Consider the following 276,758-nt stretch of genomic DNA (forward strand, 5'->3'; position numbering starts at 1 on the left):
ATCACAATCGTAATATGTGTAAAAAAAATATATATATATATATATTTGCAATTAAAGTATGTTCACGAATGGTTCAGCACTACACCTGATCAACGACTGTAGTTTTAATTGGGCCCACATCGTTAAAAGCTTACTGGCTTCCCTGTGACAAGGACTGGCTAAGTGTGGCGAAAGGTTGAGCCCCATAAACACACGTGATGTTGTGGCTAACTACAATCAAGTGTGGCTAGGAGATTTTTTTTTTTTTTTTTTTTAATACTGTTTAGCCACATTGTATAAAAGGTTTGATGACCCAGTGCCAACATAGCTTTATGAGTCCTCTCTGTGATAGTGGTATGTAAATAGGACATACTAACATAACCACGTCTCCATATGAATTTCATGTTGGGTGAGCTTGAGTGTGGTTCTTCTAACCACACTGTGTGTTTGTGTTTAGATCCATTTGGACGATGGGATCATAACAGCTGACCACATCATCTCTGCTTTGCCTGCTAAAGGTCAGTCGGAGCTTCATGACATCCCCTAAAAACTGTAAACTGAGAAAACTGTTCTAATACAGAGTAATACCCAACAACATATTTTAAAGCTAAAACAGCAGGACTAGAACAAAAAACACAGCACAGGGAGATGCAGCCAAATTGTTGCAAAATGTTTGCAAATCTCAAAGACTGAATTTTTTAAGACTGTGAAAATAGTGGTTTGCACATCTGCCTCACTGTCAGGTGGCCTGGGTTTGCGCTTGCATGGTTTTCTCCTACAACCCCCCAAAAATGCTTCTTAGGTTAATTGAAGACTAAATTGTCCATAGGGGTGAATGTAATTGGTTGTTTTCATGTGCTGTGTTAAACTGGTGGCTTGTCAATGAGTTTTTATAACAATGTGAGTCACACTGAGAAAAGACCCCTTTCATGCAGTTGTGTGTCTATGTTGTGCTTTTAGTACTCTCATCTGTTCTGCCGTCCTCCTGTCTGCCACTCATCCAGAAGCTGCAGGACATCTCCTGTGTCACTGTCGCTGTGGTAAATCTGCAGTATGAGGGGTCTGTACTCCCTTTGACGGTGAGTACATCAATAAGAAACACACCAAAGGTGACAAATATTTGTGTTAAAAGAAGAGTCATGGAAAAGTATTATGCACAGGAACGAAGTCTTTGTACTTAGTGACTTTGCACCACACACACACACAAAAGGAACAAGTGTGTACGTGTGTTTGTCCCTCATCAGGGATTTGGACACCTGGTTCCATCATCAGAGGATCTGGGCTTACTGGGTGTGACCTATGACTCTGTCCCCTTCCCTCAACACGACAGACATAAAGGAGCAACAACAAGACTTACGGTACGCAGGGGTCACTAATGTTGTCTGAGGCTAGTCGGGTATCATTGCTCCCAAACCGTTCGACCTTTATCTTGGGTGTCTTCCACCAGTCCAGTTTTGGGTCTGTTTGACCCTAACCCTTAGATGAGGCATTTGACATGGTATTTTAAATTATATTTAGGACAGCTAGTTACACTTTGTCTCAAGAAAACTATAATTTACACATGTAGATGTTTAAATTTAATGGGGGTTGGACAGATAATGTCCTCCAGTTTTGGAATGACTCATTTAACTGGGGTTTCAGTCCCTTTTCCTCCCCAATGTAGATTAATCTACATAAAAAAAACCTGGGTCATGTTTACAGCAGGTTGAGAATTATTGTACAATTCTTTACATAAACCATTTACAGTTATACCCAATGTCAATACATATTTTGGGAGAATATACCAATGCCATGTAACCCAGAAAGTGTAGCGCAGCTGTTTATGCAGTTCAGTTTGACAGCTTTGATTTGACGACCAAACACCATGGTGTCCATGTCCATTGTCTTACCTAGGTGATGATGGGTGGTGCCTGGTTCCATGAAGTGTTTGGCTCCCCAAGTGCAGTAACAGAGGGCCAGCTTTTAGAGCGAGCCACTGAGGCGGTGCGCTGTCACCTAGGAGTCACCTCGGCACCCAGCTGGAGTTGGGTTGCTCTACAGAAGGTACCATATCTATGATGAAGGGGTTTGTGGCACTGTGTATTTCTTACGTTATTTGGGATACATAGTTGTTGACTTACAATGTTCATGTATATCTCCCATCAGGATTGTATACCTCAGTATTATGAGGGCCACTTTTGGAGAGTAGGTAGGTATGAACTTGAGATTGATACACTTTTCCTCTATAGTATTTTCATTTGGATGTGTGGTCTTCTGCCATTTCAGAGTACATGCGCAACTTCATCAAGAACAACAACCTTTCACTTTCTCTGATTGGGTCCTCCTATGATGGTGTGGCCGTCAATGATGTCATCTTTAGTGCAAGGGCAGCTGTAGAAGAGTTGTTGGGAACTGGAGTTTCATAGAGTTGCAATAACATGACCTTTTTTTAACTGTACATCAGTATTGTACTCCCGCTATTTTCAGGGAATAGGGAACGGGCCAGACCACAGAGTGAAAAGTCCATGCCCATTATAATTGTATTGGATTTTTATTTATTTTTTAAGCCATCAATAAATCAGGGTGGCCCCACCCCACCCAAAAAAATAAATTGCAGATAGGGGAATCTGAAGATGCTGAACTGCGAGTATGGGTCTGGTGACCTCTCTCTGCCACTAAATATTGATACATGCATTGAGCAGTGACTTCCACATATCTAAAGGAAAGGAATAAAGTGAAACAAAGCCTTCACTTCTAGAGCTAAAGAAAGTTGTACAATCTGCATTTTGTGATCTGAGCTTGCAATAAAATGAACAGTGATGAATGTAACAAAACTTGGATGACTGTATGCTGAGCAAATATTTTAAAATGGGTTAATTCTTGAGAAAACACCATGGGTGGGGTCGCGGGGTGACGTGTCCTCTGGGAGGGAGGGGGAGCAAATCACATCTTAGTCCATTTGCAGAGATGTCAATGCAGTCTGCAAGGCTATCTATCTATCTAAGGCCTAGCTTCTTCTTCTCTCTCTGCTTTTTTCGTACAACCTCCATGTTGCGGTCCTTCCACATGCTCTTTCTCAGTTTAATGGGACGGCTGCCAACATACTTCCCTACACCGAAAGGAACAGTTTTTCAGTTAAACATACAAGACCAACTGAAAAATGCCATTTGCTATGGCTACTTTTGATAAGGCAGTTGCTGGAAAGATATGACAAATACAAGCAAAAACACTGACCGTTCATCTCCCTCATGGCTCGCACATAATCATTTGGATCTTTGAAGCTGACAAAGCCATAGCCTTTTGTCTTTCCTGTGCGCTTGTCTCGCACCACCTGAGCTCAAGGAGAAGAAAAACATCATTCCTCAACGATTATCAAAACTGTTTGTACCTGAAAAATACATGCAAAGAAAACCCCACAATAAGTGAAGATTGAGGGTAGGCCATATAAAAAACATTTGAATTAAAGTCGTCCACGCATTCCAGACGATTTTCTGAAATCACGTCATTCGACTTTCTCGACCTTATCTACATAACTAGGGAAGAGCTTCACCGTCCCGCTCCTGAGTCAGCGTGCTCTCACAGGTGGGTCTACTACGGGGAGGCAACCGATCAGAAGGAAAGGGGGCGGTCTTAGGCAAATATGGACAAAGCGGATACAAAACTGGGTAAAACAGAAGTAACTGTCAGAGGGGGCTTTTCTAGACATTCGTATGACAAATCCAAGGTGTTGTTTTTTTTGTTTTTTTTTTTAAATGAAATTGATACTGTTATATGAAGTCCATGCGAGAGTCACTCTTTGGTAGTCTAAATAGCCAAAATACAGGACCTTTAAACACATTTAAATTTATTAAAGCACACTATTTAACAAAGGTATTTGAACAAGTTTCAGTTTGTTTTTTTGAATACTGTAATATAGAAAATACTGGACAGTACTACTGGATTGACTCACTGGTGAGCCCTCAAGGCACAAGCCAAAAGTTGCAGTACCTGTAATAAAGTTCTGGGTGTGGTAAATACCCTTAGCACGTCAAAGCCAAATGTGTGTCTATAAGATTATCCTTTAGATCTGGGGTGTATAAAGATTATGGGGTCGGGTCAATAATCTTAAATAATGAAAGTGTTCAATATTTACAACCAAAAGCCTTTGTATGTGGGGGAAGCTGACATCTCCCTGAGCCATGACACCGTAAACTGTGATGTGCAACGGAATGTAGCCAATCAAAGACTGCCCTGCAAGAAACTAAATGTAAAACAAAACAAAAACAAACATGTCCTACCCGATGATGTATTTTGTATAAAAGTGTTTCTCCAGAGGGGAAGAAATATTTTCCAGTCTTTTTTGACAACAATAGTCCAGCCTCCGGTCCCATCGGAAACAATTGGGTAACATCGGCGCACATCCAGAAGTGTCTGCTCGTCTTTGTTTTTGTGAGATCACGTGTGATCATGCGAGACTTCGCAACTGGCAACGGAACAGGATCTTTGTGTGGTGGTGTGTGTCGAGATTATCGGAGCATACCACACAATACGACCAAAACTGCTAAATGCCAGATTTTTTATTTTCATGTGTTGGGTCAGTCATAGATAATCTTTTTAAGATTTGAAAAATCCTTACGTGTGTATCAAGACTTAGAGGGCAGCAATGTCTACGGCATTGAGTTCAAGATGGCGCTTAACCGTGTGGACCCCTCGGTTATGTGCTCTCTATTATTTTCTGTTTTTGTGTTTTTCGTTCTTCTTTGGAGACATTACATGACTCACTTATGGGAAGACTTACTAAACATCAGGGATTCTACCCAGGACTTTTTACCAACTTTCGCAAATCTGCTCAGTTGTCGTCGTCACTCACTGTAGTTGTCTCGCCATGCTGCGCTATTTGCATATACTGGCCACTCATGCCAGAGTAGCATCTGCTCCATTTGCACACTGATTGAGGAGTATCTGTAACATTTGCACAACCAACATTGTCCCAGATGATCGCACTACTCGTCACTTTAAACTGCATACATTTCTTGAAGTCTCGGCGCCCTTTGCACAATGGTCATTGCACCGGACTATTGTTCTATTAGTCATTTCAAACTGCTCAAATTGCTAGAGGACTCTGCTTCTTTTTGCACGATGTACCGGCATTACTATATTACTGGCAAGCTTTTATTTCATGTCAATGTCTCAAAAGTATTATCTGTCAATTGACTGTCTGTTGTACTAGAGCGGCTCCAACTACCAGAGACAAATTCCTTGTGTTTTTGACATACTTGGCAAATAAAGACGATTCTGATTCAGTTACTGTAGGTAGCGAGTCGATACAGACCTTCTTGTCTTGCGTTCTCAACGTACAAGTCCATCCTTTCCAAAGCATAGAGTAAGAGTACATGCAGATTTTCGCAATAAATGCACAGTAAAGCCTGGGAAGAGTGTTGACGGTGCCCTTAAGTCCTTTGAGTACGAGCACAACAACAAACCCACCTTCGCTTTGAGGAATGACGGATATCTGCTGAAGGCTCTGGCCAGTATGTCATCGTTGACCTCATTACCAAGATCCCCACAGAATATACGGAAGTCATCTACAAAGAAGGGAGGCCACAGTGAGACGAGGAAAGTTTCACTTTATACACAAGTGGACAAAATTGTTGGTACCCCTCTGTTAATCAACGAAAAACCCAGTGGTCACAAAAATTACTTGAATCTGACAAAAGCAATAATAAATAAAAACAATGAAAATTAACCAATGAAAGCCAGAAATTGCTTTTGAATTGTGGTTCAACAGAATTACACTGAACAAAAATATAAACGGAACACTTTGGTTTTGCTCCCATTTTTCGTAAGCTGCACTCCAATATCTAAAACTTTTTCTCCATTCACAAAGGGCCATTTCCCTCAAATATTGTTCACAAATCTGTCTAAATCTGTGTTAGTGAGCATTTCTCCTTTGTTGAGAGGATCCATCCCACCTCACAGGTGTGGCATAACAAGATGCCGATTAGACAGCATGATTATTGCACAGGTGTGCCTTAGGCTGGTCACAATAAAAAGCCACCTTTAAATGTGCAATTTTATCACTAAAATCCTGATTGTGTAAAGCCTAATCGTAATATTATACAGTATGGCAATGCAAGTTAAAATAAAGTCAAGTTTCTTAACATTGTATAAAGTGCCGAAAGTTAACTTGGTCGGTAAGTATTGATTCCACTTGTGCCATGTAATGGCTGCACATAAACTTAAAATGAGCTGTAGGTTTCTTTGGGGTGCCGCAAAAGGTCTTAGAATCATTCGTATCGCATCTGTATGTACAGCCCAAAACGCAACACGACACTACCATTTACGAAAATAAGCGTGAATAACTCCATAACTCTCGGTCAAACAAGATACCACGTGACCATTTGGTGACGACACGGCGAACCCTCCAATAAGACCATCTTTGAGCAGTTTGATGTCCCTGTGACTACACTTGCACATGCATGTATTATTCAGAAATTTAAGATCCACGGCAGCCAGCCTTCCTGGATGTGACCGCAGAAGGAAAACTGATGACAAATTGAAAAGACGAATAATACATATGGTAACAAATTACCTTTCAAACCTGAGACAACTGGAGAAGTTTGCTCATGAATATTGGGCCAGAATACCTGCTGGGGGGTGCAGAAATCTCATTGAAAGTTATAGAAATCGTTTGATTAGAGTGATTGCCTCAAAACGTTGTGCAACAAAACTTTCAGGGTACCAGCATTTCTGTCCAGTCCTGTTTCAGGAGTTTGTTTTTTTAAAATAATTCTGTTGAACCACAATTCAAAATTATGTTTATTTACAGTGGGACAAAAAAGTATTTAGTCAGCCACCAATTGTGCAAGTCCTCCCACTTAAAAAGATGAGAGAGGCCTGTAATTTTCATCATAGGTAAACCTCACCGATGAGCGACAAAATGAGAGAAAAAAAAAATAAAAATCCAGAAAATCACATCTGATTTTTAAATAATGTATTTGCAAATTGTGGTTGAAAGTAAGTATTTGGTCAATCACAAAAAAAGTTCATCTCAATACTCTGTTATATACCTTATGTTGGCACTGACAGAGGTCAAATATTTTCTATAAGTCTTCACAAGATTTTCACACACTGTTGCTGGTATTTAGGCCCATTCCTCCATGCAGATCTCCTCTAGAGCAGTGATGTTTTGGGGCTGTCGCTGGGCAACACAACTCCTTCCAAAGATTTTCTATAGTGTTGAGATCTGGAGACTGGCTGGGCCACTCCAGGACCTTGAAATGGTTCGTATGAAGCAACTCCTTCGTTGCCCGGGCGGTGTGTTTGATATCACTGTCATGCTGAAGACCCAGCCATGTTTCATCTTCAATGCCCTTGCTGATGGAAGGCGGCTTTCACTAGACTTTACACTGATCTGATCGGCGTTATCGGCCGATAATTAGCAATTTATGCTGACCGGCTTTCATGTCATAAATCGCCGATCTGATCAATGACGTCATCGATCGGCTCCGCACAAGACATTTAACTCCGAATCATCGTCGCGTATGAATCCAAAAGCCAGTTTATTTTTTAGCCTTTTCACGTCTCTCGTTGCGCAGTACTGTAACTATCTGACGGCCAATAAAGTTTTTTTAATCTTGTCGGTGAAAAAACACGTCGTGGGTGTGGGACTATTTTGCCGTGTCTCAGACAAACAACACGTAAGTTATTTGCAGTCTGTGCACAACTGAAGTACGTCGTAGGCAACGTTATCTAAATGCTTCAACGCAACAGATTTCATCGAGCACCGGAAGAATGTACACGAGGAGCATGCCGCGTTCAAGCAACGCAGTGTGGGGGGAGGAAAAAATAAAAAGTCAAACAGACTAACTCTGGACAACACCCGTCCATATAGCCGGGACAGTGAGAAAGTTAGAGTAAGCATGTCATTAACAGTATTTTATTAAACTAATTCAATTGCAATAAAGTAATTTAATTACAGTAAGTTAGCAGCCATTATTTCTGTCAGTTGTAATGTTGATTAGACCTAAACTTATGTCAGTGGCCAATCATTGAATGCCCCCTAGATGTCATTGGTATTTTAATTTTTGTCTAAAATGCTGGAGAATAATTTGAGGTGGGAAGGGCTCCAGCACGCCCGCAACCCTTGTGAGGATAAGATGTACAGAAAATGTATGGATACAGTATACAGTACACAAGTATATATGAACACATTGCTCTATCGTGTGATCGGATCGGTGATCGTTTTTTTTTTTTTTTTTTTTTTTATAAAACTTGCTGATCGGTCCCAAAAATCTTGATTGTGTAAAGCCTAGTTTTCACTCAAAATCTCACAATACATGGCCCCATTCTTTCTTTCCTTTACAAGGATCAGTCGCCCTGGTCCTTTGCAGAAAACCAGCCCCAAAGCATGATGTTTCCACCCCCATGCTTCACAATAGGTATGGTCTTCTTTGGATGCAACTCAGCATTCTTTCTCCTCCAAACACAACAAGTTGAGTTTTTACCAAAAAGTTATATTTTGGTTTCATCTGACCATATGACATTCTCCCAATCCTCTTCTAGATCATCCAAATGCTCTCTAGCAAACTTCAGACGGGCCTGGACATGTACTGGCTTCAGCAGGGGGACAATGTCTGGCACTGCAGGATTTGAGTCCCTGGCGGCGTACTGTGTTACTGATACTGTTACTTCGTTACACTGGTCCCAAGTCTCTGCAGGTCATTCACTAGGAACCCGTGTGGTTCTGGGATTTTTCCTCAACGTTCTTGTGATTATTTTGACCCTACGGGGTGAGATCTTGCGTGGAGCCCCAGATCGAGGGAGATTATCAGTGGTCTTGTATGTTTTCCGTTTTCTAATAATTGCTCCCACAGTTGATTTCTTCACACCAAGCTGCTTGCCTATTGCCGATTCAATCTCTGGTGCAGGTCTACAATTTTGTTTCTGGTGTCCTTTGACAGGTCTTTGATTTTGGCCATAGTGGAGTTTGGAGTGTGACTGTTTGAGTTTGTGGACAGGTGTCTTTTATTCTGATAAGTTCAAACAGGTGCCATTAATACAGGTAATGAGTGGAGGACAGAGGAGCCAGTGAGAGCCATAAATCTTGCTTCTTTGTAGGTGACACTTATTTTCCACCTTAATTGGCTAATAAATTCTAAAAAAAAACAAAAACAAAAAAAAAGGTGGGGGGGGGAATCAGACTGTCATTTTCTGGACCCCCCCCCCACCTCATTTTGTCTCACATAGGTGAGGTATACCTATGATGAAAATTACAGGCCTCTCTCATCTTTTTAAGTGGGAGAACTGGCACAATTGGTGGCTGACAATACTTTTTTTGCCCCACTGTATTATTACTTTTTTCAGATTCAAGTTATTTCTGTGACCACTCTGGGTTCTTCTTTCATTACTAGGAGTACCAACAATTTTGTATGTATATTGACCACAATGAGAAGTGGTGCTACCTGGTTCCCACTCCAACAGACTGGCATCCTCCCAGGAAGTCCCTGCTGCCGTTCGAATGCACTTCTTTATTTTCTCTGACTTCGGCTTTCCCTTTTTGTCTTCCGAGGAAGTTTCCACAGGCTGGAATTGGAACACACACACAAGACAAACTTTGTAGGGAAAAAAAGCTTTGAGTTTCCTGGATATCACGTGGATATTTAGGTTTGTTTCACTGGATTTACACTGCAGATATGTCAAAGTATCCTATTTCGATTTACTTCTACTTATTGATTTACAAATGCCCAATTTGTTGACTGTCTATTTTCATTTACTTTACAGGAGACATACATTCTGTTTGGCTATGCATGCACTGACAGAACACATGAAACAACTCATAAGTGTAAACAACACCATTAAATATCGCACATCGTTTAGTTGGGCTGGGCTGATTATTCCGCCCAGTGATTTAAATGAGGGTAACCTCCACATTACTCCAGACTGCAGCTGGCAATTATTTTGCTTATTCAATGAGCGACACCTTTAATGTACCATATTTACATTATACAGGTACATCTCAATAAATTAGAATATGGTGGAAAAGTCAATTTATTTCAGTACTCATACGTTATATAGATTCATTAAATACTTTGGAAAGTAGTTTGAGGGTAAATTCCCACCTAATTTCTACATTAAAAATAATTTTATTGTTTCTTGACTGTTTGTTACATAATGTAGTTTCAAGAGATGGTGAATTTGGGGTTTTTGTTTGCTGAAATATGTCACTCAAGTGTGTGTAGTCCATCGCTTCTGTATGAGTTTCACTTTTTGAACTGAACTACCTAACTAAATTAAGCTTTTGACAAATTGAGCTGTACATGTATATAATATTTTATATAATTCTCTATGCTTTCACTGTAGTTTAGAGCTACAGTGGGTGCTTTTGACTTGAATTGAAGGGATCTGACGTGTAACCAATAGGGATGTCACTATATCGCAAAATTAAAAGTGCTTTGACATCGTCGTGGTCTTGTTTCAGTATAAAATAAGGAACCATTGTGCTTAAAAACCGGTTTTGGGACAGCTACTGTATATGAAACCACGCCGCCTGGCCGATTGGACGCCCACCCCATGTGACGTGTGTGTGTGTGTGTGTGTGTATATATATATATATATATATATATATATATATCCCCCCCCCCCCCCGGGCACTCCGGTTTCCTCTCACATCCCAAAAACATGCATTAATTGGAGACTTCAAATTGCCCGTAGGTGTGAATGTGAGTGCGAATGGTTGTTTGTTTGTATGTGCCCTACGATTGGCTGGCAACCAGTTCAGGGTGTACCCCGCCTCCTGCCCGATGATAGCTGGGATAGGCAGCAGCACGCCCGCGACCCTAGTGAGGAGAAGCGGCTCAGAAAATGGATGGATGGATGAAGCAGGTTGATTAATTTCAATGAGAAACTACCTCGGTTTAAGAATGTTTCAGGTTACAAACGGGGTCACGGAACCAATTAAATTTGTAACCTGAGGTTCTACTGTATATTAAATATTTTTTGTATGTATTTTCGTTTGTTTGTATGTAACTACAGAATATACATACACACACCCTGGGTACGGAAAGTATTCAGAACCCCTTAAAATTTTCACTCTGTTATATTGCAGCCATATGATAAAATCATTTAAGTCAAATTGTTTTCCTCAATGTATACACAGCACCCCATATTGTTGAAATTTTTGCAGATTTATTAAAAAACAAAAACTGAAATAACACACAGCCATAAGTATTCAGACCATTTGCTCAGTATTTTGTAGAAGCACACTTTTGAGCTAATACAGTCATGATTCTTTTTGGGAATGATGCAACACGTTTTTCACACCTGGATTTGGGAATCCTCTGCCATTCCTCTTTGCAGATCCTCTCCAGTTCTGTCATGTTGGATGGTGAAACATTGGTGGACAGCCATTATCAGGTCTCTCCAGAGATGCTCCATTGGGTTTAAGTCAGGGCTCTGAACAGTGACGGAGTTGTTCTGAAGCCACTCCATTATTTTAGCTGTGTGCTTAGGGTCATTGTCTTGTTGGAAGGTGAGCTTTCGGCCCAGTCTGAGATTCTGAGCCCTCTGGAGAAGGCTTTCGTCCAGGACATCCCTGTACTTGGCCGCATTCAGCTTTCCTTTGATTGCAACCAGTTGTCCTGTCCCTGCAGCTGAAAAACACCCCCACTGTGGGGATTGTATTGGACAGGTGATGAGCAGTGCCTGGTTTTCTCCACACATACTGCTTAGAATTAAGATCGAAAAGTTCTACCTTGGCCTCATCTGACCCGATAATCTTATTTTTCACCATCTTGGAGTCCTTCGGGTGTTTTTTTTTTTTTTTAGCAAACTCCATGCAGGCTTTCATGTGTCTTGCACTGAGGAGAGGCTTCCATCTGGCCACTTTGCCATAAAGCCCCGACTGGTGGAGGACTGCAGTGATGGTTGACTTTCTAGAACTTTCTCCCATCTCCCGAATGCATCTCTGGAGCTCAGCCACAGTGATCTTTGGGTTCTTCTTTACCTCTCTCACCAAGGCTCTTCTCCCCCGATTGCTCAGTTGGCCGGACAGCCAGCTCTAGGAAGGGTTCTGGTCGTCCCAAACGTCTTCCATTAAAGGATTACGGAGACTACTGTGGTCTTAGGAACCTTAAGTGCAGCAGAATTTTTTTTGTAACCTTGGCCAGATCTTCGCCTTGCCACAATTGTCTCTGAGCTCTTCAGGCAGTTCCTTTGACCTTATGATTCTCATTTGCTCTGATATGCACTGTAAGCTGTAAGGTCTTATATAGACAGGTGTGTGGCTTTCCTAATCAAGTCCAATCGGTATACTCAAACACAGCTGGACTCCAATGTAAAACCATCTCAAGGATGATCAGAAGAAATGGACAGCACCCGGGTTAAATATACGAGTGTCACAGCAAAGGGTCTGAATACTTATGGCTGTGTGATATTTCATTTTTTCTTTTAATAAATCTGCAAACATTTCAACAATTAAATTTTTTTCTGTCAATATGGGGTGCTGCATGTACATTAATTTTTTAGAATCATCTTTTATTATCATGAACATGCATGCATGCATGCACACGAAATTTGTTCTCTGCATTTAACCCATCACAGTGAAGACATACACGTTAGTGGAAGACACTGGAGCAGGGGGCAAATGAAACGCGCGGGGAGGAAAAAAATTAACTTAAATGATTTTAGCAAATGGCTGCCATATAACAAAGAGTGAAAAATTTAAGGGGGTTTGAATACTTTCCGTACCCACTGTATGTACGTATATTATCCATCCAACCATCTTCCGTACCGCTCATCCTCACTAGGGTCTCTGGCGCCTATCTCAGCTAACTCTGTGCAAGAGGCGGGGTATGCCCTGAACTGGTCACCAGCCAATTGTAGGGTACATATAGACAAACAACCATTCACACTCACATTCACACCTACGGGCAATTTAGAGTCTTTCAATTAACTTACCTGTGCATGTTTTTGGAATGTGAGAGGAAACCGGAGTACCCAGAGAAAACTCACACAAGCCACCACACAGGCGAGGCCGGATTTGAACCCGCGTCCTCAGTACTCTGAGACAGATATGCCAACTAGTCATCCTGCGTGCCGCCCGTGTACATACATCAATTTCAGAAAATTTGGAAACGTGCTATTTTTTTTCATGTATTGTCAAGGTATCGGATTGGGGCTCGGTATCAACAGATCCTTAAAATCAAAGACGTTGATGCGGGTGCAAAAACAATTTGATCGGTTTCATGACCAAGTGCCCTACTTTGTACTCAGAAACTGGTGTTTTTGGTGAAACCAACCCATGTTCTACTGCTGATTACTAAGGAGCGGGAAAAGAGAGAAAAACTTTCTGGTGAAAGCTACCTTTTTCTTTTGGTAAGTTCAGTGTTTACATTGTCACAGAACACAATCTCTTGTGGGTCTTGAAGAATCAGTCAAAATGCTCTAAAACTGCTGGAAATATGGGGAACTTTGAAAATTGTTGGCAGTGAAGGAGTTGAGAATGTTATGTCTCCGTTTGTAGATGAGGTCTTCCTTAAAATGTTTGCTTTGTACTTTGCTTATGTTCATTAATCAAGACTGTCTCACTATTGTTCTGCTGTGGTTTTCACCCCTAGTCCCCCTGTCCACTCTGTCCCTCTGCCTAAAACCCTTTTCTGTCCGGCTGCATTTTCAATAAACATCAGAATCATAATTTTTTTTAAATAAACAGAGGAAGTATTTCAAACTCCCCTGTTGCACAGCAAAACTGTTCCAGCACAAAGGCATACAGATCCACCATTCTGCAAGGCCTTGCAGCTGAAAAGGACAGGTTATTAAAAAAATAATAATAATAATAATAATAACAGGCGGCTTTACTGGGAAACAACGACTGGTTAGAACGTCAGCCTCACAGTTCTGAGGACCCGGGTTCAATCCCCGGCCCCGCCTGTGTGGAGTTTGCATGTTCTCCCCGTGCCTCCGTGGGTTTTCTCCGGGCACTCCGGTTTCCTCCCACATCCCAAAAACATGCATTAATTGGAGACTCTAAATTCCCCGTAGGCATGACTGTGAGTGTCATGCCGAATGGTTGTTTGTTTCTATGTGACCTGCGATTGGCTGGCAACCAGTTCAGGGTGTACCCCGCCTCCTGCCCGATGACAGCTGGGATAGGCTCCAGCACGCCCACGACCCTAGTGAGGAGAAGCGGCTCAGAAAATGGATGGATGGATAATAATAATAGAATGTTTGCTTTGTTTTCTGGAAATTTGTATAGATCTGCGCAGTGCACAGTATGTACCTCATTGCGTGCAGGCTCATGCTCAGGCATGCTGGGTCCGATGACGGCCCCGCTGTCTTCACGCTCCTTCTTCTCCAGGAGTCCTGCTGCCATCACTGCAGCCTGTTGCTCGGCAACCCGAGCTGCCAGCTCCTCCTGACACCATAAAAGAGAGAACTTTAGCACATTGACTGCAGATACTGACTGAGCAGGCCCCTCCCAAACATCAGCGAGACAACCAGTGATGCGTCTGGTTGTCTATCTGTTTGTTTGCTAGCAGATGACTGCTGTATATACAAAATGGCTATATAAAAAAAGTAATTCAAACAAAGCTGGAGGTGGCACAAGACGATGTACAGTAAAACACGAGAACCCTGAACTTTCATTTTGAATGCTAACATGTTAAAACACAGTGTACCATTCTGGCTTGCCGCTGAGCTCTTGCGTCATTTTTTCGGGGTGCAACAGTGACAGGAGGTGCAGAATAAACAGTTGGCGCTGCTTGGAAGATTGTAGGGGGCTTGTTGGAAGTCGGGACTCCTGTTCTTGTGGGTGGGGAGGGCACTATCGACATCACATCACTGACCTGAACATAACAACAACAGAGCCATGGCACAAATAGATGCTCTTAACTGATATAAATATGTCTTCATATCCTAATAGTGCATACGGAACAATTGGTACACTATAGAGGCGTATCAAGTTCCTACACAGAACATATCAGGCAAGGGACAAGAACTGTCGCACTACACGTCTACATGAACACTGACCGGCGGTGCGGTAGTCATGTGTTGGATCGGTGGAGAAAGGCCCTGAGGTGTTTGGCCCTGCATGGAAGTCGAAATCATGGGTGGAGGCGGAGGAGGCCGTGGCATAGGAGGGGCTACAGGAGGGCCGCGGATGATATGGAGCCTCGGACCACCTGCAACATCATATCAAGTATACACAAACGTGATAAAAATAATAATTCGAATGCTGAAGTAGTAAAACTTTTTTTTTTTGGGGGGGGTTGTTAACTTTACCAGGTCTCTGTAAAATATGGGGAACGAAGGCTGGTCTCATCATTGGAGGAGGGGGAGCACGTACTGGAGGGACTAGAGCAGACATGACGCACAGTTGATGTATAGTAAACAAACCATCTAGTGTGCCAATGTTGTATCCTGCGCACTGTAAGTGAAGTCCATCAAACCAGATTAGTATATATACAGTGCAATGATGATTCCTGTAACCTGAGTTGGAAATGTATTGCAGAGCGGCATTATAAAGTCGGTCAAGTTTATCCAAAACTGTGGGACAAGCCAATCTGTAAATAGTGTCACCAACTGGGACAGAAAAAGGGCAGGCATTTACATACAGCTAAAGAAAAGCAAGACTTTAGTCTATATGAAAAACCTAAGGTGAACTTGAGTTTCCTACACAGAATGGCAATGTGATGTGTGAAGTTGAAGATTTTGGTACAACCGGAAGCCTAGATATTTATATGTATCAACAAACGCAATTCCTTTACCAGACACCAAAGGCATGAAAAAGGTGACAAAAATTGTTTTGTTTTTTTCGGGGGATACCCCAAGAGAATTGTTTTGATTTTAACATAATATGAGCAATCTGGAAGACTCTAAAGACTACAATAAGGCAAAAAAAATAAAAATTCTTCACGCTGAAAAACTTATTTACACCGCTCAAGTACATGTTGATGTACGAATTTTATATTAAAATTAAATTTGCCTCATTTCTATGCTTTTTTGTTCTGGCCTCCAACTTGAGCCAGGCCCATCTCCAACTGGACCTGATGACTGTTTCACGCTGTGCCACATGAATAGCATCCTCCTCTTTAACCACTCTCGTTCCGGAAAATAATTGACTAAAATTTGTGTTTCACTTCATTTTTCACTATTAACAACTCCAAAAGCTAATCCCAAATGCAACCTCCAGGAAAATATTAAGTATGTTTTGTTTTTAATGGCCATTTCTGAATTTGAAGTTAGTTCATTCTGTGTTGTGACATAATCGTTGCTTAATACATTTAACATTAACATCAGTAAACTAATTACATAATTGTAGCCGCGTTTCCTAATTAATAAAAAATGTACTACCGGAGTGGCGGCATGGTGGCTTCCGGCCTCACAGTTCTGAGGACCGGGGTTCAATCCCCGGGCCCGCCTGTGTGGAGTTTGCATGTTCTCCCCGTGCCTGCGTGAGTTTTCTCCGGGTACTCCGGTTTCCTCCCACATCCCAAATACATGCATGGTAGGTTAATTGAAGACTCTAAATTGCCCTTTGGTGTGAACGGTTGTTTGTTTCCATGTGCCCTGCGATTGGCTGGCAACCAGTTCGGGGTGTACCCCGCCTCTCGCCCGAAGATAGTTGGGATAGGCTCTGGCATGCCCGCGACCCTAGTGAGGAGAAGTGGCTCTGAAAATGGATGGATGGATGTACTGCCAGATCAACTCTTGTTGCCGATGTTATGCGTGCTTCGCGGTTCCACTTGGGACTACAACCTGCAGCACCGCAACGCGTAAATACAAAAGACCAGCGCAACAAATACCATACTGGCTGATCTGATAATCAAAAATGTTGCTTAAAAGTAAGAGTAGCAATGGAGGATGTCCGCTCCAGAGGTGGGTAGAGTAGCCAAACACTGTCCTCAAGTAAGAGTACTGTTACTTGACAATAATGTGACTCAAGTAAAATAGTAGTCCTCCAAAAAATTACTTAAAAAGTATGCAGTGAATTTATTACTCAAGTACCGAGTAAATAGTGAGCAACTGATTTTATTTAACACAGCATGAACAACAATTTAAAAAATGTTTGAAAAAAATACAAAATAAAATGTGACTGTACAAATTCTGATGTTGCTGTGTATGTGTGTGTGTATGCACAGTCAAAACTACAAAAAAACATCTGCAATTTACTGCACGGTGTTTTCTCAAGTTATAAGTGAGCTGAAATATCCACGTTTGGGCAGACAGTCCCAGACAAATACTACAATACATGAAAACTGTTTTTGGTCGTCTATATGTAAACAAGAGTAGCGCGCCGTTGCCTTGATGGTAACGACGACCTCCCCAACATGGCCGCCACTTACGCACGACGATCAGCGAGCCAGGCTTATCTAGTGTGAATATAATGAACAAACCCCCCACACACACACAGGAAAAACCTCATCGGAGCTATACAATTTACGTAAATGGCCTAAAAGGCAACTGATTTGCATGTATGCGTTACTTTCAAGAGTGTTAACTGGGAGGGAGGGAACCTGAGTGTTGCTGGGTGCAAACAACATGGCTTTAGTTTTGATTGCATTTAAAAGCATTCTTGAGTCAATGAGACCAAATGCTCTTGTTCCACTTGTTTGGTGTGAGTTTGAATGGTAGTGTTTGTTCTTGAGTTTGAGTAAACCGAAGCAATTTGATTCAGTTTGAACACCGCCTTAGTCTAGTATTTATAGGGGCCCATGCACCTGAGATTATGGTAAAGTGCATCAAGTCCTCAATTTGATGATGTGCATTCTATTACACCACCAATTATTACTCTCTAATGCAGTACATCATATATTTGGTTCAGTGTGTTCCCAGGCCTGAATTACGCTTACCTGGTCCAACAAAGGTCGGTGGTGGTCCAACAAAAGCCCCTCTGGCCTCTAGTGTTTGCTGGACCTAAGAAATAAGGGTTAAAAATATGATCAGAGGTCAGAGGTCCTCAATAGGCAAATAGAAGCTTCTAATTTAACCTGCATAACGTTTTGGGGATTTGTGGTATCTGGCTTTCTGGAAGCTTCTTTGGTCATTATGGTAATTAACATTTTACGGTTTGTAATTCCTCAAACGTGACATACCGAGAAAATTGTTTATTAACCAGCAGAATTGCATTTTCTATACATTTTTTTGCTTAAAAAAAATAATTCTTCTGCTTTGAAACTGGAGTGTCAGCTCTGCTCGCTGTATGACTATCGCTCACGTTTGCTAATGGCCGAGTTTGAAAGTATGGCGAGGAACACAACAACAGCAAACACAAAGTGATCATGTTTATACATACCAGACAAGGAAGAATTTGCTTCCAACTCAGGCATGTCAATGTTGGTAGCATGTTTGTTGCGGTGCCTTGCTTAAGGGCACCTCGACATTCAGTAAGCAGACTTACATCTTTCCAAGAACTAGTTGCAATTTCTTTGATCTGCTGAGGGACTCAAACCATAACCTTCCAGTTGCAAAGTCCAAGTCCTTACTAATAAGCAACTGCCACGTTTTCTTTGTGGCTTTAAAAGATCCCCTTTCATTACTATTTTTCTATTTAATTTTTATAACCTTTGACATCCTTTTATCATATTTATTTGATCATTTTGGTTGGAAATGCAGAAAACGTCCTTTTTGAAGCTATTCTAGTTTGTCTTTTGGGCCTGGCATTGAAAATGGTCAGATTATTGTGCGACATGTAAATGAGCTTTGCTCTTATTGGATCGTTTATCTTCCCTAAATTGAATATGGAAAACAGCTTGGCTCTGACTGGTCCATATCATGGCATCTGCTAGACAGCGATGTCGTGTCCTTTGATGCAGAGTTCAGACTTGCGTCCCATGCAAGAGTTTGATCGCAGGAGTCATTTCTACACAGTGACTGCACATTCGTTTAATTTGCACCACATTCATATGCTCCTCCCACCTTAGTCCTCTTTAGCGGGAGCTTATGCTGTGAAAGGCCAAAGGGGACGGTCGTCGCTGTGGCAAACACGCACTTGCCGACGACCGGTTAAAGAGGACCGAGGTGGTAGAAGCATATCATCCATCCATCCATTTTCTTTACCGCTTATCCTCACTAGGGTCGCGGGCTGCTGGAGCCTATCCAAGCTATCTTCTGGCGGGAGGCGGGGTATACCCTGAACCGGTTGTGAGCCAATCACAGGGCACATAGAGACAAACAACCATTCGCACTCGCACCCACACCTATGGGCAATTTAGAGTCTTCAATCAACCTACCACGCATGTTTTTGGGATGTGGGAGGAAACCGGAGTGCCCGGAGAAACTTGCCGCAACGATCATCACTGCCAGAAATTAATGCAAGCTTCGCTAGCTCAATCCACTACAGTTACATTAGAAATTAGATATATACTTAAGTATTATTGTAAAACACAGCATATTTATACTTATAGACTGTACACGTGGATAAAATATTTGGTACTCCTCTGTTAATTAAAGAAAAAAACCACAGTGGTCACAGAAATAACTTGAATCTGATAAAAGTAACAAAAATTTAATGAAAATCTGACACTGCTTTTGAATTGTGGTTCAACAGAATTATTTTTTTTAAATTTTTTAAATTAAAAAAAAAAAATTTTTTTTAAAAACTCATGAAACAGGCCTGGATAGAAAATTATGATAAGCTTAACTTAATATCTTGTTGCACAACCTTTTGAGGCAATCACTGCAATCAAACGATTTTTGTAACTTTCAATAAGACTTCTGCACCTCTCCGCAGGTACAGTCATAGTCACCATTATTGGCACACTATCTTTTTTTTTTTTTTTTTTTTGCATATCATATCTATAATACCTTCAGAAATTAAATGGAAATGTACCAAACATATCATTAGTATCTTTTGGATTGGAGGTCCAAAGTGATTTAACAAAGATTTTTTTTTTTTTTTTTAAACTTAGGTATTGTAATTAAAAAATAAATGAATAACTCAAAAAACATGCATGTGCAGCAAAAATGGCACCCCTCAATATTTCGTTGCACCCCCTTTGGCAGCAATGACATGTTCGGTTTCTTGTATCCATCTATAAGCTTTTTGCACTTCTCCGGTGGTATTTTCTCCCACTCTTCTTTTCAATTGGATTGAGATAGGACTCATTGCTGGCCATTTTTTCATTTTCAATCATTCCTGTGTGCTTATGGATGTGTGCTTTAGGTCTTTTGTCTTGCTAGAGGACCCACGACCTTCGCCTCAAATCAAGTTTTGTTACAAATTTCGCTCTAAAACCTAGATTTTCTTATTTAAGGATACCTCTGATACAGTCAAGGCCTCCAGTACCAGATGCAGGCAAGCAGCCCCACTGCATTATGGATCCCCCACCATGCTTGACTGTCTGTTCCTTAAAGGCTGTCTGTAAACATACTGTTAGTGTGCATTGCTAAAAAGCTCTGCTTTTGTTTCATCTGTCCAGAAAATATTTCAGTTTGCTCTTTCATATCAAACAAGTTCTCCATAATAAAAAATGCTGTTTCACTTGATTAATTTTCTTCAGGAGATAGTCCGCATTTAGTACTTAAACTTCATGGGTGCAAAAAATGGTGAGCACAACCGTATGCTGGCCCACTCTTCATGAGCAAACTGCTCCAGTTGTCTCGGGTTTGAAGGGTGCTTTCTCCAAACGGCATGTTTTAGCTCCTTCTACATATGTTCAATAGGCTTTAGATCAGGGTTCATAGAAGGCCACTTCAGAATAGTTAAATGTTTTACCCGTAGCCATTCTTGGGTATTTTTAGCTGTGTGTTTTGGGTGATTATCCTGTTGCAAGACCCATGACCTGCAACGGAGTCCTTGTTTTCTGACATTGGGCAGTCATTTCTCTCCAGAATACCTTGATAGTCTTGCGATTTCATTATATCCTGCACAGATTCAAGACATCATGTGCCAGATGTGGAAGAGCAACCCCAGAACATGACAGAGCCTCCTGTATGCTTCACAGTTGGGACAGTGTTCTTTTCTTGGTATGCGTCATTTTTGCGTATGTGACCATAGAGCTGATGTGCCTTGCCATAAGGTTCCTGTTTTGTCTCCTCTGTCCAGAGGACATTATCCCAGAAGCTTTGTGGCTTATCAACATGCAGTTTGCCAAATACCAGTTTCGCTTTTTTATTATTTATTTTCAACAGTGGTGTCCTCCTTGGCCGTCTCCCATGAAGTCCACTTCAGCTCAAACAACGACAGATGGTGCGATCTGACACTGATGTACCTTGACCTTGGAGTTTGTTCACCTTTAAAGATCAGAGGACAAAGATTTGATCTAGAACCCCTTTACAAACCACATCTGCCATTTCGAAGTGATTATATAGCAGATATACAGCAATTAAATTGATAAATATGATGCAGAATGCGCCTTCCGGTCGTTGGCTCTATCCGTCGCTGTGACGTCACACGAGCTAAACAGCCTGTTCAGTCGGCGTTGTGTGCTATTGTTCCATGCTGTTGTTCCTGTCCTTGTATATTTGTTTTTGTATGATTTAACGATGGTGGATAGGGAAAGGCACTCGACGGGAAGAAACGTGGTCAGCGATGGGTGCCTAGCAAGCATTCCAAACTGTGCTGATCACTTCGAACCGGCGTGTTTTGAGAAAGACTTAGCAGAAAGTCTTTGATACAGAGGTAGAGGCTGAAACCAGCTGCGGTGCCAACTATTTTTCCTACGGCCATTGGCTCCTCAACCGCCAGCAAGAGAGCTAAATCTCGCAGCCACCACGGTGCCGCGGTGCAGACAAGGGGCAAGGATTTCCTTTGCACTGGGGAGTAGGAAAAAAAAGACCCACGCAGTACTTTTCAGTACTGTCGTCTGTACTTTTGCCTATATGACAAGCCAACAGACACGGACGGCAAAGACTTTCTGTGCGGCGTGTTATAACGCAACTCGAGCGAGGAGCACACAATATAAAGGAATACTGCATGCTATGTAAAAGCTTGTGCCGTGTCACTGAAATATATATGAATATATAATGCCTATAGTCGTGCTAAAAAATATTGGCTCCTTTGGGGTGCCATTATTTCAAGCCATGACTGTATAAAAAGACATGCATTTGACATACCGTCACATCGAGCCAGTGTCCACTCACTATTTCTGTTGGACAGCTGCTACTTGGCTGCTTGTCGCCGTCACTGTTCAGACCTCCTGATCATCTCAAACATGTACGGTTTGACAATGCCAAGTTCAGTTGGGTGCTCCTATACGTCAAAATCTTCCTCCTCCTCATATTCTAACACGTTGCTCGCCATTGCATGTAGCGCGCTGTGTTTGTCAATTGCAATGTCACTTCTGGTAGCCCTTGTGGTGGATAGAGTAACCACACCCCGGTGTCTTCAGCTTCAGGTATGTTCGGGGAGGACTCAATATGAGTCATAAAAACTAGACTTTACGCCGATCTGATCGGTATCGGCCAATAATTAGCATTTTATGCTAATTGACTAACCGGCTTTAATGTCATAATTTGCCGAGCAGCTCAATGACGTCATCGATCGGCTCCGCACAAGACATTTAACTCTGCATTGCCGTCGCATATGAATCCAAAAGCTAGATTATTTTTAGCCTTGTCACGTGTCTTGTGGCGCAGTAGTGTTGCTATCTGACAATACATTTTTTAAATCTTGTCGGTTAAAAAACACGTCATCGGTGTGGGACTATTTTGCGGTGTCTCAGACAAACAACATGCAAGTTATTTGCAGTCTGTGCACAACTGAAGTAAGTCGTAGGGAACGTCATCTAAATGCTTCAACACAACAAATTTGATCGGACATCTGAAGAATGTACACAAGGAGGAGCATGCCGCGTTCAAGCAACGTAGTGTGAAAAAAGAAAAAAAGAAAAAGGAAAAGCCAAACGGACGCAAACTCTGGACAATACCCGTCCACATAGCCGTGACAGTGAGAAAGTTAGAGTAAGCATGTCATTAACAGTATTTGTTAAAGTCATTTAATTACAGTAAGTTAGCAGCCGTTATTTCTGTCATGTTGTAATGTTGATTTGACCTAAACTTATGTCAGTGACCAATCCTTGAATACCCCCCTAGAGGTCATTGATGTTTTAACTTTTGTCTAAAATGCTAGAGAATAATTTTGAGCTGGGATGGGCTCCAGCACGCCCGCGACCCAAGTGAGGATAAGCGGTACAGAAGATGGATGGATGGATACAGTACTCAGTATACAGTACACAAGTATATACAATAAATGAAGAAGTCATACGGTACACAAGTATATACAAAAAATGAACAAGTCATGTAAATGTACACATTGCTCCAGCTTGTGATGGGATTAGTGATCGGTTATCGTTTTTTTTTTTTTAAACTTGCTGATGATTTTTAAACTTGCTGATTTTTTTAAACTTGCTGCTGATCAGCCCCAAAAATCCTGATCGTGTAAAGCCTAATAAAAACCTAATTTTTAGCTAAACTATGGTTGAAAACTTGCTGGACGTTACGTGCATGTATTACATAACATATAAACAATGCAAATATGAATTTTAACGGACTCCATAACATCTTTGTCATCTGACCTTTAATTTCTTTGGAGGTTGTTCTGGCCTCTTGTTACCATTCGTATTATCCATCTCTACAATTTGTCATAAATGTTCCTCCTGCGGCCACGTCTAGGGAGGTTGGCTGCAGTCCCATGGATCTTAAATTTCTGAATAATACTGTATGTGCAACTGTAGTTAAAGGAATATTATGCTGCAAGGAGATGCTCTTATAGCCTTTATAGACAAGCACAAAGGTGATTTTCTTTTTACTCTCCTGAGACAACTCTCTCCTTTGCTTCCTCTGGTTCATGTTTAGTGTGGTATACACCATGTCAACAAACAGTGCAGTGATTACTTATCACCCTTTTAACATATATTTTAAAGTTGTTATACGCAATTACTAAAAAATTGCTTTTTTTTCTCCTAAAAACATTAGCACCTCCTACAAATATAAAATAAAGAATTGGCCCCCTAACGACGTTTGACCTACGCCTATAAAAATTGAGAGGCACGTGTAACAACCCAAGACTAGGGTTGGGCATCGAGAATCGATTGGAACCGGGACTAACATTCTGGTTCTCCCGGAACCGTTCAAATTTTAAACTTTCGGTTCCCAGTTTTGATGCCTAGTCCTCCAGCCGCGAAGAAGAAGTGTTGAAAAGCAACGAAGAAGCGGTGTAAACCAACGAAGAAGAACGGGCACGATGACGTGCTTGTGCCCAACGGCAGCGAACAAAAGTGTCTTAACGTTGTTAAAATGAATGACTAGTCGCCTCAGTGCAACACTTGGAATAAGATTATATTGTGCAAAGGAGTTTTTCCCGATGTGTAGCGTCTGACGCGCTCCGAGCCGCAGCCTACAAAGCGCGGAGCTTCAGTCAAGTCAACTCTCAAGTCAACTGGGTGAGTGAAAAAATAAAATACATCTATGCCAACATTGAGACAGCTAACAAGGTAAACGGTTGCTTGCACTTTTGCATTGGTGGTTTTTAGCATTTATTTTAGTCTTCAAACCAACGTAAGCGCCGATGGCAAAAAAGAAAAAAGCTTAACATTGGGCTAAAACTTCACCGTAGCAACTTTACATCACAATGAATTGGGATCAAATTCACAAAAGTTGTCTCACATTACCACACACTAAAACTAATATTGTGTCTCATCGGTGGGTAGAGAATCAGCGTTTTATAGCATTTGGTTCCATTCATTTAAAAAATAAATCACCGATGCTGTGTGAAGTTACTTTTCGTGCCAAAATGCTGAGTTCCATGCAAAACCATGGTAAATGGGGGCTGGGTCAAAAAGGTTTGTATGGTTTTTCAGTGCACGGCATTCTTTTTTTTTTTAAATATGTTCTGAGACTTGATGACAAAACAAATCACTTCTCCACTTCTACGCTAGAAAATAGCGAGTGAGTTTGAAGACAACCAATTTTGCTTTGCTGGGTCGTGATAGGTCAGGAGGCTGAGGGTAGATCTCAATTCTCTTCTTAGCTTCTACCTCCTTAATATACATTGACAGCGACCAGGCAAAAGGAAAAAGGAGGTGAGCCCTGAAGCCTCTGTTGTAACATAATACCTTGCCACATCACTGGCATGTTTTTTTTCTTCTTCCATTGAACATTTAATTGAACGTATTTTCTATTGATATCGATCACGTGTCTATCTTAATATATATTGATAATGTATTATCGCCCAGCCCTAGTCCTTCCTCAAAAGGGTTAAAAAAACAACATCTTTTTATAAGTTGATTACATAGGGTTCACTTCCAAACATGCTTTTTTAGACCTTGCTTTGTGCACTTGGGGAATAGTCATACTGATGTACAAAAATGCCTACGTCAAACTACTCCCACAAAATTGAAATTAAAGGTCTGCAGCTCAAACTGCTAAATGAAGGTTTGTCTTTATACTTTGGACCATAGCATGCATCTGCGTTGAATTTTAAAAAATAATAAATAAATAAATAAAAAGAATCAGAGGTTATTAGCGCTTAACTAAGGAAAGGATACAAACCTGTCTGTAGGTGTTGGTGCCAATAATTGGTCGGACTACTGGTAGCGCTGTGACAGCCAAAGCTACAGGTATCGCCTCCATGACAGGTGGGTTTCCTGACAGTGGCACTGGGCCACCAAGAACCTCTTGCTCAAACCTATTCATAATAGATATGGATAAACGTGTAGAGTTTGCACGAGGATTGGATACCTTTACACACACACACACACACACACACACACACACACACACACACACACATATATATATATATATATATATACACACACACACACACACACACAGTAGGTACGGAAAGTATTCAGACCCCCTTAAATTTTTCACTCTGTTATATTGCAGTCATTTGCTAAAATCATTTTTCATTTTTTCCTAATTAAAGTACACACTGCAACCCATATTGACAGAATGAAAACAGAATTGTTGAAATTTTTGCAGATATATTAAAAAAGAAAAACTGAAATATCTTGATTTTGTTGTTACTGTTTTCTTGTTGGCTGTACATATATTAACACAAGTGTATTTATGTTAATATTGCTTTTGTGACCAATTATAACTCACAGAGCCATCTCCGCCTCCATCTCCTTCAGACGTTCCTCTCCTGATTTTAACGCCATTTCTAGGACACAGAAAGTCATTAGAATACCTGGCAGGTGATCCTCAACATTTTCAGACACCTGTGACTCTGTAAAATCACAACTAATTAGAAATTCCAAGTACAACCATAGGTCTACTTGCTGACACCATGTGATGAAAAACGTTTTGTCGGCGTTCAATGGGCGCTTGTGTTCAAGTTTATCGCCGAGGCGAGTTTTGAACACAAGGTGGGATATTTGCGTCACACCAAATGTTTTCATATCACTTCTATACACACACAAATAACAATTAAGTATGGTCACATTTAAAGTGGTTTACTGGCCACTATCCCTTCATTTCCATACCTCCTGTCCTCATCAACCCAAATTTAGTTTATCAAATGAGCACCATTTATTCACACTCGTGCAGTCAACCTTAAGTCGTTTGAGTTCCACTTACCTTTATTTGCAACTTCAAATTTTTTTACGTGAAATCGAATGTCGTCTCGTCGAGCTTTAGCAAGCGGAAAGGAGCATGAGCTAGCATATGAAATCGTAGTGGTGAGTAGTCGTCCTTGTTATCATAAAGCTAGCGTAAAGCGCGAGCTGTATAGTTTACTTGTTTTTACTACAATGACGAACTTTAATAGTACATGACAACTACAAATACTCATACAATTAAAAAAAATTAAAAAAAATAAATAACAAAACCAAAAAAAAAACCGGCAGACCAGAAAACCGTCAATACATTCGTCACCGCGCTACCATTAGCGTTCAAGTTGCATTTCCGCCCCTTCCTCTTTACTTTACTGCCACTTAGTGGAGTGGAGTATGGAAGAAATAAACGCTGCAGTACGGTATCGGTAGGCCTGCATGCAGTGTTGGATAAAATTATGTTGGAAATGTAACTGGTTACATTGCAAGTTACCCTGTTGAATAGGTTATAGTGGTGTAACTATTTCAATACTTTCTCAAAGTAATATAACTATTTACATTTGATTTCATATTGATTACTTTTCTTAATTTTGAATGAATGCATAAACGGGATCCTTGGATGTTTCCTCAAAAAAAAAAAGTACTTTCAAACCATGGATCATTATTTGAGATTTAACCACATATTTGTTCTTATGTATACAGCATGTGAAAAACATGATACCATGTTGACCTAATGACACACGTGCATAATTTAGACAATATCGCTTCATATATATGACAAATAAAAAAGTTGTGGCTATTTTTAAAATGTAAATATTTAATAACACATTTTCTCCCAGTAATGTAATGGATTACAATTACATGTTTTTTAAAATGAAATTACATAATTTCATTTCAGGTAGGTTGATTGGAGACTCTAAATTGCCCGTAGGTGTGATTGTGAGTGTGAATGGTTGTTTGTTTCGTGTGCCCTGCGATTGGCTGGCAAACGGTTCAGGGTGTACCCTGCCTCCCGCCTGAAGATAGCTGGGATAGGCTCCAAGACCCCAGTGACCCTAGTGAGGATAAGCGGTAAAGGAAATGGATGAATTTAATTTCATGTCATTAGTTACTCCCCAACACTGCTAAATGTTTTTGACTAAACCTCAGCAGGAGTGTCAAACCCATTTTTGGCCCAGGACACATGATCGTAGTTTCCCCTCATTTCAGGGTGTACGCTGCCTCTCGCCCAGAGTTAGCTGGGATTGGGTCCAGCACGATGGAGTGAGGAGCGAGGAGTGAGGATAAGCGGTACGGAAAATGGATGGATGAATATTTAATGTAGAAAATTTTATAATTACATGTATCTTCAACATATTTTTAAATTGATGAACAAGGCAATTCAGTAGAAACACTACTTTCCTTCAGTCACATTGTATAGAAGTCACTGATGGTGTACTGGTACACTCGCCTGACTTTGGTGCGGGCAGCGTGGGTTCAGTTCCCACTCAGTGAATGTATGAATATGAGTGCGAATGGTTGTCAGTGTCTATATGTGCCCTGTGACTGACTGGCGACCAGTTCAGGGTGTAGTCCGCCTTTTGCCCGAAGTCAGCTGGGATAAGCTCCAGCACCCCGTGACCCTAACCAGGATAAGCAGTGTTGAAAATGGATGGATGGATGTTGAATAAAACCTGGCTATTGACAGTGACTGCAAAACTACACTTCTACTTTTGTTAGATCCAAGACAGTTTACAGACAAAATGATCAGAGCACATCAACCAACAACAACCTCTTTTCCAATAAAGATAAACTGCAGAAACTGAATCTTGAAGGTTGGCTTAAGGTTAACCTGAGGTCCCATTCAGTGTTTAATTTAGTGAACCTTGTGAAACTTGCAGTGTTTGACTCTCTTAGAACTACTGTGCTGAATAAAGTGTAAATTGCACGACTGTTCGATTTATAAATAGTATATATTTAACATTTAGCTTTAATATTTAAATTTACATTTAATATTTAGATATATGCACTGAACAAAGATATAAACGCAACACTTTTGCTTTTGCTCCCATTTTTCGTGGGCTGGATTCAAAGGTCTAAATCTTTTTCTACAGACACAAAAGACCATTTCCCTCAAATATTGTTGTAGGAGAAATGCTCACTAACACAGATTTGGACAGATGTGTGAGCAATATTTGAGGGAAATGGCCTTTTGTGTATGTGGAAAAAGTTTTAGATCTTGGAGTCCAGCTCATGAAAAATGGAAGCAAAAACAAAACTGTTGCATTTATATTTTTGTTCAGTGCAGTTGACATTTAGATTTAAGATTTATATTTAGATATATATTTAACATTTAGAATTATGATTTAGATTTAGATTTATAGTCACTGATGGTGTAGTGGTACACTCGCCTGACTTTGGTGCAGGCAGCCTGGGTTCAGTTCCCACTCAGTGACGTTGTGAATGTAAGTGCGAATGGTTGTCCGTGTCTATATGTGCCCTGCGACTGACTGGCGACCAGTTCAGGGTGTAGTCCGCCTTTCGCCCAAAGTCAGCTGGGATAGGCTCCAGCGTCCCGCGACCCTAACCAGGATAAGTGGTGTTGAAAATGGATGGATTTAGATTTATAGCTAACATTTTGATTTAAGATTTATATTTAGATACATATTTTACATTTTGGCGGCACGGTGGCCGACTGGTTAGAGCGTCAGCCTCACAGTTCTGAGGACCCGGGTTCAATCCCCGGTCCCGCCTGTGTGGAGTTTGCATGTTCTCCCCGTGCCTGCGTGGGTTTTCTCCGGGCACTCCGGTTTCCTCCCACATCCCAAAAACATGCATGAATTGGAGACTCTAAATTACCCGTAGGTGTGAATGTGAGTGCGAATGGTTGTTTGTTTCTATGTGCCCTGTGATTGGCTGGCAACCAGTTCAGAGTGTACCCCGCCTCCTGCCCGATGTCAGCTGGGATAGGCTCCAGCACGCCCGCGACCCAAGTGAGGAGAAGCGGCTCAGAAAATGGATGGATGGATTTTACATTTTTATTTAAGGTTTATATTCGAATTTAATTTGATAATTTTGATTCCAGATTCATATTCATAGTATGAGAATGTTAGCGAAACAACTTACAACAATCAGAGGACAGTAGTTAAGAGGGGGGAAATTTTGTTAAATCAGAAAGACTTCTTTGTTTGGAGTTTGGTTTCAGCTTTCACAGTGGGAATTCCCCTTAGGCCTATGCCAAAATCAGCAGATTCTACACGCAAAATTATTTTATAATGGCCAAATACAATCAAGTCATTGTTCAGTCTTAATCCCATGTGATCTGGCTTTGAGTTTAAAACAGTTGGTTCCTCTAGTACAGTGATGTCAAAATGGCGGGCCGCGGGACAGAACCGGACCACTTGGGGGTACAATTCGGCACACAGAATGAATCTGAAAGTGTAAAAATACGAAAGACTTTGTAGTGGTGGGGACAAAGGATAATTATGAGAATTATTATGCTCCTGTAAAAAAATGGAATGGTTCCTAGGTCTTCATAAATTGATTCAATTCTAAAGTGCAATACTATATTTTTCAGTTTCAAATAACTGTGACTTCAAGTTTTGTGCCTTAAAATATCATCACTATGATTAGTCATTATGCACTTGGTAGGTGACACACTGAAGCAAAACATTCTCAAGAAAGCTCATCGGTGGAAAGGCCCCAGGGGTGGATGAGATTCGCCCGGAGTTCCTAAAGGCTCTGGATGTTGTGGGGCTGTCCTGGTTGACACACCTCTACAACATCGCGTGGACATCGGGGACAGTGCCTCTGGATTGGCAGACTGGGGTGGTGGTCCCCCTTTTTAAGAAGGGGGGCCGGAGGGAGTGTTCCAACTACAGGGGGATCACACTCCTCACCCTCCCTGGTAAGGTCTATTCGGGGAGTGCTGGAGAGGAGGGTTCATCGTGAAGTCGAATCTCAGATTCAGGAGGAGCAGTGTGGTTTTCGTCCTGGCCATGGAACGGTGGACCAGCTCTGTACCCTCGTGAGGGTCCTTGAGGGTGGATGGGAGTTTGCCCAACCAGTCTACATGTGTTTTGTGGACCTGGAAAAGGCATTCGACCGTGTACCTCGGGGAGTCCTGTGGGGGTGCTTCGGGAGTATGGGGAACCGAACCCCCTGATACGGGATGTTCGGTCCTTGTACGACCGGTGTCAGAGTTTGTTCTGCATTGCCGGCAGTAAGTCGGACTCGTTTCCGGTGAGGGTTGCACTCCACCAAGGCTGCTCTTTGTCACCGATTCTGTTCATAACTTTCATGGACAGAATTTCTAGGCGCAACCGAGGTGTAGTGTGGGTCCGTTTTGGTGGTATTGCATCTCTGCTTTTTACAGAGCATGTGGTTCTGTTGGCTTCATCAAGCCGTGATCAGCACCTCCAAATCTGAGACCATGGTCCTCAGTCAGAAAAGGGTGGCGTGCCCTCTCCAGGTCGGGGATGAGATCCTGCCCCAAGTGGAGGAGTTCAAGTATATTGGGGTCTTATTCACGAGTGAGGGAAGAATGGAACGGGAGATCAACAGGCGGATCGGTGCAGCATCTGCAGTGATGCTGACTTTGTATTGGTCCGTTGTGGTAAAGAAGGAGCTCAGGCGAAAGGCTATTTACCGGTCAATCTACGTTCCTACCCTCAACTATGGTCACGAGCTGTTTGTCGTGACCGAAAGAATGAGATCCTGGATGCAAGCGACCGAAATGAGTTTCCTCCGCAGGGTATCCGGGCGTTCCCTTAGAGATAGGGTGAGAAGCTCGGTCATCCGGGAGGAGCTCAAAGTTGAGCCGATGCTCCTCTGCATTGAGAGGAGCCAGATGAGGTGGCTGGGGCATCTGATTCGGACGCCTCCCGGACGCCTCCCTGGTGAGGTGTTCCGGGAACGTCCCACCGGAAGGAGACCCCGGGGACAACCCAGGACACGGTGGAGAGACTACGTCTCTCGGCTGGCCTGGGAACGCATCGGGATCCCCCCAGAAGAGCTGGATGAAGTGGCTGGGGAGAGGGAAGTCTGGGCGTCCCTGCTAAAGCTACTGCCCCCGCGACCTGACCTCGGATAAGCGGTAGAAAATGGATCAATGGACATCAGGTTTGGGTGGGACCACCTTTGTTGGATACCAGGGGAGGCGTAGTGTCCCCCAGAACTGGACTGGTGTTGCGATAACTCATAGATTTTTTTAAAAATTATTTGTTTAAATCCGTGGTAATGACAGTGAAATATAGCAATTTCAGTGGACTTTTATTTTGAAATGCCACATCAGATTTGGATGGGTCCTCTTTTGTTGGAGACCTAAGGTGGTGTAGTGTCCCCCAGAACTGGATTTGTGTTGCGATAACTCAATAGATTATTTTTTTTAATGATTTGTTTAAATCCGTGGTAATGACAGTGAAATATAGCAATTTCAGTGGACTTTTATTTTGAAATGCCACATCAGATTTGGATGGGACCTCTTTTGTTGGAGACCTGGCGTTGTATAGTGTCCCCCAGAACTGGAGCGCTGTTGCGATATCTCATTAAAAATATTTAACAGATTTTTTTCAGTCAGGGTAATGACAGCAAAATATGCAGTTTTCAGATATTTTTATTTTGAAATACAATATCTGATCTTCATTAAACCTCTTTTCGTGGAGTCCTTGGTGGTCTATCACACAGATCTGGACTTGTCTTGCGATACCAATGGGATTATGTTGGGGTGGCTTTGGCTCAGTAGGTAGAACAGGTTCGAATCCCTGCTACGACTGTCCGCGTGTCGAACTGTCCTTGGGCAAGACACTGGCTTTGGGCGCTGTGATGATGTCGATAAAGTGCTATGTAAGTGCAGTCCATTACCATTTATTTTTCTTAAAATATCAAATAAAGTAAATTTTTTAATGTATCTCAAGATTCAAATTAACTTTGCTGGTTTCATTCCTTACCCGAAGAATACTGACGCCCGTATTATTGGGAAGCCTTTATTTTGAAGGTGGCTTTCGCTGCGAGTTGGCGATTTATTACCGTAATGCCTAGTATGAACAAAATTAGGGGCGGCTGGTTTGACCGCTACTTTACGAGTGGAGGCTGGCTTGACTACAGTAAAATAAGTAATCTGTATTGGCGAGTCAGCACTCGGGAAACGATGACGTAGAATGGGTGGGATTAAAAAATAGTATTTGAATAGCCTTACATAACACTGCATACTGAACGCAGTGAAAACTCGCTGTGGTGGGGAAACGATTGCCGAAATGCTCCGCGCGGTGATTTCTAGGACCGTTCCACGGGTGAAGGTTGTGTCGGCGTGCCAATACTCCGCCGCGGCTATACCCGCACCTAGCACCCAACCCGAGGTCCACTTTAATAAGGTACACTTAGTTCCTGTCCACTAAGATTTTGGACCGCAGCGCTACTCGTGTAAGGTAAGGAGATAAGGAAACCCTCCGTGAGAAACTTGACCGTGAGGAACAGCTAGTAAATCATTCGTAACGAGAACGCAGAAGCCTCTGCAAATCACTAGTGACGTAGTCCGAGAGCGGTCGAGTCAACAAAGTCCAAAATGGGAATTTTCTTTTCAAGGGACCTGGTGGCGTTGCGCCAGGCTATACAAAAGATGACTGAAATGCCATTAAAATTCACCCTTTTTTAAAATTTAATTATTTTATTTATTATTATTTTTTTTGACCAGTGTTCAAAGTTGAATTCATTCACACTGCGGTACAGCCTATTCCTAATTACTCCGTTTGATTCCTGTAGCTGTTCATCAACAACCAGTGGCAGGACGCAGCAAGTGGGAAAACCTTCCCCACTATAAACCCAGCAACAGGGGAGATCATCTGTCATGTTGCCGAGGCCAATGAGGTAAGCGAACACAATGCTTTCCATTCAGCCAGGTGAGCGCCGAGCATGCACCCAAACTGGAAAAGAAGGAGCTGACATGTAACAGTATCCAGGGCTGTTTCTCGACCCACAGGTGGGCCCAGCCAATAAGGACAATGCATGAGGGTGCCGCCGGAATAACACGCTAGCACAGACTGATGTGACATTACACATGAGTCAATTCATATAATATGCTCGACAACCCGGGTGTCAAACTCGAGGCCCAGGGGCCACATCGGGCACACCGCATCGTTTCGTGACGCCGGCGACGGCAAATCATGTGTGACAACTTTCAGGATTCGTGGACAAATCTGTGGTACAATTTTAAATGGTCATATTTCATAAATAATAATGTAGAGATATTGCAAACTTTTTGTTAACAAATCCAGTAACTTGACCAATAGTTGAACAAACTATTATCCTTGACTGCCGATTTCACGACTAGCTATCCATCAATTTGTTGGATATACGTATGCAATATGATGAGGCGATTCAATATTTACATCGTCTCAGTGATAACGGCCCTCTGAGAGAAACCGGAACGACAATATGGCCGCAACAAAAATGAGTTTGACACCCCTACTCTACAATAAGCACTTGACACAAACGGTATAAGTAATTAACCTCGCCTTTTTGCATTTATATGTTTACATGCCACTACAAACAACTATACTGATGAGGATTTTTATCATGGCTGGAAATCACAAAGATGTTGGAAAATACACAAAGTAACGTGACTTGCATCTTTGGTTGCAGGTCTCAATTCCACAAACAAGCTGATACCCAGACTAACACTACAATAAAATAAATGAAAACCAAGCTGCAAAGGAACTTAGTAAAGCCCATGCTGCTCCCTGGTTGCAATGGGCACAGTGGGGGACGGTGGTTTAACCTTAATCAATGCTGTACAACCTTGGCCACCTTGAGTTTTGGGGCCAATCAGCAAGTTAAAAAATGAAAACAAAAACCGATCCGATCACGAGATGGAGCAATGTGTCCATTTACATGACTTGTTCATTTATTGTATATACTTGTGTACTGTATACTGGATCCATCCATTTTCTGTACATCTTGTCCTCACAAGGGTTGCGGGCGTCCCAGCTCAAATTATTCTCTAGCATTTTAGACAAAAGTTAAAACCTCAATGACCTCTAGGGGGGGGGGGCATTCAAGGATTGGCCACTGACATAAGTTTAGGTCAAATCAACATTACAACATGACAGAAATAATGGCTGCTAACTTAATGTAATTAAATTACTTTATTGCAATTAAATACTTCCATAAAAACTGTTAATAACTTTTTTTTTTTGGGGGGGGGGGGGGGGTTACAATCCGCAAATTGGTGAATTGGGAATGCTGAAACTGCAAATATGGGGGCCCACTGTATTGCGTTTTGGAAAAGAGCTCTTCATATGGTATTTGAAAGTTGTGTGTTGTTGTAACCCAATTACCTTTCCGGTGATTTTAATAATGACACTTACAAATGATGTTGTTATTTCCAGGTGGATGTTGACAAGGCAGTGAAAGCAGCACGCGATGCCTTCCAGTTGGGCTCGCCATGGAGACGGATGGATGCCTCCCACCGAGGCCTACTTCTCAGCCGGTTGGCAGATGCAATTGAGAGGGATTCTGCCTACCTTGCGGTGAGTTGTAATGAAAAGCAGCTAAATCCACCAAACCTGATTACTAGTCTGTTCTGCTCTAATCACACCATGTATTTGTGTTGTGTGATTATAAATGATCTGCGCCACCTCCCAGACAATTTTTTTATTAAGTCAACAGTCTTTGTTGGCACATGCACATTGAAAGAAAATACCATGTAATAAACTTGTTGTACAAGCACAGATTAATTAAATTTTTAAACGCATTCATACAGTGTTGTAAAAGCAGGTTATTGTGGATCCTAAACCACTGCACATATTTGGCTTTGTTGCTATTGTGGTAATGTTTCCATAGGAACTGGAGACCCTTGACAACGGGAAGCCGTATGCTGTTTCCTACACAGTGGATCTCCCCAATGTGGTCAAATGTCTCAGGTATCAAATGTGCAGCCCTGGGTTGGTATTACGTTGCCACATGTCTTATCACAATAAGGCTGGAGCTTTTCAAAATATGGTTTGTTCATTCCCCACCATCAATGCCAACACATCACCGGCTGGTGATCATTTGACAGCTTTGCCCCTTTCTTTACTTGAGCGTCTAAGACGTGGCCTTACGTCCGATCACAGTCAATCACTGAGCCGCTTTTACTGGGGTTAAGTGCACGTACGGACAGGACACCTTTAGGCTCAAACATGTCTGTAACTAGCACAAAAGGCCAATACCAAAGCATGACTAGGGGTTGGCAGTTCCTTCCAGTCGTGGCCTTGCAGGTTTCACTGTCGATGTGAGCATTACATTCATTTTAGATCTCTGCACTGGTTTGAAACGGTTGTGATGTTCTCAGGTACTATGCAGGCTGGGCTGACAAATGGGAGGGAAAGACCATCCCCATTGATGGAGATTATTTCTGCTACACCAGACATGAACCCATTGGAGTCTGTGGACAAATCATACCGGTAAGCGCTGAAGGATTTCAAAGTTCGCAAGAATGAAACAAATTCATTCAATTCCAGTTTATAACAACAAAAAATACAAACTAAAATGAATGTGTATGAGAGCCTTTCAGTAGTAGTACTTTCCAATGCACTCGGGACGATATAAATAAAACCTGGTTTTTATATGCGGTTGCTGGCTTCCCCCCAATTTTTTGGGAGTGATAGATTTCTGTAACTCTGTAATATACATGTTTGCAACTTTTACTGATCACTTCAAGTTGCGCTTGCGGTGCTCTGCCAAATTGTTGCCTAATGCGTTGCTATCTTAGCGAATCAAGGAGGACACACCCACCAACAGCGTGTGCAATCTGTTAGTCAACACCCAATTTAGCGCCTGCTATTTGGGATCTTAGTAACTCTGGCTCACTGTGCACTGCACTCCACCACACAGGATAAAGTCATGACTCATCCTTATACCATATTTTATTGCACTCTTTTGAGAATTAGACCTTTGTGCCCTGTCAATGCTTTATTTTTCAAGCTGAGTCAGAATATTCGCAGTGGAATCATGGGAATACAATCTTATCGAACAACGTAGCCAAACTTCAGTAGCAGTGCATGATGTCGCCATATCATGTTTCACCAGTCTTGATTTAAGTTGTTTTTGCAATGGCTTTAATCTACACTGCTAGTGTGCTCCATTTTAGACTTGCTGTGTTTTAGTGCACTACACTTTACTACAGAGAATAAAGGCATGACTTACTCCTAATGCAGTATTTTAAAGCACTCCGTTTGAGAACTACAACTTGTTTTATTCATGTTTACCTCACTTCTTTGTTTACATATTTGACTCAATAAATTGGCACCAACATTTTCTTTCTGCCCATCTGCTACTTTCGCCACGGAATGGTCATCTACTGAAAATGTCCTTAAGCTGTCAGGTGTGGAAACCTGATATGCATTTCCGAACTTGAGAATTTGGGAACCCACCCAAAGAATAAAGATAGCAGCATGTGCAGAAATATTGCAGTGCGCCACGTGAAAGTGTAGTTTTTTTAAAGCTAGACTGTAAAGGCTTTGTTTTAAAGCTGAGCCCGAATATTTGCTGTATGAGATCAAACCATTGAGAGGGCATGCAAAGTGGTAAAGTTCTGTTTGCTCTTTCTTTTCCCCCTGCAGTGGAACTTTCCTCTCTTGATGCAGGCATGGAAACTTGGCCCCGCTCTTGCAACCGGTAACACGGTGGTGATGAAAGTCGCTGAGCAGACGCCGCTTTCCGCTCTCTACGTAGCCAGCCTGACAAAAGAGGTACTTTGATGTGCTGTTCATCTTGCAGAGTTAAATCCACTCCAATGCAAAACACTGACATTATACAATACGCATGACTTGTCCTTCTTTGTTTAAAAGAATGAAGTTAATCATTATGAACATTTACGTCTGATTTATGACTGAAAGTTGGTCAGCTTGCTCAAATCAGTACATGAACCTTAACATGTTTTTTCCCACACCATATTTATTTATTGTCAGGTTTATTACCTACTTATCATTTAAAGAAATGTGTTAAAGGTTTCGTCGTCGTGTCCCTGTTCAAGAGACTTAAACCACGTTGCCCATGAATGAATGTGACAGACGCAGAATGGCAGCCACACTTCCGTCAGACTGCCCCAGGGCAGCTGTGGCTACGCAAGTAGCTTATCACCATTAGGGTGTGGCTGTGGAGGGAATTAATAATGTGTGCAATTGTAAAGCATCTTTGAGTGCTTTGATGGGGACGGTAATCGATTAGTCACTTGTTTTATTGTTAACCATTATCTTATAAGGACATTATTCTTTGATGAAACACTCAAAAAGCTGTAATGCATAACATACTGAGGCTAATGACTGGATGCTTTTCACCATAATTATGTAATTTTGGGATTAAATTAAACAGTGCACCATATTTTCACGACCATAAGGCGCACCGCATTAATAGGCGCAGTCTCAGTTGCGTGGTCTATTTCTGTGTTTAAAACATACATAAGGCGCACCGTATTCATGAGGTTGAAACATATGGTAGCATGCATGTACGCTACAACAATGTTTTTAAAAAGGCAGCGGGAGCAAAACTGAGTTCAGTTGTACTTTATCGAAGTATTTAACAATGTGCTCACGTTATTTTTTTACCAATCCTCACAAATTGTGGCGTAACTCAGCCCGGCGCTGCCTCCTAGTCTTAGTAAAGCTGTGTTCGCCATCTGTCATGCATGGCTTCACTTCACTGAGAACGCCCTGTTTACACCGATGTCCAGCGGTTGGCGTTCATTAATCCATTGTTGGAAGACCAACTCGGGCCACCTCGCCTTGTTTCCGCGTTTTGTTTTTCTTTTTTTTTTCCGCGGAAACTCAGCTTTGTCTTCTTGACTTGGCGAAGCTCGTTTTCCCGCTTCCTCCACTTGCGAACCATGGATTCGTTGATCTTGAATTCTCTCGCGGCCGCTCGATTCCCATGTTCCGCCGCGTAACTGATAGCTTGCAGTTTAAACTGTGCTTCGTAAGCGTGTCTCAAGATTCAAATTAACCTTGCTGGTTGCATTCCTTAACCGAAGAGCATTGACGTCCGTATTATTGGGAAGCTTTTATTTTGAAGGTGACTTTCGCCACGAGTTGGCGACTTATTGCCGTAATGCCTATTATGAAGAAAATTCGGGGCGACTGGCTCGACTGCTACTTTACGAGTGGAGGCTGGCTTGACCGGCGCTATATACCTGCTGGGGGCGTGCCTTTAGCGTCCTCCTTCACGCGCACCCTTCCCCCTTTACGTCCGCATGCTCTCCTCAGCCACGTCCGCTTTTCCTCTGTATAAGCAGCGTGTCAGCAGGAAATGCTCCCAGTCAGTCAAGCGGAGCGCTCATCAAACAACAACATTTATAGATTCTGGAACTCAGTGCACACACAAGGCGTGCCGAATTATAAGGCGCCCCGTCCATTTTGGAGAAAATTTACGACTTTTAAGTGCGCCTTATGGTCGTGAAAATACGGTAATTTCAGAATTTTCAGTGACTAAGAAAAAATGTGTACGTCTGTAACCATTAAATTTTGTTCCTGAACATGTTTATTTACTTACTCAAGGTTGTGTGCAATCAATAAACAAAGCTTAAACACACTAAACTCTTTTCTACTCCCTATCCCAACCTCTTGGCAGACGGCCAGCCCACATTGAGTCTTGGGTCTGCTTCAGGTTCCTTCCCAAGAGGGAGTTTTCCTTGCCTCCGTTGCCTAGTGCTTGCTCATGTGGGGTTCAGTTGGCCTTTTAATGAGTGAGGAGTGTGGTATATTAGACCTGCTCTATCTGTAAAGTGGACTGATACACCCTCTGTTGTGATTTGGCACTATAGAAATAAAATTGAATAAAAATCAAGATTGCATACTGAAGATCCCATTCAGTCGATCATTAGTTGGCTTATGTTCCAGAAGAATAACATTTTATTTACAGGTGGGGTTTCCCGAAGGTGTGGTGAACATTTTGCCTGGCATGGGGCCTTCAGCTGGAGCTGCCATTGCAAGACACATGGATGTTGACAAAGTGGCCTTCACAGGATCGACAGAGGTAGGAACAAGCCGGCCTTAGTTTCCAATCATTCTTAATGAGCCCAGTAAAATCTTCTTCTTTAAAACACGTTTTTAATTTTTCTTGCTTAAAAAAAAATAAATGTTTAGTGAGCTGTTTGATCATTTTTCATTAGTACAGTTGCATTTATCGGTACATACATTTTCTTACGCCCAGCACAAAGAGCAGCTATAAATAATGTAATTTGACATCCTGATGTCGGCCCACTTTAATTTGCTCTCGACGTGAATGTTGCCTCATCAAGATGCAAAAAAATATTCGATAAACTGCAGTAGGTTGGGTACAAATGAAATAAAAATAATTTGTCTGTTGTAAAACAAGTCAAAGAAGACATTAAAAAGTATAATAAAACTAGAAATGAGTTTTGAAATGCTCTCGTATACTTAATGAAATTGACTCGTACCTCTCACTCTGCTTTTTCGATGAACGATCCGTATTGGTTGTTCCAAAATAAGACGTATTGTAAAATGAACAAAACTTCCTGGAAGAATTTCTCCAAGCGTGAACACTGAATATGACTAAAGTTGGTCAGCTTGCTCAAATCAGTGCATGAACCTTGACACGTCTTTTTCCAAACCGTATTTATTCCACGTTGTCAGGCCAAAATTACAGATTTATAATGCTATTCATGCAAGTAGAGATTTCGCCCACCATAATACTGCATATATTTGCACGTTTGTTTCCATCAGGTTGGTCATCTAATCCAGCAGGCTTCAGGCAACAGTAACCTGAAAAAGGTCACTCTGGAGCTTGGAGGAAAAAGTCCTAATATCATCATGTCTGATGCAAAAAGTATGTCTTTTTTATTTTTTATTTTTTTTAAAACCATTGTGCGTTGCATTGTATTCCATTTTTTAAAATAAAAACTTACAATATCAACTTTATATAAGCTTCAAACAAAAGCCATCCAAGTGCAATATTGCTTTGACCGCGCGCAAACACAAAATACAACATTCACATAATTAGATGTGTGATGATATCACAATCAGAGCCATCTTTAATGGCTAACTATGTTAAAATACACGCAATTTGTCGAGGGTAGTTGGAGCCACTATAGTACTAAATCAGCAGAAGCGACGGACGGACTTTGATGGGCAGTATGTAAGATACACGTGACTGGAAACATGTCTGAGAGATTTAAAAAAAGATAAAATACTATCCAGACCCGAAAGGACCTCATAACTTGTTCTTCTAGTTTTCGGCTATGTTCACACTGCAGGTCACTTTCGATTTCTGTCATGACGAGACGTACGCGAGGGGCGGCATAGACTTCGGTAAAGATGCAGCCTCGCAGTTGTGCGCACGCGTGCGACGTCACGGACGCATTCCGCCCACAGTACAAGTTGCCTTTGTTTTTGTAAGGTGAAAATCTGAATTGGGCATCATGCCCTGCCTGCAGTGTGAACGTGTGAAGATTTTATTTTGTTTTTGTATTGTTTACTTAGTTTCTCTCTTGAAAGCTAATAGCCTTTTTGTCTTTTTATTGTTCAGTGGAGGATGCTGTGGAGCAGGCACACTTTGCCTTGTTTTTCAACCAAGGCCAGTGTTGTTGTGCCGGCTCCCGGACGTACGTCCAAGCAGATGTCTACGACGAGTTTGTGGAACGTAGTGCGGAGAGAGCTAAGAGACGAGTGGTGGGCGACCCCTTTGATTTAAACACTGAGCAGGGACCCCAGGTAATATACTCGCAACACTACCTTGTCATATGCACAACAGAAATGCAGTGGTTACATTTAGCCACTGTTTTTTTTTTTTTTTTTTACATCAAGTTCTGCCTAAAGGAAAAAAAGATTTCCAAGTACCACCATAGTGACCCACAGTAAAATACAGTAGCATAGTGGGCCTGCGTGTTAATCCCCCAAAGATATTTGGTACAGGGCTGCACAGAGACTGAACTGCCTCTTATTAAATGTTACTCTTTACTTGAGTAGTTTTTTCATTGAGTACTTTCTTACTCAAGTGAATATTTGGATGACTACTTTTTACTTGAGTCATATTATTCTAAAGTAACAGCACTCTTAACTTGAGTACAATATTTAGCTACTCTACTCACCTCTGGTCATTAGGGTAGTTGTCCGGCATTAGAGGTTCTAATCTTTGATTCAAGAAACACAAAGAGCACAGTCAAACCTATTTTGTCAGGTTTAATTTGTTTTTTGTTTTTTTGGGGACAAATTGTGCCGAGGCCTGGGTGGCGAGGCGAGTCCCACCGCCATGGCTCTGTTTGGGAGCCAGTGGTTTTAAAGCCTTACGGCCAAAACCGGGGTTCCACTTTGGTCATTCCAAAAATCGTTCGGTGACGTACCTCACGCTTGGCTCATAATTTTTACTTCGTCTTTAGGTACGGAAAATAACTTTGTTGTGAATTGTCGTTGATTTGAATCGAAACATGACTTATTGTGTAATTTGAATTTATCTTTATTGTCAATCTAAGACTATTCTTCTGCATATTTGTTAATAAAACGGAGAAGGGAATGTAAAGGAACAATTAGCACAGCTTAACAGACATCAACAATAAAATCCCGTTCTCATATAGGAAAACACAACGAAACAAGCGCTTAAGCTCTGCGTCAACAGTTTGTCAGTCCCAAGATTCCCCTCTTGTGGGTGCTGTTGCGTCACTGTAAAGCCTTCTTTATGCTCGCGCGGGCGGCAAGCGCGCTGACGTCACTGCGGCTGTCCCGCGCGTAATTTGCCTTACGGGAGTATAAAGAGGCCTATACACTTTGTCTCCACAGGGGTCGTCTTGTTGTCGATAATGGACCCTTCAAACGGGACTAATTCTCTTTGATCCACCAGTTTGCGGCTTTGCAGATCCGACTTATTAAGCTATTGCTAATTAAATTAGTCCACACCTTCTGTCTTTTGGTCGTCATACCCGGTGGGGGGGTCTCGAGTTACCTCTTTGTCTTTAGAAGGAAGGATGAGGTGTGACTGTATTACTGACGGCTGGTTTGGAGTTTTGTCTTTTTGGGGTCTGCGATATTCGTTACACTAGCCAAAATAATTATGCCATTTAAGCCACAAGGCAGATAGTAACAATTCACAATGGAGTACACCTCATTTCCTCCAGCATCAATAAAATCACGCCAAGTTTCTGCAAAGGAAATTACCTTTGCTGTTTAGCAATGATTAACTTTTTTTACACTAGTTTTTAACTGATGTCCTCATTCAAGTTTTACACAGGAGGGGGTGTCAGGTAAATAGCCCCTTCCATTTGCCTTGAAGGATTATAATGACTAATAAATGAAATAAATAATAAATGAGAGAGAGTACAGAGAACCGTTTGGGACTTGCATGCCTTACAGTTCATGCACCTCAGTGTTTAGCTTTAAAGGAGACGTGCATCAAGTGAGCGAATGGATCTTCGCCCAGCCGAGCTGGGTGTGAGGGCAGTTACAGTACGTAAAGTTTGAAATTGCCCCACTGTAATGTAACTGTGGAGTGGTAGGTCAGAAGGGCTTGTTCAAAACTTTTAAAGAAATAGGCAGGTTAAGGATTTACTTGTTTGATTTCACACTTGATGGGTCGCTAGCCACACCAAGAGATTCACCTATTTGGATACAAGCAATGAAATTAAAAAAAAAAAAACCCAAAAACGATTATTTTCCATAATACATGCCCTACAACTCTTTTTTGCAATCCGAACATATCGCAAAAGTGTGGCGCACACGTAAATATTGTGCCCCCTGTGACATGCAGGTGGATGAGGAGCAGTTCAACAAGATTTTGGGTTACATCAGCAGTGGGAAAAGAGAGGGGGCCAAACTGATGTGTGGAGGCGGCGCGGCTGCTGACAAGGGATACTTCATCCAACCTACTGTGTTTGGAGATGTTCAGGACAACATGACCATTGCCAGAGAGGAGGTACACTTGGCTATCACAGCTGAATTTCTCCCCTAACCCATACTGTTTTGGTGTTCTTCATCTGACTTGTCTCATTTTTATGACTGAAATTGGATAGTGTTAGCTTTCAACATTTTTTTTCATGTCCCCCTATCCTTTAATCCACAGACACATAAGAAATACTGTTCAGCAACACACTGTCAATGATTAACCACTGCAATTGTAAAGGTTAGGGTTAGCCTTGCTTTTGTTATTGCAGATCTTTGGTCCAGTTATGCAGATCTTAAAGTTCAAGACACTTGAGGAGGTGGTTGAGAGAGCCAATGATTCTAAATATGGTCTGGCTGCTGCCGTGTTCACCAAGGACATTGATAAGGCCAACTATATCGCCAATGCGCTCCGCGCTGGCACTGTCTGGTAGGAGAAAACTGTCTGTGATTTCAATACTCAACCTGGGTGCTCATGGCGAAGGCATTCAAGCTGTCCACTTGACAGCTTGAATGTCGCTAACCACCAATTTGGTCAGCCAACAACGATGAACCTCCGCAAAAGTTCTTTTATATCTCATTGGTGTAATTAATGCGTCAGTCAGTAATTGGCTAATGTTGGAAGATTTGAAGAAACCAACACCAGGTTTACTTGTGTGTACTAATATATATAATATAAACTTTGCTCATGTAAATATCTGACTGGCTCATCTACACTCCGTCATATTGTTGGTAATGTTTAAAACAGCATTTCCCTTTAATTCTGTCTTCCCACCCTCCCCCTGCAGGATTAACTGTTACGACGTGTTTGGGGCCCAGGCTCCGTTTGGAGGATACAAGGCTTCAGGAAATGGCAGAGAGTTGGGAGAGTATGGCCTGGACAACTACACAGAAGTCAAAACGGTAACCATTTAATTAATATGACTGGTGTGAATTTCCATCTCCCATGGACAAATTCTGATTTGTATAGAAAATCCCAAAATCTGTTCATCATTTCGAGTTGAACAGTGATACAGTTCTTGTAAAATGGTTAGTGACTTAATCTCTTTCCCATTTTATTGGCTTTAATATGAAGCTTGCCATATTACCATTGTTTGTTTGAACCTATTAGTTGTGTACATTGAGCGATATATGAAATGTGTTAACGCTATAAAAGCCAGATGTCAAAGGTTAAAACATTGTATGGTATGTTAAAATCCTTAAATAAGCTCCATGAATATGAATACACTACCGTATTGTAAAATCGTAATTAAACCTAGTTTTTCTGTGTTGCCAGGTGACCATGAAAGTCCCGCAGAAGAATTCGTAAACAAACAGATGAGGGATATAACGGTTGCAGTAATCAGTCCATCTACAGTTTCCTATTCCATAATTGAGGGGATTTGGTGATTCCAATAGTCTATACTTTTTAATAATGCCTTTTGACTTTTCACACGTGACAGATTTGCCGGTTCTAATTATCTACATTGTTTATACCTTTTTATTCACATTTTGATGAATAAAACAATTGTAGTACTTGCCTTTTGGTGACTATAACTTTGAAATCATCACATCCAAATATACAGCAGTACGTTTTGGCTGAGTTACACGGCATTGTTCAAGGGATGGATTTTTTTGCTCTCAATTGTCTTACCAGTGTCAAGAGAAACAACTATTGAATATTTTCAGGTCAGAATTAAGTGTGTTGAAAATTACTCTTTTTTTTTGGTAGAACAAGTAAGGAATCAGACTTCCCCCCCCACCCCACAGAGAGCTTTTTACATGACATAAACAAAGAGACAGAAGGAGAAGGAAGGCGAGGAGATGGCTGGCTGTCCTCTTGCTCCCCACGCGATGTCTTTAAGCAAGCACTATACATTTGTTCTGACTGTTGGACCTTGATCTAGGTTTAAGGAAATCTTACATAAACAGATTGTAACTTAATCATGCTACAAAAGTAGACAGGAATTCTTAGTCATGGTCATTAATCATAATGTCGTCATCGCAGTTTGAGGAAAAGGGTCTGTGTCAGCAGATCTCATGAAGCATGCTAATGTTAGTTTCCTTGTGAGTTTAACTACCATGTGTGCCTAAAGCAGTGAGGTTTATGTCACTACACTTACCGCCGGGTATGCATTTTTGTTACAGTTTCACACTTTCTGTATGATAGTCAATTTCACTCCTGGTGTCTTTGAAGTGTTTAACTAACTTCATAGCAGGGCCAGGACATAAGAGGAGTTAGGTGGTACAGGGGGCAGAATTAAGAATAGTTAAGGTTAGGAGGAGAGTGTTGAGAAGTTGTAAAAGTGAAGTTGCAGCCTGAGATATAGCAATACAAATGTAACGAACCCATTTTGAGATGGTGACACATTAAGGGGTTGGAGAAACCTAGTTGTCGGTTCTTTTCCAGTCCAACTGCACACACGCTTATCATTCCAAAGGTGGGAGGAGAACGGGTGCATGCACAGGTCGAGGAATCAGGGAAGTCTAAATAACAACAGGTTGTACTAAAAACATTTGCAAGGTGGTCCCTAGTTGTCCCTCGGCCGCTTCATGGCAGTGCTGACAGGCCTCGTTCCCTCAAATTGATTTAGTCGAAGGGGATACGCCGCACACGAGGTCATGTCAATAATGAGTCAAGGGTTTTAAAGTAGTCTGGCAAACAAAGGACTTTCCTCTGTTGGATAAAATCTGCCTCAGCAATTTTTGTCCAAGAGATGCCAATGACACAGTCAGTTATACATAAATACTGATCCAGGACCTGCAATAATTTGTCATGCCCAAAAGTAACATCAGTACCATCATTGGATTTTTGGTGTGAAGTTTGGGGGTTTGAAATTGCATTTTTCAGACCATGGTTAAAATGCATCTTTGCTGACTGTATGCCAGTATCGGCTAAGAATTTCCTCTGTGTGCCTTTTCTTCAGCAAAGACACTGTGTCCCCTTTTAAACCATAAACATTCTATTGTCTACTCCAGAGCACACACAAAATAACAAACAAAAAACAGGACAGGGGGGAAAAAAAAACAACACACCATCACCCCTTCTTTTTAATAGTGACACATGGTCCCACCCATGCTCACTTCAGCAAAATACAAAACAAAAACCAATCAATAACCATAAAGTGGTTAATATCGGACATAACTTGGCCAATAACAAGCCAAGCTTTGGGTAATGACTCAAATACTGGACAAATGCCGGCAACAGTGTCTGTGCGAAGTGAATGCTGGCACTGTTGGGGGGGTGGGCAGTTTGGGTTCAATTGGAACTGCCGGACTAACACACACTCCACTAATGAGATAGTTTCTGGAAACCTTGAAAAATTACAAATAACCGTCCTACATTCCAGGTGATTCCTCAGTCACCTTCCCTTAGGCCCGAGGCAATGTTACTCCAACCCCGGCCTACTGTAGATTTGTTCAAGATTTTATTTTATTTTTTCCTTCTTTGGACCGTCTCTGATCCAATGTCCCTTCGTTCTACAATGGAAGCATCTTTTACCCCCTCCGTGTCCCCTCCCTTGTCCAGTATCTGGTCTTGACCTCAAATCAGTTTCAGCGATGCTTTGCTGTCCATGAGGCTGTTGTCGAGTGCATTCTACAAGGCTAGGCGGTGTAGGAGGGGGGCGGCTGCTCTTGTGTGGTACGGCTGTGTGAGGAGAGGAGGTGACCGCAGAAGTGCTGTGTGTGAAGAGCCGTACTGTGGGTCGCAGGAGGCGTTTGTGTTGTTGGTCATCTTCCAGATTGAACTCTCCTTGATCTTTGTCATAGGGTCTGACCGATTAGAACACAGGCGATAAAGAGCCCCGGCAGCCCCCCCACCCCCCGTCCTAATTCTTTGGATGAAGCAGGATTTGTGCGTTGGTCCTGGATGAACAATCCCCTGGATTGGCAATTAATCCCAGGATCCCACTTCTGACACTGCTTTTGTGTTGGAAATTCTTCTGTTGTAGACTAATTAAGGAAGCAATCTTGTTTTTTTTTAAAAGTGCTATTAAAACGATAACAAAAAGACAGGGTGAAAAGGGAGAAGGAAGCAGAGGAGAGCGAGGGGGAGCTGGTCGGCTGTCGTCTTGCTCCCCACACTCTCTTTCTGAACCCGCAAATTGAAAAATGACAGATTTATAAGGCAGATCCTTCAGTCAGATTCCATGAATTTCCATAATCAGGACATTCCCACCAGCTACCTAACCAGGTGTGGGAGCCCGGTTGGTAATGTCCTTGGATAAGACAAACAGCTTGCTGCTTTTAGCAAGGCTCGAGATCTCAGAAGTTACACCAGAAATATGGAACAAAATAATCCATTATAAAAGGCAAGACAGTCAGCCTTATGTAAATAAATAATTTTGCCAACTCACAAGCCTCTTAAAAAATGTGGCTAAAAATCTGATACTTATCCGATATCTGCCAGTTAGTCTATGTTTACATACAGGTCAATTACGCATTCAGTTCCCCCCCACCCTCCCCCCCCAATTCGACGCATCTGTTTTTTGTTTTTTTTCCCATGTCAGTGTGAATCATATCCGAACCAGGCCTCTTTCATATGTGGATATAAATCAGATGTCTCCGATGCATATGCAGTGTGGACCGGCAAGTCTCGCTCACCCGACCTGTAGGTCATCAAAAGGCAACAAACGTCACAATTTTTCAGAGTCAGTGGAGACAAGATTCTTTACAACTGATATATACATAACTGATACGAAAATGTTGTCTCCGGTTGCACATAATCCTTGAAATTGCCCAAAATGCTCTCATGAGACATATGTGAAGGGCCATATTTACTTCCGCAAACACGAGTGCACATGCCACCTCCTGTTTTATGTCCATTCATCGGATTCATTCATTCCATCTGCAGTAGAAGTTGCATTTGTTTGCATAACGTGAACAACTACATAAAAAGATTGGATTTAACACAAATCAGAATTGGGCATCATGCCCTGCAGTGTGAACATAACCGTAGTGTAGTGTAACCGCAGAGATCTGCTCTACTCTGTCAGTGCGAGCATGAATTCATCAAAATACACCGATTGCTTACGTATCACACCCGCATCTGCTCAAACAACAAACAAACATTAAAAAAATGTAAGTAAGTAAAGGCTGTAAGTCTAAACTGCTCTAAAATGTACACAAATATGGCTTAAATATGCTACCTGGGATGTGTCGACCATTTCGGGAACATAACTGGTGTGGAGGCTTGTAAAGGTATGTACAATTTGGTTATCTGCGGTATGATCATGCCGATCAGATGCGTCACTTGAACTGCATCAGCAGAGATGCAGTGTAGACCTAGTCCTGTACAAGGGCAAGCAAAACCAGCCTGTCTCTATTGAATATACAGAATAAACTTTGGCATTCCCAGTTGCAGAGCCAAGCTTTTGGCTCATTTCATTCATCTATTTTCTATACAACTTACGGTATCCTCGTTACTGGTGAACTGGATCCTATCCCAGTTGACTGAATGAGAGGTGGGGTAAACAGTCAATCGCAACGCATATGTAGACAAACAACCATTTCCACTCACATTCAAACTGATGAACAATTTTGATGCCTGCTTTTGAAATGAGGGAGGAAGCCAGACTACAGGGAGAAAATGCAAACTCCACACAGGAAGGCGATAGCCAAGACAAACCCGAACCTCATAAATGAGGCAGAAGTTCCAACACTCTTTCACCGTTCTTTGCTGTTATTTAAATGCCAATTCCACAACATGGTATACAAATTATGTTATAGTATTTTAAAGGTCCTATATTTTACCAAACCAATTTTTTCTAGTATTTGGGATGTTATATTGTCTCTATGGTGCCTCAGTAAAAGTGAAATATGAATTAACATCGTTCACGCATTGAGTCCCAGATGTTTTTCTGCCGAGAGGCCTCAATTCAGGTCATTCAAATTTCCTGAGCTTATCTACATCACTAGCAAAGATCTTCGCCTACCACTCCGCTCCCAAGCCAGCGCTGTCAACATAAACGTGCTCTCACCAGTGGGTCTTCTACACTGAGGCAACCAATCAGAGGAAAGGGGGCAGTCTCAGCCAAATATGGACAAAGTGGCTACAAAACTGGGCCAAACAGAAGTAGCTGTCAGAGGGGCCTTTTCTGGACAGTGGACACCCCGAACTGGTCGCCAGCCAATCACAGGGCACATATAAACAAACAACCATTTGCGCACACATTCACACCAAAGGGCAATTTAGAGTTTCCAATCAACATGCAAACACAGGCGGGGCCGGGATTTGAACCCCGGTCCCCAGAACTGTGAGGGAGATTTGCTAACCAGTTGTCCACCGTGCCGCCGGAATAAAATCATTCATTCATCTTCCGTTCCGCTTATCCTCACGGGTCCCGGGCGTGCTGGAGCCTATCCCAGCTATCTCCGGATAAGAGGCAGAATACACACTGAACTGGTCCCCAGCCAATCGCAGGGCACATAGAAACAAACAACCATCCGCACTCACATTCATACCTACGGGAAATTTAGAGTCTTCAATTAACCTGCCCCGCATGTTTCTGGGATGCGGGAGGAAACCGGAGTACCTGGAGAAAACCCATGCAGGCACGGGGAGAACATGCAAACTCCACACAGGCGTGGATTTGAAACCCGGTCCTCAGAACTGAGGCAGATGTGCTAACCAGTCAGCCACCGTGAAATCAGTCCAGAGAAAATTAATGGGATATTTCAGCACATTTAGTACATCTAAAACCAGCTAGTGAGTATATGATGCGCATTAAAAAAAAAAACATTGAAATATGGTAATCAAAAAATGCTTTGAGGTTGCAGTTGTGGATGGCTTGAAGTGACCAGTACTATAGGCAAGACAGTGCGTCTGACAACCCCAGTGTAACAAAATATAACGGAGTAATTTGGAAATATACATTGCTTTCATGCCTGCGTTAAAAGTCACATTTTGGGGTCTATTGGCACTCAACTGCTCAGTCTGACTGGTTGAATTTTTTTTTTTTAAATATGAAAAAAAAAAGACATTGCAACTGTGAAAATGTAACTGTCACTGTTCTGACATTTGGATTATTTTGAGTTCTGTATTTTTGTGTAAGAACGGTGATTATATCCATATTAGGTATATGCCGTTTGTTCATTTTACAAAAGTCACTGTGATTTAGAGTAAAAATATTTTTTGAACAATGATTACATTCCATGATATTCTGGATTTTATTGAATAAAACCATCATGATAATATTTTATTTGTGCAAAATTAAAACTCAATGTTTCAAATTAATGTTAAAAATGTTTGATTTTGTCATTATATAGAGATGAAAATCAGAATCATCTTTATTTGCCAAGTATGTCCAAAACACTCAAGGAATTTGTCTCCTGTAGTTGGAGCCGCTCTAGTACAACAGACAGTCAATTTACAGAACACTTTGGAGACAGATAGACATTGAGAAAAAACAATTGTGCAAAAAGATGCAGAGTCCTCTTGCACTTAGAGCAGTTCGAATGACTAATATTGCAATAGTCCGGTGCAATGACCATTGTGCAAAGGGCGCTGAGACTTCAAGGAGTGTATGCGGTTTAAAGTGACGAGTAGTGCGATCATCTGGGACAATGTTGGTTGTGCAAATGTTACAGATACTCCTCAATCAGTGTGCAAATGGAGCAGATGCTACTCTGGCACGAGTGGCCAGTATATGCAAACAGTGCAGCATGGCGAGACAACTTCAGTGAGTGCACGAGTAATACATAATTGGCCCCACAGAAATGTAACAACGAACTCAAGTCAAAAAATTGCCAGCTTATTGTAATGGAATTATAGGTTAGGTGTTTAAGAAGTTGATCGCAAGAGGGAAGAAGCTGTTGGAATGTCTGCTAGTTCTAGTTTGCGTTGATCGGTAGCGCCTACCTGAGGGAAGGAGCTGGAAGAGCTGGTGACCGGGGTGCGGAGGGTCAAAGAGGATTTTGCACACCCTTGTCTTTGTTCTGGCAGCGTGCAAGTCCTCAATGGTGGGTAGGGGGGTACCGACAATCCTTTCAGCAGTTTTGATTGTCCGTTGCAGTCGGAGTTTGTCCTTTTTTGTAGCAGCGCCAAACCAGACTGTGATGGAAGAACACAGGACTGATTCGATGACCGCTGTGTAGAACTGTCTCAGCAGTTCCTGTGGCAGGCCGTGCTTTCTCAGAAGCCGCAAAATAATGCTACATTGGTGTGACAAAGTGTTTGCTCCCTTGATGTATTTTTTTTTTAGTTTTTCCCACCAAACAAATTAAATATTAGTCAAAGACAACACAAGTAAACACAAAATGCAGTTTTTAAATTAAGGTTTTTATTAAGGGATAAGAAGAAAAAAAAAACATACACGGATGGCCCTGTGTGAAAAAGTGATCGCCTCCCCTGTTCAAACGTACAGTGGGTACGGAAAGTATTCAGACCCCCTTAAATTTTTCCACTCTTTGTTATATTGCAGCCATTTGTTAAAATCACTTTTCCCCTCATTAATGTACACACAGCACCCCATAGTAACAGAAAAAAAAAATTGAAATTTTTGCAGATTTATTAAATAAAACGTGAAATATCACACAGCCATAAGTATTCAGACCCTTTGCTCAGTATTTAGTAGAAGCCCCCTTTTGAGCTAATACGGCCATGAGTCTTTTTGGGAATGATGCAACAAGTTTTTCACATCTGGATTTGGGGATCCTCTGCCATTCCTCCTTGCAGATCCTCTCCAGTTCTGTCGGGTTGGATGGTGAACATTGGTGCACAGCCATTTTCAGGTCTCTCCAGAGATGCTCAATTGGGTTTAAGTCAGGGCTCTGGCTGGGGAATTCAAGAACGAGTTGTTCTGAAGCCACTCCTTTGTTATTTTAGCTGTGTGCTTAGGGTCATTGTCTTGTGGAAGGCGAACCTTGGGCCAAGTCTAAGGTCCTGATCACTTTGGAGAAGGTTTTAGTCCAGGATGTCCCTGTACTTGGCTGCATTCATCTTTCCTTTGATTGCAACCAGTCATCCTGTCCCTGAGGCTGAAAAACACCCCCACAGCATGATGCTGCCACCACTGTTCTTCACTGTTGAGACTGTATTGGACAGGTGATGAGCAGTGCCTGGTTTTCTCCACACATACCGCTTAGAATTATGGCCAAAAAGGTCTCTCTTGGTCTCATCAGACCAGTTAATCTTATTTCTCACCATCTTGGAGTCCTTCAGGTGTTTTATTTATTTTATTTGTTTATAAATCAAAACTCCATGCGGGCTTTCATGTGTCTTCCACTGAGGAGAGGCTTCCATTGGGCCACTCTGGCATAAAGCCCCGACTGGTGGAGGGCCGCAGTGATGACTGACTTTCTCGAAATTTCTCCCATCTCCCGACTGCATCTCTGGAACTCAGCCACAGTGATCTTTGGGTTCTTCTTTACCTCTCTCACCAAGTGTCTTCTTCCCCAATTGCTCGGTTTGGCTGGACAGCCAGCTCTAGGAAGGTTTCTGGTCATCCCAAATGTCTTCCATTTAAGGCTTATGGAGGCCACTGTGCTCTTAGAAACCTTAAGTGCAGCAGAATATTTTTTGGTAACCTTGGCCAGATCTGTGCCTTGCCCCAATTCTGTCTGAGCTCTTCAGGCAGTTCCTTGGACCTCATGATTTTCATTTGAGCTAATACAGCCATGAGTCCTGAATCCTATTGAGATGCTGTGGCATGACCTTAAAAACAGGGTTCATGCTTGATGTGGCATAATTACATTTCTGAAAATATGAGGGGGCCAAAATTTCTCTACAGCACTGTAAGAGACTCTTTGCAAGTTATCGCAAACAGTTGTTGCTGCTAAGGGTGGCCCAACCAGTTATTAGCTTTAATGGGGGCAATCACTTTTTCACACAGGTGAAGCTTTGGATTTTTTTTTCTCCCTTAATAATAAAAACATTTAAAAACTGCAATTCGTGTTTACTTGTGTTGTCGTTGACAAAATGTTTTTGATGGGAAACATTTAAGTGTGACAAACATGCAAAAAAATAAATCAGGAACAAGGCAAACACTTTTTCACACCACTGTAAATTGACCCAGAAGTATTTTTATAACAATCTCATCCATTGAAATTGTAAATCCATGTCTGTATTTCATTTGAGGACTCTAAAATTACAACTTTATGCATGACTCCAAGCCTTTGGAGGATCCTGCAGAGGTTATTCGGATTCCAACAGATTAGCTTCTGACTTGCTTGTTGCTCATCAGTGGCTTTTTTTAACAAGCTCTCGAGATGTATGGTCCTGACAGAAACTTTACTAAATATGCCTTACCTTTATGCCTATGCCTTTATTTACCTGTTCGCTCTCAACTGGAAAAAAAGGTATGATGCTCCCAACATGGAGGGAATAAAAGAACTCATGAAATAGAAGCAAAATCTTTATGACAATTTTTTTTCAAATAATTATTTTCACCTTTACCTGAACACTAACGGGTAACATTATGTTGCATTTGCTCTACAACTGTTTGGATTATGTTCATAAAAGGTTTTAGTAAGTTTCAAGTTCCAGCCAGGGAGAAATTGAAAGAATTACTGCATCAGTGTAGGTGAGTTAATGTTAGATGTTGAGACCTCCAAATTATTCACATTTACTCAAGAGGATTCTGCATTGAGAACATACTGTACCATGCTGGATTTTTACTGGTTTCTTGTGAAAACAATAATTAAAAGTAGAATTATGATGAAATTTATTATTACCTGAATTACACAACAGGTGACACTACAGTAGTTACGTTTCATTAACAACAAATTTCTGACACAGTTAGTCATGCTAGTTTTCCCAGAAGAGGAAATGTCCATGTCTAAAGTACAGAGACTACAAAATGATAAATTTGTCATGTCCATTTCCCTCTGATTTGCATATTCAAATGACTTGGTCAGTTAATCAATTACATATTCCTTGCTCTGCTATGGGCCACTCCTCGTCAGAGATGTGCCTGCTTTCATGCACTTGTGACTATCATCACAGCAGAGTGATCAGCATCATCAAGCACTTCCTCAAAACTTGGAGAACCTGAAGCGACACCAAAGTAGTCATCTGCTTCTTTCTTTGTCTTGGCTGTTACAGCAAACTGACCATGATGGAGCACTTCATCTTCAATTCCAGAATTACAATCAGACTTATCAACACATGTTGAGCCTTTGAAGTTAGCAGATGGGTCTGATTCCATTTCTTTGATCTGTAGACCTTGAAGCACATCTCCATCAAGTCCTTTACTGTCAGCATTGTAGGCTGCTGGCTCTGGTATCCTTTCCAGTTGTCTGCCAATCAATTTATCAGTAGACACAAAGAGAGTAGTGTCTAAAGTTTGTGACCAAAATCTGCTCTCAGATGATTCACTGACCTCATCAAATTCTGGAGAGTCTGTTTTAGCCTTACTGTTGGCAGACTGTTCTCCAGCACTTAGCTCCAGTCTAGTGGTATCAGATGCAGTAGTTCGGATAAGGTGTGTGTGCTCTGCACTTGTGTTCCTACTTCCAACCTTGATCATACCAGCCTTGGGTGGGCAATTCTTTTTATCGATGTTAGAGCACAGTTCAGCAATGGCAATCAAATCTGTGGAATTTTTTTCAGCAGAACCAAGATCAATGCTGGAGTTTTGTGCATTAACGGTTGTGTTTCTAGAAGCACCTCTTGGAGTGCCAGTACTGTTGTCACTAAATGAACCCCTCATAGAACCATTGTAGGCAGAAGATGCAACTTCTCTGCTCTCAAACACATCTTGTTGTGTTGGTTCTGTCCTCTGGCTGTCAGTCAGGGTTGGCAGACCCTCTTCCATCCATTCCTGGTTATTTGTACTAGACATTCTGATTGCTGTGCGGGGCCTCAGTACTTCCTCTCTATCCGGGAACACAGAAGTCTTATGTTCCATCTTGGTCGCTGATGAAAACGTTTCTATTTTTGTAAAGTGACCTTTGTGTTTTCTCGGTTCTTTCTGATCCACCCAGTCTTGTTGCTCCTCTGATTGAAAAGGTGAATCCTTCATGCGTGACCCCTCTTCATTTTTTTGGTGAGTGAGCCAGCCAGGACTGATAACTGTGTTCTTCACAGCTGAGGAGGACATTAACCTTATAAAGTCTCAAAACTTTCCAGGTAGCGACGGTAACAAATTCTTACTTTTGAATTAATAATACCCCAAAGCGTATGCAAAAAGCATGTAAAAACATGCCTGTGGTATTTACACAAATAGAATACTATATTCAGAGAACTTACAGTCCTGCATCTTCCCACATATGGAATCACAGCAAGAGCACATTGACATTGGTGCATCCAGCTCCTCCCACCTGAACACATGAAACAGAACACCACTGCAAGCTTATGGTTTAGACTAAACAAAAAGGGAACATATTCCTTAGTTTAAAAATTGTTGCTGTCCCTCAGCTAATTAAAAAGTTAGATGTGTGGTGTGCTTCGCTTTTATTTCCAGAATGGTACCATCAGATACAGTGTGCAGTCATCAATCAGCATGAAAACAAGCACAAATAAAGTATCAGTTCTAAGATCACTAAATACAGTAAAGCATACAACCGTCTTTTCATAAATGGAGAGAAGAAGGACATAATACTTGCCAAGGTCATTAAGATTCAAAACTTCAGCTCTGTTTCTTCCTTCTTTAGCCAACATTCCATAGATTGGAATGTGAAAAAGAACATTTACCTTTGGTTTAGATATTATTTTGACATTCAGGACTCATGTGGAGCCTCTTTGGCTATATATTCTTCTGTGTCCTGAAGCTCCTCTTTCCAAAGTCTGAGAGAACACTGTTTGAGAACTCTGGTGTCCAATTCTATGCAACATTGCGTTGAAAGAGGTTCACTAATGTAAAATTTTGTGACATGGAAATGATTACCAATAAATACATACAATTGTGATACATTTACATGCCCTGGCAGGATTTGTGAAATCTTGGCTAGTTTTTGGATAGGACTGATCATGTGTAACTTTATTTAGGAATCGTGGTCAGGTGAAGCCATTTGTTATTACACGTCTGTGCCTTTTTAAACCATAACGACAACTGAAATTGCCAAATGGCCCCCGATCAAAGTTTACATACTGTAATCATTGTATGTGGATAGTCAATGAGTTTCTAAAATGCTTGAAACCACTGCACATTTCATCAAGGGCAACAAGGAGGTACTTGGGGTGCACAGTCGAGTTGCTAGAAAAAAGGTTGTTACTGTGGCAATGCTACAAAACAGCTGCTTATAATTTGCCAAACTGCACTTATACAATCCTCCAAACTTCTGTAACAAAGTAATTTGGAGTGCTGAGACTGAGATTGAACTATGGTCACAACAATAAACGCCACGTTTGGAGAAGACTCAACACGGCTTATGACGAAAAGTACACCATCGCTACCGTGAAACATGGAGGTGGATCTCTGTTTTTGGATGTGTGTGTAAGAGCTACAACAGCACATGCAATAATCAACAAAATTGATGGCAAGACATATGCAGCATGTTATCAGAAAATATTAGAGTACAATTTTCATTCATCAGCTGCACATGGGACACACTTGGTCTTTCCAACATGACAATGAAAGCACAAGGCCAAGTCAACCCTTAAAAAAGGACCTGTGGCATCCAGACGGCCTAAATTTCTCTAACAAATTCTCTGTGTACAGGTATTTTTTGTTCATGTGATTCACCTTGCTTTTAAAAAAAGAACCTCACAGAATTTGTCTGATTGGAAAGATTCATTGATGAGGGGCAGCGCAGAGAGATGCCGCCTCACTATAGTGACACACTTCTCAAAGTAGGTTTGAAGTGTGTGTTTAATGCACGTCCCTCTGTTGAGCCCTTAAACTGCAATCGCTGTGGTGCTTTTTCAGTTTGAGAAATGCCTCTGGTTTTACATCTCATGGGTTGAACACAAGTGTTTTGTGCATATGCACAGAGGTGGGTAGAGTACCCAAATTTTATACTCAAGCAAGAGTAGTGTTACTTTAGAATAATATGACTCATGTAAAAAGTAGTCCTCAAAATAACGGAGTCAGCAAGTACTCCGTGAAAGAGGGAAAAAAAGTACTGAGTAACATCTGAATTCTTTTTTTTTTTTTTTTTAAATTTAGCATGGACGTCAAAAATAAAAACAAAATATGAATTAATTCAGACTACGTACAAATAAAATCTTTATAAAATCTTAAAAAATTCAACTCCAAGAAATGGCCATATTACTTTTTTTTTCCACTTGTTAAACAGCACAACAGGCTCACCAGGCAGAGATTGCAAAAACAGGAATGCTACAGTGGATATAAAAAAGTATACACACCTATGTTCAAATGCCAGGTTTTGTTGTAAAAGAATTTTCACCAAAATAAATAATTTTAGAGCGTTTTACACAATTAATGTGACCTAGCATTTGTACAACTCAACTGATTTATTTTGGTATCTTTTTGAGAGGGGAGCAGAAATAAACTTGAACGTGATTGACTTGAACTTGACATTTAACTTGCTGCCTTCTTGGCCAGGTCACCATTCCATTGCAAGAGAGATGTTCTCTTTTAACTGGTCTTTTACCTGGTTAAATAAAAAAATCTGGCTGCACAAGGATGCACTCTCTCATAACTGGCATGTGGCAGTGTTCAGAAGTAACAGATCACATTCAAACTCCTGTTCAATGGGAGTCGACACACACCTGCCACGATTTAAATTTTTAAATGGGGGAAAAAAACAACATGCATAGGGCCTTACAGAAACATTGTTTGCTTTATCCACTAAAATGACAATGAAGAAGCTGTTTGCTGACCAGACTTATTGATCATGTGTGTGTCAGGAAGAGCGTGAGCGAGCATGAACAACTTACCACAGTGTTTTCTCAAGTTAGAAGTGGGCTGAAATATCCAAGTTTGGGCAGCGACAAACCTACGCTGCACTTTAAAGCTGTTGTTTTTCATAGTCTAATGTAAACGAGTCGAGCGCAGGCTGTCACGACTCACTTTGATTTCCCGCGAAGACCATTCGAAGACTGTGACATGTGAGACTTTGTGTCATTTGATTGGTGAACTTGAGCCAAACATCACTGTGGTAATAAGTGTATTGGAGCAACGGCACCTGGTGCGGAAGTCAAAAACGAAAGTATAAATAGATCGCGCACGCAATTATTGATAAATGAAAGTAGCGAGTGGCACGTAGATTATTGTAACAGGAGTAAAAGTACTGTTTCTTCTCAACATAAATACAAGTAAAAAAAATATGAGTCATTAAAACTACTCTGACAAGTACAATTTTTCCAAACTGTTGAGTAAATGTAACGGGGTAAATATAGCACGTTCCTACCCACATCTGGGTATGTACAGTATATCATTGCCTTAAAGTTTGAGGAATGGTTTTGTAGCTCAATGATTCCCAAACTATTTTTTCCCTGTGTACCCCCTGAACAATTTTGTCATAACTTGAGTAGCCCCCTCACATGTTGATTCTCCAAAAGTAGAACTTAACGCAACTGATTATTGAATGAAAATAATCTTCCATTTCATATCCTTCATTTGAACATTTAATTCTCAGGCATTGTCTTTTTAACTTAAAAATTAAAAATGTTGCCTTGAAAATGAATAAATAAAATATTAAGTCTGCCATTATATATAACATTTATCGAGTGCTATAGGAACTCTCTCCTGAATCCAGAGCAACTGGATGTTTCAGCCATTGACACACATGAGCCTGTTTTGATTTTGATAAGGCTGTGCCACAGGCTATCGTCTTTCCGGGTGTACTGGTAGTAGTTGTTTGCATACCATTTTAATGCTTTCCATGCAAGGTTGGGGGCAGCGCCCAAAAGGTCACCCTGCTTAAGCCAGCACATGTCCAGGCCTGTCTAAAGTTTGCTAATGACCATCTGGATGATCCAGGAGGATTGGGAGAATGTCATTTGGTCTGATGACACCAAAATTGAACTTTTTGCTATAAACTCCACTTGCCATGTTTGGGGAAAGAAGAATGATGAGTGGCATCCTAAGAACACCATACCCAATGTGAAGCTTGAGAACGGAAACATCATGCTTTGGGGCTGATTTTCTGCATAGGGGACAGGACAACTGAGCTGTACGAAGGAAAGGATGAATGGGGCCACATGAGAGTTTGGCCAAAAACCTCATTCCCTCCTTAAGAGCATTGAAGATGGAACATAGCTAGTTCTTCCAGCATGACAATTACCCCAAACATACAACCCAGGCATATAAGGAGTGGCTCCGTAAGAAGCATTTCAAGTTCGTGGAATGGCTTAGCCAGTGTTCAGACTTCAACCCAATAGAACATCTGTGAAAGGAGTTGAAAGTCAGTGTTGGCCAGCGACAGCCCCAGAACATGACAGATCAAGAGAAGCTCTGCATGGAAAAGTGGGCCAGAATAGCTGATACAGTGAGTGCAAACCTGGTACTACAGGAAACGTTTGACCTTGGTAATTGCAAACAAAGGTTTCATTGCAAAGTACAGAGTTAAACTTTTTGATTGTCCAAATATTTGTTTTTCCCGCAACAATATACAAATAAATTGTTTATTAAAAAAATAATAATAAAATCATACAATGTGATTTCCTGGAATTCCGCCCCACCCCACATTCTGTCTCTTACAGTTCAAGTGTACTAATGACAAAAACTGCAGACCTAATTATTATTATTTTTTTGTTTCTTCTTAAGTGGGACAACTTGCACAATCGGTAGTTGTCCAAATACTCTTTTCCCCCAGTGTATGTATGTATGCCTGCATGTATGGGTCTCAGGACATTTGAAACAGAGCGCAATAGAGAGGTCCTTAAGTAGCTACAGCAGAGGAAAGTGAAGGGTCTGGAGTAGCCATCACAGTCTCCTAACTTCAAAGTCATTGAGCCACTCTGGGAAGATCTCAAACATGCATTTAATGCAAGACATTAAAGAAAACCCAATGTATGCGACCTGGAGGCCTTTTGCCAAAAATAATGGGCAGCTTTGCCACCTGAGAAACTGTATGGCCTCTTCCACAACTATCTTTGGTGCTAAATAAGGCAACACACAGTATTAAGAACTACTGGGTACAGTATGCAAAACTCTCGTTTTCTCTATTGCCATGTTTTAATGATTGTGTAATTCTGGAATGCCTTTAGTTTAACTGGAACCCCATTGAATATAAAATGAGTGTTTTTGCCCAACACATCTGACAAATTCTGCCAAGGTATGTAAACTTAGGAGCACTACTATTTAAAAGCACAACTTGTTTAATCAAAATTAAAAAAAATACATTTTAAACACTTTATTCACATTGCAAATTAATTTGCATCTTAGAGACAACTGAGATTTCCCAAAACATAAACTTATGTAATAGTAATAAAATAGTATTAGCAACTCAGAACTCTCTTTCAGCACTTTAGATACATACTACACATGGACTTGGGCCAGTTCAGTAACTTCCATTCATGCGATTTTTTGACACGACAGGATCACTTACCTTGCAGAAGTTTTGTTGTAGTTACAAGACTTTGACGAATGGGAAGTGGTGACACCAACTGACATTGAACAGTGAAGGTACAGGACCTATACACCGGTACATATTTTTGAAAATTGAGAGACAATGATTAGTTAAAAAAAAATTTGCAAATTAAAAATGTTAAATGACTCTTGTATCTTAATATGCATTTTACATATTTGAAATTCATAAAAGAATTATAGTACAAATATTTTTCTCAGTTTCTGACCTGTGAGACATCCCTGAAGAGAAAGGCATTGATTGAAAACTTAAGCATGCTACCACTCCTTGACCAGAAGGAGGAAGAACTACCCTCCCTCCGGCTCTCTGTCATACAGCTGCAAAATCAAAGCACATGCACCTCATTTAATGTAACTGATAAACCAATAACTGGAGATGAATTGGGCAGGTATATGTTCTTACTAGAGACACACCCGTAGTTAGTGATGATATCCACTTTGGGCATGCCGTTTGGGTTTTTGGAGTGCGTCACATAGCAGGAGTCAACAAACAGCTTCTCGCCTGGCAAGAGGCTTCCAGTCTGGGCAACAAAATTCACCGGCTCCCCCAGGACAAAAGAGTGGCCAGGAGAGAGGGGCTCCCACTGGGCTGCCGAAAACACATACACATTCAATGTACCTATGGATTAATAATAATTTATATATATATATAAAAAAGCATCTGAAATATTCTCCACACTAGCTGAATGCCACAATTTTGTTCTCTTAAGGACACGTTAATTCTAAACGTGATTCAATTTTTTAGTTGAATATTTACAAGAGGTGGGAAATGTAGAAAACAACATTCAATTCGAAGATATTCTAGACAACTGCATACTCCTACTACAATTAGAAATGCGTTTATACAGTATAAATGTTCGACAACAGTGAAAGGTTTGCAATTTTGCAATGCACTTTTGATAAAAAAATAGCTGCCAGTCAAACGATTTTGCAGGGGTACCTCATGCTGTGACTGGTGGAAAACACCAAAGAGGCATTTAAGATACACTACATTTAAAAACAGACTCCATTTCTAAAGTTAGAAATTCAGTGTTATACAATTCGCAGCACCAGTTAATTATCTCAAGGCACTTTTTTTGTGGAGCAGGTCCTGGACTGAGATGAAACCCCCAACAGGAGCGAGCACTTTGGTGAATGAGACAGAAAAGAAAAAAATAATAATCCCCTCAAATAGGTAGAAAACCTTTAAATGGAACCAAGACTTGTCATTGGCTGTCTGTTTTCCCCGCCGGGTTGGGGCGAGATACAGAGAGGGGAGTGACAGGAGTAGAGATTTATCTTATAATTTACATAGCATACTATAGTATCATTGGAAGATTTTGTGAAGGTGCTCGGGCTTTACCATTGCAGACAGTGAGGCTGAAGCGGAGTTTAGTTCTGAGACTCTTTATGAAGGTTGTGTGCTGAACCTGAGGTACGTAGCCAACTTGGTAAGAGTAATGAAACCTAAAACAAAAAGGACATTCATGTTATTAACAACACAAAAAAAAAAAAAAAAAAAGTCATACTATACAACCGCATATGTCGAGCAGTACTTTTTACAGTTAATGAGAGTAAAGGTTCATGCTATCTATTGGTCTAGTGCTGGTTATTATTCACCAGTTTTTTCATGTACACCATTTTAAAGAGCGTGTGACAAAAAATACCTGTTGTAATAGCAGTGGATGGGAAGTTTGAATGGTAGTTCACGGATGATGTAGCCTTGCGGCGGTGGACTATAATAAAGGACATAAGAATACACCAACTGACCACTGGCAAGCACCTGAAAGAGTCAAATGAAAATCTTACATTGTTGATATGTGAAAAGGTTAATGGTACAACCAGCATTCCAGCCACAGTTCTGTCACGCCATCCACAATACAGTATAGCGCTTAATTTATTTGTGGGGTTGAGCTTAAATTTCCTCAGGGGAATTAAAAAATAAATAAATAAATTTAAAAAAAAAAAAAAAAAACGTGACCATATGTCAATGATGTCCTGTAGACAAAGTAGACACAATGAAAACACTTTAAGAGGGTCATTACCTGCGATGCAGACCCACAGTCGGTCAGTGCGTAGTGGAAAAATAGAAAGTGTGAGGTTACACTGGTGGGTTGACACGAGCCCAGATTGTACAGAGCCGGATGTGGCCACGCGCGCAATTGAAAGCGGTCCACGCGCACAACCATTTCATTGGAACCGCACCAAACTTCCACGGGGCGCGTACGTGGACCCTGTGGCGTGCTCTGGTACTGCGTGGTCTGTGGTAACAACAGCGCCGTCAGTTCGGAGGGAACCAAGCTCTGGCGAGGAGCGGGCCGAAACAACTCTTTGGCCACGAGCGGCTGTGATGCGTGCCAGAACACGGGCAGGCGGTAGAATGAAGAGCGCCCAGCAGCGGCTTCGTCTCTGACCACCGGATTTACCCCCTCTGACCACGTCAAGCGCTGAACCGGACCACCCACTGCTGGACTACAATAAAATAGCCACATGAACCACGAAAACACCAACATGACTAGAACTAAAAGAGGGCGGCCGGGTTTGGGGGAGTTGAGCCGCAAACGGCAGAGAGCACACTGACGTCTAATCTGGCAGCTTCATCAGCACACCTGCGCTCCCCCTGATTGGATTGAGGGCGGGAAGCATGTGAGCCAAAATGGCTGCCATTTAAATGTATTTGTTAAAAGCCCTTCAAGAGGTTCAAAAGCCCGAGCAGTTTAGTCTATACTACAGCTATTAAAAAAAAATAATAATAATAATAAATAAATAAAATAAAATGTCTGTGGTAGGAAAAAAAGAAATGTCCTCATTAAAGCCAGTGTGGTCAATATATACTACAGCGATAGGTGGCGCTTGCTGTAGCCCTCGGGTTTCAAACTCAAGGCCCTGGGGCCAGATACGGCCCGTCACATCATTGTATGTGGCCCGCTAAAAGCAAATCATGTGCATCTACCCTTTGTTCTACTTCTTGCTAAAATCTGTTCCTAAATTGCAAATTGTATTCACTTTTAATAATGTTGAGAGATTGCAATCATTTTTTTATTACTTAACCACTTTTAAAAATGAATTGAACAAATTGTTTTTCTTGAGTTCCTAATTGAAAACTAGTTAATGTTATCCATCATTTTCATGTACATTTACTGTATATGGTTTCACAGTCATAACAACCCTCTAAGGGAAACCATAACTATAATGTAACCAACAACATAAAATGAGATTGACAACCCTGCTGTTGAGGCAGTTCTACACAGCAGTCATTGAATCAGTCCTGTGTTCATCCATCACAGTCTGGTTTGGTGCTGCCACAAAAAAGGACAAACTCCGACAGGAACTGCCAATCAAAATTGTGGAAAAAAAATTGTCGGTACCCCCCTGCCTTCCCTTGAGGGCTTACACACTCCCAGAACTAAGACAAGAGCATGCAAAATTGTCTTGGACCCTCCACATCCTGGTCACCACCTCTTCCAGCTCCTTCCCTCTGGTAGGCGCTACCGAACAATGTAAACTAAAACTAGCAGACATTCCAACAGCTTCTTCCCTCTTGCCATTAACTTCTTAAACAGTAAACTTCCAAATCCATTGTAACATGCTGCCAATTTTGTCTTGAGATTGTTGTCACATCTCTGTCGGGCCACTTATACGTTATCTGTGTGTATTAGTCTCATCACTCTGCACTCCAAATACTGGAGAAAATTCCTTCTGTGTTTTTGACATACTTGGCAAACAAACAACCATTCACATTCACATTCACATTCACATCTACGGGCAATTCAGTCATTAATCGACCTAGCATACATGTTTTTTGGAATGTGGGAGGAAACCAGAATACCTGGAGAACATCCACGCAGGGACAGGGAAAACATGTAAACTTCACACAGGATGGCCGGATTTGAACCCGGGACCTCAGAACTGTGAGGCAGATGTGCTAACCAGTTGATCAACAACATGTCTGTGCACCAGTGCACAAAGCAAGGTCCAAAAAGACACGGATAAGAGAATTTGGTATGGATGAACCTGCCTTGCCTGCAGAGAGTCTTGCCCTCAACCCAATAGAACATCTTTGGGTTGATTTCGAGTGGACAGTGAGCCAGGCCTTCACGTTCAACATCATCAGTGTGCGACATCACACATATGCTCATGGAAGAATGGCCAACAATTCCCATAACACAGTCTTTTCGCACAAGAGGTGAAGCGGTTATAGCTGGAAACGGTAGACCGACATCATAAAAAAATACGGATTTAGAATGGAATATCACTTCAAATCATAAGTGAGTCAAGACAGTTGCCAGCAGTTTGAAAACGCAAAGTCATCATGAAACATAAACGGCGCACCAGTTTGGTTTAAACTGTAACTGCCACACTATAAAACATTGTGAAATAGCAAAATACACGGCAATAACCGAGCAATGACGTGTATGCTTGCGTGTGCGCTAACACCAAATAAACGGAAGGGTTGCTTGATTCAAAACGCTGATGACACGTTATGAGTTATATTTATCAATTAGCTGTTGTTTAACTGCAATAGAATCTTCTCAAAATGGCAGTTATGGATTGGAGAGTGGGGTCCTAGAAGTAGCAATAGGAATTTGAAGTCTTTAAAATCGGACTTTTCATGTTTTTCGAAATAAATGACGTAAATGACTTTACAGGGTCTTTAAGTTCTTTCTTTTTTTTTTTTGCCGACTCTGCAGCGACCTCTCGCGGTCATGAGTGGAAGGGCTCGGAGGCAGAGAGGAGGCCACGCCCATTAAGGAGACCGGAAGAGACTCGGCTTTCCTATGCGCACGATGCCGGGCCGTGTGCGTGCGGAACCTTCACGCGGACGAGCCGCACTCGGTGGGGGCTCTCGTGTGTCTTGTTCCAGGTTCGCCCGTGAGGGGTCCGTATGCTACCGCTACCAACCCAGGTGGGCGCAGGGCTCGTGATGTAGCACCGCTAGGCCGGTTACCCCGTTGTTGGAGGTGGGTGATTTGTTTGGCCCATTGTTTCAGCCCTGCTTTGTTGAACGACTCTCTGGCCACATTACTGTGTACCGTTCGCGTCCGCCCCAATGTTGAATACATCTCCCTTATCAGCTCGCTTTCTAAGACTGCTCGACTTGTAAATCGACATCCACACGTCGATTGATAGAATGGTGAATTAGTGAGAAAGCAGACCGCGAGTCGCTGCTTATCTCGTGACTTTATCGTCATGCAAGTGGAATAGAACTGACAAAAGTAACCAATTGCATTGATTGATTGTGACACACTAATGTATGAGGCCTATCGTTGGACGTCCAGTCGGATCAGTTTAAGTGCGCGGTGTTTCATTAACATGTAGTTGCTAACGTCGTTTATAGTGAACGCGATGTGGCTGCCAAATGCCACTGTAATCAATAAAAGCAAGCTCTTGTTGATCTTTATTTATTATGACTGAAGGCTATCTCAATGATGAACAAGAGTAGTAGTGATCTAAATTGATGTCCGAATTACAGTAACACATTTTCTGTCACATTTCCAACCCTCTGCGGACGTGTTATTTCGAACGTTCATTTCCACTCACAAATAATAAGTTGATGTAAAAGAGCCAAATGTACAAACAAACTCGTATTGACATACTATAAAAACAGCACTTAAATTCTTCACAAAATGTGCTCTGTTCAAAACCATGTTTTCTATTCATTGAGAGAGTCTGTGCACTTTTTCAATGAATTTTCACATATTTAACTGAATCCTGATCTAATCTTCTACACAGATTAAAAAACATGAAGTCTTAAAATAAATGTTCCTTAAAAAGTCCATCACTTTTACTTTAAAAGCTGAAGGGGAGTCATATATTAATTGTATGTCAACAAATCAAGAGTGCAAGACTAATTGTTTTTCTTTTGTCAGGACACAAGATTTCCACACCTGCTCAGTAAGCAAAGCAGAAGAAGCATCTGCCATTCATGTCAACTCTGCAAGATGAGTACAGACAGACCCAAACGGAATATCATCAAAAAAAAATATGTGAGCAAAATGTATACTGTATATTTCTATAAACAAATGCTTGTTTACTGGATGTAGAAGAACACACCTGTTACACTCACCACCACCAACATTAGGTACACATGTATGGTCTAATCAAGTCAAGAACGCTACAAGTCTGGAGATAATTCTCCATTTTAAATGACACTCAAGAGTTATTATGCACAATCTTAATATTGTGGTTGCAGTTTGCAGTAGTGTGCCATGGAACTATTTACATCCTACTGATAGGTGTTTATCATATTTTGGTTCCATTATTTAGCTAAATGAGTGTAGTAAATCTGAATTCTCAGTATGATACAAAGTAGTCGCCCGCTGAACTGTCGATGGACTCTGTATTTTTGTTAAAATTGGCTGTTTCCATCACAGTGAGTAAGAATGGGTAACAGAAATTTGTCCGCATGACCTAATATAAGTCATCTGTTTTAAGTCCTACAAGTAATCAATAAGAGTGTCAGAATGTGAAGGTTTTTGGTTAATAAGGTGACATGTACAGCCATAGCGCAAGATGATTTAAAATAAATAAATACATAAATTATTAATTACCAAGTGGAAATTCACTTTACACTCTGCTGTAATCACACCCTCCAAAATATAAATAAAAACAGTGAGACAAATTCCTTTATTTTTACTGTAACTAAAAAAAAATTTGGGTGTGACATCACAAGGTAAATATGAGACAAACATTGAACATTTTCTGATTTTGTTTTCAGGTATTTAGAAATACACGACATAAAAGAGAGCATTTTTTTTTTTTCACTTTTTGATGACCAAAAGTAGTGGATTATAACAGATTAAAAAACAATGTGATTAGACTTTGTGCCCATGAGCAGTTTGGTGTTTCCCCAAGGACAGTGTTCATAAACATTATTAACTGAATATTTCAGTGAAATAGAACAACCTACTCTTAAGTTTTTGGGGACTATTAGAGTGATTAGCAACTAATAAAGGCTGTTTCACACCACAGTGCCCAAAAAAAGTATTTACCACTTTCCTGTTTTTTGAATAATGATACAATTACTGTAATTACTTGTGTATAATATGCATTTCCCCCTCCCCCCAAAAATTGTCAAAAGTCAACGGTGCGCTTTATACGTGGGTATAGGAGGAAAAAGGGAAATAATCTTTCCCATTTGATAAATGTATGCCGCCAGCTAGAAGTTATGAAAAAGCTGTACACTTTCATTCCAATATGCCACCGCCCCCTAGAGGTTACAAGAGAGGTGTACACTTTCATTCTCATATGGCGCCACCACCTAGTGGGTATAAAAAAGGTGTATCCTACACTTTCATTCCAAAATGGCAGGGGTACGTATGACTGCATATTAGACATTGCACCGATTTTATCGGCCTTATCGGTATCGGCCGATAAGAAGAAGACTTAGCATTTTATGATGATCGGCTTTAATGTCATAATTCACCGATCCGATCAATGACGTCATTGATCGGCTCCGCAAAAGACATTTACTCCGTATGTTCACATACCTTTAATACGATAGCAGGCAACAAAAACGTTATGTAGCCTAGCAAGCTAGTGCTAACGGTTGTACATAAACATGCCTCCATTCTGTCGAATCATGCTGGAAAGTTTCGGTGTGGGTGAAGTAATTTAATTACAATAAAGTAATTTAATTACAGTAAGTTAGCACCCATTATTTCTGTCACCGTTGTAATGTTGGTTTGACCTGACTGATTAGAATACACGATCTGACTAGAGCAGTGATGTCCAACCTTTATGGAGCCAAGGAACATATTTTACAATTGAAAAATCTCACGGCAAACCAACAAACAAAAATGTCACAAAAAGTAGAAATATTAATTCCTGTATTTACTTCCTGCCATCTAATAGAAGACGGTTAATTTGTTCTGTCTGTCACTATGCCTCACTGGGATAAATAGAGGAACAAAGATACATTATTTATTGTAAATATAATTTTTTTAGCAATTAAGTACACAAGGGCGGCACGGTGGACGACTGGTTAGAGCGTTAGCCTCACAGTTCTGAGGAGTGGGGTTCAATCCCCGGCCCCGCCTGTGTGGCGTTTGCATGTTCTCCTCTGGGCACTCCGGTTTCCTCCCACATCCCAAAAACATGCACGTTAATTGAACACTCTAAATTGCCCGTAGGTGTGAAGGTGAGTGCGAATGGTTTGTTTGTATGTGCCCTGCGATTTCCTGGCAACCAGTTCAGTTGTACCCCGCCTCCTGCCCGATGATAGCTGGGGTAGGCTCCAGCACGCCCGCGACCCTAGTGAGGAGAAGCGGCTCAGAAAATGGATGGATGGATTAAGTACACAAGTATATACAGTAAATGAACAGATCATTTAAATGGACACATTCCTCCATCTTGTGATTGGATCGGTTATCGGTTATTGTTTTTTTAAACTCGCTGATCGGCCCCAAAATTCCTGATTGTGTGAAGCCTATTGCATATATGTACAGTTGTGCTCATAAGTTTACATACCCTGGCAGAATTTGTCAATTATTATTATTTTTTAAATATGACTGAACATTCATTCATTAATTTCTTTATGGCTATGTTTTGTTTAATGATAATGCTTTTCTGAAATGGTTGACCATCTAATTTGAATCCCATTAAAATAAAATTAAATGTTTTGCCTGGCCTTCCATGTTTTCTTCAAAGAATTGTGCACATCTTACAAATTCTGCTTGGGTAATCAAAGACATGAGCACAACTCTGTGTTTTCTTATTTACTAAATAAAAGTAGGGCTGTGAATTTTCTAAATAAGAGCAAGTAAATAAAAAAAGTATTATGCATTTAAATAGTGTTTCACTTCAGAATAATTATTTGAAAAAAAACCTAACAACATACAGACACTTAGTTTTGGTCATATGGGTAGAAGCAAAATCATGCATTGTAAAAATGCTTTATACATGGGTAGAAGGGTTTTCCAGAATTTTGAGATCAACTTTGGGGGGGGGGGTGGTGCATTATACAGGAGAAATTACGGTAATTCTGTCATCTGCCTTAAAAGCATTCCTGCGGCTGGCCATCAGTTCGTGCATACCAGCAGGTCCACCTCTCAATGGCAACCTCCGGGGGGTGAAAGAAAAAAAAAAAAAAAGACGAAAGGAAGGTTTTGGATTGGCCAAGTCCTGAGTTAATGCAACTGAGATGCTATGGTATGACCTTAAACGAGAAGTTCATGCTCGAAAAACGTCTAATGTGACTGAGTAAAAACAATTCTGTGAAGAAGAGTGGGTCGAGATTCCTTCCCAGTGATGCAAAAGACTCATCCCACCGAGTTATGGCAAATGCTTGATTTCAGTTACCGGTATTTATTTTTATCTTAAATTGGATTATTACTTTAATTTACATTTACTTGGGTTGTCTTTGCTAGGAAATTGCTTTGATGACCTGAAACATTGAGAGTAAGTGTGATCCATCCATCCATCCATCTATCCCCATCCATTTTCTACCGCTTATCCGAGGTCGGGTCGCGGGGGGGAGTAGGTTTAGCAGGGAAGCCCAGACTTGCCTTTCCCCAGCCACTTAATTCAGCTCTTCCGGGGGGATCCCGAGGCGTTCCCAGGCCAGCCGGAAGACGTAGTCTCTCCAGCGTGTCCTGGGCCGTCCCCGGGTTCTCCTCCCGGTGGGCGTGCCCGGAACACCTCACCTGGTTCCTCTCGATGTGAACGAGCAGCGGCTCGCTCTACTCTGAGATCCTTCCGGATGAGCGAGCTTCTCACCCTATATCTAAGGGAGAGCCCGGAACCCTGAGGAGAAAACTCATTTTGGCCGCTTGTATGCTGGATCTTGTTCTTTCGGTCACGACCCACAGCTCGTGACCATAGGTGAGGGTAGGAACGTAGATCGACCGGTAAATTGAGAGCTTCGCTTTTCGGCTTAGCTCCTTCTTTACCACAACGGATCGATACAAAGGCTGCATCACTGTAGACGCTGCACCGATCCGCCTGTCGATCTCCCGTTCCATTCTTCCCTCACTCGTGAACAAGACCCCAAGATACTTGAACTCCTCCACTTGGGGCAGGATCTCATCCCCGACCTGGAGAGGGCACGCCACCCTTTTCCGACTGAGGACCATGGTCTCAGATTTGGAGGTGCTGATTCTCATCCTAGCTGCTTCAGACTCGGCTGCGAACTGCTCCAGTGAGAGTTGGAGGCCACGGCTTGATGAAGCCAACAGAACCACATCATCAGCAAAAAGCAGAGATGCAATACTGAGGCCACCAAAATGGACCCCCTCTACGCCTCTGCTGCGCCTAGAAATTCTGTCCATAAAAGTTGTAAACAGAATCGGTGACAAAGGGCAGCCTTGGCGGAGTCCAACCCTCACCGGAAACGCGATGTTGCAGAGACTTGTCAACCAGGACAGCCCTACAACATCAAGAGCCTTGAGGAACTCCGGGCGCATCTCATCCACCCCCGGGGCCTTGCCACCGAGGAGCTTTTTAACCACCTCGTTGACCTCAACCCCAGAGATAGGAGAGCCTGCCTCAGAGAACCCGGAACATGAGCAAAGTTCTGTCGGAGGTAGGCTCCTTCTGACAGGGGATTCCGCCAGACGTTCCCAGCAGACCCTCACAATATGTTTGGGCCTGCCACGTTGGACCGGCATCTTCCCCCACCATCGGAGCCAACTCACCACCAGGTGGTGATCAGTTGACAGCTCCGCCCCTCTCTTTACCCAAGTGTCCAAGACATGCGCCCGCAAGTCCGATGACAACCTCGGGTGTCCTGGTGCCAAGTGCACGTGTGGACACCCTTATGCTTGAACATGGTGTTCGTTATGGACAATCCGTGACGAGGTCCAGGTCTCACTGTCATTGCCCACGTGAGCATTGAAGTGCCCCAGCAGAACGATGGAGTCCCCAGCGGGAGCGCTCTCCAGCACCCCCTCAAAGGACTCCAAAAAGGGTGGGTACTCTGAACTGCTGTTTGGTGCATAGGGACAAACAACAGTCAGGAACCCCCCCCTCTCACCCGAAGGCGGAGGAAGGCTACCCTCTCGTCCACCGGGGTGAACCCCAACGTACAGGCGCCGAGCCGGGGAGCAATAAGTATACCCACACCTGCTCGGCGCCTCTCACCGTGGGCAACTCCAGAGTGGAAGAGAGTCCAACCCCTCTCGAGAGGACTAGTACCAGAGCCCAAGCTGTGCTTGGAGGCGAGTCCGACTATATCTAGTCGGAACTTCTCGATCTCACACACCAGCTCGGGCTCCTTCCCTGCCAGAGAGGTGACATTCCACGTCCCTAGAGCCAGCTTCTGTAGCCGGGGATCGGATCGCCAAGGTCCCCGCTTTCGGCCACCGCCCAGCTCGCACTGCACCCGACCCCTATGGCCCCTCCCACAGGTGGTGGTAAGTGTGATAAATATGCAAAAAAAAATCATGAAGGGGCCATATACTTTTTCACGGCACTGTGTATGACGAGTCTGGCTTATCTTCAGTCATGTTGTATGTAATTGTTGTAGAATAACTCCCACTGATGCTTATGTATGTATTTGGTTCTGCAGGACATCAGTGATGGAATGCCCTGGTGTGAAGAACGTCTTGTGCGCAAAGTTCTTTTCCTCTCCCTCAGGGAATTCAGAGACACACGCCGTGCTACACATGGTCACTTACCTGTATATGGGCAGAAACACAAGCATGTTGCAAAAGCTGCACTTTCACATGAACGACAAAAGTCAAGTCAAAAGCCCCAGCAACAAAGAGTCTCGCACAGACTACAGAATATGCAGAAAAAAACACACAGTCTCCAAAACACTAAAGTTAAGTCAAAACATCATCGTGATCGCACTAACAAAGTGCAAAAAACAAACTTATCTCAGGATACATATTCACGCAAAAGTAAAAGTAATCATATAGAACGGAGGATTCACACGCAACCTAAAAGGTCTCGAGAAAAAACTGTGCAGCACACCGGTTTCCAAGAACATTCACACAATAATTCAGTTTCGACCAGGACACTACGGTCACAAAAAATGCCAAATCCGCCATTAATGTCAACCTCTAAATATACAAACACTACAAAACCACAGACAACCCAGCACAAGCACAGAGTTAAAAATATGATGCCACCCAAGAATGTACGGGCACTCCTGAGGACTCCTGTACCGACCAGGAATCGGACGTCACGCTGTCCCAAAGGGATCAAGGGTTAGTACCACACTTCAATTTCCTTGCTCAGTCTCTATATCTCGGTAGAATCTAACTATGGTAAAATAAATCAGTGTCAGGTCATTTTACAGCCAAGCTCTGAAAATGGATACATTTAGTATAATCTACTATCTACACAATAGTTATTACATTTTGTGATATGACAGTAATCAATGCAAAATAAAGCATAATGCCAAAATATTATTTTGTCATCCTGTTTAGGCATTGTGGATGAACATTCATTCTCTGGATAATCTTGTTCAGGTACTAAAATTTCAGCATGTTTGCTTAGGTTCCCTAGTGAATGGCACCGGCCAGTGTCCGTCCTCGCTGTCAGGCAGCTCAAGCTGGAGCTGGTCCTTCCAGTCATGCCCACAGCGCCACCCTGTCAGCCTCCTTTGCGACAAGGATGACCCTACATGGCAGGAGGTCAGCTCCTCTTGTTATTCACCCTTGTGACTTGGCAACGGACGTTAGGTTTTTTTTTTTTTTTTTTTTTTTTTTTTTTTTTGAGAGGCAGGGACACTTCATTAAGAATCTAAGGAGTGATGGACAAACAAAGTTGTTTTTGCAATGGTGTCAACTGTCATTATCATGTGTCAGAGTTCGAAAGAGTGTTATGGTCAGGCCGACCTCAGGACAGATGTAGCACAATTACATTATGCCTCAAGGTGGAAGTTTAAAAAAAAAAAAAAAAAAAAAAAACTAAATTCTGATTTGTCTTTTTTGTGTGTTTGTGTAGGCCAAGGCTGCAAGCGCAAAGAAAGTTTGCCCAGTCACCACCCAGTTCTCCTGGTCCACCATTGACATCATCACCACAGTGTAGGCACAGCCACAACCTAGCAGTAGTCAGCAGTCTAACCAGACGTCGACCCAAAACTGAGGACTTCTTATCCTTTCTCTGCCTAAGGGGTAATTAATTTCATTTCATCAATGACACAAGCTGAATTCATTTAGATACAGGAAGTCCTCGAGTTACGACGTACTCGACCTACGACGTTTCGACTTTACGACGCCTGTGCCTCGTCCGCCATTTTGTCCCAGCACCATAATGTTTCTGTTTAGCTAGTGCATAGTGTTTGTGCGGCGGGAGTATCTTTGCCTTTATTGCCCTCCTTTTTTCCACACACTCAGCAGTAATGGTCAGTACAGGATCTTAGTTTTTTTATTTTAATGTATTTTAGTTTCTTTATATGAAGTGTTAACCTTTCATGCTGCGGTCACCTGACCGTGGTCGGGAGACGCAGGGGTTAACTCCCTTCTCTCGTTGCACAGCTGAGTTGGGTGGCGGCAACAATAAAGGCACGAAGCACCGATTTGCTGCTTTAATGCGTTTATTAGCTCCTCTGCACATTCAACGTCAACGGATCCTCCGCTAATCACTACTCTTCCCTGTCACTACACTTGCTACTATACACACTCGCATCGGCGCGCACTCCTTCCTCCTTCGCAGTCCCGTCTCACTCACATATCGACGCACACGTCCACACACACACTGAGCTTGCTGTCACATTCACGTGGGACAATACCCGTAACACGTATTTCGCCGTAAATTTCAACTTCAACTGTGAAATCTGACTTGCGCGGAAATTCGTGTTACGTCGTCAGCGTAGGAACGGAACTCGTTCGTAAATCGAGGATTTCCTGTACTGTACGTTGTGTATTCTGTGTTCGTTTTTATTTTATTTATTTTTTATTTTTTTATTTTATTATTATTATTTTTTTTGAAAACGTGTAAAGTATTGCTGTCTTGGATATCGTATCAAAGTTCCAAGATTGGAATTCCTTGTGGGAACCGTCCCTCTTTGCGGTTTCTCTCCTGACAGTATAGACAGCATTGTTGTTTCGAAAGTTTGAGTTTCATCACACAATGCCTCGCAGATGCTGTCCATTTTGGCTATGAATTTATGCATGTCCGTACTGTATATCAGGCAAAATTGTAAAAATTAATTGGGTGCTAAGTGAACCAGGACCAATTGTGGAATGTAAAACACACTTTGAGTACGTGTTGTGCTTTGGTTTGGACCAAAGTACCAAAATTCGTGAACACAGCCAAAGTCTGAGGTTTTAGCAACTTCTCTGTATTTTTGCATCTAATCATTCTCGCGCAGGTCACGGCGATGCACTGTCACAGACACAACTAAATAGGTGATTTTTATCTGTGACGTCAGGTTCAGCAGCGTTGCCAAGAAACATGGCCTTCTTGAGTGGACGAGAGAAGGAAGTAGTCACCAATCGACATTTTAATTCCAGCCTTTCCAGCAGTCCAAAGACTGTCATTGACAGGAACAATAGAGTCACACAAACAGGTGCTCTTCTACATTCTCTATGACTGTCTGGATACAGTGGTTTCATATGTGATTGCAATGTTTAAATTTAATTAAGTGCAAAAAAAAGGGGCAGAAAAATGCTTTGAGAATTAAATAATATAAAAAGTTTACCTTACTTCCACCTTATATTAATTTCTTAAGCAGTGAGAAATAAGAAAAATGACAATGCATATTCAAGACTTATCAGTAGATTTTGTCAAATATATTATGTCACTGACATCTACCTACTCCTGTGATGCTTTCTGATATACTGTACAGCAAAATCATTAATACCTGTATAGGGCTGTTGAATACATTTTAAATTTGATAATACTGTTTGTGGGACTTAGTCAATACAGTGAACCCCCATTTGTCCTAGGGGATACATTCCTGACCCACCCGTGATGGGTGAAAATCCACAATATAGAGCATGGCTTAAAGTACTTAGGTTTAGTTTTTTTAACAAGACACGCCCTGGGTGTGTGTGTGTTTAAAAAAAAACAAAAAAAAAAACAATGCTCACGTGACATGGCGAGCGATCGCGGCAGATAGAGGTGTACGTGTGCTATAGAAATGTCTACCATACGGTTTGTAATTGTATTATCTTATATTTCCCTCACAGCGCTACTGAGGGGGAGTTAGTTCATCTGGGTTTTTACTCCTAGGGGGTTAGTGTTTAAGACAGCAGGGGAGAACGACTGATAAACTATGTTGGGGAGGTTTTTTGTGACGACACAATTCTTAAAATGAATAATAGTTCACTCGCGGACACATTTTTCAGGAATAGGCAGTCAACAAAAGACTTACTTGGTTGTTTAGCTTCACACTTGATTTATGGGCAGGCACACCAGGTATCATGCTGGTGTTATTAAAAACAAAAAAATCCTCATCAATATTTAGGGGTTAATAACTATCTTGCTGACATGAACGTATTTTGTCTTTGTGTATGTTGTCCTGCAGTGCAGCCAGGCTGTAGGTCACTGAACCTTGGAGGCTCTGACTCTGCAGAGGGCAGTTCCATCTGCCATCTAACTGCCCGGGCACAAAGGAGAAGGGACAGAGAGAGGAAGGAGGAGGAGGGGCGGCGGATAAAGAATGAATGTATGGAGGCTGACAGGAGAGAGGAAGTTCCAAAACACCACCTGAGACCTAGGCACTTCTCCATACAGCTCCGGAAGAATAAAAAGGTCTATTCATTTCCTTTCATTTCTGTTTCTGGAAGATGTCGAGATTATTGTGATGGGACGGGGCTGCCAAATCGTGATTTGTTGTGGCCCAACAGATTGGAGGGAGGAAAAGACAGGTGCCTTGCACACTTATTAGTAGTCATTGGCCTAATCATCTTTTGACTTATCTAAATTAGACCGTACACCACTGGTGGGGAATTAATTCTCCCAAGTGCCTATGTGAGAATTTTTTAAGACACAATTTTCAAAATGAAGAATGGCTCGCTCACACGCATTTTCAGAAAAAGACTGCAAACAAAAGATTCACTTGGTTGTATAATTTTACACTTGGTGAGTGGGCAGACAATTCCGAGGCCCAACTATTTTTATATCAGCAAGTCCATCCATCTGTCATTAAAATCAGATGTTTACATACACTATATAAAAGATACTTTTTTTCTCTCTGACATTAAATCAGACTCAAATTCCAGAATGGTGAGTGGATTTTTAAATTTAAAGAAAATTTTTCATAACTTTCTTCAAAATCAGAAATTGACATACATTTCAGTAGTGTTTGTCACCATTGCCTTTAAACTGTATGACTTGGGTCAAACGTTTTGGATATCCTTCCAGAAGCTTCTCACAGTACTTGGTAGGAATTTTGGCTCATTCCTCCTGACAGAACTGGTGTAACTGCACCAAGTTTGTAGGCCGCCTTGCTTGCACATGCCTTTTCAGGTCTGACCATAAATTTTCAATAGGATTGAAATCACGGGATTGCGATGATCATTCTAAAACATTGACTTCTATCCTTAAGCCACTTTGCAACCAGTTTGGCAGTATGCTTCGGGTCATTGTCCATTTGGAAGACCAATTGACTCCCAAGCTTTAACTTCCTGGCTAATTTCTTGAGATGTTGCTTCAGTATTTCCATGTAATGTTCTTTCCTCCTGATGTCATCCATTTTGTGTAGTGCACCAATCCCTCCCTCAGCAACATGATGCTACCACTCTTGTATTTCACTGTTAGGATGGTGTTCTCTGTTTAGGCAAGCTTTCCCTCTTTTGTAACGATGCTCATTTTGGCCGAACATTTCAGTTTTAGTTTGTCCAGAATATAGGACTTCTCTTGTTTCTAATAACGGCTTCTTTCTGGCAGAATGGTCTTTCAGGTCATGTCAGTACAGTACTAAAAAAAAAAAAAAAAAAGTCATGAAAAATTGTCTTAAAATCTTTAATTATTCTGGCATTTAGGAAATATAAATAATTGTGGTAATCCAAATTAATTGTTTTTTTATATAGTGTATCATGGTATGTAAACTTTCCATTCCGGATCGGTTGTGGTCCGGGTTAACGACGCCGGCACCGTTAACCTGCAGGGCGCCAGTGGAAATTCAGCTACTGTGGGTCAAAGACGAAGGAGAGGTGGAAAGTGGTTTCTTAGGCAGAAAGAGAAGAGGAAAGCACAGAGCCTACAATTGTGGGGACATTGAATGTTGGGACTATGACAGGAAAATCTCATGAGTTGGTTGACATGATGATTAGGAGAAAGGTTGATATATTGTGTGTCCAGGAGATCAGGTGGAAAGGCAGAAAAGGCTAGAAGTTTAGGCACACCGTTTACATTATTTTACCATGGTGTAGATGGTAAGAGAAATGGAGTAGGGGTTATTTTAAAAGAAGAGTTACCTAAGAATGTCTTGGAGGTGAAAAGAGTATCAGATCGAGTGATGAGGCTGAAACTTGAAATTGAGGGTGTTATGTATAATGTGATTAGCGGCTATGCCCCACAGGTAGGATGTAACCTAGAGGTGAAAGAGAAATTCTGGAAGGAGACGAAGTAATTCTGAGCATTCCAGACAGAGGGAGAGTTGTGATTGGTGCAGATTGTAATGGACATGTTGGTGAAGGAAACGGGGGTGATGAAGAAGTCATGGGTAAGTACGGCATCCAGCAAAGGAACTCGGCGCGACAGATGGTGGTAGACTTTGCTAAAAGGATGGGAATGGCTGTAGTGAAAATCTTTTTTGCAGAAAAGGCAGGAACATACACATGACCTACGAGAGAGGAGGTAGAAGCACAAAGGTGGATTACATCTGGTGCAGACAATGTAATCTGAAGGTTACTGACTGTAAGGTAGTGGTAGGGGAGGGAGTGGCTAGACTGCATAGGATGGTGGTATGAAAGATGACTCTGGTGGTGGTGAGGAAGATTAAAAAGACAAAGGCAGAGCAGAGAACCATGTGGTGGAAGCTGAGAAAGGAAGAGTGTTGTACGGCTTTTTGGGAAGAGCTGAGACAGGCTCTTGGTGGACAGGAGGATCTTCCAGAAGACTGGACCACTACAGCCAAGGTGATCAGAGAGACAGGCAGGGAGAGTACTTGGTGTATCTTCTGGCAGGAAAGGAGAGGAGGAGACTTGGTGGTGGAACCTCACAGTACAGGAAATCATACAAGGAAAAAGGTTAGCTAAGAAGAAGTGGGACACTGAGAGGACCGAGGAGAGGCGAAAGGAATACATTGAGATGCGACATAGGGCGAAGCTACAGGTGGCAAAGACCAAACAACAGGCATATGACGACATGTATGGCAGGTTGGACACTAAAGAAGGAGACAGAGGTCTAGAGATGCGATGTGCAGCAGGTTAGGGTGATTAAGGATAGAGATGGAAATGTGTTTACTGGTGCCAGTAGTGTGCTGGATAGATGGAAAGAATACTTTGAGGAGTTGATGAATGAGGAAAATGAGAGAGAAGGAAGAATAGAGAAGCCAAGTGTGGTGGACCGGAAAGTGGCAATGATTAGTAAGGGGGGAGTTCGATAGGCATTAAAGAGGATGAAAAATGGAAAGGCAGTTGGTCCTGATGACATTCCTGTGGAGGTATGAAAGCATCTAGGAGAGGTGGCTGTGGAGTTTTTGACCAGCTTGTTCAACAAAATTCTAGCGCGTGAGAAGATGCCTGAGGAATGGAGGAAAAGTGTGCTGGTGCCCATTTTTAAGAACACTGGTGATGTGCGGAGCTATGAGAACTATAGAGGAATAAAGTCGACACCAAGTTATGGGAAAGAGTAGTGGAGGCTAGACTAAGGACAGAAGTGAGTATTTGTGAGCAACAGTATGGTTCCATGCCTAGAAAGAGTATCACAGATGTATTATTTGCCTTGAGGATGTTGACGGAAAAGTACAGAGAAGGTCAGAAGGAGGTACATTGTGTCTTTGTGGATCTAGAGAAAGCCTATGACAGAGTACCCAGAGAGGAATTGTGGTACTGCATGCGGAAGTCTGGAGTGACAGAGAAGTATGTTTAGAATAATACAGGACATGTATGAGAGCAGCAGAACAGTGGTGAGGTGTGCTGTAGGTGTGACAGAGGCATTTAAAGTGGAGCTGGGACTGCATCAGGGATCAGCCCTGAGCCCTTTCCTGTTTGAAGTGGTGATGGATAGGCTGACAAATGAGGTTAGTCTGGAATCACCGTGGACCATGATGTTTGCAGATGACATTGATGGAGGCATGCACTGGAAAGGAGAGGAATGAAGATTAGCCGAAGTAAGACAGAATATATGTGCGTGAATGAAAGGGGCTGAGGGGGAAGTGTGAGGCTACAGGGAGAAGCGATAGGGTGGAGGACTTTAAATACTTGGGGCCAACAGTCCAGAGCAATGGTGAGTGTGATAAGGAAGTTAAGAAACGTGTCCAAGCAGGTTGGAGAAATGGTGAGTATATTGATAGAAGGGTGATGAGGATGGAGCTGCCAGGCAAGAGGGCTCGCGGAAGACCAAAGAGAAGGTTGATGTAGTGAGGGAAGGCATGAGGGCAGTTGGTGTTAGAGAGGAAGATGCAGGAGATAGGCTTACATGGAAAAGGATGACACGCTGTGGCGACCCCTAACGGGACAAGCCGAAAGGAAAAGAAGTATCATGGTATGTCAAATTTAAATTTCAACTGCAGAGTAGAACCTCACTTTAGTGGACCAGTGTGGCTTTGTGTCGTAAAGCGACACAAGTGTTGCAATGTTGGTGTGTGTTATATCCTACAATTTGAATGATGAATAAAGTTCTCAATACACAGATGTTGCCCTTCCTTGATTGGACATAATATTTTGGCGACGACGATGGAGCTTCACTTTGCGCTGTTGCCCTGCTTCTGAATATTTTCATCCTCAGCAACAATCTGAATCGCTGAAGCTAGAGTGGCTAACAGCTAGTCTCTTCCACAACCAGCTTATTTTCATACTCTGTGACCAGCGCAAATGTATGAATACTGTGTCGCTGGACATTTCGCTGCTCTACAGAACCATTATACTGTAGTCCAGCGATGGCAGCAGACGGGCAAGTTTAAAGTCCTCTGTAAATTAGCCGATTGAAAGGATGCTAAAAACACGTGATCAACAATTAGTCTACTCTAAGCTTTAAAAAATTATGCAGAGTAGTGAAGTCGACTCGTCTACTTATCAGTTCAACCCCGACTTGTAAGTCAAGCATCTACTGTTCTTCTACACACTGTACACTAGAAATCTGGTTGTTTTATTCAGAATTATGCTAAAATCTGTTTTTCCCAACTATATTTGAGTTCCCCATTAAGAGCCAAATTTCAAGTTAGTAAATTCCTGGATTAGTCACAGTAATTCCAATGGAAAATTTCCAAATTTGAAAATTCCTGGACTTTTGCAACCCTATTTTCAAGTAAACCATATCCGATATTACTGTTTAAAAGACCTTTCTGTGTTCCAGGTCACCAAGGTTGCCAGAGTTTCTGAACATAGCAACTCCTTTGCCAGATCGGTTTCAACTTTGAAGCCTAAAACAGTGGATGGTGGCAGCCAGCAATTCCCAAGGCCCAACAATACCTGTAAACTAAGAGGCCACTCCCAAAGCCAATCAGAAGTAGTCAAGCGAATTCACCTCTCCCAACACAGCAACCACCAGCTGCCTCACAATCAATGCCTAACAGTTTGTAAGTTCTACAGTAACCCCAAGACTCTTAGAGGTCTTCAGAACTCAGGAAGAAATCCAAGCAGGGCACCAGCTCAAATGCCATTGACTACTAACGTAGCCACCAGACAGCTCAACGAGACCCCTGGGGTTGTGAGATTGTCTAGAAGAAGGAGAGGCCTCCCACCAGATGCAAATGCAACTCCTCTTAATCATTTTTCTACCGACAATCCATTCAAGAAGTGCAGGACACAACAATCCAATGGGGATGTTCAACTGGAAAGTGATTACTGTAACAACGAGACTGATGCTAACTGTAAGGAAGATGTCCAAGGGGAACATGCTGTCCATAAGGTAAGAAACACTGGTAGCCTTGATGCAGAGCTTACAAAAAACGCGCGTATTGGAGAGCTGAAAATAGTAAGGGACAGTTATGTTACTGAGGCCATACATAAAGTTAATGTTGGAAAGTTTGGTTCATCGGCAAGCATCACTACTCTTGAGGTCAAACATAAATCTGACCTTGCTCCAGTCAGTGAGATTGTGTGCAGAAGTGTGAGAGAAAAAGAGCTACAGAGGAACCTGACAGTTGGGTCAGCTCCGAGCTCCAAAACAATTCCCAGGATTACTGTTTCCAGGACTGCTATCAGAGATTCAGGACAACCTTCTGTTCCTAAAGCTCTAATCAACTCAGTGACATCACCAAACGTATATAACAAACCACCAGCGACTCTTTCTGCCAAACACAGTCCAAAGGGAAATAAAAAAGGTGCTAGCAAAGACATTGTTACGTTTATTTCACCAGCCAGCAGCTGCTCCGTTGACGATTCCCAATGTGCTGCAATTGACTCTTCCGAGGGCTGGACTGCTGACTCAACAAAGGATGGTAGCTATTCTGTAACATCCAAGGGCTCTACAAAACGTCTTAGGCAGATCAAATCTACTACCTCAACAGTTAAAACAAGGAGCAGTCCTAGAATCCTTCTCAAGCGCTAACAAACCTGATCCATGGCTCAACATGTTTACAGATTCACTGTTTACGATATTAAGATTTAATATCAAGGAGACCATAATTATATACAGTACACCCACAGCAGCTAATGAGTTCCACGTCGGGAGCTGTCTCGAAAAATCCTCTTTACTTATCCAGCCATTAATTTTCTATACCGCTTGTCCTCATTAGGGTCACAGGTGAACTGGAGCCTATCTCCGCTAACTTTAGGTGAAACAATTGGTACACCCTGGACTGGTCCTAGCCAATCGCACGTCACACAACCATTCACAACCGCATTCACGCCTATGGACAATTTAGTCTTCAACTAAACCAAATTTCTTTGGGAATGTGGGAGGTAGCCAGAGAACTATGGGAAAACCCACACAAGTGGGGAGGACATGCAAATGCCCCACAAGAAGGCCAGAGTTGAGATTCAAAGTTCAAACTTCAGAACTCTGGGGTAGATGTGCTAATCACTAACTCACCATGCCCCTTTATAAATATTTTTTGTAATATTAATATAGTATTAATTTGTTTGATTAATAAATAGTGGTACCTTGAGATACTAGTTGCATTCGTTCTGTGACCATGCTCTTATCTCAAAAACTCATCTCAAAACTTATTTCGCCATTAAAATGAATGGAAATACAATCAATCCATTCCAGTCCTCCAAAAGACACCACAATTTTTAGAAATGTTTTTAAAAAGACCAGGTGGCAGTATATTTGTAAAATATAGACATAAAATACATAATAGAAGAGAATTTAAAGATATTAACTGGTTTTATGAAGAGTAATCAAGCCAAAAGTCTTGTCATCTGGCTGGCATTATTGTATTATGTTAATTGTTAGCCCATGTGGCTGTGGTGTTTTCCATCGTATGCTAGAGGCCGTGGTTGGTGCAAATACATGTTATTCTCTCTGTTTTATATTTATATTATTTATTTATATTTCATTTCTCTTTGTTAGTTTACAAATAAACTCGAGCTAGTAGTGACAATGTATAGCTTTGAAGCCTTTTTTTTGGGAGAATATTTACTAATTATATCAGCCAAAGTGCTGCTTGTTAAGTGAGTGGAGCCTCCTGCTGCCATGGAGCACTCGTTTTTCAAGTTTGGGCTCGCTAGTCAACGCAAAAACTTGGCCAGTCGACGACTCACATCTCAAAACTCGGAAGTTGGGTCACTCATATCTCGAGGTACCACTGTAATGCAATATGTAATTAATAATAAAGAGCATTATTAGAATACAGTAAAAATATGATGGAATGTTTAAAATTGTTTGTATTCGAGTTTACAGCAAAGCATCGTAAGAGATGGTTCTGTAGCTACCATAGGCCCGACAGTGAAGGGAAGAAACCTTGTAACTGTAAGGTCCATCATTAAAAAAAAAAACAAAAAAAAAACTTTGACATGCAGTTTTATTATCTTTGTAAAGGCAAAATCTTTGATACAGCTCCTGAACTGACTCACATTAGATGATGCAGGTGTACGAAATCTTTTGGCCAGTGAGTGTATTTAAAAGACCAACACTGGATATTGCTGTATGATATTTTATGTTCTTGTATACACTTATATATTATGATGTTTTTATATAGATGTACAGTAAAAATAATTTGAGCAATATAATTATCTATTAATTGGATATAGTGAACAATCACACTATATCAAATAATGATTTCAGGTGCTTCCATGTACTATCAAAATTTTTTTTTGTACCTACAAAAAAATCATACTACGTTTTCTGCTCTTTTACTTTAAGCCGTCTCCTCACTAGTATTGAGATGTTAGTACCACATATGTTGTGTTACAAAAGATATATTTCAAACCAAACTGCAAGTTTTCTCCCTGGAACTACTCATGGACAAAATTGTTGGGACACCGCTGGTAATGAAAGAAAAACCCACACTGGGCACAGAAATAACTTGAATCTGACAAAAAGAATAATAATACACATTTTATGAAAATTCACTAATGAAAATCAGACATTTCTTTTAATTGTGGTTCAACAGAATTATTTTAAAAATCCAATTCATGAAACAGGCCTGGAAAAATGATGGTAACCCTAGAAAAGATTGAAAATAATTTGACCATAGGGAGAGGTTCAAACAAGTGCTGTCCTCTAATTAACATCAAAGGTGTCTTCACACTTTCAATCGGTCAGTCGGCCTATTAAAAAAAAAAAAAAAAAAAAAAAGGGTGACAAGTAATCACTGTTGTGTTTCGTGACATTGTGTGTACCACCCTAAACATTGACCAGAGGAAGCGAAGGAAAGCATTGTCTCAGGAGATAAGCAACAAAATTATAGACAAGCACATTAAAGTTAAAAGCTATAAGACCATTGCCAAGCAGCTTGTTCCTGTGACTACAGTTGGACATATTATTCAGAAATTTCAGATCCACAGGGCTGCAGCCAACCTCCCTGGGTGTGACCACAGGAGGAAAATTGATGACAAATTGAAGAGACAGATTATATGGGAATAGTAACAAAAGAGCCTACAACAACCTCCAAAGAAATTAAAGGCGAACTCCAAGGTCAAGGTGCATCAGTGTTAGATCGCACCATCCATTGTTGTTTGAGCCAGTGGATTACATGCGAGATGACCAAGGAAGACGCCACTGTTGAAAATATATCGTAAAAATGTGAGACTGGAATTTGCCAAACTGCATGCTGACAAGCCACAAAGCTTCTGGGAGAATGTCCAATGGACACACAAGACAAAACTAGAACTTTTTGCCAAGGTACATCAGCTCTATGTTCACAGATGCAAAAAAATAATCAGACCAAGAAAAGAACACTGTCCCTACTGTGAAACATGGAGGATGCTCTGTTGTGTTCTGGGTCTGCTTTTCTGGCATAATCTGTGTAGGACACAATTAAATCTCAAGACCATCAAGGTATTCTCGTGAGAAATCTGCCCAGTGTCAGAAAGCTTGGTCTCAGTCATCGGTCTTGCAACAGCATAATGACCAAAAACACACAGCTAAAAACACCCAAGAATGGCTAAGAGCAAAACCTATTCTGAGGGGGATTTCCATGAGCCCTGATCTAAATCTTATTGAACATCTGTGGAAGGAGCTGAAACATGGCGTCTTGAGAAAGCACCTTTAAAACCTGAGACAACTGTAGAGGTTTGTTCATGAAGATTGGGCCAGAATACCTGCTGAGAGGTGCAAAAGTATAATTCAAAAGTTAGAAAAATCATTTGAGTGCAGTGATTGCCTCAAAAGGTTGTGCAACATATTACGTTACGGGTACCATCATTTTTGTCCAGACCTGTTTCATCAGTTTGTTTTTTAAAATAATACTGTTAAACCACAATTCAAAAGCAATGTCTGATTTTCATTGGATCATTTTCATTATTTTTTAAAATTTATTATTATTTATGTCCTGCGATTGGCTGGCAACCAGTTCAGGGTGTACCCCGCCTCCTGCCCGATGACGGCTGGGATAGGCTCCAGCACGCCCGCGACCCGAGTGAGGAGAAGCGGCTCAGAAAATGGATGGATGGATTACTTATGTCAGATTCAAGCTATTTCTGTGACCACTGTGGGTTTTTCCTTTATTAACAGAGGGGTACCAACAATTTTCTCCACGTGAAATCCCCCTGGAGTCTAATGCACTTTTCCAGCTTTCTCTGCCACACCTGCACTCCTGGATGCTCTGCAGATAAGTCATCATGGCCATCGCAATGTCATTCATGTTTTCAAAAGGAGTCCCCTTTATGACCACCTTGAGCATACTGGGAGGTTGCTCCAGCACTGTGACGTTCTTGTGGGCCAGTAACCAATGTTTGCTCAGGACATTGTGATCAGGCGTGTTGTTCAACCCCAATTCCAATGAAGTTGGGATATTGTGTTAAACACAAATAAAAACAGAATACAATGATTTGCGAATCATGTTCAACCTATATTTAATTGAATACACTACAAATATATTTAATGTTCAAACTGATCAACTTTGTTTTTAGCACTAGCTAAAATTAGCTTAGAATTTTATTGCTGCAACACATTCCAAAAAAGCTGGGACAGGTGGCAAAAAAGACTGAGAAAGTTGAGGAATGCTCATCAAACACCTGTTTGGAACATCCCATAGGTGAACAGGCTAATTGGGAACAGGTGGGTGCCATGATTGGGTACATAAGGAGCTTCCCTGAATTGCTCAGTCATTCACAAGCAAAGATGGGGCAAGCTTCACCTCTTTGTGAACAAGTGCGTGAGAAAATAGTCCAACAGTTTAAGGATGATGTTCCTCAAGGTATAATTGCAAGGAATTTAGGGATTCCATCACCTATGGTCCATATCATCATCAAACGGTTCAGAGAATCTGGAGAAATCACTGCATATACGCGGCAAAGCCAAAAAGCAACATTGAATGCCTGTGACCTTCGATCCCTCAGGCGGCACTGCATCAAAAAACGACATCAGTGTTTAAAGGATATCACCACATGGGCTCAGGAACACTTCAGAAAACCAACGTCAGTAAATATAGTTCGGCGCTACATCCGTAAGTGCAACTTGAAACTCTACTATGCAAAGCAAAAGCCATTTATCAACAACACCCAGAAACGCCGCCGGCTTCTCTGGGCCCGAGCTCATCTAAGATGGACTGATGCAAAGTGGAAAAGTGTTCTGTGGTCCAACGAGTCCACATTTCAAATTGTTTTTGGAAATTGTAGATGTCGTGTCCTCCGGGCCAAAGAGGAAAAGAACCATCCAGACTGTTATGGACGCAACGATCAAAAGCCAGCATCTGTGATGGTATGGGGCTGTGTTAGTGCCAATGGCATGGGTAACTTTCACATCTGTGAAGGCACCATTAATGCTGAAAGGTGCATACAGGTTTTGGAGAAACATGCTGCCATCCAAGCAATGTCTTTTTCATGGACGCCCCTGCTTATTTCAGCAAGACAATGCCAAACCACATTCTGCAAGTGTGTGGCAATAGCGTGGCTTCGTAGTAAAAGAGTGCGGGTACTAGACTGGCCTGCTTGCAGTCCAGACCTGTCTCCCATTGAAAATGTGTGGTTCATTATGAAGCGTAAAATACGACAACTGAGACCCCGGACTGTTGAACAGCTGAAGCTGTACATCAAGCAAGAATGGGGAAGAATTCCACCTACAAAGTTTCAACGATTAGTGTCCTCAGTTCCCAAACGTTTATTGAATGTTTTGAAAAGAAAAGGTGATGTAACACAGTGGTAAACATGACTCTGTCCCAGCTTTTTTGGAACAGTGTTGCAGCCATAAAATTCTAAGTTAATGATTATTTGCTAAAAACAATCAAGTTGATCAGTTTGAACATTATAAATATCTTGTCTCTGTAGTGTATTCAATGAAATATAGGTTGAACATGATTTGCAAATCATTGTATTCTGTTTTTATTTGTTTCACACAACGTCCCAACTTCATTGGAATTGGGGTTGTAATTGTGAAGCAGTCACGAAATGCCCAGCCAATACGCTGGCCTCTTCTTGAGCAATTGAACGAAGCAAACACCGCAGCATCTGATTGTAGACCTGTTGGTTGTTCATCTGGCTGAAATTTAAGGGAAAACTCATAGTTTTGGTTTAATGTGCATGTATCTTTTAGTGACAAACCTTATTCTCGCATTGGAAACCTCCTATCCATTCCCTTTGACGTGTGCGTGTGGTGCGTGTGGTATTGCAACTGACCATGAAAGCACCTGCTATATGATGTGATATAAAGTTTTTGTCATCGTGAGCAGCTATCTTGGGAAAGGCAGCTGTGCTACTGGCCTGTCTGTGTGGTCATAATGGGCTTTTTACTGTTGCATACAATTTCCTTATCTGTTCAGTGAAAAAATGTGAAGTGCTCATGAATAAAACTGAACTTTGTATTTTTGCCGTTGCAGTCATTCTAAAGGTTTTTGTGTGATTATTTATACAAATACATTACATGCTAAATACTATCACTGTACAGTAGCACTATAACTGAATGGTCAGAATTTTAAATTAGCTGTTCCTGGATTGTATGATGTATTGTGCTGCAATGTAACTACATTGCTAATTATGCATATTCCAGTGCGAGTACTTGTAATATAACTTTCAAATTGCAATGTTATGAAGTTGTAAGCTGCTGTTGTAGTGGATTTAGAGGAAAAACAAGCTGTATAACATCTGATCTGTTTCTGTATAACCCCTGATCTGTGTCTGTATGAAATTAAATCTGCGTAATGATTTACTTGGATAATACACAATCAATTATACACTATTCATCAAAAGTTAGGGATATTGGGCTTCAGAGTGAAATTTGAGAATATCATCTTGGAATGGAATCATGAGAACAGCATGATGTTTCAATACCATTTGTAATAGAACAAAGACATGCATTTGTCAATTGATGGCTCAAAAATGCATTTAATTTTTTTTTTTTTAATTGTATTTAGGCATTTAATGCCTTGTTAGAGAACAGGAAGTTGTGCACGAGTTCTGAAACATAAAGTTGGGCATGTGTATTCAAAGGTTAATAGAGTAGATCAGGGGTGTCAAACTTTTTTTTTTCTTCTTTCTTTCCTCGGGCCGCATTATAGTTATGGTTTCCCTCAGAGGGCCACTAGACCAGTGAAACCATATAAATGTTTATCACCAAAACATATTACTACCATTACACAACAAATTGGGGGAGAACTAGTTGTGAAATCAGAAGACAAGAATAATTGTTTGTTCAAGTATTGTTTATGCTACTGTAGAAGGGTTTAGTAACAGAAAAATGCAATGGGTTTAGTAACAGAAAAATGCAACATGAACATTATTGTTTATTATGACAATTTGGGTACAGATTTGAGCAAAAATCACGGAAATTGACGAGCATGATTTGCTTTCGTGGGCCACATAAAATGATGTGGCGGGCTGCATCTGAACATCACAAACTTTTTGTGAGTACTGTTGGGGCGGTTGGAGGTTCATTTCCTTGCTTTGTGGCACCTGAGCAGGAATTTGACAATTATTGCCTTTTTTAAAAAAAAAAAAAAAATCCTAAAGAATAGTTTTCCTATTGAGATAGACATATATTTGAGCAAATGATAAATCAAGTTTAAGGTCCTCGTTGGTCCAATGGATTCACATTGCTTTAAGAAAACTCAATTTCTTAATATTTGTATATGCCATCCATCCATTTTCTGCCGCTTATCCGAGGTCGAGTCGCGGGGGCAGTGGGGATAAACTTGACTGAATGTTTTGGAACCAGTCGTGAACTCTTCAAGCCATAAGAGGGCAGTAATGGTTTCCCGATGCCGTTAAATTGCCAGCAAAGAAGAAGGGGGGGGGGGGGGGGAACGAACTGCGGATTCTACAGCAGGGGTTCTAGCAGGACTTATTTGCGTTTCGGAGGACAACATCCTCATTGGAGACAAACTACTCAGCCGAATCATGTTTGAAAACTTCAGGGAAAGACTTCACATGGTGCAACAGGACTTAACGACGGGGTTTGTCGGATTTCTCCGTTTGTCTGTTCAAATGATGCTAAAGTGGCAAGACGTCGGATTTGAAGTGTATCATTGTTGCAGTCAAAGTGAACAGGCGTATTTACACGAATTGCGACGGAGCAAAGTTGGCTAGTAGCACGCTGAAGTCACGGTCGGCCGTTATCTTGGATCCCTGACCACGTACAATATAAAGATTCAAACGAATAAACTTAAAGGAGTAAGTAGTTGCGTTTATGGTCATCGAGCGTTTTCGTCGGACGCAAGATATTCTTTTGTTATCGTCTGCTATTCCTACTTATTACGCTCAGCTGACGATCATGTGATGTAGGGTCAAGTATGTTTAAAAAAAAAAAATAGTAGAGCCTTTTATAGTTTGCCTCGCATTCACCAACCATTTGTTCAACTCGTGATTTCAATTGCCTTACAAATGTGTTTTTAAAGGAATGTAGTTGCCAAATGTGTTTATTTGAGGCATGTAATACGTATGCATCAGTAGCAGTGCCCAGATGCAATGCAAATATGTATTTTCCAACCTTTATTGAGCCACCAAACACAAATGTCAGGTTAATTATGTACCATCTGCCATGTAGTCGAAGAGAACAATACTTAATGCGGCTCTGCTTACCTTTTGGCTTTGACATGATAAGTTTCATCGTGCCCATGATGTATGGTGATGTTTCTGCATGATAGTGTTTCAGACAGTGTAGTCTGGCTTGGAAATGGCTCTGGCTCTGGATCTTCATCTTCTAGGCTGGTTATGTCATGGGCGCAGAACTATTAAGTAAAGGGCAGACCAGGTTGGTTCCAGGCACATTTTCCGAAGTAGGTAGATAGCAAAACATTTACGCGTAATTCCGCAGTTGAAAGGTGGGCACTCACACCAGAAAGCAAACTGTCTCCAACACAAGGAATTATAAAAGTCAAACTTAAATATGTCCCTGTGAAATTTGATGTCACATAATTTTTGTCACCCTTACCCTCTCTCTATTATTTTGTTTGTGTTGTGTCACAGAGAGTTTTCAGAGAACCCATAAATGTTTTGAGCAGAAAAAAGTAAAATATTCACCTTCACAAGCGAGCCTCTCATTTTCTTCTTTCACTGGGTACAGACAGGGGCAGTAAGAGGGATAAAACTGATGAGGATTCTAAGTCCCGACCGATCAATCGGTCAACCAATTTAATTGGCTGATATTACCCCATTTAAATTGGCAAAAATCGGCACTTTTTTTTTGGCCGTTTTTTTTTAAAATTATTACTGATTTAAAATTATTTTTTTTATTTTAAACACAACGTAAGACAAAAATAATACCTTCAAAAAAATCCGCCTTTTGACGATTTCTTTTCCCTCATTTGTAAATTTACACAAATACTAAAGGGCGAAGTATTGTAAAACAGTCAAAATTTCCCCATCACTCATAGCTTTATTGCTTTAAGCGTAAAGGGACCAGATTAAAAAAAAAAAGTTATTTTATTCCTTATGTATTTTTTAGATTAATTGGCTATTGAAATTTTATTCTGACAAATATCGTAATCAGTATCTGCCTCAAAAACAAAACAACACATCGGTCAGGGCCTAATTCTAAGGACCCACGACTGATAAGGCCCCTAGAAAATAGACCACTTCAATGGGGCATTGAAGTGGTCTTACCAATATTATATGATATTTTTTTTATATAAGAGCCCCAACCCTATATTATACAGTCAACAGTTAATGCTTTATAAATACCTATAAATTATGATACATTTGTAAAATGTAATATAAATGTATATGTATGATATAAATGTATTATTAGTTTCATAAATACATTTGTAAGATCTTTTTTTTAACTTTTGGTGTTCTAGATAATTTGTGCAAAAACCTTCCTTTACTTTTTCTCCCAACAGCTTGAAAACACTGGGTGACAAATCAAAGGAATCCAAAAGCAGCAGAAGGAAGTCCAGGTTCGTTTAATTCACTGTCAAATCCTTTTCTACAGTCCATTATCTGGAAAAGAAATTGGCACATTATAACAGAATTATTAAAAGCAAACAATTAAAAGCAGCATTTTATTGCAGGCAGTTAACTCTTTGGTAAATTTACAGTTCAAATCAGAAGTTTACAAAAACTCATCATGAGCAAGAACATGAATAATTATTTAACCTGTTCTTTTTCACACCATGAGCCTATTACCCTTTTTAGGCCGGGTAGGCTAAGCTGCTATAGATGCACTGATAAGAAAAATAGTGAAAAAGTGTAACGTGATTATCAACAGAATTATCTGTCCATCTTAGCGCTTGGCCTCACTAAGGTCCCGTGTAAACTGCAGCCTATTGCAACGGACTTTGGGCATGAGGTGGGGTACACCATAGACTGAACATTTAAAAAAAAAAAACATATTTTTTAAATATATATATATATATATATATATAGTTTGTCCATCCATCCATTTTCCGTACCGCTTATTCTCACAACGGTCGCGGATGTGTATATGTATGTATGTACAGCGGCTGAAATAAGTATTTAACACATCACCATTTTTCTCACTAAATATATTTCCAAAGGTGCTACTGACATGAAAATTTCACCAGATGTTGGGAACAACCCAAGTAATCCATACATGGAACGTAGAACAAACAAATTCAGGAATTAAGTGTAATAATGTAAAATGACACAGGGAAAAAGTATTGAACATGCCAACTGGTAGTTATTTAATACTTTGTACAAAAGCCTTTGTTTGCAATGACAGCTTCAAGACGCCTCCTGTATGGAGAAACTAGTCACATACGTTGCTCTGGTGTGATTTTGGCCCATTCCTCCACACAAGTGGTCTTCAAATCTTGAAGGTTCCATGGGCTTCTTTTGTGGACCTAGAGTTTCAGTTCTTTCCATAGATTTTCAATTGGATTAAAGTCAGGTGATTGGCTAGGCCATTGTAGGAGCTTTTGTTTTTCTTCTTTAAAACCAATTGAGAGCTTCCTTGGCAGTATGTTTTGGATCATTAGCCTGCTGAAATGTCTACCCTCGTTTCATTTTCTTCATCCTCATAGACGGCAGCAGATTTTTGTCAAGAATGTCTCTGTACAGTTGCCCGTTCATCCTTCATTCAATAATCTTCAGTAATCTTGCAAGGAGCACCTGATCAAGACAAATCTATGGTGGTATGAGTGGCTTTCCACTTACGTATTATGGCCCCAACCTTACTCACTGGAACATTTAGAAGCTTAGCTATCCGCCTGTAACCAGTGTTATGTTTTGCAACAATTAGTTTGCGATGGTCTTGAGACAGTGCTCTGCTCTTCCCCATTATCAGATGTGTCTTGACTCACACCTTGGCAATGAGACCTTTTTGTCGGCCATCAATTAGGACTCACCCAGCTGATATTCATTTGCACTGACAAGGGGCTGTAATGCTGTTTGATTATTGATAGATTTTAGGTGTTGTCTTGGCTTTCCATGCCTTTTTGCGCCTCCCTTCATGTGTTCAATACTTTTTCCCGGTGTCATTTCACATGATTACACACAACTAAATTTATGATCTTACGAGTTCTACTTTCTTTGTATGTATGGATTACTTGAGTTGTTCCCAACATCTGGTGAAACTTTGATGTCAATAGCACCTTTGGAAATGTATTTAGTGAGAAAAACAGCAATGTGTGAAATACTTCTTTCAGCCGTTGTGTATGTATGTATGTGTGATATATGTGTGTGTGTGTGTGGATACAGCAGCAGGAGCACCCCATATTGACAGGAAAGATTGAATTGTTGAAATGTTTGCAGATTTACTAAAGAAACTGAAATGTCACACAGCCGTAAGTATTCAGACCCTTTGCTGTGACACTCATATTTTTAACTCGGGTGCTGTCCATTTCTTCTGATCATCCTTGAGATGGTTCTACACCTTCATTGGAGTCCAGCTGTGTTTGATTATACTGATCGGACCTGATTAGGAAAGCCACACACCTTGTCTCTATAAGACCTTACAGCTCACAGTGCATATAAGAGCAAATGAGAATCATGAGGTCAAAGGAACTGGCTGAAGAGCTCAGAGATAGAATCGTGGCAAGGCACAGACCTGGCCAAGGTTACAAAAAAATTCTGCTGGACTTAAGGTTCCTAAGAGCACAGTGGCCTCCATAATCCTGAAATGGAAGACGTTTGGGCCAATCAGATCCCTTCCTAGAGCTGGCCGTCCGGCCAAACTGAACAATCGGGAGATAAGAGCCTTGGTGAGAGAGGAAAAGAAGAACCCAAAGATCTCTGTGGCTGCGCTCCAGAGATGGAGTCGGGAGATGGGAGAAAGTTCTAGAAAGTTAACCGTCACTGCAGGCTTCCACCAATTGGGGCTTTATGGCAGAGTGGCCCGACGGAAGCCTCTCCTCAATGAAAGACACATGAAAGTCTGCATGGAGTTTGCTAAAACACCTGAAGGACTCCCAAGATGGTGGGAAATAAGATTCTCTGGTCTGATGAGACCAAGATAGAACTTTTTGTTCTAAGATTCTAAGCCGTATGTGTGGAGAAAACCAGGCACTGCTCATCACCTGTCCAATACAGTCCCAACAGTGAAGCATGGTGGTGGCAGCATCATGTTGTGCGGGTGTTTTTCAGCTGCAGTGACAGGACAACTGGTTGCAATTAAAGGAAAGATTAATGCGGCCAAGTACAGGGATACCCTGGACAAAAACCTTCTCCAGAGTGCTCAGGACAACAAGACAATGACCCTAAACACACAGCTAAAATAACAAAGGAGTGGCTTCAGAACAACTCCGTGACTGTTCTTGAATGGCCCAGCCTGAGTCCTGACTTAAGCCCAATTGAGCATCTCTGGAGAGACCTGAAAATCGCTGTCCACCAATGTTCACCATCCAACCTGACAGAACTGGAGAGGATCTGCAAGGAGGAGGATCCCCAAATACAGGTGTGAAAAACATGTTGCATAATTCCCCAAAAGACTCATGGCTGTATTAGCTCAAAAGGGTGCTTCTACTAAATACAAAGCAAAGGGTCTGAATACTTATGGCTGTGTGATATTTCATTTTTTTTTTTTAAATAAATCTGCAAAAATGTCTACAATTCCTTTTTTTTTCTGTCCCTATGGGGTTCTGTGTGTACAGTGAGTAAAAAAAATGACCTAAAATCATTTTAGCAAATGGGGCAGCAATATATAAATTTAACCTGGCCTGAATACTATATATATTTATATGTATGTATGTATGTATGTATGTGTGTGTGTGTGTGTGTGTATAACACACGAGATTATGGTCAAGAGTTTCTTAATTCGCCTGGAAATTCATGGCTCTAAAGATACGATGGTGTTGGTCCAGAAGTGAAAAAGCCGCCGCAGACCTTCACATTTCCACCACCATGCTTGATCGTAGGGAGGAGGTTCTTTTCTTCATTTGCAGTGCTGACTTTTCTCCAAACATGTCAGTATTGATTATGACCAAAAAATTTAATTTTTAACTTGTCTGTTAAGAGAGAGGACTTCCAAAAGGCCTCAGGCTTCTCCAAGTAGTCTCTGGGAAAGCTGAAAAGGGCAGATTTGTTCTTTTTTTTTTTGAGAGCAGATGCTTCCTTCTAAAAACGCGCCCATGAATGTCATGGCTATTCAATTTTCATCTAATCTTCTCAGATGCTATCAGAGAGGTCTGCAACTCTCTAGAGGTGATGTCTGGGTCAGCCTTTTTTTCTTGTGTTTCTGGGTTATTGTTTTGATGGGTGTCCAATTTTGCATACTTTTGCACATATGCAATTATCAGTTTTTGTGGGGGGGGAGAATTTAAATACAAATATATCTGTGTGTGCGCGTGTGTCTACTGTTTTGAAGGTATGCTTTACAAATTGGGATTTGGATCAATGTTTAACAAAGTTAGTTCGTTTCGTGACCATGTCATGAGGGTTCACAAACTTTCAAGCAGCACTGTATATTTGTCTAAAAAGAATCCTCTCATTATTGCGGCATTGATCAAAGAAATAATTTAGGTTATCCTAATTGACCTAAAAAAGTTTTGCCTGATTTCATGTCAGACAGTCACGAGAAGAGGAAAAAAAAAAACAAAAGCAAGCATCTGGGCCTTCTTTATACAGTCATGGCTCAAAACATTGGCACCCCTGCGATGCCAATATTTTTAGTCATTACCGTATATCTGTACCTAAACCTCACTGCTTTATCCAGAGGGGGTTTATGATAATATTAACTTTTCCATTATCTTATTTCTTGCTCAGGTATGAAGAAAGTCTTAATTTCAGTGCTGGACTAGACATCCTCAGCAGGTATGCAGTGCACAGAAAGATTGACTGCACTGCATGATTATGCCTAAAGTATGAAATGTCTTTTTGTAGGTATGAAGAGAGTTGGTTTCTGCTCCACAAAAAAACAAAAGACTCTGCTCAGGTTGCAGGGGTATGTTCAGTTCTTCTCCATTTCTTTCTCACAGATGACGCAATATTGCCCCTTTAGGTTCCCATCATGATTCACAGTAACAAATGTCTTGTGAAATGGATGCCAATAGTGAACCTTGAAATGCTGCCTAAAGATTTGTTGATACTGTAGTTCAGGGGTGTCAAACTCTTAATTTTTTTTAATTATTTTTTTTTTTCTTTGTCTCGGCCCGGATTGTAGTTATGATTTCCCTCAAAGGGCCGTTAGAACAGTGAAACCATATAAATGTTTAATCATCACCAAAACATAATATTACCATTACACAACAAATTGAGGGATAACTAGTTTTGAAATCAGAAGACGAGGATAATAGTTTGTTCACGTATTGTTTAAGTTCCTGTAGAAGAAGGGTTTGGCAACAGAAAAATGCAATAGCTCAACATTTTTGTTTATTATTGTGACAATTTGGAGTTTGGGTTTTAGCAAAAATCACGGAAGTTGACGAGCATGATTTGCTTTCGTAGGCCACATAAAATTATGTGGCGGGCCGCATCTGGCCTTGAGTTTGACACCTCTGCTGTAGTTAACCATTAATTGCAACATTAAATTGAATTTGAATAATGACCTCCTCACACTTCACACTGTATCAAAGAATGAAATAATATTGTGCTGGAAAACATTTGTGGTAGTTTTGTAACTAGTTAAATTTGTATTCTTTTATACTTATTAAACATAATTTAGTGTACTGTATTGTCCCAAACTAACGGATGTGCTGAAATGCTTGACTTCTGCTTTTTCATTTTCTTGTTAGTCTCCCACTCTTTAAAAAGTTTTTTTTTTTTTTTTTTTAAACACACTTATTTGTCCTGCTAGGCAACAAAAACCGCCATGAACTACTCCACCCTTTCCAAGGTTGATTGATTTACTGTAAACAGATTTAATATAATCAGATATTTTGTTTAATAACACTCCTATTCTTTACCAACCCCCTTTGACTTACCAGATCACAAATTATAGTGAAACAGAGTTTTACTTAACTGTCTTAATCGGGGAATTACTTCTGCTAAAAGATATTGGACATCTATAGATGGTCATGCTCATAACATCCATATTGGACAGGATACTAAACATGTAGTGCCTGCCATTAATTGAAATACTGTACCTTGTCTGAAAAAAATTGTAATCTGATATTAAATGACACAATTTAAAGTAATAAGTGCTTATTGTGCGCAGTGGTCCGGTCAGTCATAGCTCTGCCCATCTCTGTGGCTTTATTAGGCCGTTGACGGGGACGTGGTGATTCTGTCGGCGCACTGGGAGAAGAGACGATCAGCGCTGACAGAACTACAAGAACAACTACAAAGCTTGCCGACTTTTATCAGTGAACTTGATGGCATCACTGCTTCAATAGGTGCGACGTAGTTGTCTCTGTGAATCCATTTGAGCATTTGTTCAATGTCCATGATATCCAAACTAAGGTCCATGTACTCCTACGCTGTAGTTGTCCTTATAGTGGGCAGAAATTGTCACACCGTAGCGGAAGGCAGTAGTGGAAAAAAACTTTCCTACTAAGTAGTGCTATGAACGATCCAGAGGCAAGTTGAATCATTTCGCAAGTGGGGAAAAAAAAAAAAGACCTTGAATCAGAATTCGCACATTTTAATCACAACAAATTAAAGAACAACAGACTACTTACTCTATTCTGACCAGAGCTACAACGGTTGCCATGTTGCATTTACTTAAAAAAAACAACAACAACAACAACAACAACAACAAAAAACCACACACAATTGCTTATTTCCATGTGTTTACAGGCACAGCCACTTTGACTCGTGTGCAGCGCTTCTGCGGCCTCCCATGTAACACTTTGGTTTTTGGTTTGGTCAATGTAGTTAGTCACATATTAGTTTTTTGTTCCATGCAAAATTAAGTGCAATAATGCACTTTGTGCCACACACACAAGCTAAACTACACACATGTTGTTTTGTGCTTGAGAAATAGAAATTCTCTACCAGAAAACGTCTTGTAGACGTTACAATAATGTATGGATGCAAAACTGAATATTAGTTAAGTTTATAGTCTCACACACGCACACGCAAACATGCAGCATGCATGTCTCTGATAGTCCCTTAGGGTATATTATACCGGTACTAAAAACACCCCGAAAAGTTACTTCTCAATATAAAACAAAGCTATTAATGTTCCATTTGGCAAGATCTTTGTACCTTTGGATTGTTTTGTCACTTTGTGACATTTCAAATGTCATAAAATGAATAAAACTGATCTTTTCACCTGATCTCGATCAGCAGAAAATCATGTGATTGACCCCGCTTTACGATCACATGATCGGATCGGGACATCCCTGGGGGGGAAAAAACATGACTGGTGTGCTGAATTGTCTTACTTGGAGCATGGACCTTTGGCTGGATAACAAGGATATGAAATATGCTCAAACGGATTTCCAAAGTTGTCCAGTGGGAGTGGGCCTCTATGCATTTCTGCATTTTATTTTTTATTTTTTTTTAACGTTAGATGGTGTTAATAAATATGCCGAAAGACTACAATAATGAGGTAACATGTCACTTGGAGTTAGCAGGAAAACTGTGCGTAAAGGAAAATTCCTGTTCTCTATAAATAGAAATTCTAAGCTAATATTGTGCGTACAGGTAGTTCCATTTAAAGAATGTCGGTGTGTGTCCATGTACAGCTCACCTGGAAGGTGACTTTGAGGAGATGGAGAGCAGGCTGGTCTACTTGGAGACACTATGTTGTCAATGTGAACAGCAGACGCTCAAGCAGCAGCATATCGACCAACTGGAAGTCTATAAGAAAAAGAAGAGGTAGAGTGCTCTATGTAATTTACTCATCTGCTTTTTATGAGGCTGAACGTTTGTACTCAGATACATCTGATAAGCCCATGTCTTTGTCCTCTGTATGCTTTTATGCAAGTTCCTCGAATAAGAAATGTCAATTGCCTCACTTAGTGAATAATTAAAAACTCCAATTACACCTTGTGCAGAATTACAGTTCCCTCCAAAGGTATTGGAATGGCAAGGTGAATTCCTTTCGTTTTTGTTCTATACTGAAGACTTTTGGGTTTCAGATCAAAAGGTGAATATGACACAAAAGTTCAGAATTCCAGCTTTTATTTCATGGTACTTACATTTAGATGTGTTGAACAACTCAGGACAGAGGACCTTTTGTTTGAAGCCACCCACCTTTTTAAGTGAGCAAAAGTATTGGAGCAGACCATATTAAACTAAAGTGAATAACATTTAATATTTGGTGGCATAACCCTTACTTGCAATAACTATAGCAAGCCTGCGATCCATTGACTTCACCAGACTTCATTCTTCATTTGAAATGCTTTTCCAGGCCTTTACTGCAGCCTCTTTCAGTTCTTGTTTGTGTCTGAGGATTTCTCCCTTCAAGCTCCTCTTCAGGAGGTAAAATGCATGCTCTATTGGGTTAACGTCCGGTGGTTGACTTGGCCAATCTAAGACCTTCCACTTTTTCCCCCTGATGAAGTCCTTTGTTGTGTTGGCAGTGTGTTTTGGGTCGGTCTTGTTGCATGAAGAAGCTTCTACCGATTAGTTTGGATGCATTTTTCTGTAAATTGCCAGACAAAATGTTTTTTTAGACTTTAGAATTAATTCTGCTGCTACCATGATGAGTTACATCATCAATAAAGACTAGTGAGCCCGTTCCGAAGCAGCCATTCAAGCCAAAGCAATGACATTACCTCTACCATGCTTCATAGATGAGCTTGTGTGTTCTGGATCAAAAGCAGATCCTTTCCATCACTTTGGTAGAGGTTAATCTTGGTCCCATCAGTCCATAAAACTTTGTTCCAAAACGTTTGTGGCTCATCGCTGTACTTTGCAAAATCCAATCTGGCCTTCCAATACTTTTTGCTGATGAGTGGTTTGCATCTTGTGGTATGGCCTGTATATTTCTTCTCTCAAATTCTTCTTCGAACAGTGGGTTGTGACACCTCCACCCCTGGCCTGCGGAAGTTGGCAGTGATGTCACTGACTGTTGTCTTTTGGTGTTTCTTCACAGCTCCTACAATGTTTCTATCATCAACTGCTGTTGATGCCCTTGGCTGACCCTGTTCGATGTCTGTTGTTCAGTACACCAATAGTTTTTCTATTTCAGGACATTCCAAATTGTTGTATTGGCTATGCCCAATGTTTGTGCACTAGCTCTGATTGATTTCCCTCTTCTCTCAGCTTCAAAACGGTTTGCTTTTCTCTCATAGACGGTTCTCTGCTCTCCGTTTGCTTAACAGCAAATGCAGTTTTCACAGATGAAACGCAAAGCCAAAAACAAGCACTATATAATGTTTAAGCAATCAATCTAAAAGGCAACACTTGAGCAACAAGAAACACCCTTCAGTCACATGATCCAATACTTTTGCTCACTTGAAAAGTGGGTGGGTTCAAACATAAGGTGCTCAGAGCTGTCCTGAGTTGTTTAACACATCCAGATGTAAATACCATGACATACAAGCTGGAATAATGAACTTTTGTCTCATATTTATCTTTTGATCTGAAACCCAAATCTATTTAGTATACAACAAAATCAAAGGAATTGACCTTGCTGCTCCAATACTTTTGGAGGGTAAGTGCTACGAAAACACAAACTATATGGGCCGCAGGAACCTTTTGGTACCAGGAACTCAAAGTTCCTGGGCTGGTTGGTGGGAAAGTCTCTCATGTCTCTGAACACTGACCATCTTTCACCTCGAGATATGCCAGGTAGGTTGAAGTTCTGAAATATGACAGAACTTGAAGATAATGTTTTCCTGGTAACTTCACGCTTGATGTTTCTCATCCTTAGCACGTTTCTTGCGACCAGTTTACTATTCACAACAAAACATTTGATGGTGCTGTGATCACGCCATAAAATCCTAGATATTTTAAAAGTGCTGCATCCCTCTGAGAGAGAGAATTTTTGACTTCTCAAAGTCAGTTGAATCACTTTTTTGGCCCATTTTTGACTAAAGAAAAGAAACTGCCTTATAATTACACACACCATTATATAGGGTGTTGATCTCCTTAGACCACACCCACACTCATTACACAAATACACAGTACTTGCTATGCTTAAATCCATTTAACATCCAGGTCTCTCCAGCTGGGAGCGAGGAAATATGCCTATAAGTGATGATATGGTGAAATGCCCAATAATTCTGCACACAGTGTAATCAAACCAGGTTCAGATGGAAACTTTCCTTTGTGCAAAATGTTATTTCCACCGATAGTTTTTCACTTTAATGATTTTATTTTTATTTTATTTCTTTTTTGTCGGTATTTTGTCACTTTAATAACACAAAACTTGTCTGTTATTTTATTGGGAACTTGTCTGATTTGTCTTTTACAGGAGAGAATTGGAGGCACTGGAAGGTGAGCTGCATTACAGTCGCTAGACACGGGCACTGCTGTCATTACACAGTTATTAGCAGATCATTTTGCTAAACTAAATGAGAAAAACATCAGAAACGTAAACCATGGGAGAGTAAATCTTCCTTTTAATAGTAAGAGGTTGACTTTTTGACATATTTTAATAATGTGGGGGCAGCTATTACAGGTACTGTGACCAAAGGTTCTTTTTTTCTATTACGAGAAAAGTATTAAAGTACCTTCAAGCAGCAGTAAAAGCTGTGCCAGAATACAGTTCTTACTAAAGACCAGCTACAAAATTGACCATTTGCATAATCTGAGATCCAATACAAGAACTGTTTGAAACAATTGGTCAGTTCAGTTTTGATTGACACACTCATAGCAATATTAAAACTCATTCACTGTCAGCCCTCCCAGTCAACATGGATATTTGACTTCTAAAGCCGTCAATGGCAGTGCATGTGTTAATGTAACAGTTTATTAAATTAGTTATTCTCATATGTTAGTTACCTCATTTAGTTACACAAGCGAGCCAAAATATTTGAAAAATTGTGCATAATTGTCTGTAAAAGTAACTCTTTTGTATTGCTCTTGACCATTTTGGATTCTGAAAGTTAATGTGGGATGTTGGGTTATGCTCACTAGCAACTAGTGACAGGTTAAATGAAGAGGGCAAATTCCATGTAATGCGTGAAGAGTGTCAACATGACTATGTCTTAAATATGTATTGCCTTATGTTAATACTGTTGATGAAATGGTGTGTTTCCCTGTTTGTAGTGGAGCTGAATGCAGAGCATGCTCAGAAAGTTGCAAAGCTAGAGCAGATGAGGCAGCAGAAACTGAGGGAACGGCAAAAAGTATATGAAGAAGCCTTTAACCAAGACCTGGAAAAATACCGGTCCACTGGATATCTTCAGCATAGAGGTAAACATTCTATGGCTAAGCATTCTCCGTTACATGTTGTTTTGTGCCAAAATATATTGCACACATTCCTTTATATACAGTATGTAGATATATTTTAGTGTAGAGGCTTGGAGGTGAAGCAAATGGTTGGGATGTGAAGGTGAATTCAATTTAAATGCCACACGTACAGTGGCTGAAATGAGTATTTAACACGTCACCATTTTTCTCACTAAATATACTTCCAAAGTTGCTATTGACATGAAATGTTCATCAGTTGTTGGGAATAATCCAAGTAATCCATATATACAAAGAAAGTAGAATAAATAAGAATTTAAATTGTGTATAATAATGTGAAGTGAAACAGTATTGAACACAAGTATTGAACACAGGAATAAAGAGAGGGGCAAAAAGGCATGGAAAGCCAAGACAACACCTAAAATCTATCAATAATCAAACAGCAATCCAGATCCTTGTCAGTGCAAATGAGTGGTTCGGTCCTAATTGATGGCCTACAAAAAGGTCTCATTGCCAAGGTGTGAGTCGAGACACATCCGATGATGGGTAAGAGCACAGTGCTATCTCAAGACCATGCAAACTAATTGTTAAAAAACATAACGATGGCATTGGTTACAGGAGCATATCTAAGCTTCTGAATGTTCCAGTGAGCATGGTTGGCCAATGGCCAATCATACCACCATAAATGTGCCTTGATGAGGTGCTCCTCGCAAGATTTCTGACAGAGGAGTGCAAAGACTAAAAAGAAGAATTGTCCAACAGCCTAGGTCCACCTGCAGAGAGCTTCAAAAGGACCTGGAATTAGCAGGCGCTGTTGTCACAAGGAAAAAAGTGAGTAATGTACTCCCCTGCCATAGCCTGTATGCACGATCCTCATGCAAGACCCCATTGCTGGGGGAGGGGGGGGAGGGATGTCAAGCTCGTTTAAAGTTTGCTGAACAACATTGGGACAAGCCAATTAAATAATGGGAGAATATAATCTGGTTTGATGAGAGCAAAATTTAACTGTTTGGATTGCCATAATGCACACCGCGTTTGAAAGGGAAATGGCACTGCACATCACGCTAAAAACAGCTTACCAACTGTGAAGATCGGAGGTGGGAACATGATGGTGTGGGGCTGCTTTTCAGCAAATGGTACTCATAAACTTCACATTATTGAAGGACGGATGAATGGGCAAATCTACTGAGACATTCTTGACAAAAATCTGCTGCCATTTACGAGGATGATGAAAATGAAACGAGGGTGGACATTTCATCAGGATAGTGATCCAAACCATACTGCCAAGGAAGCTCTCAATTGGTTTCAAGGAAAGAGGAAAAAAAATAATAATAATAAAGCTGCGAGAATGGTCCAGCCAATCACCTGATTTGAATCCAATCGAAAAGCGATGGGACACACTGAAACTCAAGGTCCATAAAAGAAGCCCACGGAACCTTCAAGATTTGAAGACTGCTTGTGTGGAGGAATGGGCCAAAATCACACCAGAGCAATGCATGAGACTAGTTTCCCCATACAGGAAGCGTCTCGCAGCTGTCATTGCAACCAAAGGCTTTTGTACAAAGTATTAAATAAATACCAGTTGGCGTGTTCAATACTTTTAACCTGTGTCATTTCAGATTATTACACATAATTAATTAATTTATGAGTTTATTTGTTCAACTTTCTTTGTATGTATGGATTTCTTGGGTTGCTCCCAACATCTGGTGAAATTTTCATGTCAATAGCACCTTTGGAAATATATGTAGTGAGAAAAATGGTGACGCGTTAAATACTTTCTTCAGCCACTGTATATTGTGCCCGTTTCTTTGTGTGACTAAAGAACCAGCAGAAGCAGATATGGTTGTTCTGGATCAAATGCCAGTAACCAATTTATTAGACCAGGAGGCTTTGGATGATTTCCTGAACTCTGGTGATGACTTCAGTTCTGGGTCATCGCTCACCTCAGGTAAGTCAAGTTACTCAGAAGAACTAACAGCAGTAACTGAGCAGATCAAGAATATGGTCGTCTTTAAAATGCATATGGGAATATTAACGCTCCCTGAAATACAACCACTTTCATATTTTTGTTTTCTTCGCTATCATGTTCATGAAGTTGAGTTGATTAACTTTATTTCTCATCTCAAACAGGTCCAGACCTGAAGTCCGGCTCTTTGGGATCCTTATGCAGCCCACTGAGCCAAGTCCCCGACATAGAAAACCACTCGTCAGACAAGGACTCTGAATGTGTTCACGATGACGAAGGCCTCAGTGAGGACAGTGATGAGCCTGTGGTCCAATTAGACGAGGAGGACGTTCAGCCGGACATGACATTGGTTGGCCTGCAGGATCTTGACCAAGTCAGGGGCTCTGATGATAGTGACTCTCCAGGGGACATGCCCTGTGGGTAACCTAGCAACCATGCCCTTGAAATGTCTCAAGTGTTAAACCCCATAATCTTTACTGCCCCCCTATTTGGACTCGGGACAATGTGCTCAGCGAACACAAGTTGTCTTTTTATTCTGAAAACAATGCAATAGACAAATCAAAGATGCTTCAAATGAGTGCTGGGCATGTAATTTATCCATGGATGTGTTTTCTGTTGTTTTGCAAAAGTTACTGCTTCTGTCTAGAAAAGGAGAGAAAAGAAGCAAGGACAAGTGTGAAACAACAGTTAACCCCTTTGTGCTTTAAAGATGATTGGAGCGCATCAAACCGACCACCACTCTCCACCCTCCAGTTTAAACATTCTTAATTAACAAACCAAATATGCTGCCACGGACCTGTGCGTCCCAAGTACATGGTCCACTGTTAATTTTTAAAATGTCATTCATTAAGTAAATACATCCTCATGTCAGTTTACTTCAACCTTGTTTCCCCTCTGTGCACACTATTGTAACAAGTTGACTGAATCCAAACTGTTAGAACATGTTGTGCTGCAGCTGGTTTCACATGGCTGACAATTCAATAACAAGACAATCCTTGTACTGTTAATGTTAAAAACCCTTTTATTTTATTTTCTATTTGTTTCAAAACGGTATGCGAACAGGAATCCATGCACTGCATGATAATGAATTGGGCTGTTGAGTTGACTCTCAAAAGCAAAATTACTTAAACTTATAAAACAAAATATCCATCCTGCTCATTTTTCCCGGTTAGGGTCGCGGGGCGCTGGACCCTATCCAAGCTGACTTCGGGTGAAAGACGGACTATACCCTGAACTGGTCGCCAGTCAGTCACAGGGCACATAAAGCATATGAAAAGCATTTTTTGAAACAAACAAAAAAAAATAAAAAGTGATCTTGCCATGCCATGCTGTGTTCAACATATTCAAACTATACCAATTAATTGTTTCAAGAAGATAAGTTAATGTTTGTAAAATGTGAAGATCTGCATGCATGTCTTTTCTCAGAAGAAAAAAAAAAAAAAGCTCAATGGATTAACATTATCAATGGATTAACATTATAAATATTTAAATTGTTGAACAGCCCTAATTATTCCGCGATAGTGGACACCTGTAACACCTCACGGGTACTAGAATTATACGTAGATATTGAATTATTTAGAAACACAGATGTTATGAAGTTAAAATACATGTTGACATTAAAAGCATCTGTCCCTCCATCCTGAGAGCTTGAGCCTGTCCCAGCAGACTTTGACCCAGAGGCAGGGTATATACTCCCTGAGTTGGTCGCGGGGCACATACGTACTACCATTCAGACTCACATTTATGGACAATTCAGAGACCTCATTTAACCTAAGAAACATGTTTTTGGAAGGTGTGAGGAAGCCAGAGTGCCTGGAGAAAACTTAAACATAGGGAGAACATGCAAACCCTACACAGAAGGCCAGAGCCTGAATTTGAACCATCAGCCTCAGAACTGTGAGGAGGATGTGCTACCCAGTTGTCCAACAGCACAATTATTTATTTCGTGAACTAAATGTATGAATTGCTTATAAATGTGTACAGTTTGCACATCTGCCTCACAGTTCTGAGGTTCCCGGGTTCAAATCCTGCGTCGGCATGTAAGGATTTTCTCTGGGTGCTCCAGTTTCCTCCCACATTCCAAAAACACGCGTGATTGGTTAATTGGAGACTCGAAATTGTCCATAGGTGTGAATGTGAGTGTGAATGGTTATTTGCCTATATGTGCCCTGCGATTGGCTGGTGACCAGTTCAGGATGTACCCAGCCTCCTGCCCGAATTCAGCTGAGACGGGCGCCAGCACACCCACAACAAGTGAGGATAAGCAGTTCAGACAATGTATGTATGTATACAATTTACCAAAGACCACAAGCACATTTTGGTCCTGGTGCTTGAATCTCAGTCTTCTAGACTTTTAATGGGGTATTTAATAATCTTTCCTCATATCTTGCATGTGTGACAATGGGTTGTTTGAGCACTGTGACCTAATGCTGGATGTTGGACTTCATTGAACTGAATGTTTCTGCTTGACCTTACGCTGTTTTATCGAACGTTGAACGATGGCACATTTTGTCAAGCACAGTTTATATGCATTCTGCTTGTAAACCAGGAATTAAATAACTTAAAAGTACTCTGTTGAGTGAACATTTATTTCTACGCGTGTGTTTTATGCTTACCAGCTACAACATTAATTGCACTTGACCTGCACATCCAATTCAAGAGCAAAATGAAAAATTCTACCTATTCAATTGTGATTGTGGTATTTAACATTGTATTGTATTATATTGTGGTCGTATGCAGTGTTGTTAACCTGCAGTACTATGTACTAAGAGCTGTTTTTAATACATATTTTGCTTCTTTCATGTCACTAAATAATCAAAATGATGTAAACATCTCTGTATGATATGTCACTCCAGGTCAATTCAATTGTATGCATTGTAGCATATATTGGTTTGGATAAATGTGTATTTAATTTGGAAAAGAGGGTCAGAAAGTAAGCGCCTGTGTCTACTCAATGACGCCATTGATCGGCTCGGCGACTTGTGACTAAAACCGATCAGTCAAGCAGCATAAAATGCTAATTGTTATTAATTATCTACGGATCAGGCCGATCAGATTGGTGTAAAGTCTTAACTGCAAATCATGCCGTAACCAAGGATGGTTAAGGCTATTAAGTTATGGTCCGTTAGGGAACCAGGGATGCCAAACAGGGGTTTGGGCGTCTTAGCGTCGATACTCGAGGTGCGTAACGTGTTGTCTAGGTTGGTGATGTCAATTGCCTGAGTTCCTTCAAATTTAATTTCTTCAAGCGTTTCAGGGTCAAATTCGCCTAATGATGACGACAAACAATGGACTTCGTTTTCCCTTGCCCGGACGCGGGTCACCGGGGCCCCCCACTGGAGCCAGGCCTGGTGGTGGGGCTCGAAGGCGAGCGCCTGGTGGCACAGCCCGAAAGGGTAACGTGGGTCCCCCTTCCCATGGGCTCACCACCTGTGGGAGGGGCCATAGCTTTGTCACCGATTCAGTTCATAACTTTTATGGACAGAAATTCTCGGCGCAGCCGAGGCATAGAGGGGGTCCGCTGCTCCTCCACATCGAGAGGAGCATCTGGACGTCCCTGCAAAAGCTACTGACCCTGCGACCCGACCTCGAATAAGCAGTAGAAAATGGATGGATGGATGGAGTTCATCACTGGTCCTAAAAACATTATTGTTAAATAGTTGTTGTAGGTGGTTAATTCCATATTGTTCCCATGTACTAAAATGAAGGGGTATATTATTAATTTCTATATCTGAATTATGACAGATTGGGGAGAGCATATTGGGAGCTAATTGAGATCCTGTAGATTCTGAGCTTTGCCACCAAGCCGTTAAGGTGGATGCGATTATTGGGTTCTTGAAGCATTTATGGCGTTTAAGACTCGTGGAAATAAATGGGACTTTTGGGAGTTTGATGTTGCAGTCTGTTTGTTCCAATTCTAGCCAAGAATCACACTCCTCAGTGTGTTGCAACCATTTGCTGAGGTATTGTAATTGTTTAGCTAAATAATAGTGTTTAAAGTTGGGAACATTTAGGCATCCCTCCTGTTTACTTTTCTGAAGAGTGGATAGACTGATTCTGTTTATCTTATTTTTTGAATAAAAATGTATTACAGCAGTTTGTAAGATTTGAAACCATTTAAATGTGGTCTTAAATGGAATCATTGTAAATAAATAATTTATTTGAGGTAAGGTTTTCATTTTTATTGTAGCTATTCGTCCCAGTAATGATATAGGCAAGTAATTCCAGCGTCTTAAATCAGCTGAGATTTTTTTCCCAGAAGTGTTATGTAATTTAGATTGGTTAGCTCTGTGAGTTTTGACTAAATATTGATACCTAAATGTTTCCTATAGGAATAGGGTAATCTGGGATTTGATCTGCAGGGGTCCACGAGTTTGCTGTTGTTGGGAGTATTGTTGATTTTGTCCAGTTAATAGAGTAGTCTAATATTTTTGGAAAAAGTTTTAATGAGATTGAAGACTGCCTGAAGAGAATACTTGGGCTCCTGTAAGTAAAGAAGAATATCATCGGCATATAGATTGATTTTGTGTTGTCACTAGTGAACAGATACCTTTTAATATTAGAATTCTGATGTATAGCGGCAGCAAGAGGCTCGATGAATATTGCAAATAGCATCGGTGAGAGTGGACATCCTTGTCTGGGTCCTGTTTGTAATGTAAAACTTTGTGAAGTGATCTTAGTTGTGGTGACTGTCGCAGTCGTTAATGACCTTGATATCACGATATACACTTGGAAAATCCATGCAGAGTTTTTATTGTTCGAAAAACTGAACGTCACACTAATATGCAGTCATTAATTCAGCTTGGAGGTGACTTCTAAGCGCAAGTGGGCATAGCTCATACTCTACAAAGGATCCCAGAGAGTCTGTTTAGAGAAATCAGACTGGGCTGTGAAGAATGTGAAAAGGCTCTTTGTAACTCTCCTGGCGGGTTCATGGCGAGCTTGGTTAACTAAAAAAAATCCATTCAGGCCAGTTGAACTCACAAATCCATTGTCATCAATTATTCCGAACTGCCACGTCCGGTCACAATGTAGCCTTCGACACTGTAAGGTCTTTGTTACCGGGAAGTCCCCCGAGGCAGTGAGGAGGACCTTTATCTAGTTTTATGGGCCCACTTGAGTTAAAACCAGATATCTGGTGTCCTGCGGAACTGATTTGGTGACTAAGGGTTCAGAAGTCATCAGTTGTTGGGGTGCCTCTGACAATTGTATTTTGTTGGGAATATTCGTTACACTATATTCATTCACCGATTTAGAACAGGTATGGAAGCACACTTCTCACACAAAGAGAACCGACATGAACACAAACGTACTTTGGCACCCGTGGCAAGGAAAGACTAGCAAAATAGAGGTTCGCGGTTTGAATCTTTTTTCGAGAGCGATTTGGTGGAAGGATGTGGAAAAAAATGCACACAACAATGGATAGATGAGTAGCAACATAAATTGTTCGATAGGACTATTGGTGGTACTCTCTTACTACTAGTGCTACCCATTTTTGTTTGTTTGTTTTATACAGACTCCATGGTGGAATAGTGATTAGCATGTCTGCCTCACAGTCAGATCCATGTCTTTGTGGAGTCTCCCTGTGCATGAGGTTTCTCTCAATTACTCATAGCCATAGGTGTGAATGTTAGGGTGATTTGTCAACCTGTGTAGAAAATGGGTGCAAGGAACCAAGCTTTAAATGTTTTCTTGCTGGTGGATGGTGGAAAAAAGAACATTAGATTGTAAATATACTGCATGGTTAATGTTGCATATGAAACTACCTAATCTTAATGGAACTTTGTTAAAATGGTCAACTAGAGTGGGGTAAGGCAAATATAGGGGGCTGTGTTACCTGTGTATCTAATTGTGTGGCTGATTTAGTCCTTTAATTGAACATTTTGATAACATCTTATGTACTTACAACTTACGTGTATATAGATCACAGGCTCAACACAAATGCTGTAGAAATTCATTTAATAATGATGAGAGGAACAGGATGAGTCAACAAAATCAGACTAAATCAACTAGTTTTCAGTGTATAGGTAGTTCAATTAAAGCATCTAGAAAAAAAAAACTGATTATTCATCTATGATGGAAATAGAATTGATATAAATAATTATTAGTTTATCACATCAAAGTTGCAGTTAACAAAAAAAAAAATCCTAATTTCATTCATTAGTTAACACAGCTAGAATTATTTATCCATGCAATCAAATAAGAATAACTGTGATTTTACAAATTTAGACAGTGTAACTACAATTACTTTGGAAACTATCGAATCAATCAGGAGCAACTGGCTTTAGGTCAATGAGATGATTTTTTTTTGCATATAAACAATCATTTTTTCCCACGATTGCTGAGTGATAGCTGCCTTATGTTATAGCAGCCCAGTGATCCCTCTATAACTCCACATTTATGAGGTCTTCCGCAGGGCGTCCTCTTACAGGCCACCACTCCTCCATGGCACACACACGGCAGATGGCAGTCCTGGTAGAATGCCTCACCTGACTCCATGTATTTGCCTTTGAAGCGGCACCCGCACTCAGCCAGTTGCACGCAGCGATCCTTTTAGAAAAGTCAAACGTACTGAATGAATATGTCCTATGCTTTGCTGATGTAATAAAGTATATTCCATGCTAACAAGGGTGAACAGTCACCACCAACAATAATTAAAAAGTCCCCTTACCTGGCTCAAAAAGTAACCAGGGTTACACATGCAACCCTCACTGGGTGGAGTTTTACACTCAACAGGTGTTGAGAGAGAGGTGCAGCTGAGTGGACAGCCAGGAGCTGTGATGCTGTACATACTGTTGGCTGGGCACTGCATCCCTGACACACACACAAAACATTCTATTTTTGTAGCTGGCGTATCTGCGGAGGAGCGCATAAACTGGCGTATCCTGGTTTTCTTGCAAGTGCAAGGCTTGCTGCAGGTGTTGCCAATTTAGCAGACTGGTCTACGACAAGTTGGGCATTATGGCACAGTGAGGGTACGTCCAAGGAAATGAGCCCAGCGGGGAGAAAATGTGTCGGCAGAAAGGCTGTCTAAACTTACGACTGCTGAGACCACGTCTGGCTGGGCCAGGTGTGGGGGGGCGGGAACATAAATTAATTGATCGGGTGTGGGGATAGATACATGAGGTTTACGGACATATTGAAGTCGAAGGTGGGTATCGCCAGCTCATTCTGTATTTAATAAGGGTACCAGCTCGCATTGTCTGTTGCCACACCTGCCAAGAGCAGTGACAGTGCACGGATCGGTGCCATTACGTATGGTCCTCTTTCACACAGAGATGTCTCCATGTGAGACCCATTGCGCACCCATTTAAAGGGAATGAGACAAGCCTTTGAGATGAGACTTTGATTGGCGGCGAATGAAGCTGGCTGTGTTCACTCCTACGGCGACGCAGACCACCCTCTTTTAATAACGCCGGCTTGTGCGCGTCTGTGAAATTACCGAAACCACGTGTAGCCCACCTCCACACATATTTATGCCACGCCCCCGTGCTGGATTTCCACTGGTCGTGAAAATAAGAGCCCATTGTGTTGAGAATTTTTAAGGTCAACAACAATTTCTGTTTTTTTTTTTATTGCTAATTGTGATTATTTGCCAAACGTAGTAAGCCATGACCAAAACAAAATGCAAGAATACATGTATCGGTAGTCAGACACTCTTTGCAGCTATAGCACTGTCCACTCGTCGCCATGTTGTCGTTAAGATTCTGGAATACGACTGTGGTAAATTTTGTGGATTCATCTAAACTGCATTGTAAATTCAGAGGTCACTGATGTTGGACATGAGGATCTACCTCATTGTGTAGGCAACATTTATATGCAAACATTTTTAAAATGTTTTGATTATAGACAACAACAAAACAAAAACTGCATATCAGGCATGCCGGGTGCCAGGATATTTCGTATGGTATGTCTGGATTTAGAATTTAATCTATGTAAGTAATCGTATAATTAATGATGACAGTGCATTAACTTTTGCTCCATTACTTCTGCTGAGATAGAGTAGCACAAATCTTGGAACAATGTGGTTAGCTGTATAGCAGTCACACAGGTTAAGACAACACTAATTGGCAGATGGATGGATGGGTGGATGGGTATATGTACTTCTACTGAAGAGTACGTACTATTGGCACTTTTGATGAAGAGTGTTATTGCACTTACAGCAGAGTCGCCTGGTCCTCCACGACTTCACACAGCCTCCCTTTACCTGACACTCTTCCACATAGTCACTGATGATGTCACAGGCAGCTTCCTGTTTGCCATCGTTAAGCATCACGTCATAGATACAGTCTTCGCGGAACTGCTTGGAATCCACTCGGCTTACACAGTCAGCCAGGGGCCCATCCTCTGCCGTGATGATGTCACAGACTGATGTGTAGCCTGGTGGTTTTATGTCAGGGGGGAGGGACTGGGCACAGCCCTTACCTGGGAGCAGAAGTTCATCAGGGTCAATCTTATTTTATATACCAAATATTTCATTTTATATCAGCAGCAGTCGCCCTCATGTGACAATCTACTTTTTATTTTTGTGATTGTACTTTGGAGTTGTGTAGACCTGCAGTGCAGAAGTGGCTGGCCAATAGCGTGTGCTAGGGTGCCGCCACACAACTCACTAAGAAGAAACATAAAATAATAAAGTATAACAATTTTGAAATATATGCATATCTGTTTGGAGATGAGCAGGATAAATACTATAACGAATGATAAGAAAAGTGTCAGTGCTGCTGCCTCAGTATCCTGAACCCCTCCCTGTGTGTGTGTGTTCGTAGGTTTGTCTACGCGCAGGAGTTGGAGCCGGGACCAGCTGCAATTCATCATCTTCATAATCATCATCAACAATCTATTTAAACTGGTCCCGAACGCCGCCTCGTCATTAGATCGTCTTGAGCAGTCATACTGTCCGTCGCATCAAGCTCACGAAGTCGTACGTACTAAGTGCAAAGATCCTTATCAGTATCGCCTGCAAACTTGCCTGCCTGTGGGGGCTCCCTTGTCTGGTCGAGTCTCAGCCCCCAAAGTCCTTGCTACCACTACCTGGGTGTCCCCCCCCCCTGTTTGCCTGTTATGTAGAGAAGAAAACGCCCTATACGTTTACTCATTTTGCTGATCTCTGCTGTTGGGTCCTCTCCTGCGTCACGAATCCTTTGTTGTTGTCTTATTTATGATGTATTTCCGGCCTGGGGCGCAAAAATCTTAAACCATAGACACGTGCGCAGTAGCTCCTCTTCATTTTGGGGCACATCCATCCTTTTAATTATTGTGAGTGTATTTCATTTCCGAGAGGGTAAATAAACAAACAACAAATAAGACGTTTCAGAGTTATATAAAAAATGTGTTTTAAAATAAAAATGTACAGCACAATAGAGAGTACAAATATCAGCAGTAAGCTTACATTCTCGAGAGCAACCCGGCCTGTTGGCCACCCATTGGTTCACTCCGAACTCGTTGGCATTCGAAGCTGGCGTCCCATTGGGCAGCATCAAGTCATCAGCAGGATTATCATTAAAGTTTCCACAAAGACCACACATTGTACCATGATAACTAGTCGCCAACTGGACTCTGACTGCACTTACAAAGTCAAAAGAGACCTAAGGAAAAGATTTAGGAAGAAATATTTTAGCCATTTTGTCGTCATACATCACCAAAACAAACACATGTAGACTATGTTGGTTTTATGAAAGAATGTGGCGCAAAGAACTGTTCTTCAAACTGGAAAACGTTGTTTTTCTATTAACTGCACTGAGTACCCCTTGCTTGACCCGTCACCTCACCGTGGTGGAGTGTTTTATCTGTTGCGATGATCCTCAGAGCTAAGTTGCTTTATGTCCCTGGTAGGGCCACCTAGGGCTGACAGGTCCTAGGTGATCGGCCAGACAAAGCACAGCTCAGAACCTCGTATGATGCAAAATGGACCATGTTTTCTTCCCCCCCCCCCCCCAGGTTGCAGGTCACCCGGGCCCCCCTCTGGAACCACCAGTGAGAGTGGCCCAGGGGGTCAAGGGCAGTGTGAACTGGATGGCGATTCAAAGCATTGTTACAGAAGCTGGCTCTAGGGATGTAGAACGTCACCTCTCTGGCAGGGAAGGAGTAAGGTCAAGAGGCCCTGACAAGAAAATTGAGATCGACAGGTGGATTGGTGCAGCGTCTGTAGTGATGTGGACTCTGCAGCGGTCTGTCATAGTGACGAGGGAGCCTAGTCGAAAGGTGAAGTTATACATTTACTGGTCGATATAAATTCTCATCCTAACCTATGGTAAGGTGCTGTGGGTAATGACCAAAATAACAAGATATAGGGTGAGAAAATCAGTCATTCGGAAGGGGGTCTGAGTAGAGCCGCTGATCCTCTGCATCGGGAGGAACCACACTCGGTCCAGGAGGCACCTGGTTCAGATGCCTCCTGGAGGCACCTGGTTCAGATGCCTCCTGGAGGCACCTGGTTCAGATGCCTCCTGGAGGCACCTGGTTCAGATGCCTCCTGGAGGCATCTCGGGTGAGGTGTTGCGGGCACATTCCGCTGGGAGGAGGCCCTGTGGAAGGCCCCAGATCACACTGGAGAGACTCTGTTTGTAGTCTGGCCTGAGAACACCTCAGGATACCTTTGGAAGAGCTGGATGAAGTGGCTGGGGAGAGGGAAGTTTGGGCTTCCCTGCTAAGGCTGCTGCCCCCATGACGTGACCCTGGATAAGTGAGGAAAATGGATGGATGGATGGACTCAGTTATGTTGTAAGTTTCAAAGTACTGGTACTTTGTATTGTGTGCACATTTAATATGAAAAAAACTAAAACTTCCTGCACTTATATGATAAAATGCTCAATTCACTGATAATGATTTTGAAATCCAACATACAGTAATTCTGAGACTTACAGTACTCAACGTGTTGAACTGTATTCTTTGTCGTCGTCATCATCACTTTTTTCTAGCGCACAGTGATACCATGTAACGGTACAAAGACACGGACATACACAACGGCTTGTGGGATAATCTAACTAACAGATTTCAGTACAGACAAATAGACAAACAAAATTGTTGGGATTCTTCTGTTAAAGAAAGAAAAACTCACAAATGGCAATGAAATAACTTTAAACACTCCTTCCATATACTCTATGTTCAATAGGATTTAGAGCTGTTAAGACTGCGCATTTTGATTCACTGTCCTGCTAGAGTACCCAGTGTTCAAGATCAGTTCACCTTTCCAAATATGAATTAGTTCAGTTCATGGTTCATGATTCAAAATTTTAATCTAACTGGAATGACAGGAATGATGGTGAAAGGACATTGATAACTTTGCATTCCAAGCAGCTCAGGCTGACTATATAAACTAAATATTTTATCTTATCTCGTCTTATATTAAAAAACAATGAATTCCATATTATGACAGTGTCACGGTTCAGTATTTTAACTAAAGAAATAAAAAATAATATTTTTCCTAGTTATCAATTTTTACAATTATGTACCAAAAGAAATTTTCTTTTCCTATTTACAGTGTGCCCCTGAACGCGCCTCGTGCACGTACAGTAAACATAAATGGAGGCCTTGCCGAATACAGCGTTTATCCCCCAACTTATGAAGGCTCGTATATACTGCAGTGTGTTCAAACAAAGCCTGAAATGAACTTTCGTTTAAAAAACGTTCGCAGACGCCAGAATGAATTTTTTTAAAAAAAGAAGTTTGCCAGCAATTTTGCACACATGTAGTATGCCTTTGATATGATGAATTTTGATCATAAGTCAAATGTGTTGTCACCACAACAACTGTAAATTGTTTTTGAAGGGTTTTTCATACCTTTAAAAAGGCAGTTTCAAGTACAGCCAGTCTGTACCTGCGATAAACCTGAACCAGTGATTGATTGGAGGAGAAGGGCAGAGAGTTTTTCACCTTGTCCACCTGCAGCAAAAAAATAAACACACACATAATTTAAACTGCGTCTGTTTGTGCGTGTGTGTTGTGTGTGTGTGTGTGTGTGTGTCTATGTAACTTACCAGTACTTTATGTGGGTTGTCCACTGAGAATGTGTATGTATTTCCAAAGACTTTTACAGTCACCACCTTGGCATAAGAAACTCTTCTGTTTCCACGATTGTTGTTTTCCAGGTTTACCTGAGTGGAGAGGACATAAAAACAGAAGAGGTGACACCAATCATTTTCCATCTGCAACAACCAAACCACATTCATTAATGTACCTCAAAGTGTTGAAGACCTTCAGGGTTTTTACACACAGTGGCCAGTCGGTAGACACAATTGCCCTGGAAGTCAAACTTTAATCCATCAAAGGTGTAGAAGTGAGGATCTCCACGTGCAGAGCAAGTCTTGAAGCTGATTGAATAACAGTCCTGGACGCCATCCACAACTTGGCACTGTTCCCCGGTTCGACACCCCTTTGGTTTACATTGTATCGTTTGTGTCGCAGCATCACACAGACATTGTTTTTTACACTGAGAGTCAGCCCAGAACACCTCACCCGGCAGGTAATAATATCCGTCATGGTTACAGCCACAGCCCTTCTCCTTTTCAACACATCTGAAAAACATCAGAATGGATATCAGAGGACATGTCACAGTGGCTTTCATTCCCATATACAGTACGATGTTTCAAGTTTACGAATGGCCAAGTTTGAACTACTTTGAACAGGACTACGGCATGTTCCAATTTATGTACTAATTCGAGTTACATCGCACCTGTAGGAACCCTGTATCTAAGCTACATGGCCAATTTTGCTACTATACCTGAATAATGGACAATTTGATGAGGGCCTATATGGACATCGTCAACAGCATTCTTCAGAAAGCAGCATGTACAATAATACTGCTGAAGAGGATTGACGAGCTTGCGGGGTGGGTGAGGATGAAGATCAGACCGGTTAAATCTTGCAGCCTGTTACTCAGAATGGGGGTCAGAAGCAACCATCAGCAGATCTTTGTCACAGGCGGTGAAGAAATACCACTGCTGTCAAGTCAACCTGTCCATAGCCTAGGCCGAACCTCCACAGCAGACCTCTCTGACAGGCAGAAGGAGGAAAGGCCAGGCCAGGATCAGTCAGAGCCAGCTCCCCGGGAACTACAAAGTATGGCGTGACCAGTTCATGCTGCACCCAAGGGTGATGTGCTTCTTAAGATGAGCAAAGTCTCCTCCTCAGTTGCACACAAGCTAGATAGGCTGGCAAACTCGTTATCACGAAGTGGCTAGGACTACCAAGATGCCTTTTCCAGCCTTTTTGGCACACACCGGAACTGCCACGGTGATCAGCTTACAGGGGACACATGCAGGGAAAGGCTCAGACGGTGTTCGGGCTGAGGGAATCCTTTGACCAACTAGCGAGAGCAGCTGGCTCCCAGATTCGAACAGGGAGTAAGTAAAACAGTCCGAAAGAGGCCGACAGGACAATCAGCAGGGTGAAACACTGCAAGGTATTATGCATACCCAGGGAGGGGAGGGGCCATAGGGGTCGGGTGCAGTGTGAGCTGGGCGGTGGCCGAAGGCAGAGACCTTGGCGATCCGATCCCTGGCTACAGAAACTGGCTCTAGGGACGTGGAATGTCACCTCTCTGGCAGGGAAGGAGCCCAAGCTGGTGTGTGATGTTCCGACGAGATATAGTCGGGCTCGCCTCCACACACAGCTTGGGCTCTGGTACCAGTCCACTTGAGAGGGGTTGGACTCTTTTCCACTCTGGAGTTGCCCATGGTGAGAGGTACCGAGCAGGTGTGGGTATACTTATTGCCCCCCCGGCGCGGCGTCTGTATGTTGGTGTTCACCCTGGTGGATTAGAGGGGAGCCTCCCTCCGCCTTTGGGTGGGGGGACAGGTCCTGACTGTTGTTCATGTCTATGCACCAAACAGTAGTTCAGAGACTTCAATGCTCACGTGGGCAATGAGACCTGGAAGGGCGTGATTGGGAGGAACGGCCCCCCAATCAGAACCCGAGTGGTTTTCTGTTATTGGACTTGGACGCATGTCTTGGACACTCGAGTTAAGAGAGGGGCAGAGCTGTCAACTGATCACCACCTGTTGGTGAGTTGAGTCCGATGGTGGGGGAAGATGCCGGTCCGACCAGGCAGGCCCAAACATATTGTGAGAGTCTGCTGGGAACGTCTGGCAGAATCCCCTGTCAGAAGGCGTTTCAACTCCCACCTCCGGGACAACTTCACCCACGTCTTGCGGGAGTTGGGGGACATTGAGTCCGAGTGGACCATGTTCGGCGCTTCTATTGCCGAGGCGGCCGACTGGAGCTGTGGCCGTAAGGTAGTCGGTGCCTGTCGTGGCGGCAATCCCCGGACCCATTGGTGGACAACAGCGGTGAGGGATGCCGTCAAGCTGAATGAGTCCTATCGGGCCTTTTTGGCCTGTGGGACTCCTGAGGCAGCTGATTGGTACCGGCTGGCCAAGCGGAATGCAGCTTTGGCGATCGCTGAGGCAAAAACGTGGGAGGAGTTCGGTGAGGCCATGGAGGACGACTTCCGGACGGCTTCAAGGAAATTCTGGTTCACCATCCGCCATCTCAGGAGGGGGAAGCAGTCCACCATAAACACTGTGTATAGTGAGGATGAGGTGCTATTGACCTCAACTTGGGACGTTGTGAGTCGGTGTGGAGACTACTTCGAAGACCTCCTCAATTCCACCGACACACCTTCCCTTGAGGTGGGCTCTCCTATCTCTGGGGTTGAGGTCACCGAGGCGGTTAAAAAGCTCCTCGGGCCCAGGGGTGGATGAGATTTGCATGGAGTCGGACTCCCTGCTGATGAGGGTTGGACTCCGCCAAGGCTGCCCTTTGTCACCGATTCTATTCATAACTTTTATGGACAGAATTTCTAGGCGCAGCCAAGGCATAGAGGGGGTTCGGTTTGGTGGCCTCAGTATTGCATCTTTGCTTTTTGCAGATGATGTGGTCCTGTTGGCTTCATCAAGCTGTGATCTCCAACTCTCACTGGAGCGGTTCGCACCAGAGTGTGAAGCGGCTGGGATGAGAATCAGCACTTCTAAATCTGAGACCAATGTACTCAGTCGGAAAAGGGTGGAGTGCCCTCTCCAGGTTGGAGAGATCTGAGATCATTCCCCAAGTGGAGGAGTTAAAATATCTTGGGGTCTTGTTCACGAGTGAGGGAAGAAGGGAACGAGAGATCGACAGGCGGATCGGTGCAGCGTCTGCAGTGACGCGGACTTTGTATCGGTCCGTTGTGGTAAGAAGGAGCTAAGACGAAAGGTCGATCTACCTTCCTACCCTCACCTATGGTCACATCCTGTGGGTCATGACCGAAAGAACAAGATCCCGGATACAAGTGGCCGAAATGAGTTTTCTCCGCAGAGTGTCTAGGCTTTCCCTTCGAGATCGGGTGATAAGACTCCTCTCAAATGACAGTGAGTGAGTGATCCAACAGGATCAACCTGGGAAGAAAGCTCCAATTCTCCAGGAAGAGAAAAATCGATCCGGCCAGATGTGATCATGTGGTCAGAGCCACGAGAGACCCTCAAGTTGGTGGAGCTCTCTGTCCCTTGGGAAAAGGAGATGGAGCCTGCTAACTAGCAGAAGCGTTCAAAGTATGCAGACCTGGCAGAAGAGTGCGGGGAGTCTGGCTGGAAAGCCATCACTTGTACCATCAAAGTGGGATGCACGGGTTTTGTTGGGTCCTCAACCGTTCGCCTGCTCCACGGCATAGAATGATCAGGAGCAGGGTTTCGGAAAGGCATCAAATAACTAGCGGAGGAAGGAGGGAGGGGCAGCTTCTGGCTGTGGCTAATAAGGAAGCACAGGAGTTGTGGGCCAAAAAACACCTGGGACATTAGCAGCGAGTGGCAGGGAGAGATCTCTGCAATCGCTCTACCATCAGAAGATGTAAAAGGCTTAAAGAAGTGAAACATCTATGACTAGTAGTCCCCAGTTGATGACCCCTTTATGCCCAGAGAGGTGTTCAGAGGAATACACTTGCGCCAAGGCAACGCCATCAGAGGTGCGTCAAACATTAATGACCAGTAGGTAGACCATCAACTTGTATCTTTGTGAGAAATCACTCAAGACAGCAAGATTCTTGCTTGGCTGGCCAAGATATGGCTGGCCATCATCAAATATGTAATTTATGGAATACAGTGTACGAGGGTCATCTTTTTTCTCCACTTTTATACCCAGTTTAAAACGTAATAAACACAAACCAATTGTGAAACCAGTTGCGCTTGTGTCCAACAATAGCCAAGCTTCAGGTTGCTTCCTAATTACATATTATTCCGGTTCACATCACAATCACAGAGTCTGAGGTTCAACCGAACTCGGTGCTGACCACACACTTAAGGCTTTGTGATGGTAAATATTGACGATTTTCAACCCCAATGGTTTCTGATTAGATCAATGAGGAAAACGTATTCTTAATACACCCCACACCACAGAATAATCAGCCAGGATAATCTTTTAGAGACATTTAAGAATCGGGTCTTTGCTGACTTTGATCGGACGGAGAGGGAAATGATCAAATCTGATCTGATTATTGTATATTGCCTAAACTGGGTTGGGTCCTACGTTCCAGAAACACTGTGTTGTTAATAACCATAAGGATTTGGAACCCTACTTGAGTCCTCTGATCAAGCAGCGGAAACTTGATTTTGATAATTTTGTTGCGATGAAGAACAGCCAATAAAATTAGGGCAGATATTCTACATTAGGTCACAGGTAGCACATGGCAATGGAAAAAAATGGGACGTTTGCATTCACCCATTTCGGCTGACAACATATCCGTGGTCACAGAAACAGCCTTCAACACACGCCTTGTGGCACACTTCTGGCTGAGCAGCACAGCTGGCTGGGCAGGCTGGGCCACACACCTCATAATGACTGTTGTCTGGACATTCAAGAGCTGAGGGCAGAGGGAGAAAATATCTTGTAAAAAAACACAGTTTCACTGTTTTACTGTAAACATTGTTAACTTAAATAATATAATAGTCTTCTTTTACAAGGGGTTAGCCCTTTTACAATGTTCAATATTAATCAGAGGTAATAGTTTTTATTACTGTGAGTACTTTGCTGCAGTGTAGAACTGCACTGCATGTCTGTAGTAATTTCTGTGATTGTGCTATGTAGATATTCTGAATTATATTTCAGTGGCGTGTAGCATAAAGCACAAAACATGCTGTTTTATCTTCAATGTAAAAAACTTACTGCAGTTGGCCTGTGGTCTCCATGGTAACACAGTTGCTCCTGCTTCCTGGCACTCAGCAAGGTAATTGCTCAAGGACTCACACAGTACTTCATGTCGTCCTGCATTGAGACAGACATCGTACAAGCACTCTGACACAGCCTCCCTGACTGGCACACGACCGTGGCAACGAGAAAAAGGCCCCTTCTTATTGCTCAGTATCCCACAGAATTCAGGACCAGTGTATCTGAAATAGGAATAGAGGGACAAAAAAAAATTTTTGTTCAGTTAAAAAATAATAATAATTAAAAAATGTACAAATTAATGCAACTACAGTATAACTGCTTTGAGGAAAAATATGTCAATACTACTTAAAAAACGTGTTGACAACCATAACCATTATGAGCATTATTATTATTATTTTTTTTACAGGCAAACATACTTCCTTAATAATCATAACAATAACAACAACAACAGCAATAATAATAATAATTATTATTATTATTATGATAATCCATCCATTTTCCGTACCGCTTATCCTCACTAGGGTCGCGGGTGTGCTGGAGCCGGGGTACACCCTGAACTGGTCGGCAGCCAATCGCAGGGCACATATAAACAAACAACCATTTGCCCTCACAGTCACACCAAAGTCGGATTCGTTTCTGGTGATGGTTTGACTCCGCCAAGGCTGCCCTTTGTCACCGTTTCTGTTCATAACTTTTATGGAGAGAATTTCTAGGCACAGCCGAGGCATGGAAGGGTCCGGTTTGGTGGCCTTAATATTGCATCTCTGCTTTTTGCAGATGATGTGGTTCTGTTGACCTCATCAAGCCAAGATCTCCAACTCTCACTGGAGCGGTTTGCAGTCGAGTGTGAAGCGGTTGGGATGAAAATCAGCACCTCCAAATCTGAGACCATGGTCCTCAGTCGGAAAAGGGTGAAGAGCCCTCTCCAGGTCGGGGATGAGATCCTGTCCCGAGTGGAGGAGTTCAAATATCTTGGGGTCTCGTTCATGAGTGAGGGAAGAATGGAGCAGGGGATCGACAGGCGGAGTGGTGCAGCGTCTGCAGTGATGCATATGTTGTATCGGTCCACTGTGGTGAAGAAGGAGCTAAGTCAAAAGGCGAGGCTCTCAATTTACCAGTCGATCTACGTTCCTACTCTCACCTATCTCCACAAGCTGTGGGTCATGACCGAAAGAACAAGATCCCGGGTACAAGTGGCCGAAATTAGTTTTCTCCGCAGTGTCTTTCCCTTAGAGAAAGGGTGAGAAGCTCGGTCATTCGGGAGGGGCTCAAGAGTAGAGCCACGGCTCCTCCACATTGAGGGGAGCCAGATGAGTTGGCTCGGGCATCTGATTAGGACGCCTCCCTGTTGCGGTGACCCCGGGGACGACCCAGGACACACTGGAAACACTATGTTTCCCGGCTGGCCTGGGAACGCCTCGGGATCCCCCCAGAAGAGCTAGATGAGGTGGCTGGGGAGAGGGAAGTCTGAGCTTCCCTTTTAGAGCTACTGCCCCCGCGTCCCAACCTTGGATAAGCGGAAGAAAATGGACGGATGTTTTTTCTGGTACTTATGTAAACGTTAACAGTGAGTCTACAGTATCTCACTAAAGTGAATATACTACTCTAATTTTTGTAACTATTTAATCTGATTTTAACATGGGAGAACACGGATGAAATGAGACTTTGCTACAATGGAAAGTTGTCAGTATACAGTTTATTCAACAGAATAAATTTACGGTCCACTCAAAATATCTCACAGCCATTCATATCAAAACCACAGGCAACAAACGGGTGTACACTCTTTATGGAAAATGTACAAATTAGACATTTTCCTTCCCTGGTGTCATGTGACTCAATGTGTAAATGGGGAGAAGATGTTTTAAATTTGGTGGTGTCACTCCCACTCTCTGATACTGGTCCCTGGAAGAGAGCCTCAGTTCGCTCCCTCGCCAAGGATCTTAAAAATAATAATTGTTGCTCAATATGAATATTATACTTGAAGATGTACACTGCATCAAATTGGTCTGCATGGCCATCGTCCCAGAAAGAAGCCTCTTCTGAAGAGGATGCACAAGAAAGCCCGCAAGCAGTTTGCTGAAGACAAGCAGACAGTGCTTTGATGAGACAAAATTAAACTTCCTTGGTTAAGAGGGTGCGTTATTTTGGTTAAAGTGTGTGAGGTGGGGCGGCACGGTAGTTAGAGCGTCAGCCTCACATTTCTGAGGACCGGGGTTCAATCCCCGGCCCCGCCTGTGTGGAGTTTGCATGTTCTCCCCATGCCTGCATGGGTTTTCTCCAGGCACTCCGGTTTCCTCCCATATCCCAAAAACATGCATGAATTGCAGACTCTAAATTGCCCGTAGGTTTGACTGTGAGTGCGAATGGTTGTTTGTTTGTATGTGCCCTGCGATTGACTGGCAACCAGTTCAGGGTGTACTCCGCCTCCTGCCCAATGATCGCTGGGATAGGCTTCAGCACGCCCGCGACCCTAGTGAGGAGAAGCGGCTCAGAAAATGGATGGCTGGATGTGTGAGGTGGCAATCAAGTGAGGAATACAAAGACAAATGTTCCTACAGTCAACCATGGAAGTGTAACTGTCTTGGGCTTCCTGAGTGATGCTGGCACTAAAGTGTCCTCAGCACCAAACCATTGGTGGAGGTTTCGAAGACAAGGTAGATTGTCATAGGTGGATCTAATCTGGAAACTAATGAGGAGCACAAGGTCTCTTTGTCTTTGTCTTCTTCTTTAGCTTTTGGCTTGTCCCGTGTTAGGGGACACCACAGCGTGTCATCCTTTTCCATATAAGCCTATCTCCTGCATCCTCCTCTCTAACTGCCGTCGTGTCTTCCCTCACTACATCTATCATCTACCTTCTCTTTGGTCTTCCGCTAGCTCTCTTGCTTGGCAGCTCCATCCTCATCACTCTTCGACCAATATACTCACAATCTCGCCTCTGGGTGTGTTCAAACAATCAAAGCCTGCTCTTTCTAACTTTGTCTCCAAAACATCTAACCTTGGCTGTCCGTCTGATGGTCTTATTTATAATCCTATCCAACCTGGTCATGCCTAGAGAGAACCTCAACATCTTCATTTCTGCTACCTCCAGCTCTCATTCCTGTCATCTCTTCAGCGCCACTGTCTCTAATCTGTCATCATTTCCATTACAATCTCTCTCTGTGATGCTCAGAAAGACTTTGTCTCACTCATTCCAGAATTTCTCTTTCACCTCTAGGTCACATCCTACCAGTGGGGCATAGCCAGTAATTACTTCATACATAACAACCTCCATTTCAGGTTTGAGCCTCATCACTCGATCTCACACTCTTTTCACCTCCAAGCCATTCTTAGCTAACCCTTTCTTTAAAATAACCCCTACTCTATTTCTCTTTCCATCGACACCAGGGTAAAATAATTTGAACGCTGCTCCTAAGCTTCTAACCTTACTGCCTTTCCTGCACACACAATATATCAACCAACTCCCGAGCACAAGGTCTCTAACATGCACCAATACGGTGATTTCCTCATGGAGGAGTGGAAGAGGATTCCATTGGCAACCTGTGAAGCTTTGGTGAACTCCATGCCCAAGAAGGTTAGGACACTGCTGAAAAATAATGTTGGTCACAAATAATGTTGAGACTTTGGGCACATTTTGGATATTCTCTCTTAGGGGCGTCACTTTTGTTCCCAGTGGCTGACATTAATGACTGTATGTTGAGGAGACAGTAAATCCATCCATTTCCATCCATTTTCAACACCGCTTGTCCTGGTCAGGGTCGCGGGACGCTGGAGCCTATCCCAGCTGACTTCTGGCGAAGGGCGGACTACACCCTGAACTGGTCGCCAGTGAGTCGCAGGGCACATATAGACACGGAAAACCATTCGCACTCACATTCACAACGTCACTGAGTGGGAACTGAACCCACGCTGCCTGCACCAAAGTCAGGCGAGTGTACCACTACACCATCAGTGACGAGACAGTAAATGTACATTGTTATACCTACTGTACACTGATGACTTTACGTTGTAGCAAAGTCCCAGTCTTAAGTGTTGTCTGATGAAAACATATAATTCAATATTTCCAAAAATATGAGGGGTGTAGTCACTTTGTAAGCTACTGTGTCTTACTTTTTCTTTCCATTTTGTCTTCTGAAAACTATCAACAATGTAGACTGTTCCATGAATGTTTTCACAGGAACAGGCTAATACTGGAAAAATTGTGTGTGGCAGATTCTTAACTCAGGATAGGTGTCCAAGATAACTAAAATACCAACAGAACATGCGAACTGAAGTGCCTTTTTTGTCCTCAACTAGCTAAGGTAGATGGTTGGCTACACTCAGCAGCTCCCCACACAAGGTTAGTTCCTGCGTCGTCCTTACTTTTGCCAAGCTCTTATTCACAGAACACACTGTAGATGCAAATCTACAGTACATGTAGTCAATTGCCTAGACATGCTCCAAAGCTGTCCTCAACTCACTAATCGGGTGTGATTTGCTGAATGTTACCTTACGCGGTCCTCTTCAGAGCATTGAGGACACACTCCATCGCAGTAATGGTAACAGAATGGGTCACCATCCGGAATGCTCCATGTTCCCGCCCAGTCTGTCACATTGACTGCTGTGCGGCCTCCAGGAATTGTCATCTCATCGTTCTTGTTGCCATTGTAGTTGCCACATAGCCCAACCACATTACCATAATAGCTGCTGCTGAGGGAAACCATGACCAGTGTAGACCAATCAAACGTGACAGTAATTCCAATATCACTCTGGAGGAAGCCTCTTATTCCCGACTCTGTTATAGAAATACTGCCTCCTTCTAGGAAGACTGGGACACCAGTCTTAATTCCATCCACCTAAAGAGGGAAAATTGAGATGTATAAGCTATGATAGGTACCTTGGCCTGTACGTGAGGGTAGCTGATTTTACAGAAAGATTGAAACTAAATGAAAATTGGGCTGTGCTGGGTAGGGTGCTGATAGGGATCAGGTGCAATCACTGATGCTGTGTATAAAGAATGACATGTAGACTACCCCAACACTTCATAGCCAGCCAGTGATGGTACAGTCAGACAGAGCAGGAAGGGAAGACAGAAATGTGAATCACAGCACAGCTGAAGCACAACATGCCAACGTCAGTAATTAAATCCTGGACCATTTTAAAATCTAAAAAAAGCGAGTCGCTCTGTAGCACTGAAAAGAAACAATATACTGTACAGTGATTTTCACTATATTTTACTTCCAGCAGACCTACCAATACAAAGCCTCTTTCATCTTTTGGAATGGCGATTGAGTGGCCCAACAGCTCCACAGTAGCCGAACGCACAAAGGAGCCTTCAGAGTTCCCACGGAGCTCATTTTTGGTTGTCACAGTTACCTCTGGCAGGGAGGGATCAACACCTGGTGAGGTTGAAATAAGTTCAATATTAACACGTGTGAGCTCAGAGATCATTGATCTGCATCCCAAATTGCTTGATGGGTTCGGTTCGGGCTGTGAGTGGGCCAGTAAGGTACGAAACTCATCTATCCGTGCTTTTATGAACATTGCTTTGCATACTGTGGCACACACCAGTTAGTGGTGTCCAAAATGTGTTGGGAAGAACGATTCAAATTCAAGGGGATTGCGGGGGCAGCAAAGTGGACTAGTAATTAGTACATGTGCCTCACAATTCCTTGGTTCTGGAATTTCAAATTTCAGCTCAGGCCCTCCCATATTTTTTAAGTTTGCATCTTTTCTTATATGGCTTTTCTTGTGTTTGTTAGGTTAATTAAAGACTCTAAATTGCCATATGATTGGCTGCCGACCATTCCAGAGGTGTACCCCAACTCTCATTCTAACTCACCCATGAAATGGATGGATGGGGACATTAGGGGTCTACACAAACATCTGATTGACACCTTTGTTGATTAAAATCTGTGATTCAGTAATTTTGTCTGGAATGTTCAACTTCAGTAAAGTATACAGAACATACTGAAAATGAAACAACTGTTTATTATAGGAAGTTAAAACACATACTACCATTTGATTTAATTACAAACCTGTGGTATTGACAAGAACATAACTGCAGGTTCCTTGGAAAGAATAACTCCAGCCATCAAATGTGGTGTAGTGTGGGTCACCAAAAGCCCAGCATAGAACACTGGTATCAGGCACGCACACTGCTTGCCCTTCTGATATTTCACAGTGCTCTTTTGTTCTGCACACAACCTCAGCACAGGGGTCTGGAAATAATTAAATGCATAATCAACAGTGAAGGTCTACAGAGTATGGTTTAGTAATTATTCAGTGACACGTTACATGTAACATTTCAATTTCTGAGGGGAGAAAACTGATTTACAGCTCTGATGGAGAGTGTTAAGCCCACAGCAGGGGCTCTCGCAGAGTTGCAAATATTTGTTTCAAGTAAAATCAATTTGAGAACATTTTGAGGTATAACGTAGCCAAAATTTTAGGTTGAGTGAAAATTATTTGCCTTGTCTTGTGTTATTGTGCACCTTATTTCCATGGACTGAGAACTGACTGAATGTGTCAGTTGACTGGGAACTAACCTGTGGGGAAGCATCCCATAGTTCCGTCCTTGTTGGTGCACTCTTCCCCCTCCTGGCAACTTGTGGGTTTACAGATTAACTGTCCAGACTGGCAGACACAGTGCTCAGAACAGTCCTCCATTAAAACCGAGGTATCCGACTGTAAAAAGACAAGTTTAGCAGAAAAAACTCTGGACAATGGCCAGGGCGAAAAATAACAGAATATACGGGTATTACACACAATAAGAATTCCATTAATGCATGAATATGAGTTTGAGTATTTTCAGTCTACGCAGTATGTGCCAGCATTTTTTCATTGTGTGTGTGTGTGGCACTTTAACTCCTGTTGATTGTTAAATACAACACGTTTCTTTAGTTCTATATTTGAGGTGTGGAAGCGTCTTATTTATGTCTCAGTATGCAACAACGACACCCTTGTTGTTGTTTCCAGTTGTGACTGGTGAGATTATCTTTGGAGGAGGGATGTCAGGACTGTTATAAACAGACACGAGCCCACCAAACCCAAGTTGGACTGGACCATCGCAAAAAAAGTGACAGTTGGCGACTCACACCTGCACAATGAGTGATTTGGTCTACGGACGCCCTGCGATGTTAAACTGTCACCTTGGAAAGGATTTTGAGTCTCCACATACAGTATATTGCAGTGCACTACTTTTATTAAACCATAAAAAGATAGAGTGACAGTCAAGGGAGAAGTGGGTTGATGAAGTGAGGATGTGGGCGAAAATAAAAGCAAGCGTGGGCATATTTTGAGAGCCTCAGTTCGCTCCCTATCACTTGACTGTATCTGGCACGCTGCGTACATCACTTGCTCATTTTAGCGACAATGACTGCAAGCTTCGCTATTTAATCCACGAGCAATGAAATTATAAATTGACTTTAGTAATTTTGTAAAACAATATATGTATACTATATACCTGTATACTGTATTTGTATGGCTCGGCGGTGGGCAGCTGATTCCCACTCGCTCAAAACGCGGAAATGTATTTTTGGCATGTGTGAAAGCTTATGTGCATTTTTAACCTGCGACGTTGCTACATCGTGCAATGGGAATTCAAATTTAGAATTGCTGCAAAACCAGTGGCTGAGTTCAGTCGATGTTGCCCACATCACTCCGTGTGTGGCAGCCATAAGTGTCGATGGCTTCATTCACTCCTCTTTCTAACTAGCGGTTCTCTCTGTTCAGAATTTGGACATTGTTGTCCTCAGGGAAATCCCCCTTCTTTTTGAGATGCAAATGAACTGCTGACTCTAGATTCTAAGAGACTGCCCTTCCCTGTTATGCCATGCGTTTGTGTAGGGGTTGCTCACTTTCTCCAATGCATTGCTCCTACACTCTTCTCTACACTGCACGGCATAAACAGGATTGCCGACTTAGTCCTTGGGGTGAACCAGCTTTTGTCTAGGGGTCAGTTTAAAGGCGGTTTAAAGTAGTAGTAGCAGTAGTAGTATGTTATATTTGTAGAAAATCCTTCTGAGTTTCTCAGACAAACCAGCCACATAAGTGACCACCGCATTTCGCCCCCCGTTTTTATCCTCAGGATCGAGTGTAGTGGCCTTTCTTCTTCTGGCGGATTTGACAAAGGTCCAGTTAGGATACCCACAGTTAGTTGGCGCCTTTCTTATATGTGTCTGATTCTTTTGTATTTCGTTGTCATTGGTAAGGATCTTCTCTCCTCTGTCTTTGAGGGTTCACAAGACCCCGCTTTCATCCATTAGTAAATGAGGGTAAGGGAAAAGATGTGATTTATTGCTGATAATGACCTTATAATAAAGTCCATCCACTACGCAGCCACATTTCTCCACAGGCACACAACGGTCCCCATCTGACATGAGTCCATCGTCACACTGGCAGCCCTCTTGGCACACTGGGCAGGTTTCTGACCTCTCCAGAGAGGCACAGGTGGACGAGCAGGAGGAGGAGCACAGCTCATAGTGACTCCCTGCTGGACATGTCAGAGCTGCAAAGACAAATAAGGCCATAGGAACCAAAGTTGACTGATTACACTGCAACTACTGTAATCACATGTTACTGGTTTAATTTTGATCATGTGGGAAATGCTTGGGATGAAAGAAGAACATTTACATGAACTGTATTTTTAGGGAAATGATACTAAATTGAAAATCTACAAATTTTAAATTATGACCCGCACAAAGTCTCCCGCTAGCATTTGTATGGCTCTGACTGCAATACAAAAAACCCTTAGACAATCATTGCAGTAGATCACAAGCTTATTATTAAGGTTATTGTTCTTATTAAGCTGAAAGGGTGGTAAAATCGAACAAGGCCTGAGAGTTAACAGACACAAATTCAACACCCAAATGCCACGTGTAGTACCAGCAAGCTTCAAGTTCACAACACTCACGACAGAAGATGTCACTCCTCCATCTACTAATCTTGGTGTCAGCTAGTTGGCAGGCAACGGCATAACTCGCAATGTGACGACACAGAACCTCTTGGTCTTTCTCTCCTGAGGACATCTCCCTTGAAATACAAAGGTGATTTTAATATTCTATTCCAATTTTGGATAAATGTATGCATGTAAAATACACAGAATAAATAGATCAGATAAACACTCTAACAGGCTTTTTGAGAACTTGTAACCAATGAGATGGTGAACGCTTTGAAGGGAAAAAGTACCGTAGGTACCGACATGGGTGCCACACCCCTAGACACTTCTGTTGTGTGTTAGATTTACAGTATTGTTTAATTCTCTGGCAAATTACATGCTGTCCTGCTGCTTATGACATCAGGCCATTTGTATCCTGCTGACACACACATGGTGAATATGTTAAGCAAATCAGGGTATCAGTAATAAACTGAACTCTACCGTCTGGAGGAAACAAACATTTATTGTTAATAGAGTTAGAATTAAATAGCAAATCCGATTTCCCAACCTGACACAAGCATCAAAGTTAGGCAATGGAGACACTGTGGCGTGGCACCCTGCAAACGGCCCGTGCTGATCTCGAATGATGCCACAAGCCTTTTCAGCTTCTGGAGTCTTTTGGTCATTTGGGTCGGGACAGGACGCACCGCCACAACCCATCTCACAGGGGACATCATCCGCTTCTACTACTAAAGCTGAGATGTTTACTGGTTTTCCTCCCTCCGATGCCAGATCATCTGATGACTTGTCATTGTAGTTGCCACAGAGACCTTGTGGTAAGCCTTGATAGGTGGATGGAATTTGTAACATGATGCCTGCTACAGTGTCGTAGGTCAGCTTTAGACCAAAGTCAGTTTCTATGATGATGTTGATGCCATTCTGATACGCTTGCACCTTTTCATCTGCCAATGACGCAGGTAGAAATACTTTGATGCCATCAACCTGACTTACACAAACACACAGGGCAAGTCAAATGTGTTAAGGCAGCAACTTGTCTTGCACAGAAAACCCACTTAATGTGGCTCAGCTGGTTTGAATTAGCAGTGTTTTTTTTTTTTTTTTAAAACGTCAATCATACCTTAATCTCCCAAACAAGCCCAGTCTCCAAGGCGATCTCCATGTCGTACACTTGGAGTGCCGCACTACGAGAGACATGGCCATCTTTGCTAGTCTGTTGCTGAACCAACACTGAATAAGCTTCCACTTGTTCTCCCTCCTCCACCTCTGACAACTTGAGCAAGCAATTTCCCAACAGAGGATATGCCTAGAAAACAAAGGTTAGACCATTTTACAACAACATCGAGATAATGACAGACTTACAATACAGCCTAAATAATGATGGTTAAAAGATGCTGTCCTGGATGAAGCACAGCGTAAAAATGCCATGTGTTTGTAAAAATCTATACTGTACATAAATAAATGTTTAAACACATTCAATGACTGAAAGTACCTGTGCAATATAATTCTGTATAGCTGGAATCCTTTATTAGGGCTGAAACGATTGTCATAAGTCTGCACATCCTATGTTATCTATGTCATATCATAAATGCGATTGTTTACATTTCAGAACAGACATAAAAAGAAATCTTATTACGATAGTAAAAAAGTGAAGCGATAACGAGAAAATCTTAAGAAAGACCTTTTTGAAATGTTAAACCCATTCTTGTACCACAGACATTAATAGTTTGAAAGCACATTACAAAAATGTGATCAGGATGAAAGAATGTTGTTATATTGGCACGTGCACAGACTATTTTTATGGGCAGGTGCTCAAGCCAAAAAAAGGGGCGCCCATTGCCAAAATTATTGATACAATTAAACAGTAGTAAATACTTAACTTCTGTATTTATTTCTGCTATCACAATTAAAACAGTCAATAATACAACTTTTAACAAAGAAGGTGAATGGACGCTCCAGTGGATATAAAAGGTCTATAGACCCCTGTTTTTGTGATATACAAAAATGAGATCAAAATAAATCATTTTAAAACCTTTTTTCCACGATTAGTTAACCTATAACCTGTACAACTCAATTGAAGAAAAAAACAAATGAGCTCAGAAATTAAGTTGTGTATAAAAATGCGAAATGACACAGGGAAAAAGTGTTGAACCCATGACGAAAGGGAGGTACAAAAAGGCATGGAAAGCCAAGACAACACCTAAAATCGATCTATAATCAAACAGCAATCCAGCCCCTTGTCAGTGCAAATGAATATCAGCTGGTTGAGTCCTAATTGATGGCCTACAAAAAGGTTTCATTGCCAAGGCGTGAGTCAAGACACATCTCATGATGGGTAAGAGCAGAGAGCTGTCTCGAGACCATCATAAACCTATTGTTGGAGAATATAACAATGGCAGCTTCTGAACGTTCCACTGTGCACGGTTGGCACCATAATGCCTAAGTGGAAAGCCAACAATACAACCATAAATTTACCTCAATCAGGTGCTCCTTGCAAAATTTCTGTCAGAGGAGTACAAAGAATACTCAGAAGAGTTGTCTAAGAGCCAAGGACCACCTGTGGAGACCTTCAAAAAGACCTGGAATTAGCAGGTACTGTTGTCACAAGGAAAATAGTGAGTAATGTAATCTGCCGCCATGGCCTGTATGCACGCTCACTACACAAGACGCCATTGGTGAAAAAAAAGCATATCAAAGCTCGTTTAAAGTTTGCGGACAATATTTGGACAAGCCAGTTAAATACGGGGAGAATATAGTCTGGTTGGATGAGAGCAAAATTGAACTGTTTGGATTGCCAGAATGCACACCGCGTTTGGAGGAAAAATGGCAATGCACATCACCCTAAAAACACCATACCATCAGTGAAGTTCGGAGGTGGGAACATGATGGTGTGGGGCTGCTATTCAGCAAATGGTACTGGTAAACGTCACATGATTGAAAGAAGGATGAATGGGCAAATGTACAGAGACATTCTTTACAAAAATCTGCTGCCATCTACGAGGATTATGAAAATGAAACGAGGGTGGACATTTTAGCAGGATAATTGATCCAAAACATACTCCCAGGGAAACTCTCAATTGGTTTCAAAGAAGAAGAAGAAAAAAAAAGATGCTAGACTGGCCCAGCTAATCACCTGACTTGAATCCAATCGGAAATCTATGAAAAGAACTGAAACTCAAGGTCCATAAAAGAAGCCCACTGAACCTTCAAGATGAAGACTGCTTGTGTGGAGGAATGGGCCAAAATCACACCAGAGCAACACATGTAACTAGTTTCTCCATACTGGAGGCGTCTTGCAGCTGTCATTGCAACCAAAGGCTACAAAGCATTAAATAAATGGTTGCCTTGTTCAATACGTTTCCCCTATCATTTCACATTATTACACACACAGCTTTGGGTGGAATTAATGACAGAGAAGGTAATTTTTATTTTTTTCAAATATTAATGAAATAAAAAACGGGCTCCAGCAAAAAGGGCATGTTTTTCGTCCAGGGCAAAAGGCCAGGTGCTTGAGCACCACTTTGGGTCACGTGTGCACGTGCCTGTTGCGACACCTTCTAGATAATCAACTGATTATAAAAATGTTTCACAACACTTCATGGTGAAATATTTAAAAGTCTTTACCTTTCCATCAAAAGAGTGAACTGATCTGACTCCGTAAACAGAACAGGAAGCGATACTTTTGGGAGAACAAGAGGCCACACCGTGTGTCACAACACACTTCTCATGATGTGAGCAGTGGAATTCAGGATTACATTGCACTTGTCCATTGTCCCCGCAGACACACTGAGTGTTACACGACTTTCCAACATAGAAAACCTAAGAGAGAGGATAGTTGGGCAAACATCAGGAGCAATCCACTGATGTAGCAAAATTAAAAGTCGGTCGCAGATGCACTACCTGCCCATGTTGATAATACTGTCCTTCATACTGACAGCCACACTCTGTTAGAGGAACACACTTGTCATGGCTCAGCATGAATCCATCGTCACACACACAACCCTCAGTGCAGGGGGCGCTCTCATCACAGCCTTCAGGGGGTGTGAGACCGTTGCAAGTCAGCTGGCAAGTCGGGGCACACACTTCGTAGTGACTGTTTGTACCACATAATGGAGCTGGGCAGAGACACATATACAGCATAGATTACAGAATGATTCTAACCAGCAGCGTTTTTGAATGAAGAATAAAATAGTGGGACACTTATACATCAATCTATTTTTTATGCCGCTTATTCTCATTAAGATCGCAAGTGAGCTAGAGTCTTTCCCAGGTGAATTAGGCGACAGAGAACCTTTATTTTTGACACCTCCAGCTCTGCTTCCTGTTGTTTCTTCAGTGTCACCGTCTCTAATCCGTACATCATGGCTGGCCTTCACCATTGTCATAAACCTTGCCTTTCATCCAAGCAGAGATTCTTTGGTCACATAACACACCTGACACCTTCCTCCACCCGTTCCAACCTGCTTGGACCCGTTTCTTTACTTCCTGACCACACTCACCATTGCTCTGGACGGTTGACCCCAAGTATTTAAAGTCCTCCACCCTTGCTATCGCTTCTCCCTGTAGCCTCACTCTTCCCGCTCCACCCCTCTCATTCATGCACATATATTCTGTTTTACTTCGGCTAATCTTCATTCCTCTACTTTCCAGTGTATCCCTCCACCTTTCTAAATTTTCCTCCACCTGCTCCCTGCTTTCACTGCAGATCGCAATGTCATCTGCGAACATCATGGTCCACGGGGATTCCAGTCTAACCTCATCTGTCAGCCTATCCATCACCAATGCAAACAGGGAGGGGCTCAGGGCTGATCCCTGATGCAGTCGCACCTCCACCCTAAAATTCTCTCTCACACCTACAGCACACCTCACCACTGTTTTGCTGCCCTCATACATGTCCTGTACTATTCTAACATACTTCTCTGCCACTCCAGACTTCCGCATGCAGTGCCACAGTTCCTCTCTGGGTACTCTGTCATAGGCTTTCTCTAGATCGACAAAGAGACAATGTAGCTCCTTCTGACCTTCTCTGTACTTCTCCATCAACAACCTCAGGCCAAATAATGCATATGTGGTGGTACTCCAAAGCATGAAACCATACTGTTGCTCCCAAATACTCACTTCTGTCCCGAGTGTAGCTTCCACTACTCTTTTCCATAACTTCATTGTGTGGCTCATCAAATTTATTCCTCTATAGTTCCCACAGCTCTGCACATCACACTTGTTCTTAAAAATGGGCACCAGCACACTTTTCCTCCATTCCTTAGTAATCTTCTTACCCGCTAGAATTGAACAACCTGGTCCAAAACTCCACAGCCACCTCTCCTAGATGCTTCCATACCTCCACAGGAATGTCATCAGGGCCAACTGCCTTTCCATTTTTCATCATCTTTAATGCCTAGCGAACTCCCCCCTTACTAATCATTGCCACTTCCTGCCTCTTCTTCTCTTCTCTCTCTCATTTTCCTCATTTATCAACTCATCAAAGTATTCTTTCCATCTATCCAACACACTACTGGCACCAGTTAACACCATCTCCATCTCTATCCTTAATCACCCGAACCTGCTGCACATCCTTCCCATCACTATCCATCCCTCTTTTTGGCCAAACTGTATAGGTCTTTCTCTCGTTCTTTAGTGTCCATCCTGGCATACATGTCATCATTTGCCTCTTGTTTGGCCTTTGCCAGCTCTTCGTTCGCCCTAGGTGGCGTCTCCATGTATTCTTGTCTCCTCTCCTCGGTCCTGTCATTGTACCACTTCTTCTGAGCTGACTCGGTTCCACTACCAAGTCTCCTTCTCTCCTTTCCTGCCAGAAGACACATCAAGTACTCTCCTGCCTGTCTATCTGATCACCTCGGCTGTAGTGGTCCAGTCTTCTGGAAGCTCCTCCTCCACCGAGAGCCTGTCTCACCTCTTCCCGAAACACCGCACAACACTCCTTTCTCAGCTTCCACAACATGGTTTTCTGCTCTGCCTTTGTCTTCTTAATCTTCCTCCTTATCTACCTCATCTTACACACCACCATCCTATGCTTTCTCACCACACTCTCCCGTACCATTACCTTACAGTTAGTTAACCTCCTTCAGATGACGTTGTCTGCACAAGATGTAACCCACCTGCATGCTTCTACCTCCGCTTTTGTCAGTCACATTATGTGCCTGCCTCTTCTGGAGTGTTCACTGCAGCCATTTCCATCCTTTTTCCAAAGTCTACCCCCATCTGTCCCTCCAAGTTCCTTTTCTGGACTTACCCATCACTTCTTCAGCACTCCTGTTTCCTTCACCAACATGTCCATTCAAATCTGCACCAAACATGACTCTCTGCCTGGGATGCTCAGAACTACTCTGTCAGTTCCTTTCGGGAATTTCTCTTTCACCTCTAGGTCACATCCATCCTGTGGGGTATAGCCACCAAAGCACATCGTACATAACACACTCAATTTCAAGTTTCAGCCTCATCACTCGATCTGACACTCTTTTCACCTCCAAGCCATTCTTAGCTAATTCGTCCTTTAAAATAACCCCTACTCCATTTCTCTTCCCATCTACACCATGGTAAAATAATTTTAACCCTGCCCAAAAGCTTCCAGCCTTACTGCTTTCCCACCATGCTCTCCCTAACACACAATATATCAACCTTTCTCCTAATCATCATATCAACCAACTTCCGAGCTTTTCCTGTTATAGTCCCAACATTCAGAGTCTCCACATTCAGTTCTCTGCTCTGTGCTTTCCTCTTCTCTTTCTGCCTAAGAACCGGCTTTCGACCTCTCCTTCACCTTCAACCAACAGAAGATGAATTTCCGGCGCTGTTGACCTACAGTGCGCAGGTGGCGGATGTTGGTAACCTGGGCCACGACCGATCTGGTATGCAATTCTTTGGATGAACGCTCATACAGTATTTGTTTGGCAAAGTTTTAGGCTGGATGCCCTTCCTGACGGAACACTGCATTTATCCCCGCTTGGGGCATACGGTTTGGTAATCCAAACAAATCCATACGAATAATAAATTGTCAACATAAACTGTTACTGTTGGTGGCACGAGCATGTTAGGTACATCGAAGACTCTAAATTGTCTTTAGGTATGAATGCTTGTTTGCTAATATCTGCCCCGGGATTGGTTGGCGACCAGTCCTGAGTTTTGCTGAACTTTATCGTGGCACAGACAGAAAGAGATAGCGGTTTGCTGACATATTGAAGTCGCCAGCGGTTGTCAATAGCTTATTCTGTACTCAATAAGGGAACCCGCTGACATTGTTTGTTGCCACACCAGCTAAGAGCAGTGACAATGCTCCACTCACGCACGGATCGCTGCAAATAAGCATTGTCCTATTCCGCACAGAGATGTCTCCGTTGAGACTGTCATTGCGACACATTTAAAGGGAAAGAGAGGACCTGCTTGGATTGGTGGCGAATTAAGTCAGCTGTAAACACACTCACAGTGGGGCAAGCCCGCCCACTCTTGGATCCACCAGGCTGCGCTGGTCTACGAAATTACCAACACCACTCTAACCCACCCATGGCGCATAGTTGTGCCACCTGTCTTGCCTGATTTACACCTTTCACAAAAATATAGGCTCCAGCTCACTCGTCACCCTTATGAGTATAAGCGGGAAATTAATTGATGCAAATTGTCACTGTAGCTTGTTAAAAGGAACAACAAAATAAATCAACAGAATTACAAGGGCTTTTTTTCCTGGGCAGAATGTGTGAGGCAGTCCTTTGTGCCCCAAACCCAATTTACAAGGACAGGGAGGGCTGTTAGGAACATCATCAACAGCAGACATATCCAATGTACAACCCCAATTCCAATGAAGTTGGGACGTTGTGTTCAACATAAATAAAAACAGAATACAAAGATTTGCAAATCATGTTCAACCTATATTAAATTGAATACACTAAAAAAACAAGATACTTTATATATATTTTATATGTTCAAACTGATAAACTTGATTGTTTGTAGCAAATGATCATTAACTTGGAATTTTATGGCTGCAACACTTTCCAAAAAAGCTGGGACAGGGTCATGTTTACCACTGTGTTAACATCACCTTTTCTTTTAACAACATTCAATAAACGTTTGGGAACTGAGGACACTAATTGTTGAAGCTTTGGAGGTGGAATCTTTCCCATTCTTGCTTGATGTACAGCTTCAGCTGTTCAACAGTCCGGGGTCTCCGATGTTGTATTTTATGCTTCATAATGCGCCACACATTTTCCATGGGAGACAGGTCTCGACTGCAGGCAGGCCAGTCTAGTACCCACACTCTTTTATTACGAAGCCACGCTGTTATAACACGTGCAGAATGTGGTTTGGCATTGTCTTGCTGAAATAAGCAGGGGCATCCATGAAAAAGACGGTGCTTGCATGGCAGCATATGTTTCTCCAAAACCTGTATGTACCTTTCAGCATTAATGGTGCCTTCACAGATGTGAAAGTTACCCATGCCATTGGCACTAACACAGCCCCATACCATCACAGATGGTGGCTTTTGAACTTTGTGTCGATAACAGTCCGGATGTTTCTTTTCCTCTTTGGCCCGGAGGACACGACGTCCACAATTTCCAAAAACAATTTGAAATGTGGACTCGTCGGACCACAGAACACTTTTCCACTTTGCATCAGTCCATCTTAGATGAGCTCGGACCCAGAGAAGCCGCCGGCGTTTCTGGGTGTTGTTGATAAATGGCTTTTGCTTTGCATAGTAGAGTTTCAAGTTGCACTTACGGATGTAGCGCCGAACTGTATTTACTGACATTGGTTTTCTGAAGTCTACGATTGGCTGGCAACCAGTTTAGGGTGTACCGCGCCTCTTGCCCGATAACAGCTGGGATAGGCTCCAGCACGCCCGCGACCCTAGTGAGGAGAAGTGGCTCAGAAAATGGATGGATGGATGGGTTTTCTGAAGGGTTCCTGAGCCCATGTGGTGATATCCTTTACACATTGATGTCGGTTTTTGGTGCAGTGCCGCCTGAGGGTTCGAAGGTCACGGTTATTCAGTGTTGGTTTTGGGCCTTCCCGCTTATATGCAGTGATTGCTCCAGATTCTCTGAACCTTTTTATGATATTATGGACCGTAGATGATGGAATCCCTAAATTCCTTGCAATTGTACATTGAGGAACATTGTCCTTAAACTGTTTGACTATTTTCTTACGCACTTGTTCACAAAGAGGTGAACCTTGCCCCATCTTTGCTTATGAAAGACAGCAATTCAGGGAAGCTCCTTTTGTACCCAATCATGGCACCCAGCTGTTCCCAATTAGCCTGTTCACCTGTGGGATGTTCCAAACTGGTGTTTGATGAGCATTCCTCAACTTTCTCAGTCTTTTTTGCCACCTGTCCCAGCTTTTTTGGAATGTGTTACAGCCATAAAATTCTAAGTTAATGATTATTTGTTAAAAACAAAAGTTGATCAGTTTGAACATTAAATATCTTATCTTTGTAGTGTATTCAATTAAATATAGGTTGAACATGATTTGCAAATCATTGTATTCTGTTTTTATTTATGTTTAACACAGCGTCCCAACTTCATTGGAATTGGGATTGTACACAGTACTCCAGTTCACGTAGTTGATACAGTATGTTCGTATACTGTAGCTTTGTTTCAATTGTGAAATGAATGTTAATACTAGAAACGTTCCTCTCACTAATGAAACACTACTATTTAAAGAATCTAAAAAAAAAAAAAAATTTAATGGTAACTATAGTAGTTCTGATTAGATAACAGACCTCTGTCAAGTTTGAATTGTTAACAAAGGTACAGTACAAAAACAAAAACAAAACACTGAGCTCTGACTATGCGTTTTTTTGCCTGGTCGAATTATGGTGGAATTAGCAGCGGATACTTTGACAACAATTTACACAAAAGTGAAAATAAATCTTAGAGTCATGCATTTTGTTTGTTTGTTGTTCTGTATGTTAATTAGCAGGATCCATTTTAGTTTATGGAGAGGGACAAAGATTTTAGGATTAACTGGGCATGAGTTACTGTCGTCCCATTTCTCCCCCCATTTTGAACATGTTGCAGATAGAACTAAAGAATGAGTTCAAGTAACAAACTATCTGCTGGATTTAGTGACACACTGCCCTACCTTCCCCGGTTGAATATCGTCGCTTGCACCTGACAGTATTGTGAAACAAATAATCTTAGATTTTATTCCCACAAGCATGGATGAAATGAATGTTTCTTTGTGTGAGGGCAAAGTCTTACGACAAAACTCCTTTGTTCTCCAAGTCTCCACTGTAGCTCCTGCCTCCTGGCAAGAGGTGCTGAAAACTGAAAGGCTGTTGCACAGGGCGGAGGCATGGCCTTGGTACATGCACAAATCAAACAAACAGTCTTTGAGGAAGCCAGAGTGGTCAAGTTTGTTGTGACACTCGCTGTTAGACAGAGACAAAAACAGCATGGAGATTGTACTCAACACATTAGGACTTGTACTTACTGCACTGAACATAAATAAAGAGCCTTCAGCTTAGACATAAGACATTATTTGTCTTTCTCTTCACAAATACGACACAGTTTTATGTACTTGCAAGTACATTTGGCATGTTGTTGAGTCTGCTGTTTGTGTTAGCTTTTAGTTTTGTCAACACTGAATGTGGATGATAACACAATTGACCTTTTTTAGTTTTGTTTTTATTATGATATCCATACTACGCTACATCACTTTGTTGTGGCGGGACAAGAATAAATGAACAATACATACAGTATATTCATATTGTACTTCATCTCCTTCTGTTGTATCGAATGTGAAGGCCATTTTACAAATAACACCCTTAGACCTAAAGAATTCAAACGTACAAAATTTGGAGGACTTCAGAGAGTTTAAGAATTCGGCTTGTTACCTGAAAGGTCCAGATTTGTCAGCAATTATACCACAGTAGTGCCCCTGCTGGTAACGCAGTAGCAGTGCAGGCTCACACTCAGCACATATATTACCAGGACAGTCACTAGTGCAGCCGAAATCTTCTCCTGCCTGAATCGACCACCCGTAAAAGACAAGTTAATCAGTTGAAAACATTGAAATGGCGTTAAGTATGACTTCACCTATTGTTTTGAGACCGATGTTATTTCTGCCTTCTACATCTATTTCCATGCATCACTTGCAGTATTGTACTGTACATTGCTCAGTATGAATGAGAAGGTTCCTTTTGAAAATGATTTACTGAAATGGATTGCATTGGCAGTTTCAGTTCATTGTATAGGATCCGATAGCAAGTACAGTCCAGGTTTTACGCTGTGTTGTCGTTTTAAGTGATATTATTTGAGCAAAACATTTGAGACAGCAAAGACCTGTTCAGTTTTTCAAGCGTCCCTCACATGACACGAGTGAGAGTGGTTATTACACACCTCGAGACCACTGTGCCAAGTTTGGAATGTCATTTATTTCTATGTGTTTTTCTTTGGTGTGGGTCTTGAAGATTTGTGCTGAAGAGTTTCGTCAAAATGTAAATTTAAATTTACCAAAGAGTAAATGCAGAAGTCAAGGAAACTCATTTTGGGCTTGCTTTAGTTCTCAAGTACTCCTAATACACACCTTCCAGCTGTGGCCAAATGCATTAACATGTTTAGCCTGTGAGCCATCAGGTTGCAGCATGTCATCACTGGGTTTCCCATTGTAATTTCCACACAATCCTGACAGAGAACAGAAATCACAAACAGTTTAGTTGCATTCTGTTACGTTTTCTTTTTTAAAGCAAGAGGAAAACAGAAGATAAGTTATAATCTGTGTACATTAGTTTTATTATGTGATTCAGAATATTTCTCACTGATTGTAAAGTAAAATCTTACAGTAAATTCATGAGATTATCCTTGTTGACATGCGTTACCTTCAGTTGCCCATGTAACACGAATGTGACAAAATTGTATTATTAACAAAAAAATCACTTCATCTATGCAAACTTCAATAATAAAACATCGAGCAGCATCGTTCTAATGTCATGAAAATACAATACAAGATAAGAAAAAAACAATAGTTTGTTGTATTTCAAAGGGGCAAAACCACTTTTTGTAAGACTACTGTTAAAAACTATTTTATGTATAAGCACTAATTGCTGTAACTCGATTAAGAAAATGGGTGTAAATCATGTAAAATGGACAATGTATAAAATAGTAAAAAAAAAAATGTGAATTGGGGCATAAAACACGCAGTAATACAACACCTGGAATAAATATGTAAAGTGTGAAAGTAAAAGACAAAAAATAATGATTCAAAGTGAGGCACATTTCCAGTGCTTACCAGATGTTGCAGAAGAGTAGGAACTGGGAAGGGTCAAGCTAACATGGCTGTTCCAGTTGAACTTGAGAGTCAAACCAAAATTTGTTTTCACAATGCCAAAGTAACCTTTGCGGAAAATAGAAAGCTTGCCATCCTCTGTGACAAAAGGTAAATTCATGGACTGGCTGTTAACCTGTAGTTGAAAGGCATCAAATGAGACAAGATCATAAAATGTCTTTTAAACACACAGGCTTAAAATGTGATGCTAATTTACATCACATGCACTATGTCGATAGATGGTCACAAATGTTGCATAATATAGATTTCTGATTTAACAAGCTAACTGGGGACAGGGGTAATCCCTAACAGATTTCCAACCAGTTCGGTGTTCAGTTCATCAAATGTCAAGCACTGCAATATTGTCCTTAAGAAATGTTATTAGGGTTCGTCCATCCAGCCGTCCATTTTGTGTACCGCTTATCTTCACCGGGGTCGCGGCGTGCTGGAGCCTATCCCAGCTATCTTCAGGCGAGAGGCGGGGTACACCCTGAACGGGTCACCAGCCAATTGCAGGGCACATACAGTGGGTACGGAAAGTATTCAGACCCCCGTAAATGTTTCACTCTTTGTTATATGGCAGCCATTTGCTAAAATCATTTCAGGCCATTCCCCCCCCCCTCATTAAAGTACACACAGCACCACATATTGACAGAACATATCTCTCACCAAGAGCCTTGGTGAGAGAGGAAAAGAAGAACCCAAAGATCTCTGTGGCTGAGCTCCAGAGATGCATTTGGGAGATGGGAGAACGTTCTAGAAAGTCAACCATCATTGCAGCCCTCCACCAGTCGGGGCTTCATGGCAGAGTGACCCAACGGAAGCCTCTCCTCAGTGCAAGACACATGAAAGCCCGCATGGAGTTTGCTTTTTTTAAAAAAAAAAAAAAAAAAAAAAAAACACCTGAAGGAATCCAAGATGGTGAGAAATAAGATTCTCTGGTCTGATGAGACCAAGATAGAACTTTTTTGCCTTAATTCTTAGCGGTATGTGTGTAGAAAACCAGGCACTGCTCATCACCTGTTCAATACAGTCCCAACAATGAAGTATGGCAGTGGCAGCATCATGCTGTGGGGGTGTTTTTCTGCTGCAGGGACAGGACTGGTTGCAATTGAAGGAAAGATGAGTGCGGCCAATTACAGGGACGTCCTGGACGAAAACCTTCTCCAGAGTGCTCAGGACCTCAGACTGGGCCGCAGGTTCACCTTCCAACAAGACAATGACCCTAAGCACACAGCTAAAATAACCGAGAAGTGGCTTCAAAACAGCTCCGTGACCGTTCTTGAATGGCCCAGCCAGAGCCCTGACATAAACCCAATGGAGCATCTCTGGAGAGACCTGAAAATGGCTGCCCACCAACATTCACCATCCAATCTGACCGAACTGGAGAGGATCTGCAAGGAGGAATGGCAGAGGATCCCCAAATCCAGGTGTGAAAAACTTGTTGCATCATTCCCAAAAAGACTCATGGCCGTATTAGCTCAAAAGGGGGCTTCTACTAAATATTGAGCAAAGGGTCTGAATACTTATGGCTGTTTGATATTTCAGTTTTTCTTTTTGAATAAATCTGCAATAATTTAAACAATTCCACTTTTTTTCTGTCAATATGGGGTGCTGCGTGAACATTAATGAGGGGGGGAAATGAATTTAAATGATTTTAGCAAATGGCTTCAATTAAACAAAGAGTGAAAAATTTAAGCGGGTCTGAATACTTTCTGTACAACCATTCTCACTCACATTCACACCTACGGGCAATTTTAGAGTCTTCAATCAACCTAGCATGCATGTTTTGGGGATGTGGGAGGAAACTGGAGTACCCGGAGAAAACCCACGCAGGCACCGGGAGAACATGCAAACTCCACACAGGCTCGGCTGGAGTTGAAGTAGAACTGCCACCGTTGCCGCCTTTAGGGTTCGTAGTTCTTCACTTATTTGGATGTTACAATGTTACTTTGAAAAGCAACCTTATGCACTTCCATTGTCTTATTCCAAGATTGTTTTTAGGTTTTTATATAATAGAGTTAAAATAATATACATGTATTTAGAATTATTGGTACTTACCATTGTTACTTTTAGGGGTGATAAGATTAAGGGTATCTAAAAACCTCTAATATGGAAAAAAAAAACGCGTAATTACACATCTTATCGGGTAGGCTCATTACAAATACAGTATTGTTAAAAGCTCCAACTGTCCAATGAAAATTCGTAGTAGGAAAGACGATGTTTCACACGTTAACTCATTTGAAGCACACACATGACAGCAGTTAACATTTTTGTTACCACTTTATAAAAGCAAACTCTTATTAAAGAGTCATACGTTTGTATACATTGTATATCTTCTTCTTCTTCTTCTTATATCATTGTTTGTTCAGGCTAAATAAAATCATTAGAGAAGATCAGCGAGAGTCACGTTCGGCTTGCGAAATAGTGAGTCAATTACTTTGCCTCTTTGTTAGCCAAAAATGGGCAAACAAGACTCACTTTTGCCACTTGTAAAGAAGCCGATATCGATGGCAGAATTATAGACAAATTAGAGACAAGCGGCGGTAGCTTTAACTTGTCGAATAGTGAGCCAACACTGTTTTTGTTAACTTCTTCCACAGCTGTTTATTTATTCATTCAAGAGTTTGTAATGGCATTAATAACCTGTTTATAACAGTTCCCAATAACAGCAAACTTTTTGAAGGCATTTTACGGCTTATTAATGACTTACAAAGAGTTCAGAATGTCACTTATTTTATAATTAAACGTGACTTGTATGTAATTTCCGTAACATATTTATAAACCAAATGCACCCTTGTTGTAAAGTGGTACCACAATTACTTACCTTTCTCGGAGCGTCGACTTTTCAGCTGATGTCACATTGACGCATACAGTACATTTTCAGCACGCACGAGTACATTCCATTGTCATACGGAGATGTGACAAAGGGTAATACATGTGATTCTCAGACTTACCAGTATTTCCCCCCGGCTGGCGCGACTCAGGCTGACCGTGTAGCCATGTGCAGTAAGAGAGACAGACTTGGTATACGACACTCTCTTATTACGTCCTCTGTTCTCATTTTGGACAAGCACCTGGAACGGGAGCAGGCCCTGGTTCGAACCTTCGGTGTGTTGAGCTAGAATATAGGTGCAGGTGCCCTGGAAATCAAACCGCCGATTGTCGAAGCTTTTGTAGTGGGGGTCTCCAGCAGCCTGGCATGTGGCGTAGGATACTGGGTAGCAGTCTCTTACGCCCCCTTTCAAGGCACAGTGCTCGTTTTTCTTGCAGGTAACCGATTTGCACTTCAGCAGAGAAACAACCAGAGAACATATGAACAAACAAGATGAATAATAGTAACTATCGAGAAGGATGTACAGTAAAAATAGCAATGTCTCAATATCTTTTTCATCAAAAACTCCTGACTTTCTCTATACTTCAATAGATACAACCAAATAATACCTTGACATTGCCGTTGTGGCATTGACACCGGGTCATACAAGTGTTGTCAGCCCAGAAAGTGGCACCTGACGGGTAATATTTGCCCTTGTGCTGGCATCCACAGCGAGACTGAGGAACACATCTTAAGGAAACACAAAGAAACAATTGCTAATTACACTCTGATATACAGTGAGCGGTACCTTGACTTATGAGTTTGAGTCGTTCCGTGACCAAGCTTGTAACTCGATTTATATACGAGGGGCAGTCAAAAAGTAATGAGCCCACTTGAATATATAAGTGAAACCTTTATCAGAAATGGTCAGCTTGTAGTTGAAATACTTGTTTGAAGGTTTATTTCAAATAAGTTTTGTTTAAGCCTGTCGTCTTCCAGTCGGTCATTTTTGGAAATTCTATTCGGAGTTGTGATTGAACTTCTTGCCACCCCTAAGCATGAACACCATATGTTGTTATTTCTTTTATTTGACATTCATGCTCTGATTTTAATTCATAATCTGAAGTTACTCACGAGTTACTCTTTACTCGAGTAGTTTTTTCACTGAGTTCTTACTCGAGTAAATATTTGGAGGACTACTTTTTACTCGAGTCATATTATTTTAAAGTCACTGTACCCTTACTTGAGTACAATATTTGGCGACCCGACCCGCCTCTGCTCGGACGATTATTGTACTGGATGGATGTATGTAAGAGCTTCTAATAACTCTGGAACCTGTACAGCGTCCTTATGTTACCTGTCTCCGTCAAGCACGAGTCCTGGATCACACTGGCATCCTTCCTCACAGGGCGCAGCACACTGCTTTTCATTGTCTGCGGACCCACAGGAAGCGGGGCACGCTGATCCGCATGCCTCGTAGTGGCTCCCGGCTGGACACGAAAGAGCTGGGAAGGGAAGAATGCCGATCATGACAAAAGATATCGAAAAGGTTTTGAAACGTCTTAAAGTTCCCATGCCATCAAAATCTATTTTTTTCTACTGTTTTATGCATAACATTCTGTAGGTCAAAACTAGCCCGTCATATGGTATAAGTTTGACAAGTATGGGTTTTTTTTCCAATTGAATGCAAAAGACGAGAAACGGCATAAGGCTTGTAAAACGAGTGGATCATATTTCCGTATGTTTGGGGACGTAGAAAGTTACTAAGTATTCAAGGACCTGCCCCCTTTGCGGATGGTACCCACTCACTCAGCTGAGCAGCAACACAGCTTTTCCAGGCTTTAGGCGAGGGAGTCTCAGCTGCCGCCAAGGCGTGCAAATACAGCCCATAAAGTATACATATGTTGTGTTTCACAACAAAACGTAACTAGAACTAATGTTGCGCCCTGGTTCAATTCAAGTAAATTGGAGCGGAGGAAGAGCGTAAAAATATCCCCCTCTCTTTTCATCTTGACGCACGTTCCCTTTCAGCCCATGTTCCCTGTTAGTGGGCCGACAATCCAACGCTTAGTGAATTCTGCTTCACAATGATAGTAAGCCCCCCCCCCCACATAGAAGGATTCAAACGCAACGTCGCTATGAATGCTCGGTCGCCACAAGCCTCAAGATGTTGTATATCGCCATTGTTTTCTTCCCACACTTCCCGATTATTCTCATTGAGACAATTTGACTCTGCAATAGTCGCCGTAATTCTATTTTGTTGATTTCCTACGGGAAAAATTGTTCTGCAAGCCGAACTATTTGGAGGTCGACCTTCGTTCCCAAGCGGATTGTGTTCAGCCTTTAAGGTTCAATTATTACTCTGTGACTTACGGCATTTGGTAACCATTCGCCACTCAGGATTGACCTTCAGTCCCTCTAATAGGCAGGCATCATGATAACTCTTCAGGTTATCACAGAGAAGCTGTCTTGCACCTGGAAGGAGACACAAGGAGATTATCATTTCTAATGCAGGGGACATCATAGATGGTATGAAAAAGTTGATCAAATTAGAACCAAAAAAAATTTGTTTTAACCCCAATCTGAACGCTTTCATTTTTATTTTGTATTTTTTGCTTACCCTTATTGATACAGACATCGTAGACACAGTTGTCTAGGTACACAGAGGGGTTGACCACTTTGTGGCAGGATGAAAACGGTCCATCTGCCTGTGTCAGGATTCCACATTTTCTGGGGTGGCGGAAGTATAACTGCTTGTCTGGTGAACATGTGGGGCAGCGCCCACCACAATTATCATGACAGAACAGATCAGGATCTTTCATTTTCCATTGCTGGATCATCTTCAGCACAGCCGAGAGGCGAGCCCCTGCAAAAATGAAAACAAACTGCTATTTCAATTCCAAGATTTTAAGTGAGCAGTTTACGAAAGGCTGAACATTTTTAAAAGGTCTTAAATGAACTCTTAGTTTTCGGTTTCATTTCATTTTTGTTGTTTGTATCCACACTATCTGGCTAACACAAACGGAATGGAAGTTACTTTTAGAGTATATGGAAACCACGTTGTACCTTTTCAGAAGAATTGTAGTTCTCACGACTGAAATAAAGTATGTGACTCAGTGTGACCTTAGTGTCAAATAATAGATCTCTTTTTATTGGGTTTATTGAAGGTCAACATTTGTTTGACTGTAATGACTTGTACGGGTCATTCATCCAATTAGGTGATCATTCATGGCAGTAAAATATTACTAACTATCCAACATGACACTGCTAAAAATTATGTTCTCATTTTTTGGGGTTTTTTTTTTCACTCTGACATTCCCACCATCTTATTGATTATGCAGGAGAAATGTTGGAAGTTACTAAAATGTTGGCCTTGGACAGTAGAATTTGTATATGAAAAAAACAACAACAACACTACAAACACATAGGCTACATCCAGGGAAACAACGGCACGCTAGAACACCTATTAGAAAAAAAAACCAGCACCACCTGGTGGGGCAGTGACCCCGCCCCCGGTCCCTAACGCAGAGTTGCCACTGGTCCTGCGCTTGACGCTTACCTTTTGGTTCCGGCAGGTCATCTGTTTTGTCTCCGTTGTAGTTTCCGCAGAGACCTCCTAGGTGTTTATGGTACGAGGATGGCACCGTGATGTAAAGCCTCATGTTCCAATCATATTTCACAGTCAGACTAAAGTCAGTTGTAAGGACAGCATAGATCCCCCTACGCTTCACAGAGATCCGCCCATCTAATAAGCTGACTGGTAAGTACTGCAGTTCACCATTTACCTGAAAATAATAATCAACTAATAAATTCAAAATACTGCAGTTGTCTTAAAAAAAAACCATTTCATTTCAACATATTTTTCGCTATACTCCCACACTCACTTGTCTTCTCTTAGTTGCGACAAATTCCAGTACAGACATTAGTATTATTTTATATGGGAATGTGATTGTTCAAATTTTAGCAAATGTATTACCTGGACTTGGTTTCTGTGTCTGCCAATGATAATTGTATGCTCGTGAACAGTGACGGTCACAGTCCTCACAAAGGAAACTCGACGGTTACCTCGGTGGTCATTCTTGGTGGTCACAGTGAAAGGCGAAAGGCCAGGCACCTTCTCAGTAACTGTTGCCATAATGTAAGTGCAGGAACCCTGGAAGAAGTATCAGCCACACTGAAATTAACTCCATCCTAGCCATTGGAGTGTTACAAATGACATTTTACATGTTTTAATGTACAATGCCATGAAAAAGTATTTGCCTCCTTCTTAAGTTCTTTTTTTTTTTTTTGCATAGTTTCCCCACTTTAATGTTTAAGATCACCGAACAAATGTAAATATCAGACAAAGATAAACCAAGTAAACATAAAAGGCGGTTTTTACATGGGGATTTTATTTATTAAGGAAAAAAACCCAAAAACATTTCATAGCTACCTGGCCCTATGTGAAAAGATAATTGCCCCCCTTGTTAAATCATGAATTAACGGTGGCTAATCACATTTCTTGGAAAGCCGAGTTCATTTTCAATGACCAAACTCAAGCCTGATTACCTCCAAACCTGTACAATAAAGAATGTGTGCGTGTATGTGTGTAGTGCTAAAGAGTTACGGCGAATCATTATCAACTTTGGCGGCTTTGGATCCATAGATGTACACAACTGGGACACCTTAGGGAAAGTTAACTATTTATTATGTTCGCTAGCCTGAGAGCGAGCCAGCTAGCGAGCTAAGGAGCTAAACAGCCTGGTCTGACTTGCCTGATCGTGGCGACATCGTTTAAAAAAACAGGTCACTGACTGGTGGGCCACAGTCCGCATCCGGACCCAAAAACAGTCCCGTACAGATTCACACCATAGCCAAAAACGAAGTTGAGCCAAAGACGGAGAAAGATGAGAAAACAACCGATAAAGCAAGAGAACATTTCGAACAAATGGTGCCTAAAATGTAACGATCCTTGTCTCTTTGGTTTGTACTTCAGTGGGAAGTTCACACTGGGAGCACTTATGAAAAGTGCATATGCGAAACGGCATCATGAACCAAAACAAAGGTTTTGAACAAACAATACCCTCTAAAACGGCTCGAATGTTACGATATGTCAAATTGTTTGAGAATTCACTGTTGAGTCAAGATGCCAAACAGAAAATGAGAAATTCTAACTTTTTTATTTTTCTGAAGTTAAGCATTTTATTTGAAGATGTATAACTTTCTCTTTTTATTTATTTGCTCTGAATGTGAAATCCAGTCCTACTTTTATTTAGTAAATGAGAGAACATTACACAGTGGTCCTCATTCAATGTTTGATTACCAGGGCTGGAGTTTCTAAAATGTGTACAATTTTTTATTTTGCTCTAATATCATAGTATCAGTGGCATAAAAGAAACATCAACAAGACTATTGTTTATCGTGGAAGTTTTGGGGAAAATGCATTGTTCTAAAAAATTTGCTGTCTTGTCAGGCCTAAACATAATATTTTGAGAGAGAGCAAGAGCAATGGATAACAAAAACATTGTACAACCCCAATTCCAAAGAAGTTGGGACGTTGTGTTAAACATAAATAAAAACAGAATACAATGATTTGCAAATCATGTTCACATATATTTAATTGAATACTCTACAAAGACAAGATATTTAATGTTCAAACTGCTAAACTTTATTGTTTTTTTAGCAAATAATCATTAACTTAGAATGTTATGGCTGCAACACGTTCCCAAAAAGCTGGGACAGGTGGCAAAAAAGACCGAGGAAGTTGAGGAATGCTCATCAAACACATGTTTGGAACATCCCACAGGTGAACAGGCTAATTGGGAACAGGTGGGTGCCATGATTGGGTATAAAAGGAGCTTCCCTGAACTGCTCAGTCATTCACAAGCAAAGATGGGGCGAGTTTCACCTCTTTGTGAACAAGTGCGTGAGAAAATAGTCGAACAGTTTAAGGACAATGCTCCTCAACGTACAATTGCAAGACTCGTGGTCGAGGGGTTTGTGTGTCCCAATGATCCTAGGAGCTAAGTTGTCTGGTGTTTTATGCCCCTGGCAGGGTCACCCATCACAAACAGGTCCTAGGTGAGGGACCAGACGAAGCACGGCTCAAAGACCCCTTATGATGGCGACAAACTATGGACTGTGTTTTCCCTTGCCCGGACGCGGGTCACCGGGGCCCCCTTCTGGAGCCAGGCCTGGAGGTGGGGCTCAAAGGCGAGCGCCTGGTGGCTGGGCCTCCACCCATGGGGCCCGGCCGGGCACAGCCCGAAAGGGTAATGTGGGTCCCCCATCCCATGGGCTCACCACCTGTGGGAGGGGCCATAGGGGTTGGGTGCAGTGCGAGCTAGACGGTGGCCGCAAGCAGGAACCTTGGCGATCCGGTCCCCGGCTACAGAAGCTGGCTCTAGGGACGTGGAATGTCACCTCTGTGGCAGGGAAGGAGCCCCAGCTGGTGTGTGAGGTCGAGAAGTTCCGATTAGATATAGTCAGACTCGCCTCCACACACAGCTTGGGCTCTTTCGAGAGGGGTTGGACTCTCTTCCACTCTGGAGTTGCCCACGGTGAGAGCCGCCCAGCAGGTGTGGGTATACTTATTGCCCCCCGGCTCGGCGCCTGTACGTTGGTGTTCACGCCGGTGGACGGGAGTGTAGCCTCCCTCCACCTTCGGGTGAGGGGACGGGTCCTGGCTGTTGTTTGTGCCTATGCACCAAACAGCAGTTCAGAGGACCCACCCTTTTTGGAGTCCTTGGAGGGGGTGCTGGAGAGCGCTCCCGCTGGGGACTCCATCGTTCTGCTGGGGGACTTCAATGCTCACGTGGGCAATGACAGTGAGACCTGGAAGGGCGTGATTGGGAGGAACTGCCCCCTCGATCAGAACCTGAGCGGTGTTCTGTTATTGGACTTCTGTGCTCATCACGGATGGTCCATAACGAACACCATGTTCAAGCATAAGGGTGTCCACACGTGCACTTGGCACCAGGACACCCGAGGTCGCAGTACGATGATCGACTTTGTGGTCGTGTCATCGGACTTGTGGCCGCATGTCTTGGACACTCGAGTGAAGAGAGGGGCGGAGCTGTCAACTAATCACCACCTGGTGGTGAGTTGGCTCCGCTCGTGGGGGAAGATGCCGGTCCGACGTGGCAGGCCCAAACGTATTGTGAGGGTCTGCTGGGAACGTCTGGCGGAATCCCCAGTCAGAAGGAGTTTCAACTCCCACCTCCGACAGAACTTTGCTCGTGTTCCGGGGGAGACAAGGGACATTGAGTCCCAGTGGACCATGTTCCGCGCCTACATTGCTGAGGCGGTCGACCGGAGCTGTGGCAGTAAGGTGGTCCGTGCCTGTCGCGGCGGCAATCCCCGAACCCGTTGGTGGACATCAACGGTGAGGGATGCCGTCAAGCTGAAGAAGGAGTCCTATTGGGCCTTTTGGCCTGTGGGACTCCTGAGGCAGCGGATGGTTACCGGCTGGCCAAGCGGAATGCAGCTTTGGTGGTCGCTGAAGCAAAAACTCGGGTATGGGAGGAGTTCGGTGAGGCCATGGAGAAAGACTTACGGACGGCTTCGAGGAATTTCTGGTCCACCATCCGGTGTCTCAGGAGGGGAAAGCAGAGCACCATCAACACTGTGTATAGTGGGGATTGCTGACCTCGACACGGGATGTTGTGAGTCAGTGGGGAGAATACTTCCAAGACCTCCTCAATTCCACTGACACACCTTCCCATGAGGAAGCAGAGTGTGGGTCTCTGAGGCGGGCTCTCCTATCTCTGGGTTTGAGGTCACCGAGGTGGTTAAAAAGCTCCTCGGTGGCAAGGCCCCAAGGGTGGATGAGATTCGCCCGGAGTTCCTAAAGGCTCTGGATGTTGTGGGGCTGTCCTGGTTGACACGCCTCTGCAACATCGCATGGACATCAGGGACAGTGCCTCTGGATTGGCAGACTGGGGTGGTGGTCCCCCTTTTTAAGAAGGGGGACCAGAGGGTGTGTTCCAACTACAGGGGATCACACTCCTCAACCTCCCTGGTAAGGTCTATTCAGGGGTGCTGGAGAGGAGGGTTCGTCGGGAAGTCGAATCTCAGATCCAGGAGGAGCAGTTGTGGTTTTCGTCCTGGCCGTGGAACAGTGGACCAGCTCTACACCCTCAGCAGGGTCCTCGAGGGTGCATGGGAGTTCGCCCAACCAGTCCACATGTGGAGAAGGCGTTCGACCGTCCTGAGTCAGGACCACGGCATGTACCATACTCCCGAAGGTACTCCTTCGGGAGTATGGGGTTCCGAACCCCCTGATATGGGCTGTTCGGTCCCCGTACGACCGGAGTCAGAGTTTGGTCTGCATATCCGGCAGTAAGTTGGACTTATTCCCGGTGAGGGTTGGACTCCGCCAAGGCTGCCCTTTGTCACCGATTCTGTTCATAACTTTTATGGACAGACTTTCGAGGCGCAGCCGAGGCGTAGAGGGGGTCTGGTTTGGTGGCCTCAGTATTGCATCTCTGCTTTTTGCAGATGATGTGCTTCTGTTGGCTTCATCAAGCCGTGAGCTCCAACTCTCACTGGAGCAGTTCGCAGCCGAGTGTGAAGCGGCTGGGATGAGAATCAGCACCTCCAAATCTGAGACCATGGTCCTTAGTCGGAAAAGGGTGGCGTGCCCTCTCCGGTCGGGGATGAGATCCTGCCCCAAGTGGAGGAGTTCAAGTATCTTGGGGTCTTGTTCACGAGTGAGGGAAGAATGGAACGGGAGATCGACAGGCGGATCGGTGCAGCGCCTGTAGGGATGCGGACTTTGTATTGGTCGATTGTGGTAAAGAAGGAGCTAAGCCGAAAGGCGAAGCTCTCAATTTACCGGTCGATCTACGTTCCTACCCTTACCTATAGTCACTATGGCTGTGGGTCGTGACCGAAAGAACAAGATCCCAGGATACAAGCGGCCGAAATGAGTTTCCTCCGCAGGGTGTCCGGGCTCTTCCTTAGAGATAGGGTGAGAAGCTCGGTCATCTGGGAGGATCTCAGAGTAGAGCCGCTGCTCCTCCACATCGAGAGAAGCCAGATGAGGTGGCTGGGGCATCTGATTCGGATGCCTCCCGGACGCCTCCCTGGTGAGGTGTTCTGGGCACGACCCACCGGGAGGAGACCCCGGGGACGACCCAGGACACGCTGGAGAGACTACGTCCTTCGGCTGGCCTGGGAACGCCTCGGGATCCCCCCGGAAGAGCTGGATGAAGTGGCTGGGGAGAGGGAAGTCTGGGCGTCCCTGCTAAAGCTACTGCCCCCAGCGATCCTGACCTCGGATAAGCGGTAGAAAATGTATGGATGGTGGATGAAATGGATAAATATCCCATTTTGTTCCCTTGGATCCTCATCAAATTGTGCTTCAAGATAAAACCTTTCTTAGAGAGCTTTCCATTAGCTATTAAGGTCCTATTAAACACACTGTCCCTCTCCTTATATGCTCTTTTAATATTTTACAAAGTCCTTGAAAAAAAATCTGTTGTGGGTGCATTATGAGATACGCACATACAGTACATTCCATGTTATCTATCAATTGCTATCTGTATATATACTGTATACCGTCTTCAGTCGGTCAGTAGTAGTGTCCTAACCTTACCTGGAAGTCATAACATCGGCCATCAAATGTCAAGTAGTGCGGGTCACCAAGGGCATGACAGGTTGCTGTGGACATGTGGACACATCTTCCATCCACACAGCGTTCCATTTCTCTGCATTTGACATCTTCACAGGGATCCTTAGGTGGTGTAGGGGGAGGGGTTCCTACAAGACACCCACAAAGTCACAGGTACAGCACTTGAACTGCCAATACAACTCAGCCATTCTATACGTTATGATTTCTTTTGGGTTACAATCTGCATTAATCTGTCGTCATGTTTGTGCGTGAATCTGTGTGGATGTGCACCTGCAGAGCAAACTCCAGCAGTTCCATACGCATACCGACGTTTGCCACCGTAGACGTAGACAGCCATATGTGTGTCACCTTCCACCGTCACATGACTCTGCCGAGCCCCCACTCCTACATTAGACCACACCCACTGTTTATCTGAAATGAAGTTATTCCACCGAGGTGACAGGCACCGTCCGTTTAGACACACTTTAACACTGGACGAGCCCTCCCTCTCAGACAGAATGGCCACAGTGCTGGAGAGCCCATCCACAGTCTCCACGGACCAGTCGGTGGACAGCTTGCAGGTGGGGGTCAGCGACATTAAAAACGGGTCATGTGGTTTATTGTCGCTAAGGAGGAGCACCATCACTTTCTTGTTGCTTTTGATGACTAGAGGATGCTTGTTGATCAGTTTCTGCAAGGTGACGAGTCCAGCTTTCTTCAGGGTCCTGTTGGTGGATAAGCCATATACTGTTTAGTTGAAGACTTTTTAAAACACGGGAAAAAAATCTATTTTGATTATTTTGAGAATAACAAAGAAAGTTCGAGTGTGTGTCACAAAAAAAGGTAAGTTAAAAAAAGCTAATGGTGGCCCAAGACCTTTGCATGACGCCTAATCTATTGAAGTGAACCCCGCATCTTCGTCGATCCTCCATTATATACTGAAAACTCACCTCTTCACAGTTTCTTGTGCTCTGACCAAAGTAAAGATCGTATTGCTTGGTGCCAAGAAAATAATTTAAAGTAAGTTGAGGAGGTTCATTTAGAGTAGTCCTTTGTTGCCATCTTGTGGTATCTCTGGAAAATTACAAACCCTTTTGGGAGGCATCAATTGCTTGTGGATTTTCGTTATTCACAGCAGAGCATTGTCACTATCCCTCACGAATAGCGTGGGTTCGTCGTGTGTCTAATTTTCAGAGTTGTCGTGCAATCTGTACCGATAGTATATTCAGTGGGACCTCGATTTACCGGACCTCGATTTAACAGACTTTGGATTTAACGGACAGAAAGAACTGTCCAAAAATAGTTTCCAGTTGTTACTAAAAACTCCCGTTGACAAAGTCTGTTCGTTCCAAATTCTGTTGTTTAAAGTATGAAGATAGCTGACAGACGTGGCACCAAAGTCGGATGTGGCGACGTTCCCACCAAAGGCAATGCATTGACACAGTACGTGGCGGCCATGATGGCAACGCACGCAGCTCACGTATCTACCTAGTCACATCTGTGCCAGTTGTTCACTGGAGCGAGCGCTCGTCGTGTAGTTACAGTACACTTGATGAGGTTGTGTATGTCATCTACTGTTTCCGGAACATGCTATTCTTGATACAGTTTACTTGTACAATTGTTTGTCCAGCCCTTCCCTTATGGCATCCAGTGGTAACAGAGGTGAAAAAAAGTAAGCCTGGGCTCATGAAAGCAGTGTTCTACCAGCGGCATGTCATTATCACCCGCTCATGCACCAGGTAAGTTTGGATGAACTTTAAAACTTTTCCGACATTTGAAGCATTATTTAATTTATTTACAATACTTTTCTATTGTACTGGTTGTTTTTAGGCCACGACAAAAAGTACAAAACAATAATTTTGGACCATGAGTGTCTTTAGGCCAGTAAAAAAAAGTGCTTCAATTTCAATTGGCTTTAATGAATGACTCCTCCCTCCCCCCCGCCCCATTAATCCCCTAAAGCAAGGTTCCACTGTGCGGCACATTTGAAACAACGTAAATAATTTGCCAATATTGAACTCAACTCTTTGTGCGTTGAACGATGACCCTTGTGCAGCGTCAGCTCAGTGTTGTCTTCAGCCGCTACTATCACCGCCCAGTTCGTGGCCCGACAGCTTCCTGTCCTGGGCACCATGTAGTCTTTACCCAAACTCGCCACAGGGGGAAGCTGTTCATAGACGTGCTCACATCCCGAACCCAATGACAGACACTGGTGACCCGCTATGACAGCCACAGGGAATTTGGATCGGATGAGGCCCGTCCAAGTGCTGTGGCTCCGTACGAGGTAGGATGCATAAGGTGCGAGGGTAAAGGTCACTGGCTTCCCACTTTTCCAACACCCCCCACCTCGTAGCCTCACATTAGCACTAGGTAAGATGGTGACGGGGTTTGGCCTGTTGCCATTGACAACAGCCAGAAGCTTGTCCATGTAACGTGAGCCTCCCTGTGGTGTGAACACTAGGTATTCTGTCCCGAGTGCTGCTGTTGGAGAAACAACCGTTCCATCTCCCGTCCTGCGGCGCCGGTTGAAAGAGACCACAGAGATTTCAGCACTCGATGAAATTCTAACTGCTGACTTTTCGGTGACCAAGTGCCGCTGCAGCTCTGCCTTGAGGGGCAGACAAACCCAACGGCTTTCACCTGCAGAGAGGGTCAGCTTCATGGAGAAGTCCACAGAAGCCACCTGCAGGTTGACAAGTTACACTACATTTGGGAAAGATTAAGGCTCAATGCTAGAACTACTGAGTGTAAAATTACACCTACACATCCAGACTTAAGAACAAAAACAATATACTTGACCAACAGATATATATATATATATATATATTATCCTAACATTTACTGTACCTATTGAACTACACTCCACCGTATTTCTGACCTGAATGTGGACAGTGGCGGGAGAGCCCATTGCTGTCAGAACCACTTGGAGTTTATGGTCTTTTCCAGAAAAGATTATATGCCAGTAACCAGGATTCTGGTAGTTGGGAAGAAATGTCGTGATGAACTCCTTTCCTGTCGAACACCCGTGACATACTGGAGAGGCACATGAGCGTTATTACACAATAATTATTGACACGTTGATTTTTTTTTTTTTTTTTTTTTTACTGGCTTCCTACATTAATACCTGGCAATAGTGTAGCAGCAGCCAAACAAATGAGAAGATGTAATTCCATGGCTGAGAAATGAAACATGAAAACGGTCAGAGACATGTAAAAAATCAATTACAACAACCTTTAAAACCAGCAAACACATAGTTTACATTTGTTTTGCTGAAAATGGTTCAACTCTGCTATATTTGTTTTGAATGTCGTGAAGCTCGTTTTGCATTCGGTGTGCATTCTGAAACGACAAATGATGTCCATAAGTGGGTGGCATATAACCCGTGTTAAAACACTGTGGCAGCACAGTGGACAAGTGGCTGACACATCAAGCCTCAGGGTGGCTTCCTCCTGTACACAATTTTTTCATACGACAATATACTGTATCTACAGAGACCATGTTAGGCAAATGCCACACACACGCACGTTCTCATTAGCTCAAAACTATTGGAATATTTATGTTTTAACTCCATATAACGATAATAACCGAAACAGCATGCACATGCACAATCATAGCTGTAAATGAATCGCGGGTGTAAATTTGGTAACTCACAAGTGTGTAAGGCATAGCACAACTATTGCAGTGTAGAAAGAGATTTGCCATTAAATATGGACAAATCAGCTATTTTATTGTAAAGCTCTGTACGCTTAGATATTTCCCATTTTCCACCAGCAGTTACTATAAATGCAACACTTGTAGACGTTTTGGAGAGATGAGTAGTTTAGCACACAGCCATGGCCTATTTTGTGACAATCAAAAATGCCATTACAATTAATGGAGTCAGGACAGAAAATTATTTTTAAATGATGCAATTTTGTGCATGCATTGATGTATTGTATGCTTTTTAACAAGCATTTGTGAGTCTAAATAATGCACAAATCCCTTAACTCAGTCGCCAGTTAAATGTTGTACACATTTACACATCAGTACAATCATGTAATACACAATAATACAGTTGCTGACTTGATATTTGTCAAAAAACATATTTTAATTTCCAAAACAAGCAAGACAAACAGGGACCATGGAGGAAAAAGCTAAATTAACAAAGTCAAAAAATCTAAAAATAAAGTTAAAAACAAAAAACAAAAAACAACAAAAACCAAACACTAGGGAACAAAGAACTCACCACTCCTAAAACATAAAAATATTTTATCGCGTAAAACAGTTGATTGGCTCAGTCTGAGTCATGCTCAATAAAAGAGGATAGAGTTTGTACCCTACATAATGAATGGCATGGCAAGATCAGTCTCGAAATGTTGCTTTTATCTCATCTTTTGGAAAAGAGCGCTTCCTACGCGGGGCTAGAGGATCACTTTAAGCGTAAAAGAGAAATACTCTACTCAGGATTCAAATCCTTATTATTAAAGTTCACTGTCACTATAATTAGAAGAAGATGCATCATTACTATACCTGCAGCTGGCCATGGATTGCGTATCAGGAGAAGTCGAGGACGGACACTTATATAAGGGACATTGCGAGGGAAAGACAAAGATGTGTACAGAGAAAATTAACATGCCGTGAAGGCTGAACAAAAAGTATATTGGAGGAGAATGGTGTGATATTGTTGCGCTATGGTTAGGAACAAAAGGAAAGGTGGAGCCCGTTCAAGCAAGCAAGTCAGTCATCCAGTCATGATGAACACAAGATGTTATTTTAATATAAAATCATTAACATCTTACTTGCATTCATTCCATCCATCCATTTTCTTTCCCATTAACCTCATTCGGCTCACGCCCATCTTACCTGACTTTGGTTCAAGAAACGGTGTACACACTGGACTGGGTGCATACAAAAGGATAAATGTGCACAAGAAATATAGGAAATAAACAGATTAATGCGCCTCCCTGCATTGCATATGCATCATTGCACGTAAGTCAAAGGGCACTTGGACATAATGATGTCAGGAGTTCATATCCTGTAAGTAAAGGTAAGCATAACAGCAATACGCCCGGTTGACAGAGACATAAAACTGCATGGTGATATTAAACTCAGTGTATTTAGGTATTATTTAACCAGTCATGGTTGGCTAATGTTGCATGCTTACAGTAACACCCTTCCTTGGGATTGAGAGGTGGCATACACCCTTGACTGATCACCAGTCAGTCATAGGACTGTCCATTACTGGAGACAATCCTTCACAATCACATTCACACACCTACGGGCAATTTAGATTCAGTTAACCTAACATTCATGTTTTTGGACTGTGCGAGGAAGCCGAAGTACCTGTTACATAACACAGAAAACATGTTGACTCCACACAGAAGTGAGAAGAGCAGCGAAACCTCTTCTCAGAAAACCAGAACGGTCCAGTTGCGATCGATTCAATGCCCTGACAATGAAATGACCCGAATGAATGAGAATATTGACAGACTTGCACACAAACCATGATTATGATTAACCATAACCACCTTTAATCTCCCCATAATATATCATAATAACTTATTTATAATTTAGCACTATCAACTATATAATTGTGTTTAGCAATAAACAGCAGTGACTCGCAATGGGGCAGCGGCAATGGAGATTCTTAAAACAATATGTACTGAAGGTGGACATGGCTGAGCTCATTAATAGTGTACACAAGGATATCCATACTACTAATATGCGCTTTAGTGGCACGTTAGTTGAGCAAATGTGTACTGTACTGGCTTTTTTTCACACAAAAAAAAAATAATGTAAAAAAAAAAAAGTTGGAGTTGTGTACGTATTAGCTACACGACGGGCTAAGGTAGGCATTTGTGAATTTTTTTCATAAAATTCTGACTGTGGCTTGTGTTTTAAACAGTGGCATTCCGGGCATGTTCTTTCCTAAAACAATTTGGTGACACATCTAACGTATGAGTTGAATTTACTCAATAAGACTTACGGTATATCTTACAGTATATGAGTCACATTATACAGCGGCTGAAATAAGTATTTAACACGTCACCATTTTTCGCACTAAATATACTTCTAAAGGTGCTATTGACCTGAAGATTTCACGTGATGATGGGAACAACCCGAGTAATCCATACATAGAAAGAAAGTAGAAAAAAATGAGCTCAGAAATTAAGTTTTGTGTAAAAATGTGAAATGACGTAGGAAAAAGTATTGAACACACAAAGAAAGGAAAGTGCAAAAAGGCATGGAAAGCCAAGACAACACCTAAAATCGATCAATAATCAAACAGCAATCCAGCCCCTTGTCAGTGCAAATGAATATCAGCTGATTCAGTCCTAATTCCTGGCCTACAAAAATGTCTCATTGCCAAGGTGTGAGTCAAGACACATCTCATGATAGATAAGAACAGAGAGCTGTCTCAAGACCATCATAAACCTATTGTTGGAGAACATAACGATGGCATTGGGTTTGGGTGCATATCTGAGCTTCTGACCTTTCCAGGGAGCACGGTTTGGGCCATAATCCGTAAATCGAAACCCAATCATACCACCATAAATTTGCCTCGATCTGGTTCTCCTTGCAAGATTTATGACAGAGGAGTGCAAAGAATAATAAGCAAAGTTGTCCAAGAGTCAAGGGCCACCTGTGGAGAGCTTCAAAAAGACCTGGAATTAGCAGGTACTGTTGTCACAAGGGAAAATAGTGAGTAATGTACTGCCCTGCCATGGCCTGTATGCACACTCACCATGCAAGACCCCATTGCTGAAAAAAGGCATGTCAAAGCGCATTTAAAGTTTGCTGAACAACATTTGGACAAGCCAGTTAAAGACTGTGAGAATATAGTCTGGTTTGATGAGCGCAAAATAGAATTGTCTGGACGCCATAATACACACCACGTTCGCAGGAGAAGTGGCACTGCACATCATGCTAAAAACAGCTTACCGACAGTGAAGATCGGAGGTGGGAACATGATGGTGTGGGGCTGCTTTTTAGCAAATGGTACTGGTAAACTTCACATGATTGAAGGAAGGATGAATGGGCCTAGTCGTTCTACTAGTGCTCTTGTTTTACTTGTTTTAGTAAAATATAAATAGGACTGGGACAACATGAAACAGATATTTGAGCATTAATTCAATATTCTTGACAGCCATCTTAACATCCATGTAATAGTAAGCTCTATGTCCTCACTCATCAGACAAATTTGGCATACTAGTCAGACAAGTAAATGTTACTAGTAAGGCAAAACAGTGCACTTAGTTGAGAAATGTGTTCTTCTAGCACTCCCAGTGACATTATAATATCTAATTCTCCTACTACTATGGCAAAGTTGTCGTACTAGTGTGCAGAAAAGTCACACAGTGGTGGAAAACAGTAGCGGACTTTTTTTTTTTTTTTTTACTAATAAGAGACAGTCGTTCTACGAGTGCAGTGAATTCTCTTACTATTGAGGACAAAGTGCATACTGGTACATGAACCTTAAGCTGGAAATCTGATATATCGAAGAAATGCTCAAACGGCTTTCCATAGGAGACTCAATGAAGTGACACAAAGTGATCCTGGCTGAAAGGTGTGGTGTGCAACCAACACACCGCTGTAAATGTCCAAATCATCTGAGCTTGATGATACTTTTTTATGGAGCCTGCTCAATGACAACACAGGCAATCAATGTAGTAGAACAAGATTTGTACAAGATGTCTGTACAATGATCTTTTCCACACATGCTTCAAATAGCGTTTCCTGCCTGCCTGAACCCTGCACCTGGATCTCTTCGACCCTCTCCGAACAGGAGCCTTCACCTCCAGCCACAGCCGTATTCACCAGAAAACAATAAATATCACTGCATCATTACCTCATATATGCACCTTGGTCCTCTACTCAATCGTAGCTGTAATAGTACAATCTGGCCAACATTAACCCAGTAGATAAAGAACCCGTTCTTCAGACCCTCGTCGGACATGGTTTACTTTTCTATCAGTATGACCAAATGTTGAGCATAATGTTGGGACAGGTACGGGATTCCTCTCAAACCCTCAGTCTCACTTCTACCGCTACGCCATTCTGCTGGTCTGAGGAAGCTGACTTCGCCTTACATGATCTCAAGAGTTGTTTTTCATTTACCCCTGTGCTTGTTGATAGACAGTGATAGAAGGGAACAAAACTGCTTTACCTGGTGCTACCAAGGTAACCTTTACGTCTAGGTTGGTCTCAATTATTTGGAAGACCTCACATCTACTCAGCCAAGTGCCACCACTTACTGCAGAGCTGGTTGCTTCCTGGTTCCTGCCTGCTACTTCATCGATCTGCTGGAAAATACATCCATCCATCCATCCATCCATCCATCCGCAATACCATTTATCGTGTTCAGGGTTGTGGGGTGCTGGAGCCTTCCCCAGCTGACTTTGGGCGAAAAGCAAACTACACCCTAAACTGGTCGCCAATCAGTTGGAGGGCACACACAGACAGGACAACCATTCACACTCACACACACACACACCATCGCTGAACCCACGCTGCCTGCACTGAAGTCAGGCGAATGTACCACTACACCATCAGTGACTCTACTGGAAAATAGCTGTGTACAGTATATCTGAGACAGATTTTTGGAAGTGTGATCCCACTTTTACTTCATATAATTTTGAGAGGAGCCCAGTTGGGGTTCATTGAGCTATGGCGCCTTGCATTGGTCTGCCAGTCATCATTGTGTTAGTTGGTTGGTTAATTTGATGACCTCGTAGAGTCAAATCCTGTGTTTGCATATCCACCCAATTTAATGGTACTTATTTATTGCCCTTTGCTTGATCTCATTATTCCCATTACTAAATTCATGTGTTCCCCCCTACAAACATAGTCAGCACACAAGATCTTAAATATACTGGTTTCCTACAGTTAAATGTTGCGACCACCGAACGGCTCGAAAATATCAAAAAATTCTAAACAAAAAAAAAAAAAAAAAGGTGTTTCCCCCACTAACATACATGTATATATATTTTTTTTAAAAATCTGGTTTTGAAACAATTTATTCACTAATTATGGTACAAAATAAGTATTTGATCTCCTACAAATAAGCAAGATTTCTGGCTCTCACAGACGTGTAATTTCTTCTTTAAGAGGCTCCTCTGTCCTCCACTCGTTACCTGTATTAATGGCATCTGTTTGAACTCATCAGTATAAAAGACACCTGTGCACAACCTCAAACAGTCACACTCCAAACTCCACTATGGCCAAGACCAAAGAGCTGTCAAAGGACACCAGAAACAAAATTGTAGACCTGCACCAGGCTGGGAAGACAATCTGAATTTGGTAAGCAACTTGGTATGAACAAATCAACTGTGGGAGCAATTATTAGAACATGGAAAACATACAAGACCACTGATAATCTCCCTCAATCTGGGGCTCCATGTAAAATCACACCCCGTGGGGTCAAACTGATCACAAGAACGATGAGCAAAAATCCCAGAACCACACGAAGGGACCTACTTACCATCAGTAACACACTAAGCTGCCAGGGACTCAAATCCTGCAGTGCGAAACGTGTCCTCCTACTTAAGACAGTACATGTCCAGGCCCATCTGAAGTTTGCTAGAGAACATTTGGATAATCTAGAAGAGGCTTGGGAGAATGTCATATGGTCAGATGAAACCAAAATTGAACTTTTTTTGGTAAAAACTCAACTCGTCGTGTTTGGAGGAGAAAGAATGCTGAGTTGCATCCAAAGAACACCATACCGACTGCGAAGCATGGGGGTAGAAACATCATGCTTTGGGCCTGTTTTTCCTGCAAAGGGACCAGGACAACTGATCTGTGGAAAGGAAACAATGACTGGGGCCATGTATCGTGAGATTTTGAGTGAAATCTCCTTCCATCAGCAAGGGCATTGAAGATGAAACGCGGCTGGGTCTTTCAGCATGACAATGATCCCAAACACACCGCCCGGGGAACGAAGGAGTGGCTTCATACACACACACACACACACACACACACACACACATAAGGGATGAGTGATAATTATTGGACAGATAATGCATCAAATATCGTTAGGGTTAGTGGGAAACAGCGTCGCCACACACATACACCCACATACTTATTTTCCCATATGGAAGCAGTAGGCGTGTTCTACCGCCACTATTTTTCAGACAAATGTTTACCAGCAAAATACGATGCGATTGCCGCAGTCAAATCTGAAATCTCAGGTCCAAGCCAATCTTCATCGCAGCCCCACCTTGTGCGCTGCCAGCTGCCGTGGCGCTGCGCCAGCACATAGACTACGAGTGGGTTAGTCAACGCTGGACTGCGCTGTGCTATGAGCAGTGAGGAAAATGCCTATAAATTTTGCATTGCATGACAGCTGTTGAACAGAACATATTAAAAAAAAAAAAAAAAGCAACAGCACACAAACTAGATTGAAATATTTAATGTTCAGATGATGCATAAAAATCAAATAATACATAAAAATATTTAATTGCATTAAAACTAATGCACAGAGACATTGACAGCTTCCCTTTGAAGCTAGAAAATATACATTCAATGCATAATTGAATGTATTAAAATTCTACCATGGGACTTTACACTACAATTGTACAACAAATACAGACCTACTATGTACATGCAGGAGCCGTGTTACTGAACAATCCTAATAGACTTACTTCCACGTGAAATTTAAATTAGTTTAACAGTGGAGAGGGTTCATTGCTATCACGGCTCCATCCCATTTGGGACTACTGAGCCAGGAGTGTGATGACTTTGTTGATGATAACTGGAACAGGAACCAAGAACATAATATAGTAATTCATTACATTAATACAGGTAATACATAGGTTTCTTGATAAACCGAAGACATCAAATTGAGTAAAGAGCTAAATATTGATTTCAAATTTGACAATTCAGTACAGATATTGCTGCTATTTGAAACGTATTATTCAGGTGTGATAGCAAACCATACCAGTGTTGGGCCCAAGGTGTTTATCTTTAGAATACCTTGAAATACAAATCCATCCATCCTTTTTCCCGTACAGCTTGTCCTCACTAGGGTCGCTGGCGTGCTGGAGCCTATCCCAGTTAACTTCAGGCGAGAGGCAGGGTGCACCCTGAACTGGTTGCCAGCCAATCGCAAGGCACATGCAAACAACCATTCGCACTCACATTCACACCTACGGGCGATTTAGAGTCTTCAATCAACGTACCACGCATGTTTTTGAGATGTGGGAGGAAACCGGAGTACCCAAAGAAAACCCACGTAGGCACCTCAGAAATGTGAGAAGGATGTGCTAACCAGTCAGCCACCGTAAATACAAATCAGTAGAGATTTAATAACTGTAAACTACTTTTTTGAAATTGAAACTACAGACACAATGAGTACAGTACTCCAGACATATACAGTACAGGAAGTCCTCGAGTTACGACGTACTCGACCTACGACGCCCTTGCCTCGTCCGCCACTTTGTCCCCAGCACGATTGTGGCCAGTAGAACCTGCACATGCTTCCTCGGAGCAGTAATGGTAAGTACAGAATCTTGTTTTTTTATTTTGATGTATATATGAAATCCGACTTATGCAGAAATCCGGGTTACGTCGCCAGCGTAGGAACGGAACTCGTTCGTAAATCGAGGACTTCCTGTATATGCCTAAATTATGCCTTGATGATTTGCCTTGGCCTTTACTGGTTAACTAAAAAGTGACACTACAGCATTGTCTTAGAATTCTGAATTAGTCATGAGCAGGAAATGACTTTCATGTCGTGAAATTGAATGGGGGGGGGGAAACAGGCGGAATGGACAAAAAAAAACCCAGGTGGAACAGTACACGACTCGTTGGCACATCTGCCTCACAGTTCTGAGGACCCGGGTTCAAATTCGGCCTCGCCTGTGTGGACTTTGCATGTTCTCCCCATGCCTGCGGGGGTTTTATCCAGGTACTCCAGTTTCCTCCCACCTCCCAAAAACATGCATGGTAGGTATGAATGTGAGTGTGAATGGTTGTTTGTTTATATGTGCCCTGCGATTGGCTGGCGAACAGTTCAGGGTGTATGTACCCCACCTCTCGCCCAGAGTCAGCTGGGATTGGCTCCAGCACCCCCTGCGACCCTAGTGAGGATAAGCGGTACGGAAGATGAATGAATGAAGGGGGGGGGGGGGGGGGAAGACAATTAAAGACCATTTACAGTTGGGCTAAACACAAATACTGTCACACCATGTATTTTTTCCCCCCCAAGTCCCCTTATGCCGTTCCTCACATTAATTTCAATTCAACTGCTTAAATGAGCATCAAAACTGAGTATCATACTAGTCTTCCTCTTCCTCCTCATCCCCCCCAAAGGACAAAAGGCTGCTGTTTTTCACTTTTTTCCCAGAATTCACATCCTTCTTCTCTTCTTTCTTTACTGCATCCCTCTTCTTTTTGCTGGAGCTGGCAGTTATTCCTTGAAATTTGTCAGTGGAGGAGCGCTTAGCTGGTTTCTTGAACAGGATTTTACCATCTGAGGGAGGTTCGTCGCCTGTGAGCCATATGGGTGTGTGGTTCATTAGAACAGGTCTTTCAAAATCACCCAATTACAAAATGAAATAAAAGCAATTTACAGTGGAACCCTAAAAGTCCAACGCGTCTAAATTAGGAGACCTTTCCAGAATTAAACATCGCATCCCATTCTCGATACACTTTTTACCGCTCCTGCAATGAATGTTAAAAAGCGGAATGCATGAAGCCAGCTGCCTTCAGAAAGCCTGCCTTCTGTGTTCGTGCCAACTATGTCAAGCAACACCAACGTTTGGGTATTTGTACTTTATTGTAGATTTCTTTAGTCTTATAATACTTGATTTATTTTCTATTAGTATAAAAGCTAAGAATGTAAAAAAACAAAACTATTTACAACATTTCCTGTACAGTTAGTTAAGATTTTATTATGGTGACTCTTTGATCCTGTAACAGTATTTGTTTTTCACTTAGCATTAACTAAAGTGGGGATTATTATTTAGTTTTTACATTACAAACACATAAGTATCCCTGCACATATTGTAGTTGGATACGGTACGGTATGATAAGATTCCACTGTATCAACTCATACAAGTTAAAAACAAAATGTGTAATGTGTAAACGTGTTATCTGGGATATACTTATTTCAGCCCACACTTCTAATAATAATAATAATTACTTTTTTTCAATGCTTACCTTTCTCTGTATCTCCCTTAGGGTTTATTCCTTCCTTGAGATGTTTAACTTCCTCTGACGTCAGGTCTCCATCTTTAACAATAACAACTTGCGGTAACTCATCTTCTCGATCACTGCCACTGTCATCATCCAGTGCCGGCATCTCCTGACGCTGCACGGGTCATATAATATATAGCACATATGTACACTCTTACTTAAGAAATTCAAACAGTCTTGTCAGACCGCACTACATTGTACATATACAGGCGTATTATTATTGTAAATATATTCAATAGCCGCCTCCTTGTGGCCAAGTGTGAAGTGAGGACTCTATATTCATTACTTTTAATTATTTACGAAGCGAGAGATTGCAATTGCACAGTCCGTGTGATGTTCAAAACGTTTCAAACTAACCGCATCCTGACCGCTACCGTCCATGATTCACATTAGCCAAACCACAAAACACAACTGTATACCACTTACCTTTGTGTCAACAGTCGGCCCTTCTTTGTAGCCAACGTCATTTTTAAACTTTTTTAAAAAGGAGGGTTCCGCTGGTTTCACCCAGGACACACCGTTACCTTTGCTTTTATTCATCACGGGGCAACAAGACACGAGTAAACCTGGAAAATAAGCTAAAGTGTTGTTTCAACGCAGGATCTCAAACAGGCGCAAAAATAATACGTCATTAAAATGCGCCCAACATGTCACATGACCCTTGGTAGCTACTGCAATTGGTAGAAGTGAGGCTCAAGAGGCTCCTGGCAAAGACAAAGTTTACGAACACGGGACCCTGATCACGTATTTTTTCTTCAAAATAACATATAAAATCGGCAACATTTTCTGTAAATATTTGGAACCCATGATTTAAAAAAAAAACATTTTGTCCTAAAAATTGTATTTGTATTCGTTTGAACTCAAAACAAAATATGTTACTCTCTATTGTATCACATTTACGTATAATTCACTTTAACTTCGAAAATGAGCAACTGCCGGTTTATTCAGCATCTGCTTTGAACGCGATAAATTCCCGAGCACTGTAAATGGAACACGATAACTGTAACGCGCTCCACCTGCTTCAGGCATGGTGATATCGGGTTCTATTTACGCATTGCTAGCGGGTTGTTTGGGTGCTGCCGCCTCCTTATCGGCTAAACTTACTCTCGGTGCAGACTACCTGAAGGAAATGTGTGAAATCGGGCTGAGCAGCACGTTGGACGCACAACACTATGGACCTAGTGTGTGTCACTGGGTGAGACAAACTTTGAATAACTCACTCGAAAATGGGGAAAGTTCGCCCAAGAGTGAGGCGACAGCAACGATAGCAAAACTGTATTGGGTACCGAGTTGGAAAATGCTTGATGGTCATGTACTCGTTGATGAGAAATCAAGTTTCACTTTCTTTGTTGTCTTGCCGACGATCTTAGCATAGTATATATATTATTCCTGCCAAGGAACTATGTTGAAGTAAGTTGAGGCACTTTGTGCCATCTATCGGCAATTATAAAACTTCTTAGAGGGGCAACAATTACTGGCGAAATTTCACGATTCACACTGTACAGTGAGTACAGAAAGTATTCAGACCCCCTAAAAATGTTCACTCTTTATTTTGCAGCCATTTTCAAAAATCATTGAAGCCCCCCCCCCCCCCCATCTCAATGTACACACAGCAAACGTAAACAAAAAATAATCACTGTGGCTGAGCTCCAGAGATGCAGTCGGGAGATGGGAGAAAGTTCTAGAAAGTCAACCATCACTGCAGCCCTCCACCAGTCAGGGCTTTATGGCAGAGTGGTCCGACGGAAGCCTCTGCTCAGTGCAAGACACAGGAAAGCCTGCAAGGAGTTTGCTAGAAAACACCAGAAGGTCTCAAAGATGGTGAGAAATAAAATTCTCTGGTCTGATGAGACCAAGATAGAACTTTTTGCCTTAATTCTTAGTGGTATGTGTGGAGAAAACCAGGCAGTGCTCATCATCTGTCCAATACAGTCCCAACAGTGAAGCATGGTGGTGGTGGCAGCATCATGCTGTGGGGATGTTTTTCAGCTGCAGGGACAGGACGACCGGTTGCAATCGAAGGAAAGATGAATGCGGCCAAGTACAGGGATATCCTGGACAAAAACCTTCTCCAGAGTGCTCAGGGCCTCAGACTGAGCCGAAGGTTCACCTTCCAACAAGACAATGACCCTAAGCACACAGCATTTAATGAATAAGTGGCTTCTGAACAACTCTGTGACTGTTCTTGAAAGGCCCAGTCAGAGCCCTGACTTAAACCCAATTGAGCAATCCAGGTGTGAAAAACTTCATCATCATTCCCAAAAAGACTCATGGCTGTATTAGCTCAAAAGGGTGCTTCTACTAAATACCAAGCAAAGTGTCTGAATACTTATGGCTGTGTTTCATTTTTCTTTTTTAATAAATCTGCAACAATGTTTTTTTCCCCCTGTCAATATGGGGTGCTGTCTGGACATTAATGAGGGGGGAAAATAACTTCAATGATTTTAGCAAATGGCTGCAATATAACAGTGACAAATTGAAGGCGGTCTGAATACTTTCTGTACCCAGTGTCTGTATATTACTTTTTTTCCCCCAACATTGTGATTTTTAAAACCATACATATACCCTAATCTAGTTTGTCATGCATGTCAATGGCTTTTGTGAAAGGTGTGTGAGAAAAATAAGAGTGAGACGTTCGCTCCACTGGAACTACAAAAAAACCCGCTTGTGACGCTTTCCAACTTTCAAACGAATTCCGAAGTCCCTCGTAAACCGAAAACGCCCCTAATATGTGTCATAACAATGTTTGCAGCTCCACATCCCCCTGCGTCTGCTGTGCATCGGCCTGATGTTCCTCTGCAATGCTGTCATGTGGACCTTCTTCTCCAAAGCTCTTCGCTACAGCTCTTCATCAGCACGAGCCACTGCTACCTCTAGTGTGGGCAACTTTATTGCGTCGGTAAGCTGTCCCAAACTCTCTCTGGGTGCAAAAATACAGTGAATGAAACAAAATACTCATTTTACTATTATTTGTGCATTTAGGCCATACTGGGGAACCTTATTTTTGGAGAGTGTCAAGCAGTTCTGTGGTGGGTGGGCATCTCTCTGACGCTATGTGGGCTGCTGTTGCTTCATGGATCCACGCCTCAGGCGCTGCCACAGAAAGAAGGCAAAACGGACTAGTTGTATGATTATATTATAAATATCTTTATTGTTACTTGTCGCGAGTGGGTAAATAGGAATTTGCTACCAAAGATTTGACGTTCATAAATCTGTCATTATTCTGTCCTCAGGGTCATTTGATGAAGATTAAAAGTAAATATTTTAATGTTCATTTGTATTGACAGTCATTTATTTTTTGTGTGATTGTGTAACGTGTTAATTGTGTGCATACTTTGCACACTTGGATAAAGCCAAACAAAGCTAGGTGGGAAGAGCATTTATGGCGACACCTGAAAAGAAAACAAATGGCTTAAAGAATAAAGTCATAAAATTATGACTATAAAGTTGTAATGGACTTGTAATTTTACGAGAATTATAACTGAATTTTACATTTTTTTCTTTGTTTATATAAAACATTAGAAATATTACAGCTTTTAACGTTCCAACTTTATCCTTGCAACATGAAAAGCTTTTTAATTGTACTTTCTTTTGTATTGATGAAAATGCGCATTTTCAGTTTAGAAGACCATGAAGATGGTGTAAAAAAATTAAGTACTTAGTGACTTGTAGCTGGGTGTTTTTTTTTTCTGACCTCCTGTAGGTCAGAAAAAAACGTATGAAACTTTGACATGTATAATAATGTTGTTCACGTAAGATATTTTTAATGCTTTCACTGGATTAAATGATTTAATATACAAAATAATAGGTGTATGAAAGCACATTTTGTTTTAACCACTACTCAGTTGACAAAGAATTTTCCAATTTGAAAAATGAAACCCACAACAATCACTTCCAACTGATTTCCAGCACCCGTTTTAATGAGTTCAAAGCCCTCATGCTGCCACCTCAACACACAACAGGAGCACACGAGAGACAAACAAGAGACACAACTAAGGTTAAAGGTGACAAAATGTTTCGTGCACGTCAGGAAAGATAAGGCACAGTGGTAAAGACAAATGCGGATACAATGTGTTTGTGCTACTGTTGGTGTTCATCTGAGGCTGCTTTCGTCACTCATGCCACTTCGATAAAGCCAATGGGTAGTAGTGGACAAAAAAAAAAAAAAGCCCACAATAACTCCCTCCGTTCAATTCCATTCAGGAAATTTAAAAAAAAATAATTTTCCTCGGAAAAGGCAGTACAGTAATCTATCTTGTTTGCAAAGTAGGTACTATAAAGGTCTCCACAGTTTGGATCAATCCATCCATTTTCTGCACCGCTTCTCCTCACGCGGGTTGCCTATCCCAGCTATCTTCGGGCGAGAGTTGGGTGTACCCCCTGAACTGGTCGCCGGCCAATCGCAGTGTATGTTTGGAGTGACTCCAAATTTGTGACCAACTTTGCTCCTGCAACATTTTACAGTTTCTACATGCTGAAAAGCGCTATTAAAATTAGTGTTGACCCCTTGTTTACATGACATTCTTGTGAATTAAAAAAAAAAAAAAAGATTCCAAAAATACAATTGAACTGGTGATGGCGCAATCGTCCCACATAAGACAATTTGCTTGATAACGCTTGTCCAGTAAGTGTACATTGATGACAGTATCTTCGGTGTTTTTGCAGCTTTGTGTAAGTGGAATCATTTTGCAATTTTTATTTTTTATTGCCCATCCAAGAAATGCGAAGAACCCAAAAATAGTTTTTATGTATATGTGGCCATAAGTGCTCATTATAACAATATAGAATCAATGGAATTCACAAACATGAAAACTGAAGCAGCAAGTTAGTAGAATACAACATTTGAGTTTAAGGTAAACCCCCACATCTTTTGCAGCCGTTTTAAAAATGTATCCTTTATTTGCAACAAAGCTATAAAAGTATTGCTGTGCCACCATCTCAGTGCCAAGAAATTACTGTATGTTGAAGTGGTTTGAGGAGCTTAATTTAGACAAAAGTAGTGATTATTCCACACTCTTGTGGCACCTAAAGGCAATTCTAAATATTTTTGGAGGCATGAATTACTATCAGATATTTTGCATTCACCGTACTGCCAATACCTTTTGCCATGGCTGTATAAGTACTGCAACACTGTACACTGAATGGAATCGAACTTTGACCACAAATGTTATAGTCAAGTCTAGGCCTAACGTAACATGAGATGTGCTCTGGCTAGCTTGCCCACCAGTAATTTCAGAGTAGATCCCAGGCACAAAGTAGGTGATCCAAGGTAGCTTTGCCAATGAGTGCATTCTCATTTTTACAAAACACTATGTTTGGAATGATTTTGAAGGTGTAATTTTTAAATGTGGTCCACATTGTTGTTTTCAGTTTTGGAAAACAAATCTGGCACTGAGACAGAGAAGTCTAAGGGCCTAGAAAACATTTTCTTTTTTGAAATGTTGGGCCCCAAAATCCCTCACAGCACCCTTGGAGACAGGTATTCAAGGAGAGGCATTTTTCTTGTGCAATGACACAAATAGTATTTTCGCCTTCCCTGGTTTCAGATCATCAACCCTATTTTAATATCGCACAAAGACAACCCAAATATATTTGTATTTGCTTAGGTTGTCTTTGTGAGATCAAATCCAAAACATCAAAGTGTGACACATATGCCTCCCAAATCTAAAAACAGGAAGGGGGCAAATACTATAATAATAGCCCGGCACTGTAGAGATTAGATAAAAGGTATAAAATACAAATATACGGAGCCCAGCAGATGGCTGTCTATAGACAGTCCTAGTTGAGTGGGATCTCTATGACGTCCTCCTCGATGATCTCCCCCTGCGGAACAGTGGCAAGCTCTGTGGGGCTCTTCTTGCAGCTCATCCCAGAGAAGGGACTGCACCAGGTCAGGGAGAACGGACCACCAAACGCCATCTTCATGGCTTCCCAGCATGGCGCCTTCTCCCACTTCCCCGTCTCTCTCTTCAAGCGTTCGATTCCCTGCAGAGGACAGAATTAAGGGTCTGAGCTGAGGTTTGTCATTGTCATGCATGATTACTATTAATCATTCTACGGATGGGATTGTGGGATGTGTGACTTGACAGTGGTTTTGCTTTTTGGGATTATAGAGACAAAAAGCAGATTTAATGAATGGTGACTCTTAATACAATACTCCTTTCATGTTGTTTTATAGTCCTCCTATTAAACACATTTTAGAAGTAAATTCCATGACAAGTATTGGTTGGGGATTTCAATCTTAGCCTTATGAGTGGAGTTTGCATGTTCTCCCTGTGCTTACGTGGGTTTCGTTCAGGGTCTCCAGCTTCGAAAAACATGCATGTTAAGATTAACTGAAAACTAAATTGTACACAGGTGTGAATGGTTAGTCGATTTGTGGGCCTCTAATTAGCTGGCGACCAGTCGAGTGTACGCCTCTCGCCCAAAGTCAGCTGGGATAGGTCACAGCTCACCCCCGAACCCTAGTGAAGAGAAGTGATATCAAAAATGCACAGCTGGATGTTGGGATGCCACTTGAATCATTGTCTTAACAGGCCTGTACAATTTTGAACCTCATAGTGGTGCTAAAGAAAGAGATGACGATGCCTCATCATTTGAGCACCAGGGGGTATCTGACTTGTCATATTAACTCATTGGAGTGGACTTTTCAATGCAGGACACATTTTATAGACCGCATCGAACATAGCGGGTGAGTATTGTATTAAGAATTGATGGACTGGATAAGATGTTTTTACTTCTGTGGAAACATGCCCAAGATTTACTGAAATTATCATCATGCATACAGTAGAAGGGAAAATAATATTTAAAAAAAAAAAAAAAACAATGGCAGGTGCCAAGTCACCTGTGACAAGCATATTGTACTGTGCATTCCTATTTCACAAGAAAACACAGTCTTTTAATCTTTGAGTGTGACCTGCATGCTTAGGATGTATTGCACACATGGTGAGACAGCGACAGTGCGCTTTGTCGCAGCTTACCTGTCACCATAAAGAGATGTCTGCTTCAGAGAGCTTCACTTATGAATCAAAGCAAATACATGAGTGTGGAGAGAACATTGGAGGGAAGGCAGTGCACGTAACAAAAAATCATGGGGGAACAGAATGAAAGACGTGGACAAATTCATAAACGCAAAGTGTGACAGACAAGTGAAAGAAACTAACTATTTGGAACGTCAAAAAAGTCAAACAAAAATAAATGGTAGCCACACTTAGATAAGAAACAAGTACTGTACGTCCCCCCAAAAAGTCTGGAAATAACTTTAGCATTGCAACTGAGTAGAGTTTATTCCCTGCACGTGTTGAAATTACTTCAGGATGTTTAACAATGAAATGGCCCCAAAACAAACATTTTCAGCAACACTTCAACATCAGAGCAGCTGTGTTTCACAATCAATACTAGTGTAGCCTTCCTCGATACCGTGCCTTCATACGCTATCAGAAACGTACGATAGAAAGTAAACATTGAACAGGAATACTAAAGCACACTTTACAAATTGAGTTTGGTAGACCGAAATGATAACTCTTAGAGCCACTCCAGAAAGCATAGAAAAATTTGAATGTGTATGTGTGCTACCTAAGTCATGCATTAAGTGTGTAAAGGAGATTACGCCTTTGCCTTGTGTTTGTTTCTATGCATAAACTAAAACACTGATTTCTGGAAACCTTTGTTGAAGAGTTAAGCACGGAACAAGGAACAAAGCATGAACCATGACCTCCATATCAAGGCGTCCTAATTTGTCATGGAAATCCATCCCTCAAATGTTTCCCATGTTCAAATGAATTTATGATTTGCATCACCATAATTATCCAACGTTAATCAGTTCATCCTTCAGTCATTCTGAAGCTTCACATCAAATTTAATTGTGTCGTCACTACATGACTGAGTTAAACTGGTAACAGACAAACGCAAGCAAAAACTGTAACATCCTCTGGTTGTGGCGGTATCACACACATTTTAGAGCCCTTCCTGACATGTCAGCTCGAATTAATACCACAATAAGGAAATGTTTTACAGCAGACTTTTGTAACAGAAAAGTTTGTACCTTTACACATATGCTTTTTACTGGGCAGCCTTCAGTCTGATGATTAAAAACTAGTGTGAAAGATATACAAGTACCGTATTTTCACGACCACAAGGCGCACCGCATTAAAAGGCGCAGGTCTCAGTTATGGGGTCTATTTCTGTATTTAACACATATATAAGGTATTATTGGGCAGGCATGGTAAAACATACGCTAGCTTAAAACATACGGTAGCATGCACGCACGCTAAAACAATGTTTTTAAAAAGGCAGCGGGAGAAAAACTGAGTTCGGTTGTACTTTATTGAAGTATTTAACAAAGTGCTCACGTTATATTTTGATCAATCCTCATCCACAAATCCATCAAAGTCCTCATCTTCTGTATCCGAAATGAACAGCTGGGCAAGTTCTCCATCAAACACGCCAGGTTCCCTCTCGTCATTGTCTGAGTCAGTCTCGTTGCCGTGCGGCTCCTCAGAATTGATGCCGGCTTTTACGAACGCTCGAACAACAGTGCAAGCAGACACGTTAGCCCAAGCATCCACAATCCCACGCCGCTCGCAACTTCACTTTGAACGCCCCGTTTACACCGATGTCCAGCGGTTGGAGTTTCTTCATCGAGCCTCCCGGAATGATGGCAAGCTCCGAGTTATTGGACTCAGTCGAATGGTGACTGTCGAGACGCTGTTCTTTGCTCATTAATCCATGGCTCGAGATGGTTTTCCAACTCGGGCCACCTCGCCTTGTTTCCGCGTTTTCTTTTTCTTTTTTTTCCCCACGGAAACTCAACTTCTTCTTGACTTGGCGAAGCTCGTTTTCCTGCTTCCTCCACTTGCGAACCATGGATCCGTTGATCTTGAATTCTCTCGCGGCTGCGGCCGCTCGATTCCCATGTTCCTCCGCGTAACTGATAGCTTGCAGTTTAAACTGTGCTTCGTAAGCGTGTCTCTCGAAGGTGCCATTTTCGGGGGTCCTTAGCCAAACCGATGCACATACCGGAACTATATACCTACTGGGGGCGTGTCTTTAGCATCCTCTTTCACGAGCACCCTTCCCCCTTTACGTCCGCATGCTGTCCTCAGTCACGTCCGGCTTCCTCTATATAAGCAGCATGTCGGCAGGAAATGCTCCCAGTCAGTCGAGCGGAGCGCTCATCACACAACAACATTTACAGATTTTGGAACTCGGTGCACACAAGGCGCGCCCGCATTATAAGGCGCCCCGTCCATTTTGGAGAAAATTTAAGACTTTTAAGTGCGCCTTATGGTCGTGAAAATACGGTAAACCAAATGTGCAATTCAAAAGACACCAGGAGCTTTGATCCAGACCAGAGTACCGAACTACAAGTGTGAACATAGTCAAAGTGTGTATGGTTGAGGTGTTAAAGGCATTGGAATGTCAGAAAAAGCACAGATATAAAGTCCACTTAACATTCTGCTGCTGAACAATAAGCAGAATAAAGTCACAAGTCCTCTCACAAGATGAGAAACGCCATACAGTTTGGAAGCAAGTTGTATTACTAGCATGCAGCACATACACTGGTTTGGTGGAGAACTTGAGCATGACTTGACTTAAGTGCATGTATTCTTTTCGAAAGGAGCCTTTATCTTCAAGAGTCTGCCAACCGGAAACTATCTCACTTCTCCTCTGAGCATAGCCAGAGTAAATCAGAATGGTCACATTTGAACACGGTAGCAAATTCAGTTCCAGTAATATGGTAGATAAATAGAATCCTTCTGTAACCCGCCAATGGCAGCTTTGTTCAGCAAATGTCACACAATAATCTGTTTCATGCTAACGCAACTGTGCACATTCCAAAAATGCCACTTTTCTATTCATTTAGTTTGAAATAAACGTGGCTACTTATTTGCCAATTATCATAAATTTCAAAAATCTGTACCGAATCAAACCGTAACTGTTCACCAACTGTGAATGTTTTTAGTTCATGACAAATTATACAATAATTGAGATTTGTTTTCCTTTGTATAAATTATGAGAAGCTAGTAAAAGGTAATTTTTTTATAAATCGACACTAACGAGGAAAGTCAAGTTGTCTTCGACGAGTCACTGTTGATGTCAGTAGTAAAAAAAAAAAACCACTACATTTTTTTATTTTACTTTGAGATTACACGACTAAGTATCTATAGGATAATCGATTCGAAAAAGATTTGACAGTGACAGCCCGAGCGGTCTCAAACTTTGATAGCGTGGGCTGAAAAATTGTTGCAACTCCTGATGGAGCCTTTTTTCCCCCCTTTCCTGGGTCTCCATCACTTACCAAAGCTGTGCATCCAGAAATAGGATACAATTTAAATAAATTAAGGCTACTGATTCATTTCACTCAGTGTTCACATTTGTTCCTGCAAGTGGGTCAAGCATGGCAAAAACACGCGATTAGTGCCTAGTCGACATCAAACCCTAAACGTCATTGTAGAGTAGTAAAGTCGACAAGTCAACTGGTTGACAAATAGACTAGTCTATACAACGCCTGGTACAGAAGTCCCTGGTCCCAACATACACGGACGGGTTCAAGGTAACGAGGGGGGCGGCTGTCAATTCGTGTTTTATAATCATGTCACCTTTACTGCCTTTGACGGCTGTTGAATTCAAATATCTGTTAACATGTAGGACTGGCAGTGAATGAGTTAAAAGAAGCAACCTATAGAAAAAAAATGAAGATTGAACATTGTCCCCCCCCCCCCCCCCGAAACCCATTTCACTGAAGGCAACTCGCAAAAACGCATGGATTAAGAAAACAGAGCAAATATGAAGGTGTCCATAGTGACTACAGACTGCCAGAGCCGCTGAGTCTGGCTCAGATCGGCCTGATCCGATGAAGACGCATCCTTCCCTTTCACACCACATACTGGTATGTCTCAGCCTTTCCATGGTCAGGAGTGGAGAAAGGGCTAAACCAGAGTAAGGAGAGAGGGTGTCCAAACACCGCCCTCAAGTTCATCCACTTAGTTTTTTTAGCCCATCTTCTCTCTTCCTTTTTCAACTGCTCTATGCCCTAAAAACAAAAGATAACCAAACTTCAGTTGGTGTGTTCTATGGTCCAGTCAGTAAAAACAAAGTGTAAGCCATTTGAAATGGTGCTTTCTTTACAACTGCAGAGAATGACAAAGTGATTTGTTACAGTAAAACCGAGCAAACTCCCTGACCAATGCCTAGTTAGGAGAGAGATGTCTATCATTGCAATTTGGAGTGTGGATAGACAACATTGCATAAGTGTGGTGAAATTATTATTCGGAACGCGCTTGCTATGAACAAACAGAAATGATACTTGTAAGACTTTGAAGATGCCTAGAAAAATGCTGACAAGAACTTTGAACATCTATCCAGTGAGCTGACTTTTGTTATCACTGACATCCTGGTTGATGTACTGTATCCTTTAAAACCTCTAAGGTTCTTCTGACAAAACAATAACTTGTTAAAAGAAAGAAGAAATTAGCTTAAAATATGGCGGTTGGAGTGCTTAAACTAATCTTTTCAGGTTTTATATTTGAAGCGTCCTGGTGGTTCGGAATCCGCCAAACAGCGACAATATATAAAATAAGACTAAATACTGCCACTTTATAGTATAGTACATTATTTTTTTTCCCCACACCGGCTCGGCAGTGCATTTGGTCTCCACTTCTGCCTCTGATGTCACACCAACACATCGGGGGCGCATCGATTTTGGCGATTAAAAAGGGGCGTTACAAAGGTTACTGTTATTTACCAATTGCTCCAAAATGGATTGATATTATTGGAAATGACTGTAAGTTTCATTTTCTTGAGCAAAAAAATACATAAAATCAACTTGTTAAGAGAAATATGGACCCTTAACACCCCCTACCTCCTTTAAAGCTTGGCCACAAATGGGTCTTCCAAATGGAAAGGATGAGAACACTTGAAAGCATTCAGTCTTCAAAAGATCTTTTAAATTATGGCTGGAATGAGGTTTATGTCAATGATACCAAATGTGTTTTTTTTATGATTACCACTGTCCAGTCAGAAAAATAGTACACTATATTGCCAAAAGTATTTGCTCACCTGCCTTGACTCACATACATACAGTGCATCCGGAAAGTATTCACAGCATTTCACTTTTTCCACATTTTGTCAGGTTACAGCTTCATCCCAAAATGTAATAAATTATTTTTTTCCTCAAAATTCTACACACAACATCCCATAATGACAACATAAAAAATATTTATTTTTCTGAAACTTTTGCAAATGTATTAAAAATAAAGATCTAAGACATCACATGTCCATAAGTATGCACAGCCTTAGCTCAATACTTTTTTGATGCACCTTTGGCATTAATTACAGCCTGAAGCCTTTTGGAATATGATGCCACAAGCTTTGCGCACCTATCTTTGGGCAGTTTCGCCCATTCCTCCTTGCAGGACCTCTTAAGCGCCATCAGGTTGGATGGGGAGCGTCGGTGCACACCCACTTTCAGATCTCTTCAGAGATGTTTGATCGGATTCAAGACTGGGCTCTGGCTGGGTCTCTCAAGGACATTCACAGAGTTGTGCTGAAGCCACTCCTTCGTTGTCTTGGTTGTGTGCTTAGGATCGTTGTCCTGTTGGAAGGTAAACCTTAGCCGCAGTCTGAGGTCCTGAGCACTCTGGAGTAGGTTTTCATCCAGGATGTCGCTCTGCATCGCTTCATTCGTCAATCATGATTAGTCTCCAAGTTCCTACTGCAGAAAAACATCCCAACAGCATGATGCTGCCACTGCCATGCTTCACTGTAGGGAGAGTATTGGTCAGGTGATGAGCGGTGGGTTCCTGGTTTCCTGGACACCTGGAATTCACACCAAAGAGTTCAATCTTTCTCTCATCAGACTACAGAATTGTCTTTCACGTGCTCTGATAGTCCTTGCCTTTTGGCAAACTCCAGGTGGGCTGCCACATGCTTTTTATGAAAGAAGTGGCTTTCGTCTGGCCACTTTACCTTAGAGGCCTGATTGGTGGAGTGCTGCAGAGATGGTTGTTGTGTTTGTGCCTCAAGACAATCCTGTCTCGGAAGTCTACAGATAATTCCTCTGACTTCATGCTTGGTTTGTGCTCTGACATACACTGTCACCTGTGGGACCTTATATAGACAGGTGTGTGCCTTTCCAAATCATGTCCATTAATCTGAATTTATCAAAGATGAAGCTAATTAAGCTGTAGGAACCGCTCCAAGATGATCAGTGGAAACATGATGCACCTGAGCTAAATTTTGAACTTCATGGTAAAGGCTGCGAATACGTATGTACATGTGATTTCTTAGTTTTTATTTTTAATAAATTTGCAAGATATTTTCCCAAAAAGATGTTTACATTGTCATTATGGGGTGTTGCGTGTATAATTTTTAGGGGGAAAATGAATTTATTCCATTTTGGAATGAGGCTGTAACATAACAAAATGTGAAAAAAGTGAAGCACTGTGAATACATTCCAGTCAGTCCACTGATGTTGGACGAGAAGGCCTGGCTGATAGTCCACTCGAAATCAACCCAAATATGTTCTATCGGGTTGAGGGCAGAACTCTGTGCAGGCCAGTCAAGTTCATTCACACCAAATTCATCTATGTCTTGATGGATCTTGCTTTGAGCACTGGTGCACATACATGTTGGAACAGGAAGGGGTCATTCTAGAACTGTTTGACTGTCCAAAATTGCTTGGTATGATGAAGCATTCAGAGTTCCTTTCACTGGAGATCAGGGGCTAATATTTTGACATTTCAAACTTTGTGGGAGCAGTTTGCAGATGGCCCCTTCCTGTTCCAAGATGACTGTGCATCAGTGCACAAATCAAGGTTCATAAAGACATGGATGAGAGAGTTTGATCTGGATGAACTTGACTGGCCAGCACAATCCTGACTTCAGTCCTACAGAACACCTTTGGATGAATTAGAACCTGCGATTGGCTGGCGACCGGTTCAGAGTGTACCCCGCCTCTCGCCCAAAGATAGCTGGGATAGGCTCCAGCACGGCCGTGACCCAAGTGAGGATAAGCGGTCTGGAAATTGAATGGATGAATTACAGCGGAGACTGAGAGCCAGGCCTTCTCGTCCAACATCAGTGTGTAACCTTAGAAATGTGCTTCTGGAAAAACGGTCATAAATTCCCATAAACCTTGTAGAAAACCTTCCGAGAAGAGTTGAAGCTGTTATAACAGCATAGGAGGTACCGATCTCATTAAATCCTGTGGATTAAGAATGGGATATCACTTAAATTAATATCTGAGCAAGGCAGGTGAGCGAATACTTTTGGCAATACAATGTAAATAGTAGAATAGGTAAAGGTTATTGATGATTAGAGGGCTAGAAAAAGCATGTAAAAAAAACAACAAAAAACGGTTGCATAAAAAATATGAAATACAGAACAAAGAAAAGGAGGACAAATCCAAAAGTTGTAAAAAAAAATACAAATAAAAAAATAATTGAACAACAAGCATTTGAACAATAGCAATAAGAGAACAAAAGGAAAAATATTACACCACATGGGTGGAGACACAAAAGAAATACTAGAGCTAGGTATGTCCCAATCCAACCTTTTCACTTCCAATCCGATACAGATATTGCAGCCTTGAATTTTGGCCGATGCCAATATCAGTCTGATCCGAGATCAGCAATAATCATACACACGTTACTTATTTTGTAGGATGGAATGTTAGAAAAGGCTTGATGAAGTGCTATTACTCAAACAGAGAGCATTAATTACCAACAGTAGGTATGAGGAAAAACTGACCCATTTATTATTAACCAGTGAGTTACATAAAGTAACTAAAAATAAGAATGTACTAAAATTTAATAAAATAAATATTAGGTAATCCTGAAAAATAACTTCAATAAAACATAACAAAATATATATTTAAATGGCAACATAACCACTGCTTTACTTAAACATGAAGCATATTCTACATTTGAATTGGATTAAATAAAAAACAATATTACAAAACCATGAAAAACAGTCTTAATAAATACATACAAATTGTACTTTAAGTGCAAAATAAAGTTCAATTCCTTTTTTTTTTGACTGTCAGTATATGGTGGGAACATCATTTGCTTTCTCCACGTGTGGCAATACACTTTTGAACTTGATGCAATTGGGGTTTATTTTTAGACAATCGCTGTTCCTGCTGTGCACGTCTTGGCCTCTGAGGGGCAGCGTGATACACGCAATGAGATACACAACTGCAGTAACAAAGAAAGAAGTCACAATTTAATATTGTTATTATAACTCGTTTTTCCACAGTTTCCAGAAAATATGCCAGAGTATTGTTATATTGCCTGTTTATGTGGTTATACAGCGTTTTTGTACCAATATTAATTATTCTGAGAGATATAAGTGCTCTGCTTATTGCTTGCTTATACTGCTTATTACAGTGGTAAAATCTGAGATTTTAGATCCAGTCCGATCCGATACTCGTTTTTTTGCTGACATCGGACCGATTTCCGGTCTCAAGGATCGGATCGGGACACCCCTAAATAGAGCTACTTGGAATGTGATTAAATAAGCGATTAATAAGCATAAATCAAAAACTCGACCAATGCATATTGTAAAAAAATTATAACTGAAAGGAAATTCCACAACTTTTTCGTTAATGTGGTCCCAAATCTAGCTCAAGAACATGAATCCTCTTTAGGTGGTGGCCCTTTCATTGCAGCCCTATAGGAGGCACAAGCCAGTGCAAACTGTAGGTCGGTTCCAAGCCCGGATAAATGCAAAGGGTTTCGTCAGGAAGGGAATCTGGCTTAAAACGTTGCCAAACAAATGTTGCCAAACGTTCATCCAAAGAATTCCGTACCGGCTCGTTTGTGGGCCGGGTTAACAACGTCCGCAACTGGCACCGTTGACCTACAGGGCACCGTTGGAAATTCAGCTACTGTGGGTCGAAGACAAAGGAGAGGTGGAAAGCAGGTTTTCAGGCAGAAAGAGAAGAGGAAAGCACAGAGCCCAGAACTGAATGTGGGGACTTTGAATGTTTGGGACTATGATAGAAAAAGCTCAGGAGTTGGGTGACATGATGATAAGGAGAAAGGTTGATATATTGTGTCTAGGAGAGCAGGTGGAAAGGCAATAAGGCTTGAAGCTTAAGGGCAGGGTTCAAATTATTTTACCATGGTGTAGATCGGAAGAGAAATGGAGTAGGGGTTATTTTAAAGGAAGAGTTAGCTAAGAATGTCTTGGAGGTGAAAAGAGTGTCAGATCGAGTACTGAGACTGAAACTGAAACTGAAACTTTAAATTGAGTGGATTATGTATAATTAGTGGCTATGCCTTACAGGTAGGATGTGACCAAGAGGTGAAGGGGAAATTCTGGAAGGAGCTTGACGAAGTAGTTCTGAGTATCCCAGACGGAGAAAAAGTCATTATTGGTGCAGATTGTAATGGACATGTTGGTGAAAGAAACAGGGGTGATGAAGAAGTGACGGGTAGGTTCGGCATCCAGGAAAGGAACTCTGAGTGACAGATGGTGGTAGACTTTTCAAAAAGAATGGAAATGGCTGTAGTGAACGCTTTCTTCCAGAAGAGGCAAGAACATGGGTGAACTATGAGAGCGGAGGAAGAAGCACGCAGTTGGAGTACATCTTGTGCTGGCGATGTTCTCTGAAGGAGGTTACTGACTGTGAGGTAGTGGTAGGGAAGAGTGTGGCTAGACAGCATAGGATGGTGGTGAGTAAGATGACTCTGGTGATGGGGAGGAAGATTAAGAAGACAAAGAAGGGCAGAGAACCATGTGGTGGAAGCTGAAAAAGGAAGAGCATTGTGCAACTTTTCGAGAAGAGGTGAGACAGGCTCTTGGTAGACAGGAGGAGCTTCCAGTTCTTCTGCTTCTGGTAGTAAAGGGGGGAGACTTGGTGATGGAACCTCAAAGTATAGGAAATCATACATGAAACAAGTTTAGCTAAAAAGAAGTGGGACAATAAGAGGACCGAGGAGCGGAGACAAGAACACATGGAGATGCTACGTAGAGCGAAGGTAGAGGTGGCAAAAGCCAAACAAGAGGCATATGATGATATGTATGCCAGGTTGGACACTACAGACTGAGAGAAATATCTATACAGGTTTGCCAGACAGAGGGCTAGAGATGGGAAGGATGTTCAGCAGTTTAGGGTGATTAAGGATAGAGGTGGACTGGTGCCAATAGTGTGCTGGATAGATAGAAAGAATATTTTGAGGAGTTGATGAATGAGGAAAATGAGAGAGAAGGAAGAATAGAAGAGGCAAGTGTGATGGACCAGGAAGTATCAATGATTATTAAGGGGGAAGTTACAAAGGCATTAAAGAGGATGAAAAATGGAAAGGCAGTTGGTCCTGATGACATACCTGTGGGGGTATGGAAGCATCCAGGAGTGGTGGCTGTGGAGTTTTTGCCCAGGTTGTTGAACAAAATTCTAGCGGGTTAGAAAATGCCTGAGGAATGGAGGAAAAGTGTCCTGGTGCTCAGTTATAAGAACAAGGGTGATGTGCAGAGCTGTGTGAACTATGTAGGAATAAAGTTGATGAGCCACATAATTAAGTCATGGGAAAGAGTAGTGAAGGCTAGACTCAAGACAGGAGTGAGTATTTGTGAGCAACAGTATGGTTAATGCTGAGAAAGAGTACCACAGATTCATTATTTGCCTTGAGGGTGTTGATGGAGAAGTACAGAAAAGGCTAGAAAGAGCTACATTGTGTCTTTGTAGATCCAGGAATAGCCAATGACAGAGTACCCAGAGAGGAACTGTGTACTGCATGTGGAAGTCTGGAGTGGCAGAGAAGTATATTAGAATAGTACAGGCCAGCAGAACAGTGGTGAGGAGTGCTGTTGGTGAGACAGAGGAGTTTAAGGTGGAGGTGAGACTGCATCAGGGATCAGCCCTGAGCCCCTTCCTGTTTGCAGTGGTGATGGATAGGCTAACAGATGAGGTTAGACTGTAATTCCCGTGGACCATGGTGTTGGCAGATGACATTGTAAGCTGCAAGGAAAGCAGGGAGCGGGTGGAGGATCAGATAGAAATGTGGAGACGCACTGGAAAGGAGAGGGATGAAGATTAGCCAAGGTAAGACATATTTGTGCATGAATGAGAGTGGTGGAGGGGGAAGAGTGAGGCTCCAGGGAGAAGAGATCGCAAGGGTGGAGGACCTTAAATACTTGAGGTCAACAGTCCAGAGCAAAGGTGAGGAGTGTGTTAAGGAAGTGAGGAATGGGTCCAAGCAAGTTGGAATGGGTGGAGGAAGGATAGTCTCGGCTAGGATGAAGGGCAAAGTATAAAACAGTGGATGGTGAGGCCAGGCATGCTGTACAGATTAGAGACAGTGCTAGTGAAGAGACAACAGGAAGCAGAGCTGCAGTTGGCAGAAATGAAGATGTTGAAGTTCTCTCTAGGAGTGACCAGGTTGGATAGGATTAGAAATGAGCTCATCAGTGGGACAGCCAAGATTAGATGTTTTGGAGAAAAAGTTAGAGAGAGCAGACTTTGATGGTTTGGACACGTCCAAGGAGACATAGTGGGTATATTGGTAGAAGGATGATAAGCATTGAACTGCCAGGCAAGAGTGCAAGAGAAAGACCAAAGAAAAGGTTGATAGATGTAGTGAGGGAAAATATGAGGCCAGGTGGTGTGAGAGAGGAGGTCCCAAAAGGACAAGCCGAAAGGAAAATGAAATGTATGTAAGCCTCTAACTCTGAGGAAAGAGATGAAAAACTGTCTTAAAAAAAGTTATTATGCTGGTATTTAGCAAAAATAAATAATTTTGATCGAGTAACTGACAAAATATCTATCAGATAATTAATTGATTCTAAAAAGTGACAATAGTGACAGGCCTAATTGCATGTAATCTTTGGGATTCAACTGTACTTCCTGCCAATTACATACCTAAAATAATTTTCACATTTGTAGCCCGAATAATACATAAAAATTGGGAATTTAACTTACACCAAGCTGTTCTTTAAATTATACTATTCAGGAAAGATGGATTTTCGGGGTGTATGCATAGCTAGCTAGCTAACTGCACACTGTAGTGGTACAAATGGACCATGTAATTATCACCAAGTAATCCGCAATTGCGCCAGATAGCCATTGATGCGAACAAAGGCGCTCAAGTTTTTATGTAGCGGGGGAGGAGGGACTCATGCCAGACTCCAAAATCCATCATAAGCCAATGTTTTAGCCACACAACCCCCATAAAAACTGGAAAACTGAAATGGTGAAAAACTGTTGTACACTTTATCTCCACAACTGAGTATTACATACTCTAGTTCTCAATGTTTACATGTTTTCAGCAATTAAACAGTATAATGCATTCAGAAACAAATATCTGAATTCACTTTATTGGGGGGGCAAATAAAGAATAAAAATTGTCAATTCATAAAACCTCTAATTTGATATACAAGACACCACCACGCCTGAGGAGAAACATCTACTCAGAAACAGAAGGTATGACTTATGAGGTGTCCGTAACATACTACTGTACTGAATGTCTTGTGGTTGGTCTTTACACTCATATTTACCATTCTCATTAGAGTAAATGAGTAGCACAGTTGAAGACCATTACCAGCGTTTTTTGTTTTGTTTTCCCCCTCATGGACTAACAAAGCACAGATGTATTATTAAAATACTTTTTACTCAATAGTCAATAGAAAAATGCACTTTTGGAGTTTAAATGCATCAATTTGATAAGTGCTGCATCATATATGCCTGTTTTGTTTCCTGAGAGGAAAAATTGAGGGGTCTCCTTGAGGTGCACCATTTATTTATTCAAGTAGGACTTTTTGAGCAAGTTTTTTTGAGCAAGTTTGTCAGCACAAAGTATGAAAAACAAGGGAGTCCTTCAGTTACAGAACAGCAGTTGTACAAAAGCAGTTCCCATTCAGAAAATATATGCAAGTTAATGACAATGAGATAAATGGTTTTACAAAAAAAGAAAAAGGGAAAACAACCAAAAGGGAAAAAATAACAAAATACAGTACATTCCTATAATCAACCAGTACAGATAAATCAACCAGTACAGATAAATGTGTCATATCTAAATGTAATTTAAAATAATGACAATTATTGGCATGTCAATAACTGAGAATTATATACAGTATTTAGTTTCTCGGTATAGGGGATGAGGATTGGTTTGGTGGTTAATTGGTCACATTTCAAGCTGCAGCGAGGAATGACAATCAGCTCCCCATTAAGGAGAGAGATGCAGCAGAGAAAGGAAGGAAAGGTAAATAAGGAGGATTACTGATAACTAAATGGGTTACTTACAGTTTCATCAGTACAGATGGAGTGGACTTGGGTACCGAACATCACAGAGGTGAAGATGAGGAAGAGGAGTCCCTCAAAGCACAGGAGTATGAGGAGGATGACTGTTGCTGGTGGAGAGAAGGAACTGCACTCTGGGAAATGAGGATATGAAGGAAGTAAAGGACGAGGGCAAAGAAGAGGCTCATAAAAGGTTCTACAACACTGTGATGATCTGTCTATTAAGAGATCATCTACAGACCTGCATATGCTAAAGAACATCCACAACTACCTATGTTTGCTTGAGGATAAGGGAACCACTAATCAGTACAAAAGGAGACGGTTTAAGTGTACATACAAAAGTAACACAATTAATGATTAAATACAATTTGTCTCTGCTGTTAAAAATACATTCAAATGGGACACCTTTGCAGTACATTCAGCACATATGGGTACTATCTACAATCAAGATGGGTTCACACGATGGGCAAAGGACAGGGAACTGTGATGAAATGTGGAATCTTTCCGTTCAATTTTCAATGTCAAGATAAAGAAAGTTGAAAAGAAAAGATAAAATGTGATCTTTCAGGATGAAGTAGCTTTTTGTGACAGATTTGACTTCCTTCACAAACAATTTGAATGTGATTTCCTAAAACACCAATTCTTGATCAACCAACCAACTGAAAAAGTATTTATTTTGCTATTACTAATGGGGTATGATCAAATCTCTCATAGGTCAGTGACTCAGACCAAAGAATCAGGTACAATATGTCCATAAAAACAAAAAAACCTGGGAACAAGGCTTTTAAAAAGTGTTGCTTTTGGGGTGATGTTCTGTCGTACGTCACAACCTTGCTTGCTATAAAAGGTCTACATAACCCTGTTAAAAATGACAGGTATTTCCGATGTAAAAAAATGAGAGCAAGACCAAATTCAAAACCTTTTCCACCTATAATGTGACCTATAACCTGTACAACTCAATTGAAAAAGAAACAGTTATCTTTTCAGGGAAACAAAAACATACAATAACCTGCTTGCATACATTTGGACACCCTCAAACTAATACTTTGTTGCAGCACCTTTGGCTTCTATCAAAGCACTCAGGTTTTTTTTGTGGGGGGGGGTGGTGGGGGGGGGGGCAAGAGTGTATTAGTGTGGCACATTTTGATGTGACAATATTTCCCACACTTTTATGCAAAAATGCTCCAAATCTGTCAGACTGCAAGGGCATCCATCTCCTGTGGAGAGCTCTCATCAGGGGGGGAGAATGGCCCGGGAGTCATGGACCGACTGGCCCAGTTCATAAGCGCTGTGGGGAGCCAGCCAGCCGGAAACACAAATTTCATGTAACCAGATTATTTTAAAACATTAAATAATAAATAATAAAAATGTGAATTTGATGCTCTTTTTGGACTATAATTTAGAGAGTAGTTAATAACCTCAAAACATAAAACTAAAAATATAAACAAAGACAAAAGGAAAAGAGTAAGAACATAGATCATTTCACACTTGAGACTACTGTATGTGAGTCGCGGGATGCACATGTCATGGAAACAATGAGTCCCAACCCAGGGACAATTAGTCTCTGCAATTTATCAAGGAATACATATACAGGAATACTCCGCTATATCATGATTCTTGCTTCAGAGTCCCACTATATTGCAGATTTTTATTAGGTGTTACTTCATTTTTTACCTATTTTTAAAGACATACATTTAATTGAAAATCGATGGAGTGACCTGAAGAGGGCCTTGCACAAGAGATGCCCTGACAATGTGACAGACTATAATCCTATAGATAAATGGATTATTGGGCGAACTTTAACTCAATATGTGCCATACACATAACAATGCTGACACAATTACAAAACAAAAGAAAGAATAAACTGAAGTCTGACAGCCTTTCCCTTACTTTGGTGTGGGAACCAAAGGTAGTTATTAATGGTTCGCCAAAAATACTACAAGATATTTTATTAAGGTGGCATCATTGATGTTTTTTATACGTCAATATGATACCATATCAAAGGTGTTAAACTGGAATAGTAAGAGCTTACACTACCTTAAAGATATACACATATATGCAACCACATGGACATTTTAGCGTTAATTTTTTCCGCAGTGAATGATTTCAATTTGGTTTTAACCGAAGTAAAGACATTTTTTCAGAAAAAATCATGGAATTTAATACGGAGATGTTGACAGGCTATCCTAATCATATCAAAGCCAAACTCAAATTCAAGCACTGAAGAACCAACATGCGACAACTTTGGTAGATGACATACTTACATAAAGGTTATTTACATAGTCATAATTTGCATTTTACTTGTATCAAGATAAAAAGATATGCTAAAAACAAACAAAATTGAGGTTTGTAATCAGCAGAGGCAGAAGAAATTAAAAAACATTTTGTCAAATGTATATTTGATTTAGATTCGTATAATGTAGATTTATTTTGATCTTACAAGCTACTTATTCAGAAAACTACGTTTTGGGAAATGAATTGTTTTAATTATTTGCCCAGAAGCACTTTCGAAACCTTCAAAACGCAACACCTAAGTTCAGGCATTTTGAAAAATGTTGAAAACTTACAAAAAAAAAAAAAAAAAAAAAAAAGGCCCTAAATTGTATGGCCTATTCTTTACTTCTTGGCAGAAGTACAAAATGTCTAATGGTGAAAATCCTATAAAAGTGTGTACCTTGACTTACAAGTTCAATGTGTTCTGCGACTATGCTTGTGACTTAATTTATTCGTAAATTAATTTCCCCCACTGATATGAATTATAATGCCATTAATCTGTTCCAGCCCCCCACTAAAGCCTCATTTTTTGTTCTGTTTTTAAGTAAAATAGCACTCTATTAGAAAATGGAAGGATGAATGGATGAATCACAACATTTGACTGTACCATTCAATAAATGTCTGAAAGTTCATCAGCAACTTCACTCGAGCAACTGGGTATCTGAAGCTCGCCATTAACTCAAACTTCGGCTCACAAAACAAAGCAAAGAAGAAAAAACAAACCAAGCAATTACTTATAACTCGAAAAACCCATCAGTTGGGGGGGACATGTAAATTAAGGTATCACTGTATTATATGTATCGTATGAGCTCATTGTTTAATTGTTATTTTCCAAACGTCAGATAAAAAAGTTTTCCTGTTTCCAATTTAACTTTTCAGGATCAGGTTGTAATGCTAAATATGGATACAAAAAAAAAAACCTTACTGTAATGATACAGTTGACACAAAACAAACTTACTTGTCCAATCGTCTTCAAAGCAGTAGAGAAAATGGAAAACCACCATGAATAGAGCATGGAGAGAGACAAGTGCAATGTACATCTGAGTAAAAAGAAAACAAGATTTAAGGAACTACATTGACTCTATATAAAAAAAAAAATAATTAAAAAAAAAAAAAAAAAAAAAAATCGCAAAATTAGTTATATATACTGTAGAATATGGAATCCTTGCAGAGGGAAAGCGGCAAGCTACAAAACACCATGAATGTGATTGTTATCGTAGCCAACTTACTGTGAACAGCACAAAGTACTTTTGATTGTTCTCCCCAACACAGTTGTTGACCCAGGGGCAATGGTGGTCCATCTTCCGTATGCAGCGTTTGCAAACACTGAGAGTCAGTCAAAGATGTATGTGAGAAAGTGCCTTAATGGTGTTCAATCAACAGTCAGGAGCAATGACATGTTTTAAAAAAAAAAAACAAGACTTCTATACCCTATGTTGGAATCACCTTCTAATCAAGTTGGATACTGGTATGAGTCCAAAGTTAACTGCCAAAACAAGGGTTGCAATGTACTGCATCTGTCCATGTGGACTTGAGCTTGTGAAAGGATTGTCCTTTACCTGCAGTGGTGTGCTCGGTCAGGCTTGATGCTACAGCACTTGGGACATTTGTAGACCACCTGTCCTGGTTTCAGGTGAAGGCTTTCGATGTATTCCTTTGTTGCATTGCCTTTGGGCACTGCCCCCTGTAAGAAACGTGATACCTTTTAGATCAGTCTTCATCTCAAATGGTGGGTCGTGACCCAAAAGTGGGTCACATACCTGTTCTGGGTTGGTTGAAGACAGAAAGTCAAACAAGGGCAAGCACTAGAATTGTGCAGCAGTACTACTAGTTTGGCTAGGCAATTGATCAATTTGATCTGTTCATTGGAGTTTATTTGTCAGGATATATTTTGTTTTCTTTTTAAATTATTATTTTTTTTTTTTACACTGGCTTCTGTATTTCAAAGCACATCCCCAATGGCGTGCACCGCTTCCACTCACACGGCTCCAAACAGTGTGGAGCTACTTTACACAACCACAGTCAATGTTGCCAAATTAAAGACATTGTCTCACTATTTAGTGACTTCTTCCAACTAATTTTAATGACTAATTCCCCCCCCCCCCCCCCCCCAAAAAAACCAACAACTTTATACTACTTAAAATATAATAAGTAGTACAACAAATGTATTGTATTATGGCCTCTGTGACTGACTGAAGGTTAGACCTCCATCTTTCAGACACATCATTCCTTTTTCCCTAATTCTTTTATTGGTCAGTGTTTCAAAGTTGACATACTTTTGTTCTGGAATTCTCCACTTCATATTTTACAGATGCCATGTTTCATGACAAATAGTGGTACATGACAAACAGTAGTAGCACCTAGCGATTACCTAGAGCATGGGCATTTACAACTATCTGCAGCTGGGGTCACAACAGTATTTGAGGAAATTACAGCATTTTGACACAATGCAATTCAAGCATCTGAGTAGGTAGGTCACTTACAGGGTCAGTGCACATGGCTCTGAGGTGTGAGGCGAGGGCAAGAAAGGCCAGAACATTGAACAGTGACCCATTGACAATGCTGTATGTCAGATTCTTGGAGGGTAGCAGCATTACAAACAACACCACAAATTCTGCATAAAAAACCAGCAGCCACGTGATGATGGCACAAATGATGCCACAGGCGTCCTTGATGAACCACATGGCAGAGGCAGACGAGGAAGTGATGGCATCTTTGGAGATAGGGATGCGTTGCTCTGGCTGTAAGAAACTGTTTCCTGCCCAAGCTTGCCCACGCCCATGCTCCACGTCCCTGCATCTGTGCACTGGGCTCTTCATGCTTCATCTATGCTAGAAACCTGCTGATGCTGGTCCCACTGCCCCTTTCGGCTCCAGTCCTGTTCACCACATTCTGGGAAGGAGCAAGAGGGTCACAACTTGAGTAATTTGCGTGAGTGCGTGCATGAGTGAGAGAGAGACTTATTTATTTGATTTGTGTGAGTGGGTTTTGAACATTCTCTGACCAAAGCTATCAGTAGTTGGATATATTCAGGAGCATCCATCCACCCATTTTCTTCCGCTGAACCGAGGTTGAGTCGCGGGGGCAGCAGTTTTTCTCAAAGTATGCCCAAGTGGTCAACGTTACTGGACGAATGAGGATTGTAACATTTTATGTTACACTAGTGTTTAACTTACACTCTTTTGAATGTGTGGGCCGAAGGCAGGGACCTTGGTGATCTGATCCCCGGCTACAGAAGCTGGCTCTAGGGACGTGGAATGTCACCTCTCTGGCAGAGAAGTTCCGACTACATATAGTTGGGCTCGCCTCCACACACAGCTTGGGCTCTGGTACCAGTCCTCTTTAGAGCGGTTGGACTCTCTTCCAACTCTGGAGTTGCCCATGGTGAGAGGCGCCAATGAGGTGTTGGTATACTTATTGCCCCCCGGCTCGGTGCCTGTACATTGGGGTTTCACCCCAGTGGACAAGAGGGTAGCCTCGGGTGGGGGGACGGGTCTGGACTGTTGTTTCTGCCTATGCACAAAACAGTATTTCACAGGACACAGTCCTTGGAGTACTTGGAGGGGGGTGTTGGAGAGTGTTCCTGCTGGGGACTCCATTGTTCCGCTGGGGGACTTCAATGCTCACGTGGGCAATGACAGTGAGACCTGGAAGGGCGTGATTGGGAGGAACACCCCCTGCCTCGCCGCCCACCCCCGCCACCTGGTGGTGAGTTGGCTCCGATGGTGGAGGAAAATGCCAGTCCGACCTGGCAGGCCCAAATGTATTGTGAGGGTTTGCTGGGAACGTCTGGCAGAATCCCCTGTCAGATGGAGTTTCAACTCCCACCTCCGAGAGAACTTTACTCATGTTCTGGGTGAGGCGGGGTACATCGAGTCCAAGTGGACCATGTTCCATGCCTCCATTGCTGAGGCGGCCGACCGGAGCTGTGGCCGTAAGGTGGTCGGTGCCTGTTGAGGCGACAACCCCCGAACCCGTTGGTGGACACCAACGGTGAGGGATGCCGTCAAGCTGAAGAAGGAGTCCTATCGGGCCTTTTTGGCCTGTGAAACTCCTGAGGCAGCTGATGGGTACCGGCTGGCCAAGAGGAATGTAGCTTTGGTGGTTGCTGAAGCAAAAGCTCAGGCATGGGAGGAGTTTGGTGAGGCCATGATAGAAAGACCTCCGGATGCCTTCAAGTAAATTCTGGTCCACCATCCGGCGTCTCAGGAGGAGGAAGCAGTGCACCATCAACACAGTGTATAGTGGGGATGGAGCGCCGTTGACCTCGACTTGGGACGTTGTGAGACAGTGGGGAAAATACTAAGAATACCTCCTCAATTCCATTGACACGCCTTCCCATGAGGGAGCAGAGTCTGGGGTCTCTGAGACAGGCTCTCCTATCCCTGGGGTTGAGGTCACCGAGGTGGTTAAAAATCTCCTCTGTGGCAAGTCCCCGGGGGTGGATGAGATTTGCCCGGAGTTCCTAAAGGCTCTAGATGTTGTGGGGCAGTCCTGGTTGATACGTCTCTGCAACATAGCGTGGACATCGGGGATAGTGCCTCCGGATTGGCAAACTGGGGTGGTGGTCCCTCTTTTTAAGAAGGGCGACCGGAGGGTGTTTTCCAACTATAGGGGGAATCACACTCCTCAGCCGGCCTGGTAAGGTCTATTCAGGAGTGCTGGAGAGGAGGGTCCATCAGGAAGTCGAATCTCAGATTCAGGAGGAGCAGTGTGGTTTTCATCCTGGTTGTGGAACAGTGGACATGCTCTACACCCTCGGCAGGGTCCTCGAGGGTGCATGCGAGTTTGCCCAACCAGTCTACATGTGTTTTGTTGACTTGGAGAAGGCGTTCAACCGTGTCCCTCGGGAGTCCTTTGGGGGGTGTAAAAGGCGGCGCTCTCAATTTACTGGTCGATCTATGTTCCTACCCTCACCTATGGTCACGAACAAGATCCCAGATACAAGCGGCCGAAATTAGTTTCCTTCGCAGGGTGCCCGGGCTCTCCCTTAGAGATAGGGTGAGAAGCTTGGGGCTCAGAGAGGCTCCTCCGCACTGAGAGGAACCAGATAAGGTGGCTCGGGTATCTGATAAGGATGCCTCCTGAACGCCTCCCCGGTGAGGTGTACCGGGCACGGCCCACCGGGAAGTGACCCTGGGGACGACCCAGGACACGCTGGAGAGACTATGTCTCCAGGCTGGCCTGGGAACGCTTCGGGACCCCCCCGGACAAGCTTCATGAAGTGGCTGGGAAGAGGGAAGTCTGGGCGTCCCTGCTAAAGCTACTGCCCCTGCAAACCGACCTCAGATGAACGGTTGAAAATGGATGGAATGGATGGCTGGATCTTGCAAATGTTAAAAATGTTAATAAAGGAGATGCACAAACTTTTTGACCCACTCTTTCTTCCTTCTAGAAGTAAAGAAAGTATTGTTTTGACCTTAGTATGATTCTGTGTATATTTTTCATCAAGTTTCATAATCACTGTAAGTTGTGACTGAACTGTGTAGACCCAATTACTTGTGGAACTACTGCTTGGAACACCGACAAGACAGTTTTGTGTTTTTTTGTTTGTTTTTCTCATGCAGAGGCAGTTGTAAATGTGAATAGTTGTAACAAAGGGGCAGGTTTAGCTCATCTGGAAAGTGCTTCGGCTTTGGCGCCAGAAAGCATCAGTCTAAGTCCTGCTGCGAACGGGCAAAATGGCAAGTAGTTGTTGGAGGGATTCTAGTCTGCTTGCTGGCCACTACTGAGATACCCTTGAACAAGGCACTGTCTCCACCAACCAGCTCAGAAGGTGCAGCACTGTTTGCATACCGCTTGCACTATTATCTCTCTTTGCATGACAGCATATGAGTGATGTGGTCCTCTGTGTGGGGTATGTAACACAAAATTTACACCTGACTGTGAACTGCATTTCTTCTTGAGGGATCATAATAAGTATACAGATTTTTAATTAAGTTAAAATAAAACTGCCACAGTCGCTGTCTTTTGTTTTAAAGTTTCTTTCTGACCATACCACACTAGTATAATAAGTAAACACAGGCATCTCCGACCGGTATACTGGCCTTCACCTGCAATTGTACAGTTTTTGAGGTTACAGAAAGGTGAAACGGCACTTCAGTTGATGCTTTAACACACGAAAATTAAATCCGAATTAACATGCAACGTCAAGTAACACCAAGTAGCACATATACGTATAAATAAGGCCAAGATTAACTGTAAAAATATATATTTTAAATGCTCGTTGCTGTGTGATTCCCAGTACCCCTCAAAGAGTTCAACCAAATGTTGCTATATCACAGCTAACAACAGATATCTCAGGGGTGGCAGTGATAAAAACACAACGAAACACTATATTAGGTACAGAAAAATAACTGAAGCCGATCAGCTGGTATGGATTGACGTTTTAGCTAAGTTGCTAACGCTAACGAGGGAGTGTACTTACATATTAATTCGCAATTTTGCTTCAGTTGTGTTGGCTTCAATATACAAGCGACGGTCCCCCGGGAACATCTGCCTACTGTCATACTGCATTAGTTCATGTTTTCTTTTCATCTGAAGTGTGAATATCTCTTGCGCCATTCCTAGCTTGCTGCTAACACTTGCAAGCCTGACTGGCTGCCTTGTTTCGATTTCTTCTTCAGTGGTGTTTGATGGCAGTTAGGCAAACGAGTTAAACTGCATACTACCGCCCCAACCGATCTGGAGTGTGAAACAGGAATTGTCTCTGACTACATAATTACATAATGTTGATGATATGGTAAATGGTAAATGGACTGCACCTATATAGCGCTTTATCCTACATTATCACAATGCCCAAAGCGTTTTACAAAGCCTCACATTCATCCATACATATATGTCATATATAGGATATTATTTATGTATACATGTACATGTCTATATGAATATCTGATGTATAAACTTTTCCCATACATTATGTACACATCCATCCATCTTCTATTAGATTTGTTCTTATAGGGTACATGTACATGTGGACACAGTGCATGTTTTTGGGGTGTGGGAGGAAGCCTGGGTACCCAGAAAACAAAACAAAACAAAACAAAACAACATGCAAGCACAAGAAGAACATGTACACTCCAGACTTGAGGGCCTGAGCCGAGATTCAAACCCAGGACCCAACCGTGAGGCAGACTAATTCGCTGCCTCAAATGACACGTTGTATCCTATTGCCAGAGGTGGGGAGAGTAGAGAGTAGCCAAATTTTCTACTCTGTTACTTGACAATAATGTGACTCAAGTAAACAAAAAACAAAAAAAAGTATTCCTCCCAAAAAATACTTGAGTAAGAGTAAAAGGTACACAGTGGAAAAAAAATACTCAAGTACTGAGTAAATCGTGAGTAACTTCAGAATTTTTAAAAATCAGAGCATGAAAATCCATCCATCCATCCATCCATCCATCCATTTTCTGAGCCGCTTTTCCTCACTAGGGTCGCGGGCAGGAGGCAGGGTACACCCTGAACTGGTTGCCAGCCAATCGCAGGGCACATACAAACAGACAACCATTCGCACTCACAGTCACACCTACGGGCAATTTAGAGTCGCCAATGAATGCATGTTTTTGGGATGTGGGAGGAAACCGGAGTGCCCGGAGAAAACCCACGCAGGCACGGGGAGAACATGCAAACTCCACACAGGCGGGGCCGGGGATTGAAGGGTCCTCAGAACTGTGAGGCTGACGCTCTAACCAGTCGGCCACCGTGCCACCAGCATGAAAATCAATAAAATAAAAATAAACAAAATGTAAATGTGCCAATTCTGTGTGTGCGTGCGTGTGTGTGTGTGTACAGTGTGTGTGAGATTACCACACACCCCAAGAAATGCATGTTTTACAGGTATTTGTGATAAAATAGGGCGAATGTGGGCATGTGTGCATAGCCTAAGCAACAACAAAACATCTGCAATTAACCAAAAGGTGTTTCCTCAAATTAGAAGTGTGCTGAAATATCCACGTTGGGGCAGACAGTGCCAGAAAAAAATACTATAATACATGAAAGCTGTTGTTTTCCTTCATCTAAATGTAAACACGAGTCGCGGGCCGTTGTCTTCAACCCTATCGACGACCTTTCCAACATGGTCACCACGTAGGCACGTCGATTAGCCGGGATGGTTTATCTAATGTTAATACCTATGCCCGGGAAACCCAATAGAAGACGTTGTGTATGGTCGTGTGACTGCCTTGTGTCGTTTGATTGGTGAACTAGACTTAAACATCCCTAGCACTTCAATTAGATTAGCGCAAACAGCGCCCAATGCGGAAGTAGAAGTCGAAGTCGAACCAGATGTCGAGCAAAAAATAGTTGATAAATAAACAATATTTGATCAATAAAAGTAGCGAGCCGCATTTCTTTTTTTTACTGGAACTGAGTAAAAACACAATTTCTGCTTAACATAAATACTCGAGTAAATTTCAAAAGTCCACAGTTTTAAAAGTACTCTGACAAGTACAAGTTACAATTTACAGTACAATTTATCCAAAAGGCTACTGAGTAAATGAAACGGAGTAAATGTAGCGCAATGTAATGTACTACCCACCTCTGCCTATTGCCCCCAAACATTTTAATATTCTCAGAAACTTTCTCAGAAATATTTCACAAAATTATGTACCTCGTACTCCAATAAATATATTTAATACCTGAATGTAGTTTCAGAAAGAGCCGAATTGACTTCAACAGTAGTCAGGATGCGTGCTAGTATATCTCAATTCATTAATGTATATGTAATTGTAAGGTTAATCTTCAGTTTCTTAAGAAGATGCACTGAAAGACAGTATGATCATGTACGCATAGTGTAGTTACAGTAAGTTTAAAAAAATAAGCTATACGTATTTTCAAAGGCTATTTTTGATCAATACATTTTCTTTGTTGTTCTTAACTCTTACGTGTATAAGTTACGACTTACGACTTATGAGTTACGACTTAGCAACAATAGGAAAATACCTGTCCCATTGTGACAACAGTTGAAAACCACTGATCTAAAATATCAGGAAAATCCTTTTTGGTACGCTTAACTTGTCAAATGCGCTTTGTACTTTCACTTTCTTCCCTTTTAAAAGACATTCCCAAATGAAATCTGTATTTTTCAATGCAATTTGTAACACAAGAGAAGTTAAACCTTAAGGGTCAGGGACAAATTTTAATGTTGAACAAGGGAGGCCAGGCCAAGCCAGGCCATGCCAGGCCAAATCAAGCCAGGCCAAGCCAAACAAAGGCAGATCAAGGCAGGCCAAGCCAAGGCAGGCCAAGCCAGGCCAATACAGACCAAGCCAAGGCAGGCCAAACCAAGCCAGGCCAAGCCAAACAAAGGCAGAACAAGTCAGGCCAAGCCAAGGCAGGCCAAGTCAGGCCAAGCCAAGCCAAGGCAGGCCAAGCCAAACAAAGGCAGATCAAGTCAGACAAAGCCAGGCCAAACCAAGGCAGGCCAAGCCAGGCCAAACCAAACCAAACCAAGCCAAGCCAAGCCAAGCCAAGCCAAGGCAGGCTAAGCAGAGCCAAGGCAGCCAATCCAAGGTAGGCCAAGCCAGGCCAACCCAAGGTAGGCCAAGTCAGGCAAAGGCAGCCCAAAGCAGGCCAAGCCAAGGCAGGCCAAGCCAGGGCAAGTTAGGCAGAGCCAAGCCAAGGCAGGCCAAGCCAAGGCAGACCAAGCCAGGCAAAGCCAAGGCAGGCCAAGCCAAGGCAAGGCAGGCCGAGCCAGGCCAAGCCATGCCAATGCAGGCCAAGCCAAGGCAGGCCAGGCCAAGCCAAGGCAGGTCAAGTCAGGCCAGGCAAAGCCAAGGCAGGCCAAGCAAAGGCAGGCCAAGGCCGGCCAGGCCAAGGCAGGCTAAGCCAAGCCTGGCGAAGTCCTGCCAAGCCAATGCAGGCAAAGCCAGGCCAGGCCAAGCAAAGCCAGGCCAAGCCAGGCCAAGCCAGGCCAAGCCAGGCCAATGCATGCAAAGCCAAGCCAGCCCATGCAAGACCAAGCCAAGGCAGACCAAGCCAAGCCAGGCAAAGCCAGAGCAAGCCAAGCTAAGCCAAGCCAAGGCAGACCAAGCCAGCCCAAGCCAAGCCAGGCAAAGCCAGGCCAAGGCATGCCAAGCCAAGGCAGGCAAAGCCAGGCGTAGCCAAGCCAGGCAAAGCCAGACAAAGCCAGACAAAGCCAGGCAAAGCCAGACCAAGCCAGGCCAAGCCAAGCCAAGGCAGGCCAAGCCAGGCCAAGCCAAGGCAGGCCAAGCAGAGCCAAGGCAGGCAGAGCCAACCCAAGGTAGGCCAAGCCAAGGTAGGCCAAAGCAGGCCAAGCCAAGGCAGGCCAAGCCAAAGCAGACCAAGCCAGGCAAAGCCAAGGCAGTCCGAGCCAAGCCAAAGCAGGCCGAGCCAGGCCAAGCCAGGCCAAGGCAAGGTAGGCCAAGTCAGGCAAAGGCAGGCCAAAGCAGGCCAAGCCAAGGCAGACCAAGCCAGGCAAAGCCAAGGCAGTCCGAGCCAAGCCAAGGCAGGCCGAGCCAGGCAAGGCATGCCAAGCCAGGTCAAGGCATGCCAAGCCAGGCCAAGCCAGGCCAAGGCAAGGTAGGCCAAGTCAGGAAAAGGCAGGCCAAAGCAGGCCAAGCCAAGGCAGACCAAGCCAGGCAAAGCCATGGCAGTCCGAGCCAAGCCAAGGCAGGCCGAGCCAGGCCAAGGCATGCCAAGCCAGGTCAAGGCATGCCAAGCCAGGCCAAATCATGCCAATGCAGGCCAATGCAGGCCAAGGCAGGCCAAGGCAGGCCAGGCCAAGCCAAGGCAGGTCAAGTCAGGCCAGGCCAAGCCAAGGCAGGCCAAGCCATGCCAAGCCAATGCAGGCAAAGCCAGGCCAGGCCAAACAAAGCTAGGCCAAGTCAGGCAAAGCCAGGCCGAGCCAGGCCAGACAAGACCAAGCCAAGGCAGACCAAGCCAGACCAAGCCAGGCCAAGCCAGGCCAAGCCAGGCCAAGCCAGGCCAAGCCAAGCTAAGCCAAGCCAAGGCATGCCAAGCCAGGCCAGGCAAAGTCAGGCCTAACCAAGCCAGGCAAAGCCAGACCAAGCCAGGCCAAGACAAGCCAAGGCAGGCCAAGCCAGACCAAGGCATGCCAAGCCAAGCCATTCCAGGCCAGGCCGGGCCAAACCAAACCAAGCAAAGGCAGGTAAAGTCAGGCCAAGCCAAGGCAGCCCAAGCCAGGCCAAGGCAGGCCAAGCCAAGCAAAGGCAGGCCAAGTCAGGCCAAGCCAGGACAATGCAGGCCAAGCCAAGGCAGGCAGGCAGACCCAAACCAAGCCAAGGCAGGTTAAACAAATCTAGGCCAAGCCAGGCCAAGACAGGCCAAACCAGGCCAATGCAGGCCAAGCCAAGGTATGCCAAGCCAGGCCAAGGTAGGCCAACCCAAACCAGGCCAAGCCAAGCCAAGGCAGGCCAAGCCAAGCCAGGGCAAGCCAAGCCAAGGCAGTTTTCACCTGTTAAACAGCGAAAGACTGTAGGCTCATCAAGCAGATTACAAAAACAGGAACAAGGCTGCAGTGGATATAAAAAGTATACACACCCCTGTGCAAATGTCAGGTTTTTGTGAATTTTGACCAATATAAATAATTTGTAAACTTTTTCCACCATTAATGTGACCTAGAATTTGTAACTTTTGAAAGGGCTTTGCACTTGTCCAGCAGCACTGGTGTCAACCTATGGCCTGGGGTCCATTTGGGGGCCATCCCTCATTATTGTGTGACCTGCTTTTTCTCAATGTAAAATTTGAGAAGGCTTCGTTTTCACTTGTCCAACAGCAGTGGTGTCCTACCTATGTCCTGGGGGCCATTTGGCAGCCGTCCTCCATTTTTGTATGGCCCGCTTTTTCTCAATACACGGCTTTGCACGTCTGACAGCAGTGGTGTTTAACCTACGGCCCAGGAGTCATTTGCAGTCGGTCCTCCCATTTTGTGCGGCCGGACGTTTTTGTAACATTTGCATGGGTCATACTTTTGCACTTGTCCTGCAGCATGGTGTCTAACCTACTGTCTGGGGGCAATTTGTGGCCCTTCATCGTGCCAATACCCCAACCTGCCAGGACCTTAAACTGCCCTTACCCCAACGTGGCTGGGGTGCGAGGGCCCGATTATAGCTGCTCACAGCTCTAGTTTATTTTGTTTTTGAAAAGTACATAAACATTCACCCCTTGTCTTCCCGGTCTTATACAAAAGGGTATGTTTATTGCTCTATTTGGCATTTACTGTATCTGGGGTGAGGCTTTTACACAAACACGTAGAAAAAACAAACAAACCAGCATGTATTGCAGCCTTGGTGAGGCAGGGCTCCAAGGCTACAACAACAGTTGTGTACGTCCATCACATAAAACTAACGCACTCTCTCAAAACAGCAGCTCATATAGCTTTCATCCGTTGGCTGAAATACTCAGATCATCCGTTGGCTGAAATACTCAGATATATGACAAGTGTTTTACGATAGGGCCTTCAAAGAAGTGTTTTTCAGTGACTGTTGGCAAATTGTCAATCAAGGTAGGTTTTGACATCAATATTCATCATCTAATTTAAGGTTTTCCACTTATATTGTAGTTCAAGATTTAGTCTGGACGCTAATGTAACAAATAGTGTATATAATGTATAACGATTTTGAATAAGGTAATTTTACAGAAATTGTAATCAAATCTAATTGACTTCAACTTTAAATTGTGAATATAGCAAACAAACAAACAAACAAACATTTTAATCCAGAAATTAGGATAGAATATCATTACGGTGGATAATGAAGATGATGATACTGTTTTAAGTCACCTGACTCTATTAGTTTGTGTGGGTTTTAGCAGGAAAAAAAACATTAATAGTGATGTCCAACTTCGGGGTTTGTGTGGGTCAATGAATACATTTTGTAGAATGATTTTTTTTTCTCCACATGGTAAAGGGCTTCACTCTCTGAGTACTGAATACTGTGTTATTATCAGTAAACCTATGGGAAACTTATTTCCTGTGCAATTTCAAACTCCCTCTCAAAATAGAAAAAAGTTTTTACTAAATTCAGGCTGAATATAAGCATCATTTTTACCACAAATTGATTGGTCTGAATAATTGATGGAATACATTCTGATACCACATCAGAATTCTATTTCGTAGAATGGCCCATCATTTAACATTAAACTACCACAGAGTATAGTACAGTATAGATAAAAGAGAAAAAATACAAATGTCAAAATCTGGTTAAAACATCTTGGTGAATACGGTTGTATAAATATTAACACACCTTGGTGAATACAGTATTACAGTATACTCAGTGTTTCTGCAGTCATCTGGGAGACCCTAGCAAATAAGACATTACAGCACAAACAGAAACATTTGTTAATGCCCAATGTGGTTCTGCCTAATGTAGCTGTGAAGTGTTATTAAGCGCATATAGTAATTATAAAAATCTCAGTGCTTTAATGCGCATAGTAAATTAATTAAATGAAAGCAAAACAAGGGTGGCTAGGGCAGATGTGTTGCTTAGTGCGTGCTGTCTTCTTGTGGATTTGATTAAGTTTCACTAACTCAAGTAGTGAAAGAGCACTCTCATCAATGCTGGGTCGCACAGGCATTAGTGTTTTATCATAGCTGTCAGGAAAAAACAAAAACAAAATAGAAATCCTTTTAAAGTCCTTTGATACGCTCCAGTTTGCTGTTCATTTCTGGTCTCATTTTAAGTTAAAAAAAAACATCAGCTACACTATTGCAGCCTGTTTCCTAGCATCTTATGTGACACACTTCTATCGATAAAAGTGAGTGAGAAATGCTATAGGCTTCAAAACTTTCACTCAAACAATGCTGACGTTTGTATTAGGCAGTGTAGGAGGATTTATTATCTAAATGATGAGGCTATTCAAAATATCATGTCAGCCTTTGTAAAATCAGCTATGTCATCCTTCATATAATAAAAGCATATTTAGAAAAAATGAAAATACAATACCCGCACCCCTCGTGAGGGCAAGTGGAATAGAGAATGGATGGATGGATGGATGGACATTTGTTAGAAGGCAAGTCATGGTTTGTACTCAACACACTTGCTCGTCTTTCTGCAGGTGACAAGAAAGGACACATTTGAAAACATACAAGGTCACATTAAAACATTCTCAGGGAGGAAACCATCTGGCCAAAGAAAACAATTTCAAAATCAAATCAAATCAAACAATCAAAATCACAAGACTGCAAGAAAAAGATTAGGTGGGAAGATATTTTGTGATAGGCGCCAAGTGGGCAGAGATGGAGTCACCTTGAGTATCCTTGAGGGGTTTCCCGACATTTCACACTGTCTTTGGGTGGTCGCCATTCCCTGATGACGTTATCAAATAGCCCAACCGCCCTGAGCTGTTACACTTAGCTATTTGCAACAAAGACACATTGCTGATATAAACCTTTATTATGACACAGCAATACTGAAAACCCAAAATATATCGTTATTTTCCAATATCACAATGACATCAGAGGACAAGATAAGCATCTTTGTTGTTTTTTGTTTTCATCTTCAGGACCTTATAAAGAGCTACTGTCTTGCCTGACCATGAACACCTCAATGAACGAGTCGGACTGCCCAGAGTTGAGTTTTCCTGTCTCTGTCTTCTTCACCATCGGGGTATTCAGTCTGATGGAGAATCTCTTGGTTGTAGTGGCTGTCATATACAACAGAAACCTCCACTCGCCTATGTACTGCTTCATGTGCAGCCTGGCAGGCTTCAACACCGTAGCCAGCCTCACTAAAATGTGTGAGAACGTCCTGCTTGTTTTTGCAGATAAGGGGCAACTGGAGAAGGAAGGTTTCTCTGAGACAAAGCTTGATGATGTGATCGACTCGCTGCTCTGTATGTCCTTTATGGGTTCAATTTTCAGTTTCCTGGCCATTGCTGTTGACCGGTATGTATATACTGTAGATGTCAGGATTTGCACACAGTCACAAAGCTTAAAATTGTATTTCAACTCGACAGTGTGGGCAAATCACAGGGCAATAATGGAATAACTGTTGCTTCTTTGTTGTTTGTGTCTGCGCATACGTCATATCAAAAGCTCTTCGAAATGCAAATATTTACACTGCTCAAAAAACTCCGAGGTTGTGTTTGGAATCATTCATTTGTTCCGTGCTCCTAATCAAAATTTAGGGATTTTTATATAGTGGACTATAGAGTTCACTCATCAATTAAATAAAAACTTTTTTCCGAACATTACTCAGGCGTGTCATTACTGGTACACAACACACTGGATCAGTTACAACATACTGGGTCAACGTCAGCTGGTAGATCTTTTGCAATAAATATTACATAAATAAATAAATAACATTATATTGCTTTAAGATGAATGTGATTAACAGAATTAGTTCAAACAAAACATTTTATGTCCAACCCGTGTTGCAATGTGTTCCCCTACTTATTCATTTATCTTCCGTTCCGCTTATCCTCACGAGGGTCGCGGGCGTGCTGGAGCCTATGCCAGCTATCTTCTGGTGGGGTACACCCTGAACTCGTCGCCAGCCAATCGCAGGGCACATAGAAACAAACAACAACTTAATATAGGATATATTGCTTTCCAAGTTGATCATTACTTTTCAAGATGCATTGTGGGCATCAACGAGGGTACTCTAACATTTGAATAACACGACAAAGTGGTGAACTCAATCTAAAGAGTGGATAGGGAACTCAGCCCAAGTCAGTCACACTTCTGGGATATGAACCTGATATGTTAGGAAGCAAAACTGATCCTGAATCAATTTCACCTGGTGTTGTGCAAATGTGAGGCTATTAGGAAGACAACCTCGAGAAAAGAATGATGAAAGCCAGGTAATTTTTGGTCACTTTCGTTTTGCCAGTGCCCTTTCCAATAGAGGTAGGATGAGGAAGTGTTTGCAACACACAGAGGTTGCTCAGGTAGTGCAGCTCAGCCAGGATGGCACATCAATTCATGCTGCCTGATTGGCATTTGCCAGAGAACAACAGAATTGGCAAATTCAACATTTGCGCCCCTTGCTCTTTACGGATGAAAGCAGGTTGACACTGAGCACATGTGAAAGACGTGACAGCGTCTGGCGATGCGTGGAGAATGTTTTGATGCCTGTGACATCCTACAGTATAACCAGTTTGGTGATGGGCCAGTGATAGTCTGGGGAGGCATATCTTTAAAGGGCCAATCAAACCTCCGTGTGCAAGCCCGACCTCCGTGTGCAAGCCACACCAGCAAACCCCGACTGCTATTAGGTACAGAGATGAGCTCCTCAGACCCCTTATCAGACCATATGCTGGTGCAGTGGACCCTGGGTTCCTTCTGATGCTCGTTCCTGCATGACGTAGGCATTTATGCTATTGACTGACCTGCCAGTTCCCTCGACCCGAATCCAATCGAGCACGTCTGGAACATCATGTCTCATTCCATCCACTGCCGCCACGTCGCACCACAGACTGTCCAGGAGTTGACTGAGGCCCTGATTTAATTCAGCCATCCATCCATCATGTTCTCAGGCGCATGCCCAAACCTGGTATGGAATGCATACAGGCACGTGCAGGTCACACACACTAGTGGGCCTCATTCTGAATTGTCTTGAGGAATTTCCACACAAGTTGGATCAGCCTATGAGCTGGTTTTTCCGCTATTTTGAGTATGATTCTAAATCCAGACCTTGATGGGTTAATGATTTAGATTTTCATGATCATGCTACTGTTATTTTATTGTCAGCGCAATCCGCAATTAAATGAATATAAGTTGTAAACTGGAATATATCATTCATTTACAAACCCAATTCCATAGAAGTTGGGACGTTGCATTAAACATAAATAAAAACGGAATACAATGATTTACAAATCATGTTCAAAGAAAGAATACTTCGAGGAGTTGATGAATGAGGAAAATGAGAGCGAAGGGAGCGTAGAAGAGGCAAGTGTGGTGGACCAGGAAGCCGCAATGATTAGTAAGGGGGAAGTTATAAAGGCATTAATGAGGATGAAAAATGGAAAGGCAGTTGGTCCAGATGACATTCCTGTGGAGGTATGGAAGCTTCTAGGAGAGGTGGCTGTGGAGTTTTTGACCAGTTTGTTCAATAGAATTCTAGCGCGTGAGAAGATGCCTGAGGAATGGAGGAAAAGTGTGCTGGTGCCCATTTGTAAGAACAAGGGTGATGTGCACAGCTGTGGGAACTATAGAGTAATAAAGTTGATGAGCCACACAATGAACTTATGGGAAAGAGTAGTGGAGGCTAGACTCAGGACAGAAGTGAGTATTTGCAAGCAACAGTATGGTTTCATGCCTAGAAAGAGTACCACAGATGCATTATTTTCCTTGAGGATGTTGATGGAAAAGTACAGAGAAGGTCAGAAGGAGCTACATTGTGTCTTTGTAGATCTAGAGAAAGCCTATGACCGAGTACCCAGAGAGGAACTGTGGTACTGCATGCGGACGTCTGGAGTGGCAGAGAAGTATGTTAGAATTATACAGGACGTGGAGTTTGCATGTTCTCCCCGTGCCTGCGTGGGTTTTCTCCGGGCACTCCGGTTTCCTCCCACATCCCAAAAACATGCATTAATTGGAGACTCTAAATTGCCCATAGGTGTGACTGTGAGTGCAAATGGTTGTTGGTTTGTATGTGCCCTGCGATTGGCTGGCAACCAATTCAGGGTGTACCCCGCCTCCTGCCCGATGACAGCTGGGATAGGCTCCAGCATGCCCGCGACCCTAGTGAGGAGAAGCGGATCATAAAATGGATGGATGGATGTACGAGGGTAGCAGAACAGTGGTGAGGTGTGCTGTAGGTGTGAGAGAGCATTTTAGGGTGGAGGTGGGACTGCATCAGGGATCAGCCCTGAGCCCCTCCTTGTTTGCAGTGGTGATGTATAGGCTGACAGATGAGGTTAGACTGGAATCCCCGTGGACCATGATGTTTGCTGATGACATTGTGATCTGCAGTGAAAGCAGGGAGCAGGTGGAGGAACAGTTAGAAAGATGGAAGCATGCACTGGAAAGCAGAGGAATGAAGATTAGCCGAAGTCAGACAGAATATATGTGCATGAATGAGAGGGGTGGTGGGGGAAGAGTGAGGCGACAGGGAGAAGAGATAGCAAGGGTGGAGGACTTTAAATGCTTGGGATCAACCGTCCAGAGCAATGGTGAGTGTGGTCAGGAAGTGAAGAAATGGGTCCATGCAGGTTGGAACGTGTGGAGGAAGGTGTCAGGTGTGTTATGTGACAGAAGAGTCTCTGCTCGGATGAAGGGAAAAGTTTATAAAACAGTGGTGAGGCCAACCATGGTGTACGGATTAGAGACAGTGGCACTGAAGAGACAACAGGAAGCAGAGCTGGAGGTGGTGGAAATGAAGATGTTGAGGTTCGCTCTTGGAGTGACCAGGTTGGATAAAATTAGAAATGAGCTCATCAGAGGGACAGCCGAGGTTCGATGTTTTGGAGACAAAGTTCGAGAGAGCAGACTTCGATGTTTTGGACACGTCCAGAGGAGAAATATTGAGTACATTGGTACAAAGGATGATGAGGATGGAGCTGCCAGGCAAGAGAGCTAGAGGAAGACCAAATAGAAGGTTGATGGATGTCGTGATGGAAGACATGAGGGCAGTTGGTGTTCGAGAGGAGGATTCAGGAGATAGGCTTACATGAAAAAAAGGAAAAGATGGGGCGAGGTTCACCTCCTTGTGAACAAGTGCATGAGAAAATAGTCGAACAGTTTAAGGCAAAGTTCCTCTATGTACAATTGTAAGGAATTTAGACATTTCATCATCTACGGTCCATAATATCATCAAAAGATTTAGAGAATCTCGAGAAATAACTGTATGTAAGCGGCAAGGCAGAAAACCAACATTGAATGCTCGTGACCTTCGATCCCTCAGGCGGCACTGAATCAAAAACTGACATCAATGTGTAAAGGGTATCACCACATGGGCTCAGGAACACCTCAGAAAACCAATGTCAGTAAATACAGCTCAGCGCTACATCCGTAAGTGCTACTTGAAACTCTACTTGGCCAAGGAAAGTTCAAAAGCCAGCATCTGTGATGGTATGGGGCTGTGTTAGTTCCAATGGCATGGGTAACTTACACATCTGTGAAGGCACCATTAATGCTGAAAGGTACATAAGGGTTTTGGAGAAACATATGCTGCCATCCAAGCGACGTCTTTTGCATGGGCGCCCCTGCTTATTTCAGCAGGACAATTCCAAACCACATTCTGCACGTGTTACAACAGCGTGGCTTCATAATAAAAGAGTGCGGGTACTAGACTGGCCTGCCTGCAGTCCAGACCTGGCTCCCATTGAAAATGTGTGGTGCATTATGAAGCGTAAAATACGACAACGGAGACCCCGGACTGTTGAACAGCTGAAGCTGTACATCAAGCAAGAATAGGAAAGAATTCCACCTACAAACTTCAACAATTAGTGTCCTCAGTTCCCAAACATTTATTGAAAGTTGTTAAAAGAAAATGTGATGTAACACAGTGGTAAAAATGACCCTGTCCCAGCTTTTTTGGAATGTGTTGCAGCCATAAAATTCCAAGTTAATGATTATTTGCTAAAAACAACAAAGTTGATCAGTTTGAACATTAAATATCTTGTCTTTGTAATTTATTCAATGAAATATAGGTTGAACATGATTTGCAAATCCTTGTATTCTGTTTTTATTTATGTTTGACACAACATCCCAACTTCATTGGAAATGGGGATGTATCAAGGTCTTGGATGTGGTTTTTTTCCCCTTAATTTTTTTGAGCAGTGTAAATTTTTAGCTGTAATTTTGGTTGAATTACAAACTGTACGACCTTTAGGGCATTCGACTTTGGACATGCCATTGCACCTTGTTTTATTATACTGTCTAATAATTTAGCCAGTAGTCATCATCTCAACAGCCAGAAACCATTTCTTTATTTACCTATTGTGAATTGTATGAGCTTCAGGGAAATTCAAACACTTATATTTCTACAAAATTTCTGATTCAGTCATCATTTCTTATAATTCAAACAGGTATTAATTCAATTATTTATAAGTAGCAGTATCGTAGTAGTAGTAATTTAACCATTTATGCCTCTTGTTGCAGATACGTCTCAATATTTCATGCACTTAGATACCACAACATTATGACAATGCGACGCACAGGGACCAGTTTAGGCATCATCTGGACAACATGTGGGGTGTCAGCTATGCTCATGGTGAGGTTCTTCGACTCCAAGTTCATCATGATCTGCTTTGTTGCCCTATTTCTTATCTGCTTTGCCGTTATCTGCTTCCTCTATGTTTATATGTTCATGCTGGCACGTATTCACGCCAGGAAGATTGATGCTCTGAACTCAGGTGGCAGTGAAAAATGTCGCCCGAGGTGGTGGGGTCGCAGTATGAGAGGAGCCTTAACACTTACTATCCTATTTGGAGCATTTGTTGTGTGTTGGGCACCATTTTTCCTCCACCTCATTATCATAGCATTGTGCTTGACTGACCCATATTGTGAGTGCTATCGATCATTCTTCCAGCTCCACGTACTGCTACTTATGAGCCACGCCCTTATTGACCCTGCTATCTACGCCTTCCGCAGCGCCGAGCTCAGGCACACGTTCAGAAAAATGCTTATTTGTTCATAAGAGATGCAGCCGTTTGTTTCAACTTGGACTGACAAAGGATCACATCCCAAAATTACATCGACAGGGGAGGAGTGACAGCCAGGGACTCGCAACATGCTGGAATAGTTGTCCTCCAGCCCCCCCAGTTCGACGCCCCTGACCACAGGGCACATATCGACAGACCCATCCCTTATCGTCCTGAACTGATAAGCAGTCAATTACACGACTGACACAAAGAGAGCATTTCACACCACAGTTAACGTATTTGTGGACTTCAACAGTAAACTGTGTATAGACAGAGTATGCCCAACTCGGGTGACAGGCGCCATGTTGGCTGCAAAGGGTGTGTGCGCACAAGCGTGCAGCTACTGCGCTTGCCAGTGCCAAGCAACTGTCGGCTGTTTAATACAACAACACACTCTTGCTTGTGTTGAATGCTAATCAAAGACAATTTTTTAAAAAAAAATTCAAAGTTAATCAAAAATGTATATGAATTACTTCGTTCCTGCTCCCCTAATTAAGCTCCATGCATCTGCACCAAACCTCTCAGATTTGCACTAATTGGAAATAGCTACCCTCGTGTATAAATTCAAGAATGTATTAATTTGACATCTCCGAGCACAGAGCTTTTATTAACTGATAAGCGCTACATGTATATAAGAATTATGTGGTTATCATTACTATACTTATTATCCCTGTTATTAATATTTATTCATTATTGAGAGTCAAGTGCACTTTTTAAATACTGACTTTTATAGGATGTGTAGTTTTGTATTAAACATTTTAGAACACTAATCATTCAACATTTTCTCCAAAAATCCATCCATCTATCCATCCATCCATCCATCCTGACAAGGTTCCTGACACAGGCCGGGTAGGACACAAAGGCCAAGACACAGTTGGTAAGAGGCGAAATGATAAAAATTATTATTTTTAAAAATTTCTTCGATTCATGCCACTGCAGTACTTATGCCCACAATCCTTAGATAGTGGAATTATATTAAAGAGACTGCCAAGCATTTTTACACAATATGGAAACATGTCAAAATTCAATTTTGCATTGATAATGGTAAAAAGTATTTGTACAAAACTTTAGATGAAAAAAAATGTTTTCATTGAAATGTATGCATTTCAATTTCTCATGTCACTATGAAATCAAAGCACAGAACAAATAAATTATTCAAGTTACAAAAGGAATCATGGAATCAATCTACAAACAAAAATGTACTCGAAACGTTTGACTCATTAAAGTAGTCACCTTGGGCAGATATAACAACTGAACACACTTACGGCATTATCTGTCAAATGTAAAATATAAAATAGAATGCAAATATTCTTCAGAAAGTTCTTCCCAACTCAGTTGCGAAAGTTCCCATAAATGCGTGTTACTATGTTGCTTTTGTATGTATGTTGCTTTTACTCCTTTGTCCAATTTGAAAGAAGGCAATCTTGGAATCCTCTGTGTACAAATATTTATGACAGCCACTAGATTTTTCCTCCTCACCTATAGGTTCGGCTGGATGAATTTTGATTATTATTATGATGATTATTATTATTTTTTTAAGAAAATGAAAACGTTTTGGGGTAAAGTATATCAGGTGGGGCAACCTATTCAGGTCAGTGGCAGTCAATCACTTTCTGCCACCCGGAGGTATTCTGGCGGCTATTGCTGACACATATTAAGAAATGGTCTATTACTGAATTATTATTTCTTTGGTAATATATGTATTTTCTGAAAAAGTCCCTCTTACTGAAATGATTTACTGCACATTAAATATTACATATGTACAACTAACATTCTGCATATTAACATTGTACTACACGCTGTTATATATTATCCATATTTGTACCTCTCGATTTGTACCCATTTTTCAAATATGATTTTCAATGTGCAATATTATGCATACAGTCCCCTCCAAAAGTATTGGAACGGCAAGGTCAATTCCTTTGTTTCTGTTGTTTAAACTAAACCAGCCATGCCCAAAGTCCGGCCGGTGGGCCAAATTCGGCCCGTGTCCAAATTTCCTCCGGCCCGAAGCATCATGTCATAAAATCAATAATATGTGGCCCGACAATACACACATACAAAAAAGTCTTGACAGGCTTGATGCAGTTATTGCAAGTAAGGGTTATGCCACCAAATATTAAATGTTATTCACTTGAAATTCATTTCATAATGTTCCAATACTTTTGGTCACTTGAAAAGTGAGTGGCTTCAAACAAAAGGTGCTCTGTCCTAACACATCTAGATGTAAATACCATGAAATGAAAGCTGGAATTCTGAACTTTTGTCTCATATTCATCTTTTCATCTGAAACCCAAATGTCTTAAGTATAAAACAAAAACAAAGGAATTAAACTTGCCGTTCCAATACCTTTGGAGTGGACTGTACATTTTTTGCATATCAACACTTTCATACACGGTACATACTGTGTGGATGATAATTCATTTTGGTATCATTATAAACAGAACAAAAATATAGGAAAAATACAGCACTTTTTATGCTCCCATTTTTCATGAGCTGAACTCAAAGATCTTCAATTTTTCTATGCACACAAACAGCCTATTTCTTCCAAATATCATTCACGAATCCTTCTAAATCTGTGTTGATGAGCACTTTTCCTTTGCCAAAATAAACCATCCACTTCGAAGGTGTGGGATATCAAGAGGGTGAGGTAAATGGCGGTCACCCCAGATATTGACTGGTTTTCGGATCCCACCCACCAATGCGTATAGAAAACCCCAACCTCCAAAGAGTAAAATTGCACATTTTCAAGGGGCCTTTTATTTGAGGAAAATGGTGGCAACACCACAACAATATTTGAGAGAAAAGTCTTTTGTGTATATATAAAAAGTCTTAGAACTTCAAGTTTAGCTCATGAAAAGTGGGAGCAAAAACAAAAGTGTTGCATTTATTTATTTTGTTCAGTCTATCACTGTCAATAATATTATACTCTACTTCCCCCTTTTGCTGTAATTGTCCCAATATTACTGTGACATAATTACACCATATTTATTACTTACCACATACCAACATGCAACATCTAAATCTTCAGGTTTTTTTCTTCCCGCTTGGGTGAGATTTCAATTGATTTAAATTGCCCATCAATGTTGGTCTTTGTACTTTCCTTTGTTTGTTTCTATATTATTGATATAACTGTATACCGGTTGTGTGAATATTGATGCTTTGACAATTTATTTTCCTTCACGAGATGAATAAAGTATCTATCCATCTTTGTATATACAGTATGTATGTATCTATCAATCTATCTATGGTGGACAGTGGATATGAGGTCCTTTTTAGGGCTGAGGACTTTTTATATCCAGTGTGAGGTCCCATAATGGGGCAGATATTTTATTTTTTGTCTTTTTGTTTCATGGTTCATGTTGGTAATAAAATAATCAAATGTTAAACTAGACGATGTGTTCCACATTTATTTGGCCACAGTATATGTCAGATCAATACCAACAGAAAGAGCTCACCATTTTGACATTAGATATTACTCAGCCAAAAATGAATAGAATTATTCATTTAAACGATGCATGATGAAGATTGTCTATTTTTGGTTGCAAAATCCATATAGATTGCATGAATTATGTAGCAAGAAATAACAATTTGTGTTTTTGGCAACACAATGTGAAGCTCGAGTAGGGTGTATTTTACTATTTATATATTGAAGGGAAAGATAACTGGTTCAACTTTAACTTAGCTAAAACACTTCTCCAAAACATATACATTATGTTTTTATACAATCTTTTGTTTCCATTGTTGCACAAGAAAAACAATGTTATAATTGATCAAATACGCCTCAACACACACAACACAAACAAAGGCGGAAACTACAGTGGATATACAAAAGTCAACACACCCCTGTTCAAATGGCAGGTTTGTATTATTGTACACAAAAATGAGACCACGATAAAAAAAAAAAAATTAAAACATTTTTCAACTATTAGTTACCTAGAACCCACACAACTCGTTCCATCCATTTTCGGTACTGCTTATCCTCACTAGTGTTGCGGCCCCGCACAACTCAATTAATAAAGAATTAACAAGGAAGTAAAAATAAACAACTGAGATAACATGGTGGCAAAAGTGCACACACCCTCATATAAATGGGGATGTTGCTGTAGTAAAATTAAGCAATCACGTTTTAATTCATGTTAAGTGGGGGTCAGCGCACACCTTCCACCATTTGAAGTGCCTCTGATTGATTCCAAATAAATTGAGGAGGGACATATTCAAATAAATGCCCCTCAAATATCAAAACACTTTGGGTGGCATTGATGACAGAGAGGGTTTCTTCTTTTTAAATATATGAATGATGAGGGAAAAAATGTGCTGCAGCAATAAAAAAAAAATTTTCGACTAGGGAAAAAGGGTATGTGCTTGAGCACCATATTATGTCTATGTGTGCACGTGTCTGTTAAGTCCCCACTGAACGCTCAGGTACCAAATGCACCATTAGTCAAAATTCTTTTAATTGCTTGTATTTCCAAATACAAACACGAATTGGGAACACGGCATGATCTATTTCAAATTCAAATATGAGGACAAATTGTTGCTATGTATTTATTGAAAAGTAAAGACAAGGAATATTAGGCTGGTTAATGGTGTTGGAATGTTGTTGTTGTTGTTTTTTTTACCAACTCAAGGGGTATTGTGGAATGTAGACCAATAACCCTGGGCTGGAATAGTGGGTGCCAGAGGGGGTCAACTTCATGCCGACACAAATCCGAAGCAGTTTCAGAAACAGTACTTAAACAACAAAATATTTGAATGCAAAATGTTTTTTCACTCCCCTCACCTTCTGCAAAGGAAGTTACTTTTTTTCTCATGTTTTGATAAAGAATTGAATGTGTAGTGTTCCCAGTGCATTTGCGTAAATGGAAATAGCAGCTAATAAGGATTTTGCCCTTTACTCACTTTTTAAACACACTGCTATTAACTGATTATACACTTCTCTTTCACAATACATGTGACTCCAGATGGAATTTCCGAGTGTCTACAACAGCATGTCCTGTGGTTCTTCTGACAATATGATGCCTTGTTCGCGTGATTCTCTGTAGCTTATTTATCATCATCACTTTGAACATTCAGAACTACTTCAGTTATATTTCTATGGCAATTACACCAGAGCTGGATGAAGTGGCTGGGGAGAGGGAAGTCTGGGCGTCCCTGCTAAAGCTACTGCCCCCGCGACCCGACCCTGGATAAGCGGTAGAAAATGGATGGATGGATGGAATTACACCAGCATCTTATCTGTTTGTACCTTGATGAATCTTGGTTAGTTTCTACCATATTGTCAACAGTTCTTTTAAAATCGAGATAACATACATTTTTATTTCTATGTTATCATGATAATGTTTAAGTGTTTACAAACCATGGATCTGTCTGGGAGAAATGAAACAGTGAATCTCAACAAATGGATCTTTCAAACAACACTGTTGTGGTCATTACATGCACAGTTTATTACATATTTGCCCCCCTCTTTCCCACCCAAAAATAGAGTTGGTGAACAATCTAACCTCTTTATTCAGGTGCATAATCATAAGGCTTTTGATTTATTATCATTTCATTCAACTAGTTTACATGTCCTGAATATGCGGTTTTAGTTCCTCTGATGCAACACTTTGATTTTCTCTAATGTCATGTAAATGTAGTGTGTGTCATCCATCCATCCATCTTTACATTTTCTGTACCGCCTTATCCTCACGCAGGTCGCGGGAGTGCTGGAGCCTATCCCAGCTATCATCGGGCAGGAGGCAGGGTACACCCTGAACTGGTCGCCAGCCAATCGCAGGGCACATATAAGCAAACAACCATTCGCACTCGCATTCGTACCTATGGGCAATTGAGAGACTTCAATCAACCTACCATGCATGTTTTTGGGATGTGGGAGGAAACCGGAGTGCCCGGAGAAAACCCACGTAGGCACGAGGAGAACATGCAAACTCCACACAGGCGGGGCCTTAGAACTGTGCTAACCAGTCGCCCACCGTGCTGCTGTGTGTCATACAGTAAATCTAATTCTACATAATGGCTTTTTAAAAAGTTCCAGTGTCAAATTTAATTTCACTTTTCACTTTTTGTTGTTCAGCACTTTCCAGTCAGAGCACAGATGCTAGTGTAGCAATTCCTAAGGTTAAAACAACAAAATAACTCCTTAAAGGTTTTCCTCATCTCCTGACTCCTGAAGGCATAGATCAATGGGTCAATGACAGAATTGCACATGATGAGGATTAGGTACATGTTAAAGTGGGACATGAAGCACCCACAGTAGAGGTTCCGTGGACAGGATATCATAAGGATGAGATGGAGGAAGAAGGGAGCCCAGCAGACGATGAAGATCCCAAGGAGAATGGTCAGTGTGATGGCGCCCTTCATGCTGGTCTGCTGATGGATGGTGTTGTAACCTGACAGGGCAGCAATGCGCTTGACATGTGAACGGGCCAGCATGAACATGTGGCTGTAAAGGGATGCCATGATGAGCAGCATGCTGAAGAACATGGCCACAAGACAGATGATGACAGTCGTGGTATCGGAGTAGATAATAAAGATAATCCCACAGCCTGTGCAGAAAGGTCCAGATTCCCCCAATGACGCAGCCAGCTCGCCTCACCGTTATGATGTTGTGGTATCTCAGTGCATAGAAAATAGTAATATACCTGCAGATAACAACAACACGATGTTCATGTTACTTAATGATTTGTGAACTAACACTTTTCAGCATCATTACTTTTACTTGAAGTAATGTAATGAATTACCTTTGATTACATTTTATTACTTTTCTTAATTTTGAATGAATGCATCAACGGGACCCTTGGATATTTCCTCAAAGATGTGGATTAAAACCATCGGTCATTGTTTTGGAATTAACCACGTCTGATATAAAAATATGATCAAATCAAAAGTAAATACATAATGAAACAAATGTTTGTTGCAATAGACACAAATCTTTTGATACCACCATTTACAGTTACAGGTTCTGGACTTTGATTATTTTTCCGGGTTTTTTGAGACAAAAACATGTAGTGTGTGCTAATTAGAATGTTCAGTAAGGTGTTCAATGATAGTCCGACAACGACTCCTTGTCGACCACAGCGGAGACGTCAAACAATGTATGCAAATTTTGGGGAAAATGGCAAAATAAGAAACAAGAAAAAGAAAAAGATACAGTAAGTATGCGGGATAGTAATATGTGCTGCTTGCTTTGCTAGCAGTACCACTGTTAGTGTTGGTACTGCTTTCTCTGCAGCAGTCCCAAAATAATAAAACACAATAAAAGCGAATATAAAGAAATAAACTTTTTTTAAAAGCATAATTATTTTTTTGTTGGGACAAGTCAAAAGTCCCCTTCCTTGAGCTGTCACCTTATCGTGGTGGAGGGGTTTGTGTGTCCTAATGATCCTAGGAGCTAAGTTGTCTGGGGCTTTATGCCCCTGGCAGGGTCATCCATGGCAAACAGGTCCTAGGTGAGGGACCAGACAAAGCACAGCTCCAAAAACCCCTACGATGACAAACAATTCAGGAAGATGTTTTCCCTTGCCCGGACGCGGGTCACCGGTGCTCCCCTCTGGAGCCAGGCCTGGAAGTGGGGCTCGAAGGTGAGTGCCTAGTGGCCGGGACTGCACCCATGGGGCCCGGCCGGCACAGCCCGAATGGGTAACGTGGGTCCCCCTTCCCATGGGCTCACCAGCTGTGGGAGGGGCCATAGGGGTCGGGTGCAGTGTGAACTGGGCGGTGGCCGAAGGCAGGGACCTTGGCGATACAGAAGCTGGCTCTAGGGATGTGGAATGTCCCTCTCTGGCAGGGAAAGAGCCCAAGCTGGTGTGTGAGGTCAAGAAGTTCTGACTTGATATAGTCGGGCTCGCCTCATCACACAGCTTGGGCTCTGGTACCAGTCCTCTCGAGAGGGGTTGGACTCTCTTCCACTCTGGAGTTGCCCACGGTGAGAGGCGCCGAGCAGGTGTGGTTATACTTATTGCCCCCCGGCTTGGCGCCTGTACGTTGGGGTTCACCCCGGTGGACGAGCGGGTAGCCTCCCTCCACCTTCCGATGGGGGGACGGGTCCTGACTGTTGTTCGTGCCTATGCACCAAACAGCATTCCAGAGTACCCCCTTTTTGGAGTCTTTGCAAGGGGTGCTGGCGAGCGCTCCCGCTGGGGACTCGTTCTGCTGGGGGACTTCGATGCTCACATGGGCAAAGACAGTGAGACCTGGAAGGGGGTGATTAGGAGGAACGCCCCCCACCCCGATCAGAACCTGAGCGGTGTTCTGTTATTGGACTTCTGTGGTCATCACGGATTGTCCATAACGAACACCATGTTCAAGCATAAGGGTGTCCACACGTGCACTTAGCACCAGGACATCCTAGGTCGCAGTTTGGTGGTCGGTGAGGCAAAAACTCGGGCATAGGAGGAGTTCGGTGAGGCCAAGGAAAAAGACTTCCGGACGGCTTTGAGGAAATTCTGGTCCACCATCCGGCATCTCAGGAGGGGAAAGCAGTGCACCACCAACACTGTGTATAGTGGGAATGGGTGGCAGGGCCCCGGGGGTGGATGAGATTTGCCCGGAGTTCCTAAAGGCTCTGAATATTGTGGGGCTGTCCTGGTTGACACACGTCTGCAACATCGCGTGGACATCGGGGACAGTGCAGATTGGATTGGCAGACCGAGGTGGTCGCCCCCCTTTTTAAGAAGGGGGACCGGAGGGTGTGTTCCAACTACAGAGGGATCACACTCCTCAGCCTCCCTGGTAATGTCTATTCAGGGGTGCTGGAGAGGAGGGTCCGTCGGGAAGTCAAATCTCAGATTCAGGAGGAGCAGTGTGGTTTTCGTCCTGGCCGTGGAACAGTGGACCAGCTCTACACCCTCGGCAGGGTCCTCGAGGGTGCATGGGAATTCGCCCAACCAGTCTACATGTGTTTTGTGGACTTGGAAAGAATGGAACGGGAGATCGACAGGCGGATCGGTGCAGTGTCTGCAGTGATGCGGACTTTGTATCGGTCCGTTGTGGTAAAGAAGGAGATCCCGGATACAAGTGGCCGAAAATGAGTTTCCTCCGCAGGGTGTCCCGGCTCTCCCATAGAGATAGGGTGAGAAGCTCGGTCATCCAGGAGCATCTTCGAGTAGACTCGCTGCTTCTCCACATCGAGAGGAGCCACATGATTGGCTGGGGCATCTGATTCTGATGTCTCCCGGACGCCTCCCCGGGCACGCCCCACCGGGAGGAGACCCTGGGGACGACCCAGCACACGCTGGAGAGACTATTTCTCTCGGGTGGCCTGGGAACGCCTCGGGATCCCCTCGGAAGAGCTGAAGGAAGTGGCTGGGGAGAGGGAAGTCTGGGCGTCCCTGCTAAAGCTACTGCCCCCGCGACCCGACCTCGGATAAGCGGTAGAAAATGGATGGATGGATGGAAGTCAAATGTCACAACAACGGTGGTGTTATATGTGTGCCTTTAAGGGGTGTGGCCTAGTGAGTGACATTGAGAACATAGCTGGTTCGTCAGTTAGGCCCAGTACACACATAAAGACAATCAGGCTGTTTTTGTCTCGATTTTGCCCCTCCCCGACCAAGCGCGTCAAACACGAGAGTATCTTTTCTCTTATAAGATTATCCTATAAGAGTATCCTTAGGTCTGGTGTGTGTTAAGAGTGGATTTGTCCTGCTTTTAGGGTCTGAAACAGGTTGTAGAAGACAATCTTGACTATTGAACACATTCAATATTTACGACCAAAAATCATGTGCGTTGTGGAAGCCGGCGTCTCCCGGAATCAAGATGTGGTGAATTGTGAGGTGGAACGAAATTTAACCTTCCGCGCATACCCAGACGTGTTTCTCCTCCGGTGAGATCACATGTGATCACACAAAAATTCTGTCTTGGAGGACTTTTTCCCAGATCGCCAGTGGAAGAGACTCTTTATGTGTATGGTATTGTGTGTTGAGACTATTGGAGCACACCACACACAATACAACCAAAACTGCTAAATGCCAGATTTTTTTCTTCTGTTTGCTGAAGTAGAAGTTTATGATGTTTATTACCTGTCCACAGCGATGGCCACTAGACTGCACATTGATGCGACCACAGAGATGCAAATCATGGAATCAAAAATGTTGTCCATGTGGCGAATGAAGTGCTCCTCCACCACCAGCTGTCTGTTGTTGAGCAGGTAAATGACGACAGTTTCCCAGGCATTGGACACACTCACTAACATGTCAGCTACTGCCAAACTGCAAAAGCAAGACAGTTCATTACCTTAATGATGAAAGTGTAATTCATTAGAAAGTGAGACATGTCTCCTTTTGTAAGTTAAGAAAATACACTTAATTATTTTCATAGTTCGTCTTTACGGACATTATCAGTTCCCTAATCACTTAATTATTTTAAATTTAGTGTAGCATATGGATTGCTTTGACATTTTTTTTCTCTACAGAAAGACATTTTACGGTCATGCTAGAAAATCCAGAGTTAATTTCTTACTTCTGAATCACAGCACTTTCAGGCTGCCCTCACAATGGAGGGTTTTATGAATAATTTCTTGGGCAACTCAACTTTCTGGGAATACAAACTCCCAAGATGAATGATTTTTTTTCTGTTGAGAAATAACGTGCTTATCTTGGTACATTACAAGGGGTTTTTGTGTGCCTCCTTTTTTGCCTCTTCCACCGTTATGCCATATTAGCTAGCTTCAAGTCACTTTTAAGATTTCCGTTGATTTACCATTTCAAATGTCAGTGTGGTTGAATACCCCCCAAAAATATTTACCCTCTGTTATAGTGCATCATCCATTCATCCATGTTCTTTTACCGCTTATCCTCACTCGGGTTGCGGGCTGCTGGAGCCTATCCCAGCTATCTCTGGGCGGGAGGCGGGGTACACCCTGAACTGGTCGCCAGCCAATCGCAGGGCACATAGCACCCATTTGCTAAAATAATTTCCCTCACAGCACCCCATATTGAAAGTAAAAAAAACAGAATTGTTGAATATTTTTTTGCAGATTTATTTAATAAGCAAAACTGAAACATCACATGCCCACAAGTATTCGGACCCTTTGCTGTGACAATTGTAAAGTACATTTAAGTCAACAGCTGTCCATTTCTTCTGATCATCCCTGAGATGTTTCTAAACCTTCATTGAAGTCCATCTCTGTTTGATGGTATTGACTGGAGTTGATTGAGAACGGCATACACCTGCCTATATAAGAACTTACAGCTTATAGTGCATTTCAGAGCAAATGAGAATCAAGAGGTCTAAGGAACTGCCAGAAGAGCTCAGAGACAGAATTGTGCCAAAGCCCAGATCTGGCCAAGGTTACAAAAGAATTTCTGCTGCACTTAGGCTTCCTAACAGCAGAGTAGCCTCCATAATCCTTATATGGAAAACATTTAGGACGACCAGAACTCTTCCTAGAGCGAAATGAGCAATTGGGGGAGAAGAGCCTTGGTGAGAGTTGTAGAGAAGAATTTAGATAGATCTGGAGCAGGTTTGTATCTGGTATTTCTCAGTTATACATTGCTGCATTCATCTTTCCCCCAATTCGGACTCCCAGTTCCTTTTCATTCATTCATTAATTTTTCAGACCATTTATCCTCACTAGGTTTGAAGGTTTGAACCTACCATGCATGTTTTTGGCATGTGGGAAGAAACCAGAGTACCCGGAGAAAACCCACACAGGCACGGGGAGAACATGCAAACTCCACACAGGCGACGATGGATTTGAACCCCTGTCCTCAGAAGTGTGAGGCAAATGCGCCAACCAGTCGTCTACCGTGCCGGCGACTCCCAGTTCCTGCTGCTGAAAAACATTCCCCTCAGCATGATGCTGCTACCACCATGCTTCACAGGAGGGACGGTATTGGCCAGGTGATGTTTCCACCAAATATTGACATCTAGCATTCACAGCAAAGAGTTCAATCTTTGCCTCTGCAGTATTGTGTTTGTCATGGTCTGAGAGTCATCTGGGCAAAATGGATGCAGGCAGCCGTGATTTTTACTAAGGAGGGGCTTCTGTCTGGCCACTCTAACATGCAAGCCTGATTGGTGGACTGTTTATGTATTATTATGTATCCTTCCCCAGATCTGTGCCTGGAGACAATTCCTTTGACTCTTGGTTTGAACTTCACATCACGTACACGTGATTTCTTATTCTTCAATTTACTTGTATTTCAATGAAACATCGACTAGGAATGCCACATTCTTGCATAAACAAATTTGTTCTTGAGATTAAGTTTGTTATAGACGACCATTGACTTTGTCTTCTCTGCTGAGGCAGTGTGTACATGTTCCCTTTGGCCACTTTTTTTAATACAATTTGTGCAGTGCTGCATGAATGGCGATCATTTTGCGTTGTCATACAGTGGCGTGCAAAGGTCTGTTGCTGCCCAGGGTACACAAAGGTAGTAATGCCCCTCGCCAAAAAACAACTGGCAGCAGGTGCTTGGGTATATGTGTCTGTGTGTGTGTCTCTGATGGATATTTGTTGCTGGGTGAAGGGGGGCTGATGGCAATATTTTTCTTTTCAAAAATGGAAACGAAATTCTGGCGGAACGGTGTATGACTGGTTAGCACATCTGCCTCACAGTTCTGAGGGCCCGGGTTCAAATCCGGCCTCGCTTGTGTGGAGTTTGCATGTTCTCGCCGTGCCTGCGTGGGTTTTCTTTGAGTACTCCGGTTTCCTCCCACATCCCAAAAACAGGCATCGTAGGTTAACGGAAGAACTCTAAATTGCCCGTAGGAGTGACTGTGATTGCGAATGGTTGTTTGTTTATATGTTCCCTGCGATTGGCTGGCGACCAGTTCAGGGTGTACCCCGCCTCTCGCCCAGAGTCAGCTGGGATAGGCTCCAGCACGCCTGCGACCTTTGTAAGGAGAAGCGGTTTGGAAAATGAATGAATGATTTACACACATTTTTAAAATAATGATTCATTCAAACAGATTGGAAAAAACTCTTGAAGACAGCATAACTTTCATACTGTATCTGTCCTCCTGATCTTATCCCAAACCATATTTTTTAACAAATACTATATTTGTATTCGGTGTATATTTGGGTTATTAATTTGTGGTATGAGAGTGATGTATATCTGCTAGTCACAGTAAAAGTACGCTCCCTATAGATCTAGCTCATTATCATACGAATAAATGTAGTGTACTTGCGCATGTGCACATCTTCATACTACAGTTTAGAAAATGTGTTTTTCAGTATTTTGATGGGAACAATAGGCCTGATTCAACAATATGTTTATGAGAATTGTCTTAAATATGTTTATGGAAAGGTTGTAAAAAAATGTGAGTGGGAGTCAAAAGAGTTCTTAAAGACTCGTTATGCATTTTTTCACCATTTAAATCAGTTCCCAGGTGTCTATGACATGGTTTTGTCCAAATATCCCAAGGATAAAAGATGATAAAACAAACAAACTCTCCCTTTCCAGACACTCACTAAAATCTCCCGTTGCGGTGTCGAAAGTTGTTGTTCATCTAAAAGCGGTCTCATGTAAACAAACAGGCCCAGAGTAAAAACACGGAAAAATGGAAATTATTAGGTACCATTAACAATGTAAGTGACTCTTCTTCCTTTCCATAGCATTTTGCTTCCTATGTAAATCCTTCAAAAACTAAGCCAGCACACTTCGAAAAGTGAAAATGCAGTATCTGGATCATGTGTCACTGATAGCAGTGTCTGACCTCCTTGTATGTGCCGTTGGATCAATGACAAAGCAAACACATTGCTTTGTTGTTAGCATTGCGGAACCATATTCTTGATTTTTCTGATAGTTGGCCAGCAGTAATAAAAGTGAATAAGTATATGTTCATAAGTGGAACATACAGATTAGCAGTGAAGTTGTGGTTCGCAGTGTTCCTAGTGTCAGTGTGCTTTAACGTACCATCACTGTGCAGTAAGCTTTTTAAAAAAATAATAATAATGGAAAAAAAAAAACATTCAAAAACAACTAAATGATACAATGTATGCCAAGCTGTAGTCATAGTAAGCCCAATTTGTTGGAGACAAACTAAACTACTCTTCCTTTAAAAAGATAATAATAACCAAAATCTAATTAACAATATCAGAGAGGTTCCCGCGACCCTTGTGAGGATAAGCGGCTCAGAAAATGGATGGATGGATATCAGAGAGGTATTAATTTCAAATCTACTGTGCAAAATTATTACTCCATCCATGTTAAAAATCACAAATGATTTTTTCTTAATACATTTTGTATTGGATCTTTGTGCAAGTGGTCATAATGATATGGTTGATCTGTGTAACTTTTGGAAGTTGAGCCCTTACCTGCAGATGAAGAAGTACATGGGTGAATGAAGGTTTTTGTTCTTTACTATGGCTGTAATAACCAGGATATTCTCTAATAAGGAGATGATCCCCAAGGTCAGAAAGACCTGGGAGAGAGAGAAAGAGAGAGAGAGAGATAAATAGCGCAAATTGAAGCATGCTGATCGTAAAAGGTTTTTCCCAGTGGATTTATGATGCCTCTGCTTAAATTTATGAACTCACAGACAGCATGTGTTTAAAAGAAAATCTGCTTTAAATGTACCATTCAAACAGTCTTGTGACTCATTAAAAAAAAAAAAAAAATGTTTTATGCCTATTATAAGCCCTCAATGGGAAATTCAATTTAGAATTCTGCTGTATATTTTGTGTTGCACACCACACACAGAACCAGATAACACACATGCGGGCATGCAAGGAGAGATTCAGGACCCCCAAATCAAAATCTGCCAGGATCTGCGCCGCGCCACAGATGATCTGTCTACGAAAATAGAGGGACTTACCTCCACAGCGATGTGGAGCTGCTCACATGCTACAGGTTTGCTTGTCCCAGCCTTGTCTGCCAGGCTGAAGTTGGAGAGGTACGGCAAAGTGGAGTTACCCGTGAACATCTCCTCTTTGTTGGAGGACCCAAGAGACATATTCTGATCCAAATCAGTGTTGCTCAAGTCGGAATGGCATTTTATTGCAGGCTGGCAGAAGACAGTAAATGTCTTAGTGTTATTACAATGTGACAATGTACAATGTGTGTGTACAATGTGAAATTGCACATTTTCTCTGCTGTAGATTGAAGTGAAAAACATTGATTTAAAACTACCAACACATTTGATGAGCCATAAAACGGAATAATACTGTAGCTATACAGTATTTCTTCTAACTGCACATCATTCACACTGATTCATTATAGCCAGAATAGATACAGACACGCTTCCCCAGAATATTACTGAGTTTTTTTCTTTTCTTTTCCAAAGAAAAATGTATGCAATCATCTACTTCAGCAATGGATTTACTGCAAGCAATTCAAGAAGTTTTGAAGGTGTCGGACTGGAATAGTCTGCCATGGGCAAAGCCAGTGCGGAGATCTCAAGCCAAAAGCATGCACACGGCCCGCAGGCAGGATTTGGCCCTCCACATTTTATGAGATGCGCAAAAGCTGGCCACAAATTTTCCTTGGCTTACATTTAAAACTAGTTAAAATGATAACAATCAAATGTGAGGGGAATTATGAAATTTGATGCAGCTCAGCTTTTGGCTAGCTAATGTCATTGCTCGCAACATGCTTTTGACAGAACGTTAAACATGTTAACTCATTTGAAACGACCACAAACAAAATTTGAATATCAAATATATTTGATCACAGCGTGTCATCCTTTTCCATGTAAGCTTATCTCCTGCATCCTCCTCTCGAACACCAACTGCCCTCATGTCTTCCCTCACGACATCCATCAAGCTTCTCTTTGGTCTTCCTCTAGCTCTCTTGCCTGGCAGCTCCATCCTCATCACCCTTCTATACACATCATCTCTCCTCGGGACGTGTCCAAACCATCAAAGTCTGCTCTCTCTTAACTTTGTCTCCAAAACATCAAACCTTGGCTGTCCCTCTGATGAGCTCATTTCTAATTTTATCCAACCTGGTCACTCCTAGAGCGAACCTCAACATCTTCATTTCCGCCACCTCCAGCTCTGCTTCCTGTTGTCTCTTCAGTGCCACTGTCTCTAATCCGTACACCATGGCTGGCCTCACCACTGTTTTATAGACTTTCCCCTTCATCCTAGCAGAGACTCTTCTGTCACATAACACACCTGACACCTTCCTCCACCCGTTCCAACCTGCTTGGACCCGTTTCTTCACTTCCTGACCACACTCACCATTGCCTGTGGACGGTTGACCCCAAGTATTTAAAGTCCTCCACCCTTTCTAGCTCTTCTCCCAGTAGCCTCACTCTTCCCCCACCACCCCTCTCATTCATGCACATCAGAATCAGAATCATCTTTATTTGTCAAGTATGTCCAAAAAACACACAAGGAATTTGTCTCCGGTAGTTGGAGCCGCTCTAGTACGACAACAGACAGTCAATTTACAGAACACACATTCATTTTACTTCGGCTAATCTTCATTCATCTCCTTTCCAGTGCATGCCTCCATCTTTCTAACTGTTCCTCCACCTGCTTTCACTGCAGATCAGTGAAAGCATCTGCAAACATCATGGCCCATGGGGATTCCTGTCTAACCTCATCTGTCAGCCTATCCATCACCACTGCAAACAAGAAGGGGCTCAGGGCTGATCCCTGATGCATCCCACCTACACCTTGAACTCCTCTGTCACACCTACAGCACACTTCATCGCTGTTCTGCTGCCCTCATACATGTCCTGTATAATTATAACATACTTCTCTGCCACTCCAGACTTTGCATGCAGTACCACAGTTCCTCTCTGGGTACTCTGTCATAGGCGTTATGTAGATCTACAAAGACACAATGTAGCTCCTTCTGACCTTCTCTGTACTTTTCCATCAACATCCTCAAGGCAAATAATGCATCTGTGGTACTCTTTCTAGGCATGAAACCATACTGTTGCTTGCAAATATTCACTTCTGTCCTGAGTCTAGCCTCCACTACTCTTTCCCATAAGCTCATTGTGTGGCTCATCGACTTTATTACTCTATAGTTCCCACAGCTCTGCACATCAGCCTTGTTCTTAAAAATGTGCACCAGCACACTTTTCCTCCATCCCTCAGGCATCTTCTCACCCACTAGAATTCTGTTCAACAACCTGGGCAAAAACTCCACAGCCACCTCTCCTAGATGCTTCCATACCTCCACAGGAATGTCATCAGGACCAACTGGTTTTTCATTTTTCATCCTCTTTAGTGCATTTATAACTCCCCCCCGACTAATCATTGCTACTTCCTGGTCCACCACACTTGCCTTGTCGAATGTTCCTTCCTTCTCATTTTCCTCATTCATCAACTCCTCAAAGTATTCTTTCCATCTATCCAGCACACTACTTGCACCAGTCAACACATTCCCATCTATATCCTTAATCACCCTAACCTGCTGCACATCCTTCCCATCTCTATCCCTCTGTCTGGCCAACCTGTATTAATCATTTTCTCCTTCTTTAGTGTCCAACCTGGCATACATGTGATCAAAAGCATCTTGTTTAGCCTTTGCCACCTCTACCTTCGCCCTATGTCGCATCTCAATGTATTCCTTTCTCTTTTCCTCAGTCCTCTCAGTGTCCCACTTCTTCTTTCCTTGTATGATTTCCTGTACTGTGAGGTTCCACCACCAAGTCTCCTTCTCTCCTTTCCTGCCAGAAGATACACCAAGTACTCTCCTGCCTGTCTATCTGATCACCTTGGCTGTAGTGGTCCAGTCTTCTGTAAGAAGAAGAAGAAGAAGAAGAATCACCTTTTATTCTCATGAACATCCATGCATGCACACGAAAAATTTTCTCTGCATTTAACCCATCACAGTGAACAAATACACGTTAGTGGAACACACTGGAGCAGGAGGCAGCTGAAGCGCCCGGGGAGCATTTCGGGGTATCAGTGTCTTGCTCAAAGGACACCACAGCCGTGAGTCCGGGGGATGTTGGCGGATGGTTCAGTCGGGGTCATGAACCTAGGTCCCCCACGGTAGCAGGCAATGATCTTAACCATTGAGCCACAGCTACTCCTCCTGTCTACCGAGAGCCTGTCTCACCTCTTGTCGAAAAGCCGCACAACGCTCTTCCTTTCTCAGCTTCCACCACATGGTTCTCTGCTCTGCTTTTGTCTTCTTAAGCTTCATCCCCACCACCAGAGTCATCTTACACACCACCATCCTATGCTGTCGAGCCACACTCTCCCGTACCATTACCTTACAGTCAGTAACCTCCTTCAAATTACATCGTCTGCACAAGATGTAATTCACCTGCGTGCTTCTACCTCCGCTCTTGTTGGTCACCCTATGTTCCTGCCTCTTCTGAAAAAAAAAGTGTTCTCTACAACTTCCATCCTTTTTGCAAAGTCTACCACCATCTGTCCCCCCAAGTTCCTTTCCTGGATGCCGTACTTACGCATCACTTCTTCATCACCCCTATTTCCTTCACCAACATGTCCATTACAATCTGCACCAATCACGACTCTCTCTCTCTGTCTGGGATGCTCAGAACTGCTTCGTCTAGCCCCTTCCAGGATTTCTCTTTCACCTCTAGGTCACATCCTACCTATGTGGCATAGCTGCTAATCACATAATACATAACACCCTCAATTTCAAGTTTCAGCCTCATCAATCCATCTGATACTCTTTTCCGCTCCAAGACATTCTTAGCTAACTCTTCCTTTAAAATAACCCCTACTCCATTTCACTTTCGATCTACACCATGGTAAAATAATTTAAAGCATGCCCCTAAACTTCTAGCCTTACTGCCTTTCCACCTGGTCACACAAGTGGGCGACCAACATCAACTCCGTCCTCAAAAAAGCCCAGCAGAGGATGTACTTCCTGCGGCTTCTGAGAAAGCACGGCCTGCCACAGGAGCTGCTGAGGCAGTTCTACACAGCGGGCATCGAATCAGTCCTGTGTTCTTCCATCACAGTCTGGTTTGGCGCTGCTACAAAAAAGGACAAACTCCAACTGCAACGGACAATCAAAACTGCTGAAAGGATTGTCGGTACCCCCCTAACCCACCCTTGAGGACTTGCACGCTGTCAGAACTAAGTAAACTAACTTTTTGACATGAGTTCGTTGTCACATTTCTGTGGGGCCAATTATATATTACTCGTGCACTCACTGTAGTAGTGTCGCCACGCTGCACTATTTGCATATCTGTTGTTGAGCAATACTGGCCACTCACGCCAGAGTAGCATCTGCACCACTTTCACACTGACTGAGGAGTATCTGCAACATTTGCACAATCAACATCGTCCCAGATGATCGCACTACTCGTCACTTTAAACCGCATACACTCCTTGAAGTCTCAGCGCCCTTTGCGCAATGGTCATTGCACCGGACTATTGCAATATTAGTCATTCGAACTGCTCTAAGGGCTAGAGGACTCTGCATCTTTTGCACAATTGTCAAAAAAATAAATAAATAAATGTACCGGAATTGCCAGATAACTATTAACCCTTTATTGCTCAGTGACTGGTTTTTGTCACTGTCTTTATGTCTCAAAAGACATAAAGACAGTGACTCTGTTGTCTGTTTATGTCTCTGTTGTCGTACTAGAGTGGCTCCAACTACCGGACACAAATTCCTTGTGCGTTTTTTGGACATACTTGGCAAATAAAAATGATTCTGATTCTGATTTTGATGTCAACCAACTCCTGAGATTTTCTGTCATAGTCCCAACATTCAAAGTGCCCACATTAAATTCTAGGCTCTGTGCTTTCCTCTTCTTTTTCGGCCTAAGAAACCGCTTTCTACCTTTCCTTCGTCTTCGACCCACAGCAGCTGAATTTCCACCAGTGGCCTGCAGGTTAACGGTGCCAGGGTGGACGTTGTTAACCTGGGCCACGACCGATCCGGTATGGAATTTTTTAGATGAACGCTTATATTTGTTTCAAGCCAGATGCCCTTTCTGACGCAACCCTTTGCATTTATCCGGGCTTGGGACCGGCTTACAGTTTGCACTGGCTTGTGCCCCCCGTAGGGCTGCATTACAAAATTTTAATATCAGTGTAGCATGAAAAAACAGCAGCGTTGTACAAGCACAACAGGATTTAAAGCGCCCCAGTCGGGCTCCTTCAATGGAGCCAAAGCAATAACTGACATTACTATCTTAGTGTTCTTATAGCATTTTAATTCACACTGTTCAAACTGTTACTGTTGCCCTTGTCTGCATCCTTCATTTCTGAAAAAGAAGACTAGAAACTATAAAAGTCACATTGTAATTTCCTAAAATGAAAATATTTAAGCTGTTGATATTTCACTTTAATGTCATTAAACCTGTTCCAGTTTACACAAAACATGAACAGTTTGTTTTATATTTTGTTCCTTCAATTAACCAAATGTGAACCGAACCATGACTTTGAAACCAAGGTACAGAACCGCAGATTTTGGCATATAGTTATGCCCCTTGTGATTATGTGGCTTCACCGTTGTAACTGCCACTTGAGGGCAACCATGACAACGATGAGCCTGTGATGAAAAGTTTGACACCCCTGCAACAAGGGCAACAGTGAGCCCCTTAAAATGGAGGTTCTAGGTAAAATGGTTGTTATTCTTAAATATTAATTAGGTTTTTGGTGAAACCTCTAGAAGTTAAAGATGCAAGTGCACAATTATGGCATCTTGGTTGTTTTATTTTTAAACTCACTGAGGTGGTGTATGATATTATCATACAGTGGCTTGTAAAAGAAACCCTGTGTGTCCGCATCCTGTTTCTCAGCAATGACACATTTGAATCTTCCCTCCAGGGAAATTAACACCCTTTCCTAACTCATGACTTGTGAAGTCGACCCTGCAGCAGCGTCAGGTGACGGTTTCCTTCTTATGAAGCAGACACAAATAGTTAAGCATTGTAACACTTTCCGATGAAAAGCATCTCCTCCTTCTTTTTTTTTTTTTTATACAAAGAAAGAGCATTGCATAATGTTATTTTAAGCAATGAAGGTGCTCATACTTTGCTCTTCTTGGCAGTTTATTTGTACAGATCCAAAATAATTAATGAAATTCAAGAGGAAAAAATGTTTTCTAAATATGCTTCTAAAGCATGCACAAATATAAATATTTATTTTCCCTCCATTGAATATATTGTAAGGTGGTTAGGATGTCAGCTTCACGTACTGAGGTACAACATTTAACTCTCTGTTCCAGCCATCAAATGTGGATATCAAATTTGCATATTCTCCCAATGCTTGCGTATGTCTTCTCGAGGTTTGTCAGCTTCCTCCCACATTATAAAAACGTGCATGTTAGATTAATTAAAGACTAAAGTGTCCATGGGTGTGAATGGTTCTTTGTCTGTGTGTTCCCTGTGATTGACAGGTGACCATTCCAGGGTGTGTAATGACAATGACACTGTCAAGCAAGACAGTCACAAGTATGTGTAGTTCCTTTTCTTGTCTTTCAGCACATGGTACAGTGGGTACGGAAAGTAGTCAGACCCCCTTAAATTTTTCACTCTTTGTTATATTGCAGCCATTTGGTAAAATCATTTAAGTTCATTGTTTTCCTCATCAATGTACACACCGCCCACCATATTGACGGAAAAAAACAGAATTGTTTACATTTTTGCAGATTTATTAAAAAAAAAAAAAAAAAAAAAAAATGGAAATATCATACAGCCATAAGTATTCAGACCCTTTGCTGTGACACTCATATATTGAACTCGGGTGCTGTCCATTATTTCTGATCATCCTTGAGATGGTTCTACACCTTCATTTGAGTCCAGCTGTGTTTGATTATACTGATTGGACTTGACGAGGAAAGCCACACACCTGTCTATATAAGACCTTACACCTCACAGTACATGTCAAAGCAAATGAGAATCATGAGGTCAAAGGAACTGCCTGAGGAGCTCAGAGACAGAATTGTGGCAAGGCACAGATCTGGCCATGGTTACAAAAAAAGGTCTGCTGCATTTAAGATTCCTAAGAGCACAGTGGCCTCCATAATCCTGAAATGGAAGACGTTTGGGACGACCAGAACGCTTCCTAGAGCTGGCCGTCCCGGCAAACTGAGCAATCGGGGGAGAAGAGCCTTGGTGAAAGAGGTAAAGAAGAACTCAAAGATCATTGTGGCCGAGCTCCAGAGATGCAGTCGGGAGATGGGAGAAAGTTCTAGAAAGTCAACCATCAATGCAGCCCTCCACCAGTCGGGGCTTCATGGCAGAGTGGCCCGATGGAAGCCTCTCCTCAGTGCAAGACAAAGGAAAACCCGCATGGAGTTTGCTAAAAAAAAACACCTGAAGGACTCCAAGATGGTAAGAAATAAGATTCTCTGGTCTGATGAGACCAAGATCGAACTTTTTGGCCTTAATTCATAGCGGTATGTGTGGATAAAACCAGGCACTGCTCATCACCTGTCCAATACAGTCCCAACAGTGAAGCACGGCGGTGGCAGCATCATGCTGTGGGGGTGTTTTTCAGCTGCAGGGACAGGATGACTGGTTGCAATCAAAGGAAAGATGAATGCAGCCAAGTACAGGGATATCCTGGACGAAAACCTTCTCCAGAGTTCTCAGGACCTCAGACTGGGCCGAAGGTTCACCTTCCAACAAGACAATGACCCTAAGCACACAGCTAAAATAACGAAGAAGTGGCTTCAGAAAGAACTCTGTGATTGTTCTTGAATGGCCCAGCCAGAGCCCTGACTTAAACCCAATTGAGCATCTCTGGAGAGACCTGAAAATGGCTGCCCACCAACGTTCACCATCCAACCTGACAGAACTGCAGAGGATCTGCAAGGAGGAATGGCAGAGGATCCCCAAATCCACGTGTGAAAAACTTGTTGAATCATTCCCAAAAAGACTCATGGCTGCCGTAGCTCAAAAGGGTGCTTCTACTAAATACTGAGCAAAAGGTCTGAATACTTATGGCTGTGTGATATTTCACTTTTTCTTTTTTAATAAATCTGCAAAAATTTCAACAATTCCGTTTTTTTCTGTCATTTTGGGATGCTGTGTGTACATTAATGAGAAAAAATATGAACTTAAATGATTTTAGCAAATGGCTGTAATATAACAAAGAGTGAAAAATTTAAGGGGGTCTAACTACTTTCCGTACCCACTGTATCATGTGCTGAAAGACAAGAAAAGGAACTGCACAAACTTGTGACTGTCTTGCTTGATAGTGTCAGGGTCTGAATACTTTCCGTACCCACAGTAAATGGACTTCACTTTTATAGCACTTTATCGATACCATCACAGTGTCCAAAGCACTTCACAAGGCCTCACATTCACCCACTCACACCCACATTCATACACCAATGGGCGACTGCTGCCAGGCCCACTGGGAGCACGGTAGGTTAATTGAAGACTCTAAATTGCCCGTAGGTGTGAATGTGCGTGCGAATGGTTGTTTGTTTATGTGTGCCCCGCGATTGGCTGGCCACCAGTTTAGGGTGTACCCCACCTCCTGGCCGAAGATAGCTGGGATAGGCTCCAGCACTCCCGCAACCCTTGTGAGGATAAGCGGCTCAGAAAATGGATGGACGGATGTCTTGCCCAAGGACACGTCGACACGCGAAAAGTCGTAGCCGGGATTTGGACTAGTGACCCTTATCATCAAATTATGTTAACAACAACCATTCATGTATGCATCCATTTTACATCGTTACAGTATATATTTATCATGAATCAACCTTGGGTCTATGATGGAAACGTATCTCTCTCGCATCGTGTGATGTACATTATTCAGTGATGGTTACAGCACATTGCATCGCCAGATTTCTTTAATGCAGATCAGTTTTCAGTGTGCATTCATTGCTTATGCTGATGTTTTGACGTAAAATATTCACAGAATGATACAAAAATGTAGAATTACAGGCACGTACACACGCACGCGCGCACACACGCACACACACACGCGCGCGCACACACACACACACACACACACACACACACACACCAGTACAGTTGATTATGTGTTATTGAATTATGACTTAATCATGATATACAAATAATTGTCCGGACGTGAACATCTCAGAGTGACACTACCAAGAGGTGGGTGAGAGCATAACAGCTGATGAAATGATTTCTGGGATTTGTAGTATCGGTGGTGTATGCAGTTCTGGATTAACTGGCCAGTTTAAAAACTAAAAAAAATAAAATTCTGCAGTTCAGAAAAAGGTCTAAAAAAGGCAAAGAAACATTTCCTTTCATTTTTGGCTAAACAGAACAATATGTTTAACTTTCCATCCTCCATTTCCATTCCTTTTAAAACGAAGGGGATCACCGGTGACACTGCGGCGCATGTGTTTTTCAAGTTACCGTAACTCCTCGCTACTTCATGCAATTTTAATCATTCAAACTGCCCCTGAAAGCTGTGAAACGAATAAATATGTCTATTATTATGACGCTAAAATGGTTAAAGCATGTTTTTAACGTGATGAACCTCAATTTCTGCAGTGATTTAAAAAAAGTCAATTGCCAACACTTTTACACCGATTGAAGCTATTGCATACTGAAGGAATCTCTTTTGTTGTTGTTGTTCTTTTTTATTACTGAACAGACATTAGAATTGTTTTTGAGCTTCTGCTCACAAAGACAAAAGATGCTTCATTTGTGATGCTGAGTTTACTCTGAATTAATTTCACCACCACCTTCCTGATCTACATACAGTAAATAAATTGAATTCAACAACACTTTGTGCCTTGTACTTTAGTCCAGGTTTGGGTAATCACACAATGTCTAATCCAGATCACACGCTGTTCAGGTCAGTTTGGACCAATCGATATACAGTATTCTGAGTCGCTATTTTGAGTATGCTGCAGATGAACACAGATGAAGGACTCACCTCTTGCAGTGGCAGTGACTTAAATCTTCTCTTTAGTGTTTTAGTGGACTGATTGGATAGCGGATTCACGATCCATCAGAGTGAGCATGCTACGCGGTGAGGGTTTTAGAGAGTAAGAGAGATGGGAGGGTTCGTCAACCACCAACCCTCCTTCTATTATGTGAGCGAGAGCTTGTGTGTTTTGTGATGTCAGGAAACCCATGACTTCACAGTTGGTTGTAAAAGCCAGCTGTAGACATCTTACTTATTGTTTGCTATATACTGTTGTGTGTGAGGAGCTTGAAGACTTCACTCGGAGCACAGGGGAGACTGTCCTGATGAGGGGTTACGCTTCGTTTACACTATGTTGCCATTTCAGGCCACAGTGGACAAAATGGGGTGGTTATGAAACAATACTAGGGGGCGGGGTGGGTAAACTTGACATCGTGCTTGCCATGATGCCCGTCGATTTCATTGTTGCATGGGAGCCCTGTTTGCCTGAAACGTTTTGCGGTGTTGGATTTTGGCGAAATTTATTTTTGTGTGTGTCCGTATTCAAGTCTTATAAACGGTTTTATAACATCTGTGACGGTCTTGTGGAAGGATGGGGCTACTCAGTCCTGGAGGCTCAGAGCCGCACTGTGTTTCAGTGCACAGGCTGCCATTGACGTTACCTCCCACCCTGTCACGTGCTAATGGATGATTTCATGACGGATGACACTTGGACACCCTTCAGCAGCTTCGGAACACCTTTGTGGCCTCCTGCCAGGCCCAGCTGCAGAGTCGGTGTCAGCAAAGGGGGGCACATACTGCCACTCAATAAATGTTTTATCAGATTTGTTTTCTGTGAACAACTACTCACTAATCCATCTCTGATACCAAAACAAACAAAAGTGACATTTATTTCCATGCACACTCATGACGCACAGCTTGTGACCATAGGTGAGGGTAGGAACGTAGCTCGACCGGTAAATTGAGAGCTTCACCTTTCGGCTTAGCTCCTTCTTTAGCATAACGGACCGATACAAAGTCTGCATCACTGCAGACGTTGCACCGATCCGCCTGTCGATCTCCCGTTCCATTCTTCCCTCACTCATGAATGAGACCCCAAGATACTTGAACTCCTCCACTTGAGGAAGGATCTCATCCCCGACCTGGAGAGGGCATGCCACACTTTTCCGACTGAGGACCATGGTCTCAGATTTGCAGGTGCTGATTTTCATCCCTGCCGCTGTACACTCGGCTACGAAGCGCTCCAGTGAGAGTTGGAGATCATGGCTTGATGAAGCCAACAAAACCACATAATATGCAAAAAGCAGAGATGCAATACTGAGGGCACCAAACCGGACTACCTCTACCCCTCGGCTTCGCCTATCCCATACTCTCGAAGCACCCCCCACAGGACCCCCCGAGGGACACGGTCGAACACCTTCTCCAAGTCCACAAAACACATGTAGACTAGTTGGACGAACTCTCATGCAGCCTCGAGGACTCTGCCAAGGGTGTAGAGATGGTCCATTGTTCCATGGCCAGGATGAAAACCGCACTGCTCATCCTGAATCTGAGATTTGACTTCCCGACGGACCCACCTCTCCAGCACCACTTAATAGACCTTACCAGGGAGGCTGGTAAGGTGAGGAGGTCTTTGAAGTATTCTCCCCACCGGCTCACAACGTCCCGAGTCGAGGTCAGCAGCGCTCCATCCCCACTATACACAGTGTTGATGGTGCACTGCTTCCCCCTCCTGAGATGGTGGACCAGAATTTCCTCTAAGCTGTCCGGAAGCCTGACAGGTCCCTGACTTCGGCCACCGCCCAGCTCGCACTGCACCCGAACCCTATGGGCTCTCCCACAGGTGGTGAGCCCATGGGAAGGGGGACCCACGTTACCCTTTCGGGCTGTGCCTTGCCAGGCCCCATGGGTGCAGGCCCGGCCACCAGGCGCTCGCCTTCGAGCCCCACCTCTAGGCCTGGCTCCAGAGGGGTCTTTGAGCCGTGCTTTGTCTGGTCCCTCACCTAGGACCTGTTTGCCATGGGTGACCCTGCCAGGGGCATAAAGCCCCAGACAACTTAACTCCTAGGATCATTGGGACGCACAAACCCCTCCACCATGATAAGGTGACGGCTCAAGCAGGGGGTATCTGCGTTTAGTTTTTCTTTTTTTCCCGCGAAAACTCAGCATCATCTTCTTGACTTGGCGAAGCTCGTTTTCCTGCTTCCTCCACCTGCGAACCATGGATTCGTTGATCTTGAATTCTCTCGCGGCTGCTCGATTCCCAGGCTCCTCTGCGTAACTGATAGCTTGCAGTTTTAACTGTGCTTGCAGTTTTAACTGTGCGTGTCTCTTTCACCCACCCCTGTCCTCAGCCATGTCCACTTTCCCTCTGTGTAACTAGCGTGTCGGCAGGAAATGCTAAAAAAAAAAAAAAAAAAAAAGTCAAGCGGTGCGCTCATCACACAACAACATTTATAGATTTTGGAACTCGGGGCACACATAAGGCGCGCCGCATTATAAGGCACCCTCTCCATTTAGGAGAAAAATTAAGACTTTTAGGTGTGCCTTATGGTCGTGAAAATACGGTACATAAAAATTTTAAAGAAAATTTAAACTGTTTCATGATGCCAACGTCACACCCTGGCTCTTCTAGATAAGCACTTCTTCTGATCTGTTGTCGTTATTAATTGTCAAACGCTTGTTGTATTTTGTTTCATTTCTTCCATTTTTGCTTACACAAACAAAAGAACAGAATCACGCATTTCTGCCTGTTTTCCTGCTCTACTTGTTCCCACACACGCTAAACACACAATTCTCACAAAACTCTCCTTGTGGACTACAAAAAACCACCACACACCATATTATTCCCTTATCACTAATGTTTGTTTTCTATGTTCTTTGTTTGCTACACATCTATGTACCCTGGCATTGCTGTACTTAAATATATCATCCTTATCACCCTCTTTAAATATCATTTATCAACACAATACAATAAAATTTCTGAAAAACTGCCAAAAAAACAACAACAAAGAATACATAGTACCCAATCTATTTTAAATTACTATACATGCACCCATTATATGTCACACTTAACTTTTGTGCCATGGAATGGCTTTATTATTTATGGATCATATCACTAAATTTCAAACATACCGCCTCCTATTACAAGAAACAGACTTTATTGAATCAGAAGAAAAATGCCTCATTGACTCTAATTTCACTCAGGCTATCTTGGTGTTTTATAACAGCAGACAAAGAGGAGTCTCAATACTAGTTCATAAAAAAAAGTAGTCTTTTTTACAATAAATAGTACAGTAACGGATCCAGAAGGTCGATACATATATACATACAATCATACAGGCTACAATATTTAACAACCTTTACACAACTGGCACTGTATACGATCCTAATAAAGATGAATCAGCCTTTTTTCACATGCTATTTTCACACTTGCTTAATTTGTCAGCCAATTCTACAATTACCACGGGAGGAGATTTTAACCATACGTTACATTTACTTTACAGATCGCTCAAATCTCAAAAATAGCAATCAACGACAATGGGCCAATATATTAGAGCAGTATATGGATGACTTTGGACTTGTTGACATATGGAGGCTAAAAAACAAAAACAAATAGAGAATAAAAAATTTTCTCATGAGTTCACCGCTCTTTCTCAAGGTTTTTTTTTTCTATCAAATAATTCGGCAGCTCAAAGAATTACCTCCAAAATACATCCAATCATCATCAGTGACCTCACACCAATTTCTCTCTACCTAAAAATCTAATCAAATCTCGGACCCCCACCAACATGGCGCAGTAACACGTTCTGGAAAAATAGGACGATTATTTTGAAATTCAATGACTCCCCAACCATATCCCCATCTCTGCTGCGGGAAACCAGGACATCTGTAATGCGAGGTCGAATCATATCATACTCTTTGTACAAGAAAAAAACAAGAACTAAAATTAGAAAATGAAATTGAGGAAAAAATAAAACATCTCACAGAAGAAGATGCAATTAATCTGATAGATTAGAAACCTACTTCAAAAGGCAAAACATCATTAAGACGTCATCTTATCAAAAAGAACAGACTTTCTACAACAACAGTTAAGATATATTAACTTTGAATACAATAATAAATCAGGCAAATTTCTTGCGAGCCAACTTCAGGTCAATAAAGAAAAATCATTAATTACAGCCATTCAAGAGTCAAACGACAGCTCTATAGTCACCGTCGTAGTTCCTCTCGACAAGGGACAGACGGCGGGGGAAAAGGCACAGGGGTGAAGTTTCTGGATCGTGGGGTCCCGCTGCGAGAGGACAGCCCCTGCCCCCATGTCCGAGGCGTCAACCTCGACCACGAACTGGAGGCAGGGGTCTGGGTGGCGAAGAACGGGCGCACTGGTGAACAGGGTCTTGAGTTGATTAAATGCTTGGGATGATTCGACGGTAGAAATTGGCGCATCCAAGGAAAACGTTGCAGTTCTTTGCGGGTGGTGGGAGTCGGCCAGTTAACAACGGCTTGGATCTTGAAAGGGTCGCGTTGTAGTTGTCCTTTAGAGATAACGTAGCCCAGGAAGTGTACAGAGGAGAGGTGGCATTCACATTATTCAGGTTTAACATACAGGCGGTTTTCAAGGAGGCGTTGGAGGATTTGGCGTACATGACCATGATGTTCTTCAAGGGAGCAGGAGAAAATGAGAAGTTCATACATATAGGCAAAAACAAACCGGTTCAGCATTTCACAGAGCACGTCGTTAATGAAAGTCCGGGAGACAGCGGGGGCATTATTCAATCCAAACGGCATGACCTGGTATTCGAAGTGTCCAAGAGGGGTATTGAAAGCGGTTTTCCATTCATCCCCCTCTTGGATACGGATGAGGTGGTAGGCGTTCCGTAGATCCAACTTGGTGAATATCCGGGCGTCGCAGAGGGGTTCAAACAAGGGGTCGATGAGGGGAAGCAGAGATTTATTTTTTACGCTGATGTCATTGAGACCACGGTAATTGATACATGGGCAAAGAGTGGTGTCTTTCTTTTCAACAAAAAAGAAGCGGGCCCCTACTGGAGAAGAGGAAGGTCGTATGAGTCCGGAAGCCAGAGAGTCATGGATATAGTCCTACATTGCCTTTTTCTCAGGTCGGGAAAGGTTGTAGAGACGGCTGGAAGGAAGAGGGGCTCCCAGCATCAGATTAATAGCACAGTCATACCAGCGGTGGGGTAGTGAGTGGGTGGGGGGTGGGGGGATGGGGCTAGAGAAAAGGCCAGGTCTTTGCTGAACACCGGAGAGAGATCATGGTATTCTTTATGACTCGGGAGAGGTCAACGGGCGTGGAAGAGGGTGGCGATTTATCATAGGGCGGTATAGCTGAGAGCAGGCAGTGTGAGTGGCAGTGAGGGCTCCATCCAGTGTGTCCAGTCGATGGTGGGGTTGTGTTTCTTGAGCCAAGGAATTCCAAGGGCTAATGGGGTATCAGGGGAAGGGATACCAAAAAGTGAGATGTTCTCACGATGATTACCCGAAATGAGCAAGGTGAATGGCACTGTGTGGGGGGTAACGGGGGAGATGATTCAGCCATCCAGGGCTGTGACTTTCATCGGGGACGGAAGTGGTTGGAGAGGGATTTGGAGCTGGTGAATTATTGCTTCATGAATGAAGTTGTCATTGGCACCGGAATGTATAGGGACAATAATGGGGGTGTTCTAGCAGAAACTATAATGCAGGCGGGAACTGGTCATGCGAGAGGGAGAGCATAAGGGAATGGAGGTTTGGCTCACCACAACGCTCTTGGGTCGCGGTGAGCCTGGTCTTTTGATCGGAGGGGGCATAAGGAAATAAAGTGACCGGATTGACCGCAGTAGATACACAGCCGCTGGATGACTCGACGCTGACGCTCCTGTGGGTTTAGACGCGTTTTACCAATTTGATTGGTCTCTGTGGTAGCTACGGGGAGTGACGGAAGTGCGGGAGACGGTGCGGTAAGCAGGTTAGAAGCAGTGGTGCTTTGAGTGGGAGGATTCTTACATACGCAGACCCTCCTCTCTTGTGCTCTCTCTCGTAGTTGGTTATCAAGCCGAATGGAAAGGGCGATGAGATCCTCAAGAGAGGAGGGCTCGTCCCGGACGAGTTGGTCCGAGAGGCCATTTGAAAAAGAGAAGACCCAAGAGCAGGCGGAGGCAGATGTAAAATGGCGGCTGGCTTGGTGGCAGGAATGACGTGGGTCAGGAACACAGGGGAGCACTGGGAACGAGGAGACACAAGCGTTAACAAGGGAAGCGAGGATCAGTATAGCTTACTTGACATAAGGTGGGCTGTGGTGCCGCTAGGAGAGGCTGCACTACTTAGGTGAGGATTTCCGGGAACAGACAGGCTTATATACACCGGTAGTGATGAGGCTAATTGAAGACAGGTGCTGAAAACAGATGGGGGAGAGAGAGGACACAAAGCAACAGTTCCAATAATGGAACTGTAGGGCAGTATATGACAGTGTCTGGGTAACCAAAGTCAAAAAGCATTAAATTTGTGTGCATTCTCATAAAGCATGAAAATAGGATTTGGTGGAGCTGTAGATCTGGACATCATCAGCATAGCATTGGAAATGGAGGTCATGACAATGATGTTTCTTCTGGTGAGTATGTAAAGGATGAAGAGAAGAGGACCAAGCACCAAGCCCTGGGGGATGCCTTGGGACAGAGGGGAAGGAGATGAGGTGCAGTTGTTAATATGACAAATTGTTGACGGTCGGAGATATATGATTTGAACCAGGAGAGGGTGGCACCAGTGATGTTTAGAGAGGTTTTGAGACAGCACAGGAGGATAGTGTGGTTTATGGTGTCAAATGGTGCAGTGAGGTCGGGGAGGATGAGGATGTTAAGGTGTCCAGAGTCTGAGGTGAGGAGGAGGTCATTGGAGAGTGTGAGGAGGGCTGTTTCTGTGCTGTGTTGAGGTCGGAAGCCATCCTGCCCGCACCAAAGTCAGGCGAGTGTACCACTACACCAAATGACACATTAGATAGGAGTGTTGTATGGGGCAGTAGTGCTACACCCTGTGAGGGAAGGACAGGACAAGAGTCGTGAACCCGGCTGTACAACTGAAGTGTGGTGTAAATTATAAAGGTCTGTAGGACGAGAGTGTAGAGTGAGGGGATACCCAAGCAATTCGCATATTCATGAGTTATTTATCAGAATAAGTGAGTGGCCCCACACCCAGCAAAAAAGTCCCACGGGTGTGTGCGTGCGGACGCAAGTGAATTGACACCGTTTCGCATTCACAATAACTGACAGAAGCGTCCTGTAATTGCTGTACCTGCACCGCGGGGGTCGAGGAGCCCCTCCCACTCAATTGAGAGGCGGGGTTGGGCCCAGGGGTCGACCCGAGAGCAGCCCGGTGGAGGGAACATGTCCCACACCGAGGGACCCAGAGCCCCGGAAACAATCCAACCGGAGGAGGCCGCAGGGACCCAATGCCACCCCCCAAGCCAACCCCCACCCCCCTCACCGCCACACGCGCCCCACCACCGTAAGTTTCCAAACACCATTTTGTCCAAGTTAGTATTATACCCGAATCGCTATCATATACCATTGTACTCTCACATGAACAACAGCTAGCACCCCAAAATTATGTTCCATCCCTAATTTAATATGCTGAAAATTTTATAATTTATTATGGTGTCATTGATTAAAGTGATACAAACACGGCGGCGGGTACCACATGTCGCTGCAAGCCTCGTCAAGACGAGCAATTATACCGTTGCTTTGTACTCTGACATGAACACAACAGCTATAGCGCCACAAAATTATGTTCAATCGCTCATTTAATATGCTGAAAAATCGCTAATTTATTAGGGTGTCATTGATCCAAATGGTAAACACAGCACCGGGCGCGAGTGTTATGTCATCTTTTAAGTAGGCGGCACGGTGGGTGACTGGTTAGAGCGTCTGCCTCACAGTTCTGAGAACCGCGGTTCAATCCCCAGCCCCTCCTGTGTTGAATTTCCATGTTCTCCCCGTGCTTGCGTGGGTTTTCTCCGGGCACTCCGGTTTCCTCCCACATCCTAAAAACATGCATGGTAGGTTGATTGAAGACTCTAAATTACCCGTAGGTGTGAATGTGAGTGTGAATGGTTGTTTGTTTATGTATGCCCTGCGATTGGCTGGCAACTAGTTCAGGTTGTACCCCGCCTCCTGCCCGATGATGGCTGTGATAGGCTCCAGCACTCCCGTGACCCGAGTGAGGAGAAGCGGCTCAGAAAAATGGATGAAATGGTCATTAAGTATGATGAAGAAATATTTTTGTTATAAACAGAAAAAAAAAATCAAAAAAGTTACAAGGAGCCTGGATTTTTTTTATGGATTGTGTTTGGTCTATGTTCTGTGTGTCTCATTCATTTGCAATATAAATGTCTTGCCAAGAATATTTCCACATTTATCAGGAAATAGTCTGTTATTACTGTGATACATTCAATTAAATTTATCTTTGAGCGTGTGTATGAAATGTTACATCTCATACACCTATGTAGTCTGTTTAAATGTAAAAAGAAAGAGAGTAATTTACTGTATATTTTTGTCTGCGGTATACGTAAGTATTATACTAAAACCGTAATTCCCTTCAACAATGATTTTGGTTTCTTCTATTTATGTCAGGACAGCTTTAACTATTACTGGTTACGTACAGACGACAATGAGTTTATGAAGCTCGGTGTAGTTAGAAACAATGCTGAAGGAAAAATCAGTTTCTGAAAATTAAAAGCTTGAAATCCACAAAATAGAGCCTTTTTTTTTTTTTTTACCAATAAGGATGCTAAAGTGGATGATAACACTGGGGTACAAAATTTGTGTTTTATAAGTTGTCTATGTTTTTGTTCAGGTGTGTGTTTGTGCATATTTATTGAGATTGAGATTGAGAACCCCCAATATAAAGCAAAAATACCTGTACATGTAAACAAAAATGTAAAAAAAAACAACGTGTGGCCATAGTTTAAAAAAATGTACCTGATTGAGCAAAACCAATGTAATATCGCATACAAATTGTCCTTTGTAAATCTTCGTACAATTAATTTGTTGCTGACCAGTTTAATGTTTGTTTGGAGTGATTATTTTCATAAAATGTGTCTTTAATAGTCTGCCTATGTAAATACGTGACAAAGAAATAGAAAACTCCCCAGTATAATTCTGTACTGTTGACGATGTTGACGGAATGCTGTACCGATAGTGTTCGTCTTTTTGTGTGTCGCTTTCATTGGCAGCGCTAATGTTATATTCATAAATACAAAACGTAAATATGTCTTTATTCATGCCTTTCATGTTCTACTTCATATTTTTTTGTTCTGCTCGCTTTTTAATTCAACTGGTCAGTGCCCCCCAGGGCTGTGTCAGCTTCCCTTTGCGCTTCACATTGTAAACAAATGACTGCATAGGTGTCCACCTTGAGAATTATATCCTCAAATTCTCGGACGACACAGCTATTGTTGGCTTTCAGCATAGAGGCAGTAGCCCAGTTGCTTATCACTCTGAAATAAAGGACTTAGTTCAGTGGTGTGACTTCAACTACCTTGGGTTAAATGTGAAGAAAACAGAGGCGATTGTCCACCTCAAAGCAGGAGAGGATTTGAGGCCAGTGGTTATTCACAATGAACCCATTACTCAGATCTGCACTTAAAAATATCTCCAGTACACATTGATAATACACTTAGCTGGGGGGCCCACGTGGAGAGTCTCAGCTCTAGATTGCAACAGAGTATATTTGAAAGTATAAGTAGATATGGAATTTCAGTCTGGTATGGTAATCTATTTGTACATCGGAAGGCACAGATTGGCCGTGTAGTGTTACGTGCAATCAAAATCATGGGTGTTGAAGATAACCCACCCCACCAATTTTGTCTATCAGCAGTCTGTTATCACAAAGGCAAAGAAAAGAGTGTCTGATCCAACACATTTTCTCCATTCTGAGTTCCAGCTGCTACCCTCTGGGAGGAGAGTTTAGAGTTCCTCTCAGCCCGCCTGGACCACTACAAATACTCCTTTATCACAACATTTATCAAGACTCTCAATGCAACAATGTAGTCTAATATAATGTAGTGTGTATGTGTCTTCAACAGGTATTGCAGGTTAATAGCACTCCAAATGTTAATATGATTTACTATGGAATATTTTAGCATTGAAGGTTGCGCAATGTGTCACCTCAACCAGCAGTGCAAATTGGTTGCCGGACAACTGTTTTTTAAATGGGTAACTATATTTTGCTGTGGACTGTCAAACGCTGTTTGTGGTGTGCACTGCAGGACTAGCAGAATCCACAACAAATTTCCCCACGGGGGCATGCAAGTGTATGAAACTAAATGAATGTATTACACAACCTTAGGTTATCGCACATTTAACAACGTTAGTCAGTCAGATGACGTCTGAGTAGCTTATGAAATATTAACAGCGGAAACTGTTATGCCTTCTAAACTTTCCACTGGAATGGAAGGTCAATTAGCCAAATGATTTTTCTGCTGAGTCATGTTGCTCACTTTTTTCTCGACCTCTAGATGGCCAAAAATGCTTTCGTATCAGCGTTGCTGTTTTACCCTCTTCGAAAGAACTCCAGAGAGCATAATTACGACTATTTAAAATATGTCTGCGATAAAACCAAATGTTTTATCAATTACAAGTAAGACAGATCAACAAAACCATACCACAAAGGCTGATTTAAATGCTGATTAAAGCTACATAAAATAAAATAAAGATAGATACAAATAAGATAAATAAAGACAGATAATAGTCTAGTCCACCTAAACCAGGCGAATTAGTCAAAAATAAATCTTGCAGTCTTCAGCATCTTAGCTATTGATAGTGCCGGAGATTTAACACTGGAAAGAGTTGAATTGATTTCTGATGAAAAGTATGTCAAGTGCATGGTTGACATGGCTGGACCGCGCTGGCTTTTATTTTAGAGTAAAATAATAATAATAATAATAATTTAGGAGGTCGTAAGAGTATTTTTATGAATGCTTCGGCTCTTTAAAACAGGTCGAAGACTGCAGTAAGTCTCGTCCTGTATTTTTCATACTCTATGGTCATACATTAAGTTATACTGCCATCCAGAGACCATACTTGGTATGACGTTGGGACGACACAAGTCTCAACAATTGGCGAGGTGCTTTCCTGCTTTTGCATACAATTAAATTTAAAACTCCTTTGTAGTAATTTCATTAATGGGATTGAATTGTTTAGCGTGATTTTGAGTCTTATTCTTGGCATGTGTTTGAAAAGATACGAACGTGGCAATGGCACAACGTTAGCACAAATCGTTGCGAGACCGTGAGGCCTAAAAGAAAACTGCATTACCCATAACACACCGCGGGTTGGCTAGTGCGCCGCGCACTCTCGTCGGATGCACAGAGAAATGTGGTCCTTGACCGCCACAGTGCCTCGGCAGGCTGACATGGCGTTCAGGCTTCAAGATTAGCGATATTCACAACCCTCAACACGTAATTTAAATCGTAAGTGAGCTGTGCTCTTTGTTGAATTGCATTTTGGCCAGGAAATGGGGGAGGTGGACATAATAGCGTCTCATTCGCATGTTCGGCGGCTAGCTAAGAGCTAACCAAGAGACAAAACCCAAAGTTGGCAACACTTTGAGATTTGGCTTTGAGATTAAACCTCCACGCGAGAGTGTCCGTACCAAGAACAAAGGAGCTCTAAACACTTCACCTTTAAGCCGCGTTTTATTCACTTTGCTAAGTTAAAGTAGCCTTTCAATTGCCCTCCAAACAAGAGCTGACCAATGTCAACTCCTTGTGGTATGTAAAGTTAGCAGCAATGTGATTTCCGGTTGGAAGACTAAAAATGCGACGACACACAGCATCTGTTTATATCTTTACATTTGTAACTGGATGGCTTCCCAAGTGGTCCACACTTACACGACTTGGATTAGCTGACGGAAAAGGGAGTGCGACGGATCCATATGCCGTTCCATAAAACTGAGCTAAACCGTTCCTGTCAACATTTATGATGATCACGTGTCTTGTGGAAAGTTCGCCCAAGGAGTTGTTTTGTTATTGTTTGTGCCAGCATGACCTTGTGCAACCTTAGCACACCTTAATCCGTTTTTTTTTTTTTAAATTGATACTTAAATTGTGTGAGACTGAACAAGTCAGAGGTTGCCTTATAAAGCGTATCATATAAGTATCATGCAATGCAGTTGTGAGTAATACACGTATTGTGAATGGAGTTGAATTTTTTTTATTACATTTTTTTTGTTTACAATTTAAAACAGTTGCTGTGTGTCTTAAAAACTGCGTTTTTCATTAAAACGCAGCTTTGCTTACCTTTTGAATTTATCACCGTGTTTCAGACAGTGTAGTCTGACCGTTGCATGAAAGCGGGCGCTGTATTACATAAAGTAGGAAATTAAGAACCCCTCGCGCATGCACGTGTTTACAGAAATAGGCGGCGAACACATGATTTACTTGGTAGTTTAATTCTGCGCTTGATGGGTGGGCTGTCACTCCAGAGACCCAGCAATTTGTACAGAAGACCCAAATTAAAATGATTCCAGACTATATCCCATTTAAATTAATGCCATACACGTTTGCCTATACTAATTATACATTTTGTGAAAGCAGGCTTTTTGTCACAGGGTAATGTTGTACCAAAATTATGACTTTGATACTATACATGCTTAAGGTACCTCGATACCAATTAGGGCTGCAGAATATTTGAATATTTTAGCATTTGAGTATCTTGCTAAAAATGTTATCCAATATTTGAGTATTCGGATAAATGATATTTTTGGTTGGTTAAAGAGCCATTTTTAGTGAAGCAATTTAACAAAAATAAAAAATTGATAAAACAAATAGAAATAAATGTAAGTTTACGGTTACTATTTCTTGAAAGAATACAAAACAAGATATTAATTTAAAAAGCCACAAGCAGCCTTTATGTTGCGCAACTTCACTTGAGCAGCTACCATTTTAGCATGTGACATTAATAATAATACAGTAGGGTAATGACTGCATTTATGAGCTTAGACCATCTCACTAAACAAAACTGAATACACCTTAAGAGGAAACACAAATTTTACCTTTAATTAATTTGGGTTCATGACCCATTTACCTCCTGCGACGATGTAGCGAGGGATTCTACCCATCCATCCATTTTCTAAGCCGCTTCTCCTCATTAGGGTCGCGGGCGTGCTGGAGCCTATCCCAGCTGTCATCGGGCAGGAGGCGGGGTACACCCTGAACAGGTTGCCAGCCAATCACAGGGCACATAGGAACAAACAACCATTCGCACTCACCGTCATGCCTACGGGCAATTTAGAGTCTCCAATTCATGCATGTTTTTGGGATGTGGGAGGAAACCGGAGTGCCCGGAGAAAACCCATGCAGGCACGGGGAGAACATGCAAACGCCACAGAGGCGGGGCTGGGGATTGAACCCGGGTCCTCAGAACTGTGAGGCTGACGCTCTAACCAGTCGGCCAACGTGCCGCCGCGAGGGATTCTAGTTAAAGTAAACCGTTTTAATCGAAAAAGAATTGTTTTGGCGCAAAGCGGTTGCCAAAACAATTCTTGCTAAAATGTGCCAGCCAAAATACATAAGCTGTTTTAGCGGGTGTTGTGACAAAATCTGTGACCATGATTTAACCGTGGGGCTAGAATAGTTTTCAAATAATCAAATTAGATTTTTCATTTGTTGGACATTGACATGTCTTCATTTCAGAATAGTACAAGGAGTACGAGATTCGATTGTGATTCGCAAGTCAGTCGTTACTGTTAAAGTGTTAACCCCCCCCCTTTCATTCGCAGTGTGTTGGTGAACGTGACAACCATAGAAGAGGAGAAAGATGTTGTTAATGCACCACATCGTCACACGTGGCACACTGCGAAGGGTGGCAGTGGGTTGCCGATTCCTGCGAGGTGTTGCTCTCCATGAGCCATCACAGTCATTTTGCAGGTGTGCCCTACGCCTGCCCCGTCCACACCCTGCGAGCTGGCACTGGTTCTCAACGTCCTCGTCCAGCGTAGCGGCCCATCAGCCCAAACACCAGCCACCAGAGGGAGAATTGTCCATTTCTTCACCTCAGACACCGTCAGTTCAGCAAGACAAAGATGTGGAAGAGATGGACCCTTTGCAGGACAAGTCCATCGGGCTTGTTCAGAGATTCAAGAAGACCTTCAAACAGTACGGGAAGGTGATGATACCTGTGCATCTCCTCACATCCTCATTATGGTTTGGAACCTTCTACTATGCTGCTATGAAGTAAGTGACTTCATGGCACTTGTATGGAACAGTTCACTGTAGATAAACATGCAAAATATACCAAGCATGTGACATAACATTTAACACACAACACGACAGCATGTCCAAGCTTGATTCTGCTCCATGATCACCCCCCAAAATTGGACACCAAGGCCAGTTAGTTGTAGTTAGCTCATCTATTGGTATCTTGGATACATTCAAATTAAAGAGGCACTAAGCAGGCCCAAAAAATGTCATGTAGAGCCGACATACCACAGAGGAGAGTAATGTTAACAAGCCTACCAATTTTGAATGAATAAAAAAAAAAAAAAAAAAAAATCACTCAGTATACAAACTCAGGTTTCAAAACTTGAATAATCAGGGTCACCTCTCAGCTCTCAGATGCTGTGGGCGTGTCGAATGGATGCCCCAAAAGGAATCAAACATAGTGAGGGGGTGATGGCTTATACAATGTAAAATTACGTTAGAAGGCTCAACTTCAAAAATGAAATAGTTACTGTGGACTATTATCATAAAAATAAGCACACACGTCAACTTACCCTCGTTGTCGTTAAGACAGGCGAACACGGCACCAGACAGCGGGACGGTAGGAGGAAGCCTTAGTAGTTAGACAGTTGGCACCGCCCAATTTACTACTATCAAGTTACCCACGAAGCCATGTTGTCTCTGGTGAAAGTTTACAAAACGATCCGTGGTAAAATCTGCACTGCAGTGTCAGGTGGTGTTGTTGATGTTCAGCTTGCATCTGCGCGTGTCTTCAAAAGGGATACATGCAAAACAGTCACCTTTCGGCAAAATCCGCTGTTTTGAACTCAAAATAGGCCATTGACGTGAATCGTATCGATCCAATTAGTTTTTCCTGGGGGGGGCGGTGGGGGGCCTATCACTGTCGTCATAGGCTGTTTCATACTCCTTGAAAGCTGGCAGCTAGAGCTGTTCCACACATCCACCATCCGCACACAGATGTAATTTCTGCTGAATATTACACCGCGGCGGACTAATATGCAAGCGCATCGGCCTGAGGTTCCGCCTGTGCGCTCGGGACCTCCTTTGCACAAGTCCACAGGAGTTGAGGAGCCCGGAAACAAACACTTCTGTCGCTTCTGGTGTTAAGTATCGGTACTTTTACTCCGTTACAATGATCTAAATTTATCAACTATTTCGTGCGCAAGACTTCAACTTCCGCATTGAGCGCTGTTTTCTGCAATCCAATTTAAGTGGTAGTGACGTTTAAGTCTAGTTCACCAATCAAAGAAAGTCACATGACCTCACACAATGTCTTCTATTGGGCTTCCCGGGCATAGGTATTAACACTAGATAAGCCAGCCCGGCGTGGCCAACATGTTGGGAGGGCCATCGTTAGCATGAAGGCAACGTCGCGCTCCTCGTGTTTACATTTAGACGAACAAAAACAACAGCTTTAATGTATTGCGGTATTTGTCTGGCACTGTCTGCCCAAATGTGGATATTTCAACCCATTATATTATAAGTTATATTATAAATTGAGAAAACACCTTGCAGTAAATTGCAGATGTTTTAGTTTTGGCTGTGCACACACGCACGCACACACACAGCAACATCAACATTTACACATTCACATTTAGCTTTTTGGAATTGATGTTCATCCTGTGGTTAAAAAAAAATATCTGAAGTTACTATTTACCCAGTACTTTTAATTATTTCACTGTGTACTTTTTACTCAAGTCATTTTTTGGAGGGCTACTTTTTGCTCGAGTCACATTATTGTCAAGTAACCTTGAGTACAATATTTGGCTAACCGTCAGCACTCAGAGTTGTGTGTGTGTGTGTGTGTGTGTGTGTGTGTGTGTGTGTGTGTGTGTGTTCACCACATAACACACACAAACAGTGGGTATGGAAAGTATTCCCCTTACATTTTTCACTCTTTGTTATATTGCAGCCATTTGCTAAAATCATTCAAGTTCAATTTATTTCTTGTTAATGGACACACAGCACCACATATTGACAGAAAAACAACGTCATTTTTGAAATGTTTGCAGATTTATTAAAAAAGAAAAACTGAAATATCACACAGACATAAGTATTCAGACCCTTTGCTTTGACACTCATATATTGTGTATCGGGTGCTGTCCATTTCTTCAAAGTATCCTTGAGATGGTTCTACATCTTCATTGGAGTCCAGCTGTGTTTTGATTATATGATTGGACTTGATTAGGAAAGCCACACCTGTCTATATAAGACCTTACAGCTCACAGTGCATGTCAGAGCAAATAAGAATCTTGAGGTCAAAAGAACTGCCTGAAGCGCTCAGAGACAGAATTGTGGCAAGGCATGGTTACAAAACATTCTGCTGCACTTGAGGTTCCTAAGAGCACAGTGGCCTCCATAATCCCTCTATATATATATATATATATATATATATATATATATATATATGTATATATATATATATATATATGTATATATATGTATATGTATGTATATATGTTTATATATATGTATGTATATATATGCCTGGGTGGGTTTTCTCCGGGCACACCCCAATAACGTGCGGTAGGTTGATTGAAGTCTCTAAATCGCCCTTAGGGTTGAATATGTGCGCGAATGGTCGTTTGTTTATATGTGCTGGCGACCAGTTCAGGGTGTACCCTGCCTCTCGCCCCAAAGATAGCTGGGTAGGCTCCAGCAGGCCCGCGACCCGAGTGAGGATGAAGCGGTACAGAAAATGGATGGGTGGACGGAGTTGTACATATTATGTAGGTCACATTAAAGGTGGAAAAAGTTTTGAAATGCTTTATCTTGGTCTCATTTTTTTTTACAACCTAAAACCATAGCAATTGAACAGGGGTGTGTAGACGTTTTATATGTTTTATGTTTTGGGCTGATAATTGACAAAAGGTATGATGTTGCCAACATGAGTGTAATTGATGCACATGTGGGTATGATAATTATGAAAACAACAGTGTAGAAACATTTAGAATTGGTATCCACAAGGTGTATGTGCAAGTTTAAGTAATAAATCAAATTTCCTTTGTATTTTCCCCCAGAGGTGTAAATGTGGTACAATTCCTGGAGATGATCGGTGTGCCAGAATCACTTGTTGGACTATTGAGAGAATCATCTAGTGGTTACGCTCTGACTGCTTATGCCATGTACAAGGTAATTTAGTCTACTCATTCATTGGCTGATCATTTTAATGTCTTATGAATGACTATTTTATGACTGTAATAGTCTTTCGCATTTCATCTTAACATGATCGGAATGAGCAAAACCGTTGGCCAAGCCTTGCGTCAGGCACCACAACATGATAGTAACATCAGTGTGTCTGTATACAAAGATGGTTTGTCGCAACATAAAAGGAGCTGATTCACTCAGTGGAGCAGGGTTTGGCCATAAAGTCAGACTTCCTCAAGAACACTATTTTCATAATGTGAGAGGACATTGTTATGACTACAACTTGTTTGACAAGAACTGTGTCTGCTGTGTCACAGTCAGGCCAAAATCTGAAGGGATGCGCAGGCACTTCAGAGACCCGTGTGTACATTATATACAAGTAATCAAAAAGTAGGATATCCATATGATGTCCCTGTTAAATTTCCCGATTTTTAAAAAAATGTATTTATTATTTATTTTAAAATTTAAATTCTTTTTGGCCTGTGTCTTTTGGAGTCTGGCATGAGTTGCCCCTCCCACTCTAATGTAAGAACTTGAGCGCCCTCGTTCACATCAGCGGGTTCCCGGCGTAATTGTGACGTGCAGTTAACTAACTCGCTACGCCTACATCCTGAAAATAAATCTTCCCTTCTTCCTAATTGTGTAACTAGATAGCAAACCAGGGTGCCGTGGTACACTAGTGTGCTGGGCAAGATCATCAGGAGTGCTGGAGGAAATTCATTCCCCTGACATCTGGGAGTGGAGCCTGAGCCTTGCAACTTGGGTGGCTTCTACCTGCGGGAGCAGAGGCCACAAATTGAAATGAAAAGAAGCGAGCATCCCTAAAGACAATCGGATTTTATCTCATAGACTGCGCAGTAAACACACCACACTGCGTTTTTGGCGCATAGTTGCATTACCAAATAACAGCTAGTAACATCACTGTGTCTACAACTCATGAATCATGTGCCGCTTAGCAGAAGCTAACTCTAACCTGTGCATCAAACATAACTCGCTGCAGCTCAATGACCAGCCTGGCTGAGTTTGTCAGTGGTGGAAGAAACACATGGGTTCAAATTGATGTGGGAGTGGTTATTATGTCGATTAGCTCAATTGTTGCAAAACAGTGGGATGGAAGTGCTCACTCGCAGACACTATCAAAGTTAGGCAGATAAAATTATTTACTTGGTTGCTTAATTTAGTAATAATAATAATAATAATACATTTATTTTATAGACCACGTTTAACAGGTCCTCAAATAGGCTTTAAAAATAAAATAAAATGCTAGGATGAAAACAGAATTAGAATAAAGAACACAACAGTGTATATAGTATTTGTATATGAGTGTACAATCAAAAAGGGAAGTTTCTCTCATTTGTTCCCTTGCTTTCGAAACCAATGGGATGCAGCATGAGTGTGCTGTCCGGTGTTTATCTGCTGACCAGTCTGTGTCTTTGTGTCCTCATCCAGATCGCCACTCCTGCCCGATATGCAGTGACCCTGGGCGGCACTTCCCTGTCTGTGCAGTACCTCCGAAAGCACGGCTATTTATCCACGCCGCCACCCGTCAAAGAGTACTTCCAGGACAAGATGGAGGAGACAAAGGAGAAATTGTCTGAAAAAATGGAGGAAACTAAGGGGAGGTTTTCAGAGAAAATGGAAGAAACAAAAGAACGCTTCTCAGAGAAAATGGAAGAGACGAAGGACAAGCTGTCTGAGAAGCTCCAGGAAACCAAAGACAGAGTATCAGAAGGGAAAGCATTTTTTAGGAAGAAAAATGATTAGAAAACGTTGCAGGTGGCGCCTCAACAAATTATCCAATTAAGGTCTGAAGTAATCAGTGATTTGGGGCCACCTGTGAGACTAGGGGGAGATGAGCGAGATGCAGTTGTCCTAAAAATGTCACCTCTCACAGCGTGCTCTTTCTATGACGTCGACATAATAGTCAAATCAGTGTGTTCCGCACGGTCCAGTACAATATAAGTGTAGACCAGACAGCAGCCCTGCAACCCGTGGCATGGCTTCCTTCTGACGCTCCCCACCTCCGTCTGCGTTTACAGCGGCTCAAGCGATCGGAGCTTGAACTCTTTGCAATAATGTGGAAGACGTTAATAAAGACATGACATGAAAATCCTGGTTGTTGTCAAGCGCAAGCTTGAAGCTAATGGTTAGCGCAGCATGGACAAGACCCTCAAAGCCTTTCTGAAGGCTCGATATCACCTTGTGTCTTTTGTAATGCAGTGAGGAAAATAGTTTTTCTAGTATGGAATAATGTCTTAGCCAAAGCTAATTTATGACAATGAATTGTTCACAATGTAAATATTCAGCTGCACAGCTACAACGGAGGAAAAAAAGCTTAATTTGAGCTCCAAAAATTAATAAAGTTATGTGACCCACCAGAATTGTGTGAATTGTATGTTTTCTTTTAAGTCATAACTGCAGCTAATTTAGATTTCAAAAAGTTAAAGAGTAGGCTTTACTGGTACATTACTTGTTGGGCGTGTGACTTCAAGTAGACATTGATTTCTTCACAATTGAGAGTTTGAAATCTCCTTACAAGAGTGTCTTGGTCCAGGGGCCTCATGTACAAAGACTTGCGTGGGTTTCCTCCTAAAACATGGCGTACGCTCAAATCCAGAAAACGTCGTACGGACAAAAATATTCAGACGTATGAAACTCTGCGTACTCATGCACATTTCCTTCGTACATTCCGATCAACGTGGAAATGAGCGCACGTGTCGGAGGAGCCGACTCCTCCCTGCCCACGCCCACATTTGAATATGCAAATCATATTTTGAATGAACCCTGCACCCGAGATGCTGATCTCCGTATGATCAGAAAAAAAAGGAAAATGAGCAAGGTTATGAAGAAAAATAATTTTTCTGAATGTGAACTTGCTCAATGAAGTGGAGGCGCGCAAGAAAATCCTCTTTGGCACGCTGTCCTCCGGCGTTAACAACACGCGGAAGAGGAGCGAATGGGACAGCGCGTGTGCGGCTGTGAAGACAGAATAGCGTGAACACCCTGAACTAAAAAAGAAGTGGTCAGACATTAAGGTGGATGTGAAAGCGGAGGACAGCTGCCCACCGCCAAAGTGTGGCCAAGTGATTTTCCCCATTTGCAGACACCAAATAAGTGACAGGACCCAAAACCTCAATGACACCATCGAAACATTTCTCTCCTCCTCTGTAGTTCCTCACTAACACAGTTTGGGGACCTGGGGCCTCATTTACAAAAGGTGCGTACGCACAAAAACGTGGCGTCCGTTCTTTTTCACAGCAAAGTTCAGATGTATCAAGAGTGAAATGACGGTGGAAATATGCGGTGGCTCACGCCAACTGCATGGCTGGCGTACGCACGTTTCTGCAGCTGTTGGTGCTTTGGTGACACCTAGAGGTGATGCTGGGTAACTGTTGTAATACATCTGCACATCGGAGACACATGGACAATTAGCACTGATGCACAATTCTTCTTTTTGAGTTCAACGTGTGTGCGCTCTTCTGACCCCAAAGCATTGACAGCCGCACACATGCTGTCCCAATTACTCCTCTTTCACTTGTTCTTCACGCTGGATGACAGCATGCCAAAGAGGATTTTCTTGCACGCCTCCACTTCATTGAGCAGCGTCTCAACTTGAGGACGAGAAGGATGGGCACACTCTCCAGAGACGGAACTATTTTTGAATTTAAAGAGTCAAATTTTCATTATATGTCCCCTTTTAAGTAGGGCTGGGAATCATATTACAACTCCAATTCCAATGAAGTTGGGAAGTTGTGTTAAACACATAAAAACAGAATACAATGATTTGGAAATCATATATTCAATCTATATTGAATACACTACGAAGACAAGATATTTAATGTTTAAACTGATCAACTTTATTGTTTTAACAAATAATCATGACCTTAGAATTTTATGGCTGCAACATGTTCCAATAAAGCTGGGACAGGGTCATGTTTACCACTGTGTTCCATCACCTTTCCTTTGAACAACATTCAGTAAACGTTTGGAAACTGAGGACATGAATTGTTGAAGCTTTGTAGGTGGAATTCCTTCCCATTCTTGCTTGATGTACAGCTTCAGCCGTTCAACAGTCCGGGGTGTCCGTTGTCGTATTTTACGCTTCATAATGCGCCACACATTTTCAATGGGAGACAGGTCTGGACGGCAGGCAGACCAGTCTAGTACCCGCACTCTTTTACTGCGAAGCCACACTGTTGTAACATGTGCAGAATGTGGTTTGGCATTGTCTTGCTGAAATAAGCAGGGGCGTCCATGAAAATGACGTTGCTTGGATGGCAGCATATGTTTCTCCAAAACCTGTACTTACCTTTCAGGATTAATGGTGGCTTCACAGATGTGTAAGTTACCCATGCCATTGGCACTAACACAGCCCCATACCATCACAGATGCTGGCTTTTGAACTTTGCGTCTATAACAGTCCGGATTGTTCTTTTCCTCTTTGGCGCGGAGGACACGACGTCCACAATTTCCAAAAACAATTTGAAATGTGGACTCTTCGGACCACAGAACACTTTTCCACTTTGCATCAGTCCATCTTAGATGAACTCGGGCCCAGAGAAGCCAGCAGTGTTTCTGAGTGTTGTTGATAAATGGCTTTTGCTTTGCATAGTAGAGTTTCAAGTTGCGCTTACGGATAGCGCCGAACTGTATTAACTGACATTGGTTTTCTGAAGTGTTCCTGAGCCCACGTGGTGATATCCTTTACACATTGACGTCGGTTTTTGATGCAGTGCCGCCTGAGGGATCGAAGGTCACGGGCATTCAATGTTGCTCTTCGGCCTTGCCGCTCACATGCAGTGATTTCTCCAGATTCTCTGAATCTCTTGATGATATTATGGACCGTAGATGATGAAATCCCTACATTCCTTGCAATTGTACGTTGAGGAACAGTGTCCTTAAACTGTTTGACTATTTTCTCCCGCACTTGTTCACAAAGAGGTGAACCTCGCCGCATCTTTGCTTGTGAATGACTGAGCAATTCAGGGAAGCTCCTTTTAGACCCAATCATGGCACCCACCTGTTCCCAATTAGCCTGTTCACCTGTGGGATGTTCCAAACAGGTGTTTGATGAGCATTCCTCAACTTTCTCAGTCTTTTTTGCCACCTGTCCCAGCTTTTTTGGAATGTGTTGCAGCCATAACATTCCAAGTTAATGATTATTTGCTAAAAAACAATAAAGTTTATCAGTTTGAACATTAAATATCTTGTCTTTGTAGAGTATTCAATTAAATATAGGTTGAACATGATTTGCAAATCATTGTATTCTGTTTTTATTTTAACACAACGTCATAACTTCATTGGAATTGGGGTTTGTATAACTCCAGATGCAATATTGTTGGGAAAAGTCCATGATAGTTTTCGTATCACCACAATGTTAGAAATTTCATTTTTACAGGGGTTTTTACAGCAACTTACTGGCAACGGTGTTACCAGTAAGTTACTGTAAATTCATGTTTTATATAAACTTGAATTTATAGTAACATACTGGCAAATAATGGTAAATAACTAATAATTTACAGGAATGTCTAACAGTGCATGTGACTATTGTGGGATAAACTCAAACCGGGAAAAAAATAGTACAATAGTGAATCCTCCATCTATCGCGGGGAATATGTTCAAGACCCACCCCAATAGTTGAAAATCTGCAATTAAGAGACCATATAACTACAAAAAAAAAAAAAAAAAAAAACAGTAATCATTTTCCCCCTACCACACATTTAAAGGTATCAAAACACAAACTTATGAAAACACACTTTTTAAAGTATTCCTTTAGCACCTGTTCTCACTCTCGCTCAGTTTTGCTCAGAGGCCACATGCTTACTTCAGGTTGTTTGTCACTCCGATTGATGTTTACTGTGAGACTGACACATAAACAAAAGAGAACTAACATCGGTCAGCTATCTTAATGCGAACGTACAATGGGAAGATGGGCTTGCATTAAACAACACGTAGGTTATGGTAATTACTCGCATAAACCTTCAAACAATTGCTTCTGCTTCGGCAACACACACAAAGAGCATACAACAATACTCATAGGCATATATTGACTTTTCAAGGGACAAAACACAGTGTTACGTTTGTTTCTTATTTAATACAAACCAGGAATGGCAACATGCAACAACACCTCAACTATTTATTATTCTGCAGCACCATAATCTCCCCCCCCCCCCCCCCCCCCCACCATAATCCCGTGACCGGTCGGGGTTGTCACCCGACCGGTCAGCTAAATCACTACCTTGAATAAGAAAAAAGGTTAAATAATTACAATTAAAATTAAATATTATCATACAAAATATTACAAATTATATATATATATATATATATATATATATATATATATAATGTATTTTATTATTAATTTGAGGATGAATTCATAGGGTGGGACAGTCAAGTTTCAGGTGGGCACCCAAGTTAAATAAATGAGTGTCACAGCAAAGACTCTGAATACTTATGGCTGTGTGATATTTCAGTTTTTCTTTTTTAATAAATCTGCAAAAAATTCAACAATTCTGTTTTTTTCTCTCAATATGGGGTGTAGTGTATACATTAATGAGGACAAACATTTATTTAAATGATTTTAGCAAATGGCTGCAACATAACAAAGAGTGAAAAATTTAAGTATGTATGTATGTAGCTTTAGTTGAGGAGGATCAATTGTATACAGTTACTGAAGAGTAAAAAGGATTCGTTTATTGCTGCTGTCTTGTTCTATGACATAAATTCCGGTCTAAAGGACGCCCAGATGTTTCTCGGTAAACTCTCGTTAAAGGTTTGACATGCGCATTGGGACCTAGACCAATGCAAAAGATATTGCTGAGGGGGACGTCACATTCCAGCGCCCGTTTAACGTTTAACTGGTTTAAAAATAAATTCCACTCGTTCATTGTGGAGCCGAGTAGAGCTTCATGCTGAATTTGAAAAATGGCGGCAGAGACGTCAAGTAACTCAGTGAAGTCTCTTAAAGCAGAACCTTTTGAGAGAAGAACGTACCAGTAGAAGCTCGACGTTAAAGAACGCAGACCTGACCAACCGAACGTTAAAATCAAGCAGAAGTCAAAACAACGGCGTGGCTAATGGTGTGCAGCGAGACAAATGCTCTGTTTTAATTTTTTAATTTTTATTTATTTATTATTATTTTTTAATTCATTTATTTTTTTAATTTACCTGTCCTGTTCAGCTGCATGGCCATGCAGAATCTGTATAACTTTTGTGCTGGAACAGTTTTGCTGTGCAACAGGGGACTTTGAAATGGTCCCTCTGTTTATTAGTATATTTTTTAAATCATTTTTTGAAAATGCAGCCGGACAGAAAAGGGTTTCAGGGGATAGGCGGAAGGACATAACGGACGAGAGGAATAGGGGTGCGAACCACAGCAGACAGTCAAGATATTTGACTACAAGTAACATTAAAAAGTGTAATCGTGTTCTTATTTTGTGGATGGGGGTGGGGGGGACCTGGTGAGGACATGCAACAACTAACTAATCGGACAAGATGAGAGTGGACAGAAAAGAGCAGGACAAGACAGGATGTAGGAAATGAGCAAGGCTACTGATGAGTGGTGCGGTGGGATGCCTTTATAGTGTCTAAACACCTGTAAGAACCTGTGAGTTGATATGTTAATACAACCTGTGTTATTGTTAGTAGTCCCAGCAAGATAAATTAAAGCCTATAGCGTGTCTATGGGACTTATTAGTGAATGTACACCTTATCACATGCATCTTAGTTAACTGGTGTAACGAGTTGCTGCACGCCACCCAGGGCGGTCCCCCAGCCCAACCAAAGCACCCCAACCAGTTCCTAAGGGAGGGGCAAGGGTACCGGACCACCACCCTGGACACCAAATCACACACACACACCGACCCAGCGTGACTGACCGGCCCCCGCCACTCCCACAGACCATGAGGGCTCGAACCACCAACAGGGCCCAACGCAGGAGCCAGCTACCACACGAAAAGGTCACAACCCACCAAAAGCGAGCCCATGTCAAGTGCCTGCTGCGAGCAATGACAGGTGAGGGTGCCCGGAGAGGGGAGTGGAAGGCAGGGACCCAATGGGGGTTGGGGTGGGGGAGGACTAGCCGGGCAGAGAAGGGGAGGGACTGGACCGGAGACCAGCAAACCCCACCCACAAACCGGGAGGGAGAATGGGGCCTGGAAGGCGGGACCCTGGACGGGCTTGAGCAGGCTGACGTGAAAAGCAGGGTGGACCTGCATTGACCATGGGAGCCTAAGCTTCACGGTGACAGGGTTGATGATCTTTGTGGTGGGGAAGGGCCCAACGAACCTGGGAGCGAGCTTCCTGGACTCCACGCGTAGTGGAATATGTTTGGTAGAGGGCTAAACTCCCTAACCCACTTTGTAGTTCGGGGCCGGTGTCCTCCGACGGTCAGCAGCGGTTTTGTAGGACCGTCGCTGGCGCAGCAGCATCTGGCGGGCTTGCTCCCAGGTCCTCCTGCAGCGTCTCACCAAGGTCAATGCCGCTGGAACTGTGGACTCTGGGGCTATGGCAGGAAATAGAGATGTTTGGTAACCATGCACAATGTGAAAAGGCGATAGACCAGTGGATGCAGAGGGGAGGGAATTGTAAGAGAATTCGACCCAAACCAGTTTCTGAGACCAGGATCGTGGCTCCTGTGAAGCGAGACATTGGAGCCCAGTCTCCAGGTCCTGGTTCAGCCTCTCGGTTTGGCCGTTGGTTTCAGGGTGAAACCCAGATGACAGACTGACGGTAGCACCTATGAGATTGCAGAGTTCCTTCCAAAATTGCAAAATGAATTTTCAGGGCTAAGAGTGTTCTTCAGAGCCTCCTTTACCGCAGTCTCAATGTCCCATACAAAAGCAGAAACGAAACATGACTTGGGCAAAATGGTTTTACGGTCGGACAAAGAATTCTCTGCGCAGAAAACGCACGATAAAGCCTCTGGTTTACCATTTTTAGAACCAGGTCGGTAGGATAACGTGAAATTGAATCTAGTGGAAAAACAGAGCCCATTTAATCTCTTAACAGATTTAAGACATTCCAGGTTGTTGTGATCAGCACATACTAAAAACGGAGTATGTGCCCCCTCTAGCCAGTGCCTCCACTCCACCAAAGCCAACTTGACCGCCAGCAGTTCACGGTCACCAATGTCATAATTTCTCTCGGCTGGGGTCAGTTTTTTGGAGAGATAAGCACAAGGATGTAATTTACCATCCTTGAGAGATTTCTGGGAGAGCACTGCTCCTATACCGGCATCAAACGCATCGACTTCTACCACAAACTGCTGTTTGAGATCTGGCAATGTAAGGATGGGAGCAGAGGTAAAGCTCGATTTAAGTTTCTGAAAAGCTGCCTGACAAAGCGGGTTCCATATGAAAGGTCTGTGTTGCGAGGTAAGATCATGCAAAGGCGAGGCTATAGAACTGACATTTCTAATGAACTTTCTGTAGAGATTAGCGAACCCTAAAAACCTTTGTACGTCTCTGCATGACGTGGGAGTGGGCTAATTAGTCACGGCATCAACTTTGCAAGTGTCCATTTTGATTTCACCTGGAGCCAGCACGAACCCCAGAAAAGAAACGGACACCTTTTGGAACTCACATATCTCAGCCTAGACATATAGTTCATTCTGCAGTAACTGCTGCAACACAGAGTGGACATGAATGATGTGAGTCTCCTCATCCGGGGAGAATATCAAAATATCGTCCAAATATACAAAAACGTACACATTCAACATGTCACGCAGGACATCATTGACAAAGTTCTGGAACACAGCTGGAGCGTTAGTTAATCCAAAAGGCATCACCAAATACTCGTAATGTCCCGTTGGTGTGTTGAATGCTGTTTTCCATTCATCCCCGTCCCTTATCCTAACTAAATAATATGCATATCTTAAGTCTAGTTAGGTGAAAACCTTGGCTGCCTCCAGGAACTCAAAGGCAGTGGAGATGAGAGAAAGAGGGTACCTGTTTTTCACCGTTATGTCGTTGAGACCCCGGTAATCGATACAGGGTCGCAGAGTCTTGTCCTTCTTGTCCACAAAGAAAAATCCGGCTCCCGCAGGGGATGAAGATGGGCGAATAATCCCAGCTGCCAGTGATTCATCCACACCCTTGTCTTCCGGCCCTGAAAGAGAGAATAACCTCCCTTGTGGAGGTGTGGTTCCAGGCAGCAAGTCAACAGCACAGTCATAAGGTCTGTGGGGTGGAAGGGATTTGGCCTTGGACTTGGAAAAAACGTCTTTAACGTCCTGGTAACAGGTGGGCACTTGAGATAAATCTGAATCCCCAGATGGGGTCTGTGGATTGTCATTTGAAACATGAACATAACATCACTTGAAACAGTTCTGTGCGCAATTTCTGCCCCATGACATAACCTGGCCAGAGGACCAGTCAATGTGGGGGTTATGTAATTTACACCATGGGTTCCCTAAAATAAGGTCATGATTCATGGCGTCAAAAACATGAAAACTAACGCGTTCCAAGTGAGAATCAGGAAATGTCAATGTGAGTGTTTGGGTGCGGTGAGTGATCTTGCCCATAAAACCTCCGTCTGCAGCATAGGTGTTGCGGTGACGTTTTATTTGAAAGGTTCTAAGGTGCATACGTCTAACGAGGAGGGAGTTGAGTAAGTTTTTGTCAGAACCAGAGTCAATTAATACAGATGTATGAATGGACTTGCATCTGTGGGGATGATTGAACCAATAGATGATGCCATGATTATGGCATTACAAGAGGAAAAAACAGAAAGAACCCCACCATAAACTTCCTCACTATACCCAGAACTAAAAGTACTTCACTTTATGAAAAGATGGCTAGACAAAAAGACTTCTGGAAACAGTGAGATAGAACAAATGCAGAAAACCTTGCTAAAACTGCAAAACCGCTGCCAGAGAAAATGTGTCAGAGCAAAAAAAGAAATAAACAAAAAAAAAACAGGCACTATCTGTTATGGCACCTCAGCTACTGTCGCAGGACCCGACGTGGGCCACTTTGCTACTACAGCATCAGACTAGAGGTGGAGTCAGAGGAGGTTTCAGGGGTTAGTGCCGCGGCGTGAACTCCATAAGATGCTTTGCATGTGGAAAAACTGGACACGTTGCATGTGTCTGTTGAGGCCCTGCTGGAGCACAGAGTAACTACAGTTGTTACGCCTGTGGACAAGAGGGACACACTGCCAAATGTTGTCCCAACCTGCTGCCCAGAGGACGTGGTGAAATGGATTGGTGTGAGGAGAAAGCTAGAAAAGACATAAGCATGTCGTTCAGATGTATTGTCGGAACCGTTAAAGGAAGGGAGAAAGTTGTTCACGGATGGTTGTTGTTATAGGAAAAATAATGGGGAACTAGTGGCTGGATGGGCTGTAATTGAACTAGTAGTGAACGAAAGGAGTCGTTGAACGTATGAATGCAACGTCAAAATAAAAATTGGCTAAATGCTGTGCACAGTCAAAGATGTCATGGTTGAGAGCTCAGGAAGTTTTCGACTTATGCGAAGTGATTAACTGTGAAGGCTATAACAGCTCGTATAGAGGAACAGACATCTACTTGTGTTTTGACCAGTCGGTACAGACCAGATGCCTGCAGAATTTGCCATATAGTCAGCCACACATGGTGTCAGACATGTGGACAAACCACCCATTTTACCGGCAGGTGGACCCCACAAAAAAATGGTGGACAAAGGCATTAAGGGCCAACAACAAAGCCTGTGGATAGCTTAGTTACAAGAAACGGCCCGACTTGGCAATTCTGGGGATTGCATAATGTGCGCAGCCGCACGACCCACTGTATGTTCAGCTCCAGGGCCAATTATGGATATGAAGTCACTAAATTGCATGAGTGAAATATACAAAATCAACCATAATGTTAGCTCTCGATGCGCCAAGTATGAGAATATGTGGCCAAAATTACCTGAAAGTACAGTACCACTCGTGGCCCATTATGCAGAAGGAAATTACACTTTTGTGTAATTACACTGTGCAATGTTTGGTCCACAATGTTGTACTTTTATTCCCAACAACAAAGCCCCCGGATGGAAAAGTAACGAGAGCCCGACATGGGTTAAAAACGTTGGCTGCTGAAATGGCAGATTCAACAGGCGTTTCCAACCCCCTGGAAGATTGGGCTACGGCATGGTTCGGAAAATGGAAACACCTTGTAATTACATTCAGAATTGCTATTGTTACTGCTGTTACTTTGTTATTGCTTTTGGGATGCCGTATTATTCCATGTACGAGGACGCTGTGCGTCAAGATGGTCTCGGGAGTGGTGGAAAAGAATATGAACCAGCCGGAATCACAGATGTTGATGACCTCCGAAGTAGCTCCTACTCCTGAAGTTCTGCTCACGCAAGACGACGTCGTGTCCAGATGGATGAATTATTGATTAAGAATATACAGTGTCTTCTGTAACAGAGCTAGAGACTAGCCAAAATGTTATTCATATTTCTTTCCTCTGAGATGAAATACTCATATTGTATTCATACTGTAACAAAAGGTCTGCGCTTTTCGGACAATAAACCAGACTTGTAAAACGGATTGAATTGAATCGAGTAGATTATATTCATTCACATTTTTGCAATTGTATCACCATGCGTTGTGTCACGGAGTGACAAAGACACGATTAACAGACACCAGGGGCTTAAGGATCCGTTTCCATCTGAATTGCTTGACCATATACATAACGATGGATTCTTGGAGGGCTTTCTCCATTTGAGCATATCTTTTCGCAGCTGATGTCAACGCTCTGGATATATAGGCGACAGGTTTCTATTCTTTGTCATGCAGCTGTAGCAAGACTGTCCTCAGTCCATACCGTGATGCATCAGCTGATATTGGCGTCATTTGACTTAACTCCCTGGTAAGGTATTTTGAAAGCAGTCTTCTTGTTCATGTGACCATGTCCTTTCATTTGATTTTGATAAGAAACATCTGATTGGCGGTGACTTTGTTGACTGGAATGAACTTTGCAAGGTACTTCGTAACCTGACCGAGAAACTTTCTCACGTCATCCTTCTTTTTAGGTTGCTCCATGTTCTCACTGGCTGACGTTTTCTTTGGGTTTGGACTAATCCCTGCCTCAGAGACGACATCTAACACAAGTGTCTATGATTTACTGCGATTGGCTGGCGACCAGTTCAGGGTGTACCGCACTTCTCGCCCGAAGATAGCTGGGATAGGCTCCAGGACGCCCGCGACCCTAGTGAGGATGAGCGGTAGAGAAAATGGATGGATGGATGTCTTCCAAATTGGCAAACACCCACAGCGGGCTTGCACGAAAATCAGGACTTCCGCAGGACTTCGCGCCCTGCCGAAAATAGAGCCCTACGTGTGCTCAGTCTTTTCAACTGGACCTCCACACTATGATGTCATCCATTTCTACTCCTGAGATGTGTTCAAAGATTATGTGTTCTTTCTTGTGGTGTACTTCTAGCACTGACAGGATTCCATAAGGCAGACTGCTCTAGTTTGATTTGCCAGAACCCCAACGATGCATCCAGTTGAAAGCGCTCTTGCTTGATTACTTTGTAATGATCCCTTGAATTCCAAACAGGTTCTTTGTTTTCATTTGGGCTCCTCCACGGTGACCAGAGCTGACCCATGATGTGGGCTCATCTATTTTATTTTTCCCATTCTCTTAAACTCCTCTCTGAAAAACGTTTTTTTTTTTTTTTTACAAGGTTTAGCTGTTTGCATGCTTGTTATTTCAATTTAGCTTGATACTCATATCAAGAATGAACAGTATTGATTTTATTTTATTACGACTGTGTTCGAATGTTGCAATGCAAACTCATTTGACTGTCCCTTTAGCCCCCCCCCCCCCCAGTTTATCCACTCACTTTTGTTTTAACAGGGAATATTTTGCTCTCAACTGCAGGTTTCCTGTACTCATTCACAGACATTTGGTTCACTAAGGCTCCAAAAGTATGAGTGGAATTATAGACTGGTAAAATGTCTATCCTCTCCTCTTCATTTTTTATCCTCATTATTATGCACATCATCCACCAAGAACTCCTCAGGTTTCTCTTCAAATGCTTTGTAGCATTTGAAGAAGGGGTTATTTTCCCCACAGGTCTGACACTGCTTGCCATATATGCTGGACGTGACCTTGGTTTGTGGCTCCTTCCACATTTCCCACATTTAAAGTATGTTTTAGCCTCTTCTTGTGACTTGTGTTTATTTGGCTTTTCCCGATGTTGTTCTCCTGTCTTCATAGCATGTGATGCATCTTCTTCAAGTTGGTAAGTGTTATCCTTTACATGTCCAGCGCATCCTCATGTGCAGGAAGACTGACGCTTTTTCTTTATCGTCCGTCCTCTTCACTGCATTCATTTGTGGCCGTATAGATGTTAACTCCCTGAGAGTCCCTAAATGTGTGTGAGAGGAAGAGTTACTATGACCTCTGCCGTCTAAACTAATGTTGATCTGTTTATATATTCCAGTGCCCCCCTACTCCCCGCACATGCACCTGTCGGCCCCCCAAACTGGGGGAATGACAAAGAGGACAGAGCGGTGCTGTAATGCCATGAGGGAATGCGGACTAAAGACAATCCGTGTCCCTCGGGTGTGAGTCAGTGTCTGAACATGACTCAAGTGTTAGGATGCCTTTGTGAGGACTGGGGTGAAACACAGGCCAGGAGACAAGCTCACTAAAATGGATTCCCCCCACATTACTGTACAAAGACAGCTTTATTTAAGATAGCTCAAGTCAAGTGTTAACTCTTCCTTCATTTACCTCACGAGATTCATAAATCCACTCATTCATTCATCCATCAATCCATCAAAAACGTAATAATCATCATTCATTTGATTTATAGGCGAGGAGTATCTGTAACATTTGCACAACCAACATTGTCCCAGATGATCGCACTACTCGTCACTTTAAACCGCATACACTCCTTGAAGTCTCGGCGCCCTTTGCACAATGGTCATTGCACCGGACTATTGCAATATTAGTCATTCGAACTGCTCTAAGTGCTAGAGGACTCTGCATCTTTTTGCACAATTGTTTTTTGTCAATGTCTCGATGTCCCCAAAGTGTTCTGTAAATTGACTGTTTGTTGTACTAGAGCGGCTCCAACTACCGGAGACAAATTCCTTGTGTGTTTTTGGACATACTTGGCAAATAAAGATGATTCTGATTCTGATTAAATTTCAAGCCATTCAAGGTCATCGTGCAAACGTAGTGGAAAGAAATCAAACAACACAAGAAAAGTAACAAAACATCGATTCAAATGGCAAATGACGTGAGAAATTCTAAAGTGAATAGGCAGTCCGCTTATAGGTGTACGTTTACATTTCAGTGTTTCAGTTTTTCTTTGCGAGGAGGCAGTGCCCCCTGCAGCTATTGCTTCTCAATGAACCCAATAGAGCAGTGGTTCTGAAACATTTCACACATAAAGTTGATCAGTTTGAACATGAAATATCTTGTCTTTGTAGTGTATCCAATTAAATATAGGTTGAACGTCATTTGCAAATCATTGTATTCTGTTTTTATCTATGTTTAACACAACGTCCCAACTTCATTGGAATTGGGGTTGTATAATGGCGATGGTTTATGTAACTGATTATTTCTGATATATTTACTTTCTTCCTTCGGGGAAATTTGAACAACTAGTACTTTCTTTAAGCATGACTAACAAAGCATTAACTTCCCCAAATCTTAGGCACTGCGGCAATATGCACTTCAAAGGATATGTTTGTGTCGTATTTCAAAAAGGGCTAACTTAGGAGAAATGTGAACACCATCAGTTGTTGTGCTCCTCGCAGCGTTTTTTTTGTTTTTGTTTTGTTTGTTTGTTTTGCCGGGGCCATGCCCACCTTCCCTCTACAGACAAGTGAACATAAGTACTTTGAGCATTAACTTTGTTTCACTCCTGTGAATGTTATGACAAGTTGCCAGATGGGGGTCTCTCTATAAATAAGTCTGTGTTGCTGATGAATAATATACCAAGACGTATGCTTTATGCATATCATTACTTTACAGGGCAGAGTGAGTCATTTGCTTCTGGCTCAAGAGGATCTATGCCCGAGACTGTTTTAACAAAAACACTGACTGAGAAATAGCTTGATTTTTAATGTAGCCTGGATATGACCTTCACAAGGCTGCATATCAGAGAGAGAGAGAGAGAAATGCATATTTGGTGGGTTTTGCAAAAAGACTTTTTAAAGTTATCTAACTCTGAAAGCATAGCAGTATTAGAGGCTTTGGACAGAGAGGTGAGGGGGATCTTCGACATGTACTTAGGCTGGATTTACACTGAAATTCAGATTTTTTTTTTTTTGATACAACTTGGAATTATACTTTTCACTGATTTTATCGGCCTTATCGGTATCGGCCGATAATTAGCATTTTATGCTGATCGGCTTTAATGTCATAATTGGCCGATCCGATTAAAACGCCGTCATTGATCGGCTTCCGCAAAAGACGTTTACTCCGCGTCGCCATCGTGCACAGTATATTTGAATCCAAAAGCGAGTTTATTTTTAGCCTTGTCGCGTGTCTTTTGGCGTAGTATTGGAAATAGCTGACGGCCAATAAAGTTTTTTAAAAAGAAAACGTCAGCGTTGTGGAACAGACAACACGTCTGAGACAGACATGTATCGCCCGGATCAGACTACAAGACAAACTCTTTCTGTCACGTTGTAATGTTGGTTTGACGTGGCTGATTAGAATACACGATCTGACTAGAGCAGGGATTTCCAACCTTTATAGAGCCAAGGAACATATTTTACAATTGAAAAATCTCACGGCGCACCAACAAACAAAAATGTCACAAAAAGTGAATACATTCATTACAGTATTGACTTCCCGCCATCTAATAGAAGACCATTCATTTGTTCTGTCTGTCTCTATGCCTCACTGGCATAAATATAGGAACAAAGATACATTATTTATTGTAAATATATTTTTGGGAGCAATTAAGTACACAAGTATATACAGTAAATGAACAGGTCATTGAAAAAGACACATTCCTCCATCTTGTGATCGGATCGGTGATCAGTTATCGTTTTTTTAAACTCGCTGATCGGCCCCAAAACTCCTGATTGTGTAAAGCCTACTTGTAATTGTGTTATGGCAGTGTAAATGGGGGGGGGCGGGGGGGGGGGGAGCATGGAATCAGGGAACCTCCAATTGCAATTAGGCCTTTTCCAAAAGGTATACAAATCTGATGTACTGTACAGGGTGATTGAAAAGTAACTCTCTATTTTTAAGTACTTGTAATTTATTTCTGAACTATTATTCTTACAAGCTACAAATCACAAATTGTATTACAAATCCACCTAACGGTGACGTATATACACACCTGTGTGAACTAAAAAAGCACAAATAAGATGCAAATCTAAACTACAGGTCCATGTCCAAATAAAGGACTTTTGCAATCAGATGGCCTATATTTCGCTCACAAGTTCTTTGTATTTCATGCGCAAGAAAATGAAACTGGCAGTCATTTCCAGTAACATCAATCCGTTTAGGGGCGATCACCAAATAATTAATTGCCCTTTTTCATTGGCAATATCGATAGGCCGCCATCTTTTAGTGTGACGTCAGCGACAGGACTGGAGGCCAAATTCGCTGCATAGCCGGTATGGACGAAGCAATGAACTAAACAATACTATAAAGTGGCAATATTTACTCATATTTTATAAATGTATATCGTCATTGTTGGGCCCCACCTCCGAAATAACATCATTCCAGGAAATAAAATAAATAAATAAATAAAAAACCTTATATTGCTATCATATGCCGTTGCACACTCGCATCAACCCAACAGCACACCAAAATGATGTTCAATTGCTAATTTTATATGCTAAAAGACTCTGATTTATTATGCTGTCATCGATTAAAATGGTACAAAGACAATGGTAAGAACATGTCCTAAAATAAGGAAATGTGCTCGTCTTCCGTCGCTGACGTCAGCGGGTTTCGACCTAAATGTGGGTGGGCCAACATCAGGCAGAAAATCAAATAAGTCATCAGAAAACAAGCCGAAAAATATGACTGCTCCGTGCTACTGCTTTTTTTCTGCAGACATTTTTTAACTCCAGAACTATGGAATAAGCGCCAATGTTCGCAGTATTAGATAGGCCCTTTAAGTATGGTCTAAATATGCTCCATAAGAGGTGTGTTAATAATAATAATAATAATAATTTTCCATTACACTTATAAAGCACTTTTCTACGCTTACACTTACACTTGAGTGAAGATGTATTTTTTCCAAATTGTGGGCATAATTTGATGGCCAAATGCACGCTATCTATACAGGTAGAACTGGGTGAAGTTATATATGAACAAGGGTTAGTGGCATTTCCGCCTATAATTCCCCGCATGTACGACAAACACAAGCACTTTTCTTGAACGGGTTTATTGAAGACACCCAATCTCCAATCGTACCGTGAAAACTGTACAAAAATAATGCACCCCATATTGACAGAAGAAAAACGGAATTGTTGAAATGTTTGCAGATTTGTTAAAAAAGAAAAACTGAAATATTACACAGCCATACGTATTCAGACCCTTTGCTTAGTATTTAGTAGAAGCACCCTTATAACCTAACACAGCCATGAGTCCTTTTGGGAATGATGGTTTTTCACACCTGATTTAGAATCCTCTGCCATTCCTCCTTGCAGATCCTCCCCAGTTCTGTCAGGTTGGATGGTGAACGTTGGTGGACAGCCATTTTCAGGTTTCTCCAGAGATGCTCAATTGGGTTGAAGTCAGGGCCCTGGCTGGGCCATTCAAGAACAGTCACGGAGTTGGTTCTGAAGCCACTCCTTCACTATTTTAGCGTGTGCTTAGGGTCATTGTCTTGTTGGAAGGTGAACCTTCAGCCCAGTCTGAGGTCCTGAGCACTCTGGAGAAGGTTTTCCTCCAGGATATCCCTGTACTTGACCGCATTCATCTTTATCTTTGATTGCAACCAGTCGTCCTGTCACTGAGGCTGGAAAACACCCCTACAGCATGATGCTGCCACCACCACGCTTCACTGTTGGGACTGTATTAGACAGGTGATGAGCAGTGCCTGGTTTTCTCCCCACGTACCGTGAAGAATTAAGGCCAAAAAGTTCTATCTTGGTCTCATCAGACCAGGCAATCTTATTTCGCACCATCTTGGTGTCCGTCAGGTGTTTTTTAGCAAACTCCATGTGGGCTTTCATGTGTCTTGCACTGAGGAGAGGCTTCGGTCGGGCCACTCTGCCATAAAGCCCCGACTGGTCGAGGGCTGCAGTGATGGTTGACTTTCTAGAACTTTCTCCCATCTCCCAACTGCATCTCTGGAGCTCAGCCACACTGATCTTTGGGCTCTTCTTTACCTCTCTCACCAAGGCTCTTCTCCCCCGATTGCTCTGTTTGGCCTGACGGCCAGCTCTCGGAGGGGTTCTGATTGTCCCAAACGTCTTCCATTAAAGGATTATAGAGGCCACGGTGCTCTTAGAAACATTAAGTGCAGCAGAAATGTTCTTTCAACCTTGGCCAGATCTGTGCCTTGCCACAATTCTGTCTCTGAGCTCTTCAGGCAGTTCCTTTGACCTCATGATTCTCATTTGCGCTGATATGCACTGTGAGCTGTAAGGCCTTATATAGACAGGTGTGTGGCTTTCCTCGTCAAGTCCAATCAGTATAATCAAACACAGCTGGACTCCTATGAAGGTGTAGAACCATCTCAAGGATGATCAGAAGAAATTGACAGCACCAGAGTTGACTATATGAGTGCCAGAGCAAAGGGTCTGAATACTTATGGCTGTGTGATATTTCAGTTTTTCTTTTTTAATAAATCAGCAAAAATCAGCTTCCTCTAGCTCTCTTGCCTATCATCTAGATCATCAGCATCCTTCTGCCAATATACTCACTATTTCTCCTCTGGACGTGTCCAAAACATCGAAGTCTGCTCTCTCGAACTTTGTCTCCAAAACATCGAACCTCGGCTGTCCCTCTGATGAGCTCCTTTCTAATTTTATCCAACCTGGTCACTCCAAGAGCGAACCTCAACATCTTCATTTCCGCCACCTCCAGCTCTGCTTCCTGTTGTCTCTTCAGTGCCACTGTCTCTATAAACTATAAACTGTCTCTATAAACTCTCTATAAACTTCTATAAACCTTTCCCTTCATCCTAGCATAGACTCTTCTGTCACATAACACACCTGACACCTTCCTCCACCCGTTCCAACCTGCTTGGACCCGTTTCTTCACTTCCTGACCACACTCACCATTGCTCTGGACGGTTGACCTCAAGTATTTAAAGTCCTCCACCCTTGCTATCTCTTCTCCCTGTAGCCTCACTCTTCCCCCCCCCCCCACCCCTCTCATTCATGCACATATATTCTGTCTTACTTCGGCTAAGCTTCATTCCTCTTCTTTCCAGTGCATGCCTCCATCTTTCTAACTGTTCCTCCAGCTGCTCCCTGCTTTCACTGCAGATCACGTCATCTGTGAACATCATGGTCCACGGGGACTTCAGTCTAACCTCATCTGTCAGTCTATCCATCACCACTACAAAAAGGAAGGGGCTCAGGGCTGATCCCTGATGCAGTCCCACCTCCACCTTAAATTCGTCTGTCACACCTACAGCACACCTCACCGCTGTTCTGCTGCGTCCTGTATTATTCTCACATACTTCTCTGCCACTCCAGACTTCCGCATGCAGTACCACAGTTCCTCTCTGGATACTCGGTCATAGGCGTTCTCTAGATCTACAAAGACACAATGTAGCTCCTTCTGACCTTCTCTGTACTTTTCCATCAACAGCTTCAAGGCAAATAATGTATCTGTGGTACTCTTTCTAGGCATGAAACCATACTGTTGCTCGCAAATTTTCACTTCTGTCCTGAGTCTAGCCTCCACTACTCTTTCCCATAACTTCTTTGTGTGGCTCATCAAATGTATTCTTATATAGTTCCCACAGCTGTGCACATCACCCTTGTTCTTAAAAATGGGCACCAGCACACTTTTCCTCCATTCTTCAGGCATCTTCTCACGCGCTAGAATTCTATTGAACTAGCTGGTGAAAAACTCCACAACCACCTCTCCTAGAAGCTTCCATACCTCCACAGGAATGTCAGCAGGACCAACTGCCTTTCCATTTTTCATCCTCTTTGATGGCTTTCGAACTTCCCCCTTACTAATCATTGCCACTTCCTGGTCCACCACACTTGCCTCTTCTCTCTCATTTTCCTCATTCATCAACTCCTCTAAGTATTCTTTCCATCTAGCTAGCACACTGCTGGCACCAGTCAACATATTTCCATCTCTATCCTTAATCACCCTAACCTGCTGCACATCCTTCCCATCTCTATCCCTCTGTCCGGCCAGCCTGTATAGATCCTTTTTCTCCTTCTTTAGTGCCCAACCTGGCATACATGTCATCATATGCCTGTTGTTTGGTCTTTGCCACCTGTAGCTTCGCCCTATGTCGCATCTCAATGTAATTCCTTTCGCCTCTCCTCGGTCCTCTCAGTGTCCCACTTCTTCTTAGCTAACCTTTTTCCTTGTATGATTTCCTGTACTGTGAGGTTCCACCACCAAGTCTCCTCCTCTCCTTTCCTGCCAGAAGATACACCAAGTACTCCCCTGCCTGTCTCTCTGATCACCTTGGCTGTAGTGGTCCAGTCTTCTGGAAGCTCCTCCCGTCCACCGAGAACCTGTCTCACCTCTTCCCGAAAAGCAGCACAACACTCGTCCTGTCTCAGCTTCCTCTGCTCTGCCTTTGTCTTCCTAATCTTCCTCCCCACCACCAGAGTCATTTTACACACCACCATCCTATGCTGTCTAGCCACACTCTCCCCTACCACTACTTTACAGTTGGTAATCTCCTTCAGATTACATCGTCTGCACAAAATGTAATCCACCTGCATGCTTCTACCTCCACTCTTGTAGGTCACCCTGTGTTCCTGCCTCTTCTGGAAAAACGTGTTCACTCCAGCATTTGCATCCTTTTTGTGAAGTCTACCACCATCCAAGTTCCTTTCCTGGATGCCGTACTTACCCATCACTTCTTCATCACCCCTAACACCAACATGTTCATTACAATCTGCACCAATCACAACTCTCTCTCGCTCTCTCTCTGGGATGCAAAGAACTACTTCGTCTAGCTCCTTCCAGAATTTCTCTTTCACCTCTAGGTCACATCCTACCTGTGGGGCCTCGCTACTAATCACATTACACATAACACCCTCAATTTCAAGTTTCAGCCTCATCACTCGATCTGATACTCTTTTCACCTCCAAGACATTCTTAGTCAACTCTTCTTTTACAATAACCCTGACTCCATTTCTCTTCCCATTTGCACCATGGTAAAATAATTTAAACCCTGCCCCTAAACTTCTAGCCTTACTGCCTTTCCACCTGGACACAATATATCAACCTTGCTCCTAATCATCATGTCAACCAACTCCTGAGATTTTCCTGTCATAGTCCCAACATTCAAAGTCCCCACATTCAGTTCTAGGCTCTGTGCTTTCCTCTTCTCTTTCTGCTGAAGAACCCGCTTTCCACCTCTCCTTCTTCTTCGACTTCGACCCACACTAGCTGAATTTCCACATGCGGCCTGCAGGTTGACAGCGCCGGTGGCGGACGTTGTTAACCCGGGCCACGACTGATCCGGTATGGAATTCTTTGGATGAACGCTCATATTTGTTTGGCAAAGTTTTAAGCCGGATGCCCTTCCCTGATCCGGGCTTGGGATCGGCCTCCAGTTTGCACTGGCTTGTACAGGGCTGCATTGCCCTAAACCGGAAATGTCATGAAATGAAACAACAGCGATAAATCTATTTTACTCCTCATTAACTACTATATTACTATTACTATATACTATATACTTACTCATCTAAAAATAGATACACGTATAATTTGTAATATTTAAAAAAACAAATTCCTTTAACTTCATTCACTTTTGTCATTTCCAAGGTGACTCAGCACCCGGGCGCCCTCTATTGACCATTAATGACCACTGAATTGCACTGTTGCAAACTTTCAATGCAACCCGTGGATGACATGATGGTGTCACTGTTCTACATTGCTACCTAGCACTACAAGATTTTCACTTCATAAGTGTCCGTCCGTGCCCTATCGTGTCTGTTGTCAGACACAGATATTAGACTTTTTTTTTTTTTTTACATTTTAAAATCTTAAAACAAAAACAAAATGACTGTGAAGATTTAAGTTTATGGTTCTTAAGCCATCTAATAACAGTTGAATGTGTTTAGTTTTTAGGGAATAGCTGTTAAAACAATGGTCACAGACTATACCCAGTTGTCCAGCCATCCATTTTCTGAGCCGCTTCTCCTCACTAGAGTCGCGGGCGTGCTGGAGCCTATCCCAGCTGTCATCGGGTAGGAGGCGGGGTACACCCTGAACTGGTTGCCAGCCAATCGCAGTATACCCAGTTGTCATAAAGATATTCTTTCCATAACTAGTATCAGATGAAACATTTATTGTGCGG

The 276,758-nt window shown here is 42.3% G+C and overlaps 12 protein-coding genes across 24 annotated transcripts in view; 7 read left to right on the forward strand and 5 right to left on the reverse strand.

The window, feature by feature from the left end:
* ppox (protoporphyrinogen oxidase) overlaps nt 1-2,842 on the forward strand; it is an 8,787-nt gene extending 5,945 nt beyond the window's left edge. For all 4 annotated transcript variants that reach the window (XM_061673678.1, XM_061673676.1, XM_061673675.1 and 1 more), the window contains 6 exons: nt 437-497; nt 940-1,058; nt 1,224-1,337; nt 1,873-2,022; nt 2,125-2,167; nt 2,245-2,842. In XM_061673678.1, coding sequence (XP_061529662.1) covers nt 437-497; nt 940-1,058; nt 1,224-1,337; nt 1,873-2,022; nt 2,125-2,167; nt 2,245-2,384 — 627 coding nt within the window. In that variant the 3' untranslated portion in view covers nt 2,385-2,842. The remainder of the gene's footprint in view (nt 1-436; nt 498-939; nt 1,059-1,223; nt 1,338-1,872; nt 2,023-2,124; nt 2,168-2,244) is intronic.
* Nucleotides 2,491-26,751, reverse strand: rbm42 (RNA binding motif protein 42). Of its 3 annotated transcripts, XM_061673679.1 has the most exons (13): nt 26,458-26,751; nt 25,984-26,041; nt 25,426-25,561; nt 17,787-17,850; nt 15,217-15,288; nt 14,965-15,116; nt 14,613-14,780; nt 14,216-14,350; nt 14,025-14,108; nt 9,402-9,522; nt 5,425-5,522; nt 3,193-3,289; nt 2,491-3,067 (listed from the first exon to the last, which is right to left on the reverse strand). In XM_061673679.1, the coding sequence occupies exons 2-13, from the start codon at nt 26,037-26,039 to the stop codon at nt 2,955-2,957; spliced, it is 1,296 nt and encodes a 431-aa protein (XP_061529663.1). In that variant the 5' UTR covers nt 26,040-26,041; nt 26,458-26,751; the 3' UTR covers nt 2,491-2,954. The 3 variants fall into 3 exon arrangements, with proteins under 3 accessions (XP_061529663.1, XP_061529666.1, XP_061529664.1); XM_061673682.1 differs by lacking the exon at nt 25,426-25,561; XM_061673680.1 differs by lacking the exon at nt 14,025-14,108 and having other exon boundaries at nt 26,458-26,750.
* A 5,725-nt stretch (nt 26,752-32,476) lies between these two features.
* On the forward strand, nt 32,477-44,790 carry LOC133401125 (aldehyde dehydrogenase, mitochondrial-like). Of its 2 annotated transcripts, none has more exons than XM_061673683.1 (13): nt 32,477-32,782; nt 33,171-33,275; nt 34,796-34,936; nt 35,250-35,329; nt 35,740-35,851; nt 37,010-37,138; nt 39,303-39,416; nt 40,127-40,229; nt 40,929-41,113; nt 43,140-43,304; nt 43,543-43,700; nt 44,059-44,173; nt 44,547-44,790. In XM_061673683.1, the coding sequence occupies exons 1-13, from the start codon at nt 32,666-32,668 to the stop codon at nt 44,577-44,579; spliced, it is 1,557 nt and encodes a 518-aa protein (XP_061529667.1). In that variant the 5' UTR covers nt 32,477-32,665; the 3' UTR covers nt 44,580-44,790. The 2 variants fall into 2 exon arrangements, with proteins under 2 accessions (XP_061529667.1, XP_061529668.1); XM_061673684.1 differs by having other exon boundaries at nt 32,762-32,836.
* A 20,665-nt stretch (nt 44,791-65,455) lies between these two features.
* On the forward strand, nt 65,456-84,408 carry LOC133401126 (uncharacterized). 3 transcript variants are annotated; one of them, XM_061673685.1, is made up of 8 exons: nt 65,456-65,624; nt 66,534-66,650; nt 72,170-72,812; nt 73,105-73,241; nt 73,555-73,724; nt 74,984-75,121; nt 76,082-76,308; nt 81,019-84,408. In XM_061673685.1, exons 4-8 carry the CDS (start codon nt 73,117-73,119, stop codon nt 82,213-82,215), a joined length of 1,857 nt encoding a protein of 618 aa, XP_061529669.1. In that variant the 5' UTR covers nt 65,456-65,624; nt 66,534-66,650; nt 72,170-72,812; nt 73,105-73,116; the 3' UTR covers nt 82,216-84,408. The 3 variants fall into 3 exon arrangements, with proteins under 3 accessions (XP_061529669.1, XP_061529670.1, XP_061529671.1); XM_061673686.1 differs by having other exon boundaries at nt 65,456-65,569; XM_061673687.1 differs by lacking the exon at nt 73,105-73,241.
* A 5,104-nt stretch (nt 84,409-89,512) lies between these two features.
* LOC133401127 (dysbindin-A-like) lies at nt 89,513-106,879 on the forward strand. Of its 3 annotated transcripts, none has more exons than XM_061673689.1 (11): nt 89,513-89,876; nt 90,350-90,456; nt 91,544-91,600; nt 95,865-95,912; nt 95,982-96,042; nt 97,300-97,432; nt 98,729-98,861; nt 101,407-101,429; nt 102,204-102,350; nt 104,167-104,292; nt 104,475-106,879. In XM_061673689.1, exons 2-11 carry the CDS (start codon nt 90,422-90,424, stop codon nt 104,732-104,734), a joined length of 1,023 nt encoding a protein of 340 aa, XP_061529673.1. In that variant the 5' UTR covers nt 89,513-89,876; nt 90,350-90,421; the 3' UTR covers nt 104,735-106,879. The 3 variants fall into 3 exon arrangements, with proteins under 3 accessions (XP_061529673.1, XP_061529675.1, XP_061529672.1); XM_061673691.1 differs by having other exon boundaries at nt 89,513-89,659; XM_061673688.1 differs by lacking the exon at nt 90,350-90,456 and having other exon boundaries at nt 89,513-89,659.
* A 3,604-nt stretch (nt 106,880-110,483) lies between these two features.
* LOC133401912 (IgGFc-binding protein-like) lies at nt 110,484-161,950 on the reverse strand. Its single transcript, XM_061675442.1, has 35 exons — nt 161,923-161,950; nt 157,880-158,013; nt 157,026-157,684; nt 155,293-155,726; nt 154,987-155,150; nt 149,386-149,562; nt 148,969-149,194; nt 148,030-148,275; nt 147,783-147,884; nt 146,767-146,914; nt 146,039-146,159; nt 145,552-145,881; nt 142,559-142,730; nt 141,857-141,954; nt 141,165-141,295; nt 140,530-140,699; nt 134,219-134,433; nt 133,943-134,137; nt 131,439-131,624; nt 130,869-131,302; nt 130,337-130,455; nt 129,735-129,931; nt 127,971-128,109; nt 127,461-127,643; nt 126,676-126,821; nt 125,932-126,278; nt 121,444-121,667; nt 121,000-121,141; nt 116,489-116,825; nt 116,289-116,405; nt 116,092-116,193; nt 113,702-113,897; nt 112,471-112,734; nt 110,981-111,123; nt 110,484-110,859 (listed from the first exon to the last, which is right to left on the reverse strand). The coding sequence occupies exons 1-35, from the start codon at nt 161,948-161,950 to the stop codon at nt 110,632-110,634; spliced, it is 7,254 nt and encodes a 2,417-aa protein (XP_061531426.1). The 3' UTR covers nt 110,484-110,631.
* A 3,426-nt stretch (nt 161,951-165,376) lies between these two features.
* kiaa1143 (KIAA1143 ortholog) lies at nt 165,377-168,827 on the reverse strand. Its single transcript, XM_061673692.1, has 3 exons — nt 168,604-168,827; nt 168,142-168,292; nt 165,377-167,470 (listed from the first exon to the last, which is right to left on the reverse strand). The coding sequence occupies exons 1-3, from the start codon at nt 168,715-168,717 to the stop codon at nt 167,259-167,261; spliced, it is 477 nt and encodes a 158-aa protein (XP_061529676.1). The 5' UTR covers nt 168,718-168,827; the 3' UTR covers nt 165,377-167,258.
* A 52-nt stretch (nt 168,828-168,879) lies between these two features.
* On the forward strand, nt 168,880-171,951 carry LOC133401129 (transmembrane protein 42-like). The gene is made up of 3 exons (XM_061673693.1): nt 168,880-169,372; nt 170,930-171,076; nt 171,160-171,951. The coding sequence occupies exons 1-3, from the start codon at nt 169,205-169,207 to the stop codon at nt 171,298-171,300; spliced, it is 456 nt and encodes a 151-aa protein (XP_061529677.1). The 5' UTR covers nt 168,880-169,204; the 3' UTR covers nt 171,301-171,951.
* A 125-nt stretch (nt 171,952-172,076) lies between these two features.
* On the reverse strand, nt 172,077-197,307 carry zdhhc3a (zinc finger DHHC-type palmitoyltransferase 3a). Of its 3 annotated transcripts, XR_009768378.1 has the most exons (8): nt 197,121-197,307; nt 193,177-193,585; nt 192,253-192,377; nt 191,923-192,019; nt 191,652-191,733; nt 188,423-188,553; nt 180,558-180,996; nt 179,134-179,212 (listed from the first exon to the last, which is right to left on the reverse strand). XR_009768378.1 is itself a non-coding variant. In XM_061673694.1 (7 exons), the coding sequence occupies exons 2-7, from the start codon at nt 193,510-193,512 to the stop codon at nt 173,956-173,958; spliced, it is 978 nt and encodes a 325-aa protein (XP_061529678.1). In that variant the 5' UTR covers nt 193,513-193,585; nt 197,121-197,307; the 3' UTR covers nt 172,077-173,955. The 3 variants fall into 3 exon arrangements, 2 of the variants coding, with proteins under 2 accessions (XP_061529678.1, XP_061529679.1); XM_061673694.1 differs by lacking the exons at nt 179,134-179,212; nt 180,558-180,996 and adding an exon at nt 172,077-174,162; XM_061673695.1 differs by lacking the exon at nt 180,558-180,996 and having other exon boundaries at nt 178,897-179,212.
* A 7,899-nt stretch (nt 197,308-205,206) lies between these two features.
* Nucleotides 205,207-211,254, forward strand: mc2r (melanocortin 2 receptor). Its single transcript, XM_061673697.1, has 2 exons — nt 205,207-205,556; nt 210,717-211,254. The coding sequence occupies exons 1-2, from the start codon at nt 205,207-205,209 to the stop codon at nt 211,252-211,254; spliced, it is 888 nt and encodes a 295-aa protein (XP_061529681.1).
* A 3,885-nt stretch (nt 211,255-215,139) lies between these two features.
* LOC133401131 (melanocortin receptor 5-like) lies at nt 215,140-236,095 on the reverse strand. Its single transcript, XM_061673696.1, is given in 6 exon segments — nt 215,140-217,816; nt 217,818-217,902; nt 221,281-221,469; nt 225,522-225,628; nt 226,022-226,210; nt 235,968-236,095. Coding segments are annotated over 5 exon segments (1,005 nt in total). The 5' UTR covers nt 226,160-226,210; nt 235,968-236,095; the 3' UTR covers nt 215,140-217,330.
* An 11,201-nt stretch (nt 236,096-247,296) lies between these two features.
* On the forward strand, nt 247,297-255,722 carry fam210ab (family with sequence similarity 210 member Ab). The gene is made up of 4 exons (XM_061673700.1): nt 247,297-247,425; nt 249,735-250,188; nt 253,215-253,326; nt 254,791-255,722. The coding sequence occupies exons 2-4, from the start codon at nt 249,773-249,775 to the stop codon at nt 255,103-255,105; spliced, it is 843 nt and encodes a 280-aa protein (XP_061529684.1). The 5' UTR covers nt 247,297-247,425; nt 249,735-249,772; the 3' UTR covers nt 255,106-255,722.
* The last annotated feature ends 21,036 nt before the right edge of the window (nt 255,723-276,758 follow it).

The sequence above is a fragment of the Phycodurus eques genome, chromosome 4, assembly GCF_024500275.1.
Source record: "Phycodurus eques isolate BA_2022a chromosome 4, UOR_Pequ_1.1, whole genome shotgun sequence".
NCBI lineage: Eukaryota > Metazoa > Chordata > Actinopteri > Syngnathiformes > Syngnathidae > Phycodurus > Phycodurus eques.

What these genes read in the sequence shown, in the direction of transcription:
- LOC133401129 (XM_061673693.1), top strand. Translation starts at nt 169,205, where the DNA reads ATGGTGATATCGGGTTCTATTTACGCATTGCTAGCGGGTTGTTTGGGT. An exon ending in GACCTAGTGTGTGTCACTGG is followed by an intron (nt 169,373 to 170,929) that starts GTGAGACAAACT and finishes CAATGTTTGCAG; the next exon opens with CTCCACATCCCCCTGCGTCT. An exon ending in TGGGCAACTTTATTGCGTCG is followed by an intron (nt 171,077 to 171,159) that starts GTAAGCTGTCCC and finishes TTGTGCATTTAG; the next exon opens with GCCATACTGGGGAACCTTAT.
- LOC133401127 (XM_061673688.1), top strand. Translation starts at nt 89,604, where the DNA reads ATGTTTGAAAACTTCAGGGAAAGACTTCACATGGTGCAACAGGACTTA. An exon ending in CAACAGGACTTAACGACGGG is followed by an intron (nt 89,660 to 91,543) that starts GTTTGTCGGATT and finishes TTCTCCCAACAG; the next exon opens with CTTGAAAACACTGGGTGACA. An exon ending in GGACTAGACATCCTCAGCAG is followed by an intron (nt 95,913 to 95,981) that starts GTATGCAGTGCA and finishes GTCTTTTTGTAG; the next exon opens with GTATGAAGAGAGTTGGTTTC.
- rbm42 (XM_061673679.1), bottom strand. Translation starts at nt 26,039, where the DNA reads ATGGCGTTAAAATCAGGAGAGGAACGTCTGAAGGAGATGGAGGCGGAG. An exon ending in TGGTTGCCAGCCAATCGCAG is followed by an intron (nt 9,523 to 14,024) that starts GTCACATAGAAA and finishes TTCCAATTCCAG; the next exon opens with CCTGTGGAAACTTCCTCGGA. An exon ending in CGTCATTCCTCAAAGCGAAG is followed by an intron (nt 3,290 to 5,424) that starts GTGGGTTTGTTG and finishes CCTTGAGCTCAG; the next exon opens with GTGGTGCGAGACAAGCGCAC.
- fam210ab (XM_061673700.1), top strand. Translation starts at nt 249,773, where the DNA reads ATGTTGTTAATGCACCACATCGTCACACGTGGCACACTGCGAAGGGTG. An exon ending in TTCTACTATGCTGCTATGAA is followed by an intron (nt 250,189 to 253,214) that starts GTAAGTGACTTC and finishes ATTTTCCCCCAG; the next exon opens with AGGTGTAAATGTGGTACAAT. An exon ending in CTGCTTATGCCATGTACAAG is followed by an intron (nt 253,327 to 254,790) that starts GTAATTTAGTCT and finishes GTCCTCATCCAG; the next exon opens with ATCGCCACTCCTGCCCGATA.
- kiaa1143 (XM_061673692.1), bottom strand. Translation starts at nt 168,717, where the DNA reads ATGAATAAAAGCAAAGGTAACGGTGTGTCCTGGGTGAAACCAGCGGAA. An exon ending in GGCCGACTGTTGACACAAAG is followed by an intron (nt 168,293 to 168,603) that starts GTAAGTGGTATA and finishes TGACCCGTGCAG; the next exon opens with CGTCAGGAGATGCCGGCACT. An exon ending in TAAGGGAGATACAGAGAAAG is followed by an intron (nt 167,471 to 168,141) that starts GTAAGCATTGAA and finishes TATGGCTCACAG; the next exon opens with GCGACGAACCTCCCTCAGAT.
- mc2r (XM_061673697.1), top strand. Translation starts at nt 205,207, where the DNA reads ATGAACACCTCAATGAACGAGTCGGACTGCCCAGAGTTGAGTTTTCCT. An exon ending in CTGGCCATTGCTGTTGACCG is followed by an intron (nt 205,557 to 210,716) that starts GTATGTATATAC and finishes CTCTTGTTGCAG; the next exon opens with ATACGTCTCAATATTTCATG.
- LOC133401912 (XM_061675442.1), bottom strand. Translation starts at nt 161,950, where the DNA reads ATGTTCCCACCTCCGATCTTCACTGTCG. An exon ending in CATTTGGCCACAGCTGGAAG is followed by an intron (nt 141,296 to 141,856) that starts GTGTGTATTAGG and finishes TGGTCGATTCAG; the next exon opens with GCAGGAGAAGATTTCGGCTG. An exon ending in CTGGTTACTTTTTGAGCCAG is followed by an intron (nt 110,860 to 110,980) that starts GTAAGGGGACTT and finishes CTTTTCTAAAAG; the next exon opens with GATCGCTGCGTGCAACTGGC.
- LOC133401126 (XM_061673685.1), top strand. Translation starts at nt 73,117, where the DNA reads ATGGCACCGGCCAGTGTCCGTCCTCGCTGTCAGGCAGCTCAAGCTGGA. An exon ending in ATGACCCTACATGGCAGGAG is followed by an intron (nt 73,242 to 73,554) that starts GTCAGCTCCTCT and finishes GTGTTTGTGTAG; the next exon opens with GCCAAGGCTGCAAGCGCAAA. An exon ending in AGCTCCGGAAGAATAAAAAG is followed by an intron (nt 76,309 to 81,018) that starts GTCTATTCATTT and finishes TCTGTGTTCCAG; the next exon opens with GTCACCAAGGTTGCCAGAGT.
- zdhhc3a (XM_061673694.1), bottom strand. Translation starts at nt 193,512, where the DNA reads ATGAAGAGCCCAGTGCACAGATGCAGGGACGTGGAGCATGGGCGTGGG. An exon ending in AGTACTTTGTGCTGTTCACA is followed by an intron (nt 191,734 to 191,922) that starts GTAAGTTGGCTA and finishes CTTTTTACTCAG; the next exon opens with ATGTACATTGCACTTGTCTC. An exon ending in CCATCTGTACTGATGAAACT is followed by an intron (nt 174,163 to 188,422) that starts GTAAGTAACCCA and finishes TGTCCTCTGCAG; the next exon opens with GGAATCGAACGCTTGAAGAG.
- LOC133401125 (XM_061673683.1), top strand. Translation starts at nt 32,666, where the DNA reads ATGCTCCGCGCGGTGATTTCTAGGACCGTTCCACGGGTGAAGGTTGTG. An exon ending in TAGCCAGCCTGACAAAAGAG is followed by an intron (nt 37,139 to 39,302) that starts GTACTTTGATGT and finishes TTTTATTTACAG; the next exon opens with GTGGGGTTTCCCGAAGGTGT. An exon ending in TGACCATTGCCAGAGAGGAG is followed by an intron (nt 43,305 to 43,542) that starts GTACACTTGGCT and finishes TTGTTATTGCAG; the next exon opens with ATCTTTGGTCCAGTTATGCA.